The 287,552-nt window shown below is 44.2% G+C and overlaps 9 protein-coding genes, 1 long non-coding RNA gene and 6 other non-coding genes across 19 annotated transcripts; 9 read left to right on the plus strand and 7 right to left on the minus strand.

Moving 5' to 3' along the window:
* Nucleotides 1-245: 245 nt before the first annotated feature.
* On the minus strand, nucleotides 246-3,503 carry ZNF565 (zinc finger protein 565). Its single transcript, XM_049787466.1, is given in 7 exon segments — nucleotides 246-297; nucleotides 299-563; nucleotides 566-671; nucleotides 673-1,075; nucleotides 1,077-1,215; nucleotides 1,415-1,726; nucleotides 3,410-3,503. Coding segments are annotated over 7 exon segments (1,371 nt in total).
* Nucleotides 3,504-14,229: 10,726 nt separating this feature from the next.
* Nucleotides 14,230-14,359, plus strand: LOC126029362 (small nucleolar RNA SNORA55). Its single transcript, XR_007502973.1, has one exon. It is a non-coding gene; the product is annotated as a small nucleolar RNA SNORA55 (small nucleolar RNA).
* Nucleotides 14,360-15,918: 1,559 nt separating this feature from the next.
* Nucleotides 15,919-17,528, plus strand: LOC126027648 (zinc finger protein OZF). Its single transcript, XM_049786651.1, has one exon. It carries the CDS (start codon nucleotides 16,195-16,197, stop codon nucleotides 17,071-17,073), a length of 879 nt encoding a protein of 292 aa, XP_049642608.1. The 5' UTR covers nucleotides 15,919-16,194; the 3' UTR covers nucleotides 17,074-17,528.
* Nucleotides 17,529-29,357: 11,829 nt separating this feature from the next.
* Nucleotides 29,358-29,419, plus strand: LOC126029294 (U7 small nuclear RNA). Its single transcript, XR_007502916.1, has one exon. It is a non-coding gene; the product is annotated as a U7 small nuclear RNA (small nuclear RNA).
* A 1,642-nt stretch (nucleotides 29,420-31,061) lies between these two features.
* ZNF567 (zinc finger protein 567) lies at nucleotides 31,062-46,062 on the minus strand. The gene is made up of 4 exons (XM_049786587.1): nucleotides 45,857-46,062; nucleotides 37,255-37,381; nucleotides 34,204-34,290; nucleotides 31,062-32,781 (listed from the first exon to the last, which is right to left on the minus strand). Exons 1-4 carry the CDS (start codon nucleotides 45,863-45,865, stop codon nucleotides 31,085-31,087), a joined length of 1,920 nt encoding a protein of 639 aa, XP_049642544.1. The 5' UTR covers nucleotides 45,866-46,062; the 3' UTR covers nucleotides 31,062-31,084.
* Nucleotides 36,097-36,198, minus strand: LOC126029260 (U6 spliceosomal RNA). The gene has a single exon (XR_007502892.1). It is a non-coding gene; the product is annotated as a U6 spliceosomal RNA (small nuclear RNA).
* A 5,856-nt stretch (nucleotides 46,063-51,918) lies between the features above and the next one.
* On the minus strand, nucleotides 51,919-63,888 carry ZNF382 (zinc finger protein 382). Its single transcript, XM_049786600.1, has 4 exons — nucleotides 63,817-63,888; nucleotides 60,617-60,743; nucleotides 60,292-60,387; nucleotides 51,919-53,492 (listed from the first exon to the last, which is right to left on the minus strand). Exons 1-4 carry the CDS (start codon nucleotides 63,823-63,825, stop codon nucleotides 52,081-52,083), a joined length of 1,644 nt encoding a protein of 547 aa, XP_049642557.1. The 5' UTR covers nucleotides 63,826-63,888; the 3' UTR covers nucleotides 51,919-52,080.
* Nucleotides 63,889-84,438: 20,550 nt separating this feature from the next.
* Nucleotides 84,439-134,257, plus strand: LOC126028500 (zinc finger protein 658B-like). The gene is made up of 10 exons (XM_049787467.1): nucleotides 84,439-84,494; nucleotides 89,204-89,401; nucleotides 106,952-108,518; nucleotides 114,486-114,539; nucleotides 118,118-118,234; nucleotides 118,588-118,834; nucleotides 124,673-124,745; nucleotides 127,741-127,867; nucleotides 128,339-128,434; nucleotides 133,212-134,257. The coding sequence occupies exons 3-10, from the start codon at nucleotides 107,294-107,296 to the stop codon at nucleotides 134,234-134,236; spliced, it is 2,964 nt and encodes a 987-aa protein (XP_049643424.1). The 5' UTR covers nucleotides 84,439-84,494; nucleotides 89,204-89,401; nucleotides 106,952-107,293; the 3' UTR covers nucleotides 134,237-134,257.
* Nucleotides 111,580-112,996, plus strand: LOC126027703 (uncharacterized). Its single transcript, XR_007502311.1, has 2 exons — nucleotides 111,580-111,701; nucleotides 112,283-112,996. It is a non-coding gene; the product is annotated as an uncharacterized LOC126027703 (long non-coding RNA).
* An 11,978-nt stretch (nucleotides 134,258-146,235) lies between the features above and the next one.
* On the plus strand, nucleotides 146,236-154,807 carry LOC126027614 (zinc finger protein 82 homolog). Its single transcript, XM_049786603.1, has 4 exons — nucleotides 146,236-146,387; nucleotides 146,848-146,974; nucleotides 150,922-151,011; nucleotides 153,352-154,807. The coding sequence occupies exons 1-4, from the start codon at nucleotides 146,379-146,381 to the stop codon at nucleotides 154,716-154,718; spliced, it is 1,593 nt and encodes a 530-aa protein (XP_049642560.1). The 5' UTR covers nucleotides 146,236-146,378; the 3' UTR covers nucleotides 154,719-154,807.
* Nucleotides 154,808-157,637: 2,830 nt separating this feature from the next.
* On the plus strand, nucleotides 157,638-157,756 carry LOC126028867 (5S ribosomal RNA). Its single transcript, XR_007502563.1, has one exon. It is a non-coding gene; the product is annotated as a 5S ribosomal RNA (ribosomal RNA).
* Nucleotides 157,757-165,810: 8,054 nt separating this feature from the next.
* On the minus strand, nucleotides 165,811-224,881 carry LOC126027581 (zinc finger protein 14 homolog). 4 transcript variants are annotated; one of them, XM_049786562.1, is made up of 4 exons: nucleotides 178,176-178,252; nucleotides 173,226-173,352; nucleotides 170,169-170,264; nucleotides 165,811-167,608 (listed from the first exon to the last, which is right to left on the minus strand). In XM_049786562.1, the coding sequence occupies exons 1-4, from the start codon at nucleotides 178,182-178,184 to the stop codon at nucleotides 166,242-166,244; spliced, it is 1,599 nt and encodes a 532-aa protein (XP_049642519.1). In that variant the 5' UTR covers nucleotides 178,185-178,252; the 3' UTR covers nucleotides 165,811-166,241. The 4 variants fall into 4 exon arrangements, with proteins under 4 accessions (XP_049642519.1, XP_049642518.1, XP_049642517.1 ...); XM_049786561.1 differs by having other exon boundaries at nucleotides 170,169-170,267; XM_049786560.1 differs by lacking the exons at nucleotides 165,811-167,608; nucleotides 170,169-170,264; nucleotides 173,226-173,352; nucleotides 178,176-178,252 and adding exons at nucleotides 191,431-193,131; nucleotides 195,349-195,444; nucleotides 195,939-196,062; nucleotides 208,841-208,889.
* A 3,944-nt stretch (nucleotides 224,882-228,825) lies between these two features.
* Nucleotides 228,826-229,513, minus strand: LOC126027668 (peptidyl-prolyl cis-trans isomerase A-like). The gene has a single exon (XM_049786671.1). It carries the CDS (start codon nucleotides 229,494-229,496, stop codon nucleotides 228,915-228,917), a length of 582 nt encoding a protein of 193 aa, XP_049642628.1. The 5' UTR covers nucleotides 229,497-229,513; the 3' UTR covers nucleotides 228,826-228,914.
* Nucleotides 229,514-232,807: 3,294 nt separating this feature from the next.
* On the plus strand, nucleotides 232,808-232,914 carry LOC126029032 (U6 spliceosomal RNA). Its single transcript, XR_007502692.1, has one exon. It is a non-coding gene; the product is annotated as a U6 spliceosomal RNA (small nuclear RNA).
* Nucleotides 232,915-235,973: 3,059 nt separating this feature from the next.
* On the minus strand, nucleotides 235,974-236,082 carry LOC126029131 (U6 spliceosomal RNA). Its single transcript, XR_007502784.1, has one exon. It is a non-coding gene; the product is annotated as a U6 spliceosomal RNA (small nuclear RNA).
* Nucleotides 236,083-247,023: 10,941 nt separating this feature from the next.
* LOC126027635 (zinc finger protein 829-like) lies at nucleotides 247,024-261,846 on the plus strand. Its single transcript, XM_049786632.1, has 3 exons — nucleotides 247,024-247,156; nucleotides 257,417-257,515; nucleotides 259,774-261,846. Exons 1-3 carry the CDS (start codon nucleotides 247,132-247,134, stop codon nucleotides 260,748-260,750), a joined length of 1,101 nt encoding a protein of 366 aa, XP_049642589.1. The 5' UTR covers nucleotides 247,024-247,131; the 3' UTR covers nucleotides 260,751-261,846.
* Nucleotides 261,847-287,552: the final 25,706 nt, after the last annotated feature.

Genomic DNA, 287,552 nt, shown 5'->3' on the forward strand with positions numbered 1-287,552 from the left:
CAAAAACCAAAAAAAAAAAATTTCTTTTTAGTCCACACACTGCTGTCGCTCAGGGTTTATTCCTGGTTCTGCCTCTTAAATTACTCTTGGTGGGCTTGGGGGACCATATGAAATGGTCAGGATTGAACATAGACACACACACAGGGAACCAGATGGGATGCTGGGGATTGAACTGGAGTTGGCTGTGTGCAAAGCAAGAGCCCTGCCTGCTGTCCTACTGCCCTAGCCCCATCTATGAAAGGGTTCTAATTGGTATGGATTCTGTAGTGCTCAATGAGCTGTGAACCAAGAATAGTCTTGCCCACATTCTTTGCATTTATAAGGTTTAATACCAGGATGAATTCTCTGATGTTCGGTAAGTTGTGAACTACGAATAAAGGCCATTCCACATCCCCTGCACTGATAAGGTTTCTTATAAGTATGAAATAGCTGATGAAGAGTCAGTTGCGAAACATGCATGAAGGCCTTTCCACATTCCTTACACTCATAGGGTTTGTCGCCTGTATGAATTCTTTGATGTTGAATAAGGTATGAAGTACGACTAAAGGCCTTCCCGCAGTCCTACATGCAAAGGGTCTGTCGCCAGTATGAACCCTTTGATGCCGAGTAAGCTGTGCATGCAATCGAAAGGCCTTGCCACATTCCTTACATTCGTAAGGTTTCTCCCCCCCCCCCCCCCCCCGCCCAATGAATTCTTTGATGTCGAGACATTTCTGAGCTATGAATAAAGCCCTTCCCACACTCCTTGCATTCGTAGGGCTTCTCGCCAGTGTGGATCCTTTGATGGACGGTGAGCTGTGAATGCTGCCTAAAGGCTTTCCCACATTCTTTGCACTGATAAGGTTTAGCACCAGTGTGGATTCTCTGATGAACAGTACGTTGTGAGCCACGAGTAAAAGCCTTACCGCAGTCTTTACATACATAGAGTTTCTCACCCGTGTGAGTTCTTTGGTGCAGAATAAGCTGGAAATGCTGTCTGAAGGTCCTCCCACATTCCTTACACTCATAGGGTTTGACACCACTGTAAAGTCTCTGATGGAGAATAAGTTCTGAAGTGCGGCCAAAAGCCTTCCCAGTCTTGACAGTCGTAAGATTTCTCCCCTGTATGCATTCTTTGATGCTGAACAAGATGTGAGGCACGGCGGAAGGCCTTGCCACACTCCTTACAGGCAAAGGGCCTTTCACCAGTGTAAGTTTTCCGATGCTCAATAAGATGTGAGACACGGGCCCAGAGAGATAGCACAGGGGCGTTTGCCTTGCAAGCAGCCTATCCAGGACCTAAGGTGGTTGGTTCGAATCCCGGTGTCCCATATGGTTCCCCGTGCCTGCCAGGAGCTATTTCTGAGCAGACAGCCAGGAGTAACCCCTGAGCATCGCCAGGTGTGGCCAAAAAAAAAAAAAAAAAAACCAACATGTGAGACACGGCTAAATACCCTCTCACATTCACTACATGTAGCCAGTTTCTGGCCAGTTGGCTTCCCGTGATGTCGGGTGGTCAGGGATATGTGATGCTTGAACACAGGCATGCTGTCATAAGGGATTTTTATTGGCTCGAAATAGCAGTCTGGATTTGCTTGGCTCACAAACTGGCCTTTATATCCCCAGCTGTCTCTAAAATCGAAGCCCATCAAGTCATAGCATATAAGGCTTTCCATGATCTCCCAATTGAATGGCTGTGCTTCTAACATTTCTTTCGGTGAAAATTTCTCACACCTAGACTCCAAATCTAGGTTAAAAACAAAACAAAACAACAAAGTAAATACAAGGTGTTTTCCTCTTATCTGGAGTGGAATGAAATAGAAAAAAAATTATAGTAGAGCCGGGGCCGGAGAGATAGCACAGTGGTAGGGTGTTTGCCTTGCACGCAGACAGATGGTGGTTCGAATCCTGGCATCCCCATTTGGTCCCCCGAGCCTGACAGGGGCGATTTCTGAGCACAGAGGCAGGAGTAACCCCTGAGCACTTCCCTCTTATGACTCTGGAAATGATTGGGGTGACATATGCTTGGTTGTGCTACTTGCCAGGGGGTGTACACCAGGTCAGGGTGCTTGGATACTAAATGGTGGTACTTGCTGGGGGTGACACTCCTTTTAGATATACTTATGTGGCGGAGGTTACAGGGGTTGCTGTGGTGTTCATACAAGTGCTCTATAGGGTAGTTTTTTTTTTGTGGTAGTGCTTAGACATCTTTTATTTATTTATTTATTTATTTTTGCTGTTTGGGGACCACATCTGCACTGTGCAGTGCTTACTTACTCTTGGCTCTGCATTCACAGATCACTCCTAGTACTCAGGGTGCTAGGGACTGAGCCCAGGTTGGTTCTGTGCAAGGCAAGCACCCCATCATCACATGTACTATCTCATTACACTCCCATTTTTGGTAATAACAACTGGAGGTGTTTCATGATTTACTCCTGGCTTTGTACTCAGGGATCACTCCTGGCAGTGCTTGGCTGACAAGAGTCCTGATGTAGAACTAATGATCTCCCCAGGTCACTCAGGGCCCACGCAAACTCCCTTTGAAAGATCACAGTGCTTGCTGCAGGATCAGCCCTATAGCTTCAATGTTGGCAAGCCCCTGGCAGCAGACAGCCAGAAATAATATGTGGTGCCATAGATTACACAGCAGACTAGTCAGGGCCACACTCAGCCCATTTGACAATACTGGGATACAACTCAGACTAAATCCAGCTCTCAGCCACTGAGTGATCCCCAAGCCCTTATCCAAAATGCATACTGATTTAAATTATGAGAACTATTAGCCTGAAATCATTGAACATTTACATAGAAGAACCTGAAGACAATGGCCAATCTTCTTCATTAGTGTCAAGAGCACAAAAGGCCAAGACTGAGGAGCTATGCTAAGTCTGATGAGAATTATCAACTCACTGCAACATATCACTCTGGAAGGAATCTAAATCTCCTTTAACTAAATCTAATCTCCTTTAACTAAAAGAGATAGTTAAAATATGAATAAGAAGGGCAGAGCAATAGCACAACAGGTAAGGCACTAGCCTTGCATGTGAGGACCGTGGCTCAATGCCCAGCAACCTATACAGTCCCCCAAGTCTGCCAGGAATGATCAGTTGGCAGAGCCATGAGTAATTCCTGAGCACTGCTGGGTGTGATCCAAAAAAAAAAAAAAAACAATAACAACGAAGAATATGTATGTGGTTATAATGATATATTCTCATAATGATTAGCGTAAGTGTTAATTTCCTGATTTTGCACAGTTGTTATGTAGGATGATAAGGCGCGGAGAACTGGGTTAAGATCATATGACATTCTCCAGTTGCAAAACTTCAAAGATAAAAACTAACTCAGAAGGAAAAAAAAACATTTTTCAAAGTCTTTAATGAGTAGAGCCACCACCGATGCCACACTAGGAGCAACGCGGCTCCTCCATGGCCCGCCTTCACCTGCAGCGGCCTCCCCTTGGAGGGTCGCGTCTGGGCGTTCCCGCGCCAACGAGTTTCACCGCGACGGCGCGCCAGTGACGTCATGCCGCGGTGCCTTGTGGGAAACGTAGTCCGGGAGCCCGCGACACCCAAGATGGCGGCCTAGCACCGCGCGCCGCGTTTGGGCCGGGCCTGTCTTGTGGCAAGCTGCTTCGAGGAGACCTGCCTCCTCAGGGTGGGCGGGGGCGGATATCCGCATTCCCAAAACTACCACCGGGGGCCTCCACGAACCTTCTTCCAACCAGGTAGGACCACCACTCCGGGGTGGGCCCCAAAACCAACAAGTCAAGGCAGCTAGAGTCGTGTGTGAGACGCAAAGCCTGACGGGAAATGTAGTCCAAAGAGGGGGAGGGAAGGGGAGATATTAAACGCCGAAGCCACTTCCTGTTCCTAAGCAGGGCATCGACTCCCAGGCGCGCGTGCGTGAGACGCAAAGCCTGACGGGAAATGTAGTTCAAAGGGGGGATGGGGATATTAAACACCGAAGCCACTTTCTGTTCCTAAGCAGGGCATCGACTCCCAGGTGCGCGTGCGTGAGACGCAAAGCCTGACGGGAAATGTAGTCCAAAGGGGAAGGGCGAAACGTTCAACGCCGAAGCCACTTCCTGTTCCTAAGCAGGGCATCGGCTCCCAGGCGCGCCTGGGCCTGTCGGGGTAGGCCGCGCCGCGCGGAGGCTTCTGGGAGTTCTGCGCGCGCCCTCCCGCGCCCCACTGCGCATGCGCGCCGCCGCGAAGTGGACATTTTGGTCTTTGTCCGCGGGTCAGTCCGGCCCCTGGGTCCACGTGGCGCGAGAATAGGAGGTGGGAAGTGGGGCGTCCGGGGCCGAGCGGTGGGGAGGCTGGAGGGGGAGGACTCTGGGTTCAGGGGGGCGCGGCGCGGCGGCAGGGAAATGGATCTAGGCGCTTTCGGGCCTACGCGCGGGTGGGGTTGGGGTTGGGGCCTGCGAGCAGGATTTGAGTTTTTTGGGGTTTGAGTCACACCCGGCAGCGCTCAGGGGTTCCTCCTGGCTCTGCGCTCAGAAACCGATCGCTCCTGGCAGGCCGGGGGACCCTGTGGGATGCCGGGATTCGAACCAACTACCGTCCGTCCTGGATCGGCTGCTTGCGAGGCAAACAAACGCCCTGCCACTGTGCAATCTTTATCTGTCTATCCCGCCCCGGATTGGAGCGTTTGTGACCTGGAGTGGATCCCCAAGTTTGACTCTATGGATCTTTGAGATTTGGGGTTCTTTTTGGAGAGATTCTAGGGGTTCTGTCGAGCCGCCCCAAGAGCAGGATGTTGGAGGCCCTTGTGGAGGGTGCTAACTTCTGCCCCCGCACTTCCCTTGACGACCTGAGCGCCCAGGACTACGGTGCCATCTTCCTGGAGCTACTTTTGCTGTTGTTGGTTTTTGTTTTGGGGGGCTCACCCGGCGGCGCTCAGGGTTTGCTCCTCCTGACTCTGCACTCAGAAATCTCTCCTGGCAGGCTCGGGGAGGGGACCCTGTGGGGTGCCGGGATTCGAACCACCCTCTGTCCTGCTTGCTAGGCAAACGCCCTCCCGCTGTGCTCTCTCTCCGGCCCTTCCTGGAGTTGTTAAATGCTTGAAGATTGGATGGGGGGAGTCCCAAGCAGTAACTTACTTAGAATACATTTTTGTATTCAAATGCGTTTCTTGTAAATCGGGAAGAAGCTACACATATCCCTAAGGTTTTTTTGTTGCTTATCAACGCAAGAATATGGAACTTTCTGTTCGTTTTAAACAGGTCTCAAATCTTGGGGGGGGGCACTTTTAATAGTACTGTTAAGCCGTAGATTAAATGTCATCGATAAATTTTGAGAAATAGGTGCTTAGATATCATTTTTTGTTTGTTTTTTTGGGCCACACTCGGCAGTTGCCGGGGGTTACTCCTGGTTCTGCGCCCAGAAATCGCTCCTGGTGGGCACGGGGGACCATCTCGGATGCCGGGATTCGAATCACCGTAGGTCTTGGGTCCGCTGCTTGCAAGGCAAATGCCCTACCGCTGTGATTTCTCTCCGGCTCTCCGGCCCAGGTGCTTAGATTTCTAATTCTGAAGTCCCCGCATTAGAGTGTTAAGGGTTTGAGGTTGTAGGTTACCCTCAGCTACCCTTACTCTAAGAAGAAAACTTGGTTATTCAAATATTTAATCACGAGTCTGGATTAGATAGATGTCCTAATTCTTGAATAGAGGCGCACCCAGGTTTAATGGATTTCATGAAAGGAAAACGACTTATGTATGCAGATTTAAAAAAAATTGAGGGGGTTTGGGCTTGGGAGTCTGGTTACTTGAAGTGAGGTGTCTTCTACATAGAATTCAGGGCTCCTCTATGCAAAGTTCAAGCTCCAGCCTGTAGTCCTTATCCACCCACAGTCATTCTTTACATTGTTTTAAGTAATACCAGTTAAAGTATTTAGTAACAAGTTCATAGCCTTGAAATAGACAGCTAACTGGTGAGAAGCTATAAGAAAAATGTCAGCTTACTGTAGTAAAGGCACGGTGTGTTGGGGGGGGGGTCTTAGCTGGAGAGCACTTTGCTCGAGTCCCAGCACTGCCCTCAAAACAAACCAAAAATAGACATATAACAGAAAACTTAAGCATACTAGAGCAAAGGAGCACTTTTTTTTTTTAAATAGGGAGTGTCATATAGTAGTGCTCAAAGGCAGAACTGTGCTAAGGTGCGGCTTGGGCGGTAATGTTGGGTGCCAGGAGGAGTCGATCCCAGATAGGTCACATGCAAGGCAAGTTTCCTACCAGCTGTCCTATTGTTCTCCAACCTATTGTTTTTCCTTTTCTGAGGAATATTAGTATGTAAAGATTAGAAAAGAATTTTGCTACAAAGTCCAACAGATGTAGACAAATAAGGTGTTTTTGGTTTTTGCCAATACTTAGTGCACTGTTGCTCCAGCCCTGACAAATAGGCTTAAAAAATAAGATGGGGGATGACACACTGTTCATGAGTTACTCTAGGCTCAGTGCTCAGGGACCTTGTAGAGTTGCCAGTTTCCTGCTTGCAAGGCAAGGTTCTCCAGCCTTGAAAGTTAATTTTTTTTTTTTTTTTGGTTTGGGGCGGGCTCTGTACTCCAATCACTTCTGGCAGACTTGGGGGGCAATTTGTGTTGCAGGGAATTGAACCTTGGTTGGTCATGTATAAGGCGAGCATCCTACTGCTGTCCTAGTGCTCTGGCCCGAAAACTGATTTTTTTTTTTAATCATGTGTTGGAAGGATTGGAGAGTTTAAAGGGTTGAGCACATATCCCATATGGTCCCCAAGCACCACCAGGGTTAGTTCCTGAGTGCAGAGCCACAAGTAATTGATCATACCTGAGCGCTTCTGGGTGTGGCCCCAAAACAACAAAAAGAAATTTTGTTGCCAAACTAATGTACATTTGAGTTTATTTTAGTTTATTTTCATTTGTTGGCTTTATTTATATATTTATTTATTTAGGTTTTTTGGCCACACCCAGTAACGCTCAGGGGTTTCCTGGCTATGCACTCAGAAATCGCTCCTGGTTTGGGGGGACCATATGGGACTCGGTGGGGGGGGGGATCGAACTGCAGTTCATCCTAGACTAGCGTGGGCAAGGCAGACACCTTACCGTTGGCACCACTGCTCCGGTATCTCAGTGACTTTTTTGAGAAATAAACTTGATTTGTTATAAAAGTACCTTTTTGAGTTGGAGAAATAGTTCGAATGCTGAGCACATGCTATAAATGCAGGAGGTCCATGTGTGATCCTCCAGCAATGCTGGGAACACTCTGAGCATTGAATTTGGAGTAGCTCTTGAACAGCACTGAGTGACCCCCCCAAAAAAAACAAATAATTGATGCATCTATGATTAGATAAAATTTAACTTGGAAATATTTTACTCTTCTCTCCTGTCTCATTTTTCTTTGTTCTAATAAACAGTTTCTTGTGTATTCATCACATGGACTTTTTGTTGGAGCATTGATTTGTGTTATCCTTTCCTTCTACTTGCCTTCTACCACTTGCTACATCCCAATCTCTTTTTTTCCCTTTTCTTTATATACACTAAGAGACTATTGTAGGGGCCCGAGAGATTATACAGTGGGTAAGGTACTTACTTTGCACACAGCCCTGATTCGATCCCAAAGCCCCTCCAGGAGTGATCCTTGAGCACAGACCCAGGAGTACCACTGAGTGTGGCCCAAAAACAAAATATAAATACCACGCTAGAAATGTAGTACTGTAGTTGATTCAGTTATTAGACATTAAAGTTGTTTCTAGCTTTTGCTGTTACTATACTGTTCTTTTTTTTTTTTTTAATGTGTCATTTTCTTGGAAGTGTATCTTTGAAGTGGTTTACTCTTGGTAGCCTACTTCGTGTTGCTCAAGATTCAAAGAGCACTTTTCCTGCTAGTATCTTTCCATCGATGTAATGTTGAAATTTCTATTTGGGGAGTCATAGACATAGATAAAACCGGGCATCTCGGAGTAGTCTTAATTTACATCCTTTATGAGCTTAGGTGGTTGTGTATTTTCTTTTTTGTTTTTTGGGTCACACCCAGCAGGCTCAGGGATTATTTCCTGGCTCTACGCTCAGAAATCGCTTCTGGCGGGCTCTGGGGACCATCTGGGATGCCGGGATTTGAATCACCGTCCTTCTGCATGCAAGGCAAATGCCCTACCTCTATGCTATCTCTCCAGCCCAGCCCCTGTTGTGTATTTTCTATGTGTTTCAGGAAAAGTTATTTGGAAACTGTTAGATCATTCTCTGAGAGGTGGCATTTCTTCTAGGCACTGTTAACATTAGAAAGCTGAGTCCTCAATTAAATGCATTCTGCTTAAAAAAAAAATGGGGAGGGGGCCAGAGAGAGAGAGCACAGTGAGGAGGGTGTTTGCCTTGCACACGGCTGGCCCAGGTTCAATTGCTGGCATCCCATATGATCCCCTGAGCCTGCCAGAAGTTGATTTATGAGCTCAGAAACAGGAGTAACCACTTAGTACCTCTTGGTGTGACCCAAACTCCTTTTCCCCCAAAAAACACACAAAAACCCCAGGTAGAATATAGATGTTTAAAAAAAGTTGGTTTTTGTTTTGTTTTGTTTTTGGGCCACACCTGGTGGTGCTCAGGGATCACTCCTGGCTCTGCACTCAGGAATTAACTCCTGATAGTGCTCAGTGGACCAGATTGCATGCTGGTGGTTGAACCTGGGCCAGCTCTGTGAAAGGCAAGTGCCTACCCACTGTGTGCTATTGCTACAGTCCTAGCAGCCCCTTTTTTGTTTTTTTGTTTTGGGGCCACACCCGGTGACGCTCAGGGGTTACTTATGGCTATGTGCTCAGAAATCGCTCCTGGCTTGGGGGACCATATCGGACGCCAGGGGATTGAACCTCAGTCCGTTCTAGGTCAGGCGCGTGCAAGGCAAACGCCCTACTGTTATGCCACTGCTCCAGCCCCTAGCTGCCCAATTTTTTAAAGCTTTTTATTCTAAATTTCCCCTAGCAATGGTCTGTTGCTTAATTTATAGGTTCTGTGTAAGGAATTCTCTGTGGATTTCCTTAGAACTCACTTTGGCAGTGGTTGCAGTTCTTCCTCAAGCTTTTTGCAATTTCCTGTTTAGGAAAAGTCCTTTGACAGTCTTAGGTAGAGTTTTGATGTGGGTTTTGTTTTCTTGGGGTACCTAATTTTGTTGTCTGTTATACTAGTTCTTGTTTGGATGAGTCCTTTATTCTGAGGATGAGTATTTGCTAGTTATTCCAGAACCCTTCTGCCATTTGGGTGTTGTGGGTCACAGTTACAAATAATTTTGAGTTAGCAGTTTTCTCTACTAGCTTCACTGTTACAGCATATGGATTGGCTGCACACACCACACATGCACACCATTCCTCCCACTGCCTTAGTCTGAATGTTTTGTATGATTTTTAGGCGTACTTGAAAGTTTTCAAACATAATCGTCACCATTCTTCAGTAAGACCTTTACCTTTTCTTGGATCCTGTCTTTTGCTCCTGGGATTCTTTCCCTAAGCATGTGTGGTAGGCCCGTGGACAGTAACATTTCACCTGTGTCTTAGCAGCAATAATCTTCTCACACTTGATACTTTTCTTTCCATTCTCGGCCACATCTCCAGTTCTGGTCTTTATATGCAGTTGCCTCATTGATCTGGATGTGGATTGTTTCTCAGAAACCTGACACTGAATTGCCAGAGGACCAAACTTGATCTCCTTACTCTTGGTTGCACTTGTGTTTCTTTCTGCACACGCTGTGTAAAGTCCTATAAGCTTTTCAGCTCTGCCTCACCCAGTGCAAATTTGTGAGCTTTTTCAACCTCATAGTGTGTGTGTGTAAATAGTAAACAGAATATTTCACCACCCCCTGTGATTTCAGCTTTATAGATAAGGAAATAGAACAGAGAAATCCCACGTATGCCATGTACCCTGAAAAAATATTTTTTTGATGGGGCCGGAGAGAGAGCATGGAGGTGAGGCGTTTACCTTGCATTCAGAAGGTCGGTGGTTCGAGTCCGGCATCCCATATGGTCCCCCAAGCCTGCCACGAGTGATGTCTGAGCACAGAGCCAGGAGTGGCCCCTAAGTGCTGCCGGGTGTGATCTCCCCAAAAAAAAGCCTTTATTTTTTTTTGCTTGATTTTTTTTCTTGTTCTCTTGTTCTTTTATTAGAACGATTACAGATATGCTTTTTATACCAATAATGGGGGCAGAGAGCATACCCAGCAGTGTTGGGTCTCTTGTGCCAGGGATCTAAACCTGGACCTCTGCTGAATGCAGAGCATAGGACTGTGTTCAGGGGACTAATGGGATGTTGTGGTTTGTGCCCAGGTTGGCAAGCACCCAACCTGCCATGATCTCTCTCCTTATACATTGCATTCATGTGGCTTAGTTCTAATGGGCATTGTCATCATGGTCATTAGTTATTAAGTTTACCCGGAAGTAAGGGCTTTGGTTAACATCTTTCCAGGAGCCCTAAGCAAGAGAAGAATAGCAACCACATTTATAAGGTAGCTTTTCTATGTAAGTCAAACTCTGAAGGCAAATGTTCACTTTTCTCTCCATTTCTGAATGTATGGAGACTTGATTTTTTTTTTTTTTGTTTTGTTTTTGGGCCATACCCGGCAATGCTCAGGGGTTACTCCTGGCTATCTGCTCAGAATAGCTCCTGGCAGGCACAGGGGACCATATGGGACACCGGGATTCAAACCAACCACCTTAGGTCCTGGATTGACTGCTTGCAAGGCAAACGCCGCTGTGCTATCTCTCCGGGCCTAAGACTTGATTTTTTAAAAAAGAAAAATTTTAGTTGAATCATTGTGGATTATAAAGTTATTTATTGGGAAAAGGAGGGGGGCTGGAGAGATAGCACAGCAGTAGAGAACTTGCCTTGCAAGTAGCCAATCTAGGACAGACAGTGGTTTGAATTCCAGCATTCCATATGGTCCCCTGAGCCTGCCAGGAGTAACCCCTGAGCACCTCTCGGTGTGACCCAAAAAACAAACAAAAAAAAATAAATTAGTTATTGAATTTTAAGCATACAATGTTCCAATATCAGTTTTTCTTCAGCAGTGCTGTGTGAAAACTCAAAATGGTTTATATGAATCTGGCTTTAAATTCATGATTCAAATTTGCATAGTGCCTTTGACCATCTTATGTGGTTTGTTTTAATATACCTTTAAGCACCATGGTTACAAACATGTTTGTAGTTGGATTTTAGTTAAGAAAAAGGACACCCCTAGGGCCGGAGCGGTGGCGCAGCGGTAAGGCTTTTGCCTTGCATAAGTCTGACCTAGGATGGACTTGGGTTTGATCTCCTGGCGTCCCATATAGTTCCCCAAGCCAGGAGTGATTTGTGAGTGCCTAGTTATTTATTTATTATGGTTTTTGGGTCACACCCGGCAGCGCTCAAGGGTTACTCCTGGCTCTACACTCAGAAATCGCTGCTGGCAGGCTCAGGGGACCATATGGGATGCCAGGATTTGAACCATCGTCCTTCTGCATGCAAGGCAAACGCCCTACCTCCATGCTATCTCCAATCCCATCTTGTGTGTTTTTTGTTTGCTTTCGTTTGATTTTGGTTTTTGGGCCATAAGTGTTCAGGGGTTGGTTATACATGGCATTTTGCTCTGGGGTCATTCCCGGCTATACTCAGGGGACCGACCATATGGGATGCAGGAGATTGAACACCAGTTGGCCACGTGCAAGGCAAACACCCTACCCAGCCCCCATCTTCTTGTGTGTGTTGCAATCTATAAGGCAAAACATTACTGTGTTGTTTTTTTACAGGGCTCCACCCTGCACATCTCTGGAAACCATCCTTTGCAGAGTCATTTCCCCAAATAGCAGGTTTTAGAAGACTCTATTGATCCTTTATTGACTCAGACAGCAACTCTGGATGGGGGAGAGAGAGGTGGAAAGGAAGTGTGTCCAGGTGAGTAAATGTTTGAAAATTGGGTTACAAGGTAGGTAGCATTGACATCTCTGATGTGCTTTTCTTAAAATCTCTAATCTTGGGGTAAACACTTGGGATAAATTCTTGGTATCTGATGCTATTTTTTTAATTGTATATTATACATTGTATTGATGTGGTTTAGTTATAATTATAACTTGCATAGTCATGAATAAGGAATGAATAATTTTGGAGGTTCACTGGCATACTAACACTTTTTCAAGATTAGCTGCAATATGGCATTTGGCACTGTAACAGTAATTTGGTTTGGTTTGGTTTTGAGCTATAGGTGGTGATACTAAGGGGTTATTCCTGGTGTTGTGCTGGGTACCATATGGAATGCTGGGGCTTGAACCCATCTTAGCCACATGCAAAGCATGTATTCTATCTGCTGTACTCCCACTCCAACCTTTAGATACAGAAACTTCTTAATGTGATCCTGTTTTTCTTGCCTTTTCTGTTTGTTGGCTGGCAGCATTGTTTTTTTGGGGGGAGGGGTGTCACACCCAGCGACACTTGGGTTACTCTTGGCTCTGCACTCAGGAATCTCTCCTGGCAGGCTCCGGGGACCATATGGGATGCCTGGAATCAAAACCCGAGTCTGGCCTGGGTTGGCCAAGTGCAAGGCAAATGTCCTACTGCTGTGCTATCACTTCAGGGTCTTGTGCAAGGCAAACACCCTACCTACCCTTGTGCTATCTCTCTGCCCCTGCCTTACAGCATTGCCTGTATCTTAAGTGTCAAAAGTTTTTTTTGTTTTTTTTTTGACCACACTGGTGGCACTTGGGTTACTCCTGGCTCTGTGCTCAGAAATTGCTCCTGGCAGGCTCTGGGGACCACATGGGATACTGGGATCAAACCTGAGTCTGGCCTGGGTTGGCCATGTGCAAGGCAAATGCCCTACCTACCCTTGTGCTATCTCTCTGACCCTGCCAAGCAGCATTGCCTGTATTTTTACTGTCAAAAGTTCTGTTTTCTTTTTCTTTTCTTTTTTTTTCTTTTTTTTTTTTTTTTTTTGACCACATCGGATGGCACTTGGGTTACTCCTGGCCCTGTGCTCAGAAATCACTCCTGGCAAGCTTGGGGGATCATATGGGATGCCAGGGATTGAATGTGGGTTTGTCCTGGGTCAGCCACATGCAAGGCAAATGCCCTACTGCTGCTGTGCTATCACTCTGGTCCTTATTTTTTTTTTAATTATTTAAGCACTGTGATTACAAACATGTTTGTAGTTGGGTTTCAGTTATAAAAAGAACACCCCTTTCACCAGTGCAACGTTCCCACCACTGATGCCCCCCATGTAACCTCCTCCCCCATCCCCTGCCTGTATTCGAGATAGATATTCTATTTTTCTCACTCACTACCATTGGCATGGTAGTTGTCAGTGCAGTTATTTCTCTAACTGAACTCACCACTCCTTGTGGTAAGCTTTATATCATGGGCCAGTCCATCTAGCTCTCATCTCTATTGTTTCTATTACAAAATGTCTTTTATTCTTCTTAAAACCATAGATGAGTGAGACTATTCTGTATCTCTCTCATCCTGGTAGGGTTTCAATCCCAGGCTGCCTACTTGTAAGGCTACATGGAATATACTCCCTACCCCCTGTATTAATGCTCTAGCTGATGTTATGAGTATTTTTATAGGGACTACATGAAAAGTGTAGAAAGCTTTGGGTAGGATTGCCATTTTGATGATGTTAATCCTCGTGCTCCTTGTGCTCACTTTTTTTTTTCCTGGGCTGTGTCCCCCATTTTGATAATGTTAGTCCTCCTGCTCCTGTTCGTGTGTGCGCGCGCGCGCGCGCGCGTGTGTGTGTGTGTGTGTGTGTGTGTGTGTGTGTGTGTGTGTGTGTGTGTGTGTGTGTGTCCTGGTGGGCTTTGCAAGTGCAAGGCAGTCATTCTAACAGCTATGCTATCACTCCAGCCTCCCCCCCCCCCCATTTTATTTCTTTTATTTTCTTTTTTGGTTTTTGGGTCACACCCGGCTTGCTCGGGTTACTCCTGGCTCTGTGCTCAGAAATCACTCCTGGCAGGCATGAGGATCATATGGGATGCCGGGATTCAGACCACCATCCATCCTGGATTGGCTGCATGCAAGGCAAATGCCCTACCACTGTGCTATCTTTCTGTCCTCTTTTCTTTCTTTCTTTTTTTTAAATAGTGTTTTGTAGGTTTAAGTTTTCATCTATTTCATCTATTCTGTTGATTCCTAGGTTATTGATTTTTCTGAGGTGTGATTGTAAGTGGGATATTTTTTTAATTCTCCTAATTATTATTAGTATATATTAGAAAGCTCTAAGTGTTGGTCTTGTAGCATGCCATTTAACTATAGAAATCTCTTATTTCAGCACCTAAATCTTTCCCATTCCTTGCTACTTCATGCTGGCATGGGGACAAATGGTGCAACAGTACAAGCAGAGGAAATCCAGATGGGTCGCATTTGCTTTGGGGCCTGTCTCTACAACTCTGCCACACTTAAAAAAAGAAGCCTGTTACTTTTTTTTTTTTTTTTTTGGTTTTTGGGTCACACCCGGCAGCTCTCGGGAGTTCCTCCTGGCTCTATGCTCAGAACTCGCTCCTGGCAGGCTCGGGGGACCATATGGGATGCTGGGATTCGAACCACCAACCTTCTGCATGCAAGGCAAATACCCTACCTCCATGCTATCTCTCTGGCCCCCTGTTATTTCTTGGAGATTTGTTTATAGCATATTTTGAATTTTCTCTATATACTTTTGTGTCAGCAAATAAAGAGTTGACTTTTTACCTAGTGCCCCCCTTTTTTTGGTCTTCTTAAAATTTCTGTCAGGAAATGATACTTGGAGTTTGTACTCACATTTCAAGTTGGCCTTCCACAAATTCACTCTGGTGAGACAGTATAAGCCTTCACTGTAGAAAAGGGACCATTTCTACAAGTGGTTGGTAACAGTTTACTTCATCTGTCTTAATTAGGTTTTTGTTTTGTTTTGGGGTTATGTCTGGTAGTTCTCAGGACATACTCCTAAGTCAATGCTCAGAGAACCAGCCATTTGTAATTCCAGAATTGCTGTTGTCTTCACTTTCTTTGGGGGGCTGGGGCACAGTCAAGGTATATCCAGCAGTCCTGCTAGGTCTGCTGGACATTAGCAGATTACCAGTGATTGAACCTTGGTTGGCTGCATGCAAGGCACCCACATACTATTTCTTAAGTCCCTTAATATTCTTTTGTAGTAATGACTTTCCAGGGGCTGGAGCAGTAGTACATTGGGTGGGATGTTTGCCTTGTATGTGGCTGACTCGGGTTCAATGCCCAGCATCATCCCATATGGTCCCTGGGGTACCACCAGGATGACCCCTGAACACAGAGCCAGGAGTAACACCTGAGTACCACAGGGTGTGACCCATAAATTTAAAAAAGGAAAGAAATATTGACCAAGAAGTCTGTTTTTGTGAACATGTATCTATTTTTCCTTCTTCTACATTTCTCTAAATTCTTTAAGTAAACTGTTTTACTTCTTGAAGATTTTTTCATACTGAGATAGGAAGTAGCAAAATTATCTCCAAAGTACAATCTAGAGTATTAATGTTTATAATATGTAATGCCTATAACAAAACTAACAGTTGAATGCTAAGCACCTAATACATTCACTCCTTTGAATGATGGTTCTTTGTATTCCATTTTAGAAGTCCAAGAAGATGGTCAGCAGATAGAGAGGCAGCAAGACAAATTGCATCCATCTTCTGTAAAATACAGATTAAGGAAACAAAGTCAATGAATATAAGGAATTTGGAAAAGTACTTCCTCAGATCTCAGACTTTGTAGCTGTTAAAGCAAAACCTTTCAGCTTAACCAAAAGTTTGAAACAATTTAGAGCACATAATCATGAAGGAACTTTAAGAAATCTCTTCAGGTTAAAAAAAAGTTGAACACCATTTGAATACCGAAGTATTCAGACTGGAGAAGAACCTTATGCTTTTAGTAAATGTGGAGGTCAGGCTGCAAAGAGTCCCTTTTCTTTTATGGACTGTTGAAAAGCCTTTAACTAGATGACAACTCCTTGAGAAGGAAATTTATACTGGAAAAGAGCCAGTGAAAGTAACAAAACTTCATTGAGTATTTGAAAATTATACTTGAGAAAACTTTAGATTGTCACGTCTTTTTTTTTTCCTTCGGGTAACATACCCATCATTCTCCGTTTGAGATGAGACTTTCTATACAGAGAAGTTTTACAAATATAAGAAATGCGTAAATACGTTCAGCTGAAAGTAAATCTTTATTTGTCAAAAAATTTCTACTGTAGAGAAATCTGGTGAATGTGGGACAACTTCCATTCAGATGTCACACCTCAGTCAGCAGAGAAATAGTAGTGGGGGTGGCCCCTTTGCCTGTAAGATATGCGGGAAAGTCTTCAATCACAAATCAAATCTCACCGAGCATGAGCATTTTCATAGCAGAGAGAAACCTTTCGAATGTAACGAATGTGGGAAAGCCTTCAGCCAAAAGCAGTATGTTATCAAACATCAGAACACACATACTGGAGAGAAGCTGTTTGAATGTAATCAGTGTGGAAAATCCTTCAGCCAAAAGGAAAACCTGCTCACACATCAGAAAATTCACACCGGAGAGAAACCCTTTCAGTGTAAGGATTGTGGGAAAGCCTTCATTCAGAAGTCCAACCTCATCAGACACCAGAGAACTCACACAGGAGAGAAGCCCTTTGTTTGTAAGGAGTGTGGGAAAACCTTCAGTGGCAAGTCCAACCTTACTGAGCATGAGAAGATTCATATTGGAGAGAAACCCTTTAAATGTAATGAATGTGGAACAGCTTTTGGGCAGAAGAAGTATCTCATAAAACATCAGAACATTCACACTGGTGAGAAACCCTATGAGTGTAATGAGTGTGGAAAAGCCTTTTCTCAACGAACATCACTTATTGTACATGTGAGAATCCATTCAGGGGATAAGCCTTACGAATGCAATGTGTGTGGGAAAGCCTTCTCACAAAGTTCCTCTCTCACTGTTCATGTGAGAAGCCACACAGGTGAGAAACCATATGGTTGCAATGAGTGTGGGAAAGCTTTCTCTCAATTTTCAACCCTTGCTCTACATTTAAGAATACACACCGGCAAGAAACCCTATCAGTGTAGTGAGTGTGGGAAAGCTTTCAGCCAGAAGTCTCACCACATCCGACACCAGAAAATTCACACTCATTAAATGTCCTTTGAGTATCTTGGCTATCTTGGAAAAGAATTACACACCTCACAGGATGTCAAATGATTATTTTGAAAACGAGCATCATAAATGAGGAAAACAAGCTAATAATTAAGGCTATGGAATTAATACTGAATAGAAAGACAGTTGTATGAAACCAAGTCGGTGCCCAACAAGAATCCAATAGCAAATTTAGTGTTGAAACTGGACAATTTTGCACTCCATGTGGGAATGAAAAACAAGCTTGTGATTGCTGTGTTTAGATCTGAAGCTATTCACTAATATTCTAGTAGAAAATAAATTGTATTGAAATAGAAGACCTGGTTTACAATATTGAACCAACAGAAGAAATTCTGGAAATAATGGCATTTATTAGAATTTAGAATATCAGGAATGGCATCAAGAATATGAGAAGATAACGGAACTATTTTTAAAAATGATTTGGAGGAAAGTATTTTTTCTCCAAGGATAAAAAATAGGAAAATGGTTAAGTTCTTAAGTGCTTAAAATAAAAAGCATTCATTAAGCCAGAAATCTGAAGTGCTTCATACACTAAAATGGTTGTGACTTTGGCAGTAGGAAAACATTCCTATAATAGATTCAAAATACCTAATAGTTCACCCTAGAGTAAGGAAAGCTCAGGATAAATGCATCAGGCTCTTTGCTGTGGCATGGTTTGTAGTAGCCATAAACTGGAAATGACTTACGCTTCCCTCAGCTACAAAATGGAAAAACCTATTATGTAATACTGTATATCTGTAAAATGAAACAAATGTGATTTATTACAGTAAATTCTCAAAATATGGGAGAAAGTGAAGTTGTAGGATCATGCTTATGACATTTTTGTAAATTTGAACTAAATTTTTCCTCATGAAATTTACAACAATATATTGATAACGGATACATATGTATGTTAGCTTTTTGGGTTTTGTTTTTAATGTATCTAATGGATTGGAAGGACAGCAAACTCTAGTAGGGTTGCTTGTGAAGAGCGAAGGGGATGCGTGTGGGATGGGGTGGGGTCGGCTTGAGTTTTATATATAAACATTTTTTTCTCAGAAACAGAAGACTGCAAGTAAATATATCAATACTAGCTAATTCTGGATTGTGGTATATGGATATCTTGTCTTATTTTTTGTACTTTTCTGTATTCTAAAATTTTCTCACTAAGAATGGGGGTGAGGATGGGAACACTGTACTTGTAGAAATTATGTTCTAATGGGTTCATTCCCAATCAAATACTAAACTTTTTATAGAGGTATTTCTAAAGTTTTATCAGCAATGAGTGGATGAACTTGTTCTCTATGTAATAAGAAATTATCTATTTTATTAAAATGAAAAATGATAGTATAATCCAAATCTGTCTTAATTTATTTTTACATTGTTGCTTATTCTTGAAATCTTAACATTTCTAATGTTTCACTTACAGCATTATCAATTTGCTTTGGGTTTATTCCTCACCTGTGTGTACTCAGGAATTAGAAACTGTTTTGACACGCAGGGCAAGTGCCCTACCAACTATACTAGACTATATTTTAATATTTAAGAACTTTTATGCAAGTAAGGGTACATGCATCAAAGATCTGTTTTGATTTTTTTCTAACTATGTTATGGAATGTGAGCTGGAGAACTAATACTGTGAGTAGGGCACTTGCCTTCCATCCTGGGCACTGTATGCTCCTCAAGCCCACCAGAACTGATTCCTGGTTATGGCCAGATATGGGCCCGAGTCCTTACTCGCCCAATATTTAATTTTCCAAGCCTAATAAAACAAAATGTTTCTACCTTATTCTTTTGTTTTGGGGCCACACCCTGTGCTACTCTGGCTTTACTTTTGGCTCTTTACTCAGGAATCACTCCCTGTGGCTCCAGATGCCAGGTCAGTTGTGTGCAAGGCAAGCTATACTATCTCCTACCTAACTGCTATTAATTGATTCAGGAAAGTTCTGTGTCTTTTTTTTTTGGGGGGGGGTGGAGGGGTCACACCTGGCGGCGTTCAGGAGTTACTCTTGGCTCTCAGAAATCGCTCCTGGCAGGCTCGGGGGACCATATGGGAAGCCGGGATTCGAACCAGAGTCTGTGTTCTAACGCCTTTCTGCTGTGTTGTCGCTCCAGCCCCCCCCCCCCCCCAAGTTCTGTATCATTTGCAGAGGGTAGGGGCACACTGGCAGTGCTCAGGGTGTACTCTGCCTGGAGATCATTCCTCCATAGAGATGTTTAATTTTCAGTCTTTTTCTATTTTTTTATTCTCATTCTAGTTTGCAATGGACTGAATCTAGGATATCAAACATGCAAAGCATTTCTACCAAGCCACAGCCCTATATGGGTTTGCTTTTTAGTTTGGGCAGTATTTAGGCATTACTCCCCAAGTGTTGGGGACTCACTCCCTCACTCCTGGTGCTATGTAGACCTGGGTCTCCTGAGTGCAAAGCATTGCACCAGTATAGTGAGCTGTGTCTCAGATTCTAAATGATACATGTTTTTTTGTTTTGCTTGACCTCCAAGGTCAACTTCGTGTTTTACCTGGTTGAGTCTTAATGCTGTAGAGTTGCTTGTGCTGCCCAAGTGACGGAAAACACGATCCGATTTAAACCAGAGAGATAACATGGAGGTAAGGCATTTGCCTTTCATGCTGGTCATTGGTTCGAATCCCGGCACCCCATATGGTCCCCCGAGCCTGCCAGGGGCAATTTCTGAGCGTGGAGCCAGGAGTTATCCCTGAGCGCTGCCAGGTGTGACCCAAAAACCAAAAAACAGCAACAACAAAAAACCTCATAAATCTGTTCTCAAACACAGCGCCCTCTTCTACCACGTGAGATCAAATACCACACTCAAGATCTCCAAGATCAAACCCCCAACCTAACACATTCTCCATTCTCCAAGATCTTACAGCTTCCTCAGCTAAGTCAAAGACCATCCTCCTTCAAACCCTGGATTTACCCTGGAACCACCTCAGACTAAAGGAGAGGAGAAAGGTTGGGTCTTAGGGTCTGATGCTGCATTATTGGTTAGACCCCCAATTCCATCCCTCATCGCTGCATGTTGCCTGGTACTGGAATAAACCCTGTTAAAGTCACAGTTTTTCCATCTCCTTTGCATTGCTACTACTAGCTAGAAATTTTTTTTATAAAAGGGAACATACCAGAAGGGAATTAGGATTTGCCCCCCTCCCTCCACACTGAATTGGTGGCTTTTTCTGCCCGGTTTATATACACCAAAGGTCTGTCACAGTCGCCCTCATCCATCCCCCAGATACTATGACTGTGGACTAGGAGTTTTCATCTAGAGTAGTAATTTTTTTTATTCCTGCCAGGCTCGAGGGACCATATGGGATGCTGGGATTCAAACCACCACCAAGCGCCTTACCTCCATGTTCTCCGGCCGCTAGAGTAGTAAACTTTAACATTTTAAAATTTCATCTGCGAGCATGACAACAAGAAAGTAGTAGGCCTGTCAGCTGTCCAATGGGCTCCGAGTCCGGACTCTGCAGATCTGGCCCATATAACGGCAATTTCCAACTGAAGATGTCCGAACTACATTTCCCAGAGGGCGTTGCTGGCTGACACCAAGTCTCGCGGGATTTCAAGCGCTGCTTTACAGAGTAGCAGACGTTGGTAGGAGCTAGCCACTGAGGCAGGCATCTTGAGCCTTTTGGTCAGTTGGCTCCGGACTGGAACCAGGGAAGGTGTAGAATTGAGGGCTCCGTGTTCGGGCTTTGGTGTATGTGGTATGATTAATGTTAAGAAATCTGAGTAAGGGGCCGGGCGGTGGCGCTCGAGGTAAGGTGCCTGCCTTACCTGCGCTAGCCTAGGAGACGGACCGCGGTTCGATCCCCCGGCGTCCCATATGGTCCCCCAAGCCAGGAGCGACTTCTGAGCGCATAGCCAGGAGTAACCCCTGAGCGTCACCGGGTGTGGCCCAAAAACCAAAAAAAAAAAAAAAAAAAAAAAAAAGAAATCTGAGTAAGTAAATGGGAGTCCCAAGAAGACTATCCCACCCATTTTCTGAATTCTGTCACTTTGGGGGGTTGGGGAAAGAACATATAAAAGTTAACGGATCGAACTGGAACTGATTGTGTGGCAAGAAGAACTATCCGCAGTTCCTGTCACTAAGGAAAAGAAAATTGACAGAGTCCAAGGTTTTGGTATCATTTTTCTTTCTCCCCTTAATTACTACCTTTTTTTGTTGGTGTTTTCCAGGGCATATTTCCCCTACCTCTATTCCCAGCCCTTCTTTACTACCAAAAACCTGCTCCAGATGCCTGGTCTGACTGGCATTTGCCTTGCATGGATGGGGCCCATCTGGGTTAGATCCTGGGCACTGTTGCCTCAAACCCAGAGGAAGTGATCCCTGATCCCTTAGAGTAAAGCCAGGAGTAAACCCTGAACACCAATAGATTTGACCCCAAAACAATGGGAAAAGTCTGGTCCTCAGTGCTTTCCATTGTATTATAGAATAAGGCTTGGGGCTAGACCCAAGAACCCTGTGTGTTCTATATGGAAAGTTTCTCCTGTGGGCAAAAATCTTCTACCATTACTGCTTGCCTAGGAGGCAGATAGAGTCATATGACTTAATTGTTGAAAAGATAGAGTCTGTGTGGGCCCGGAGAGAGCACAGCGGCGTTTGCCTTGCAAGCAGCCGATCCAGGACCAAAGGTGGTTGGTTCGAATCCCGGTGTCCCATATGGTCCCCCGTGCCTGCCGGAGCTATTTCTGAGCAGACAGCCAGGAGTAACCCCTGAGCGCCACCGGGTGTGACCCAAAAACCAAAAACCAAAAAAAAAAAAAAAAAGATGTCTGTGTATAGCATTCCAAACCACATTACTGGTATTGAAAGCCAAAGCATAAATAGATTTGTGGTGATTAATTTCAGTCCAAGTCAGCAATAAGATCTTTAACTTCTTTAGTATTTTTGTGGTAGGAATGAGACTGAGAGCTAAGTAAATAACTTCTATATCAGTGGAACCAGGGATTTCTGGGTAGCTAGTGTTGGGTTTTTTGTTTTTGACCATGCCTGCAATTCTCAGGGGTTACTTCTGGCTCTATACTTAGAAATCATGCCTGGCAATGCGTCAGGAACCATTGAATCCAGGTGGGCTGTATGCAAGGCAAGCATACTGCCTACTGTAAATCTGTTCAGCCCTTGAGTAAAACTTTATTTTGTTTTTGGGCCACACCTGGTGGTGCTCAGGTAACTGTGGCTCTGAGCTCAGAAATCACTCCTAGAAGGCTTGGGGGGACCATATGGGATGCTGGGAATCAAACCTGGGTCTGCCACATGCAAGGCAAATGCTCTATCCACTGTGCTATGCCCTAAATAAAACTCAGACCTTTTTCCAGGCCTATTCTGAACCAAGAACTCAACTGATTTTCATGGGGATTGTTCTCAATTCCCAGTATTCCTCATGGTTTCTGGAACCCCACCAGAGTGATCCTTTAGTGAAAAGCTTTGAATACTACTGCATAGTTTGGCTCAAAACTAGAAATTATATTAAAATAACTGAAATGGTGCCTGAGAGTCCTTGTACATGGTTGACCTATATTTGTTTTCCTGGCACCATGTAGGTTCCCCTGAGCCTTCCCTGAGGACAGAACTAGAAGTAAATTGAACACCACCAGATACGACCCCCCCCAATCAAAATGGTAAATTTTGCAATGTACACTATATACAGTTTAAAGAAAAGGATGTGGCTCAGTGGTAGACCGCATGCTCTGCCTGTATGAGACCCTGATTTTCATTAAAAATAAAAATAAGTACTGGAGCGATAGCACAGTGGGTAGGGTATTAGTCTTGCATTTGGCCAACCTGGGTTCAATCCCTTGCATCCCATCTGGTTCCCGAGACCATCAGGAGTGATTCTTGAGTGCAGAGCCAGGAAGTAACCCCTGAGCATGGCCAGGTATGCCCCCACCTCCACCCCCCCCAAAAAAAAAAAAGGAAAAAAGAAAAGAAAAAGGCAGTGTGTGAAAGGAAAGCAAGAAAGTGAAAAAGTACCAGGGATATAGCTCAATGGCTGAGTGCTTGCTTTGCACTCATGGTGGCAGGAAGATTTAGACCTCGTTAGCCTTTAATAATCTCTGAATACAAATCCAGAAGTCTAGACAACCCTGGGTGTATCCCAAAACTAGACAAAATAGAAACAGGAATGAAGAAAAACAGGTAGCACATAGAAGACAATGAGTCATACCTGAATCCAAACATTTAAATAACACTGAATGCAGAGGAAGTAAATATATCATTTAGAAGCAAGGGATTATCTAAATGGACAATACATTACTGAACATATTCTATTCTCTAAGAAATTCACTTAATATAAGGGAAAATTAAAAGCATAGAAAATGCATCATGCAGAGAGTAGTAAAACCAATTGAGCTGAAAAGAACGGGAAAGTCTGTTTTTTTTTTTGTTTGTTTTTTTAATCACACCCAGCGATGATCAGGAGTTACACCTGGTTCTGCACTCAGGAGTTGCTTCTGGCAGGCTCGGGGGACCATATAGGATGCTAGGATTTGAACTGGGATCCATCTTGCGTTGGCTGCGTGTAAGGCGAACGCCTTACTGCTGTGTTTTCGTTCCAGCCCCAAAACAGGAAAGTCTTGAATGGGGTAGACCTGGGTTTAATTTCTGGCACCCTCTATGGTCCCCTAAGCATCGTCAGGAGTAATAATTGAGAGAAGAGCCAGGTGTAAGTGCTGAGCACTGCCAGGTGGGGCCCCAAAATAAAACAAATACATTAACAAGACTATTTAGTTTGCTTGGAATCAGAGTGATAGTACAGCACTGTAGATCTAGGTTCAGTCCATGGCACCACATGGTCACCAAGCCCAAGCCCAAGCCCACGAGGAATAACTCCTGAAAGCAGTGCCAGGAGTATCTCTGAGCACTGTCGGGTGTGGCCAAACCTTCCTACAAAAGTTTTATCAGGGGCCAGAGAGATAGCATGGAGGTAGAGCGTTTGCCTTGCATGCAGAAGGATGGTGATTCGAATCCCGGCATCCCACATGGTCCCCCGAGCCTGCCAGGAATGATTGCTGAGCAGAGCCAGGAGTAACTCCTGAGCACTGTCGGGTGTGACCCAAAAACAAAACAAAAAATTTTATTATCAGGGCCAGACCGTCTGCCTTCAATGCGCTACCCTAGGGCAGGCTGTGATTCGATCCCAAGGCATCCCATATGGTGCCCTAAGCCAGGAGCGATTTTTGAGCATATAGCCAGGAGCAACCCATGAGAGTCACTAGATGTGGCCCAAAAACCAAAACCAAAACAAAACAAAACGTTTTTATCAGACTTTCAAGTAAAATAAAACTAGAAATAAAGATGAATATTGCGGGCCCGGAGAGATAGTGCAGCGGTGTTTGCCTTGCAAGCAGCCGATCCAGGACCTAAGGTGGTTGGTTCGAATCCCGGTGTCCCATATGGTCCCCCGTGCTTGCCAGGAGCGATTTCTGAGCAGACAGCCAGGAGTAACCCCTGAGCACTGCCGGGTGTGGCCCAAAAACCAAAAAAAAAAAAAAAAGATGAATATTGCACAGTGATAAAAAGGGTAATTTGAGATGACATTAAAAAGTTTTTTTGGGGGGCTGGAGAGATAGCATGAAGGTAAGGCTTTTGCCTTGCATGCAGAAGATTGGTGGTTTGAATCCCAGCATCCCATATGGTCCCCCAAGCCTGCCAGGAGCGATTTCTGAGCATAGAGCCAGGAGGAATCCCTGAGCGCTGCCAGGTGTGACCCAAAAAACAAAAGAAAAATCTGTATGTGGATAAATGTGTCTTTGTTAAAGATTACCCCTAAAGTGAAAACAACCCAAATGTCCATTAGCACTTGAATGATATACATTATAATGGAACAAGAACTAGAAATGACATATAAATACTCAAATAAATTTGCATGGATCTCAAGGATGAAATGCCAAAAAAATTAAATCAAAGGATCAAAGTGATAGCACAGTGGTAGGGTATTTGCCTTGCATGCTGCTGTTCCAGATAGACCCGGGTTCGATCCTTGCCATCCCATTTGGTCCCCCAAGCCTACCAGGAGTGATTTCTGAGCACACAGCCAGGAGTAACCCCTGAGCGCCTCCAGGTGTGGCCCCCAAACTAAAAAACATTTAAAAAAAAGAGAGAAAAATGGGGCCGGAGAGATAGCATGGAGGTAAGGCGTTTGCCTCTCATGCAGGAGGTCATCGGTTCGAATCCCGGCGTCCCATATATGGTCCTCCCGTGCCTGCCAGGAGCAATTTCTGAGCCTGGAGCCAGGAATAACCCCTGAGCACTGCCGGGTGTGACCCAAAAACCACAAAAAAAAAAAAAAAAAGAGAGAAATCAGTTATCCTTATGAATAATATAGTTCTATGGTAGGTTTTTGGTTTTTTGCATTAGCTATTTCAGAAATAGCTTATTGATTCAAAAATATAAAGTCTGGGGCCAGAGTGATATCACAGTGGGCAGGGAGTTTGTCTTTCATGCAGCAAACTTGGCTTTGATCCCCAGGGTCCCATGTGTTCCTCTGAGTCAACCAGGAGTAATTTCTGAGCACAAAGAAAGGAGTAGGGCCCGGAGAGCTAGCACAGCGGCCTTTGCCTTGCAAGCAGCCGATCCAGGACCAAAGGTGGTTGGTTCGAATCTCGGAGTCCCATATGGTCCCCCATGCCTGCCAGGAGCTATTTTTGAGCAGACAGCCAGGAGTAACCCTTGAGCACTGCCGGGTGTGACCCAAAAACAAAAACAAAACAAAACAAAAAAAACAGACGAATGTTACCAGGTGTGGCCACAAAACAAAACAAAAACTCAAAATAGGGCTGGAAAGATAGCATGGAGGTAAGGTGTTTGCCTTTCGTGCAGAAAGTCATTGGTTCGAATCCCGGCATCCCATATGGTCCCCCGAGCCTGCCAGGAGCGATTTCTGAGTCTGAAGCCAGGATTAATCCCTGAGCGATGCTGGGTGTGACCCAAAAACCAAAACCCTCAAAATAATTCTTTGAATCACAGACACTTTTTTTTTTTTTTGCTTTGTTTTGGGGGCATACCCAAAGATGCTCAGGAGCTCTACACTGAGGAATTACTCCTGGTGATTCTAAATGGGGGACCATATGGGATGCCAGGAATCGAACCTAGGCCGGTTGCATGCAGGACAAGCACCCTACCAATACTATCTCTCTGGCCCCATCTTATACATATTTTAATTCTAATGTTTTGAGTCACATCCCTTTACCAAATAGAAGATTGTCTGTTTAATAACACTATAGAAAATACAGGTATGGGGGGCCAGAACGACAGTACAGCGGTAAGGCATTTATTTGCCTTGCAGGCGGCCAACACTGGATGGACCCCTGTTCGAATCCTTGCATCCCATATGGTCCCCTGAGCCTGCCAGGATCGACTTCTGAGCACAGAGCCAGGAGTAACTCCTGGTGTGACCCAAAAACAAAAAAAAAAAAAATTACAGTTATGTGGTGGATATGTGTTACATATCATAAATGTAAACAACAGAATTAAGGTTAAACATTGATTATAGTAAATATGCTGCTTTTCTATGCCAGGGTGTATATATGTAAATATACTTAATATATTAAGTGCTGGCCCAAGGAAACAGGACTGCTCAGGCCCTGTGCCATCAGGGATTATCTGGGCCACTGTAACAGTGCTCTGGAGATTCGTGTGTGTTATATATACACATATTTGGTGAACAAATCAGGGTTGGCCTCATAGAGGGCTATACTATACTATCTATACATACTACCTATTCCTAGTACTATCCATATGGCCTTATGGCTCTCTTTTATTGTTTTGTTTTGTTTTGTTTTGTTTTGCTCAAGGGTTACTCCTGGCAGGCTTGGGGACTATATGGGATTGTGGGGATTGAACCTGGATAGGACGCGAGCATGACTACCTACTGTACTAGTGGAACACACCTATTTTTCCGTTTTGTTTTTTGTTTGTTTGTTTGTTTTGGGTCACAACCAAAAAAACTCAGGTGACCATTTGGGATGCCGGGATTTGAACTACCGTCCTGCATGCAAGACAAATGCTCTACCTCCATACCATCTCTCCGGCCCCCTATTTTTCCTTTTTTTTTTTTTGGATTTTGGGCCACACCCAGCATTGCTCAGGGGTTACTCCTGGCTGTCTGCTCAGAAATAGCTCCTGGCAGGCACAGGGGACCATATGGGACACCGGGATTCGAACCAACCACCTTTGGTCCTGGATCGGCTGCTTGCAAGGCAAAGGCCGCTGTGCTATCTCTCCGGGCCCTATTTTTCCTATTTTTAATAAATCCATTTTGATGCTGCACAAAATGTCGAAACCCAAGTAATTTTTTTTTTCATTTAGCTTTTTTTTTTTTAATTCGTAATTTTTTTTTTTTTTTTTTTTTTTTTTTTTTTTTTTTTGGGCCACACCCGTTTGATGCTCAGGGGTTACTCCTGGCTAAGCGCTCAGAAATTGCCCCTGGCTTGGGGGGACCATATGGGACGCCGGGGGATCGAACCGAGGTCCGTTCGCTTACAAGGCAGACACCTTATCTCTAGCGCCACCTTCCCGGCCCTCGTAATTTTTTTTTAAGTTTATGGATCCACCTAGCAGTGCTTAGGGCTTACTACTGGCTCTCTATTCATTCCTAGAGGATCAATCAGGGGACCATTGCAGTACTAGGAACTGAAAACTGAGTCATCTATGTGCAAAGCATGTGCCTTACTGCAGTACTCTAGCCCCTGAATTTCTCAGTGATTTCCAGTTCTACTTAGAATAATATCCCATCTCACTATAGCTTATGAAATCCTGAATATTTTTATACCTGACTTCTCTCAAAACCCTTTTCATTTTGATATATTATATACAAAATGCCCATCACCTTCAAGTATTGTATTTTTTGTTTTGTTTTGTGGTCATACCCTGTGATGCTCAGGGGTTACTCCTGGCTATATGCTCAGAAATTGCTCCTGGCTTGGGGGACCATATGGGTGCCGGGGGATCGAACCGCAGTCCATCCAAGGCTAGTGATGGCAAGGCAGATGTCTTATGGCTTGTGCTACTACTCCAGCCCCAGGGTTCTTTTTTTATTTTTTTAATAAGTTAAACCCTTTACCTTTGTAGATCTCCATATATTCAGTTTTCTAGGCAAACTCTACCTGCTGTGCTATCACACCAGCCCCCTGTAGATTTTTTTTATAGTCTATAAAAGCTATTTCTTTAAATAGGTTGTAACCTTTGACTAGAAGTACACCAATACTTATAACTACTGGATTCCCTCCAATACAAATTCCTTTCTTTTTTGTAAAGGTTAAGCCATAATTTAAAAAGCATTAAACATTATTACATTCCTATACTCATGATAAACAGACTTCTCACAATTATAAAGTCATTTGTAGGATTTTTTTTTTTTTTTGGTTTGTGGGTTATACTTGTCAGTGCTCAGGGGTTACTCCTGGCTCTGCGCTCAGAATGCACTCCTGGTAGGCTCAGGGGACCATAGGGATTCAAAACGCAGTCCATCTTGAATTGGCTGCATACAAAGCAAATGCCCTACTGTGTACTATCTCACCAGCCCTTTAGGAATTCTTTTTTTTTTTTTTTTTTTTTTTGGTTTTTTGGGCCACACCCGGCGGTGCTCAGGGGTTATTCCTGGCTGTCTGCTCAGAAATAGCTCCTGGCAGGCACGGGGGACCATATGGGACACCGGGATTCGAACCAACCACCTTTGGTCCTGGATCGGCTGCTTGTAAGGCAAACGCCGCTGTGCTATCTCTCTAGGCCCGCTTTAGGAATTCTTTACGTGAATGACTATAAGGCCATTTTTTGACAATGAAGATAATAGAGCTATGAGTCTCCAAAGCCAATCATCACTTGCCAAAAAAGACCTGATCTATTTAGCAGTACCTATCGTAAGAGAGACGGTGTAAATTTAACAGAACACAGATACACATATTTAGTCATATTTTATTGTAACACAAAATGATAAAAAATACAAATATCCATAAAGAGAATACTCGAATATCCTTAAAATGGAATACAGTATAGAGTGAAAATGAATGCACTATTGCCACATGCAATAACGTATGATTCTTAAACATATTGCATGAAATAAAATATGATAAAATATATATTAAATTTAAAACATGCAAAAACTACTTCATAATATTATAAATCAGGGAATTGGTAATCTTCAGGGAATAACTACTTTTTATTCCAGAGTGTGATATAAGAAATATAGTTGTTTATTTATAGGTATTATGATTATAAACATGTTGTGAATCTGCATGTATTATATAGTTTTAAAAAATAACAGTCAAAAGTGTTATAGCTCTTTTAGAAGTTGCCTAGCAGGCTTTCTGGTTGCTGCCGGAAGGCCTTTAATAAAAATAAAAAAATAACAGTCAGCAATAGCATAGTGGGTAGGGTGTTTGCCCTCATGGCTGACCCAGTTTTATCCCTGGTATCACATATGGTCCCCAGAGCCTGCCAGGAGTAATTTCTGAGCTCTAAAAAAACTCAGGAGCACTTAAATTTTAAATCAGCTTGATTGCTGAGTGAGTTCAAAAGTAATGTTTACGGGGCCGAAGAGATAGCATGGAGGTAGGGTGCTTGCCTTGCATGCAGAAGGACAACAGTTCAAATCCTGGCATCCCATAAGGTGTCCCGAGCCTGCCAGGAACAATTTCTGAGCATAGAGCTAGGAGTAACCCAAAAACCAAAAAAATAAAATAATGTTTACACTCATTTTGTTTGATATCAATAGCTATTGGTATACCTTTATTCATATTAGTGATTAAAGATACCTTCTTAACATGGTTTTTTTGTTTTGTTTTGTTTTTTGGGCCACACCCGGTGATGCTCAGGGGTTACTCCTGGCTATGCACTCAGAAATTGCTCCTGGCAGGGCTGGTGAGGTAGTGCTAGAGGTAAGGTGTCTGCCTTCCCATATGGTTCCCCCCAAGCCAGGGGCAATTTCTGAGCACTTAGCCAGGAGTAACCTCTGAGCATCAAACAGGTGTGGCCCGAAAACCCCCCCCCCAAAAAAGAAATTGCTCCTGGTTTGGGGGACCATATGGTATGCCGGAGGATCAAACTGCAGTCCATCCTGAGCTACCGTGGGGAAAGGCAGATGTCTGTTTTGTTTTGTTTTTGGGCCATACCCATTTGACGCTCAGGAGTTACTCCTGGCTATGCGCTCACAAATCACCCCTGGCTTTGGGGACCATATGGGACGCTGGGGGATCGAACTGCGGTCCTTCCTTGTCTAGCGCTTGCAAGGCAGACACCTTACCTCTAGCGCCACCCTCCCGGCCCCAAGGCAGATGTCTTTTTTTTTTTTTTTTTTTGGTTTTTGGGCCACACCCGTTTGACGCTCAGGGGTTACTCCTGGCTATGTGCTCAGAAATCACCCCTGGCTTGGGGGGACCATATGGGACGCTGGGGGATCGAACCGTGGTCCTACACTAGCACTTGCAAGGCAGACACCTTACCTCTAGCGCCACCTTCCCGGCCCCAAGGCAGATGTCTTTTTTTTTTTTTTTGGTTTTTGGGCCATACCCGTTTGACGCTCAGGGGTTACTCCTGGCTATGTGCTCAGAAATCGCCCCTGGCTTGGGGGAACCATATGGGACGCCGGGGGATCGAACTGCTGTTCGTTCCTTGGCTAGCGCTTGTAAGGCAGGCACCTTACCTCCAGCGCCACCGCCCGGCCCCATAAGGCAGATGTCTTAATCCTTGTGCCACCCCTTCCTCCGCCCAGACCTTCTTAACATGTTTTATTTTGTTTGTTTGTTTTGTTTTTGGGCCACACCCGGTGACACTCAGGGGTTACTCCTGGCTATGGGCTCAGAAGTCGCTCCTGGCTTGGGGGACCATATGGGACACCGAGGGATTGAACCACGGTCCATCCTAGGCTAGCGCTGGTAAGGCAGAAACCTTTCCTCTAGCGCCACCACGCCGGCCCCTTCTTAACATGTTATAAACATGCTTTCCAAACTAAAGAATTAAAATAATTTGAAAAATTTATTTTCAAAAGTCACATTATTTATTGCATTTCCATGTTTTCTTCCTTGTGAATTCTCTGATGGACAATGAGGTTTCTCTTATAACTGAAGGATTTCCCACACTCATTACAAATATAAGGTTTCTCCCCCGTGTGAGTTCTCTGATGTACAATGAGATTTGTTTTCTGGCGGAAGCACTTACCACACTCATTACATTTATATGGTTTCTCTCCCGTATGAGTTCGCTGATGATGAATGAGGTATGACTTCCTGCTAAAGGCTTTACCACACTGAGGACATTCATAGGATTTCTGTCCTGTATGTATTTTCTGATGTACAGTGAGGGTTGCTTTCTGGCGAAAAGACTTTCCACACTCATTACATATATAAGGTTTCTCCCCTGTGTGGATTCTCTGGTGCAGATTGAGATTGGTTTTCTGACTGAAGGATTTCCCACACTCACTGCATTCATACGGTTTTTCCCCTGTGTGAGTTCTGTGATGATCGATGAGGTACGACTTCATTCTAAAGGCCTTCCCACAGTGAGGACATTCATAGGATTTTTCCCCTGTATGTGTTCTCTGATGTGCTACAAGGGTTGTCTTCTGGCGGAAAGATTTGCCACATTCATTACAAATGTAAGGTTTCTCCTCCTTATGAGTTTTCTCGTGAAGAGCCAGGGTTGTCTTCTGTGAGAAGGATTTCCCACATTCGTTACAAAGATAGGGTTTTTCTCCCGTATGAATTCTTTGATGGACCGTAAGGTTTGCTTTCTGATGGAAGGATTTCCCACATTCTTTACAAATGTAAGGTTTTTCCCCTGTATGAATTCTCTGGTGTAGAGAAAGTGTTGTCTTCTGGCGGAAGGACTTGCCACAGTCAGTACATTCATAAGGCTTCTCTCCCGTATGTGTTCTTTGATGACGAATGAGGTGTGACTTCAATCTGAAGGCGTTCCTACACTGCGGGCATTCGTAGGATTTTTCCCCTGTATGTGTTCTTTGATGATCAGTGAGAGCTGTCTTTAGGCGGAAGGACTTACCACATTCATGACATACAAAGGGTTTCTCCCCTGTGTGCGTTCTTTGATGATCAATGAGATAGGACTTCCTTCTAAAGGCATTGCCACATTGTAGACATTGGTATGGTTTTTCCTCTGTATGGATTCCCTGATGCAGCATCAATACTGACTTCCGGCAGAAGGATTTCCCACATTCAGTACAGATGTGCTTTCTCTCAGCATTGGTGGTTCTTCTCCTTTTCTTATAGTCAGATGTATTTCCCCGTCTGTAGGTTCCTTTAAAGAAGGGATTCTCACAATCATCATAAACGAATGCCTGTGCTGTAGTTTCCATCTTATGATATTGCAAAAGAAGTTCATTTTGATGGAGAGTCCTGCTGCACTGATTGTGGCATTTGACTCCTGAGTGAGATGTTTCTGGTCTAGTATTGAGGACTGTTTGTCTGTAGCCATTATACTCACTAAGTCTCTTTCTTGTGGGGCTTATATTATTCATGATTAATTCTGAAACATTTTTAAACATCTTTCCATAAGTGTCATATTTAGGAGGGAGACTTCTGGAATGAATGGCATTTTTCCCTATAATCAGTGTTTTTTCAAATGCATTGTTGTTTTCCTTAAACAGTGATTTGGGCTCGATGCATGCAATTGATTGAGAATACTTATTGTAATCTTCCTTGAATTTCAATAAAAAGTCTTCAACTTTCCAGTTTTCTTCTAGAAAAGAATATAACAAAAATTTGTTAATCTGGGGCCACACCAGGTTGTGCTCATGGACCACTCCTGGAAGGGCTTGGGAGCCCATATGGTGTGCTGGGGATTGAATCTGGGTTCTGTGTGTATGGAAAGTGCTCTGTCTTCTGTATTCTTCAGACCATCCCCTAGTGGGCAGACCCAAAACAATAGAATAAAAGAAATGAAAAGCAATTAAGAGAAAATTCATTGGGCCAGAGAGATGGTATGGAGAGTAAGAAACTTGCCTTACATGCCATTGACTCAGGTTTTGATCCCCAGCATCACATAGAGTTCCCTGATCATAGAGTCAGAACTAAACCCTAAGCATTGCCAGGTGTGGCCCAAACCAATAAAACTGCCCCCCCACCCCAAAAAAGGAAAGAAGGGGGAAAAAAGGAACACCATTAACCAATAATTTTTTGTGTTTTTGTTGTTTTTGTTTTTGGGTCACACCCGGCAGCGCTCAGGGGTTACTCCTGGCTCTACAGTCAGAAATTGCTCCTGGCAGGCTTGGGGGACCATATGGGATGCCGGGATTAGAACCACCATCATTCTGCATGCAAGGCAAACACCCTATCTCCATGCGATCTCTCTGGTCCCCAATAACTTTCTTTTATTAAAAAAAAAAAAAAACGAAAAAAAACAATAAATTTGAAAATCCTGAGAGAATTCTATCACAATGGCAAGGAGATAAGGAATCTAGAATGCTAGAAAAAAGACAAAAATCAATAAAATAAATTAAAAGAAAAGGCACTTTTTTTTTTTTTTACCACACCTAGTGATGCTCAGGGGCTACTCCTGGCTATGCACTCAGAAATTGTTCTTGGCTTGGGGACCATATGGGATGCTGGGGAATCGAATCATGGTTTGTCCTAGGTCAGCATGTGCAAGGCAAACAGCCTACTGCTTGCGTCACTGCTCCACCACGAAAAGGCATGTTTTATTGTCACACTAGGAGTAGTGCTGTCTCTTAATTATCTGGGGAGAGTAATATTTGGAAGTTTAAGTTTGGTAGACACAATAGTCATTTCAAAGGTTAGAAGCCTTTAAAAAATATAGTCCTCAGGCCCAGAGAGATAGCACAGCGGCGTTTGCCTTGCTAGCAGCTGATCCAGGACCAAAGGTGGTTGGTTCGAATCCCGGTGTCCCATATGGTCCCCCGTGCCTGCCAGGAGCTATTTCTGAGCAGACAGCCAGGAGTAACCCCTGAGCACCGCCGGGTGTGGCCCAAAAACCAAATAAATAAATATATATATATATAGTCTCCAAATATTTCAAGTCTCACTCACCATATGACCACTTTAAAATTCATTTCTCATTAGATTTCTCAGCCTCAGGGCTGGGGATGTGGCTCAGTGATAGAGCACAAACCCTACATTTCATCCACTCGAAAGAAAAACTCACCTAAGCATGTATGACCTGCAAATGATGTCCATGGCTCCTCTCCTCTTTCCAATTTGAGGATCATATCAGGCTTGGTCATGTGACATCCTGATAAGGACCAATTTGGAATAAGTTGCTAGCTCCAATAAACTGAAAAACTTTACAAGCTGCATATTCAGTAGTACAATCCTTTGTGTAACAATAACTAATACTATGTATTAGGCAAGTAAGGATACAATCTTGCTATCCAAGACTAACTATTTCTTTTTTGTTTGCTTATTTTTCGTTTTTTTTGGCCACACCCTTTTGCTGCTCAGGGGTTACTCCTGGCCAAGCGCTCAGAAATCGCCCCTGGCTTGGGGGGACCATATGGGACGCCGGGGGATCGAACCGCGGTCCTTCCTTGGCTAGCGCTTGCAAGGCAGATACCTTACTTCTAGCGCCACCTCGCCGGCCCCTAATTAACTATTTCTTATTTAGAAATTTGAGATCATATTCTTTTTTCCTTTAACTGAGAACTGGTCTTTACTTTAAATAAAAATACCATAATTTTTGGTTTTTTGGCTTTGGGCCACATCTGGCAGTGCTCAGGGGTTACTCCTGGCTCTGTGCTCAAGAATCATTTATGGATGCAAGACAAACGCCCTACCTCCATGCTATCACAGAAGGACAGTGGTTTGAATCTCGGCATCCCATATGGTCCCCTGAGCCTGCCAGGAGTGATTTCTGAATGAAGAGCCAGGAGTAACTCCTGAACGCTGCCACGTGTGACCCCCCCCCCCAAAAAAAAAAAAAAAAAAAAAAAGAATCATGGGCCCGGAGAGATAGCACAGCAGCGTTTGCCTTGTAAGTAGCCGATCCAGGACCAAAGGTGGTTGGTTCGAATCCCGGTGTCCCATATGGTCCCCCGTGCCTGCCAGGAGCTATTTCTGAGCAGACAGCCAGGAGTAACACCTGAGCATGGCCGGGTGTGGCCCAAAAACCAAAAAAAAAAAAAAAAAAAAGAATCACTTTTGGCGGGTTTAAGGACCATATGTGATGCTGGGGATTGAATCCAGGTTGGCTGCATGCAAGACAAGAGCCACCTGCTGTGCTATCTCTCCAGCCCCTTAAATGCTATAATTTAAATATACATATATATATATATATATATATATATACATAATTGCTTTATTTAAGCACTGTAATTACAAAATTGTGCATAGTTGGATTTTACTCATAGAATGTGAATCTATACCACTTTTCACCAGTGCACCTTTCCTGCAACTAATGTCCACCTGTTTACCTCCCACCCACCACCCCTGCCTGTCTCTGGGCAGACATTTTGTTTTTCTCTTGTTTTTGGCCATACTTGGCAGTGCTCAGGGGTACTCCTCATAGACTCAGGGATGCTAGGGTGCAGGGATATTATATGTTGGCAATGGAACCTGGGCTGGCCAAGTGCAAATCAAACACCCTATCTATTGTGCTAGCACTCCAGCCACTGGTATTTTGCTACTCTCTTTCACTCTCTTTCTCTTTTATTCTCTCCCTCTCTCTCTCTTTTTTTTTTTTTTTTTTTTTTTTTTGGTTTTTGGGTCACACCTGGCAGTGCTCAGGGGTTATTCCTGGCTCCAGGCTCAGAAATTGCTCCTGGCAGGCACAGGGGACCATATGGGGCGCCGGGATTCGAACCGATGACCTCCTGCATGAAAGGCAAACGCCTTACCTCCATGCTATCTCTCCGGCCCCTCTCTCTCTCTTTTTAACACTGTGGTTTGCACTATTGATAATGAGGGAGAGCCATCCATATCACTTTATCCCCTTTCAGCAGCCAGTTCTTGTCCAGAGTGATCAGTTCCAACTGTACTAGTAGACCTTCTCTACTCTAACTGCACTCTCCACTCTTCATGGCGAGCTTCTTACCATAGACTGAAAAATATGAAATGCTTCGTGAATTCGCATGTCATTCTTGTGTAGAGGCTATGCTAATTTCTCAGTTTCATTCCAATTTTAGTTTGGTTTTTGGATTACTCCTGGCTCTATACTCAGAAATCACTCCTGGCAGGCTCACGGGACCACATGGGATGCCGGGAATCGAACCACCGTCCTTCTGCATGAAAGGTAAACGCCTTACCTCCAACCTCCATGCTATCTCTCCGGCCCCATCTTTAGACATTTTTTAAAGGAGATGCATCTTATGATAAGCTTTTTTCTCTTAAAAAAAACTGCAACCCCCTGGGGCCGGAGCAGTGGTGCAAGGCATAAGGCATCTGCCTTGTGTGTGCTACCCTAAGATGGACTGTGGTATGTCCCCCGGCATCCCATATGGTCCCCCAAGCCAGGGGTGATTTTTGAGTGCATAGCCAGGAATAACCCCTGAGCATCACCAGATGTGGCCCAAAAACAAAACAAAAAAAAAGAAAATATTTTATTATAAGGGCCAGAATGATGCACAGTGGGTAGGGTGATTTCATTACATGCAGCCAACCCAGGTGTTATTCCCAACACCCCATATTGTACCCTGAGCCTGCAAGGAGTGATTTTTGAGCACAGAGCCAGGAGTAACTCCTGAGCGCCACCAGGTATGGCCCCACCAAAAATAAGAAAGAAAATATTTTTCTTTTTGGTTTTTCAGGCCACATCCGTTTGATGCTCAGGGGTTACTCCTGGCTAAGTGCTCAGAAATCGCCCCTGGCTTGGGGGGACCATATGGGATACCAGGGGATCGAACTGTGGTCTTTCCTTGGCTAGCGCTTGCAGGGCAGACACCTTACCTCTAGCGCCACCTCGCCAGCCCCAAAAGAAAATATTTTATTATAGATAAAATACTTAAGTTATTGCCCGGAGAGATAGCACGGCGGTGTTTGCCTTGCAAGCAGCCGATCCAGGACCTAAGGTGGTTGGTTCGAATCCCGGTGTCCCATATGGTCCCCGTGCCTGCCAGCAGCTATTTCTGAGCAGACAGCCGGGTGTGGCCCAAAATCCAAAAAAAAAAAAAAAAAAGAACCTGAAAATACTTAAGTTATTAAGTTACCTCTACTAATAAGTAAATGATTATGATAAAAACCCCAAAGAGAGTCTTTTTCTTACCCACAGAAACAAGGTGGCAATAGTTTTCCAACATCACTTCCATGTACAGGGTCTTCTGAGCAGGGTCCAGGTGCTGCCACTCCTCCAGACTAAAGTCCACAGTAACATCTTTGAATGACACAGAAGCCTGCAAGCCATTGGAATGCTAGTCAGAACAAATTAGCTAGATACTGGGCAGAGTTCTGATCCTATTCTCTCTGTGGCAATCCTTTTTTTTTTTTTTTTAATCTTTTTGGGCCACAGCCCACGATGCTCAGAGGTTATTTCTGGCTCTGTGCTCAGAAATCATTCCTGCATTGGGGGACCATATGGAACGCTGCCACTTGCACAAATGCCCTACCACTTGCACCACTACTCCGACCCCTTCTCTCAATTTTTTTTTTTTTAAAAATATTTCTTTTGGTTTGGATACCACAATGTAATAAAATATTTCTTGCTTACAAGAAATTACAGCTGCAAAAGCATGTAACAATTAGCAATAAAAGAGCATTAGGACACACAAACCAGAAAGGGCGCCACAGATAAAATAATCAGGAGGCCACCCCAAGCACCACCACATGTGGTCCAAACGCTTACCACAATCACCAAAACAAAACAAAAAAACAGAAATTTGTACAACATGGTGTGCTTTTTCTTGGGTTTTCTTCTCCAGGAAGAACAGGCTTTTAAAATGTGTGGAAATAGGCCAGGAATATAGTTTGATGTGATCAGGAGCCTTTGCTGCATGTAGAAAGCCCTGGAACTGAGTCGCAGTGACAGCATAGCGGTAGGGCATTTGCCTTGCACACAGCCATCCTGGGTTTGATTCAGGCATCCCATATGGTCCCCCAAGCCTGCCAGGAGCTATTACTGAGCACAGAGCCAGGAGTAACTCCTAAGCACCGCCGGGTGTGGCCAAAAACAAAAACAAAACAAAGAGATCTTTGGAATTGATCCATTACTCTGCAAAATCAGTGCGCGCGTGTGTGTGTGTGTGTGTGTGTGTGTGTGTGTGTGTGTGTGTGTGTGTTTGAGTGTGTCCACACCCACTAGTGCTTATAGCTTACTCTTGGCTTACTCCTGGCAGTGCTGAGTATCTAGACAGTTCAACGAGCTTCAGTGTCCAGTGCATGTTCTCCTACCCTGTCCCATGCATGGTCCCCCAATGCTGCTGACCAAAAATCCCAAGCACTACCTGGTATAGTTCCAAACCCTTTTGCCCCCAAAATAAAGAAATAAATGTTAAACATACAACCTGGAAAGAAGGCATACTCTTTACATTTGATCTATTCACACATGTAGAAAATACTAAACAATTAATAAAATAGGGGCTGGAGAGATAGCAGGGAGGTAAGGTGTTTGCCTTTCATGCAGAAGGACGGTGGTTCGAATCCCGGCATCCCATATGGTCCCCTGTGCTGGCCAGGAGCGATTTCTGAGTGTGAAGCCAGGAGTGACACCTGGGCGCAGCTGGGTGTGACCCCCCCCCAAAAAAAAGAGCAATAAAATAAAGATACTAGAAATCAGAGAATTTAAGTTAAATCGTAGGATATCAGGTCCAAATATAAAACTCAATTCTTTATATGGTAACCATAAAAATGAAAGCAAACAATGGATGTAAAATACCTGGCAAGACTTTTGTGCTGAAAACTAACAGAAACATGACAGAGAAATTTACTATAAGTTATCTCTCTTCCTCTTTCTCTGTGATGTGGGCCTGATTGCTCAGGATTTGGGTCTGGCAGTGTTGGGGAGCATCCAACTATACCCAGTGGTGCTGAAGTGCTTATGTGGTGATGGAGAATGAAACTGAAGGCCTCAAGCTTCCAAGGCTTGTGCGCCAACACTTTTTTTTTTTTTTTGGTTTTTGGGTCACACTCGGCAGTTCTCAGCGGGTACTCCTGGCTCTATGCTCAGAAATCGCTCCTGGCAGGCTCGGGGGACCATATGGGATGCTGGGATCTGAACCATCGTCCTTCTGCATGCAAGGCAAATGCCTTACCTCCATGCTATCACTCTGGCCCCACGCCAACACTCTTGAGTTATCTTCCTAGCCGTGACCTTTTTTTTTTTTTTTTTTTGAACTACACCGGTGATGCTCAGGGGTTACTCTTCTTCAGGCTTGGCACTAAGGAATCACTTCTGGTAATGACTGGGGAACCATATGACTGCTGTACTGTCTCTGACCCTTGTGAGAATTTGTTTTGTTTTGTTGTTATGATTTGGTTTTTGGATCACACCCGGCAGTGCTCAGGGATTCCTCCTGGCTCCATGCTCAGAAATCGCTCCTGGGCCCGAAAAGATAGCACAGTGGCGTTTGCCTTGCAAGCAGCCGTTCCAGGACCAAAGGTGATTGGTTCGAATCCCGGTGTCCCATATGGTTCCCCGTGCCTGCCAAGAGCTATTTCTGAGCAGACAGCCAGGAGTAACCCCTGAGCACCGTGGGGTGTGGCCCAAAAACAAAACAAAACAAAAAAAGAAATCTCTCCGGGCAGGCTCAGGGGACCATATGGGATGATGGGATTTGAACCAATGACCTTCTGCACGAAAGGCAAACGCCTTACCCCCATGCTATCTCTCTGGCCCCTGTTTTTTTGTTTTTTTTTTTAGGACACACAGTGCTCAGGGGTTACTTCTGGTTCTACATTCAAATTATTCCTAGCAGGCTCTAGGGACCATGTGGGATACCTGAGATCAAATCTGGGTCAGTCGTGTGCAAGGCAAATACCCTATCCACTGTGCTATTGTTTCATTCCCAGCCATGAGTAATTTTATTTAATTAATTTTTTTTGTGGTTTTTTTTTTTTTGTTTTGTTTTGTTTTAGTTACACCCAGCTGTGCTCAGGGGTTACTACTGGTTCTCTACTCAGAAATCGCTCCTGGCAGGCATGGGGGACCATATAGGATGCTGGGATTCGAACCACCGACCTTCCACATGCAAGGCAAACGCACTACCTCCATGCTATCTCTCCGCCCCTTGATTAATTTTAGATATAGACTTCTTAGATATCTTTTTTTGGGTTTTTTTTTTTGGGGGGGCCACACCCGGTAACGCTCAGGGGTTACTCCTGGCTATGCGCTCAGAAGTCGCTCCTGCTCTCTTGAGCTGGAGGCTAGCTCTAGCTGCATGGGGTTTGGGGAGACCCCATGTGGAAGGCCTCCCTAACTTGGGTGCGCTGGGAGCCTTGATGGCCCCCAGCCTTCCCCTCTTCTGCCCCTGGCCTCCAGGCCTTCTGGGGTGGCAGCCCAGACGGCCAGACAAGATGGGTGTCGGGGGGGTCCCTCCTGGATGGGGTCCCAAGCTTTCCCTGCCCTTCCCCCAGCTCTAGGATGGGAGGGAAGAGGGTGTAGGGCAGGCAGATCCTGGCTTCCGGCTCTCTATCCATCCTCTCTTGAGCTGAAGGCTAGCTCTAGCCGCATGGGGTTTGGGGAGACCCCATGTGGAGGGCCTTCTCCCTAACTTGGGTGCGCTGGGAGCCTTGATGGGCCCCCAGCCTTCCCCTCTTCTGCCCCCGGCCTCCAGGCCTTCTGGGGTTCCAGTTCAGGAGGCCAGAAATGGTGGGTCTTAACTTGAGGTATGCTGAGATTGCTCGGTTGCGCTAAGTTTGTCACTGGCAATTTCTGACTAGTCCACATATGGAAAACCGCGCGGGGGCTAGTGCGCGCACTGCATGTCTTAAGAATATCCCTTATCGGGCCCAGAGAGAGAGCACAGCGGTGTTTGCCTTGCAAGCAGCCGATCCAGGACCAAAGGTGGTTGGTTCAAATCCCGGTGTCCCATATGGTCCCCCGTGCCTGCCAGGAGCTATTTCTGAGCAGAGAGCCAGGAGTAACCCCTGAGCACCGCCGGGTGTGGCCCAAAAACCAAAAAAAAAAAAAAAAAAAAGAATATCCCTTATCTTTGTTTTGCGTATCCAGAATGTCCATTTTGTATTCTTCCCTTTCCCACACCCCTACAAAGCTCATTTTTACTCCTTAACTGTCTCACCCCCCAAACACCACTAACCCACTTTACTCTTTTTAACTTTAGTACTGCACAATTCTAATCACAGACCAAAGCCGTGCATTGTGTGTGGCAACCCAAACTGTTTCAAAAGACATAAAATGGACACGTATTTCTTTCGATTATTTTGTGTTTTTTCTCTGACAGCTATGTCTTACTAAATATTCTCTTATACAGTGACGATTCTAACCACTTTTTATCTTCTCTTTATGAGCTGTTCAACAAGGAATTTTGTTGAAAGAGTCCCCCAGTTTAATGCTTATGATTGAACCATGTCATGGGGATTGTAGGACTTGTTCTTATGGCCCCCATATGCGCCAATAACGCCATGTGGCATTGCTCCTCTTTTGCATAGGCACATTAAAATGGGAAAATTTATATATATACAAATAAGATCCTATCTAATAGAGATTGGAACACACAAATCTTGTAGTGCAAAGGAACCTTACACCCTGAACATTGACATAACGACCTGGCACAGGCCTCAGAAGAAAGGGCAATTTCCATTCACCCCTGAACCAGGGAAGCCATCCACGAAACATCCAGGTTTGTCTATAACATCACCTGGAAGCAATTCTCTACCACAGAAGACCCTACCACTGCTCAGACATCGACCTGCTCAAAAGAGACTTCCCTTAACACTGAGAAGACTTAACAACAACAACAACGACCTGCTTACAGGACAGGGATCTCTGCATTGCCCTTTAATGGTGAGGTGAAACAAGAGGACGCTCCACATCCTGACTTCAATGTAGGATATGCAGATTCCAGGATATTTAATACAGAAACATGATACCAACAACAGAGACTGTGTGAAAAATAAAAGTGCATTGGCACTACAGACAATGTCTTGGATTGGCTTGCCTAGAGCTTAGAGTTGGTCTTATGCCAGGAAGCTTCAGGGGTCCGGTCTCTTTGTATTTAGGCCAAGGTTATTCCTTTCCATGCCCCTCATATTTTGGTGGGCCTATGCAAACAATTGCCATTCTAACACCGTTTTTACTATGCTCCTTTGACTCTAATCCTTTAAAAAAAAAAACACTTAAAATTTGAGGTTAACTTAAGCTAATATGTATGTACATGGAAATGTAAAAAATACTATGCCTCTAATGTTTAAGGAGTTACATAAGTTTTATGGCTTTAGATTGCCTGTGTGCTGTTAAGAAATATTATAATGTGTTACAATCTGGGGACTTGAGGGGCAAAGTAATTGTACATGGATTCTGTTTTATTTATCTTAATGTTCTTTGGCTGAAAGTTCAAAGTTAAGATATCAGCAAGGGGACTTCTTCTGAGAATTATGTTATGAGTGATTTTCCTTCCACTGTAACTTTACCTTGTTCTCTTTCTTTGAATCTTTGTTCTCATAATTAAAAATAAAAAAAAATTAAAAAAAAAAAAAAAGAAGTCGCTCCTGGCTTGGGGGACCATATGGGATGCCGGGGGATTGAACTGCAGTCCATCCTAGGCTAGCTCTGGCAAGGCAGACACCTTACCTCTAGTGCCACCGCACCAGCCCCTTAGATATATTCTTAACTTTATTGCATTGGATTTTGAATTCTTGTGCTCATTTTCTGAGTTGTCCGAATATTGCTTCAGAAAGAAGACAGGGGCTGAAGTGATAGCACAATGAGTAGGGCTTTTGCCTTGCATGAGAATGACCATATGTTCCCCAAACCTGCCAGGAGTAATTCATGAGCATAAAGCCAGGGATATAACCCCTCCTAAGCACTGCAGCGTATGGGATGACCCCCCCCCCCCCAAAAAAAAAAGAAGACAGAGAAAGGAATTATTGACTGATGATATATACTCATTTATTGTGTCAGGATGGGTTAAAATTTGAAGGTACATTTGGGAAAGATGAAGGCTTATCTGGTCACAAGAAGACAGACAAGACGATCAGTACAACAAAGCAAATGATGGGGCGGCAGCAGTGGCACAAGTGGTAGGGCACTTGTCTTGCAAGCGGCTGAGGTTTGATTCCCCCAGTGTCCTATATGGTTCCCCAAGCCAGGGAAAATTTCTGAGCACATAGGCAGAAGTATGGCTGAGTATCACTGGATGTGGGAAAGAAAGAAAGAAAGAGAGAGAGAGAGAAAGAAAGAAAGAAAGAAAGAAAGAAAGAAAGAAAGAAAGAAAGAAAGAAAGAAAGAAAGAAAGAAAGAAAGAAAGAAAGAAAGAAAGAAAGAAAGAAGGAGGAAGGAAGGAAGGAAGGAAGAGAAGAAAGAAAGAAAGAAAGAAAGAAAGAAAGAAAGAAAGAAAGAAAGAAAGAAAGAAAGAAAGAAAGAAAGAAAGAAAGAAAGAAGAGAGAGAGAAAGGAAGAAGAGAGAGAAAGAGAGAAAGAAAGAGAGAGAAAGAAAGAAAGAAAGAATAGAAAGAAAGAAAGAAAGAAGAAAGAAAGAATGAAAGAAAGAGAAAAGAAAGAAAAGAAAGGAAGGAAGGAAGTAAGGAAGGAAAGAGAAAGAAAAAGAAAGAAAAAGAAAGAAAGTAAGAAAGAAAGAAAGAAAGAAAGAAAGAAAGAAAGAAAGAAAGAAAGAAAGAAAGAATGGAAGGAAGGAAGGAAGGAAGGAAGGAAGGAGAGAGAGAAAGAATGAAAGAGAAAGAAAGAAAGAAAGAAAGAAAGAAAGAAAGAAAGAAAGAAAGAAAGAAAGAATGAAAGAAAGAAAGAAAGAAAGAACGAAAGAAAGAAAGAAAGAAGAAAGGAAAAAAAGAAAGAAAAGAAAGAAATAAGAAAGAAAGAAAAGAAAGAAAGAAAGAAAGAAAGAAAGAAGAAAGAAAGAAAGAAAGTAAAGAAAGAAAGAAAGAAAGAGAAAGAAAGAAAGAAAGAAAGAAAGAAAGAAAGAAAGAAAGAAAGAAAGAAAGAAAGAAGGAAGAGGGGGCCGGGCGGTGGCGCTGGAGGTAAGGTGCCTGCCTTGCCTGCGCTAGCCTGGTTCGAATCCCAGTGTCCCATATGGTCCCCCGTGCCTGCCAGCAGCTATTTCTGAGCAGACAGCCAGGAGTAACCCCTGAGCAACGCTGGGTGTGGCCAAGAAAAAAAAAAAAAAAAGGAAGGAAGGAAGGAAGGAAGGAAGAAGGAAGGAAGGAAGGAAGGAAGGAAGGTAAGGAGGAAGGAAGGAAGGAAGGAAGGAAGGAAGGAAGGAAGGAAGGAAGGAAGAAGGAAGGAAGAGGAAGAAGAAGGAAGAAGAAAGAAAAGAAAAAGGAAGGAAGGAAGGAAGGAAGGAAGGAAGGAAGGAAGAAGGAAGGAAGGAAGGAAGGAAGGAAGGAAAGGAAGAGAAGGGAAGGAAAGGAAGGAAGGAAGGAAGGAAGGAAGGAAGGAAGGAAGAAGGGCCCGGAGAGATAGCACAGCGGTGTTTGCCTTGCAAGCAGCCGATTCAGGACCAAAGGTGGCTGGTTCGAATCCCGGTGTCCCATATGATCCCCCGAGCCTGCCCGGAGCTATTTCTGAACAGACAGCCAGGAGTAACCCCTGAGCATCGCCGGGTGTGGCCCAAAAACCAAAAAAAAAAAAAAAGAAGAAGAAGAAAAAAGAAAGAAAGAAAGAGAAAGAAAGAAAGAAAGAAAGAGAGAGAGAGAGAGAGAAAGAAAGAAAGAAAGAAAGAAAGAAAGAAAGAAAGAAAGAAAGAAAGAAAGAAAGAAAGAAAGAAAGAAAGAAGGAAGGAAGGAAGGAAAAAGAAAGGAAGGAAGGAAGGAAAGGGAGGGAGGAAGGAAGGAAGAAAAAGAGAGAGAAAGAAAGAAAGAGAAAGAGAGAAAGAGAGAAGGAGAAAGAAAGAGAGAAAGAAAGAAAGAAAGAAAGAAAGAAAGAAAGAAAGAAAGAAAGAAAGAAAGAAAGAAAGAAAGAAAGAAAGAAAGAAAGAAAGAAAGAAAAGAAAAGAAAAGAAAAGAAAAGAAAAGAAAAGAAAGAGGGGCCGGGCGGTGGCGCTGGAGGTAAGGTGCCTGCCTTACCTGCGCTAGCCTAGGAGACGGACCGCGGTTCGATCCCCCGGCGTCCCATATGGTCCCCCAAGCCAGGAGCGACTTCTGAGCGCATAGCCAGGAGTAACCCCTGAGCATTACCGGGTGTGGCCCAAAAACAAAAAACAAAAACAAAAACAAAAAAAAGAAAGAAAGAAAGGAAGGAAGGAAGGAAGGAAGGAAGGAAGGAAGGAAGGAAGGAAGGAAGGAAGGAAGGAAGGAAGGAAGGAAGGAAGGAAGGAAGGAAGGAAGGAAGGAAGGAGGGAGGGAGGGAGGGGGGAGGGAGGAAGGGAGGAAGGAAGGAAGGAAGAAAGGGAGGAAGGAAGAAGGAAGGAAGGAAGGAAGGAGGGAGGGAGGGAGGGAGGGAGGGAGGGAAGGGGGAGGAAGGAAGGAAGGAAGGAGGGAGGGAAGGAAGGAGGGAGGGAAGGAAGGAGGGAGGAAGGAAGGAGGGAAGAAGGAAGGAGGGAAGAAGGAAGGAGGGAAGGAAGGAAGGAAGGAAGGAAGGAGGGAAGGAAGGAAGGAAGGAAGGAAGGAAGGAAGGAAGGAAGGAAGGAAGGAAGGAAGGAAGGAAGGAAGGAAGGAAGGAAGGAAGGAAGGAAGAAAATGATCAAATACCTTCGGGGTGGAAGAGGACCTTCAGAAATTAGATCAGAACTATCACCTACCTACCTGAGCCATGGTTTTAAGACTGGCAATCGATGAAGGTCTTTTTTCTGGGTCCTCTTTCAAACACAGATGGTTCCTGGGAAGGCAAAACCAAGAAGAGACGAAAAGAATGAAAGAGCACACATGCTTCACAGCTTTTTGGTGACTCAAGATTGCTTCTTGTCCACTCTGCACATCACATATACATACAGCAGGGAAAAAGAACTAGACAAAACTTATTTATCTGTAAACAGATACAAACTCTGGGTCAGAATGACAGCACAGTGGGTAGGGGAGTAGGAGTCTTTACTTGCAAATAGTTGACCTCTGTTTGTTCCCTGACATTCAAATGGTCCCCTGAGCCAGCCAAGAGTGATCCCTTAGCACAGAGCCAGGAATAAGTTCCACGCAAAAGCTAGGGTAAGGGGCTGGAGCAGTGGCAAAAGAGGTAGGGCGTTTGGCTTGCATGTGCTGACCTAGGACAGACTTCGGTTTGATCCCCCAGTGTCCCCACGCCAGGAGCGATTTCTGAGTGCATAGCCAGAAGTAACCCCTGAGCATCACTGGGTATGGCCCAAAAACCAAAAAAAAAAAAAAAAAAAAAAAAAAAAAGAAAATAAAGATAGGATAAGACCTGATCATTGCTGGGTATGGCCCAAAAATTAAAAAAGAGGAGTGGGGCCGGACAGATCGCACAGTGGTAGGGCATTTGCCTCGCACACAGCTGATTCAAACAGAGGTGGTCCAAATGCTGGCATCCCATACAGTCCCCTGTGCTTGCCAGGAGCAACTTCTGAGTGCAAAGCCAAAAGTAACCCAAGTGCCACCGGGTGTGACCCAAAAACCAAAGGGAAAAAAAAGGGGGGGCCGGAGAGATAGCACAGCAGTGGGGTGTTTGCCTTGCACACAGCCGATCCAGGATGGATGGTGGTTCGAATCCCAGCATCCCATATGGTTCCTCCGTGCCTTCCAGGAGCGATTTCTGAAGGCAGAGCCAGGAGTAACCTCTGAGCGCCGTTGACGTGACCCAAAACCCAAAAAAAAATTTATAAAAAAAGAAATACAAGCATTTGGGACAATAGGCTAAAGTTCGGATCAGCCTCCCTCCTCACCTGCACCATTTTTCTTTTCTCTCCTAAGCAGTCTATGGTTAACTGCTTTCAAGCTTATCTCCTTTACAGTTATACCTATATATATATATAGCGTTATACCACAACAGGTGAATTTCTGCCATCTTATCCCTAATGAATTTTACTGATACTTCTTAGAAGTGTGTCTGACTGGAAGGGGGGTTAGGGAAGCACCTGACAAGCAGTGCAGTGCTCAGGAAGCCTGGATACCAAGGATGACACAGTGCTTGCTCTCAAGCCCCGTGGTGGTGCTCTGAAGCCACATCTCCTGGTACTGGAGAGCTGGGGTGGGGCAGAGTCAGAGGATCATGTGTTGGAGATCAAACTTGGGTATGCTACATGCAGAAAATATGCACCAATTGGGCTGGATAGTGCAGCGAGTAGGACACTTGCCTTGCAAATGGTCACCTAGGTTCATTCTGGGCATCTCATATGCAAAACCAGGAGTAACCTGAGTATTTTGGGTGCGTCCCCAAAACAAAAACAAAATGTGCTTTAACCATTATGAGTTAATTTTTTTTTTAGTTTTTATTGCAGGAGAATATAAATTTCTTTTATTTTTTTAAATTTCTTTTCATACATTAAAACAATCTTTAACTGAGCCTATGCTTTGCCTGAATTCAATTCCTGACACTGCATGCTTCCATGAGTACCACAGCAAGCAAAACCTGAGTACTGTTGGTTATTGTCCCCAAACAAAACAAACCCCCCATTTCTTTTTTTTTTTTTTTGTGGTTTTTGGGTCACACCCGGCAGTGCTCAAGGGAAACTCCTGGCTCCATGCTCAGAAATTGCTCCTGGCAGGCACGGGGGACCATATGGGACGCTGGGATTCGAACTGATAACCTTCTGCATGAAAGGCAAACGCCTTACCTCCATGCTATCTCTCCAGCCCCGATTTCTTTAGCTTCTTTGGGGGTTAGAGGGAAGAGTACCAACCCCAGCAGTGATTAAGTGCTACCTAGGTTGGACCGTAGGAATCACACCCTGGCAGTCTGTCCAGGGGCCATGTGGTATGGGCACGGAACCAAGCTAGGGTGTCTGCCTGCCAGGCGTGTGCTTTAATCCTTTGAGCTGTCTCCCAGCCCCAACTTTAGCTTCTTACCAGTGAAAGATCTCTTAACATTGCATATCATTCTTTTTTTTTTTCTTCTGGCTATGAGCTCAGAAATCGCTCCTGGCTTGGGGGACCACATAGGACACCAGGAGATCGATCCATGGTCCATCCTAGGTTAGCTCGTGCAAGGCAAACATTCTACTGCTTGCACCACATCTCCGGCCCTGCATGTCATTCTTTTTGTTTCCTTGTTTATTTTGGTTTGTTTGTTTTGGTTTTTGGGTCATATGGGATGCTGGGAACCACTACCTTTTGCATGCAAGGCAAACGCCCTACCTCCATGCTATATCTTCGGCCCCCTGAATAATATTCTTCTTTTTGTTTCCCTAAGCCAGTCATATTGAGCAGTGGGGGGGTTATAAACCAAATTTTGTGATACTAACATTAATAATAACATTCTGATAAACCACTGCCATCGGACCAGCCAGATCATTCTTCTTTTAGATTAGTTTTTAGATTAGTCCTTGTTTAAGAAAGAAAACTGACAAAGAGAGCACAGGGGTCAAGGCACTTGCCTTGCATGCAAGTGAGCCCTAATCATAGTCAGGTGTGCGCAATACTCTTCTCCCCTAAATGTGATCTATAATTGCAGGACGCTTGATTTTTATTATATTTGTATTATTTGTATTAAGACTCTCGAATTGTATGAGGCAAATCCACATTTATTCCCCCTTCCCCTTCCCTGTCCCATACTGCATATAAACCCATTCCCTACTCTCAGCACAGCCAGGAGTTGGCACTGAGCACATGGAGGTGTGGCCCCAAAATCAAACTGTATTCTTCCTAACAGCCTCAGAGCCCAATTCTACAGGCCCATTCGACAAGGCCATCATCTATTCTAGATCCTACACAACTAATCCCACACCCAGTTAGTTTCTCGGGCACCCCAGATCTCACACACCATGAACCCCAATCCATCCCCAGGGCTGTGAAAACTGAACCTGGGTTCAGTTCTACCAGGTCCCCCACCCCACATGGCGAAGCCAGCATAGGGAAACCCTCAGGGGAACGGACCAAATTCCTGCCAACGCCCGGGAGTCCCGTCTCCGGGGGAGAAATGCAGCCCAGAGACACGGGTTCGAGTCCCGGCCCCGGATTCTCAAGTCACACCTTTCAGATCTCCAACCCAGGCTCCCCGTTCTTTCTCTGCTCGTTTTCCCGCTGCAGACTCTCTCCCTCCTCCCGGCTTCCCTCCTCCCCTCCTTCCTCCCCGCTCGGACCCTTTTTCGGGTTCCCGCCTCCCGGCCCCGCTACCAGCCACCTCCCCGCGTCCCCGCTGCCTTCAGCCTCTCACCTCCGGCCACTGGCTAGCCACCTGCGCATGCGTTGTCGATCGGTCCTCGCGGCTTCGGCTCGCAGCGGCCACCGCGCGTGCGCACGTGCACGCGCCTACTCCATATCCGGGTCTTTCCAGCCGAGAACTACATTTCCCACAGGCCTTTTCGGGCTTTTTCCGGTCCACTTCTCACTCCCCGTCCCACCCATCCCAGGGCCCTGCCTAGGTGCTTCAGGGAGTGACAGTGGCTTGACAGTTGTTCCACCTTGGCTTCAGTCCCTTTTTCTGGACCTGTGTTCCCCGCGATCATTGATGCCTGATAGCCTCGTTTCCACTGCCTTGAGGCCAGTCATAAAGTGCATCCACACAGTTGCTACAAGCGAGCAGAGTTAGCAAGCACCAGGCTGGTAGAGGAAGGAGGATTTTAGTAGGGAGAAGCATTCTTGAGGAGATAGTCCAGTCCTGGGGAGGATTCCTGCCTCAGTATCTCCCTCGGGACTTGAGGTGAAGTTCTTGATTTGGGGGGAGAGGATGTGGCACAATGGAGAGCACCTCCTCTCTAATTGTGAGGTCCCTGGGTTCGATTTCTGGCCACACACTTTTTTTTTTTTGGAGTGGAGCGGGGAAGGGGTACTCCCAGCAGTGTTCAGGGATTAATTTTTCTGGCTCTCCACTCAGGGATCACCACTAGTGGGGCTCAGGGGATCATAAGGGATGTGTAGAATCGAACCCAGGTTGGTCATGTGCAAGGCTTCACTATTTATTGCCCTACCCTACCCCTCACACACATGGTTTATTGTGCCATAGCAGTTTACCCATTCATTATTCCGGTGACATTTTTTCTGAATAGAAAGATAAAGAATATATAAAAGAAAAAAAAAGGAGAAAAGAAAAGAAAGATAAAGGATATAAATAAAAGGGATCTACTGTACCCTTCATTATACTCCTGGGTAGGTGTCGTTAGAATTCTTTACAGTTGAACAAGGAAGATGCTAGAGGTCTCCCTTTCTCCAGTTATGACTTGAAAAAAAAATCCTAATAAAGGATTACTATTACGTTTATTATAGTAGTCTGCTATGAAGATCTGGTGTGTGTGTGTGTGTGTGTGTGTGTGATATAGCACAGTACTTATAAAACAGCACAGTACTTGTTTTGTATGAAGCCTTGAATTTGGTTCCCAGAACAAAAAAAAAAAATCAAAACAAGATGGGGACAGAGCAATAGCGCAGTGGGTAGGGCATTTGCCTTGCACGCAGCTGAACAGATTTGATTCCTGGCATCCCATAAGGCGTGAGGCCTGGAGTTATTTCCTTAGGCTGCCAGGAGTGACTTCTGAGCACAAAGACAGGAGTAACTCCTGAGCGTTGCAGAGTGTGGCCCAAAACAACAAAAAAAATAAACATAAAAATCAAAATAAAAAAAGGAGGTGCTGGAGAGATAGTATGGAGGTAGGGCATTTGCCTTGCATGCAGAAGGATGGTGGTTTGAATCCCGGCATCCTATATGGTCCCCTGAGCCTGCCAAGAGCGATTTCTGAGCATAGAGTCAGGAGTTACCCCTGAGCACTGCCGGGTGTGACCCAAAAACCAAAAAAAAAGGGAGAAGGGAAGAAAAGAAAAAATATTCAGGTTGTGGCTTAAAAGCTTTTTTATATGCATTAACTTTATATTACTTTTCAGAATATATAACTTCTAGAATGAAGAATTCTCTGCTATGAATCAGTGTATTGATCATAATCAAAGCTGTCTCCCTTCAGAGAAAATTATCTTATGCTGTGACAGTTCCAATTTGTTTGGTATTATCTACCAAATCTGACTGAATAAACATGGCTTGGGATCAAGAATTTCACTTCTAAATGTGTTTATATAGTTGTCAAAATACAAATTTGTTGTTCACAGAATTATTTATTAAGTCCCTAAGTGGTAAGCAAGGAGAAAGTCCACCAACAGTAGACTGGATAAGTTTTAATAATTATTTAATGAAATCCTATACAGAATGAAAATATGTGACAATCTACCACATGCACTAGTGATACATTTTAAAGATAAGATGAAGGAAAAAAGTCACATATAAAAATTGATATACAATCCAACTTATAAAAAATTTTATAATCTGTTAAAAACTAAATTATAATTTTAGAATTCCAATCTGTAGTTAGCTTTTGAGGAGGTAGAAACTGGTTTTTATTACATATTTGCAATATACTTAACACCTCCTTTCTCTTAAAGCACTTAATGCTCCATGTGGACCCCTAGACCCATGCATCCACTGTTCATTACTGGTTGAAAATAAGCTATTTTAATCCTTAATAGCAATTTAACAAGAGAAAGTTAATGTCTGATGAATCTAATTAAAATTTTGATTTGCGGGTGCCGGGCGGTGGCGCTGGAGGTAAGGTGCCTGCCTTGCCTGCGCTAGCCTAGGACAGAACCGCGGTTCGATCCCCTGGCGTCCCATATGGTCCCCCAAGAAGCCAGGAGCAACTTCTGAGCGCATAGCCAGGAGTAACCCCTGAGCGTCACAGGGTGTGGCCCAAAAACCAAAAAAAAAAAATTTTTTTTTGATTTGCATTTTCAATGGTATTTATAATATAATTCTTTATATGTTTTAGGCTAGCAAACAGTGGGTAAATATATGGCATAAAACATTATTATTATTATCATAATACTTGCAAGCAACATCATGTATAGGGTTTATCATGATTTTTTAAAGTTCTTAACATCCTTTACTGAATTCCCCTGGTTTCTACTATGTGAGTTTTTTGATGAACAATGAGGTTTGACTTACAACTGAAAAACTTTCCACATTGTTTACATTCATACGGTTTTTCTCCTGTGTGGGTTTTCTGATGACGAATGAGGTTTGATTTCCTACTAAAGGCTTTCCCACACTGAGGACACCCATTAGATTTCTCTCCTGTATGTATTCTATGATGAACAGTAAGGATTGCCTTCTGGCGGAAGGATTTTCCACATTCATTACATATATAAGGTTTTTCTCCCGTATGGATTCTTTGATGGAGAGTGAGGGTTGTTTTTTGACAGAAGGATTTCCCACATTCGTTACAAACGTAAGGCTTCTCTCCTGTGTGAGTTCTCTGGTGTACGGTGAGGGTAGTCTTCTGGATAAATGCTTTTCCACATTCATTACACTGATATGGTTTCTCTCCTGTGTGAGTTCTCTGATGGTCAACGAGGTATGACTTTTTTCTAAAAGCACTCCCACACTGCGTACATTCATAGGCTTTCTCTCCTGTATGGGTTTTGTAATGTCTGGTAAGAGTTGCTTTTTGACGGAAGGATTTCCCACAATCTAAACACATATAAGGTTTCCCTTCTAGATGTGTTTTCTCGTGAAGTGTGAGTGCTGTCTTCTGACGGAAAGCTTTTCCACACTGACTGCAAACGTAAGGTTTTTCGCCTGTGTGTATTCGCTGATGTTCAATGAGATATGATTTTCTTCTAAATCTATTTCCACAGTAAGAACACTGAAAGGGCTTCTCTTCTAATTGCGATCTCTGATGTATAAAAATTGGCTTCCTGTAGAGGAATTTCCCATATTTGCTGTAAACATGGGGCTTCTTCTCCATAATTTGTGGATGGACACTGAGGTTTGACTTTCTGATGAAAGCTATTCCATCTTTATTATACTCCAAGGTTCTTTCTCCTCGGTGACTTCTAGAATGTGTAAATAACATTCCTTTCATGAGGATGGATTTTTCACACTCATTATATTCAAATGATTGCTCTGGCATTTGAAACTTCTGATGCTGAGTAAACTCTTGTTTACCATTTAGACTCCTTTCTGTTTGTTTATAAAGAGTTACTGCAGTATGAACTTTCTCATTAGCAGAGAGGAGCAGTTTCTCCCATCCATTACCGTCACCAAATTTCTCTTTCATAGGGCTTATATTTCTAATGACTAATTCTGAAATATTTTTCAAAAATGTGTCATCAGATTTATAGTCATGTAGTGTTGTTTTTGAAGTAATATGATTCTTGCCTACAGTAAGTGCTCTCCCCCAAATATTACTTCTGTCCTTACTTAGTCTTTTGTGGTTGATGAGTATGACTGATCTATGGCTGTCTTGGTAGTCTTTGAACTTCACTAAAACATCTTCAGCTTTCCCATCTCCTTCTAGAAAAAGAACACAATATAATTAATAACACTGCAAATCAGGGCCAAAGTGATAGCACAGTGGTAGAGCGTTTGCTTTGCACGTGGCTGACCCAGACAGACCTGGTTCAACCCCTGGCATCCCATATGGTCTCCCAACCTAGGAGCAATATCTGAGTGCAGAGCCAGGAGTAACCCCTGCACGTCACTGGGTGTGCCCTCCCAAAATAAAAAACAACTGCAAATCTCTTAGTGTTATGAATTAGAGATATATATGAACAGCCCATGCTGCCCAAGGTGGGACTGCCTCTCTCATATTGTATAGAAAGGCCAAAAATTTTTTTCTATTATAATAGGACATACACTCAGTCCTGTCAGAAAGAGGAAAAACTGGCATAAGCAAAATATTTGACATATAATAAATATATATGTATCAAACAGAGCAGGTATAATAAACACAAGGACAAATGCACAAGACAAAGGATGGTGAAAAGGGAACTATGCTTGGAATTGTACACATCAGATAATGGAGTGAGTCTATCAAGGGACTAAATAAGAAGCATGAAAAATTGTCCATTTAATGATGAAAGTCTATATATTTATTACTTTAGACATACAAATATTTTATGAACTATTTCCTTTTTTTATTCCTTTCTTGTATTAGCCCATCCTTGGCAAATGAACTGTCAAGTATTCATTTCCTATTATCAATAGAAATACTAGTTTATAGTCTATGCTTTAAATCTCCACTTAACTATAATTTTCTCTTGAAACAAAATTGTAGGAAAAATATTGTCACTTAGGGCTACAGACATAATATAGCAGGCAGAATACTTGTCTTATACTTGGCCAAAACAAGTTTATTTTTGTTTTGTTTTGTTTTGTTTTTGGGTTACAGCCAGCATCGCTCAGGAGTTACTCCTGGCTCTGTGCTCAAAATTCATTCCTGGCTGGCTCGGAGGACCCTTATGGGGTGCCCGGATTCGAATCACTGTCCGTCCTATGGTTGACTGCATGCAAGGCAAATGCCGTACCACTGTGCTATCTCTTTGGCCCCAAAAACAGGTTTAATCTCTGTCACCCCATATAGTCCAGCACTGCAGTGAGTTATCCTTCTGATCATAGACAATAGTAATTCCTGAGCACAGCTGGTAGGTGTGCCTCCCCTCCAATTTAAAAAAAATGGTTTTTTGTTTTTTTTTGGTTTTTGGGCCACACCCTGTGACGTCAGGGGTTACTCCTGGCTATGTGCTCAGAAGTTGCTCCTGGCTTCTTGGGGGACCATATGGGAGCCGGGGGATCGAACCGCGGTCCGTCCTAGGCTAGCGCTGGCAAGGCAGGCACCTTACCTCCAGCGCCACCGCCCGGCCCCTAAAAAAATGTTTATTGCCATTGGAAATCATAACATAAACCAGTAGACAAATAATACTTCAGACATGAATATAAACATTACTTTATTCTGACTACCAATTTTTATCTGCCATCAATTTACTCTTCCTAGAAGTCGTCAAGCTAACTTATCTTCATCATTGATTTTGACTTTTCTTCCTTTTGATTTGTTGAACTACTTTTTCAGTTTCAGGGTAAGATTAGTTCAAGTTTTTCTTCCAACAGAGTAATACTTTAACTTCATAATTTGATACTGGAACTCTGAAGGACTGTTTTTTTTTTTTTTTTGGTTTTTGGGCCACACCCGGTGACGCTCAGGGGTTACTCCTGGCTATGCGCTCAGAAGTCGCTCCTGGCTTGGGGGACCATATGGGATGCCGGGGATCGAACCGCGGTCCGTCCTAGGCTAGCGCAGGTAAGGCAGGCACCTTACCTTTAGCGCCACCGCCCGGCCCCTGTGTTTTTTTTTTTTTAAGTAATATGTCAATGACTGACCTTAACTATTGTTTTTATAAAAAATAAACAATTAGGGGCCCAGAGATATAGCACAGCGGTGTTTGCCTTGCAAGCAGCCGATCCAGGACCAAAGGTGGTTGGTTCGAATCCTGGTGTCCCATATGGTCCCCTGTGCCTGCCAGGAGCTATTTCTGAGCAGATAGCCAGGAGTAACCCCTGAGCACCGCCGGGTGTGGCCCAACCCCCCAAAAAAATAAATAAAATAATCAATTAGGAGCCGGAGCTGTGGTGCAAGTGGTAAGGCTTCTGCCTTGCCTGCTAATGTAGGATAAATCGCGATTTGATCCCCCGGTGATCCAAGCCAGGAGCAATTTCTGAGCACATAGCCATGAGTAGCCCCAAGTGTCACTGGGTGTGTCCCAAAAACAAAAACAAAATTTACACACACACACACACACACACACACACACACACACACACACACACACAGAGTTAGGGGCCAGAGCAGTGGCATAGTGATAGGGTGTTTGCCTTGCACGCGGCTAATCTAAGACGGACATCCATTTGATCCCCTGGCATCCCTATGGTCCCTCGAGCCAGGAGCGATTTCTGAGCACATAGCCAGGAGTAACCCCTGAATGTCACCGGGTGTGGCCCAAAAACCAAAAATATATGTATATATATAGTAATAATAATAATGAATTTCTTTTGTAAGATGCTCAATTAGATAATACTGCCTTCCCAACTAAAATGTATTCTCTTAGAAGTCAAACCTAGAGTACTCAGAGATCACCTGAGTTGTTGCTTGTTGCCCAAGTACCATTGGGAGTAGCCCCAAGCACCAGTGAGTTTCTTTTCCCCAAACACATCCTATTCTACAATTTTTGTTTGGTTGGTTTTAGTTTGAGGGGCATATCCAGAGATGCTCAGAGCTTATTCCTAACTCTTTGTTTAAGGATCACCCCTGGTAAGACTAGGGAGGATATTTAGGGTCCTGGGATGGCTCTGTGCAAAACTCTGGACCCAATATCATGAATTTTTTTGTTTTTTGTTTTTGTTTGTTTTGGAATCACACCCGGCAGCGCTCAGAGTTACTGTTGGCTCTTCGCTCAGAAATCGCTCCTGGCAAGCTTGGGGGACCATGTGGGACGCTGGGATTCAAACCACGGTCCTTCTGCATGCAAGGCAAACACCCTACCTCCATGCTATCTCTCCAGCCCCCCAATATCACAAAAATTTTAATAATTAGAACAATTTAATCTAATATGTGATCAGTCAAATTCATTTCCACATGGAAGAAAACAGATATTCAACCCTTATCTCACATAAAAAATTTAAAAGCTAGGCCACAGAACACATATATTGAAAAAGCAAAACATACATAACGTTTTTTGTTTTTGGGCCACACTTGAAGGTTACTCCTGGTTCTGCTCTCAGGAATTATTCCTGATGTTATTTGGGGGATGTTAGGGATTGACCCAGGAAGGCCACATCCAAGACAAGTGCTTTACCTTTTATACTATTGCTACAACCCAAAAGATAAATAACATTTTTTTATAAGAAAGTATGGTGGGGAGGGAGGGGAAGAGACAGCATGGAGGTAAGGAGTTTGCCTTTCATGCAGAAGGTCATTGGTTCGAATCCCGGCATCCCATATGGTCCCCCTAGCCTGCCAGGAGCGATTTCTGAGTGTAGAGCCAGGAGTAACCCCTGAGTGCTGCCAGGTGTAACCCAAAAACAAAAACAAAAACAAAAACAAAAAAAAAGAAAGTATCAGGGGCTGGAGAGATAGCATGGAGGTAGGGTGTTTGTCTTGCATGCAGGACAGTGGTTCGAATCCCAGCATCCCATACGATCTCCTGAGCCAGCCAGGAGCGATTTCTGAGTGTGAAGCTAGGAGTGACCCCTGAATGCCGCCGGGTGTGACCCAAAACAAACAAACAAAAAAGAATTTATCAGGAATTGGGGTTAAGCAATAGCACAGTGGATAGGGCATTTGCCTTGCATGCAGCTGACTCAGGTTCAATCCCCAGCATCCCATATGGTCCCCCAGCACCTCCAGGAATGACCTCTGAGGTGTGGCCCAAAAACAAACAAGCAAAGAAGTATGAGGAACCATTTGTAATCTAAAGGATGCAAACTTTTGTTTGAGAGGTCAAAATTATAAAATTAAAGAAAAAAATTTATAAAATTGATTAGACTTCTATATTTAAAAAACAGGGGGCCGGTGAGGTGTCGCTAGAGGTAAGGTGTCTGCCTTGCAAGTGCTAGCCAAGAAAGGACCGTGGTTTGATCCCCCGGCGCAGCATATGGTCCCCCAAGCCAGGAGCAATTTCTGAGCCCTTAGCCAGGAGTAACCCCTGAGCATCAAAGGGGTGTGGCTGAAAAACAAAAACAAAAACAAACAAAACGGTATAAAGGGGCCGGAGAGATAGCATGGAGGTAAGGCGTTTGCCTTCCATGCAGAAGGTCAGTGGTTCGAATCCCCACATCCCAATGGTGCCCCGTGCCTGTCAGGGGCAATTTCTGAGCATAGAGCCAGGCATAACCCCTGAGCACTGCTGGATGTAATCCAAAATCCAAACAACAACAACAACAACAACAACAACAACAACAAAAACGGTATGAAGCATTTAAACAGAGACCTCTGAACAAAAAAGGAAAATAGGGCTGGAGAGATAGCATGGAGGTAAGCCTTACATGCTGAAAAACAGTGGTTTGAATCCCGGCATCCCATATGGTCCCCTGAGCCTGCCAGGAGCGATTTCTGAACGTAGAGCCAGAAATAACCAGAGTGCTGCCGGGTGTGACCCAAAAAACAAAAACAAAAGGAAAATAAAAGCACTTTATCTTTTTTGGTTTTTGGACAATACCTGATGATGCTCAGGGTTACTTCTGGCTTTACACTTAGGTATCACTACTTGTGGTGCTCAGGGACCATATGGGGTGTCAAGGTCAAACCCTGGTTGACTGTGTGTAAGGCAATCATCTTATCCATGGCTACCGTTCCCTCCCTGTTATGTTTTGTTTAAAATGAAACACAGGGCTAGGGAGATAGCTCAAAGGGCTGGAAAGTATGTTTTGTGTGAAGGAAACCCAGGCTTGATCCCTGGCATTTTCTGTGCCAAGTGCTGCCAGGAACAAGCTAAGCACAGAGCAGGAAATAGCTCCTAAGCACTGCTGGGTGTGTCCCTCCCAAAAATAATCCTTAGGACAAAAGAAATCGCTCAAATGGTAGATCACATGCCTAGCACTAAATTTAATCCCTAGCACTGTTTGCTGCCCACCCCCTGGTCCCCAACACCATTGTGTATAGTCTTAGTGGTCCACTGAACACTGCTGATATAGCCCTGTTACCCCCTTGAGTACCAGAAGAACTGCTGGATGTGGCCCCTATAAAAGAGATCCCTAAGAAGATGATCATGATCCAAAAAAAAGCACAGAAAATATAAAATGTTGGAGAGGACACAGAGAAACAAATACTTGTGTGTTGTTAGTAGATGTAAAATATAATAATAATAATAATAATAATAAATAATAATAAAAATATCAAGATAGTACTTTTTTTGGGGGGGTCATGCTGAGGGGTTATTCCTGGCTATGAACTGAGAAACCGCTCCTGGCTTGGGGGACCTTATGGGACGCCAGGGGTGGGGGGAACAAACTGCGGTCCATCCTAGGTTAGTGTGTGCAACGCAGACACCGTACCACTTGTGCCACTGCTCAGGCCCCTTAAGACAGTACTTTTTGGTGTGGGAGGGGAAGATGATACAGTTTATGTACCGAACCAAGTTAGTCTTTTTTCTTCTTTTTTTTTTTTTTGGTTTTTGGGTCACACCCGGCGGTGCTCAGGGGTTACTCCTGGCTGTCTGCTCAGAAATAGCTCCTGGCAGGCACGGGGGACCATGTGGGACACCGGGATTCGAACCAACCACCTTTGGTCCTGAATCGGCTGCTTGCAAGGCAAACGCCGCTGTGCTATCTCTCCGGGCTCAGTCTTTTTTCTTCTTAAGAATATGCCTACAGGGGCTGGAGAGATGGCATGGAGGTAAGGCTTTTACCTTTCATGCAGAAGGTCATCGGTTCGAATCCCGGTGTCCCATATGATCTCCCGTGCCTGCCAGGAGCAGTTTCTGAGCACGGAGCCAGGAAAAAACCCTGAGCACTGCCAGGTGTGACCCAAAAACCACAAAAAAAAAAAAAAAAAAAAAGAATATGCCTACAGGGCCAGAGAGATTGCATAGAGGTAAGGCATTTGCCTTGCATGCAGAAGGTCGGTGGTTCGAATCCCAGCATCCCATATGGTCCCCTGAGCCTGCCAGGAGGGATTTCTGAGCATAGAGCCAGGAGTCACCCCTGAGCTGCCAGGTGTGACTCAAAAACCAAAAAAGAAAAAAAAAAGAATATGCCTACAGAATCTGGAGTAATAGTATCTTACAGCAGGTAAGGTGCTTGACTTGCATACAGCTGATTCGGGTTCAATCTCTTGCATCCCTCAAGCCTGCCAGGAATGATCGCTGAATGCAGAACCAGGAGTAACCCCCGGCAACTGTTGGGTGTGGCCACAAAACAAACAAAACAAACAAAACCCAAAAGCAAGAATATGCCTATAAGAGGCTGGAGTGATAGTACAGAAGGTAGGGCTTGCAAAGGGCCAATCTGACCAAGGCTGGATCCCTGGTATTCCAGATGGGGTCCCCTGAGCCTTCTAAGAATGATCCTTGAGGACAGAGCCCTGAGCACCATTTGATGGCTCAAAAATTAATAATAATCGGGGCCGGAGAGACAGCACAGCAGCAGGGCGTTTACCTTGCAAGAGGCCAACCCAGGACCAACAGTGGTTCGAATCCCAACATCCCATATGTTCCTCGTGCCTGCCAGGAGCAATTTCTGAGCAGAGAGCCAGGAGTAACCCCTGAGTGCCCAAAACAAACAAAACCCTAATAATAGGCCAACAAACAATCTCCAAACTCACCTAGGTTGCACTGACTTGAAAAAATTCTCTCTGTTGTCCACAGTTCTTCTCCTTGTTCCAACTTGCAGATCATATCAGGCTTAGTCATGTGAAACCCTGGTAATAAATAAGGAGATCTAAAGTCTAACCTGCTGAGATTTCAACACTATGCAACAGAGAAAGAAACAACTTCCTGGTGTCAGACGAGGAGAACTATTCAAGCTAATTCTTTGTACCAGGCAGGTGAGGACATAATTCAGTTTTCTGTTAAAAGGGATTAATTTCTTTCCATCCCTGAAAAATAAAAGCTACTGCATCACTTGGAAAGACCCAGAGTTCTCCTTACCCAGAGAGAGGAGATGACAGTAGTTTTCCAGCATGACATCCCTGTAGAGCGCCTTCTGCGCGGGGTCCAGGTGCTGCCATTCCTCCTGGGTGAAGTCCACAGTCACATCCTTGAATGACACTGGTCCCTGAAAACACAGACTCTTGTTTATTCTAAAGGGACTTAAGTAGAGAGAACCTACTCCTGACCAGGATCAGTTCCTTCTCTTTTATGTTGTAGCACCCTCTCACTGAAAATACATTTCTCCATTGTTTTGTTGTTGTTTTGACAGCCACATGCAGTGGTGCTCAGAAGCTACACCCAGCAGCGTTTGGGGGAACCATACAGGTTAGGGACAGAAGACAGGGTCTTGCATGCAAATCAGGAGCTCCAGCCCTCTCTGCTATCTCTCTGCCCCTGCAAGTACATGAATCTCTATTGATGAATTATGTCACACTAAAAATATGAGTTAATATTATGTGACTTGAATGTAATTTAGTGGGTGAACAAAAAGCATAAAACCTTGCTGAGGCAAACTTATAGACAGATGCACTCTAAGGGGGTATGGATACAAAGACAGAAACATATACTTGGGAAGGTGCTATGAAGTGAAGGAAAAACTAACTAACACCTTCTGTGTTTTATGCAGTTCTTTGCATGCAAAAGCCCCAGGAGTAACCCCTGAGTACTGCCAAGTATGACCCAAAAAAACAAAAAATAAAGATGTGAGAGAGGAGAAAGAGAGAAATGTGTTCAGGAGAGAACACAGGCTTGTCCAGAGTAGAAACAGGCATTCAAAGATACACAGAGAAACAAGCAATTGAGAAACATGCTCAATGGATAATACAGGCTTGAAGAGCAAGCTTAAATTTTATTTTATTGTTTTGTTTTGTTTTCCTTTGGGCCACACTTGGTAGTGCTCAGGGGTTACTTCTGGCTCTGCACTCAGAAATTGCTTCTGGCAGGCTCTGGGCACCATATGGAATGTGGGGAATTGAACCAGAGTCCGTCCTGGTGGGCCGTGTGCAAGGCAAACACCCTACAGCTGTGCTATCACTCTGGCTCCCAAGCTTAAATTTTAAAAGATAAAGGTATATGTGGAGGTAGGCAGTGGATATAATTATGGCATAATTCTGGATTTTTCCCTACAAAGGGAAACGGTTTTAAACATGTATTGAGGTAGAGAACTACTGCAAAAGTCACACCCAGCAGGGCTCAGTGCCAGTACTCCTGGCTCTGTGCTCAGGGATCGCTCCTGAAGGTGTTCAGGTGGAAGTATGTGGTGCAAAGAAAGTGCCCTACCCACTGCATTCTTGAATATATACTAAGTATCTTCCCCCCAAAATGTACTGTCTTGTCCATTCCATGGTAATGTCTACATCACTTTATTTTGTATAAAAATATGAAGAGGCAAAAAAAAAATATGAAGACACTAGGGATGTGGTTCAAGTGGTAGAGAACAAACAGTATATGCAAAACTTTAAACTTGAATATTTGGGGGACCGGAGAGATAGCATGGAGGTAAAGCATTTGCCTTGCATGCAGAAGGATGGTGGTTCGAATCCCAGCATCCCAATATGGTCCCCTGAGCCTGCCAGGAGCAATTTCTGAGCATAGAGCCAGGAGTGACCCGAGTGCTGCAGGGTGTGACCCAAAAACAAAACAAAACAAAAACACCCTCGAATATTTGGTCAGCATACTGCTCACAGCATCACCAGGTATACCCTCTCTCAACATCAAAAAGAAAGAGTAGGGGACCAGAGCGATAGCATAGCAGGGGCCAACACAGGACAGACTCCGGTTTGAATCCCGGCATCCCATATGGTCCTTCGAGCTTCCCAGGAGCAATTTCTGAGCACAGAGCCAGGAGTAACCTCTGAGTGCTGCCGGGTGTGGACCCCCCCCCAAAAAAAAAAAAAGTAGGTGCAGGAGCAAAAGTACAGCAGGTAGATCATTTGGCTTGTACATAGCTAACCTCGGTTCAATCCCTGGTAGCCCATATGGTCCCCTGAGCCCACCAAAAGTCATCCTTGATTGCAGAGCTTGGAATAAGTCCTGAGTACTACCAGGTATGACCCAAAAACAAAAATTAAAGAAAAGAAAAAAACAGTAAGTTAACAAATATATAACAGAATTTGTATTTTGGTGAGTCTTTTTGTTTGTTTGTTTGTTTGTTTTTGCCACACCTGTAGGCGCTCAGAGATTCCTCCTGGTTCTGCACTCAGAAATCGCTCCTGGCAATATCACAGCAGGATGGACATTCCCGGCACCCCATATGGTCCAAGCCTGCTAGGACGTTCTCTGAGCACAGAGCCAGGAATAACCACTGCCAGGTGTGGCTCAAAAACCAAAAGCAAAAAAGCAAAAGACCAAGTCAGTGAAAAATCAAGGTTTTTCCATGTCTGGCTCTTTGACTCCTTACTCCATATTAGATCTCACATTAGTATCTAGGCAAGATTAATTCATTTAAGTAATATATTCCAATTTTGTTTTGTTTTGTTTTTTTGGGTCACACCCAGCAGTGCTCAGGAGTAAATCCTGGCTCTATGCTCAGAAATGGCTCCTGGCAGGCTCGGGGGACCATATGGGATGCAGGGATTCAAATCAATGTCCTTCTGCATTCCTTATAAGGCAAATGCCTTATCTCCATGCTATCTCTCCGGCCCCAATATCTTGCAATTTAAATCAATAGAATCCTTTTCAATTCCAAGGATACTTCAGTAGTAAGTAGACCTAGAAAGGAGCAGATAGATATGTGAACAAGAGCTCCTCCTAGAAGGTGGAGTGGTGATGGTGGAGGGATTTATACTTATCTGATTGGCCGTGGGAACAGGGCTGAGATTAAGGGGAGGCACCCAGAGTGCAAAATGTCAGAATCCAGAATCCAGAGAGTCTTTATTCAACTTTGTACTCTTGAGTAATAGCATAGTGGGTAGGATGTTTGCCTTGCACACAGCTGACCCAGGATGATCTGGGTTCGGTCCCCAGCATCCCAAGAGGTCTCCTGAGCCTGCCAAGAGTAATTTCTGAATGCAGAGCCAGGAGTAACCTGAGCACCGCTGGGTGTGGCCTAAAAATCAAAAACCAAACTAAACTAAAATGTTGTACCCTAGACCATTCTTTTCCTTCCCGCTCATCTGCACCCTGCAGAAACCAGTTTCAGGGAAAGCAAATGTCCCTATAATCAGAGAATGAGTTACTTCAGAGAATGAGCATCTCACCTGCAGCATGGCTTTGAGATTTTTCACGAAATAACCTCCTCCTTGGAGCACTTCTTTTTGGAAAAGGGAAGGATCCTGAGAAGGTAGAGACATGAGACCAAGTTGAACTCTGATCTCCCAGAACCATTCATTTACATCTACTTCAATTTGCACAGCTACAGCCCTTTGTCTACTCTATGCACCCCTAAAATTTCTAGGGCAAGGGCCGGAGAAATAGCATGGAGGTAAGGCACTTGCCTTGCATGCAGAAGAACAGTGGTTCGAATCCCGACATCCCATATGGTCCCCTGAGCCTGCCAGGAGCAATTTCTGAGCATAGAGCCAGGAGTAACTAACCCCTGAGCGCTGCTGGGTGTGACCCAAAAACAAAAAAACAACAAAAAAAAAATTTCTAGATCAGATGGGGGCTGGAGCCATAGTACAGTGGATAAGTCGCTTGCCTCACACACGACTGACCTTGGTTCAATCCCAGATGGTTCCTGAGCACAGAGCCAGGAGTACTTCCTGAGCACTGCTGGGTGCAGAAATTTTAGTGGAGGAAATGGACAAATCCTATTCCCTCACTAATATCATCATAAACCTTTGTGAGCATAAATCTCAAGGAGAATTCTGGAGAACCTATAAAGTCTGGAAATCTATATAGTCTCAACCTTCATCTCCTATGAAAGGCATTTATTTTTTTTTTTTTTTTGGCTTTTGGGTCACACCCGGCAAGCACTCAGGGGTTACTCCTGGCTCTCTGCTCAGAAATCGCTCCTGGCAGGCACGGGGGACTATATGGGATGCTGAGATTTGAACCACTGTCTTTCTGCGTGCAAGGCAAATGCCCTACCTCCATGCTATCTCTCCGGCCTCTCCTATGAAAGGCATTTTTATTATATATCTTTAAATTTTTCTATTTTTTTTTTTCGGTTTTTTGGGCCACACCCGTTTGATGCTCAGGGGTTACTCCTGGCTAAGCACTCAGAAATCGCCCCTGGCTTGGGGGAACCATATGGGACGCCAGGGAACTGAATCGCGGTACTTCCTTGGCTAGCATTTGAAAGGCAGACACCTTACCTCTAGCGCCACCTCTCTGGCCCCTATCTTTAAATTGTTCTTAATGCACTTTCTTTTTCTTTTTCTTTTTTGTTTTTGGGCCACCCTGGCACCACTGAGGGCTTACTCCTGGCTCTGAACTAAGAAATCACTCCTGGCAGGCTCGGGGGACCATGTTGGGACTCAAACCTGCATCCATCCTGGGTCAGCGGTGTGCATGGCAAATACCCAACAACTGTGCTACCACTCCGGCCTCTACAGTGAATATTTTATCTTATTATTTCATTTTTTGTTTTTTTTTGGGGGGGCACAGCCTTCTTTCAGTGCCAATCTGCTCTGCTAAAGTTGCTAAAGTTCACAAAACCTTGCAAGCAAGACTCTGACAAATATCACAGACTTATTTATTAGAGAAGCCCAGAGGCCTATGACAATCTCCTAGACCAGGAGAAAGAGAAAAGAGGGAGAGAGAACTGGGTTTGGGACCAGGGTAAGGTCAGATTGAGGGCCAGGTAAAGCAAAAGGATATAGACAAAAGTGGCCAAAGGTCTGTCCAAAATCAGGGGAAAAGCCATAGTCAGGGCTAAAAACAATTCAATCCACTTGCTCCTCCAACTGTCTCTTCCAATTGCCAACCCTGGGGCGGGATTTATAGACTCAGCAGCCAATATCCATGATTAGGGTATTATTTAAAGGGGTGGTGTCTTATTTAAGGGGAGGACCCCTTTAAATGGCTGGTGCTGGACTGTAGGACTAGACCATACTCAGGGACTAATTCTGGTTCTCTGCTCATAAATTGCTCCTGACTGGCTTGGAGGACCATGTGGGATACTGGGGATCAAACCCAGGTCAGCCATGTGCAAGACAAATGCTTTAACTGCAGTGCTATTGCTCTGGCCCAACAGTGAGGATTTTAACTAGAAAAATAACTTTTTTTGTTATTTTGGCCATTCCCAGCAGTGCTCAGGGGTTACTCCTGGCTCTGTGCTCAGAAATTACTCCTGGCTGGCTTGGGAGGCCATATGGGATGCCAGGAACGGAACCTGAGTCAGCAGTGTGCAAAACAAATGCCATATTCACTGTGCTATTGCTCTGGCTCTGTAAAATAACTTTTTAATCGCAATACTACCCTTAGGGCCAGAAGGAGAGTACAGTGGGTAGGGTAATTGCCTCATATTGCTGCTGACCTGGTTTTGAACTCAGCATTTCATATGGGTCCTAGAGCACTGTCAGGAGAGATTCCTGATCAAAGAGCAAGGAGTAAGCCCTGAGCACAGCTGGATATGGACCCCCAAAAACAAATCAAACCAAACCCAAAACAAAAAGACTTCCCTAGTGATGAAAGTGTACCAAAGACAGTTTATTGTCTTAAGTTGCCATGGATTCCATCCAGAATCAGGATACCTCCTGCTAGTTACAGGTACTGTTTGTTCCTTTCAAGTGCCTTTGGAACACTATTCACTTCAATACACTAGTTCTATTATTTATTTATTTATTTTGGTTTTTGGGTCACACCCGGCAGCGCTCAGGGGTTCCTCCTGTCTCTACACTCAGAAATTGCTCCTGGCAGGCCCAGGGAACCATATGGGATGCCCGGATTCAAACCACCGTCCTTCTGCATGCAAGGCAAACACCTTACCTCCATGCTATGTCTCGGACTCCACATTAGTTCTATTTAATAGGTATTTCTCTGGGGGTGAATCTTATCCTCTGGCAATTATGGAATTAGGAACCTTTCCCCCCCCAATATTTATTCCCATATTTTACTTGCTGAATTGCTACTTGAAGCAAAATTACAATTTTCGCTGGCTTAGTGGTCACTAATCAAATAAGCAAATCTGACATACTCAACCACACACGATCATAGAAGTTTCTGTACCACAAAAACAATCACAAATTATAACTACACTCCAGGCCCATGCATAATTTGAGAATACTTGAACTTCCTAATTAATGTAATCAAAGTAACTGTAGAAAATCACCATTCCAGAAACCCCACATAGAACATCACACAGTTCCAGGCAAAGCTGCCAATAAAAAAATATCATATCACAAATCATTTATTACAAATCTTTTTTTTTTTTTGTGGTTTTTGGGTCACACCCGGCAGTGCTCAGGGGTTATTCCTGGCTCCAGGCTTAGAAATTGTTCCTGGCAGGCACGGGGGACCATATGGGACGCCGGGATTCAAACCGATGACCTCCTGCATGAAAGGCAAACACCTTACCTCCATGCTATCTCTCCAGCCCCTATTACAAATCTTTTTTACTGCTGCCTAACTCAACTCAAACCAACTCAGAAAATGGACACATGCAGCAGAAACCTGGCAGTCATACAATCCTGCCCACCACAAACATACAAGACCCCGTCCACTTTGCACACACATGATCCTGTCCACTTTACAAACATACCTAACACATGAATCCGTCCACCGCCCCACAGCAAGGATTCTGTGCACTTCATACTCACAGGATCCTGTCCACTTTGCACACATAAACACACACATGATCCTGTCCACTTTTCACATACACACCCCCCGAAGATCTCACATGCACTTTATACACACAGGATCCTGTCCACTTTGCACACATACATGCTCATGACCCGTCTATTTTCCACATCCAGGATCCTGTCTACTTACTTTGCACATGAACATAGGCGTGTCCACTTTTCACATACACACCCCCGAAGAGCCAATGCACTTTACACACGTCAGGTCCTGTCTACTCTACACACGCACACAGAGGATCCCGTGCATTTTACACACACACAGGGTGTTGTCCACTTTGCACACTTTGCACATGCATGATCCCCTGCACTTTCCACATACACCCACCCCGAGGATTCCGTGCACTTTGCACGCACACACACACACACACACACACACACGCAGGAGCCCGTTAACTCTGCACTCCCACTCACAAGCGCTCCCCCGAGTCCCGCGCGAGGGTCACGCCCCGCCTAGGGGCCACGCCCAAGGCCGCGTCGGGCGCGCGGGGTCGGGGCGGAGTGGGGATGCCCAGGGCCGAGAGCCGGGACTGGGATCCGGGCGGTGCGGCGCGGACTCCGGGGCTCCTCTCCGGCCGCGCAGGTCGCGCCGCTGCCCTCGCCAGCCCGCCGCCCGCCGGGCTCCCGCGCCCCGCAACCCGCGCCCGCCGACCGACCGGCCGGCCTCACCCGCCGCGGCCTCTGCGCCTGCGCACTGCGGCGCTCCCAGCAGTCTGCGGGGCCCGGCTGGGGGCGGTGGGAGTGTGGGGTGTGTGTGTGTGTGTGTGTGTGTGTGTGTGTGTGTGTGTGTGTGTGTGTGTGTGTGTGTGTGTGCGCGCGTGTGTGTGCGCGTGTGTGTGTGTGTGTGCGTGTGTGTGTGTGTGTGTGGTGTGTGTGTGTGTGTGTTCGATCCCCTACAGTAGGCCCTATGAGGAGGTCACAGGTAGGGGTGTGTGTGTGTGTGTGTGTGTGTGTGTGTGTGTGTGTGTGTGTGTGTGTGTGTGTGTGTCTCTGTGTGTGTCTCTGTGTGTGTGTGTCTATGTGTGGTTTGTGTGTCTGTGTGTCTGTGTGTGGTTTGTGTGTGTGATTGTGGATGTGTCAGTGAATGTGCTGTGTCTGTGTGTGATTGTGTCTGTGTGTGTGGTTTGTGTGTGTGTGTGGTTTGTGTGTGTGATTGTGGATGTGTCAGTGAATGTGCTGTATCTGTGTGTGATTGTGTCTGTGGGTGATTGTGTGATTGTGTGTGCATGTCCGTGTGGTTGTGTCTGTATGTGCGTGTCCTCTGCGTGTCAGCGTGTGATTGTGTCTGTGCGCATCCGTGTCTGTGATTGTGTGCATATGTGCCTGTCAGTGTGTGATTTTTGTGCGTGGACGTCATCTCAGCGAGTTTGTGTGTCTGAGTGTCAGCGTGTGGTTGTGTCTGTGCACATCGGTGTGTGATTGTGTCTGTGTGCGCGTGTCCGTGTGATTTGTGTGTGATTGTGCCTATGCGTGTCAGTGTATGTGAGGTATCTGTGCGTGTCCGTGTGTGATTGTCTGGGTGTGTCCATGTGTGATTTGTGTGTGCATGTCAGTGTGTGTGATTGTGTCTGTATGTGCGTGTGCGTGTCCTCTGTGAGGGTATGTCTGCGTGTCAGTGTGTGATTGTGTATGTACGCGTCCGTGTGTGTGATTGTGTGCATAGGTGCATGTCAGTGTGATTTTTGTGTCTGGATATCATGTCAGCGAGTTTGATTGCGTGCCTGTGTGTCAGCGTGTGATTGTGTCGGTGCGTGTGATAGTGTATGCGCATGTCGGTGTGTGATTGTGTCTGTGTTAGAACGATTGTGTGTGTGCACGTGTCCATGTGATTTTTGTGTGTGATTGTGCCTATGTGTGTGTCAGTGTATGTGATTGTGTGTGTCCGTATGTGATTGTGCCTATGTACATGTGATTGTGTCTGTATAGGACCTGTGTTGGCTGCATGCAAGGCAAGCATTTTACCTGCTGCACTAGCTCTCTGACCCCCAAAGAATTATTGTTTGTTTGTTTGTTTGTTTGTCAAGTACTACGCAGGGCTTAATCCTGACTCTGTGCTCAAGGATCATCACCCCTCTGGGGTTTGAACAACTATATGGGGTACCAGAGATTGAAAGCAGGTCAACTGTGTGCAAGGCAAGTGCCCTTTTCCAAGTATACTATTACTTGCGCTCCCCTCAAAAAAGGTATTCTTTTGCAAACTTGGAGAAAAATTGTTTATTGCATATGCACACTTACATAGTTTGACAGGAAAGTGCTATGAATCTAGAAATGGATTTCAGTTCCCACTTCCCTAATCCTGATGTTTCTTTTACCCTTGCATAAGCCAACAATCCTCTCTCTCTCTCTCTCTCTCTCTCTCTCTCTCTCTCTCTCTCTCTCTCTCTCTCTCTCTCTCTCTCTCTCTCTCTCTCTCTCTCTCACACACACACACACACACACACACACACACCCGGTAATGCTCAGGGGTTACTCCTGGCTATGCGCTCAGAAGTCCTGGCTTGGGGGACCATATGGGACACCAGGGGATCGAACCACGGTCCTAGGCTAGCACTGGCAAGGCAGACACCTTACCTCTAGCGCCACCACGTCTCATTCTTTCTTGTCTTTCTTTTTTGTTTGTTTTTGTTTTTGTTTTGGGGGGGGGCACACCGGCATCACACAGGGGTTACTCCTGGCTCTATCTCAGAAATCGCTCCTGGCAGGCGAGGGGACCTTATGGGATGCCAGGATTCAAACCAATGACCTTCTGCATGAAAGGCAAACACCTTACCTCCATGCTATCTCTCCGGCCGCTCTTTCTTGTCTTTCTATCTGGATTTGATGTGCATGATGTGACCACTTGCTAGTGAAAAGAATGTGTTCTTATTTTGCTGGCTGGGCTTCATGAATGGTCTCATGTCATGCATGATTCCTTTCCTCCTGAATGTTGCTGTATTCCAAAAGAAGAGCAGGAAGAGAAGAAAAGCACTATGGTTGTATTTCCTTAAGTCAAACTGAAGATCATTTTGTAATTTTCCTTTGCCTTATGAAAGGCATTTTTGTTTTCCAGGATATAGAATAACTTCATCTGGAATTTCCTCCTCAGTAGTGGCTTTTCCAGTAATTTGATCTCTTAGCTTCTCTTTTACCAAGTAAAGATGAGAAGAAAGAGGGCTAGAGATATAGCACAGTGTTTGCCTTGCATTCGGCTGACCAGGGTTTAATCTCTGACATCCCAGAGTAATTTTTGAGCCAGAGCCAGAAGTAACTCCTGAGCATTGCTCGATGTGCCCACCACCACTCCAAAAAATGAGAAGAGATTGTGAAAGGACTAGGGATATAATAGCAGGTAGGATGCTTGTCTTACACCCAGTCAACCTGGCTTTGATCCTGGGCATCTCATATTTTCCCTCACCCTGAGCCCCCCAGGAGTGACCCCTGAGTACAGAGCAGGAGTAAGCTCTGAGCACCACCAAGTATGGCCCCAAAACAAAACAAAAACAAGAGACATGTCAAGCAAATTGCTTGACTAAAATAAAAAAAGATTGTAGGCTTTTAGAAACAAATGTAATATAAACTGACATTTTCACCCAGTAAAATATTTTAGTTTCTGGGCCACACCCTGTAGCACTCAGGTTACTCCTGGCTCTGCTCAGAAATTGCTCCCGGAAGGCTTGGGGGACCATATGGGATGCCAGGGATTATCTTGGGTCAGCCTACCACTGTGCTATACTCCGGCTCCAATTTTCACCAAGTAAATTATTATGTAGTAAATAAAATGCATTTACTTAATAATTTTTAATAAATATAGTAATTTACTCTTTGCATGCAGGAGGCCCATATTTTAAGGGCAGGCATACTCCAAAGCACAAAATCAGAGGTACACCCTCAATACCAGCAGGTTGACCTAACCCTTCATCCCAACATGTTAGCGACTCTTCATGTAGGGTGTTTGCCTTGCATGTGGCTGAGCTCCATGAGCACAGCCAGATATGACCCAAGACCCTCCCCAAATTCTATATAAATAATAACATTTTTTGTTTTGTTTTGGGTGGGTCACACCCAGTGGTCTTACTCAGGTCTTACTCCTAGCTCTGAACCCATAGATACTGGTTAACTATGGGTCTCACGGCCAATATGGGGTACCAGGGATCAAACCTAGATCTGCCACATGCAAGCCAAGTGCCCTATCCACTGTTACTTATAACGTCAGCCCAATAATAACATTTGAATCTGCATTAGCATTATCGCTACTACACTTGACAATGTGTACATCTATAGATATCTCTGTAGTTTACTTGGCTTTTTCCCTGGACATCATTTTTGTTTGTTTGTTTGGGGCCACACCCTGTGACACTCAGGAGTTACTCAGATAGGATACTGGGAATCAAACCCGGGTCCATCCCAGGTTGGCCACATGTAAACATGGCAAATGCCCTACCACTGTGCTATCACTCCACCCTATTTCTTTGTTTTGGGGCCACACCGGTGATGATCAGGAGGTAACTTCTCCCTTCTCCGAGCACTTGACTTTGCATTTAAGGATCACTTCTGGTGATTATGGGATCATATGGGATGCTGAGGATTGAACCCTGCTATGGGTTAACTGTTTGCAAGTCAAGTACCTTACCAACTGTACTATCTCTCTGCAGACATAACTATTTTAGACATCACTATTTTTTTCTTGGATTTTGGGCCACATTTGGCAGCGTTAAAGTGTTACTTCTGGCTCTGCACTCAAAAATTACTCTGACAGGCTTGGGGGACCTTATGAGATGCTGGGAATCGAACCTGGGTCCGTCCCAGGGTGGCTACATAGAAGGCAAATGCCCTACTACTGTGCTATCTCTCTAGCCCCAGACATCACTACTTTCTAACGAGCTTACCAAGTGTAAAACGCTAAATTCTGAGACACTGATTTAATGTTTCCCTTATCACAGATCTCAAAATCTTTCGGAGTTCTTATACTTTCTTCAAACTGTAGAAGAGCATTATAATCATTCACTTACATTATCCATTACTTTATCTTTCTCCTGTATAACTTTTCATGATAAGAAAATGACTTTTTACCTTTCAGATTTGGATTCCAAGTATTTGACAAAGATTTACCTCTAAGAAAGGTCATTGTAGAAAATAATGTTTTTCAGAGTGACCTCTTAGTAAGTATAAATCCTGTTAATTCTGAGAGGTCCATTTGTAGAAATGACTCACAGTCCTTGTATGATTGAAGTACAGGACCTGAAGTAGGATATTTCAGTCAAATGAAAAGCACCTTATAAAAAAAATATGCTTACAAATATCATAAATCTCTTAGGAATCATGATAACAAGAAGCCATATGAGTATAAGGAAAATAGAAAGGTTTTTAGTTGTAACTTAAGCTTAAATGAGAATAAGGGAATATTTAGTGATGAGATATGCATTGAATGTAATAATATTGGAATGCCTTAAGAGTACATAACCCAGGCCAGAGAGATAGCATGGAGGTGAGGCATTTGCCTTGCATGTGGAAAGTCAGTGGTTCGAATCCCAGCATCCCATGTGGTCCCCCGAGCCTGCCAGGAGTGATTTCTGAGCGTAGAGCCATGAGTAACCCCTGAGAGCTACAGGGTGTGACCCCAAAACCAAAAAAATAAAAAGTACATAGCCTATGTAATATGCACTTCATTTTTACAGAGGCCTTCAATTAAACCAGTAAACTTATTATGATCAGAAGTAGTATAAATGTAAGGAACACAGATGCACTTTTAGAAGAATTGAAGACAATTATTCCACTTGAAAGAATCCTTGATGGTATGAAACCCTCTGGATAAATGTCCTGTGAGAAATCCTTCATAGTGCATTCACAGCTGATTCAACATTAGAAAAGGCATACTACTGAAAAACTTTATGTGTATGGAATGTGGAAAGGACTTTAGATGTCATTCACAGCTAACTGAACATCACAGAATCCATACTGGTAGTGGAAAAGGTCTTTAGAATTAGTTGAATTAGTGAACATCAGAGAACTCATATAAGTGGGAAGCCTTACATATGTAAAGAATTTTTTTTGGCACACATGTGTTGCCTGAACAAATGGTCCTCTCCCTTCCCTTCCTCAGTCCTTCCAAATAAAATCTGTTTTTTACTTAAACAAAAAGGTGATTTTTGTAGCTGTTTAAGTTGTTTTGTAATATTGTTCAAATGCCTTTTTCCCTCATTTTTAGTTACCTAGGATGTGTTTTCCTACTGCCTGAGAATCAAAACTCCCAGATACTAAGTAACTGTAACATCTTTGTGAGTTGCCCTGGTTTTCCTATAAATTTGTTTTCTATTGTTTTTGTTTAAATGGTAGAAATGTATTCTTTTTTTTTTTTTTTTTTTTTTTTTTGTTGGTTTTTGGGCCATACCTGGTGGCGCTCAGAGATTACTCCTGGCTCTCTGCTCAGAAATGTCTCCTGGATGGGCCCGGAGATATAGCACAGCGGAGTTTGCCTTGCAAGCAGCCGATCTAGAACCTAAGGTGGTTGGTTCGAATCCCGGTGTCCCATATGGTCCCCCATGCCTGCCAGGAGCTATTTCTGAGCAGACAGCCAGGAGTAACCCCTGAGCACCACCGGGTGTGGCCCAAAAACCAAAAAACAAAAAAAAATAAAAATAAAAAAAGAAATCATTCCTGGGACACAGGAGACCATATGGGATGCCAAAATTCGAACCACAGCAGGCAAATGCTCTACCACTGTGCTATCTCTCTGGCCCCCGAAATGTAGCCTTTTATTGTTTTTTTGTTTTTGTTTTTGTTTTGTTTGTTTGTTTGTTTTTGGTTTTTGGGCCACACCCGGCAATGGTCAGGGGTTACTCTGGCTGTCTGCTCAGAAATAGCTCCTGGCAGGCATGGGGGACCATATGGAACACCGGGATTCCAACCAACCACCTTTGGTCCTGGATCGGCTGCTTGCAAAGCAAACGCCACTGTGCTATCTCTCCGGGCCCCGATTTATGTATTTTTAAATTTCTATTTTGTTTTGGCATAACAAATTCTCCCTAAATACTTACAGCAACATTTTCCATTATTAATAAGTCTTTTTGCCTCTAGGCATTACTAGCCAGGGCTATAGGAACACTTAAAAATGTTTGATAAAATGTATTAAATCTATCCATCTCTAACTTTTTAAAAATGCCTTAAAGGAAAATCCCGTAACAACTGTAATGATTGTAAACTGATGGGTCTGGAAAGATAGTGCGTTGTATATGGGTGATTCTGGCTCACTTCTGGTTTTTTTTGTTTTTTTTTTTTTCCTTTTTTTTTCTGGCTCACTTCTTAGCACCTCAAATGGTTCCCCAAGCTTCACCAGAACTGAACCCTGAGCTCAGAAGCAGGAGTAAGCTCTGAGCACCCATGAATATGGCCCAAGAACCAGAAAGTAAAATAAATTTACCACTGTACTTAGATTAAGAGGGGTTACAACTATATACTTTCATTGCTGCTTCTGGGTTTTGTATCTCTTAAATATATATTTCCTTTATATTCCATCTCTATTTCTTTTACTGGGTTATGCAGTTAAAGGACATTAGACCATTATTTGTTTATTTATTTACTTATTTATTTTTGGTTTTGGGGTCACACCTGGCAATGTTCAGGGGTTAGCTCAGAAATCTCTCCTGGCTAGTGGTGGTGCAAGCAGTAGGGCATTTGCCTTGCACACATTACCCTAGGACAGACCGCGATTCAATCCAGCACCCCCCCTGCATTCCATATGGTCCCCCAAGCTAGGAATGATTTCTGAGCACATAGCCTGGAGTTACCCCTGAGTGTCACCAGGTTTGGCCCCCCCAAAAATCACTCCTGGCAGGCTCTGGGGACCATATGGAATGTTGGGAATCAAACCAGATCCATCCTGAGTTGGCTGCTTGCAAGGCAAACAAACACCCTATTGCTGTGCTATCTCTCCAGCCCACAGACTTTTAATTTTAATATTCTCACCTGACACCTATAAAACTGAAAATATTGGTCAGAGGTATAATACAGGGTTTAACTAAAGGACTTACTTTGAACTTGTGAGGTTGTATGATTGGCGAAATATTACAGGAGTTAAGGTGGTTTGCCTTGCATACAGTTGAACTGATTTGATCCCCAGCGCTGCATGGGATCCTAAACGCTGCCATGTGTGATCCTTGAGCAGAGCCAGGTATAAGCCTGAACAGAATAAAAGAGAAAGAAAAAAGGAAAGTGTGAGGCTGTGGGTTCAATTCCCAGTTCTTCTGAGTGTGCTGAGTGTGGTGATCTTGGCAGCTTTCTTCGTTTTTCTTGGCAGTTCTCTTCTCTGAGATCCCACTGCAAATAGTTTCCAGTGAGGAGGCCCTTAGTGATCACCAGGCGAGTAAGCCACTACCACAGCCTGAGGTGCAAACACCACTATACACCAAACTGCCAGTCCCCCAACTTGTCCCCTAACTTATGTGGATACAGCCCTCATCATCTCACATGAACAAGAGGGCAAGGGAGAGAAAAAGCAAAAAATGTAAATGTAAAGGTTACAAAGTAATTTTCTCCCAAATGAGAAGCTTTGCCTGCTTTTAGAATTAGAACTTTCTGGGGCCGGAGAGATAGCATGGAGGTAAGGCGTTTGCCTTGCATGCAGAAGGACGGTGGTTCGAATCCTGGCATCCCATATGGTCCCCCAAGCCTGCCAGGAGCGATTTTTTGAGCGTAGAGCCAGGAGTAACCCCTGAGTGCTGCTGGGGGTGACCCAAAAACCAAAAAGAAAAAAAAAAAGAATTAGAACTTTCTCTGAGTCAGTGAGTGATGGAAAAATATGCAGGCCTACGACTTTGTACAACTGAAGACACTATACTTAGGTTTCAATAATTTTTATTTATTTACTTATTTTTGGTCTTGGGGCCACATCTGGCAGCAGTCAGGGGTTACTCCTGGCCTTGTACTCAGGAATTGGGGGAACCATATGGGATGCCAGGTTTGAAGGCAGATTGAGCATATTCAAGACAAAGGCTCTACCTGTTGTGCTATTGCTCCACCTAATTTTCATAATATTAATCTTAGGGAGTTTTTATTTTTGCAGGGGATACAAGGGGTGCTCAGGAATCACTTCTGGTGGGGCTCCAGAGATATGCATGATGCTAGGAATTGAAAACAGGTAAACAGTGTACAAGGCAGACACCCTAATCACTGTACTATCTATCTGGTCCCAAATCTTAGTTGCTGTTGAGTTTTTTTTGTTTTTTTTTTTTGTTTTGTTTTTGTTTGTTTTTGGTTTTGGGTCACACCCAGCAGTGCTCAGGGGTTCCTCCTGGCTCTATGCTCAGAAATCGCCCCTGGCAGGCACAGGAGACCATATAGGATGCCGGGATTCAAACCACCATTCTTCTGCATGAAAGGCAAACACCCTACCTCATGCTATCTCTCTGGCCCCTGCTATTGAGTTTTTTTTTTGTTTTTTTGTTTTTGTTTTTGTTTTTGGGCCACACCCGGCAGTGCTCAGGGGTTACTCCTGGCTGTCTGCTCAGAAATAGCTCCTGGCAGGCACAGGGGGGGGGGGAACCATATGGGACACCGGGATTCGAACCAACCACCTTTGGTCCTGGATCGGCTGCTTGCAAGGCAAACGCCGCTGTGCTATCTCTCCGGGCCCCCAAATGGTTTTTTGAGCTCCGCCCATAGTAATCCCTGAGCATAAAACAAGGAGTAATGAGAGAGCTCAGCACCACTTTGTGTGGCCCAAAAACCAAGACTCTATATTATTTGCGATTCTTCTGCAGTTTTCTTTTTCTATTACCTCTTTATCTATGAGCATTTGTTTCAGTTCCCACTTCTCATTAGTTAAGTCCTCAGAAACCCACTTTTTTTAATCATCCTTACCTATTCCCAGGTCCTCTGACCCAGGTCCTTTTTGGTTTCTAAAGCCTCCTCATTCTTGGCAAATATTTGGATGTCATGGGCAGTCCTCTTGAGTGTATGTGTCCAGAATATTCTTTTTTGTTTTGTTTTGAGGCCATTGCCTTTCTTGTCAGGGGTTATTACTCCTAGTTTTGTACTCAGAAGTCATTCCTGGTAAACTTGGAGACCATATAGGATGCCAGGGATCAAACCTGGGTCAGCCACATTTAAGGCAAGTGATCCTACTGTGTTATCGCTCCTGCCCTGTCCAGAGTATGCTCCTTTGTGACATCATTACAGCTCACACAGGGTTCTGATGTAGTCATGGAGTTGCAATCCTTTCAGAATCTTTCTCAGATTCCTGGCAACAACAGCCAGGACAAATGTCTTTCCCGAGAAGGAAACTTTGAAAGCTGTTAAAAACCCCATTGTTCTATAGATTCTATCAAAGAGATACATCACTTTATATATATATATATATATATATATATATATATATATATATATATTTTATTTTTTTTTGTGGTTTTTGGGTCACACCCGGCAGTGCTCAGGGGTTACTCCTGGCTCCATGCTCAGAAATTGCTCCTGGCAGGCACGGGGGACCATATGGGACGCCGGGATTCGAACCGATGACCTTCTGCATGAAAGGCAAACGCCTTACCTCCATGCTATCTCTCCGGCCCCAACATCACTTTATATTGAGATGAAGACACCAATAAGAGAAATCTATTGGGGCTGGAGTGATAGGACAGCAGATAGGGCACTTGCCTTGCACGTGGCTACCTACTAACCTGGGTGGTTTTATCTATCCTCAGCACCACTTAGCATCCCCTCAGTCTGCCAGGAATGATCCCTGATTGCAGAGCCAGGAGTAAGCCCTGAGCACTATTGATTGTGGCTCAAAAAACAAAAAGAAAAAGATATTGTCTAGGAGAGTTTTTAAAGATAGAAAGTTCTAGAAAGGTAAGTTTCATTAACATATCAATTCAGGAGATTGGATAAGGAGCTGGATCATCCAAGACTCCTTACAGTTCATGAATTACACTGGCAGTATATTCTTTGTGTTTTGGGATCATACCTGGAAGTGCTCAGGGCTTACCCCAGACACTGTGTCAGGAGTCACTTCTGCTGGTGCTCAGAGGACCATATGAGACTCCAAGAATTGGACCCTAATCAGTCGAGTGCAAGGCAAAATCCCTACCCTCTGTACTATGGCTTTGGCACCTAATTTTTACTTTTACAACCTTTTTTTTTTTTTCACAGTTCTAGGGATCAAACCCAGCATCTTGATATCAAAAATATCTACTGTCCACTGTTTTCCCACTGAGCCACATGTAGCTCCTGCTGAGCCAATGATTCTCATTTCTAGTTCAGTCACTTAGTGTAGAGTTGTGTGTGTGTGTGTGTGTGTGTGTGTGTGTGTGTGTGTGCGTGTGTGTATGTCTCTGAGCGCAGAGCCAGGAGTAACCCTCGAGTGCTACCTTCACTCAAGTGAAGCCTTGAGTGCTTCACTCCTGGAAGGATTAGGGGATCATATGTATATAGGATGCTGAGGGGGGTTCACACCCAGCAGCGCTCAGGGGTTCCTCCTGGCTCTACGCTCAGAAATCACTCCTGGCAGGTTCAGGGGACCATATGGGATGCCGGGATTCAGACCACCGTCTTTCTGCATGCAAGGCAAATGCTCTTTCTCCATGCTACCTCTCTGGCTCCCAATTTTCTCATTTCTTAATTTGTATAAACGTGTCTAAAATATATTAAATTGAGAATTTGGATGATAATATCGTGGGTATTGCACTTGCCTTGTATGTAGCTGAACTAGGCTCTGAAGGTGAAGGTGAATCCCCAACCCAAAAGTTAAATTTGTGATGCTACACCCAGAGATATTCAGGGGTTACTCCTAGCTCTGCATTCAGGAATTACTCCTGGCAGTGTGTGGGGGACCATATGGGATGCTGGGATTCAAACCTGGGTCAGCTATGTGTAAAGTAAGCGCTCTCCCCGCTGTACTATGACTCAGGCCTCTACACTTGCTTTATTTGTTTGTTTGTTTGTTTTTGTTTTTGGGCCACACCCGTCGTTGCTCAGGGGTTACTCCTGGCTGTCTGCTCAGAAATAGCTCCTGGAAGGCTCTGGGGACCCTATGGGACACCGGGATTCGAACCAACCACCTTTGGTCCTGGATCGGCTGCTTGCAAGGCAAACGCCGCTGTGCTATCTCTCCGGGCCCCACTTGCTTGTTTTTATATCTGGTGTGAGACTTGTACATGTTATAAACTATTGTAAAGAGATCCTGCTTTTAGGGGGTGTCACACTCAGTGGTACTAAGAAGTGCTCAATGCTATGTTCAGAGACATATGTAGGACCAGGAATCAAATCAAACAACATGTGCATAAGAGGTTTTCACCACAGAGAAGATATTTTGAATTTCCAAAAAGGGGCTAGGGAGATAGTTCAAAGACCTCATGCACTTTGTATGTGGAAGGCTTAGATTTGATCCTTGGCACCAAATGGTCCCCAAAGCACCACTGGTGATTGGTGTCTCCCCACAAAAAAAAATCCAGATTTTTGGGCTGGAGCAGTGGTTCAGAATGATAAGGCGTCTGCCTTGCCGGCACTAGCCTAGGACGAACCCCGGTGTCCTATATGGTCCCCCAAGCCAGGAGTAATTTCTGAGTACATAACCAGGAATAACCCCTGAGCATCACCGAGTGTGGCTCAAAAAAAAACAAAAAACAATCAAACAAAAAAAAAAACAACCCTCATTTTTAAGAATCAAAAACTTCCACTTCTTGTATACTTGCTATTATAACCACTGCATTCTTAGAGTTGCTCCCATTAAATTAAAACAATAACAATCATCATCGAAGAGGCCAGAGAAATAGCACAGCGGTAGGGCATTTACCTAGCATACAGCTGACCCAGGACAGATGGTGGTTCGAAACCTGGCATCCCATGTGGTCCCCTGAGCCTGCCAGGAGCACAATTTCTGAGTGCAGAACCAGTAGTAATGCCTGAGCGCCACCGGGTGTGACCCAAAAATTAAACAAACAAACAAACAAACAAAAAATATCATCACTGAAGAGAAAATTTCTGGCTGACCATCAGAATAAAAGAGAGAATGAGGGGGCCCGGAGAGATAGCACAGTGGCGTTTGCCTTGCAAACGGCCGATCCAGGACCAAAGGTGGTTGGTTCAAATCCCGGTGTCCCATATGGTCCCACGTGCCTGCCAGGAGCTATTTCTGAGCAGACAGCCAACAGTAACCACTGAGCAATGCTGGGTGTGACCCAAAAACCAAAAAAAAAAAAAAAAGAGAGAGAATGAGGACCTGAAATTGCTCCAATTTGCAGGAAAAACGGTATATGGGAAGAAGGCAGTTCAGGAGAAGGAAGTTAAGACCTCTCAACACAAATTTTGGGACATACAATTCATATCAAAGAAACTTCAAGTGAAGAGGCACATTTTGTTTTGTTTTTGTTTTTGTTTTTGGGCCACACCCGGCAGTGCTCAGGGGTCACTCCTGGCTGTCTGCTCAGAAATAGCTCCTGGCAGGCATGGGGGACCATATTGGACACCGGGATTCGAACCAACCACCTTTGGTCCTGGATCGGCTGCTTGCAAGGCAAACACCGCTGTGTTATCTCTCCAGGCCCTGATTTTCATTTCTGTGAGACCAGAGTGAAACACCCAAATAATTTTTATCTCAGAATATCATATCCTTTCTTTAGAAAGTATTCTCTTTTTTTTTTTTTTTTTTTGGTTTTTGGGCCACACCCGGTAATGCTCAGGGGTTACTCCTGGCTATGCGCTCAGAAGTTGCTCCTGGCTTGGGGGACCATATGGGACGCCGGGGGATCGAACCGCGGTCCGTCCAAGGCCAGCGCAGGCAAGGCAGGCACCTTACCTCTTGCGCCACCGCCCGGCCCCTAGAAAGTATTCTCAAAAACAACAATAACAACAACAACAACAAAAAAACCCAAAAAAAAATAAAGTATTCTCACCATTCTCTTCCCCTTGTTGATTTTTTTATCCCCCCCTTGTTGATTTTAAAACAAAAGCAATCCTTTAATCCAGAGAAATAGTTTCATGAGGGGCCACGGACGATAGCATAGTAGGTAGGGCATTTCCTTTGCACATGGCCAACCCAAGCCTCAATACCTGGCATCCAATTGGTCCCCCAAGGCTGCCAGCAGTTATTTATGGGCACAGGAGTAACCTCTGAGCATTGCCAGGTGTGGTAAAAAAAAAGGTTTCGGGCCGGAGAGATAGCATGGAGGTAAGGCGTTTGCCTTTCATGCAGGAGGTCATCGGTTCGAATCCCGGCGCCCCATATGGTCCCCTGTGCCTGCCAGGAGCAATTTCTGAGCCTGGAGCCAGGAATGACCCCTGAGCACTGCCAGGTGTGACCCAAAAACCAAAAAAAAAAAAAAAAAGGTTTCATGAGAAAACAGGTTGGAAAGTGCATGTCTCAGATTAATCATAGTACTTAGCTCTTTCTGACCTAGCCCACCACCACTTTCCTTTCCATTTCAGGTGACAGTTTCAAATCCTATTGTCTTTTTTTTTATTTTTATTTTTTAATTTTTTGGGGAGTCACACCCGGCAGCACTCTTGGCTCTGCACTCAGAAATCGTCGCAGGCAGGCATGGGGGACCATATGGGATGCCGGGATTTGAACCACCTTCCTTCTGCATGCAAAGGCAAACACCCTACCTCATGCTATCTCTCCAGCCCCCAAATCCTACTGTCTTTTAGACCAGCATTCTTCAACCTTTTTACCCTTGTGGACTAGTCCTGCAAAACTTCATGGACCAGCAGTTATACCCAGGGCAGACTAATGGTTTTCCACCTTTCTACACTTGCAGCCTGGCACTAGTTCCCGGACCAGTTGAAGACTATTGCTTTTTATTTCTGAATCCCTGGGTGTACCAAAGATGATCTTTCTGGGTTTTAAATAAGTTGCTAAAAATCACAACTCAGAAATGTTTAACTTACTAGTTTCTGGTTGTTATAAGGGCATGGAGAGAGTCAGAAACAACACAAAGGTTCATTGTCTCAATAATCTGAAAGACACTCCTTATATTCACCAACTTGGAAGTTGTCCGGTCTTGTCCACTGGAGTTTTAGATTTCATCACATTGTGATTAAGTCACTGGCCCGTGGCGGGTGAATCATCCTCCAGATTTTCCTTTCAGAGTTAGGAGAGAGCCTAGCTATATGAGTTCCAACTCTTGAATCACCTGCTTGGGCCCTGGCAACCAACCGAGAACCTTTTAGACCTACAGTCTTTCTCCAAATTGCTCCACTAATAAAAGATAACTTTATTGCTTTAATATATATATAATAGATATATTAAAAACCATAGTTTTTTTTCAGGCCACACCCATTTGATGCTCAGGGGTTACTCCTGGCTAAGCGCTCAGAAATTGCCCCTGGCTTGGGGGGACCATATAGGACTCTGGGGTATGGAACCACGATCCTTCCTTGGCTAGGGCTTGCAAGGCAGACACCTTACCTCTAGCGCCACCTCATGGCCCCCATAGGGGGTTTTAGTTCTGTGACAGAAATGAGAACAAAGGACAAATATATATATTTTATAAATTATAGTATCATGGGGCCGGAGAGATAGCATGGAGGTAAGGCGTTTGCCTTTCATGCAGAAGGTCATCGGTTCGAATCCCGGCGTCCCATATGGTCCCCCGTGCCTGCCAGGAGCAATTTCTGAGCATGGAGCCAAGAGTAACCCCTGAGTGTGACCCAAAAACCACACACACACACACACACACACACACACACACAAATAGTATCATGTTAAATTTGTAATTAAACTTTAAACTAGTTTACAGAACTTAGTCAAAATCAGTAACGAAGTCTAAGTGATCTATTATATGCAAAAAAGCAAAGTAGGCTTTGAAGAAAACCACCATGAATATTGTACACTGCATCTATAAAGTTCTGTGAATTGAATTGGAAAGATGGCACAGAGATTAAGATACTTGCTTTGTAGGCAGCTGACCCAGGTTTGATCCCTGGCACTCTATCTGGTTTCCTAAGCCCTGCTAGGAATGATGCCTTAATGCAGAGCCAGGAGTAAATCCTGAGCACTGATGCCCCAAAACAAAAAAACTTATGGATTGTAAGCAAACCATATACAGTTTGAAGATGTCGGCTTCTTTTTCACCTTGGGATGCCAATGTTCTCCCCTAGAGGTGGAATCAACCCAGGATATAATCTTAGAGAAATATAAACACTTTCCTTACATGTAGCCAAAGCCTGGTTCATCTCCAGCAGTCTGGAGTTACTCTGACACAAATCCAGGAAAAGAACCTGAGTACCACCAGGATAACGGCCCTAATTCCTATTCCCCCAAAGTTTCCTGCAAAGGCTACACTTTGACTGGAAGAGCACATGAATTGTTCTTTGTTAGGCCACACCTAGCCTTTGCTCAGGGGCTACTCCTGGCATGCTCGGGGGACCATATGGGAGGCGGAGGATCTACCCAGGTCAGCTGTAAGGAAAACGACCTCCCCTCTCTGCTATTGCTTTGGCCCCTGGGCATATGACTTAAATGTGCCAGACCCTAAATTCAAATCTACCAGATGCCCAACCCCACACTAACCCTTCAAGGTGTTCCCTGCTGCCTCCATTTTCTTGAAGGGCACACCTGTCTGTGCTCAAAGTTTACTTCTGACTGCACTCAAGGATCACTTTTAGTGGGGTATAAGAGGTGCTGGGCATCAACCTGGGTTGGATAACATGCAAGGCAAGGCATGCACGTCCTGGACTACTGCTCCAGCTCCCTTCCCATGGCCTCCATTTAGTATTACACTGCACTGCCAGGCCAAAATGTCAATTCCAACTCAAGCTCCCTGTCCTTGCCTCCAAACTGCAGCTAGAGAGCCCCCAGACTCAATTATATGGGTGTTACATTATCCCTGGCCTGGGGGACCCTATGGGACGCCGGGGGATCGAACCGCGGTCCATTCTAGGCCAGCGCGCGAGAGACCTCGCAGTGGCCAAATCCAGCCCGGGAGGCGGGATGGAGAAAAAGGGGGCGGGGTCAACGGGGGCCGTTGCGATGTCTTATAGGAAATGTAGTTCAAGAGTTCGCGATGCTTTTGGGAAATGTAGTCCACCAATGTAGTCCAACCAACCGAGCCCAGTCCGAGGGGCTCGGGAGCCCAGAGGCCTCTGGGAGCGGTCTCCCGCCCGCCCGCCCGCCCGGCCACTGCGCAGGCGCACACTCCTTGGCTCGCCATCGTCGTCTTTGTTCGCTGGTGAGTTTGGTGTCGGCTCCGCGCACCGCCGATCGGGGTCCTGGACTTGATTTCTGGGCTCCGGGCTCTGGCGAGGGAGGCCTAAAGGGGGGATTTCCAGCTCCTGCGATGGGGCTCGGGAAGCCAAACGGAAGGCTAAACGGTTTCTGTGACGCGCAAGCGTTCTGTGCTCTGCAGGATGGGGGAAACGGGTGCGGGGCTGGGGAGAGGCGGGAACGGTTGATTTTGTGTGTGTGGGGGGGTCGTGTGATGGGGTGCGAGAGGGTTTTGCGGAGGTCCAACCTGTTTGAGGATCCTCGTGTTTCCAAGTTTGTGACCACTAATGGAGGAGTGTGAGGTCGGTGGATTTGTAAGCTTTAGCTAAGCAGTACTTTTCTCATTTCTAACATTCAAGGCATTGATCTATCGCAACCATTTTAATCCCCTGAATCAAGATGATAAGGGAAAGCACCCAGCAGACGAGCTTATCGATTAGCCCTTTTAAAAAGCTTTTTTTTTTTTAAAGCTATTTTTAAAAATATAAAAGCCAACTGATGGTGGGTTAGAAAACAGCTTAAAAAAAACAAAACCAATTCTTTAAAGAGAAAGGTTTCTGACAACTTGTTACTAGGAATCTGACCTCTCAACATTTCTTTGGAGAAACTTGGGTGGAACTGCTCTAGATACCCCAAACCTTTTTAAGAAATAGCTGTGAAGAGGTGAGGTAGTTTTCTCAGTTCCTAAGTCAAGATTCTAAGCCTGGGCCCTGGAAGATCTACCCGGCTGGAAACTGGAGGGTGCCATGCAAAGAAGCAAAGTGAGTCAGAAGGCGAAGGACATGATCTCACTCATTTGCAGGGTAGAAAGAAACAAAGCGAGGGACTGAGACAATGGCCAATGAAAACAAACCCTGAGTTTGTGCCAACAGCGTTCGTCAGCCCAGGCCGAGGCGGGCGGGGGCGGCTGGCTGAAACTGACACGGGTGGCGTGAAATTGACACGGTTGTCAAGTGTCAGTGTCACCGGTAGCCGCAGCCTAAATCACTTAGATTCTAAATTCCGTTTAGAACAAGTAGTTTAAAACAAAATTGAGAAGCAAATCGCCTTGCCTCTCAAGGCAGAGCTCTGGTTACCAAAAGAAGCCCAGGACAAGTCTTTAATTGTGATGCTGGCTGGCAGTTGGAATTCTTGAGTTTGACCGTGTTTTTTCCCCCCAGGATAAAAAGGGCCTTTGTCAGTGTGAAATAAATCCTGTTCTACCAAGAGAGAAAAAAAAAAAAAAGCCCAAGTATTTTATGATGCAGCATCTATTTCCGTAAAATTAAAGAAGTAAAATGCCAGTTTACAAAACTTCCAGCTACAGAAATAATGGCCGCTACCCTGGTTCTATCCTGAACCTAAATAACAGCTTTAATATATATACCTGAAAAGCATTCATTTAAGCGATGGTATTTTTTTTTTTAAAGGCTGGAGAAATAGTACAGTGAATAGGATGCTTGCCTTGCAAGCAGCTGACCTGGATTCGATCCCCCACATCCCAAATGGTCCCCTAAATACTGCCTCCAAATGGTTCCCTCAAGTACTGCCAGGAGTAACCAAGTGTGGCTCCAAAACAAACAAAAATAGCAACTCAGGACTGGAGAAGGGAATTGAGAAGAAGGCCAGAGAGTCCCTGCACCCATTTTGATCTTGATACCCCATTAGCCTTCCTACCCCCTTTAGCTTGCCTGGAGTAATCCCTGAGCACAGAATTTGGAGTAAGCCCTGAACCAAAAATTAAAAAAAAAGGCAGTAAGGCAGTACAAAACTGCTAAGGGTAAACAAAATGTGTTGGTTCTGGAACAATCATGTAGCCCATCTTGCTTTGATCCCCAGCACCCTACGTGGTCTTTGAGTCCCCCCCAGAAGTAATCTCTGAGCCCTAAACCTGCAGTAAGCTTTGAGCACTGCTAGGTGTGACCCAAAAACCAAAAAGAAAAAAAAAAAAAAAGGAAAGAGAAATGTGTGACAATCATATTTGTGTTTATATATATATAAAGCGACTTGTTACTAGATATTTGACCTCTCTTAATTCTTTGGAGAAACTTTGGTTGAACCAAAGTTCAATACCTAATAGCTACTATCTTTTTTTTTTTTTTTTTTTTTTTTTTTTGGTTTTTGGGCCACACCCGGTGGCGCTCAGGTGTTATTCCTGGCTCTGCACTCAGAAATTGCTCCTGGCAGGCCAGGGGGACCATATGGGATGCCGGGGAGCAAACCTGTGTCAGTCGGCAGTGTGCAAGACAAATGCCTTACCATTGTGCTATCACTCTGGCCCCCAAATACCTAATATCTTACCTAGTGTTATTAGGGGTAGGGTTGGGTGTTGTTTGCATGCAAGTGCTCTCCCAGCTGAACCACACGCATGAATCCTGAAGATGATTTATTTTAAAATTTCAATTTTTTTTTTTTTTTTTTTGCCACCATTCTTAGTGGTGCTCAGGACAAACATGTGCTAGGGACCATGTGGTTCTGGGGATGGATCCAAGGCCTCCCACAAGTGAAACATGCACTCAGCCCATTGAGCTCTCCAGCCCTGAATAATATTGAGTTTTTGTTTTTGGGCTACACCTATCAGTGTTCAGGGGTTATTCCTGGTTTTGTGCTCAGGAATCACCTCTCGCAGGCTCAGGGAGGACCAGATAGAATGCCAGGATCGAATCTAGTTGGCTGTGTGCAAGGCAAACAGCCTACCAGCTTTACTCTATTGCTCCAGCCCCTAATATGCTGCTTAAATTTTTTTTTTTTCAGGCATAAAGATACACTGTTAACAAGATTTTATGTATACAGTGTTTCAACATGGCTAGGTAATATGCTTTTTGTCTTGTTTGGTTTTTTTTTTAAATCACACTTGGCCTTCCTCAGGGTTTACTCCTGGCTCTGCTCTCAACTAGTGAGACTGGGGACCCAAATGGGATGCCAGAGATCAAGGCCCAGGTCAACTGCAAACAAAGCAAGAGCCCTACCCTGCTCGCTGTATTATAGCTCCAGGAAGGAGAGGTACAGTAACAGGGCAGAGTCAAGAATTACAATTTGTCTGCTTTATGTATTTCCTTTTGGGGGAGGCTGCGGAAATGATTCAAAGGCGTGGAGTGTATAGTTTGCACACAAAAAAACCTGATTTTGATCCCTGCTCCCTCATGATTCCAGGCACAGCTGGGAGTAGCCCCGGAGCACCACTTTTTTAAACTACAGATATTAGTGAGCCTAGGGCTGGGATTTGAACCACCGTCCTTCTGCATGCAAGGCAAACGCCCTACTGCTGTGCTATCTCTCCAGCCCCTGGTCAGCAGTTTTTAATTTTTTTTTTTTTTTTTGCAATTACATAAATTACAGTTACAAAATCATTCAGTATTCTTTTCAGGCATACAATGTTCCAACCCCAATTTCTTCACCTGTGTCCTTTTCCCTCCCCTTTCCCTTCCAGCCTACTGCTTTAGCTTTCACATTCCCGCCCACACCCACACCCCATACCCCCACTATTGTCCTAGTGTATCCTTCCCTAACTTCTTTGATGGGGATGAAAGGACCTGGTACTCTCTCCCACTCACTCTCTCCACTTTGAGATCACTCCTGTCCAGCTAAGGTGACCCTAGGGGATACCAAGGATGAAATTTGGGTCGTCCACATACAAAGTAAGCGCCCTATTTGCTATACTATTGCTCTGGCCTTCTCTCTTCCTTATTTTTTTTTTTTTTTGGGTCACACCCGGCAGTGCTCAGGGGTTATTCCTGGCTCCAGACTCAGAAATTGCTCCTGGCAGGCACGGGGGACCATATGGGACGCCAGGATTCGAACCGATGACCTCCTGCATGAAAGGCAAACACCTTACCTCCATGCTATCTCTCCGGCCCCCCTCTCTTCCTTATTTTATCCCCCACCCCAGGGCCAACTTTCTCCTGAACACCAGTTCTTCTGTTCTTCCTTTCTGTTGCCTTTGGGTATTTATTATTTCTCTGCTAAGTTTCTAGTTTTTGTTTTGGGCCACCTGGCAGTGCTCAGGAGACCATAATGGAATGATAAGGATCAAACCCAAGTTGGCCGTGTGCAAGGCAAGTGTCTTATTCAGCCCCCCTACTAGTTTTCCTTATATCTTACATATGAGTTTTTTTTTGTTTTTGTTTTTTGTTTGTTTGTTTGTTTTTGGTTTTTGGGTCACACCCTGAAGTGCTCAGGGGTTACTCCTGGCTCCACGCTCAGAAATCGCTCCTGGCAGGCTCAGGGGACCATATAGGATACCTAAGATTGAACCCAGATCTATCCTGGGTCGGCCACGTGCTAGGCAAATACCCTACCGCTGTGCTATTACTCCGGCCCCTCCATCTTGTAGTTTGTCTGTATAACTTTGTTCAGAAATGAGCATAAACAGCCCTACTTCCCATGTCTGAAATGTGTTGAGCCTTTAAGTCGGAGCCAGGAACTTTTTTCTGCTTAATGCCAGTTGGATATTTATAATGTCATTTGTGGCAGCCAATGTCTGTGCCATCATGTACTAGGGCCAGAGCACATGATTTCTTAGGCCTTATCCAAGCATTCCCCATCCTTTTTTCCCCTAGTGGGATACCCCTTCTTTAAGTGGTATAATGGATTGGCCTGGGGTGTAGAGTACAGAGATCTTTTATTCCATGTCCTGGTGCTTGTGTTTGCTTCAACTTTAAACCAGAAGTTTCTTTTTCATTTTTTTCCCCACAGACCAGCTGCTTTGTGCATTGCCAAGAGCTGTAGCTGAACCTTCTTCAAAACCTCAGGGCCTCCAGGGCTCAGCCTGAATTCTATGATACTCTTTGATCCTCAGCTGTAATTTTCAAATCCAACCTGTTGGCAGAAATTGAAAGTCACCAGTTTGGAACGAGAAGAGAAAGGATTGAGGGAAAAATACCGTGCAAATAGGTAAGTAAGAATCCAGTAGCTGTGGAGAGTCCAAAGGCTTGCTATATAGTTTATTAGTGAGCTTGCTTCCTCTCCTTAGATTTTGAAGTTTCTTAAATTTGTGATTGGAATTATCTTTTACTGGGTGATAGAGCTATACTGATGATGCTCAGGGGCCACTCCCAGCAGTGTTCTAGGGACTTTGCAGTGCCGTGATTTGAACCCAGGCCTTCTGCACACAGAGCATACATTCATCACTGTGAACTTTTCTCTTTATTTGGTTTGGGGGCCGCACCCATTAACTCTTCAGAGGCCCCCGAAAAATAAAAGCATCTGTCCCTTCAAAACATTACAAATCTGTAACTTCAAAAAGGTAGTGTGTGGATTCTTTCAAATTTAACTGTTTTTCCCTGCTTTAATTCTGGGACATGGACTGGGGCTCTCTCCACCTTTGGAGAAGCCTACGCTCTCTCTTGCATACATTACTCTTTCTCTTTATCCTCCTCTTCAGCACCTCCAAGTAAAACCTACTTTACTTCCAAAAAAAAAAAAATGGGGTTGAGGCCTAGAGAGTTAATTCAGGGCTAATTTGCATGCTGCCAAACTCCTTTTCAGTTCCTAGCATCAAATGGTCCCCTGGGCACTGCTATGAGCAGCCCTTGAGCAGAGAGCCAGGACTAGCCCATGACATAAACTCTCCCCTTGTCCACTCAGAGAAAATGAACCTGGAAGGTAGTTTAAAGAACTGGAGCACATGGGGCCGGAGAGATAGAATAGCAGCGTTTGCCTTGCAAGAAGCCGACCCAGGACTTAAGGTAGTTGGTTTGAATCCCGGTGTCTCGTATGGTCCCCTGTGCCTGCCAGGAGCTATTTCTGAGCAGATAGCCAGGAGTAACCCCTGAGCACCACCGGGTGTGGCCCAAAAACCAAAAAAAAAAAAAAAATAATAAAATAAAATAAAAAGAACTGGAGCACAAACTTTGCCGGCAGAAGCCCCAGGTGTGAGCGTTGGGTACTGGTTGGTCTTCTAACCACTGCCAGGAACACCCACTGAGTACCATTGACTGTGGCCCCCAAACCAAACCAATCAAAATGGAAAAACTAGGCCAGGGAAATGGTTCTTGGGGCTGGAGTACATGCTTCCCATGCAGGAGTTCAAAGTTTGAACATTGGTCCTGAATGACCCCCTCTACCCCACTCCACCCACTCCACCCCAGCACTGAGCTGCCTTTAGCCCCTAAGCACTGCCAGTGTGACCCTAACGATACCAGTCATCCATACACTTGCTAGAAACTTGAAGAAAAATAATCTGCCTCTTTATTCCTGTTTGCTCTTTACTGTTATATTCAGAAGTGGCCACTTTTTATTGTTCTAAATTATGATCATTGTCATAGTATTGAGAATTGTGAAGCATTGAAGCCAGCAGTGGGAAGAGCAATGAATAGCCTGGTAAAATCCAAGCAGGACAATTTATTGCTTTGACTTTTAAACAAGGGAGGATTGTCAAAATGACAATCAAATGTGTGTCAAATCTGAGTGTCAAGGTTTGAGCAACTGATAATATGAGGTAACTAAATTTTGGGGTGTAGGGGAGAGGAATTCTCAGCAGTGCTCAGGGAACCATATGGTACAAACCTTGATAACTCCAGTATTATCTTCCCAGCCTCAAGCTCACTTTTTTTTTTTTTTTCCAGAGGGGAGCTCACAACTGGCTGTGCTCAGGGATTATTCCTGGCAGTATAGGGGGGTACCATATAGGACACTGGGGATGGAATCCAGGTTGGCCGGGTGCAAGTGAAATGCCCCCCTACACACTGTACTATTGGCCTGGCCCCTGTATTTTTTTTTTTTTTTGGCTTTTGGGTCACACCTGGCAGCGTTCAGGGGTTACTCTCCTGGCTTTAGCTCAGAAATTGCTCCTGGCAGGCTCGGGGGGCCATATGGGATGCCAGGATTCGAACCAATGACCTTCTGCATGAAAGGCAAATGCCTTACCTCCATGCTATCTCTCCGGCCCCCAAATGGAGCTACTTTTATACTGCAGTGCCCTGCCCTATCTTAGGCATTAGTAGCACTTCGATACAAAAAAAGAAAACTAAAAAGAATATTAATCATGATAACACTAAATTAATATACTAAACCACAAAATGTGCCAGTTTACGGAATGTATGGTTTAATTCTTGGTCATATAATTGGTGCGTAGTTAAGCTGTGCAAGGTAGCTTTGATCTCTGTGGTCTTTTACGCAACCATATTTTTCCAGGTGTCTTTTTAGCATGTAGGTGTCATTGAAGCTGTGCTAACAATACTTCCAAGTTCGAGCCAGTGTAAACTGTTCTATAAAAAGCCAAGTACTGGGGGTGGAGCAGTGGCGCAAGCGGTAAGGCATCCACCTTGTGCATACTAACCTAGGATGGACTGTTGTTCAATCCCCCAGCATCCCATATGGTCCCCGAGGCCAGAAGCGATTTCTGAGCGAATAGCCTGGAGTAAATCCTGAGCGTCACCGGTGTGGCCAAAAAAAAAAAAAAGCCTAGTACTAACACTGAGTCTCTTGTACCTACCCCAAAACCTGTTGACTTGACCATGGAAACATTTTAACTTACATTTTTGAAATCATAAACTGGCATGCTATTGAAAGGACCATTTTGTCTGGCATTCAGGTAATATTGCTTAATTTAGAACAGTACTGTCATTTTATAGTTTAAAGTATGTATGAAGGATATTGATGTAATCCCTACAAATACAGAAAGGGCTTTTGTTACCAAGGAGGTGTTATTTGTTATTTCTTTTGGCTTATTAGGAACATTACTATATATATATATAATATATATATAATATATAATAAGATTAATATTTAGTAGTAACAGACAAATATATATATATACATACATATACATATATATATTTGTCTGTTACTACTAAATATTAATCTTATTTATAAATTTTTCTTTGTTTTCTATTTAAATGGAATTAATATGGCAAACCTGAAAAATGAATTATTTTTTGAAACAGTAAAATCCATGTTTTTCTGTTTTTGTTTTTGGTTTTTGGTTTTTGGGCCACACCCAGCGGTGCTCAGGGGTTACTCCTGGCTGTCTGTTCAGAAATAGCTCCTGGGGGGCCCGGAGAGATAGCACAGTGGTGTTTGCCTTTCAGGCAGCCGATCCAGGGCCAAAGGTGGTTGGTTCGAATCCCGGTGCTCCATATGGTCCCCCATGCCTGCCAGGAGCTATTTCTGAGTAGACAGCCAGGAATAACCCCTGAGCAACGCCGGGTGTGGCTCAAAAACCCAAAAAAAAAAATTGCTTCTCAAGGGGCCAGCGTGGCAATGCAGCGGTAGGGCATTTGCTTTGCACATTGCTGACTTAGGACAGACCATAGTTCCATCTCCAGCATCCCATATGGTCCCCCAAGCCTGCCAGGAGTGACTTCTAGTGCAGAGCCAGGGGGAACCCCTGAGCACTGCTGGATGTGGCCCAAAAACCAAAAAGAAAGAAATTTGCTTCCCATCTTTATAGGCTTCAGTAAGGCAGATTTTTTGTTTTGGTGGCGTGTTGCCTGGATGCGGATGATCAGGGCACTTCTGAAAGTTATGGGCTGCTCCCATTACAGTGCTCAGAGTTTGAGGTCTCTCCTAGCTGGTTCTAGCACTTCTGCACTATGAAATTTCTTGAGTCAACTGTCATACTTCCTTGAAGTGCTGCTCTGAAATGCTTGATGCTAAGTTTACCCACAGTTGGATTATTTACTTATTTATTTATTTATTTATTTATTTACTTATTTTGGTTTTTGGGCCACACCCGGCAGTGCTCAAGGGTTACTCCTGGCTGTCTGCTCAGAAATAGTTCCTGGCAGGCTTGGGGGACCATATGGGACGCCGGGATTCAAACCAACCACCTTAGATCCTGCATCGGCTGCTTTCAAGGCAAACGCTGCTGTGCTATCTCTCTGGCCCCTCAGTTGGATTTTTTTTTAGTTTTTGGTTTTTGGGTCACAACCAGCAGTGTTTCACGGTTATTCCTGGTTCTTCACTCAGAAATTGCCTTTGGCAGGCTCTTGGGACCATTTGGGATCCCGGGAATCAAAACTGGGCCCATCCCAGGTTGGCTGCGTGCCAGGCAAATGCCCTACTGCTGTGCTATCACTCTGGCACTACAGTTGGACTTTTAAGAATTGGATTCAATCCTCTCTAGTTTAGTTTGGTGCTTGATCAACTAAGTTTATAATAAATTCACAAAAGCCCCAGGATTGTATGATCCTATGAGTACAGAACCAGGAGTAGCCCTGTGTTAACTGTGGCACAAAGCTCCCCATTCTCCTTCGTTGTCATTTCAATGGGACTTTCACTGTCTTCCCAGTAATGGATGGTGTTCAGAGGCCCAAGGCTGCCAGGTCCTGGTACTTCAAGGCTCAAAGGGGCCCCTGGAGCCTGGCTACTGGGCGGGGGGCCTTGTGTCCACCCAGAGATGCCAACATGTAGCAACCTCCAGCCCCGGAGTGAGAGAGAGGAGAGAAACCAAGTATTCGTTGTGTTCCTCCTGGAGTCTGAGGCCTGCCGCCGTTGGCCAAGGGGTGTGTGTGTGTCTATGGGTCTGTGTGTGTTGGTGTCCATGTCTGTGTGTGTGTATAATGTGTAATTCACTGTCTAGAGGTGCCCAGGGAGAGCCTCGGTTCAAAGAAGAAAGAGAAAGGAATAGATGTAGGAATAGATGCAAAGGAGGCAGCATCTCTCCATGCTTTAGCTCTAACTGCCGCACTGCTTTGATTACTATACTAGCAACACCCCCCACCCCCCACCATCCTGCTCAGCAAGGGGGTGTGTCTAGAGTCATGTTCCAGTTTAACTGTCATTACAGTGGCGGTTATCCAAGTGGCATGCCCAACTCCAACTGCCATACATCAACAATGGTGTCTCCAGAAACCCCTTCCTAAAGCTAGAGAGATAGTACAGTAGTTAAGGCACTTGCTTTACATGCAGCTCTGGCAATAACTCAGGTTATTTTGTTTTTGTTTGTTTTGTTACACATCCAGCTGTTCTCAGGAGTTACTCCTAGCTCTATTCTTAGGAATCATTGCTGGTGTTCAGGGGACTTTATGTTATGCCGGGTAATTGAACCTGGGTCCGCCACATTCAAGGCAAGTGTCCTCCCTACTGTGCTATCTCTCAAGCGCCATGACTCGGTTCGGAAGCCACATACCACATCCAGAGGTGGTCTCGGAGTGCCATTCACCCCTTCCTTCTATTCCCTTTTAGATTTCTAGACTTGATTTATCCCCATCAACATCCTAGGGTGCCCAGGTTCACTTTGACTGAGCAATGTATCTTGAAAGGAATCTGTTTCTCAAAGCAGTAGTTCTCAACAGGGGACTTAGAATATTCAGAGAATCATGTTGAAAACAGGTATGCTGTTTCTTATTCAGACTTTGTTCATTTATAGAGCACTGGTAGAGAAGATTTAGCATAAAGTTTTTATTTGGTTTTCTGTTGGCTGCATATCCAGCTGAGATCTCTGCTTACTAGGTACTTGAGGGCCACTAATTGACCAAGATGGGGGGGGGATTCAGCATGCAATTAAATTTAAATCTTGGTTCATGCATGTTCAGAAGTCTCTACTACTGCGAAACATTTTACAGCTCTCACATTGTTATTCACCCTGACCTGGGGTCACCGCCCATAGGACATGATGGACAGCTAAGTGTCACTTCTCTCACAGCACTTGAATGTACCCAGTGGTACTCAGCCCAGTGCTTGCTAGTCACTCTTAGTACAGTTTGGGGGACCATACAGTGTCATTAATTGAACCAGGCCCCCTGCATGCAGCATATAGACTCCAGCCCCTTGGACTACATCTCTGTCCCCTGCAGATGGCTTCTTTGCATGGACCTAATGAACAACTCATGAACAACTTCTTTCTGCACTTTACTTGCCTTTTTGCCTTCATAGAATTGAACAATATGAGGACCTGGTTCTGGATTCGTCTTTGGCTTAAGAATGTTGCATGATGGGAAGTGGGAATACAGTAAATAAAACTCTTGCCTAGCATGTGGCGAACCAGGATAAAGCTTTCTCCGTTTTTTGTTTTTTATTTATTCCCCTTTTTGGGCCACACTTGGTGCCCAGGGTGTGGGCTCTGCACTCAGGGGTCATTCCGGATGGCGTCAGGGAACATTATGGGATGCTGAGGATTGAACCCAAAATAGCTGCACGTAAGGCAAGCAGTCAACCGCTGTGCTTTCACTGCAGCCTCTTTTCTTTTTTTTTTTTTTTTTTTTTTTTGGTTTTTGGGCCACACCCAGCGGTGCTCAGGGGTTACTCCTGGCTGTCTGCTCAGAAATAGCTCCTGGCAGGCACGGGGGACCATATGGGACACCGGGATTCGAACCAACCACCTTTGGTCCTGGATCGGCTGCTTGCAAGGCAAACGCCGCTGTGCTATCTCTCCGGGCCCCACTGCAGCCTCTTTTCTTAGTTTTGTTTGTTTGTTTGTTTGTTTTTTGGGCCACACCCGGCCGCTCTCAGGGTTTACTCCTGCCTCTGCACTTAGAAATTGCTCCTGACAGGGGCTGGAGAGATAGCACGGAGGTAAGGTGTTTGCCTTGCCTGCAGAAGGTCGGTGGTTCGAATCCCGGCATCCCATATGGTCCCCTGAGCCTGCCAGGAGCAGTTCCTGAGCATAGAGGCAGAAGTAAATCCTGACCCAAAAACCAACAACAACAACAACAAAAAAAAGAACTTGCTCCTGACAGGCACAGGGGACCAAGGAAACATATGGGATGCCAGGAATCAAACCCAGGTCTGTCCTGGGTTGTCTCTGTGCAAAGCAAATGCCCTACCACTGTGCTATCACTCTGACCTCTCTTTTCTCAGTTTTATCAAGAATAAGAATTTGTTGGGCCACACCCGTTTGATGCACAGGGGTTACTCCTGACTAAGCACTCAGAAATTGCCCCTGGCTTGGGGGACCATATGGGACGCCGGTGGATGGAACCGCAGTCCTTCCTTGGCTAGCACTTGCAAGGCAGACACCTTAACTCTAGTGCCACCTCACCGGTCCCTAAGTTGAATTCTTGGCACTGTGTATAGTTCCCTGAATATCACCAGGAGTGATTCCTGAGCACAACAGCATTAGCTAAGTGCCCGGAGTAAGCTTTGGGCATAGATGAGTGTGGCTCCCAAACCAAATGAATAACCCGTTTTCTTCGCTTTGGTTTCTTTTTTATTTGTTTTATTTTAATATTTGTGTGTTCACTAGAATAGCACAATTTGAGGGGACCACACCTAGCAGTTCTCAGGGGTTACTCCTTGCTCTACGCTCAGAAATCGCTCCTGGCAGGACAGGGGATTGTATGGGATGTTGGGATTCAAACCACCATCCGTCCTGGATCGACTGCATGCAAGGCAAACGCCCTACTGCTGTGCTATCTCTCTGGCCCCATGGATTTGTCTTTTTTTGTTTGCTTATTTCTCTCTTCCCTTTGTTTTGGTTACTGCAACAACCAAGGTTGACATGTTTATGCAGTGATGCTTATTACTCCTGTGTTCACCAGTGTTGCACTCATTCATTTGTGGTATATCCTTGTATTTTTTGCTAGGATGCTCACACACCCACTTGCTAGGGGTTGCATTCCTGGCTATAGCATAGCATTCCTTTTTTGTTTTGTTTTGTTTTAGTTTTTGAGTCACACCGGCAGTGCTCAGGGGTTACTCCTGGCTCTACACTCAGAAATTGCTCTCGACAGGCTTGGAAGACCATATGGGATGCTGGGATTCGAACCACCGTCCTTCTGCATGCAAGGCAAACTCTTTTACCTACATGCTATCTCTCCAGCCCCAGTATTTTCTTCTGTTTGTTTGTTTGTTTGTTTTTTTTGGTTTTTGGGCCACACCCGTTTGACGCTCAGGGGTTACTCCTGGCTATGTGCTCAGAAATCGCCCCTGGCTTGGGTGGACCATATGGGACGCCGGGGGATTGAACCACTAGCGCTTGCAAGGCAGACACCTTACCTCCAGCGCCACCTACCCGGCCCCTTCTGTTTGTTTTTATGTTAAACACAGCAGAGCTGGTAGGCTGGGGCACTACTTTCTTTGTTTGGTTTGTTTTGTTTTTGGGTCACAACCAGCGGTGGCAGTTGGGTTACTCCTGGCTCCGCCCTCAGAAGTCGCTCCTGGCAGGCACGGGAACCTTATGGGATGCCGGGATTCAAACCGCCATTCGTCCTGTGTCTGCTTCATGCAAGGCAAACACCCTACCACTGTGCTATTTCTCTGGTCCCCTCTTTTTTTTTTAATAATATATTTAAGCACCATGATTACAAACATGTTTGTAGTTGGGTTTCAGTCATAAAAAGAACACCCCCCCTTCACCAGTGCAATCCCATCACCAATGTCCCTCCCCCATCCCCCTGCCTGTATTCTAGACAGGTATTCTACTTCTCTCATTAACATTGTCATGATAGTTGTTTTGTGGGAAGAGAGTCACATCTGGCAGTGCTCAGAGGTTACTCCTGGCTCTGTGCTCAGAAATGGCAGGCTTGGGAGATCATATGGGATGCCAGGAATTGAACCACCATCCATCCCGTCCTCTATTGGCTGCATACAAGGCATACATCCTACTGTTGAGCTATCTTTCCAGCCCCTGTCGTGATAGTGTAGTTATTTCTCTAACTGCACTCACCACTCTTTGTGGTGCGCTTCCTATCTTGAGTCGGTCCTTCCAGTTCTCATCTCTTGTCTCTAGGTATTATTATTTTTCTTAAATCCCATAGATGAGTGAGACTATTCTGTTTCTCTCTCCCTCTGACTCATTTAACTCAGCATAATAGTTTCTAGGTCCATCCATGTGTAAGAAAATTTTATGACTTCATCTCTTCTTCTGATGGGTGCATAGTATTTCATTGTGTATATGTACCACAGTTTCTATAGCCATTCATCTGCATTGTTTCCAGATTCTGGCTATTGTAAAAAGTGCTACAATGAATATAGGTGTGCTGAACACAATTTTGTATTGTGTTTTTGTGTACCTAGGATACATCACTATGAGTGGTATAGCTGGATCATAGAGGAGCTCAAATTCTAGTTTTTTGAGGAATTTCCATATTGTTTTCCATAAAGGCTGCACTAGACAGCATTCCCACCAGCAGTGAATGAGAGTTCCTTTCTCTCCACATCCCCACCAGCACTGATTGTTCTTGTTCTTTGTGATGTATGCCAGTTTCTGTGGTGTGAGATGGTGCCTCATTGTTTTTGTTTTTTTTTTTTTTTTGGTTTGGTTTGGTTTTTGGCTCACAACGGCAGTGTTCAGGGGTTACTCCTGGCTCAAAGCTCAGAAATAACTCCTGGCAGGCTCGGCAGACCTGGGATGCCAGGATTCAAACCACCATCCTTCTGCATGCAATGCAAGGCAAACACCTTTCCTCCATTCTATCTCTCTGGCCCCCAACCTCATTGTTTTGACTTGGATCTCTCTGATGATTAGTGATGTGGAACATTTTTTCATGTGCCTTTTGGCCATTTGTATTTCTTCTTTCAGTAAGTGTTCATTTCTTCGCCCCATTTTTTGATTGGGTTAGATTTTTTTTTTGTTAAGTTTTGTCAGTACCTTGTATATCTTAGATAATATTAGTCCCTTATCTGATAGGTATTGGGTGAATAGTTTCTCCCATTCTATGGGTGCTCTGTGTATCCTAGGCACTATTTCCTTTGAGGTGCAGAAGCTTCTCAGCTTAATGTCCCATCTGTTTTATCTCAGCTTCCACTTCTTTGGAGAGTGATGTTTCCTCCTTGAAGATACCTTTAGTCTCAATGTCATGGAGGCTTCTGTTTATGTGTTGTCCTGTGTACCTTATGATTTTGGGTCTGATATCAGGGTCTTGAATCCATTTGGATTTGACCTTTGTGTATGGTGTTAGATGGAGGTCTGAGTTCCGCTTTTTTGCATGTGGCTGATTAGTTGTCCCTACACCACTTATTGAAGAGGCTTTCCTTGCTCCATTTTGCATTTATTGGGGCACTACTTTCTGTACATTTTTTTAGGGGTATTCTAGGCACTGTTTGCCAGGGATCAAACCCAGGTTTCTGTCTTTTGAGATCTGCCCTGCCCTTTGGACTTTCCCCAGTACTACAACTCATGAGTCTATTTGTATTGTAAATATATGCTCATATTTGTATTTTTCACTTTATTGTCTAAGACATACATTAAAGTTTCTTTTTTTTTCTTTTTCTTTTTTTCTTTTTTTCTTTTTTTGGTTTTTGGGCCACACCCAGCGGTGCTCAGGGGTTACTCCTGGCTGTCTGCTCAGAAATAGCTCCTGGCAGGCATGGGGGACCATATGGGACACCGGGATTCGAACCAACCACCTTTGGTCCTGGATCAGCTGCTTGCAAGGCAAACGCCACTGTGCTATCTCTCCGGGCACACATTAAAGTTTCTTTTTTTTTGTTTTGTTTTTTTTGTTTTTTTGTTTTTGGGCCACACCCGGTAACGCTCAGGGGTTACTCCTGGCTATGTTCTCAGAAGTTGCTCCTGGCTTGGGGGACCATATGGGACACCAGGGGATCGAACCGCGGTCCGTCCAAGGCTAGCGCAGGCAAGGCAGCCACCTTACCTTTAGTGCCACCGCCCGGCCCCACATTAAAGTTTCTTTTTTTTCTTTTTTTTTTTTTTTTGTTTTTTGGGTCACATCCAGCAGTGCTCAGGGGTTATTCCTGGCTCCATGCTCAGAAATTGCTCCTGGCAAGCACGGGGGACCATATGGGACACCGGGATTCGAACTGATGACCTTCTGTATAAAAGGCAAATGCCTTACCTCCATGCTATCTCTCCGGCCCCACATTAAAGTTTCTTAAGAGAGGGCCAGAGCAATAATACAGCAGGTAGGATGGCCATGCAAACAGCTGGCCCTTGTTTAAACCCTGGCACACTATATTGTGCCCAGAGCCCACCAAGAGCTATCCTTAAGTGCAAAGCCAGGAATAACCCTGAGCACCAATGGTGCAGTTTGAAAACAAATAATTTAAGAATGTAATAGAGGGACTGGAGCGATAGCATAGCAGTAAGACATGTGCCTTGCACGTGGCCAACACAGGATGGACCCCCCGATTTGAATCCTGACATCCCATATGGTCACCCAAGTCTGCCAGGAACAACTTCTGAGCACAGAGCCACCACCGGGTGTGACCCAAAAAAACAAAAAAAAACAAAAACAAAACAAAACAAAAAAAAAAGAATGTAATAGAGGTTAAGTAGAAAAAGGTTTAATTTGTCAGTGTTGAGATATAATTTATAGAAAGTATTTCTTTGTAGTACTAGTACTTGATGACTTTTAGTAATTGTATAGTTATTAACTAAAATCAAGTGATCCAACTATTTCATCAGCAGCTTCTGAAGCACATTTGCAGTTGAACTACATAGCGGCCACTAACCTGCTTTATATTCTTTTTTTTGGGGGGGGGGGGGCACACCCAGCATTGCTCAGGGGTTACTCCTGGCTGTCTGCTCAGAAATAGCTCCTGGCAGGCACGGGGGACCATATGGGACACCGGGATTCGAACCAACCACCTTTGGTCCTGAATCGGCTGCTTGCAAGGCAAACGCCGCTGTGCTATCTTTCCGGGCCCACCTGCTTTATATTCTAACAGCTCCCATCTTTTCTAGAACAATCATACCCACGAGGGTCATACAGTGCATCCATTTGCATATAAGTCATATGAGTTTTATATTTCTGCAATTAGTTTAGTCTATATTACTCTTTCATTCCTGATTAATATTAAATACTATAGATTAAGATTTCTCTATCACCAGCCGATAGTCTTTTGGATTATTTATATCATGAGTAATAATGTGAACATGCACAGAATAGTTCTCGTGTGAGCATCTAGATTTCTCTTTTCTTCCCCCACCTTTGGGCTTCAGGCCAACCCAACAGTGTCAGGGGTTCCCCTCAGCCTGGTTGGCTCTGGGTGGTGCCAGGATTGATCCTGGCATCCTGCAGGGGCAGCTCACCCTCCACTGCATTGAGCTGTCACTCCAGCTCCTATTTTTCTTGAATATAAATGCCTACGAGTGGGATTGCTAAGTGTAATTGGAATTGTCTGCTTCATAAAATGCTCTTGACTTGTCCAGTGCTATCATAACTTTTTTTTTTAGCTCCCACTAACTGGTTAGTAAATTAGTCATACTAATTGTATGCTAACACTATTTGTTATACTTGCTAATGCTCAACCTTAAATTGGCAGTTCCTTCATTTAACCATTAGTGTTTTTCCTAATTTTAGGGGGGCCCAGCATAATAGGGAAGTGCTAGTTGGGGGCTATACCCAGCAGAACTCAGGGTTTATTTTTTAACTCTGTCAGGGTCACTCCTGCTATGGCTTGGAGATTGAATCTAGGTGCATGCAAGGCTAAAGTGCCTTGTCCACTGTGCTATCTCTCTGGCCCTACTTTTTAAAATTTCTTTTTGTTTCTGGCCACTCCTGGCTCTATACTCAGGAATGACATCTGGCAGTGATGGGGAACCATAAATGGTATTGAGGGATCTGAATTAAGATTGGCAACACACAAGGCAAACACTTCACTTCCTATACTGTGTCCTTAGCACTCACCCTTTTATTTTTACTGAATTTATTGTAGTGTGCTTCTTGCCCACTCATTGGTTTGGTGAAATGTCTATTCTTTTCTCATATTATCAAGATTATTGTTGAGTTTTAAGGGTTTTTTTTGGGGGGGGGGTTTTGGGTTTTGGGTCACACCCAGCAGTGCTCAGGGGTTACTCCTGGCTCTACGCTCAGAAATTGCTCCTGGCAGGCTCAGGGGACCATATGGGATGCTGGGATTTGAACCACCGACCTTCTGCATGCAAGACAAATGCCTTACCTCCATGCTATCTCTCCGCCCCGAGTTTTAAGTATTTTTTTTTTTTGTCTGTTTTTGGGCCACACCTGGTGACGCTCAGGGTTACTCCTGGTTATGCGCTCAGAAATTACTTCTGGCTTGGAGTGACCATATCAAACTGCCATTCTTCCTAGGTTAGCGCATGCAAGCCAAACCCCCTACCACTTGTGACACTGCTCCAGCCCTGAATTTTAAGTGTTCTTTATATTTTTGGATACATATCATATCTTTTTTCAGTTTCTCTCCATGACTTTCCTTACCATTTTCTTAATTATTTTTTTTTCCTGCTTTTTAGTTGTTGTTATGTCTTTTACAATGCCAGAGTGGAAACCAGAACCTCTTCTGTGCAAGACACGTGCTGTACTGCTGAGCCATAATCCTGAGATAGGACCAGGATTCTGTGCTGCTATACCCAGCAGTGCTTCTGTTCTGGGTGCCAGTCACCCTTGAACTACTCATTACTCCTTTTGTAATTTTTTTATCCAGACTGGAGAGTGAGTATTGATTTAAGGCACTTGCTTGTATGGAGCTGGTTCAGATCAATTCTGATACCACATATCTAAGCGCTGTCAGAAGTGGTGGTCCAAGAAACAATTTAAAAAAATTCCCCTTCTTGGGGCTGGAGAGATAGCATGGAGGTAAGGCATTTCCCTTGCATGCAGAAGGATGGTGGTTCGAATTCCGGCATCCCATGTGGTCCCCCAAGCCTGCCAGGAGCGTTTTCTGAGCATAGAGCCAGGAGTAACCCTTGAGCGCTGGTGGGTGACCCAAAAGAGCCAAAAAAAAAATTTCCCCTTCCGGCACCGGAGTAGTGGCACAGTGGTAGAGCATTTGCCTTGCACGCGACTGACCTAGGATGGACCTTGATTTGATTCCTGGTGTCCCATATGAACCCCCAAGCCAGAGCAATTTCTGAGCTTATAGCCAGGATAACCCCTGAGCGTTACCAGGTGTGGTCCAAAAACAAACAAAAAAACATTTTCCCCCTTCTGCTCTACCTTTTTCATTCTGAGGGGTTTCCTGGAGTTTCTCCAACTTAATGAATTTGGGGAGGGTGGAGTGGGATTTGGGCCACACCTGGTGCTGTTCCAGGGCAACTCTGTCCCTGTGCTCAGGGATCACTCCTGATGGTGCTCAGGGAACCATATGTGAAGCCAGTGATGAACCAGGGTAGACCATATGCTAGACATTTCTTTTCTTTTTTTTGGGGGGGTGGGTTTGGGTTCACACCCAGCAGCACTCAGGGGTTACTCCGGGCTCTACGCTCAGAAATTGCTCCTGGCAGGCTCGTGGGACTACATGGGATGCCGGAATTCGAACTACCGACCTTCTGCATGCAAGGCAAATGCCTTAACTCTATGCTATCTCTCTGGCCCCCATATGCCAGACATTTCTTTACAGAACCTTTTTCATATTTCAATTTTCTAGGAAACTAATTATATATAATTAGTATTATATGTATTTTTTCTTTGTTCTTTTTTTTTTTTTTTTTTTTTTGGTTTTTGGGCCACACCCGGCATTGCTCAGGGGTTACTCCTGGCTGTCTGCTCAGAAATAGCTCCTGGCAGGCACGGGGGACCATATGGGACACCGGGATTCGAACCAACCACCTTTGGTCCTGGATCGGCTGCTTGCAAGGCAAACGCCACTGTGCTATCTCTCCGGGCCCTTTTTCTTTGTTCTTGTCGTTGCCCCCTTATCTCTTTTTCTGTCTATCTGTCTGTCTGTCTGTCTGTCTGTCTGTCTGTCTGTCTGTCTGTCTATCTATCTATCTATCTATCTATCTATCTATCTATCTATCTATCTATCTATCTATCGTTCTGGGGCCACACCGGTAGCAGTCAGGTAATTACTCCTGCATCTGTGCTCAAAAATTTAAGGGATATAGTCCTAAAAATTTTTTTTTCTGGGGTTGAGTGATAGCACAGTGAGTCCAGGCCATTTGTCTTGCATGCGGCCAACCCAGGTTCAATCCTCAGCATCCCATATGGTCCTCGAAGCCTGCCAGGAATAATTTTTTGAGTTCAGAGCCAGAAGTAACTCCATGATTGCCAAGTGTGGTCCCTCAAAATTCCTTTTCTCTCCCCCCTTATTTTAATACTTTCATATTAGGACTTCCATCAGATTCTTTGTGATGTTATATTTTGTTTTGGGGGGCCTCAATGGCAATGCTCGGAGGTTATTCTTGTCTATACAAGGAGTCCCTCCTGGTGGACTCAAAGGGTCATATTAGGGATTGAATTTAGGTCGGCTTTGTGCAAGGCAACTGCCTCACCCATTGTACTATCACTCCAATTCCCATGATTTTTTGGTGATTTTTTTAGAATTGGCTTGTTGTTTTGGGACCACACTGGATTACTACTGATGGGGCTCAGGGGTCTAGATGGGGTTCTGGGAACCAAAACAAGATTGAGTATGTGCAAAATAAGTGCCCCGTCTGTAGTACTATAACTCCAGCCCCAGAGTTTTGTGAATTTTAGATCTACATTAATATGTAGTACCAGAAAGATTTTTATGATCTCTGCATAGGTAAGACTTACAAAATCATCATTTCTTTTTTTTTTTGTTTGTTTGTTTGTTTTTTTTTTGGGCCACACCCGGCGGTGCTCAGGGGTTCCTCCTGGCTGTCTGCTCAGAAATAGCTCCTGGCAGGCACGGGGGACCATATGGGACACCGGGATTCGAACCAACCACCTTTGGTCCTGGATCGGCTGCTTGCAAGGCAAACGCCGCTGTGCTATCTCTCCAGGCCCACAAAATCATCATTTCACTGTGCATTATTCAGTCAGATGTCAAAGTGGTGATTGTGTATATCTGTGTATATATTACATAGGTATGTGTGTAAATATGTGTATAGATTTACTTTTTTAAACTTTATTTATTTATTTATTTATTTATTTTGATTGGTTGATTTTTGGGCCATACCCAGCACTGTCCAGGGGTTACTCCTGGCTCTGCACTCAGAAATCACCTCTGGCAGGCTAGGGGACCATATGGGATGCTGGTCCCTTCTGGGTTGGTCACGTGCAAGGCAAATGCCTCACTTCTGTGCTATCTCTCCGACCCCACACCTGTTTGTTTTTTTTTTATTGTTTTTGTTGGTTTGGTTGGTTGGTTTTGGGTCACACCCAGTGGTGCTCAGGGCTTACTCCTGGCTATGTGCTCAGAATCATATGAGAACCATATGGGATGCCAGGGATGGAACCGAGACCTGTCCTGGGTCAGCCATGTGCAAGGCAAATGCTGACAACTGCACTATGGCTCCAGCCTCATTCAGTCCAACACCTGAATCTCTTGTGTGCAACAGTGGAATGAGCCTGGGGCCCTATTCTGTTTAGAAACTCTGACTCCCAGGGTAGGAGAGATAATATAGGAGGTAGGGCTCTTGCCTTGCATGTGGTTAACCCAGGTTGATCCCCAGCATCCTATATAGTCCCTGAATATGCCTTGTATGATCCAAAAATTAAAAAAGAAAAAAACTGGGCCCGGAGAGATAGCACAGTGGCGTTTGCCTTGCAAGCAGCCAATCCAGGACCAAAGGTGGTTGGTTCGAATCCCGGTGTCCCATATGGTCCCTTGTACCTGCCAGGAGCTATTTCTGAGCAGACAGCCAGGAGTAACCCCTGAGCACCGCCGGGTGTGACCCAAAAACAAAAAAAGAAAAAGAAAAAGAAAAAAACTGATTTCTTTCATCTTTTTAATCTTTTGTCACTTTGCCTGCCTGCCAGCACTAAATATAGAGCCTCTTGGTATTACTTTGTATAATAAATTCCTATTTTCTCTGGTTGGGCATGTCAGAGCTCTGTTTTAATCATTTATGAGCCCTACTGCCCATTTTCACTTGCTTTCTCACACCTTTAAAAGCTTGCTTACAAATTTTTAAAAAACCACCCCTTACAATCTTTGTTTTCCTTCCAAAATTTCATCAGTAAGATTCTCCTCAGCCTTTTCTGTTCTTTAGGTTCTGTTGTTGTAGTAGTGGGTACTCCACAAGAGGTGCTCAGGGCCATGCTGGCAGTACCTGGGGAGTCATGTGGTGCCTGGTTAGAACTCAGGGTCTTTGTTTGTTTTTTTGGTTTTTGGGTCACACCTGGTGGCACTCAGGGATTACTCCTGGCTCTGCACTCAGAAATCACTCCTGGCAGGCTCGGGGGACCATATGGGATGCCAGGAATTGAACCACCGTCTTCTGGGTTGGCCATGTGCAAAGCAAACACCCTACCACTAGACTGTCTTTCCAGCCCCCACCTGTGATTTTTTTTTGTGTGTGTGTGGTTTTTGGGTCACACCCGGCAGTGCTCAGGGGTTATTCCTGGCTCCAGGCTCAGAAATTGCTCCTGGCAGGCATGGGGGACCATATGGGATGCCGGGATTCGAACTGATGACTTCCTGCATGAAAGGCAAACGCCTTACCTCCATGCTATCTCTCTGGCCCTGTGAATGTTTTTAATTCCGTTCTCTTTTATATTCAAAGAGTATACGTACCTATGCCAATATGGTCAATTATGTATGAACTTGTTATGTATTTTATGATGTCATATCTCTGCAATTTTACTAATAGTAGAGAAGTTTGTGTTCATGGTGTTGATGATGATGGCAACTTAATTTGATGTTTGCTATGTGCCAGGTACTATTTCAATTATTAACTCTTTCCAATGATATTTTTTTGTCCTCCTTTAGAAAAGACCTGGGAAATTTATAAATTTATAAAGACGACCTGCAAGATTTTTGATTATTAAGGCTCATCCTTCTCTGAAAATAAAACTAAGGACTAATGTTCACAGAATTTGAAATATAATTCATAAGGAAGAGCTTTTTAATATAATAAGGAAGCTATATATCGTCTCATTTTATTATCTAATATCAAGATAATGGCGAAAGGACTTTCATCATAAATTCACCATCATTAGAGATTTGGTCATTACTCTTGGTGAAAAACCATATGATTATATTGACTGTGGTAGAGCTTCCATGTCACACATTAAGAGATACTAAGAAATTCTCGTTGGAGCAAGTCTATTTATGAGAACAATGTTGGAAAGCCTTCAGACTGACTCTGATCTCCTTCAGCATGATCAAGTGCATACCAGAGAGAAACCTTACGAATGTAATGAATGTGGAATTACCTTTAGCCTGAAACAGGACCTCACAGAGCATGAGAATATGCATGCCGCAGAGAAGTCCCATCAGTGCACTGAATGTGGCAAAGTCTTCTCTCGTATTTCATCCCTTAATGTGCATTTGAAAAGCCATGCAGTAAAGAAATCCTATAGATGTCATAAATGTGGGAAAATCTTCAGCCAGAGGGGAAACCTGATTTTTCACCAAAACCATCAGACGGAGGAATGTGACAGCATTTCTATTCAGAATCCAAGTCTCACCAAACACCAGAGGAACCACCCCGGAAACAAACCCTATTCTTGTAAAGAATGTGGGAAATCCTTTAACGGCAAATCCTATCTTAGCGAGCATGAAAAGATTCACACAGGAGAGAAACCATTTGAATGTAATCAATGTGGCCGAGCCTTCACCCAGAAGCAATACCTCATTAAGCATCAGAATATCCACAGTGGAAAGAAACCTTTTAAATGTAACGAGTGTGGGAAAGCCTTTAGTCAGAAGGAGAACCTCATTATCCATCAAAGAATACATACGGGAGAGAAGCCTTATGAATGTAAAGGCTGTGGGAAAGCCTTCATTCAAAAGTCAAGTCTCATCAGGCACCAGCGAAGTCACACGGGAGAGAAGCCCTTTGTTTGTAAGGAGTGTGGGAAAGCCTTCAGTGGCAAGTCCAACCTCACCGAGCATGAGAAGATTCATATTGGAGAGAAGCCCTATAAATGTAATGAATGTGGGACAATATTTAGGCAGAAGCAATACCTCATTAAACATCACAATATTCATACAGGAGAGAAACCTTATGAATGCAATAAATGTGGAAAAGCCTTCTCTCGAATCACATCGCTTATCGTCCATGTACGAATTCATACAGGTGACAAGCCGTATGAATGCAAAATTTGTGGAAAAGCCTTCTGTCAAAGCTCCTCGCTCACTGTGCACATGCGAAGCCACACAGGTGAAAAGCCCTATGGCTGTAATGAATGTGGAAAAGCCTTCTCTCAATTCTCAACTCTGGCTCTACATATGAGAATTCATACCGGAGAAAAACCGTATCAGTGCAGTGAGTGTGGGAAAGCTTTTAGCCAGAAATCCCATCACATTCGGCACCAGAGAATTCATACTCATTAAAGTTCTATAAATGCCTTGAATATAAGAACACCTGCCACAGAGTTCATGAAATGTATCCGAATATTCATTTTATAGTAAAGTAATATGAATGGGAAACCCTGGAATATCGAGTATATTAGTATTGTAAAAATCTATACACCCACCATAGTCATTGTTGATGCTATCTTTTTAGAAGCATTTTCTTTGAAGGAATAATCCAGTCATGGATACAAACTTAAATGGTTCTAGAGAGTCTCTACTTGATATACTAAGACCAAAAGATATGACAGGTATGAAGATGTATAGTTAGGAGACAAGATTGCCAGTTTTTGTTATGTTTGCCTCAGATATAACCACCAATTATTTACTTTTGATGCAGTTATAAAGAAGATTATGACAGAATCTTATATTCAGAATATGCATGCCTTATGGGGAAATGGTGATAAGAGATAGTATCCAAAAGAGGAAAATCCTGGGTAATTCAAAGGGGGGGGTCTCAGGGTACAGTACTTGGCCTCATATGAAAAAGTATTAGATTTTTGTTGCCATCTTAAAATATTTATTATGAAATTCAAAGAAAAGTATTGAAGACTAGAAGACAGAAAAGTGAAACAGCAATTTTATAAAAGAATGTTTTTAAATCTTAGGGAAAGATTGCTAAAATAGTCCAGAATAACCATACATATATGTGTGTGTCCATATGAAATCAAGTAAATGACGTGTGTCCAGCTAGTCATGTAACTTTTTGTTTATCGCAGCATGAATATGTTATCAAAAAATTAGAAACAAAAGTCTGTTCCTTATGAAATTGGTGGGATAAACGTGATGTTACACAGTAAAATATTCTCTAGCAGTTATTTAAGACATTAATCTATATTAACAGGCCTAACATAGACTAAAGAAAGATATTATGAATTTAAGTGCTAACCAACACTGGTGGTTATTAAACATTACGAACAAAAAATGTGTGAAACTGAAAAATAAATTGGAGAGACCTGTTAGTTCCCAAACGTGGGTTGCCTCCAAAGGGGAAAAGAAGAAATGGATCAGAAACAGGACCAAAAATGATAGCTAAAGGCTAATTCCATTCTGTGTCTAAATAATAGATTCCAAATAAATATGAGAAAATGTTAGTTAATTCTCAGTTGGGGCAATTGATGTATTTATTCTATTGCTTGTGCTATTTCTGTTAAGGTCTGAAAATTAGGGGCAGGTAAGGTATATATGAGATACATCTTATAATTCCTATTCATATGCTGATTGAAGCATTTTTAAATTGATAGCTACTAGAAAATTTGTAAGAAGGTTGTATCTTGGATGGTCGCTTAATTGTTTACATTTATTCTTACCTATCACCAATCTGTGTGTGGTCTTCACTTTCACTCAGAAGCTATCTCATTACCCTACTATAGTTTGGATCATATATCAAAGGATTATATTTAATAGTTCTTGCACAGATTTGGTAGAATATTTTTATATAAATTAAATTTTAATAGTTCCATATACCCAGTTGCAAATTAAGATATTTTTAAGATGAGGGCCAGAGAAGTAGTACAGGGAGAAAGGCATTTGCCTTTCAAGCAGCTGACTTGGGTTCTAGTCTGTCCTCCCAAGTACCATCAGGGATCACTCTTGAGCATAGAGCCCCTGAACACTACTAGAGTGTGTCCAGGGACCATGCTGTACCAAGAGTTCAAACCCAGGCCTGCTGCATGCAAGCAAGTGCTCCAGCGCACTATCCAGCTCTTTTATAAAGGTCACTGAGTAAAACAAACTTGGAAATCAGCTTCAGTTTTAACCTTAAGTAAAAATATTCTCTGGGGGCTGAAGCGTAATACAGTAAATAGGATGCTTTTGCATGTGTCCTCTGGGTTCAATCCCTGGGATCCCATATGGTCTTCTGAGCCCACCGTGTACGTAATTCTTGTGTTTAGTGCTAGGAGTAAATCCTGAGCATCACCAGGTGTGACCCAACCCCTTCCCCCAAAAAAGAATAAAAATATTCTCTATCATGCCAGACACAGTCCTCATATTTCTTTTGTGTCTTTGGTGTCAAGAGGAATTAGACCTATGCTGCATTCTTTTATGTAAAGGAAATCTTTAAAACAAAAAATTTTTGGGACCAGAAACATGCTAGAATTTTTGGTGCCTGCAGTCAGCTTGTTGAGTTGTGACCCAGGCCTCTCTAGTATACTAATTATTTTAACCTCAAAATTGTGAGATGAGTAGCTATATTAATAGCTACTGTTTTTAATTTATTATAAATTTATAATGCGTTATAAATTTATAATAAATTATACTGCTTTTAATTTGGGGGAAAAGTGGCAAAATGTTCAGTTGTTGAGAAACAACTTTGTATATGCTCAGACTTGAACAACAAAGCATTGCACCATGAAGCAAATCAATGAAACAGAATGGGCTTCAGTTATTAGAAGGAATTCCAGCCCTTTCCTGCTTCAGTGATGTTCTGAAAAAAAAAAAAATGTACCCAAATAGCACTTAGAAGTTTTTAAATTAGCCTGTGTTTTCCTTGCTCATTAAGCATACCTTTTTTGTGTGTGTGATTTTTGGGTCATACCCGGCAGTGCTCAGGGGTTATTCCTGGCTCCAGGCTCAGAAATTGCTCCTGGCAGGCACGGGACCATATAGGACGCCAGGACAACCATGACCTCCTGCATGAAAGGCAAACGCCTTACCTCCATGCTAGATCTCCGGCCCCAAGCATACCCTCTTATTGTGCCCTAATAAAGAAAGCTTTGGCTTGGCTTTATCAGTGGAACGAGGAACTCTTTTTTTTTTTTTGGTTTTTGGGGCCACACCCGTTTGATGCTCAGGGGTTACTCCTGGCTAAGCGCTCAGAAATTGCCCCTGGCTTGGGAGGACTATATGGGACGCCGGAGGATCAAACCACGGTCCTTCCTTGGCTAGCGCTTGCAAGGCAGACACCTTACCTCTAGCGCCACCTCATCGGCCCGAACGAGGAACTCTTAACTCAGACCAAAGTAAGATGAATAACCACGGGGTATACAGTAAGCCAGTCAGTACAGAGCCCCAATGACTACAATAAATACAGTCAGTCAGTACACAGAATTCCAGGTATTGTGTGCTGATGATGTATTCATACTCCTACCCACCTCAAACTATACCACCATTCCTTACAGATGGTGTTCCATTTCAGGTGTTCTTTACAGGGTAGATCAAGGTGAGAGATTGCTAGATCAAAATAGACATAAAAGCTCTTTTTTTTCCCCCCATGGATACTGTTAACTTCCAGAAGGACAGTTTTCCTCTGCAAGTCTACAGATGAGGTTTTTTGTTTTTTGTTTTTTACTAAACTTCACGCTTGTCTGAGGAATATAAACCTTACCTGCTCCTAAATTTGCTTTGTAAATTTTCATGCTGTTAGCCCATTTCCAATAGGATATTTTTTTAAATCTCTTTTCATCCATTTTGAAAATTTTATTAGACCTTAGGATTTTAATTTTTGTCGTAAAGTGTTTTCCATAAAAATGCTTACATTTCTAATTAAGTATATTTCTTTTCTTCTAAATTTAGGGATCTGTTTAAAGTTTCAGTTACTATAATGTAATGTCATTAGGTTTTATGCAAGTTTACTTTCTTTTTTTTTCCATATGTAAATATTTAATCTATAATTTTATTCTACATGTCGCATAAAATAGGAGTTCACTGTATTTTCTTTGAAATGGGTTTCTGGTTGTACAAATAATTTGTTAAAATAATCCATTTGTCCAGTAGCTCTGACACCGCTTTGTCTACCGGCAGCAATCGTTGATTTGAATTGTCCAGCCCAACATGTCAAAACTGGAACAGGCTTTGACAATCCTGCAACTGCCAAGTGACCGCATTGCAGGATCTCAGTGTTGCCCAGGATCTCAGGGGCACGAGCAGAATTCACATTATTCGATGACACTTCCCAGCAAGCTACCACTGTCTTCATTTGCACCACTGTCATACAGGGGGTACACTGAGCCCTAAGACTGATTCTTATCTAAGCACACAGAAAGCCATCACCTTGTTTTCCCAGGACTTCATCACAGAGTCTACAAACAAGAACATTACAGTGGTACTTTTTTTTTTTTTTTTTTTAAGGAAATTGGTAGATAGATCTGAACTGTTGCCGGACACAGACCAGTGGGAAGGTCAGTTCTTACACCTTTGTTGGTGCCCTTTCTTCCTCAACTGAAATTTTGCTCTGTAATCCTTTATATAAGATCCTTTTCTCATTCCGCTGGATTGGGCTTGTATTTTTTATTTATAAACGTGACCTTTCTGTATTTGTTTCACTAACCTATTTTTCTATTCCTGTACTAATGTCTTAATTGAAAACAACGTAACATTAGCCTTATGATATTTGATAGTGCATAATAGAGCAGTTCACACTGTTTTTCACAGTCCTGTTGGCTAAGTTAATGGTTTTTTTTCCTATATTAATGAAGATAGTTTTCTCAAATTATAACAACAGCTGTTTGGCATACTGATTGAAATTGCATTAAATATATTTATTTTGGGGGAAATGACACTTATGATAGTCGGTCTTTCAGACTGACCTGAAAGTTAGCCTTTGCATTTGTTTCACTTGTGATTTTTTTTTTGTTGTTGTTGTTTTTGGTTTTGGTTTTTGGGTCACCCGGCAGCACTCAGGGGTTACTCCTGGCTCTCTGCTCAGAAATCGCCTGGTAGGCACAGAGGACCATATGGGATGCCAGGATTCGAACCGATGACCTACTGCCTGAAAGGCAAACGCCTTACCTCCATGCTATCTCTCCGGCTCCTTCAATTGTGATTTATCTCTTATCACAATTAAAGCCTACATAGTCTAAGAGGAGGAATTTGAGAACCTCCCTACTTAAAATTATATATTGAAGAAAGGCTTATTGGAGAATAAGAAACTTCTCTATTAAATACTAAATATAGGACTGGAGAGAGAGTACAGTGGGTTGGGTGCTTACCTTGCATGCAGCTGACCTGGGTTCAGTTCCCAACATTCCATATCGTTCTCCGAATACAGCCAGGAGTTAAGTCCTGAGTGAAGAGCCAAATGCCCCCCAGTGAATCGATATTCCCCCCCAAATTCATATATTGAAAGCCTAATTCATAGTGTAATGGTATTTGGAGGTGATGGTCACAGGGAAGTAATTAGGTTTCACTGAGGGTGGGGCACTCCTTAGAATAGTGTCCTTACATGATGAGGAGAGATTGGTTCAGGTGGAAGAACAGCAGAAAACCTATGGGAGCACTGTATAAAAGTAGCTGAGTACCAACAAGAAGTGGATCTTCACAAATTGACCTACTTTGTTGCTCTTAGGACTTCCCCACCTCCATCACTGAGAAATAAATGTCTGTTGTTTAAGCTACCCGCATATGTTGTTTTATTATAATAGCCATGGTAACACAACCAACCCCTTTTCTAATTAATTCTACCCCAGTCACTTAATTCTGAATAAAGGTGTTTTTAATTAGAAGAGCGTATTTCCAACACTGCTGACAAATTCTGTGACTTGTATTTTGTGAATGATTCCTAAGCTCCAGCGTCTTCATTTATTTTATTTTGGGGAGTTGTCCACCAGCAATTCATGGCCAACTGGGCCAGTTCAATGCAAGGACCCTTCAGAGCTGTGGATTACCCATAAGACCTAGGCAGTCCTGGGAGCTTCCAGCACCACGTCCCAAAGTGCTCAGAAGAATAGTTGAAATAGGAAGGAGGTGGAAAACAAGTTACTGAGGTTGACCTCTAATAAGTTGACTTAATTGTCTTCTCCCCAATAAAGAGGACTTGAACTAGAGAGTACTTCTAAATAATAAAGGCTTTGACAAAAAGCAAGTCAAGAAAAAGCCATCCTGGGGATAAGATTTAGCTCAGTGATAGAATACAAACTGCTCTGTGGATCATCCCAATACACCCACATCTGCCTCCCCCAAATTAAAATGTTAGGGTATTACAACTCTTGCCTCCTCCCACTTGCAGATCCTAGTCCTGAGGAGATGACCCAGTCGTCTCAGAAGCAGCTTGAGTATTTATGTAGGTGACAGGTAAGGCAGTTGACTTGCATGTAGCTGATCTGGGTTGAATCCCTGGCACCCAATATGGACCCCTAGGCTCTACAGAGCCAGGTGTAAGTTCTGAGCCTGCTGTGACAATGGGATGAATTAATCGCTGAGAAATTTAGAAAACCAAGCTCATAATCTGGGAGCTTCCCTGTATTACTTTCAAATATTCTTTTTTTTTCTTAAGTAAAATCTTAAGAAAAAGAAATAATATATCCACGGTATGATAGATGTGTTGACTAGGATGAACAATTCTTATTCCTGGTGCTGGAGTGATATAGCACAGCAGTAGGATGTTTGCCTTGCATGAAGTCGACCTGGGGTGAACCCAGGTTTGATTCTTGGCATCCCTATGGTCCCCTGAGCCTGCCAGGAGTGATTTCTGAGTGCTGCTGGGTGTGGCACAAAAACCCAAAAAGACTGGAGTACTTGCTGAACCCCAAATCCCAACAAACAATTCTCAGTCCTGATTTCTGATCTTCAGCAATGCTTAGGGCTTACTCCATTCTTCATTTGGAGGACCATATGGGATGCTAGTGATCAAGCCCTGGTCTGCCTTGGCCACATATAAGGCAAGTGCCCTACCTGTTGAAGTACTGTTTAAGCCCAAATGCTTTTCTAGACAAATAGAGCTCTGAGACTATACAGGCATTGCCCTGGCAGGACATGGAAAACCTTTCACTTGGCTGCATTCAAAGCTTCCTGTACTAATATCAAACTATATATATGTCGGGTATCTAACCTGAATCAGCACCATGATAGGCAAGTGTCTAACCCACTACTGTTTCTGGCATGGGAAACAGTATTCTTTGTTGGGAGGCATATCCGGTGGTGTTCAGGGATTACTTCCTAGCTCTGCACTCATAAGTCACTTCTGGCAGGCTCAAAGAGCCGTATGGGATGCTGGATCCAACCCGGGTCGGCTGTGCAAGGCAAACTCCCTAAATGCTGTGCTATCCCTCAGGTCCCCTGGTAGGCTTTTTTGAGTCCACCAGATAAAATTCTTGCTAGGCCCCTCCCTATTTGAGGATCTTAATAGTCCTGACCCTTTAATATTTAAATTGGGAGGAAGAGTTAGCAAATGCTTTAAAAACCCTCAAAAATGGGCTCGGAGAAATCACAACGGCGTTTGCCTTGCAAGCAGCCGATCCAGGACCAAAGGTGGTTGGTTCGAATCCCTGTGTCCCATATGGTCCCCCAGTGCCTGCCAGGAGCTATTTCTGAGCAGACAGCCAGGAGTAACCCTTGAGCACTGCCGGGTGTGGCCTAAAAACCAAAACCAAAACAAACCCTCAAAAATGGGGCCGGAGAGATAACATGGAGGTAAGGCGTTTGCCTTGCATGCAGAAGGACGGTGGTTCAAATCCCGGCATCCCATATGGTCCCCCGAGCCTGCCAGGAGCGATTTCTGAATGTAGAGCCAGGAGTAATTCCTGAGCACAGTTGGATGTGACCGCCCCAAAAAGAACCTCAAAAGTGCTTGGGGCCAGAGCAGTGGCACAAGTGGTAGGGAGTTTGCCTTGCACATGCTAGCCTAGGATGAACCGCGGTTTGATTCCCTGGCATCCCATATGGTCCCCAAAGCCAGGAGCGATTTCTGAATGCATAGCCAGGAGTAACCCCTAAGCATCACGGGCCCAAAGAGAAAACAAAAAAAAACAAAACAAAACAAAAAAAAAAAAAACGTATTGTCCCACTGACCTCTCCCACAAAATCAAGCCTTTATTTCAATTATGTTACTGAAGAATTGCCTACGATTATTAACACCAAACCTGGATCTTGACCCAGAGACATAATTTATTTCACTACATAATCAGATTTTGGGTGGTGGTGGGATCGTTGGGTCACATTCTGTGATATTCAGGGAGGCTATTACTACTCCTGTACTTAGAAATGACTCCCTGGCAGTGTTCAGAGAACCTTAACTCTGGTGTCAGAGGTTGAACTAGAGTCAGTCAAGGTGGAAACATGAAACATGCAGGAGTCTTACTTCCTGTCCTATCTCTTCAGTGCCTTTTTCTATTGTTGATCCATTGTAATTTTTTTTAAATCATTTTGAGCAAAGAAGTGGGGGGGGGACTGGAGCAGGTAGGACATTCGCATTGCACGCAGCTGACTCGGATTTGACTCCTGGCATCCCATATGGTTCCTCCAAGCATCACCAGGCATACTTTCTGAGTGCAGAGCCACGAGTAACTCCTGAATACCTTTAGGTATCCCCCCATAAAATAAAACCGAGCAAAAAAAAAAAAATGTGGTGTGGCCATTATATACAAAAATCTTTTTAAAAAATCTGCCAATATTAAGTATAATAAATTCTAGGCTTATCTCATAGTGCTTAAAGGGAAAAAACATGCATTTATAAACCACAGATACATATATTGCTGCTGTTTAACTTTTAAGTGGTAAGATGAATACAATACAGTTTTGCCATGTGGTTATTACATAGTGAAAGGCTATAAACCAAATTTTTTTTCCTTTTGGTTTTTGGGTCATTCCTGGCAGGGCTCAGAGCTTTTTTTGTTTTTGTTTTTGTTTTTTGTTGTTGTTGTTTCTGGGCTACACCTGGCAGTTCTCAGGGGTTACTCCTGCCTCTACGCTCAGGAATACTTCTGGCAGAGCTCAGGAGCAGTGCTCTGGTTACTCCTGCCTCTAGGGAACGATATGGGATTCCAGGAGTGGAACCAGTCCCAGAACTTACTCTTGCTTTGCACTCAGGGGTCACTCCTGGCAGGCTTGGGAGCTGGGAATCATATTCATTTCAGTTACATGGAAGGCAAGTGTCCTACCACTGTACTATCACTGTGGCCAATATAAGCCAATTTTTTTTAAATTTATTTTTATTTTTTTAGTTTTTGAGTCACACCCGGCAGTGCTCAGGGGGGTTACTCCTGGCTCTACGCTCAGAAATAGCTTCTGACAAGCTCACGGGACCATATGGGATGCTGGGATTTGAACCACCGTCCTGCACGCAAGGCAAAAATGCCTTACCTCCATGCTATCTCTCTGGCCCCTAAGCCAATTTTTTTTTTTTTTTTTGGTTTTTGGGCCACACCTGGCGGTGCTCAGGGGTTACTCCTGGCTGTCTGCTCAGAAATAGCTCCTGGCAGGCACGGGGGACCATATGGGACGCCGGGATTTGAACCAACCACCTTTGGTCCTGTATTGGCTGCTTGCAAGGCAAAGCCGCTGTGCTATCTCTCCGGGCCCCCCTAAGCCAATTTTTAAAACAAAAACAAAAAAATAATCCAAAATAGATTGCAACAATTATGCAACCAAACAATTTCTTTTCCAGATGAGAGGATTCTAGCTGTTATTGAGTCCCTGTCTCTGAGGCTTACCAGCAATAGCTTCATTCTGAAAGAGGCTTTTTATTATTACTCCGAGACAACCATGGACTGTATTTGCTCCACACCCAGCTCTAGAGGTTTTATACATGAAAGCACGTCACTGGCTTTCACATAGCAGAATTAGCAAACACTAAGCAGATCTCATTCTGCTGATCACAAAATAAAATCCTGCACAACTTAAATCCTGCAACTCTTCTCCCAGACTCCAGTCATCTGGTTATTCATCATGACCTCAAAATCATAGGCCAGAGTAGAGTCCACCAAGGAGGACCTCCAAGACTCCATTTTACTCACAGACCAGTTTGTTGTGCCCAGGACAGTATCTGTAGGGTGAAACTACAGAAACTAAATCCTTACCTCCTTTGTTCACTCAGCTCAAAAGGTTGTATTCATAGCCCTGACCCTTCCAAACCTTAACTTCACAGCTTTTACTGGTTCCAAACAGTCATCATGTCATTCCTGTTCATATAAAGGGAGAGGGGCCTAGGGACAACACATCCAACTTAAGATTCCTTCCTCTTCTGTGAAGGTCCAAAAGACTCCTGATATAGACACTGATGCATGAATGGGCCTCTAGCAGATCTAATTCAAGATCTCCCTTGTAGGCCTCTCTAACGTTAGTCTTCACTTTGGTTCTCAGAAATTCAAGGGCCACATCTCCTTTGCACTAAGAACCTAGCCAGCCTGATCAAAGACTGAAGAGTGACCCGCACAGCCTTAGGCACAATGCTGGGAAGAATCACAAACAAAACCTTCCAAGTTCCAGGCTTCGAACTACATTTCCCAGAGGACACCTCGCCGAGAACTCGATTCTCGCGAGAATTCACTTAAAGTCACGCGCAGGCGGGAGCCTGGAAGCACGGGCCACTGGCAACTGTTGCCTGGCAGTTGTTGGTTCGGTGGTCAGGGAAGGTCAAAGGTGAGAGAGGGGTGTGTGTGTGTGTGTGTGTGTGTGTGTGTGTGTGTGTGTGTGTGTGTGTGTGTGTGTAACATTCTCATATGGCATGGGTGTGTGTAAATGGGACCATTTGCTGCATGCATTGTGTGCAGAACTTTTGTGTGTTGTGTGTAAATGCAACGACGTACTGCATGCATTGTGTGCAGAGCTTTGTGTTGTGTGTTGTGTTGTCTGTGTGTTTTGTGTAAATGAGACCACGTGCTGCATGCATTGTGTGCAGAGCTTGTGTGTTGTATGTGTGTTGTGTGTAAATGCGACCACGTGCTGCATGTATTGTGTGCCGAGCTTGTGACTCTAGCTGGAATGGCGTTGGTCCCCGAGGATTGTGTGACCATCTCTGGCTTTCCCTGTGAAAGTCTTGTTAGGATTGTGCGACCCTGTGCATCTTGTGCGGAGCTTGCTGGACTGGCAAAGGTAGTGACTGTCCATGTAAGCGTGTGATGTGTGTCCCGGTGAACTTTTTCTCCTAGTTGACTCTCTAGCTGTGTGGTCCCGGTACTAGTTGTGTGATCATGTTTGTGAATTTGGAGAATGAGGCTTTTTCTCATTCATACTCATTATACGAGAGCTCTCGCCTCGTTTTGTATGAATGCCACTAAACATGTTTTTCTTTATTTATTTGCTTTAGAGAATTTAGGATTATCTGTACAATATACAAGTATCTTTTATATTGTCTTCGGTTTCTTTGTTATAGTGGATTTTTCTTCTTCTTTTTTTTTTTTTTTTTGTGGTTTTTGGGTCACACCCGGCAGTGCTCAGGGTGTTATTCCTGGCTCCATGCTCAGAAATTGCTCCTGGCAGGCACGGGGGACCATATGGGACGCCGGGATTCGAACTGATGACCTCCTGCATGAAAGGCAAACGCCTTACCTCCATGCTATCTCTCCGGCCCCGTGGATTCTTCTTTTGAAGTATACTACTACTAATATTTTTTGCACTTGTTATTTGTTTTATTTTACTTTATGAACTGAACCCCTTAGAATTCATACTTTCTTCTTTTTGTGGTCGAGGTTACCTGGTGACAGTAATTTTTTTATTTAATTTTTATTTTGATCATAGTGGCTTACATATTGTTGACAACAATATTTTAGGTACATATTTATATAAAATCAGGGGGGATTCCCATCACCAAATTGTCCTCCCTACACCTCCGTTTTTGTCCTACCGCCCATATCCTCTTCCCTCACCCCCAGGGCTGCTAGAATATGTGGTCCCCTCTGTACCTAGCCTACTACTTAGTAGTCTTGCACCTGTTTGGTTTTGGTGCCTCCCTTATTTCCCCCTCTAACTGGGAGGCACACAGTAATGTTTTTAATACTGCATCTCCACCATCACATAAATATCAGAGGCTCTTCCCCCCCCCCTTTTTTTAATATTTTCTTATTTTTGGTTTTGGGCCACACCCAGTGGTACTCAGGTTTAACTGGCTCTGTCCACTATGCTCAGGGACCATTCCTAGTTGGCCATGGAGGACCATATGCAGTGCCATGGATTGAACTCAAGTTGTCAATGTGCAAAGCAAGAGCCCTAGCTTCTGTTCTGTCCCCTCCCCCCCTTTTTTATTTTTAGAGGAATTTTCTACATCTAACCTTTCACAGCTTAAAACTATTAGTATTCACTTTTTTTTTTGTTTTGTTTTGTGTTTTTTTTGTTTTTGTTTTTGTTTTTGGGTCACACCCGGTACCGTTCAGGGCTTACTCCTGGCTCTACATTCAGAAATTGCTCCTGTCAGGCTCCGTGGACCATATGGGATGTCGGGATTTGAACCACCATCCTTCTGCATGCAAGGCAAATGCCTTACCTCATGCTATCTCTCCGGCCTCTATTCATTCCTTTTTTTTTTTTTTTTGTTTCTGTTTTTGTTTTTTTTTTGTTTTTTTGGGCCACACCCGGCGATGCTCAGGGGTTACTCCTAGCTGTCTGCTCAGAAATAGCTCCTGGCAGGCACGGGGGACCATATGGGACACCGGGATTCGAACCAACCACCTTTGGTCCTGGATTGGCTGCTTGCAAGGCAAACGCCACTGTACTATCTCTCCGGGCCCTATTCATTCCTTTTTTAATGGCTAGTATCTGCTATAAATCTTTTTTCATTTGAGCTTTTATTTATTTATCTTTTTTATTAGTGTTTGTCTTTTAAGTACACTAGCAATTCTTTTTATCCTCTAGGTACTTTGAACATTCCCCCCCCTTTTTTTTTATTTTCTACGATATACCTGTGATGTGGTTGTGGTTTTGCTTTTGTTTTGCATTGTTTTGGTTTTCTTTTATTATTCAGATTTGTTGAGCTTCTCGAAGTTTTGGGGGGGCTTCTTACTAGTTAATCTCTATTCAGTATTAATTTTTCTTTTCTGTGGCTTCACTTCATGCTTGGTGTATGGAACTGTAATAGTTACTATTAAACTCACTTTTTTTGTTTTGTTTTGTTTTGTTTTTGGGCATACCCAGTGACGCTCAGGGGTTACTTCTCGCTATGTGCTCAGAAATTGCTCCTGGCTTGGGGGACCACCAGATGGGACGTTGGAGATCGAACCCAGGTTCATCCTGGGCAGCCGTGTGCAAGGCAAATGCCCTACTGCTGCGCTATCACTCCAGCCCCCCTCCCATACTCATTTTTTTTTTTTTTTGGTTTTTTTTTTTTTTTTTTTTTTTTTTTTTTTTTGGTTTTTGGGTCACACCCTGTGACGCTCAGGGGTTACTCCTGGCTATGCGCTCAGAAGTTGCTCCTGGCTTCTTGGGGGACCATATGGGACGCCGGGGGATCGAACCGCGGTCCGTCCTAGGCTAGCGCAGGCAAGGCAGGCACCTTACCTCCAGCGCCACCGCCCGGCCCCTTTTTTTGGTTTTTGAGTCACACCCAGTGATGCTCAGGGGTTACTCCTGGCTATGCACTCAGAAATCGCTCCTGGCTTGGGGGGACCATATGGGACACCAGAAGATTTTTTGCCTTGCATGTGACCGACCTGAGTTCGATTCCCAGCATCCCATATGGTCCCCTGAGCCTGTCAGCAGTAACTTCTGAATGCAGTGCCAGGAGTAACCCCTGAGCATCACCAGGTATGGCCCAAAAATCAAGCCCCCCAAAAGAAAAAAAAATGGCAGGATCAAGTTCACATCCTAGGCTCAATCCCTGGTACTACATGGTCCCCTCCTCTACCACCAGAAGTAGGGACCCAGAATCACGAAGGGAGTATCCCCTAAGCACTGTTGAGGTCTAACACAGACACACACAACAGACTACATAGATTTAACGAATTTGGGAATTAGGAAGTCGCTGCATGGTTTTAACATAAGACCAGACAAGAGGATTACTAAATTCAAAGACAAATCAATAGCCAAAAATATCCAGAGAACTGCAGAAGAAAAGAAAATTAAAAGTCGGGGCTGGAGCAGTGGTGCAAGTTGTAGGGCATTTGCCTTGCATTCTCTGACCTAGGATGAACCAAGGCTCAGGTGTTACTTTTGGTTCAGGAATTATTCCTGTTGGGCTTGGAGGGCCCCTATGGTATGTCAGAGATTCAGACCAGGCCAGCCACTTCCCCACCCACACTGTATGTACTGTCTCTCCAGCCTCATCATGAACATTTTATTTTATTTATTTAATTATTTATTTGGATTTTGTGCCACACTCAGAATGCTCAGGGGTTACCCCTAGTTCTGCCCTCAAGAATTACTCCTGGCAGGCTCGGGGGACCATATAGGATGCCCGGGATCAAACCTGGGTTAGGCATGTGCAAGACAAATGCTCTACCCACTGTGCTATTGTCTGCCCCCCATAATGAACACTTTAGTTATAGCTATTTCAGATTATGTTTGCTAACTTAAGTATTTCTGTTTTTATCTTCCTATATATTATATATTTGGGGGAACCACAAGGAATACTGAGCATTGAACCTGGGCTGGCCATGTGCAAGGCAAACTCTGTACCCACTGTGCTATCACTTTGACCTCAATATATGTTATAATTTCTGTTTGTTTGTTTTTTTCGGCCACACCCATTTGATGCTCAGGGGTTACTCCTAGCTAAGCGCTCAGAAATTGCCCCTGGCTTGGGGAGACCATATGGGACGCCGGGGGATCGAACCGCGGTCCTTCCTTGGTTAGCGCTTGCAAGGCAGACACCTTACCTCTAGTGCCACCTCACTGGCCTCTGTATGTTATAATTTTCATAGTTTTTTAGATGTTCTATCTATAAGAATGATGTGGGAAACACTGGCTACTATTTGTTTATTTTATTGTTTTTTTGGGACACACAGTGGTGCTCAGAGTTTACTCCTAACTCTACTCAAGTATTACCCCTGGCAGACTTGGGAACCATGTAGTATGCTATTGATCGGACTCATGTTAGCTGAATATAAGACTAACACCCTACCCTCTATACTATGGCTCCAGACCTCAGTAATACTAATTTTATGTTTGGATCACTTTATGTGGTGCCTGGAAGACACTATTGTGCTGGAGGTCAGTCTAGGCCTCCTGCACATCTGCATGTAATCGCATATTCAGCCTGATCAATCTCTATGGCCCCCAAAGCAAAATTTTGTGGGTCTAAATATTCATCATGGGGCCAAAGAGATAATATAGTAGTAGATAAAGTAGGTAAGACATGTGCCTGGCACATCATTGACTTGGATTCAGTCCCCAGTACCCTATGTGGTTCCTGAGCCCTGCCAGGAATAATCTCTGAACACAGAGCCAGGAGTAAAAGCTGAGCATTACTATCCCCCAAAATATATGCATCACAGTGGGCCTCAGAAATAGTATGGGGGGAAAAGGGGGCAGAGCGATAGCACAGCGGTAGGGCGTTTGCTTTGCATGGGACTGACTCAGGACAGAACTCGGTTCAGTCCCTGATGTCCCATATGGTTCCCCAGCCAGGAGCAATTTCTGAGTCCAGAGCCAGAAATAACCCCTGAGCACAGTGGGGTGTGGCTCAAAAAACACAAAAAAAAATAAATTCGATTTTTTAAGGGGCTGGAGAGAGAATGCAGCTTGTGGGTACTTGCCTTGCATGCAGTCAAGCTAGATTCAATTCCCAGTATCTCATATAGTCCCCCCAGCATCACCAAGAGAGATCCCTGACCAGAGAGCCAAGAGTAAGCCCTGAGCACTGCCAAGTATAGTCCAACAAAACTAAGCAAAATTTCCGTTAATACTTTAGCATGTTTTATTCATTTGTACGTTTTAAATATCTTAAATACATGCTTTAGGTTGCATATATTTGGGGACTAGAGAGATAATACAGCAGGTAAGGTGCTTGACTTGCATGCAGCTGACCCATGTTCAATCCGAGGACCCTGGATGGTTCTTTGAACACCCCCAGGAGTGAAAGATCTTCAAATACAGACCCTGAGTATGAGTAGCCCCTGAGATGTATCCCAAAAACAAAGAATATATGGGGCTCAGAGAGATAGCACAGCAGGTGCTTGCCTGGCAACATATATATATATGATTTTGTGCCACACACCACTGTGCTCAGGGATCATATGGGATGGCTGGGATCAAACCTGGGTGGACAACATGTAAGCACCCTACCCTCTGTACTATCTCTCTTGGGCTCTATTGAAAAGGAAGTAGTTTTGGGGTTGGAGTGATAATACAGTGGGTAGGGTGCTTGCCTTGCGTGTGGCTGACCAGGGTTCGATCCCCTGTAGCCCATATGGTTCCCCAAGGCCACTAGTTGGGGAGATATAGCCAGGTTTGTCCCCCAAAATAGAAGAGAAGGAAATGAACATTTTGGGGGGCATGATCATGTCAGGCTTGTGAAATCTTAATGTCGATTTTCTTTTGGCTTCTTAGCTCTGCCTTTTTGCAGAAGTGGAGCCCTCAGGAATACTGGATCATTGCTGCAAAGATGAAAGCCATGGCCCAGGTGAGATACTGTTTCTTTTTGCTAAAATAGAATCAATGGCTGAGTTCACTGAGAACAAGCTCTTATATGCTGACCTCAGAACAAATTTACAAAGATGGAGCTGAGATTAGACAACAAGGGCTTGGGAAACTTACTGGGCTGTGGTGGAGGGATCGTGACACTGGTGGTGATTGTGGGAAGGCAACACTGTACCCCTAAAAAATAACATTTTGGACCTGAGCTCAAATAGTAGGGTGCAAGAAAGAATTAGAGGGGCCCAAGAGAATACAGTGGGTAGGGCACTTGCCTTGCATTCAGCTGACTCGGATTCGGTCCCTAGCATCCCATATTCCTGAGCACACCAGGAAGGATTCCTGAATGTAGAGCCAGGAATTTTACCCCTGAGATACCACCAAAATAAAAACAACCCCAAATACCCCTACTCCCACCATATATAAAAGAATCAGAGCGTCCGGAGAGATAGCACAGTTGATAGGTCATTTGCCTTGCACAGCAGACTTGAGTTCAACCTCCCAGCATTCCGTATGGTCACCCAAGCCCTCATAGGAGTAATTCCAAAGTACGGAACCAAGAGTAACCCCTGAACCTTACTATTAGGGCACCAAAACAAACAAAACAAAAACAAATCAGAATCTTGCTGACACTTGAGTTAAAAGTAGTATTAAAGTTTTCTTACCCTTGTGCTAAAGAAAAAGATCTTTACTATCTACAATTCAGATCTCTCTGTCTCTCTCTCTCGTTTTGGGGTCACATCTAGTGGCACTCAGGAGTTACTCTTGGCAGGCTTGGGGGACCATATGATTGAACCTGGGTCCCACCTGGGTCAGCCATGTGCAAGGCAAATGCCCTACCACTTGTGCCATTGACCCAGCCCAATTCAGATATGTCTTAAAGAATTTTTTTGATTGAGAAGATTGGGGTCCTACCTAGCAGCGCTCAGAGGCTATTCCTGATTCTGCTCAGGAGTGACCTTTGCTATACTCATAGGGTCATATGTGGCACCAGGGATGAAACCAGAGAGATTTAGAAAAAATATAACAAGTTAGATCTTTTTTAGTGAAAAAAAGGAAAGAATGTCTGGATTAAGTTACAAATAGCTTTTAGAGAACCAGATAATTGAATAACAGGTTTCTCTGAAGATGTCTTCATCATATTTAAAAGAAAGTTTCATTGAGGGGCCAGAGAGAGAACATGCATGCCTTGCATGCAGAAGGACGGTAGATCGAATCCCATGTGGTTCCCCGAGTCTTCCAGGAGCGATTTCTGAGCATAGAGCCAGGAGTAACCCCTGAGCGCTGCCGGGTGTAACCCAAAAACAAGAACAAAAAACAAACAAACAAAAAGTTTCATCGAGAATCCAAAAATGGCTCAGCCATTTGGAACACATGCTTTTGGATATTTCAAATATTTTTCTTTTTCTTTCTTTCTTTCTTTTTTTTTTTTTAATTTTCTTTGTCTCTTATTTGGAAATTTTATTTTTAGTGATTTGAGAAAAAGAAGAGACTTGTATTGACTGACTGCAACAATTATTGTTCCAGGAGTTTGTATAATTTTTCATTTAATTGGAAAACATCCCTTAGCTGGATTTTTGCCCCACTGGAGACATATGTGGATAATGGAAATGTCCCACTCTGCATAGTTTTGTCTGGAGGACACAAGGATGTAGGGACACAGAAACATGCTCCTGCTTATTAGGTTATCATGTATCTTAAACACTCAAACTCATTCTCGAGGCATGTGACTTTTCACTTCTATCTTTATTTATTTTTTCTTCCCTTGTTCCTTCACAAAACCAGTTTAAAAAACTTTTTTTTTTTTGGTTTTGTTTGTTTTTTTGGTTTTTGGGCCATACCCGGCAGTGCTCAGGGGTTACTCCTGGCTGTCTGCTTAGAAATAGCTCCTGGCAGGCACGGGGGACCATCTGGGACACCAGGATGCAAACCAACCACCTTTGGTCTTGGATCGAATGCTTGCAAGGCAAACACCGCTGTGCTATCTCTCCGGGCTTTTTTTTTGGTTTTTGGCTCACACTCGGCAGCGCTCAAGAGGACCATATGGAATGCCAGGATTCAAACCACCATCCTTCTGCATGCAAGGCAAATGCCCTACATCCATGCTATCTCTCTGGCCCCTAAAAAAATTTTTTTAATTAAAGAATTGTAGTTTGGGGCTGGAGAGATAGCATGGAGGTAAGACGTTTGCCTTGCATGCAGAAGGACAGTGGTTCAAATCTCGGCATCCCATATGGTCCCCCGAGCCTGCCAGGAGTGATTTCTGAGTGTAGAGCCAGGAGTAACCCCTGAGCGCTGCCGGGTGTGACCCAAAAACCAAAAAAAAAAGAAAGAAAGAAAAAGAAAGAATTGTAGCTTACAAAGTTATTAATAGTTGAGCGTTAGGCATATTATATTTCAGTGCCAATCCCACCACCAGTATCAACTCCCATCACATGTGCTCCTAAACTCCACCATCCTTCACCCCTCAACTATCTTCCCTTATCCCTTGTCTGCCACCTTGGCAGATAAATTAAATTTCAGTGGGCAAACCCACTTCTTTTGTTATTTTGCTATTTTTGGGCCACACCGGGGACACTCAGGGGTTACTCCTGGCTATGAGGTCAGAAATTGCTCCTGGCTTGGGGAACCATATAGGAGTATGCCGGGGGATTGAATTGCGCTCTGTCCTGGGTCAGTTGTGTGCAAGGCAAACGCCTTACCGTTGCGCCATCGCTCTAGCCCCCAAAACCACTACTTTTTTTTTTTTTTTTTTTGGTTTTTGGTTTTTGGGCCACACCCGGCGGTGCTCAGGGGTTACTCCTGTCTAATTGCTCAGAAATCGCTCCTGTCAGGCACGGGGGGACCATATGGGACACCGGGATTCGAACCAACCACCTTTGGTCCTGGATCGGCTGCTTGTAAGGCAAACGCCGCTGTGCTATCTCTCCGGGCCCAAAACCACTACTTTTTATTAACTGCCAAGTGCCTGATTGTTGTTCCAGGAGTCAGTGATGTTCAGTGATGTGTCCATAGACTTCTCTCAGGAGGAGTGGGAGTGCCTGACTGATGATCAGAGAGATTTGTACAGAGGCGTCATGTTGGAGAATTACAGCAACCTGGTATCACTGGGTAAGAACCTCTGCCGAGATAACTCAGATTCTGTTCTCAGAAAGTCTGTGACATTCAGTAGTGCTCCCCTCACCTTTGGGTAACCAGTTGGACTCCAACATTCTGCTCCCAAAGAAAAATTATAATGCAGTGTTAGAAAGAGACAGTCAAGTTAGTGGGGCAGTTTCTAGTTGCATCCTTGTATACCTTCCTTTGCCTCCTCCTTAATAATGAAAGGATTGCCAGAGTGGTGGTATAAGTGGTAGGGCATTTGCCTTGTGTGTGTTAATCTAGGACGGACCTCAGTTTGATCCCCCAGCATCCCATATGGTCCCCCAAGCCAGGAGCTATTTCTGAGCGTATAGCCAGGAGTAACCCCTGAACGTCACTGGGTGTGGCCCCAAAACAAGACAAAACAAAATAATAATGAAAGGATTGCATTTTGGGACATTTTTATCCTAAATTTAACTCATTAATTTCTTTCCCGAGCAGGATATTCTGTTTCTAAACCAGATGTGATCTCCTTCTTGGAGCAGGGGAAGGACCCCTGGTTGGTGGCCAGAGAACTAACCAGAGACCAGTGGCGAGGTAAGTGAGGCTGGCAGGTAATGTCTCACTTGGTCAGTGGAGAAACTCTGAGGTCCTCTCTGGAAAACTTCCCTGAAAAGCTTAATTAGGTCTGTGATGCAAAAGTGAACCTCTTGGGAAAGAGCTTTCAAATGACCTTAACCTATTCCTTTTATGTAACATACATACTCTGATTTCCTCTTCCTACTTCCTCCATCACTCCATCTAATGGTATTCCTTTCTCTGTGTTTGGTTCCACACCTGGCAATGCTAACCTTTCTGTTAACATTCTTTGAATATTCCTTTTTACCAATATTTTTGTTTTTGTTTTTGTTTTTGGGTCACACCTGGCAGCGCTCGGGTTACTCCTGGCTCCATGCTCAGAAATCGCTCCTGGCAGGCTCAGGGGACCATGTGGGATACCGGGATTCAAACCACCGACCTTCTGCATGAAAGGCAAACGCCTTACCTTCATGTTATCTCTCCGGTCCCTTTACCAACATTCTTCTGTGGAATTATTAATTATTGCTATTATTAGAAGCTTTATTGTTTTGGCTTGCCTTTTATTTTTATTTTTTTCAGTGCTAGTATTGAGAAACTTACACATAAAAGACAAGTGGTCTCTCTTGCTGCTTATCTTTTGTTTGTTGGTTTTGGTTTGGGGCCACACCCTATGTTGCTCAGGGGTTACTTTCTAGCTTTGCACTCAGGAATCACTCTGGCAGGCTCAGGACTACATGGGATGCTGGGATCGAACCTAGGTCAGTTGTCAGGCTAGGCAAACGCTCTACCTGCTGTTGCTATGCTCCGTCTCCATCTTTTGGAACTTGATTTTTTCATGGGACCAAAGAGATAGTATAGTGGGTAGGGCATTTGTATGGCATACAGCCAACCCAGGTTTGATCCCCAGCACCCCACTTGGTTCTCTGAGCCCACAAGAATGATCACTGAACAAAGAGACAAGAGTAAATCCTGTGAGTACCTTGGGATGTGAACCAGAAAAAAGAACATCTGCCCCTTCCCCCAAAAGAGATTATTTTTTCTCCATTTTCTCTCTTTCTTGAGTTCTTTCCTCTTGTTTATTTTAATTGCCCAGGTTTAACATTTCCGTAAAATAACTAGTGACTAGATTATCTGCTCATATAAAACTCCAGCATTGGAGCAAAGCTGGAAGGGCAATTGCCTTGCTTGTAGCCGACCTGTGTTCAGTCCCCAGCAACCATACCTCCCCAGCCTGTGCACTGACAGGAGTGATTCCTGAGTAGAGTCAGGAGTAACTCTGAGTATTGGCCCTCCCAAAAACCAAAACTGACCAAACAAACTTCAGCATTGAAAAACTGATTGTAGAGTGTTAGTGTGTAAAGATAGATTTGCTTGTATTATCAATGTATTTAAAATAGTTAAATATTGGGGCCCAGAGAGATAACACAGCGGTGTTTGCCTTGCAAGCAGCCAATCCAGGACCTAAGGTGGTTGGTTCGAATCCTGTTGTCCCATAGGGTCCCCCGTGCCTGCCAGGAGCCATTTCTGAGCAGACAGCCAGGAGTAACCCCTGAGCAACGCCGGGTGTGGTCCAAAAACCAACCCCCCCCCCCCAAAAAAAAAAGTTAAATATTTTCTCTTGAGCTTTTTTTCTCCAATATCAGATTTATACTTTTTTTCTAAGAGACAGTTTGAAGGTGGGGGATGCTTTCTACCAAATTCTAGGAATTTGCTTGTGTAGCAGGCTGGGAATCACCTTGTTGTGTAGGGAACATTTGATGTCTGTGTTTGTTTGGTTAGTTTTGGGGTCACACCCGCTGGTGCTTAGGGGTTACTCCCAGCTCTGTGTTCAGAAATCACTCCTGACAGGCTCGGGGGGCCATATGGGTTGCTGGGAAATTTTGAGGAGGCAAAGTGGATCTCTATTGTTCTCATTATGCACATATTGAATATTCTTAGAGCACAATGTCTAAATACTGAAAGATCAACAACTATTTGTTCACTAACCCAATCATTAAGGATTTAAATATTCATTCCTTAATTTAAAAGTTTGCAAAATGCGGGCCCAGAGAGATAGCACAGCGGCGTTTGCCTTGCGAGCAGCCGATCCAGGACCAAAGGTGGTTGGTTCGAATCCCGGTGTCCCATATGGTCCCCCGTGCCTGCCAGGAGCTATTTCTGAGCAGACAGCCAGGAATAACCCCTGAGCACTGCCAGGTGTGGCCCAAAAACCAAAAAAAAAAAAAAAAAAAAAAAGTTTGCAAAATGCCTCCATAAAGATTCTTGGGGCCAGAGCGATGGCACAGCAGTTAGAGCGTTTGCCTTGCATGTAGTCAACCCAGGTTTGATCCCTGGCATCCCATATGGTCCCAAGCCTGCCAGGAGTAATTTCTGTGTGCAAAGCCAAAAGACCAAAAATAAAATTAATTTGTTTGTTTTTATTTTGGGGCCTCACGTGGTAGAAATTACTCCTGGCTCAGGGGACCATATGGAATGCCAGAGAATCAAACCCTGGGTCAGCTGCATGCAAGGCAAATGCCCTACTGCTGTGCTACCATTTCAGCCCCCTATTGTGATAGTTCGGGGTCTCTCTTTGAATATGGCTATGGTTTCTTATTTTTCCTAAAACCAACATTACAGAATTCCAAGGCAAATTATAGATTCGTCAAACCTCAGACATGGCATTTTTGGCCACCAAAAAAAAAATTCAGTAGAACACTCGTGCTATATTTATTCCTCATTTTAAAGTTCCCTGATTCTTGAATGTAATTGAATGCCGTCCAATTAAACTTGAGCAGTGAGGGACTGAATGATAGCACAGCAGGCCTACCTCTTTGCCTTTCAAACAGCATCCTGGGTTTGATCCCCGGCATCCTTTATGATGCCCACCAGGAGTGATTTTTGAGTTCAGAATGAGGGAGTAACTCTTGAGCACTATCTGGTATGACCCCCAAATGAAACAAACCAAAAGTGGCCAGAGCAATAGCACAGCAACAGGGCGTTTTCCTTGCACACGGCCAACCAAGAATGGACCCCGGTTCAATTCCTGGCATCCCATATGGTCCTCCAAGCCTTCCAGGAGCAATTTCTGAGCGCAGAAGCAGGAGTAACCCCTGAGCACTGCCAGGAGTGGCCCAAAAATCAAAAACAGCCACTTCCAATAGTAATGTAAATGTCTTGTATTTGTTATTTTCCACTACAGTAAACCTCAAGTTACATACATTTAACTACTAACGAATGGAAATGTGACTGGTGCTGCTGAAATTTTGAATATAATTTAACTGTAATTATTTTAAGTGATACATAGGATACAATAATGATCTACACGGATATAAACAGGAGCTGGCCAACTTTTTCTTAAAGGGAAGATAGCTAATGTGGTCTCTGTTGCAGTCACTTTGTTATTGGAGTTCAAAACCAATCATAATTAACACGATGTTTTATACAAATACTGTGTTTTAGTAACAATGTTATCATACAAAAATTATTGTAGAGTTTTGAACCATAGCAAGGCAGTCCACAGAATTTTGCATTAGGTTTATTAGTTTACTCCTCACTGGTGCCGTATATAAGCAGAGAGAATCAGAGCCTGATAGTTCAGATTTAAGGCACCAGCCTAGCACTGGTCTTCTAAGCACCTTTAGGAGTCACTCCTGAGCACAGAGCCAGGAGAAAGTTTCTGAGCTTGCCAGGTGTGGCCTAAAAGCCATCAAAAGTAGATATGATCAGAAGATTTACCAATGGTTTCATACATATGTGTATATACTGTAAGATTGTGTGTGAGGAAGAGTAGTATGACACTTTATTTTTTTTTTTCTTTTTTATCTTTTTTTTTTTTTTTTTTTGTGGTTTTTGGGTCACACCCGGCAGTGCTCAGGGGTTATGCCTGGCTCCAGGCTCAGAAATTGCTCCTGGCAGGCACGGGGGACCATATGGGGCGCCGGGATTCGAACCGATGACCTCCTGCATGAAAGGCAAACGCCCTACCTCCATGCTATCTCTCCGGCCCCCCAGTATGACACTTTAACAAATGAGATAAGATGAAGACATCTGGGGCTGTAGCAATAGCACAGGGGTAGAGCATTTGCCCTGCACGCAGATGACCTGAGATGGATCCAGGTTCGATCCCTGGCATCCAATATAGTCCCCTGAGTCCATCCAATATGGTCCTCCTGAGAGTCAGGAGTAACCCCTGAGCGTTTTCAGTTGTGGCCCCAAAACAAAAAGATGAAGACATCTCTATTTTTTTTTTTTTTGGTTTTTGGGCCACACCCAGTGACACTCAGGGGTTACTCCTGGCTATGCACTCAGAAATTGCCCCTGGCAATTGGGGGACCATATGGGATGCTGGGGGATCGAACCATGGTCCGTCCTAGGTTAGTGTGCAAGGCAAATGACCTATCACCTGTGCCACTGCTCCAGCCTGAACTCATCTCTATTTTAGATCCCTAAGTCAGTCTGCAGTGTTTGAAAAAACAAATGACTTAGAATTGTTTCCCTGATCACACTCCTCTTACTTTGCAACTTCCCTTCTTTTGTCCATCCCTTATGTATGTTTTTGTCTGGTTTTGTTTTGTTTTGCATTATTCCCAGCAATGTTATGTAGTTACTCCTGGCACTGCACTCAGGAATTACTGGTGGTACTGTGAGAAGCCAGGAATTGAACCCAGGGCACTACATGCAAAGCAAGTGCTCTACCCACTGTACTACAGTTCTGGCCCCTGCTTTGTTTTATTCTTTAGTTATTGTATATTAACTGGTTTTGTTTTTTTCAAACAATAAAAATGTAAATGATTACTCTCATATTTCCTTTCAGTTCTAGAATCAAGATGTAATACCAAGAAATTACTTCTGAAGAAGGAAATTTATGAAACAGAATCATCCCAGTGGGAGATTATTGAAAGACCTACCAGATGTGATCTTCCGTATTCTAGTTTCAGAGAGAAATGGGGATTTAGCAACCAGTTTGAAAAACAACATGGTGTTCAACAGGGGCTTTCCTGTCAGCTAGCATTCACTCATGAGGGTATGCCCACATCCAGTCGACATCCATCCTATACATTACAGCAAATCACTAATAATAAAGAGAAATATTGTACGACTAAGGAATATAAGAAAAGCTTGAAGCATGGCTCACAGCTTACTACCCGTCAGATAATTCGTACCACTGAGAAACCCTATGAATGTAAGGAATGTGGAAAGGCTTTTAGACATCCCTCAAGACTCAATCATCATCAGAAAATTCATACTGGCAAAAAGCCCTTTGAATGTAAAGAATGCGGAAAGACTTTTATCTGTGGCTCTGACCTCATGCGACATCACAGAATTCACACTGGCGAGAAACCCTACGAGTGTAAGGAATGTGGAAAAGCCTTTAGTAGTGGCTCCAACTTTACTCGGCATCAGAGAATTCACACTGGCGAGAAACCCTACGAATGTAAGGAATGTGGGAAGGCCTTTAGCAGTGGGTCCAACTTCACTCAACATCAGAGAATCCATACTGGGGAAAAACCTTATGAATGCAAGGAATGTGGCAATGCTTTTAGTCAGAGCTCACAGCTAATTAAGCACCAGAGAATCCACACAGGTGAGAAGCCCTATGAATGTAAGGAATGTGAAAAGGCCTTTCGGTCTGGTTCTGATCTTACTCGGCATCTGCGAATTCATACTGGGGAGAAACCCTACGAATGTAAAATTTGTGGGAAAGCCTATTCCCAGAGTTCACAACTTCTCAATCATCACAGAATTCACTCAGTTGAGAAACTCTATGAATATAAGGAATGTGGGAAAGCCTTTAATTATGGCTCAAAACTTATTCCGCATCAAAATCTATACTGGTAATAAAGTATAGAACATACGAAATGTGTGGAAAGGCTTTTAATGATAGTGTAAAACACACACGGGAGGTTTTATTTTTGTTCTTTCTGTTTTAGTCAAAATTGAACAGCACCAGAGCGATAGCACAGCATTAGGGTGTTTGCATTGCATGCGGTGGATTCAGGATGGACCTAGGTTTGATCCCCAGCATCCTATATGGTCCCCCAAGCCAGGAGTGATTTCTGAGTGCATAGCCAGGAGTAATCCCTCCTCCCCCAAAATCAGTACCAGAGAATGGTGGTTATTCCCAGTTTGGTACTTAAGGGCATCACTCCTGGTAGTGCCAGGGATTAACCCTGGAGTTCTCTAACAATAATCTGGAAGTATCATCTTCCTAACTATAAGGATTTAGGGGGGCACAGTCAGCAAAGCTCAAGGTTTATTTCTGGCTCTGCACTCAGATGGTGCTTCAGGACCAGATGGGATGCTGCATATGGAATGTGGATTAGCCATGGCAAGGCAAACAATCTGCCCACTGTGCTATCATCTCTCTTGCCCCCTAACTATAGTTTTCAACCTGAAAAAAGAAATTGATTTTAAAAGACACTCCTATGACTAGAATATATTGGGGGGTGAGGAAGGAGGAAAATAGTTTTATTTAGAGATTATGTGTCTAGATAAGATGAAAAAAGAGGGAGAGTGGATGAAGGGGAGAGAGCTGAGGTACTCTCCTGTTCCCCTTAAACTCTCAGGCTGAGATTCAGGTGACACATTGCAGTGGAGGGCCACACCCAAGTGTGCTAACTCCTGACTGTGCTCAGGGATCACTCCTGACAGGACTTGGGGACCATAGGGTTTGCTGGGGATCAAATGCTTCCCCAAAGGGTCAGCTATATGCCAAGCAAGTGCCTTAACCCTTAACCCCTGTACTATCTACCCAGCCCCTCTGATAAATTTTTTTCTTTTTGGTTTTTGGTTTGGGGGTCATGTCCAGCAGTGCTCAGGGGTTACTCCTGGCTCTGTGCTCAGAAGTCACTCCTAGCAGACTCGGGGACCATATGGGTTGTTGGGATTCGAACCAGGGTCCATCCTGTGTGGGCTGCGTGCAAGGCAAATGCCTTACTGCTGTGCTATCGCTTCGGCCCCATCCCTTAATTTTTTTTTAATACTTAAAAGTCAGAACCATTTTTGGAAGAGGGCTGAGATTTTTTGGTTTTGGTTTTTGTTTTTGGGTCACACCCAGTGGCACTCAGGGGTTACTCCTGGCTCTACGCTCAGAAATCACACCTGACTGGCTTGGGTGACCATATGGGATGCCAGGGATCCAACTACTGTCAGTTGTGCAACACAAATGCCCTACACCACCGTGCTACTTCTCTGGTCCCAGAGTTTTGCTATTAACTGATTTTTCGTTTTGTGTGTGTGTGTGTGTGTGTGTGTGTGTGTGTGTGTGTGTGTGTGTGTGGTTTTTGGGTCACACCCGCAGTGCTCAGGGGAAACTCCTGGCTCCACGCTCAGAAATTGCTCCTGGCAGGCATGGGGGACCATATGGGAAGCCGGATTCAAACCGATGACCTTCTGCATGAAAGGCAAACGCCTTACCTCCATGTTCTCTCTCCAGCCCCGCTATTAACTGATTTTTAAGCTCATGGTACACTTGGTCTTAGTCAAAAGCTAAGAAACAGTGATTAAGGTTTATTGTAGAATCATTCATGAACATTTATTCTATCTTTTGGATTTACTCCTCAGAGATCATTCCTGGCAGTGCTTGGGGATTCTCTGGGGTGCCAGGAATTGAAACCTGATTAGATACCTTCAAGGCAAATGTCTTATCTTTTTTTTTTTTTTTTTTTTTTTTTTTGCGGTTTTTGGGTTACACCCGGCTGTGCTCAGGGGTTTTTCCTGGCTCTGTGCTCAGAAACTGCTCCTGGCAGGCACGGGGGACCATATGGGACGCCGGGATTCGAACAGATGACCTTCTGCATGAAAGGTAAACGCCTTACCTCCATGCCATCTCTCCGGCCCCAAATGTCTTATCTTTTCAGCCCTCATGAACATTTTTGACCACTAGAGATCATTTAATATCCGTATGGTATTTTTGTGTGTGTTTTGGTTTAGATTTTGGACCAAACCTGTGGAGCTCATGGGTTATTCCTGACTCTGCACTCAGTAATCACCCCGATGGGCTCAGGGGACAATGTGGGATGCCGGGATTGAACCTGGGCCAGTTGTGTGCAAGGCAAGCATTTTACCTGCTGTGTTATCACTCTGAAACCTACTTAGTATTTTCTTATATGAAACCCCAATTGATAAACATTGTAGTTTCCTGTCAGTTTTTTTTTTGTTTTTGTTTTGGTTTTGGTTTTTGGGTCACACCTGGCAGTGCTCAGGCGTTGTTCAGAAATTGCTCCTGGTAGGCTCGGGGAACCATATGGGATGCCGGGATTCGAACCAATGACCTTCTGCATGGAAGGCAAATGTCTTACCTCCCTGCTATCTCTCCGGCCCGTGTATCATCTTTTAATTGCAGAAATAATGCATGAGTATGTTCTTTCAAATATTGCAGGCACAAGAGATAGTACTAAGATGAAGATTTGCTTTTGGGGGGGGGGGGCACATCTGGCAGTACTCTGGGATGTCTCCTTGCTCTGCATTCAGGAATCATTTTTAGCAAGCTTGGGGACCATATGGGATGCTGGGGATCAAACAGGTCAGCTGCATGCAAGAGAAACATTTTGCTTGCTGTACTATCTCTCTAGTTCACAGAGGTAGAAAGCTTGCTTTGAATGTGGTTGTCTCAGTTCAGTCCCTGGCACCAGGGGGTTCCTTGTGCAATACCTGCTCTCCAGGATATAAACAATTCTTTTTTGTTTGTTTGTTGTTTGTTTGTTTTTGGGCCACACCCGGCGTTGCTCAGGGGTTACTCCTGGCTGTCTGCTCAGAAATAGCTCCTGGCAGGCACAGGGGACCATATGGGACACCAGGATTCGAACCAACCACCTTTGGTCCTGGATTGGCTGCTTGCAAGGTAAACGCCGCAGTACTATCTCTCCAGGCCCAGGATATAAACAATTCAAAGATACCATTTAGGGGTTGGAGCGATAGCACAGCCTTGCACATGGCTAACACAGGACAGATCCACTTTGATTCCCAGCATCCCATATGGTACCCTTGGCCTGCCTGGAGCGATTTCTGAGTGCATCGCCAGGAGTAACCCCTGAGCATCACAGGATGTGGCCCCAAAATAAAACAAAAAGAATAGCTTTCTAGGGGCTGGATAGAGCACAGCAATAAGGCTTTTGCCTTGCAAGTGACTGACCCAGGACAGACATTGGTTCGAATCCCAGCATCCCAAATGGTCCCCCGAGCCTGCCAGGAGCACAGATTTCTGAGCACAGAGCCAGGAGTAATCCCTGAGTGCTACCGGGTGTGACTCAAAAACCAAAACCCCCCCCCCAAATAAAGAATAGCTGTCTGATTAGCCTTCCCAATCATCTTTCTGTTTATATATGTCATAGAACTTAATTGGGAGTTTTTATAATATCTACCTCAAAAATTTTGTTTGAGAAGACAAAATGTTTGTCCTTGTCATAATAAACAGATACCAAATGGTGGTCATTGTTACAGTCACTGCCTTAAGTATTTATTGAAGTCCACATCTTTCTGAAAATTCTACTCATCGTCAGACATTTAATTGGTACGCACTCTAAGAAAGCCCATTGCCAGCAATGAATTATAAAGACTTCAGACTTTATCAGCACTTTCCATGGAACATAAAGCAACGCGTAGCAAACCGGAAAGTAATAGATAAGAATAATTTCAAGGCGGGAAGGTGGCGCTAGAGGTAAGGTGTCTGCCTTGGAAGCACTAGCGTAGGACGGACTGGACCGCAGTTCAATCCCCCAGTGTCCCATATGGTCCCTCCAAGCCAGGGGCGATTTCTGAGCTCATAGCCAGGAGTAACCCCTGAGCGTCAAACAGGTGTGACCCAAAAAAACAAAACAAAACAAAAAAGAATAATTTCAAACTGGGCTTTTTTTTTTTTTTTGCTCCACCACACCACTTATAAGAGAAAATTATATGCAAAAGATTAGCGATGCTGCTGAATGTGACATCTTGTTAGAAAAGTGGGTATATGTGTATATGAGAATTTGGGCCCGGAGAGATAGCACAGTGGCATTTGCCTTGCAAGCAGCCTATTTAGGACCAAAGGTGTTTGGTTCGAATCCCGGTGTCCCATATGGTCCCCCGTGCCTGCCAGGAGCTATTTCTGAGCAGACAGCCAGGAGTAACCCCTGAGCACTGCCTGGTGTGGCCCAAAAACCAAAAACTTAAATAAAAAAAAAAAGAAAAAAGAAAAGTGGGTATATGTGTATATGAGAATTTGTAGGAATTGATAATATGAATATGAGAATTTTGATTCATTTGAAAATAAAGAAAAAGTTTTAGTGGGGCCGGAGAGATAGCATGAGGTAGGGCATTTGCCTTGCATGCAGAAGGATGGTGGTTCAAATCCTGGCATTCCATATGGTCCCCCGAGCCTGCCAGGAGCGATTTCTGAGCATAGAGCCAGAAGTAACCCCTGAGCGCTGCCAGGTGTGACCCCAAAGCAAAACAAACAAAAAACCATTTTAGTAAAATCTAAATCACCAGGGTTGGAGAGAGTTGAATAGGTAAAGCTGTTGCCTTACTACACTGATCTCTGGCATTCTTTAGGGTCCCTGAGCCCCATTAGGAATGATCCCTGTGGGCCTGGAGAGATAGAACAGTGGTGTTTGCCTTGCAAGCAGCTGATCCAGGACCAAAGGTGGTTGGTTCGAATCCCGGTGTCCCATATGGTCCCCCGTGCCTGCCAGGAGCTATTTCTGAGCAGACAGCCAGGAGTAACCCCTGAGCACCCCTGGGTGTGGCCCAAAAAACAAAAAACAAAAAACAAAAAACAAAACAAAAAAAAAAAGGAATGATCCCTGTGCACAAAGCCAGGAGAAAGACCTGAGTACTAATGGGTATGACCTCACCAAAAATTAAAAAAAAAAAAAAAATCACCAGTTGACTCAGAATTACCACAACTCTGCAGTGTTAAAAAAAAAAAAGTAAGGGGGCGGAGAGATTGTATAGAGGTGGGATGGGATGTTTGCCTTGCATGCCAAAGGTCATTGGTTCGAATCCCTGTATCCCATATCGTCCCCCAAGCCTGCCAGGAGCGTTTCTGGGCGTAGAGCCAGTAGTCCCTGAGTGTCACCAGGTGTGGCCCAAAAAACAGAAAAACAAACAAACAAAAAATAGGTAAGGGGCTAGAACCATAGTACAGCAGGTAGGGCTGTACTCGCTCAGAGCTAGTACATAGCTCACCCAGGTTTAATCTCTTGCAACTCAGGAGTGGTCCCTGAGCACAGAGCCAGAAGTAAGCCATGAGTGTTGCTGGGTGTGGCCCAAAACAAAAATAGGGAAGAGGAAAAAATAAACTTTTGAGAAATGAGGGGCCGGAGATATAGCATGGAGGGTAAGGCGTTTGCCTTTCATGCAGAAGGTCATCGGTTCGAATCCCGGCGTCCCATATGGTCCCCCGAGCCTGCAAGGAGTGATTTCTGAGCATGAAGCCAGGAGTAACCCCTGGGCGCTGCCGGGTGTGACCCAAAAACCAAAAAAAAAAAAAAAAAAAAAAACTTTTGAGAAATGTACTGTAATCTCCCCAACCCCATTAATTTTTTTTTTATTGGTTTTACATATTCAGCAGTGCTAGCTCAGGACTTACTCCTTGTTCTGGGCTCAGGGCTCACTCCTGAGGGTGCTTGGAGGACCATATGTAGTGTTGGAGATGGAACTCTGAGTTGACTGCATGTAAGACAATTGCTCTAGCCACTGAACTATTACTCCGGCCTCTATAGTCTACTGTCTTTGGTTCCACTTACTGTGGTTTTAGCTCTCTACAGTCAATGTCAGTCCAAAAATACTGTACAGGAGCCAGAGCAATAGCACGTCGTGTAGGCTTTTTGAACGCAGCCGACCTAGGTTTAATCCCTGGCATTCCATATGGTCCCCCAATCCTGCAAGGAGTGATTTCTGAGCACTGGGCCAGAAGTAACCCCTGAGTGCTGCCAGGTGTGGCCCAAAATCAAAACAAAAAAATACTGCACAGAACAAGATCCTGAAAGACTACATTCACACTACTTACTATAGTAAATTATAGTTGTACTTTTTTGGGGGATGGGGGAGTCTTAGCCAGCAGTGCTCAGGGGTTACTCCTGACTCAGTGCTTAGAAATCACTCCTGGCAGGCTCAGGAGGCCATATGGGATGTCAGGGATTGAACCCGGATTATCTGCATGCAATGCAAACGCCCTACCACTGAGCTGTCTCTCCAGTGTGTTGTTTTTTTTTATTATAAACTCATATTTATGTACACAGAGTAGCAACAGTTTATGTAGGGTTTAGTACTATCATTTTTTGGTGCTCACTGTTTACTCCTGACTGCTCAGAAATCAATCCTGGCAGATCTCAAGGGTCCATATGAGGTGAAAGGGATCGAGCCCAGGTCAGTTGCATGCATGCAAGGCTAGCATCCTACCTGCTGTACTATGGCTCTAGCATCACTATCCTAATCTCAGGCATCCATGATGGGGTCTTACTTAAAACCGTGGCAGTGGGTAACATTGGACTGCTTCACTATGAGTCATGCAGCAGGTATGGCATTTGCCTTGCATGCGGCTGATCTTGGTTAGATCACCAACAGCCCACATAATCCCAGAGTCTACTTGGAGTAAAGATTTCAGAGCACAGAGCTAGAAATAATACCTGAGCACCAATGGGTGTAGCTCAACAAGTAAAATACTGGGGCCGGAGAGATAGCATGGAGGTAAGGCATTTGCCTTGCATGCAGAAGGTCAGTGGTTCGAATCCCGACATCCCATATGGTCCCCTGAGCCTGCCAGGAGCGATTTCTTTTTTTTTTTTTTTTTTTTTTTTTTTTGGTTTTTGGGCCACACCCGGCATTGCTCAGGGGTTACTCCTGGCTGTCTGCTCAGAAATAGCTCCTGGCAGGCACGGGGGACCATATGGGACACCGGGATTCGAACCAACCACCTTTGGTCCTGGATCGGCTGCTTGCAAGGCAAACGCCACTGTGCTATCTCTCCGGGCCCCAGGAGCGATTTCTAAGCATAGAGCTAGGAGTAACCCCTGAGTGCTGCCGGGTGTGACCCCCCCAAAAAAAGAAGTAAAATACATAAACATATTTGGTTGGGGGTTCACGCCTAGCAATGAACTCAGAGATCATTCCTGAGTTGTGCTTGAGGATAAAATTGGGTGCTAGGGATCAAATTTGGGTTGGCTGTGTGCAAGGCAAGTGCTCTACCTGCTGTGCTATTACTCGTTCCCTTTCCATACACATTTATTAGATACATAAAGAAAGTAAATTATTACAGAGCCATTTTTTTCTAAGAAAGCAAGGGGCCGGTGCAGTAGCACAGCAGTAGGGCATTTGTCTTGCACCCAGCCAAATTGGAACAAACTCAGATCTCCAGCTTGCCAGGAGCAACTTCTGAGTGAAGAGCCTGGAGTAACCCCTGAATGCCTCTGGGTATGGCCCATAAAAACAAATGTAAAAAAGGGGTTCGGAGGGGCCGGAGAGATAGCATGGAGGTAGGGCGTTTGCCTTGCATGCAGAAGGACGGTGGTTCGAATCCCAGCATCCCATCTGGTCCCCGAGCCTACCAGGAGCGATTTCTGAGCATAGAGCCAGGAGTAACCCCTGAGCGCTGCCAGGTGTGACCCCAAAACCAAAACAAAACAAAACAGAATTTAAAACAAAAAGGCAAAGCAAGCTATCTGAATGAACTGATAGGCTATCTTGCTCTAATGGTTTATATTACTGTCAGAATGAAAACAGGAGCCTGGGAGATGAGATACTCACGTTGCTCTTTGCATGTGGCCAACTTGGATTTGGTCACTATCATCCTATTTGGTCCCCCAAACACCTCTAGGAGTGATTCCTGAGTGTAGAGCCTGGAGTAACCACTGAGCACTATTGGTTGTGTCAAAATACAAAAGAGAAAACAGTTGCTTTGGTTTTTGGCTATGGCCACACCTAGCTCTGCTCTAGACTCTGGAATCACTCCTGGTAGTGCTTGGAGAGACCTATATGTAGTGCCGGGAATCAAACATAGGTTGGCTGCATGCAAGGCAAGTATCCTGCACACCGGTGCTATCTTGAGTCAGCGACAATCTGTTCAAGATGGACCCATGCTGCTGGAGTCCACAGGGCCTTGCAGGCAAGACTGACAGCTATCACTCTTATTTATTAGAGAAGCCCAGGGGCCTATGACAGAACCCTTTGCTAGGAGCGTGATAAAGAGGAAGAGAGAGCTAGGTTTGGGATAATCCAACTGACTCCCAACTGCCAACAAACTCTTCCTGCTCCTCTAACTGTCTCTTCCAACTCCCAACCTGGGGAGGATTTTATAGACTTAGCAACCAATCACAATTAGGATCATTTTTTGTTTTTTTTTTTTTTGGGGGGGGGTCACACCCGGCAGCGCTCAGAGGTTCCTCCTGGCTCTACGCTCAAGAAATCGCTCCTGGCAGGCTCAGGGGACCATAAGGAATGCCGGGATTCGAACTACCGTCCTTCTGCGTGCAAGGCAAACGCTTTCCCTCTAGCTCTCTGGGGCCCTCCCCCAGCTTTTTCTTACTTCAGAGCCACCGGCTGCCCCGGAGGAGGCTGAAGCCACAGTGACCCCGCCCCTCGAAGGACCCGCCCACTTAGGACCCGCCCACAACCGATAGCGCCTGCGCAGTCGCTGCGGGCCAGCGTATTTCCCGGCAACCCTCGGGAGCGGCCTTTATAAGGACCCGCGCGGGCCGGAGCACTTCCGGCGGCCGCCACGCCCTCGCGGTCGCTGTGTCTGGCTGGGAGGACTGTGTCGCTCGGCGCCTCGGGGGTGCAGAGAAGAGGGAGAGGACTGACCGGCCCGACGGCTCCGCGGAGCGCGTGAGGACGGCGGTGCGGCCGCTCGAGTGTGCCGGGGGCGTGAAATTCAATTCGGGTTCCCTGACAGTCCCCGGAAAGACCCCCAAAAAGGCTCAGACTCGATTTGGAGGGGGGGGGAATGGAAGATCGAGCCCCGGGGTTCCACAGAGAAGGAAGGAAACTGGGGGCCCAGGAGTGACATGACAGCCCACTCAACCCTCTCACCCAACTCCGATGCATTCCAATCCTGGGGGTCCCCGGGGCTCCCTCCAGCCACCCAAGCTTGCTTTGATCTATTTATTTACTTATTTAATTAATTTATTTGTTTATTTTGGTTTTTAGATCACACCCAGCAGCGCTCCGGGGTTCCTCCTGGCTCTACACTCAGAAATCGCCCCCTGGCAGGCTCCGGGGATCATCTGGGATGCCTGGCTTCGAACCACCGACCTTCTTCTGCATGCAAGGCAAAGGCCCCACCTCCATACCATCTCTCCGGCCCCCCAGGCTTTTCTCTTTTTGAAAATGTCCCAATGAATTTTGAGACCCAGACTCCGTCCCTCGTGCTGGGATCACACTAGTTAGGGTGCAAATCCGCATCTGCGTTTCTTTCTACCACCGTGAGTGATGCCTGTGCAGGGTACCCCTTATCCCCCCTCCCCAAGTATTGACATTTGTAGTTTACAGCCCACCACTGTGTGAATTGTGGTTAAAGAAAAAAAGAAAAATTGGGACCCGAGAGATGGCACAGTGGTAGGGCGTTTGCCTTGCATGCCAACGACCCAGGATGGACCCAGGTTTGACACTCGGCAGCCCATATGGTCCCCCCCACTCTGAGCACAGAGGCAAGAGTAACCCCTGAAGTGCCACCGGATGTGGCCCAAAAAGAAAAAGAAAAACTCAGCTCCTCAAATGACCAGATAATACAAATCCCTTCTTTTTTTTTTTTTTTTTTTTTTTTTGGTTTTTTGGGCCACACCCTGTGACGCTCAGGGGTTACTCCTGGCTATGTGCTCAGAAGTTGCTCCTGGCTTCTTGGGGAACCATATGGGACGCCGGGGGATCGAACCGCGGTCCGTCCTAGGCTAGCGCAGGCAAGGCAGGCACCTTACCTCCAGCGCCACCGCCCGGCCCCAAATCCCTTCTTGAACTTCTTCCTTTCCCTGGCCCCTTCTTTTCTCCTCTTTTTTTTTTTTTTTTTGCAGCGCTCAGGGGTTACTCCTGGCACTGTGTTCAGAAATTGCACCTGACAGGATGGGGGAACCATATACCCATTGTACTACCTCTCCAGGTCCCATCATTGTTTTGATTTGCATTTTCTTGATAATAAATAATAAATTTTATATGCCTGTGGGCCACCTGCATCTTTGGTAAAGATGTGCTTAACTCTTCTTCCCCTTTTTGGGGGCCTGGGTTTGGGCCCGCAATTGGCGGTGCTCACGGGTTACTCCTAAGCTAGAGCTCAGAAATTGCTCCTGGCAGGCTCTGGGGACCATAAAGGAGCGTTTTCTGAGTGCAAAGCCAGGAGCAACCATTGAGCATCACCCGGTGCGCCCCTCTCCAAAAAAAAAAAAGATGATTTAGGGCCCGGAGAGATAGCACAGCGGTGTTTGCCTTGCAAGCAGCCGATCCAGGATCAAAGGTGGTTGGTTCGAATCCCGGTGTCCCATATGATCCCTCGTGCCTGCAGGAGCTATTTCTGAGCAGAGAGCCAGGAGTAACCCCTGAGCACTGCCGGGTGTGGCCCAAAAACAAACAAACAAAAAAAAAGATTTAAAAAATTTAACTGGATTTCCACAAGTGATTTTTATTTATTTTTGGTGTGAAAGTTCTGTCTCCTTGGTTAATGTATATAGAGATATGAAAGTTCTTTATAGAAGATGTATTATTGGGGCCGGAGAGATAGCACAGCGGTAAGGCGATTGCCTTACATGCGGAAGGTTGCTGGTTCAAATCCCGGTATCCCATATGGTCCCCCAAGCCTGCCAGGGGTGATTTCTGAGCGTAGAGCCAGGAATAACTCCTGAGCATTGCTGGATGTGACCCAAAAAAAAAAGAAAAAAAGAAGATGTATTATTGTCAGTTTGCTCAGGGCTCTTCAGTTTAGGTTAAGAGGATGGTAATTGGATGCACATGTCATCCTGGAACCATCTGTGGGTTGTGCACCGGGGTCCTCTCTACCTTTGGAGAAGCCTGTATTCTCTCCTTATCCTCTCCCCTTTCTCAGAATTTCCAAATAAAACCTATTTCATTCAACCAAAACAAAAAAAATAAGTCAAATGAAATCACAGAGAAAATAAGGAAAATAAGTCATTTTTTAAATTTAAAAATAACTCTAGGGGCCAGAGAGATAGCATAGCCCATCCAGGACGGATGGTAGTTCAAATCCCGGCATCCCATATGGTCCCCTGAGCCTGCCAGGAGCAATTTCTGAGCGCAAAGCCAAGAGTTAAACCCTGAGCACCGCCGGGTGTGACCCAACCCCCCCCCCAAATAAACAAACAAAATCTCTGGACCTCCCAACCTGTATCCAGAGGCTAAGGGTCCAGAGATACTGAATGCTTCAGTGCTGGGGACTGGAGGGGCAGCTCTGCTCTGCCCGGGTGCTTCGGGCCACCAGTGCCACCTGCTGGTTAATTTGAGTAGTACCAAGACTTATACCCAATGGTGCTGGAAGGAGAGGCTGGCTACAGGTCAAGGATAGAATTCTGGTTCACTCACTGAGCTAGTTCCTAGCACAAGGATGATTCTTATTGGTAATTGTGATGAAACCAGAAAGTTCTATGAGATATTGTTCTGGTTGCCAGGATGTTGTGCAGCATTTTGCAGTGGTAATGGTTACCAAGGTTGATCATGATGATGATTTTCTCTTTTGGAGCCTGGAGATTCCATGAGGGAAGGCTTTGAAGGAGAGTCTGGTTTAGATGATGTGGCCACTTAACATCTACAGAATTTAGGAGTAGAGATTAAATTTTTTCCTAACTAATAGTCCCTTAGGCTGAGAGGAAGAAGAGACAGAGAGATGTGGGGGTGAGGCAAGGAGGAGGGGAGAGAGAAATGAGAGGTGCTGAGGTTGGGGTGGGTCTTTTAAGAATTCTGCATCTGACCTCATGGCCTCTTTTTCTCCTGCTAGTTCTACCTCTGAGAACTCTGCTTCTCTACTCAAGGAATCTCCAGCTGACTAGTTGTTGAATTTTAAACCATGGCCCGTGTAAGTTACTGTTTTTCCTTCTGGAAATGTTAATTTGTTAAATCCGGTGAATATTTCTTTATTCTGAAATTTCATCTCAAAGCCCCATCCAAGAACCTTCTTTTTTTTTTTTTTTTTTTTTTTTTTTGGTTTTTGGGTCACACCCGGCAGTGCTCAGGGGTTCCTCCTGGCTGTCTGCTCAGAAATAGCTCCTGGCAGGCACGGGGGACCATATGGGACACCGGGATTCGAACCAGCCACCTTTGGTCCTGGATCGGCTGCTTGCAAGGCAAACGGCTGCTGTGCTATCTCTCCGGGCCCTTTGAGCTGATTTTTTTTTTTTTTTTTTTTTTTTTTTGGCCAAGAACCTTCTTTCAGGGGCTGAGACGATAGTACAATGGGTAGGTCCATTTCTTTAGAGTTTCTCCATCTTTTCTCTTGTTATAACACAAGGTTTTTTTGATCTTCACTGTCATTTCAGGGATCTGTAATATTCAGTGATGTGTCCGTACATTTCTCCCAAGAGGAGTGGGAATCCCTGGACTTGGTACAGAGGGACTTGTATAGAGATGTAATGTTGGAGAACTACAGCAATTTGGTTTCACTGGGTAAGGTTTTCTATTTTAAGTAATTTACACTCTCTTCTCTGCAGTATTTATTAGTTTTCTTCTTTGGAAATTTAAGGAATATATCTTTCAGAAAACTAATATCCTGTTGTCTAGTTAAAGAATGATTTGAGGGGCCAGAGAGATAGCATGGAGGTAGGGCATTTGCCTTGCATGCATGCAGAAGGATGGTGGTTCGAATCCCAGCATCCCATATAGTCCTCCAAGCTTGCCAGGAGCGATTTCTGAGCTAGAGCCAGGAATACTGGCTGGGTATAGTCATACTGCTGGGTATGACCCAAGAACCAAAAAAGAAACCAGTGGAAAGCTGGTGCCTCACCAGCCCCTATTGATACACCTTTAAGGAAAATTGCTGGAGTGTGATGATTTATCTCTGGCCATCATAAAGAACACATACTTTTGGTAGTATTAAGTTGGAGGATTTATTTATGGTTCAGAATAACTCTTACAAACACATTCATTTTTGAATTGAGAGTTTAAAAATTAGGGGCCAGAGCAATAGCACAGTGATTGGGCACTTGTATTGCATGTATGAATACTTTGGCATCCCATTTGGTCACCCGAACACTGCCAGATATGACCCCTGGGCCAAGAGTAACCCCTGAACTCTGCTGATGTGGCCCCCCCTAAAAAAAAATCAAAGAACTTTCCATTTATTTATTTATTTTTTGTTTTTGTTTTTGGCTCATACCCGGCAGCGCTCAGGGATCACTCCTGACTCTGCTCAGAAATCGCTCCTGGAAATAACTACATTGAGAACTACCATAACAATGTGAATGATGAGGGAAGTAGAAAGTCTATCTAGAGTACAGGCAGGAGTGGGGTGGGGAGGAGGGAGATTTGGGAAATTGGTGATGGGAATGTTGCACTGGTGAAGGGGGTTGTTCTTTACATGACTGAAACCCAACTACAACCAAGTTTGTAATCAAGGTGTTTAAATACAGATATTAATTAAAAAATAAAATTAAAAAAATAAAAAGAAATCACTCCTGCAGGCTCGAGGACCATATGGGATGCTGGGATTCTTCTTCTTTTTTTTTTTTTTTTTGTTTTGTTTTGTTTTGTTTTTTTTGGGACACACCCAGCGGTGCTCAGGGGTTACTCCTGGCTGTATGCTCAGAAATAGCTCCTGGCAGGCACAGGGGACCATATGGGACGCCGGGATTCAAACCAACCACCTTAGGTCCTGGATCAGCTGCTTGCAAGGCAAACGCCGCTGTGCTATCTCTCTGGGCCCTGGGATGCTGGGATTTTAACCACCGTCCTTCTGTATGCAAGGCAAATGCCCTACCTTCCATGCTATCTCTCCGGCCCCAAGAACTTTCCATTTAGTATTATATAAATATCTTGTAAAATACTAGTAAATACTTGTAATACTAATAAAATACTTGTAAAATACTAGGGGGCTGGAGAGATAGCACAGCAGTGAGGCTTTGCAGGACGGACCGTGTTTTGAATCTCAACATCCCATATGGTCCCCGAGCCTGCCAGGGGTGATTTCTGAGTTCAGAGCCAGGAGTAACCCATGAGTGTCACCAGGTATGACCCAAACCCTCCCTACAAAATAGTAACTAGGTAATTTCTTATCTTCCACTAAAAAAAAGCAGCAATAAGTAAATAGTAAGCAATGAAATAGTATATAGGCATTTTTAGTATATATCCTAAGCAATTCTTTTTTTTTTTTTTTTTTTTTTGGTTTTTGGCCACACCCGCCGGTGCTCAGGGGTCACTCCTGGCTGTCTGCTCAGAAATAGCTCCTGGCAGGCATGGGGGACAATATGGGACACCGGGATTCGAACCAACCACCTTTGGTCCTGGATCGGATGCTTGCAAAGCAAACGCCACTGTGCTATCTCTCCGGGCCCAGCAATTCTTATATATATTATATAAAACACATTCATCTACCCTCCATAATAGTAATGTATGATAGGTATTATTCTTGTTTTATCAGTGAGAAAAATAACACCTAACTTGTCTAAGATCAGACAACTGGGATGTATTAGAACCAGGAATGGAATGTAGAAGATCTGTTTCAACCAAGGTTGCTCTCAGGAAGGAGTACTTATATCAGGGGTCTCAAACTCAATTTACCTGGGGGCCGCAGGAGGCAAAGTCGGAGTGATCCTTGAGTGCAAAGTCAGTAGTAAGCCTTGAACATTGGGGGGTGTGACCCAAACAACTAAAACAAAACAAAAAAAGATTTCTCTAGGGCAGGGCCACAAAATGTTGTATGGAGGGTCGCAAACGACCCGCAGACCTCAAGTTTGAGACCCCTGACTTATATAAATGTAGACTTTTCCTCCTTTAATATTTTTCATGTGCAAAAATTTTTGTTAATTTTTTTTTTTGTTTTTGGGCCACACCCAGCGGTGCTCAGGGGTTACTCCTGGCTGTCTACTCAGAAACAGCTCCTGGCAGGCACGGGGGACCATATGGGACACTGGATTCGAACCAACCACCTTTGGTCCTGGATCGGCTGCTTGCAAGGCAAACACCGCTGTGCTATCTCTCCGGGCCCAATTTTTGTTAATTTTATGGGGCCAGAGCAGTGGCACAAATGTTAAGGCATCTGCCTTGCCCATGCTAGACCAGGACTGATCGCAGTTTGATCCCCCCGGTGTCCCATATGGTCCCCTAATCCAGGAACAATTTCTGAGTGCATAGCCAGGAGTAACCCCTAAGGCTCAGCGGGTGTAGCCCAAAAACCAAAAAAAAATTTTTTTTGTTAAATTTTTTTGTCTATATGATAGTGCTCAGGGACTACTTTCAGCTTGATGGTAGGTGATGGGGAGTGGAGTGTGGGTCACTTCTGGCAGTGCTGAAGGGACCAGGAGATACTAGAGATCAAACCCTGAGTTCCTACTATATCTGGAGGCATACATTCCAGATCTTTGTGACATGTAAGACATTTTAGAGCCAGGGCAATAGTACAATGGGTAGAGATAGGACACTTGTCTTCATGGGGCTAACCCAGATTAAATTCCTTATATGGTTCCCTGAATACTGCCAGGAATATCACTGAGGACAAAACAAGGAGTAAGACCTGAGCACCAACAAATGTGGCCCAAAAGCAAAACATACAAAATTATTTTTTAACAAATTTGCTCTATTTTGGGGCCGGAGAGATAGCATGGAGGTAAGGCGTTTGCCTTTCATGCAGGAGGTCATCGGTTCGAATCCCGGCGTCCCATATGGTCCCCCGTGCCTGCCAGGAACAATTTCTGAGCCTGGAGCCAGGAATAATCCCTGAGCACTGCGGGGTGTGACCCAAAAACCACAAAAAAAAAAAAAAATTTGCTCTATTTTGTTCTAAAGAGTCTATCTAGTTTATTGGAAATTTAGCGAAGACTAAAAGTAATTTTTAATTTATTTTTTGGGTCATCTCTGGTGGCCCTCAGGGGTTACTCCTGGCTCTGCTTTCAGAAATCATTCCTGGCAGGCTCGGGACTATATGGGATGCTGGGGATTGAATGAACCTGGGTTGGCCGTATGCAAGGCTGTGCTATCACTCCAGCTCCTCAAAGTAAATTTGGGGGGGAAAGTGTTTGGATCACACCTGGCAGCACTCAGGGGTTCCTCCTGGCTCTATGCTCAGAAATTGCTCCTGCCAGGCTTGGACCATATGGGATGCCAGGATTCAAACCACTGACCTTCTGCATGCAAGGCAAATGACTTACCTCCATGCTATCTCTCCAGCCCCTCAAAAGTAATTTTTTTGAGCTGGTGATGCTCAGAGCTTACTCCTGGCTCTGCACTCAATGATCACTCCTTGTGAGGTCTGAGGAACCATACGGCATGCCTGGGTTCAAACATAGTTCTACTGCATGTAAGACAAGCACTTTACCCACTGTACTATCACTCCAGCCCTGAATCAAGGTAACTTAATTATTTTTTAATTTCTGCATTACTTTCTATTTTCCTCTAATTAGGAGACTTTATTTCTAAACCAGATGTTATTTCCTTATTGGAGCAAGGGCAAGAGCCCTGGAAAATTGTGAGGAAAGGAAGAAGATATTCAGGTGAGTGAAAGACCTGGGGCAGAAGGAAGCATCACCAGAGGGAACCACCCAACTTGTGTGGGAACTAGTTAGGTCAGGGAATGGCACATTCTTCTGTTTTTTGCTTATTTGTTTTTTATTTTTTGTTTCTTGGGCCATGCCCAGCAGCACACAGGGGCTACTCCTGGTTCTCTGCTCAGAAGTTACACCTGGCAAACTTGGGATGCTGGGGATCAAACCCAGGGTCTGATTGAGTGCAAGGCAAACACCCTACTTCTGGGCTATCACTCCAGTCCCTTGGTTTGTCTTAATTTTTGTTTGTTTGCTTTGGGGGCCACATGCAGGGTACTCAGGGCCTGGGTCTTCACTTAAGAATTACTCTCTGGGGCCCGTAGAGATAGCACAGCGGCGTTTGCCTTGCAAGCAGCTGATCCAGGACCAAAGGTGGTTGGTTTGAATCCCAGTGTCCCATATGGTCCCCCATGCCTGCCAGGAGCTATTTCTGAGCAGACAGCCAGGAGTAACCCCTGAGCATCGCCAGGTGTGGCCCAAAAACCAAAAAAAAAAAAAAAAAAAAAAAAAAAGAATTACTCTCTGGGCTGGAGAGATAGCATGGCGGTAAGGTGTTTGCCTTTCATGCAGAAGGTCAGTGGTTTGAATCCCGGCATTCCATATAGTCCCCTGAGCTTGCCAGGAGCGATTTCTGAGCATAGAGCCAGGAGTATCCCCTGAGTGCTGCCAGGTGTGACCCAAAAACCAAAAAAAAAAAAAAAAAAACCCCAAAGAATTACTCTCAATAATACATCAGGTAGGGCATTTACCTTGAATGCGATCAACCTGGGTTTGATCCCTGACATCCCATATAGTCCCCCGAGCTTGCCAGGAGCAATTTCTTTTTTTTTTTTTTTTTTTTGGTTTTTGGGCCACACCCGGTGGTGCTCAGGGGTTACTCCTGGCTGTCTGCTCAGAAATAGCTCCTGGCAGGCACGGGGGACCATATGGGACACCGGGATTCGAACCAACCACCTTGGGTCCTGGATCGGCTGCTTGCAAGGCAAACACCGCTGTGCTATCTCTCCGGGCCCCGCCAGGAGCAATTTCTGAGTGCAGAGCCAGGAGTAATCTCTGAACACCCCCAAGTGTGGCAAAAATAAATAAATAAATAAGTAAATAAATAAATAAATAAATAAATAAATAAAAGTTGGTCAAAAGTTAGAAGCAGGGGCCAGCACAGTGGCGCTAGAGGTAAGGTGTCTGCCTTGCCAGCGCTAGGCTAGGATGGACCGTGGTTTGTTCCCCGGCATCCCATATGGTCCCCCAAGCCAGGAGCGATTTCTGAGTGCATGGCCAGGAATAACCCTTGAGCATCATCAGGTGTGGCCCAAAAAAACAAACAAAAAAAAAGATGGAAGCAAGTTGGGACATGTTCTGAGAAGTGAAAAAAGTCCTCTTCATAAAAAGTGTATGTAATTAGAGGCCTATTAACTGCAGTTTCTTTTTCTTCCTAAGAATTAGGAAGATTTGAAAAAAATTAATGTGAATTCTCAGTCTTACATCTCCATCAGAATCATTGCATGGAACATTGCCAGGGCTGTAGAATAAGTCCAAGTGCCTTACATAGTGTTCTTTTTGATTGTTTGAATTTGGGCCACACCCTGTGGCGCTCAGGGCTTACTCCTGGCTCTGCACTCAGAAATCGCTCCTGGCAGTCTCGGGGGACCATGTGGGATGCCAGGAACAGAACTCAGGTTGGTCCCTGGGTTGGCCGCTTGCAAGGCAAACACCCTGATGCTGTACTATCACTCCAGCCCCCTTCATGGTGTTCTAAGCTTCAATATTTATAACAAGTTCTCTCATAATGCTGATCCACATCTTGACATCTTAAACTTGCTTTGTTTTCCTCCACAGTTTTCATGGGTGTTTTTGGTTTGGTTTGGTTTTTGGAGTACATTTAGTTAGCATTCAGGGGTTACACATGGTTCTGTGCTCAAAAATAACTCCTAGCAGGGTCAGGGGACCATATAAGGTGCTGGGAATTGAATCTTCAGTTAACCAAGTGCAAGAAAAATGCCCTACTTGCTGTGCTATCACTTCGGCCCCCTCATAACAGTGTTTTTAGAATGGTTGAGTGTAACTTGTGGTTTTGGTTTATTTTTTGTGTGTGTTTTGGCCATATCCAGAAGTTCTCAGGGGCTATTTCTGGCTCTGTATTTAGGAGTGATCCTTAGTGGTGTCAGGAATTCAGACTGGATCAGCCACATTGCAAGGCACATGCTCTCTCTCTCCTGCCACTTTCTGTTCCTTTTTAAATCTTTAAGTATAACTTTTGGGGGGGGGACTATATATTTGCTCTCGTTTCAGATTGGGAGACCTGGTGTGAGACCAAGAATTTAACTTCAGAAAATGACATTTACGAAATAAACTTATCTCAGTGGGAGATAATGGAAAGAATTGAAAACCATAGCCTGAAGGGCCTCATTTTAAGAAGTGATTGGAAAGCCAAAAGAAAATCTGAAGGACAAGAGGAATATTTTAGTCAAATAAAAATGACATCTCAAAAATTGTCCTCTTATCAAAAACATACATCTCTTGGTACACATGAGATCATTCATTTCGTCGAGAAACCCTATGTATGTAAGGAATGTGGGAAGGCCTTTAGAGTCCGCCAGCAACTTACTTTTCATCACAGAATTCATACTGGGGAGAAACCCTATGAATGTAAGGAGTGTGGGATGGCTTTTCGACAAACAGCACATCTCACTCGACATAAAAGACTTCATTCTGGTGAAAAACTCTATGAGTGCAAGGAATGTGGAGAGTCTTTCATGGGTGGCCCAGATCTTCGAGGACATCAGAAAGTGCACGTTGGGGAGAAGCCCTATGACTGTAAGGAGTGCGGGAAGGCCTTCAGAGTGCGTGGGCAACTTACTCTCCATCAGAGGATACATACGGGCGAGAAGCCCTACATATGTACAGAATGCGGGAAGGCCTTTCGACAGTACGCGCACCTTACCCGCCATCAAAAGCTTAATAGCGCTGAAAAGCTCTATGAGTGTAAAGAATGTGCAAGGATCTTTTTGTGTGGCTCTGGCCTTAGGGCACATCACAAACTTCACACTGGTGAGAAACCCTATGAATGTAAGGAATGTGGGAAGGCCTTTAGAGTGCGACAACAGCTAACACTCCACCAGAGAACTCATACGGGGGAGAAACCCTATGAGTGTAAGGACTGTGGAAAAACCTTTAGCCGTGGCTATCATCTTATTCTTCATCACAGAATTCATACTGGTGAGAAGCCTTATGAATGTAAAGAATGCTGGAAGGCCTTCAGTCGTTACTCTCAACTTATTTCCCATCAGAGTGTTCATGTCGGTGTTAAACCCTATGACTGTAAAGAATGTGGGAAAGCCTTTAGGTTATTCTCACAACTCACACAGCATCAGAGTATTCATATTGGTGAAAAACCTTATATCTGTAAGGAATGTGGGAAAGCCTTCAGATTGCGGCAAAAACTTACCCTTCACCAGAGTATTCATACTGGTGAAAAACCCTTTGAATGCAAGGAATGTAAGAAAGCCTTTAGACTTAATTCATCTCTTATTCAGCACCTGAGAATCCATTCTGGAGAGAAACCCTATGAATGTAAGGAATGTAAGAAGGCCTTTAGACAACATTCACACTTGACCCATCATTCGAAGATTCATAAAGTAAAAAGTTCTGTGCTGTAGAAAAAATTTGAGTGTAATACTTAATTCCCTTTGCTTCATACATGAAACTGAGGGTTACATAAGCTAATTTACTTTAGAGAATGTGTTGACTTACAGTTTAAACGTCTTAGTGGGCCTAGGGCACAGGTTTTACACACAGAAGGCCTAGATTTTTGTCTTTGGCATGACATGGTCCCAAGCACTGCCAGAAGCAAAACCCAAACATTGAGCCAAGTGTGGCATTAAAAAAAAACACAAACTTGATAAACTTTGTATTTATTTTTAAGTAAATCCTATTGATACTATAAAAGTGGGAAATATATCTTCTTCCATCTTTTTCCTATAACAAGATGCTAATCCAATTTTTGAGTTTGTAAAATGGTGTTGTGAAGATGAGTGAAGATGACATGACTGACTGATTCATTAAAACTACCCAGAAGGAGATGGATCCCACTTCCATTCTCCATGAGTATGGGCAGGCTGAGACTGCATTGAGTAGTGGAATATAGAAGTAATGATATTCTGGTGTGATGGGATTGATGTTTGAACATTTAATGCCTGAATGACTATATTATGAACAATTTGGTAAATCATGTTATAATAAATTTAGAAAAAAAGAACTAGTGCTATTGCAGTTTCTGGATCCAAGATTTATTGGTAAATTTAACATTCTTGAAAGAATTCCCTCAAGTTGAGATCTTACTAGTCTAGTTGCTCTGCTAAATAGACCACATGGAGAAGCCCTGAGTCTGCAGAGAGCCTGTTGACTTGCTCACAGATCCACTACAAGTTTTTGCTTTTATGCTTGTTTGGGGGCCACACCCAGCATTGCTCAAGGTTTGCTCCAGGCTCTCTGCTCAGGAATCGCTCCTGGCTGGCTTAGGGAATCATGTGTAGTGCTGGGGATCAAACTGGGTTGGCGGCATGCAAGGTAAGCACTCAACCTGCTGTACTATCTCTCTGGCCCTGCAACTGTTTGCTTTTAAACTTGCTTCAGTATTTAATTTAGACACCATGATTTACAGTACTGTTAGTAGTAGAGTTTCCAGTGTGCAGTGTTTTACAGTCATCAAAGGGTCATTCATTGTACTATCTCTAGGCTCTCCTCACTCTGTTAGCAAACACTGAGTTGGCCAGCTCACAGGGCTGTTACTATTGACAGTTTTTCTTCTGATGTTTATTTTACACTTACGAGATTAATCATACTGTATTTGACTCTGTCCAACTTCACTCAGCCTGGCATCATCTTGTTCCACCCACATAGAAATTTGCAAGATTTCAGGTATGGTTATAACTGTGTACTTTTTTTTTTTTGGATCACACCCGGCAGTGCTCAAGGGTTATTCCTGGCTCCAGGCTCAGAAATTGCTCCTGGCAGGCACGGGGGACCATATGGGGCGCCAGGATTCGAACCGATGACCTCCTGCATGAAAGGCAAACACCTTACCTCCATGCTATCTCTCCAGCCCCAATATAACTGTGTACTTTGTTGTGTATACATCTTGTTTTCCTTCCTTCCTTCCTTCCTTCCTTCCTTCCTTCCTTCCTTCCTTCCTTCCTTCCTTCCTTCCTTCCTTCCTTCCTCCCTCTCTCCCTCCCTCCTTCCTCCCTCCTTCCTTCCTTTCTCTTTCCTTCCATCTTTTTTTTGGGGGGGGGTCACACCCAGCAGCTCGGGGGCTACTTCTGGCTCTACGCTCAGAAATCACCCCCAGCAGGCTCGGTGGACCATATGGGATGCCAGAATTCAAACCAACGTCCTCCTGCATGCAAGGCAAAAGCCTTATGTAGATGCTATCTCTTTGGCCCCCTCCTTCCATCTTTTTCTTTCTTTCTCTTTCTTCTTTTCTTCTCTACCAGCAGCTCAGGGGTTACTCCTGGCTCTACACTCAGAAATTGCTCCTGGCAGGCTTAGGGGACTATATGGGATGCCAGGATTCAAACCATCAACCGTCTGCATGCAAGGCAAACACCTTACCTCCATGTTATCTCTCCGGCCCCATCTTTTTTTTTGCCCTTTTCTTTCTCTCCTTCCTTCCTTCCTTCCTTCCTTCCTTCCTTCCTTCCTTCCTTCCTTCCTTCCTTCCTTCCTTCCTTCTTTCCTTCCTTCCTTCCTTCCTTCCTTCCTTCCTTCCTTCCTTCCTTCCTTCCTTCCTTCCTTCCTTCCTTCCTCCCTCCCTCCCTCCCTCCCTCCCTCCCTCCCTCCTTCCTTCCTTCCTTCCTTCCTTCCTTCCTTCCTTCCTTCCTTCCTTCCTTCCTTCCTTCCTTCCTTCTTCCTTTCTTCTTTCTTCCTTTTCTTGGGCCACACCCAGAGGCACTCAGGGGTTACTCCTAGCTCTGTGCAAAGAAATCACTCCTGGCAGGCTCGGGGGACCATATGTTGATTAAACTCTGGTTTACTGCATCAAGGAAAATACCCTACTGGCTGTGCTATCACTCTGCCCCCACTTTTTCTGGATACCACTTTTCTTTATTCACTCATCTCTTCTTAGTGATTTAGAGTGTCTTCAGATCCTGACTATTGTGAATATGCTGCAGTAAACATAGAAATGAATGCAAATGCCTTTTCAAATGAATATATTTTGGGCTCTTGGGGTAGATAACAAGTGGAATCGTTGGGTTATATGGAAGCTTTTTCTATGTTTTCCATAAAAACTAAACCATGGGGCCAGAGCAGTGTCGCAAGCTGGAGGGTGTCTGCCTTGCAAGCGCTAGCCTAGGATCCCCCGGCACCCCATATGGTCCCCCAAGCCAGGAGCGATTTCTGAGCACATAGCCAAGAGTAATCCCTGAACGTCACTGAGTGTGGCCTACACCACCCCCCCCAAAAAAAAAGCTTAACCAGATATTTCCATCAGCAATGGATGGAGCTTCCTTTCCCCCACATTTCTTTCTCCTACTTTATGCAGTACTAGTTTTTTCCTTTTTTAAAAATGTAGACCTGTCTACAGCCATATCACCCTGAATGCACCCAATCTCGTCTGATCTTGAAAGCTAAGCAGGGTCGGGCCTGGTTAGTACTTGGATGGGAGACCGCCTGGCAATCCCAGGTGCTGTAGCTTTGGGGACCGCACCCCTTGGCCCGAGCCTTCGCGGGGTTAGAGAGGTGGCGCTAGAGGTAAGGCGCCTGCCTTGCAAGCACTAGCCTAGGACAGACCTCGGTTCGATCCCCCAGCTTCCCACATGGTCCCCCAAGCCTGGAGAGACTTCTGAGCGCATAGCCAGGAGTTACCCCTGAGCGTCAAATGGGTGTGGCCCCCCCAAAAAATGTAGACCGGTCTCCACTATGATTTTTTTGGGGGTCACATCCAACAGCACTTGGGTTACTTCTGCTCTGTGCTCAGGATTCGCTTCTGGCAGGCTCAGAGGACAATATGGGATGCCAGGATTCAAACCACCATCTGTCCTGGGTCAGCTGCGTGCAAGGCAAACGCCCTACTGCTGTACTATTGCTCCGGCTCCCTCCACTATGATTTTTGAGTGAAATAATTTTGGATCCCTCAGACCTGCTGAATGCTGATAGCTGAATGACCTCAGCTGATGCTATGTAGAACCAAAGAATTCACAAGATAACCATGTAAACGTTCCTGACCTACAAATTCATGTGGGAGTCTAGAGATAATATAGTAGGTATTGCTTTCCAAGCAGTTGTCTCATTATCCCCCCCCCCCCATGTGATCCCTGGAGCCAGCCAGGAATGGCCCCTTAGCACAGAGCTAGGAGCAAGCCCTGAACCGTGTGTGACCTAAAAACCAAACAAAATTTATGTGAAAGATTGGACACAGCCTCTACAGCACTAAATATACCTAAAATCTATATTGGCCTTTTGATAATACTCAAATTGTGGGGCTGGAGCAGCAATATAGTGGGTAGGTTGCTGGCCTTGCATGGAACTGACTCAGGTTTATTCAATCTTCAGTTCCCCATGTAGTTCCTTGAGCCCAGCTAGGAATGATCCCTGAGCACAAAGCAGAGTATACTTGGAGTACTACTGGGAGTAGCCTCCCAAAACAAAAAAGATAATAGACACCAGTAAAATGTAGTGTGTGGAATATTTTAAGACCCTTGTATCAAAACATACCTAGAATTTGTTTAATAGTGTGTTGAGAGAAAGATGATTGTCATAACAGAAGTTTTGTAAGAACCAAGGCCTCCTGGGTCAATCACTTACCCCAGTGAAGTAGTTCTTCCTAAGACAGGGAGAATTAACTCAAAAATGAAACCAAAGTTGGTGCCCTCCAGAAATGAACTCAAGGTTGAGTGAGCTTGGAATGTTCTCTCTGAAAAGGCTCCCTTGACAACCAAAGGCTCCCTCGACAACCAAAGTTTGAATCAGTATCCCTAGACAACCAGTTGAGCCAGAAAAATCAGTGATGAATTAAGACATCTATACAATGAAATAGTCAGTTAATACTTGTGATTTTTTTTGTTTGTTTGGTTTTTTGGGCCACACCCATTTGATGCTCAGGGGTTACTCCCGGCTAAGCGCTCAGAAATTGCCCCTGGCTTGGGGTACCATATGAGACGCCGGGGGATCTAACCGCAGTCCTTCCTTGGCTAGTGCTTGCAAGGCAGACACCTTACCTCTAGCGCCACCTCACCGGCCCCAATACTTGTGATTTTTTTTGTGTGTGTGTGTGGTTTTTGGGTCACACCTGGCAGTGCTCAGGGGTTATTCCTGGCTCCATGCTCAGAAATTGTTCCTGGCAGGCACGGGGGACCATATGGGACGCCGGGATTCAAACCGATAACCTTCTGCATGAAAGGCAAACACCTTACCTCCATGCTATCTCTCCGGCCCCAATACTTGTGATTTCTATATAAACTGCTTGTAGATTTGACTCAGGGGCCTTGTCAAGACTCCCTTAGTTGGATGAGACTTGGACCTTGGCTAGCCAAATAAACTCCTTTCTGTGCTTTGCATTCTCAGTGCCAACTTGGGTATCAACTCAGACCCTAACAGTTTATATTCAGTTTCTAGAAACAGGCAGCACATACCACATAGTTCTATATGGAAATGCCCAGTTGTGTTTGGTGGCTGAGTTTTGAAGACAGCTTGGTTCAGCGCTTCAATTGGAATTTTCTCACAAAGCTGTGATCAACATGATGCCAGGTGTGTCCAATGAACAAATGAAGGATTGGAATGCTTTAATAATTTCATTTTGATTTGATTTGGTAAATCTTTTTTTTTTTTTTGGTTTTTGGGTCACACCCGGCTGTGCTCAGGGGTTACTCCTGGCTGTCTGCTCAGAAATAGCTCCTGGCAGGCACGGGGGACCATATGGGACACCTGGATTCGAACCAACCACCTTAGGTCCTGGATTGGCTGCTTACAAGGCAAATGCCGCTGTGCTATCTCTCCGGGCCCTGATTTGGTAAATCTTGGGTCTGGAGAGATGTTTAGAAAATAAGATGTCTGTCTGGGGGGCCAGAGTGATAACAGTGGGTAGGGCATTTGCCTTGCACACGACTGACCTGGGTTCAATCCCCAGCATCCCATATGATTCCCTGTGCCTGCCCGGAGTAACTTCTGAGTGAAGAGCCAGGAGTAACCCCTACCACTGCTGGGTTCGATCCAAAACAAAAAAAAACAAAAAAAGATGTGTCTTGCACATAGATGACCCCAATTAGATTTCTGCCACTACATGTGATCTCCTGAGCACTTTCAGGTGCGCATCCCCCCTGCCAAATTTATAAATCTCTATGCAGGATAACCAAGAAAAAGGAGAATACATACCTTACCAATATCAGGATAGAGGAGTCTTCGTGGCATCATATATCATTAAAGTCTCTGACCTGGTTGGCTGAGTATCACCAGGAGAGAGCCTGGGCCCCTTAAACATGGGAGTCCTCTCCTTACCCCTCAAAGGCAAGTGAGGCCCCAAGTTCTGTGTTCTTTTTTTAGGTTTTTGGGCCACACCTGGCAGCACTTGGGTTACTCCTGGCTCTTGTGCTCAGAAATCGCTCCTGGCAGGCTCTGGAGACCATATGGGATGCTGGAGATTGAACCTAGGTTGAACCTTGGGTTGGCCACATAAAAGGCAAACACCCTACCTACCTGCTCTGCTATCACTCCAGCTCCTCCAGCTCCAGGCCAGTGTTTTTTTTTTGGGGGGTGGGGGTGGGGTGGGGCTCATACCCAGCAGTGCTCAGGGGTTTCTCCTGGCTCTACGCTCAGAAATCGCTCCTGGCAGGCTCGAGGGACCATATGGGATGCCGAGATTTGAACCATCGCCTTATGCATGCAAGACAAATGCCTTACCTCCATGCTATATCTCCAGCCCCAGGCCAGTGTTTTTTTTTTTTTTTTTTTTTTGGGCCACACCCCGCAATGCTCAGGGGTTACTCCTGGCTGTCTGCTCAGAAATAGCTCCTGGCAGGCACGGGGGACCATATGGGATACCGGGATTAGAACCAACCACCTTTGCTCCTGGATCGGCTGCTTGCAAGGAAAACGCCGATGTGCTATCTCTCTGGGCCCTGGGCCAGTGTTCTTAATGTGCTGGTATAGTAAAGAAATTGTGAGTTAAAATAGAGAAATATTTAGATATTAAAGAGGCAGAAGTCTGTTTTGTTTGGGGGAGCTATTCCCAGCAGTGCTCAAGGCTTACTCCTGGCTCTACACTTAAGGAACATGCCTAACAGTCTCACGGGACTATATGTGGCCAAAGTATTGAACCTGGATCAACAGCTGTTGCAAGTCAGCCCCTGAAGAGGTTGACTGATGGAGGGATGGAGGATGAGGTCTTTCCCATCCAGCTCGGAGCACGTGTCTGCCACCCTGCCTAGCCGATGGTTCTGTGGTGAAACGGCAGGTAAACAGCTCGCAGACAGTCAGGCTTGTGGAAATATTAGCTTTATTCGGTGGACAAGACTGAAGTCCAAAGTCTCAACTTCAGTTCCAGCCAAAAAGCCTTTCGCCTTCCACAGACCCTTGTTTTTATCCCCCAGAATCAGGTACCACCCTAGGGTGGGGGCAGAATGCCAGGTCACACCCTAGGGTAGGGCACAATCACCGATCAGGGTAGGGTCGTTAACATAATAATCCCATAAAATGTTTACATACACAACAAACAGCTTCAAGGAAAACTCCAGCCCCAAACAGGCAGATGGCTGAAGTGTCTCATACTTCAATAATAGAAAGGGAGAAAAGTGTTGTAGGGGTCTGAATGACAGTACAGCAGGTAGAGTCTTTGCCTTGCATGCTTTTGATCTGGGTTTGATCCTCAGCACCATATATAGTCCTGTGAGCCCTCCAGGAGTGCTCTTTGAGCTGAGAGCCAGGAGTCAGTCCTGAGCACAGCTAGGTGTGCCTTCATCCACGAATCTATAGTCTTAAAAAACCACCACCTTAGGGCCGGAGAGATAGCACAGCGGTAGGGCGTTTGCCTTGCATGCAGCCAATCCAGGACGGAAGGTGTTTCGAATTCTGGCATCCCAAATGGTCCCCTGAGTCTGTCAGGAGCAATTTCTGAGCATAGAGCCAGAAGTAACCCCTGAGCGCTGCCAGGTGTGACCCCCCCCCCAAAAAAAAAAACCCACCACCTATTATCTGTAGAGAGAGCTTTACTCCAGCTGAGATTAAACCTTAAAGATTCACAAGAGCAAGGCAACCCCCCCCAAAATCATAAAACTCAATTACAAAAAACCCTCAATATTAAGTATGTGATGCTTTTTTCTTCCAGATATCTCTAATTTTCTTGTATTCCCTACATCTGATGGGATTGCTCTAGCACAGTGGAAAAGAAAATCAGATTTAAATGTAAATGGGGAATAAGGGGATGTAGGGAGGGTACAAGGATCGAGGTGTTTGTCTTGTTTTCAGGTTCGAATCCCCAGTACTGCATGTGATGCCCCAGCGTCACCAGGAGTGATCCTAGAGCAAGGAGGAAGCTCTGAGTATGTCAGGTGTGACCCCCCCCCAAAAAAAATCAAACCCACCTAAACAAAATCCCACAAAAACTAACAGTAAAGGGGAACTAGGTAATAGGATTAATATTCAGTGATCACCTGCGTCACAGTCATATGAATCAAAAACCCATAAAAGGAACAGTTGGGTGTTTACCTTGCGTACAGACGACCAGGACAGACCTGGGTTCAATCCCCGGCATCCTATATGGTCTCCTGAGCCTGCCAGGAGCATTTCTGAGCACAGAGCCAGGAGTAACTCTTAAATGTTGCCGGATATGGCCCCAATACAAAAAAAATACATAAAAAAGTGATATATGGGGCCAGAAGAGATAGCACAGAGGCGTTTGCCTTGCAAGCAGCCGATTCAGGACCAAAGGTGGTTGGTTCGAATCCTGGTGTCCCATATGGCCCCCCATGCCTGCCAGGAGCTATTTCTGAGCAGACAGCCAGGAGTAACCCCTGAGCACCGCCGGGTGTGGCCCCCCCCAAAAAAAAAAACAAAAAAGAAGTGATATATGATAAGTAACTGCACATATATATGAATAAAAATGTTAACTTCATGGAGCCAGAGAGATAGCATGGAGGTAGGGCATTTGCCTTGCATGCAAAAGATTGGTGGTTCAAATCCTGGCATCCATATGGTCCCCCGAGTCCCCTGCCGGGAGCAATTTCTGAGCATAGAGCCAGGAGAAACCCCTGAGCGCTGCCGGGTGTGAGCCAAAAAACAAAAAAGAAAAAAAAAAGTTGACTTCTGGGCCTGAAGTGATAGTCAGTGGTTAGGGCACCACTGACCCAAGTTTGATCCTGGCACCATGTAGGATCCCCAAGTCCTACCAGGCATGATCTGTGAGTGTAGAGCCAGGAGTGGGATGAACACTGTTGGATATCACCAAAAATAAAATTTAACTGGGCCCGGAGAGATAGCACAGCGGTGCTTGCTTTGCAAGTAGCCGATCCAGAACCTAAGGTGGTTGGTTCGAATCCCTGTGTCCCATATGGTCCCCCGTGCCTGCCAGGAGCTATTTCTGAGCAGACAGCCAGGCGTAACCCCTGAGCACAGCCGGGTGTGGCCCAAAAACCAAAAAATAAAATAAAATAAATAATAAAATTTAACTTTATCTTCAAACAGCAGGAATTTGTCACTTTTTTTTAAAATTAAGTGAAACTCAGTGTAGCTCAGCTTGATAAACCTACCACAAAATATTTCATGCATTTCTAGTTTAATATCCACTGAGATCATTTTCCTGGGCCTATTATTCTTCTAGGGACTAAATAAAAATACTTAAAATTGTCAGTTTTTTTTACTTACTAGTTAGATTTGATTACATTAAATTTTTTTTCATGAGTTTGGTGGTTCTGAAATCTTGGTTCACATTGTAATGAAGACAAATAAAGTTCTTTTCCCTCTTATTTTTAGAATGAGTGCAGAGCCATCTTCCATAGTTATCCAGTTTGATGATCATGACCATTCTCAAGATTATCGCTATCAAACTGTAACCATATCAGAAGACCCAACTCCCAAAAGTTAATGAGGCCTTTGAATACCAAATAGTGTGGCTATAATGAAGTGATGTCTGTTTATTTTATACAAGTTTTATAGACAAAAATGCACATTTTAATAATATTAAGCTTTCAAGTGACTAGTGTAGTTTGTATTTATTTATTTATTTATTTATTTATGTTTTGGGGCCATACCCAGCAGTGTTCAGAGGTTACTCCTGGCTCTGTACTCACAAATCACACCTGGCAAGCTCAGGGGACCATATGGGATGCTGAGAATCAAACCCAGGACCTGGATCAGCTGCATGCAAGGCAAATGCCCTACCTCTGTGCTATCTCTCCAGCCCAACTAGTGTAGTTTTCCTCCCATATTTTTGTAGTCAGACTACAATTCCTAAGAATTTGCTTTTTGGGAAGCTGGAGCAATATAATTGGGCATGTCACTTGCACTGCATGTGGTCCATCCAGGTTTTTGATCCTTAGGATCAAATATGGTCCCCTGAGCATAGAGTAACCCGGGTACCCTAGGAGTGGCTCGCATCCACCCAAAAAGAACTTGATTTTTAGGGCCAGAGAGATATAGTGCAGAGGTCTGGGAATCTGCCTTGCACATGGCCAACTCAAGTTTGATCTCCAGCATTATATTCAGTACCCCAAGCACAGCCAGAAGTGATCCTGAGCACAGAGCTAATAATAAATTCTAAGTACCATCAGATGAGGCTCAAAAGCTAAAAGGAAAAAAATACACATCTTTTTTTGTTTTTGTTCTTGAGAATCTATGATGGGAAATTAGTTATTTTAGATATTTTCCTAGTTTTCCTTTTAATCTCACATTTATAAAATTCTTAAGGTTCCTTTTCAGCATGGAATTTTGATGTAGCGCGTGATCAAGAATTACTCATATATATAACTTTCTAGGTTTATTTAGGATAAATTATATTAAATGTTACAGGTACTGAGCAATGAGCAGGCATCCTACATTTGTTATGATATTCCTTTCATATACATTCACCAATACTAATCATGACAGCAACAATTAAATACTTACATAAAACATGTTATGTGTGTGTTATTTTTTCCAAGTTATTAACTACTTAATCATTATAGTAATCCTATTACACACAGACTCTCAAATGGTCCATGATGGTCCCTTCATTCTCGGCATTCATCCCATTGGATAATCCTCTTCCCTTGAGAATGGAGCCTAGTGACTTGCCTCCCACCATTAGAAGAGAGCAAAGGTGACAAGATGCTATTTTAGAGATTAGTTTACAAAGATTTAGGCTTTCGATGAAGCTAGCAGATGCCACTGCCTTCTTGACTGCTACAACCTTGATGAAGTAGAAATAAAGTAAAAATCAAGTAAGTAGAAGGTTCTCATGGCAAAGAACTGAGGATAGCCTTCAGCCAATTATCAACCAAAAAGGACATCAGAGATGAAGTCAGCTAGCAATTGTGGGATTAAAAGTAGACCCCTTTCTCAGTCTGGCTTTCAAAAATTGAGAACTAACTGACTAAAATCTAAGAAATCCTGAAGCAGAGGACTCATCTCTGGTAGTATGCTCTGACTCCTGACCCATTGAAATTGTGACAGCCAAAAGATAATTATTTTTTGTTTGCTTGTTTTGGGGTCATAACTGCAGGTGCTCAGGGGTCACTCCTGGTTCTGCACTCAGGAAAACATCCTGGTAGGCCTGGGGGACCATAGAAGATGCCAATATTGAACCCGGTCAATCACATGCAAGTGTTCTACCCATTGTACTATCTCTTTGGCCCAAAATGTGTGTTATTTTAAGCTGCAAGTTTGTAGCAATTTATTTCACAACAATCAATAACATACATATTTCATATCACCATTTTACAAGAGCTCAAAATGAGACGCAGAAGTTTAGGTACCTTGTTAATAAAATGGTAAAATGGAGGTAATAACAGACAGGGCTAAAAGACTTTCAATTCATCATATTAGTCTCATAGAAATTTAAGGAATATGAACATTGTATTGTGATGGAAGGTACTCAAAGCCACCTTGTTCTGTAGTATAAAATTTCTCATGCTCACTTGTGAAAAACAGATTTTTCTCAAAAATGAATTTTCAGGTGTTCTGTAACGTAATATATAATTGAAGGTTTTCTTATTTTAACTTCCGTTATGAATTTTCTGATGTTGAGTAAGATGTGAATGCTGTCTGAAAGCCTTCTTACATTCTTTACATTTGTAGGGTTTTTCACCAGTATGAATTCTCTGGTGTTGAGTGAGGAACGAATAAAGTCGAAAAGCCTTACCACATTCCTTACACGCGTAAGGTTTCTCCCCTGTATGAATACTTTGATGTTGAGTAAGCTGTGAGAGCAGGCGAAAGGGTTTTCTGCATTCCTTACATTCATAAGGCTTCTCCCCAGTATGAATACTTTGATGTTGAGCAAGTTGTGAGAGAAGCCGAAAGGCTTTCCCACATTCTTCACATTCAAAAGGTCTCTCACCAATATGAATGCTCTGATGGGAGATAAGTTGTGAGTAGCTACTAAAGGTCTTCCAACATTCCAGACATTCGTAGGGTTTCTCACGGGTATGAATTCTCTGATGGCGCACGAGCTGTTGCCTTAATCTAAAAGTCTTCCCACATTCCTTACACCCATAGGGTTTCTCACCAGTATGAATACTCTGATGAACGGTAAGCTGTTGGCATATCCTAAAGGCCTTCCCACATTCTTTGCATTCGTAGGGCTTCTCGCCAAAATGAATTTTCTGATGGACTCTGAGGTCTGGACCACATACAAAGGCTTTTCCACATTCCTTGCATTCGTAGAGTTTCTCGGCAGTGTGAAGCCTTTGATGGCGAGTAAGGTGTGTGCACTGCCTGAAGGTTTTCCCACACGCCTTACATTCGTAGGGTTTCTCACCAGTGTGAATTCTCTGATGTCGAGCAAGTTGCTGATGGACTCTGAAGGCCTTCCCACATTCCTTACATTCATAGGGTTTTTCACCTGTATGGAGTCTCTGATGTTGAGTAAGTTCTTGAAGCACTGTAAAGGCCTTCCCACATTCCTTACATTCGTAGGGTTTCTCACCAGTATGGAGTTTGTGATGACGAATAAGATGTGCCCTCTGTCTAAAGGCCTGCCCACACTCCTTGCATTTATAAGGTTTCTCACCTGTGTGAATTCTCAGGTGTTGGCTAAGTGTTGAGCGACGAATAAAGGTCTTCCTACATTCCTTACATTCATAGATTTTTTCGCCATTATGAACGATCTGATATTCAGCAAGAAAATTATGCTTTTTGTAGGGGGTCAGTTTTTCCGGGGTAATTTTCATTTGCTCAAAATATCCCTCTTGTGGTTCCTTTTGTCCCTCAATCTTGCTTTTACATTTCCAGTCACTTCTAAAAATGGAATCTTGAAGGCTATAGCTTTTAATCCTTTCCAGTATTTCCCATTGAAATGAATATATTTCATAAATGTCTTTTTCTGGGGAGAAAGTATTGGTCCTATTTCTGGACTCCAGATCTGAAAAAGAAAAAAAAAAGGAAAATAAAAAAGGAAGAAAAAGAAAGCAAATATGAGTTGATTCTCAGGTCCCAAAGAATAAAACTTTATAGAGAATTTAAAGGACCCTAAAATAATGTCAAATAAAAACAACTGGTTTACACTGCTCTAGATCACAGGCATTTCTGCCAACAATACTATACAGGTGTATTTTTTTGGTTTTTGAACCACGCCCGGCGGTGCTCAGGGGTTCCTCCTGGCTGTCTGCTCAGAAATAGCTCCTGGCAGGCACGGGGGACCATATGGGACACCGGGATTCGAACCAACCACCTTTGGTCCTGGATCGGCTGCTTGCAAGGCAAACGCCGCTGTGCTATCTCTCCGGGCCCACAGGTGTATTTTTTTTTTTTTGTTTTGTTTTTGGGCCACACCCGTTTGATGCTCAGGGGTTACTCCTGGCTATGTGCTCAGAAATTGCCCCTGGCTTGGGGGGACCATATGGGACGCCGGGGGATCGAACTGCGGTCCTTCCTTGGCTAGCGCTTGCAAGGCAGACACCTTACCTCCAGCGCCACCTACCCGGCCCCCACAGGTGTATTTTTAAAAAAAAATTATCTTCTGCAAAATCACATACCAAAGATTAGTTGAGAAAACACAATTGGATAAAACCACACAAATCTATGCAATATATTTACTTTTTATTTATTTATTTATTGGTTTTCAGGTCACATGCAGTGGTGTCCAAGGCTTACTTTTGTTCTATGCTCAGGTGCTTGAGGTGACAGTGCTCTGAGGACTATATGGAATGCTAGAATCGAACTTGGGTTGACCATATGCAACCCAAGTGCCCTACCTGATGTATTTTGTGATCTGGCCCCCATGCAAATTTTTTAACAAAGCATTAACAAATACAATACTTGATATCTAAATTATCTAAAGGTAGCTTCTCATGGCTGAAGGCCATTTTAGAAATAGTAATTTTATAAATATTTATAAAATTTTATTAATATTAATATGTCCAAAAATAAGATAGAAATGCTGTATTTAGGGATGATGAGACACTGCACATTAAAAGAAAGCCCTGACCCAGGAAGGCTACCATTAAAATGGGAATAAAGTATAATTAGTTTCTTGTCAGATATCATGCACAGATGACTAAAACATCTCTGGGGAGGGAGCCCAGGCCACGAGTACTTTGTTGTTGTTGTTATTTTGGGGCTACACCCAGTGACACTCAGGAGTTATTACTGGCTCTGCTCTCAGAAATAGCTCTCAGCTTGGGGGGCCCTAGGAACGCCAGGAATCAAATCAGGTACGTCCTGGCTCAGCCACGTGCAAGGCAAATGCCCTACTGCTGCACTATCTCTCTGGCCCCTGCAAGGATATTTGTTAATTTTAATAGATGAAAGGACTCCTAACAATATAGTATAAAAATGAAAGCACATCTTCTTTTTGAATGTTATATAAATTGACTTCTACAATTCTGGTACCCTTGTGAAGCATATGTTTTCCACATTATACAAACAATATTTTCTAGTTTGCAGCATTTAGCTAATTTTTTTTTTGGGGGGGGGTTTGGGTCACACCCGGCGGTGCTCAGGGGTTACTCCTGGCTGTCTGCTCAGAAATAGCTCCTGGCAGGCACGGGGGACCATATGGGACACCGGGATTCGAACCAACCACCTTTGGTCCTGGATCGGCTGCTTGCAAGGCAAACGCCGCTGTGCTATCTCTCTGGGCCCCATTTAGCTAATTTTTATGACTGATCATTAATAGCGTCATGAAAACTGTATTCTCATACATTTTGAAAAAACAAAGGAAATAAAATAGAGCACAGGGCTGAGGTAAGATTAAGAGAAAGTTAAATGTGTTCATAGGGCCTGATTTCTTCTTGCTCTCTCCACTCAATTAGCACCTCCTGAGGGGCTGCAGAGAGAGTTAGTATAGCGGGTAAGGAGCTGGCATAAGCCTTGTATGTAGCTGACCTGTAGCTCAAACCCTGAGCACTGCCAGGAGTGATCACTGAGTATAGAGTTGAGAGTAAGTCCACAGTACTGCCAAACGTTCTAATTAGTCAGGGTTGGTCTTCTATTTGGTTGATACCACACTTCCCCCCTCTCCAGGCAGTTTTTGGGGGACCATCTAGAGTGCCGGGGATTGAATCCAAGTTAGCAGTATGCAAGGAAACTGAACTCTCTCTCCAACCCTGAAAGTTCCTTTAGTAATCCAAGATAATGTGGTTTCATTGTTTCCCAGATATCAGGCCCTGAACTTTTAACTCAAGACTCCCAGACAACATCTCAAGGGTGTTTCTCTCCCTTACCCAGCTTTTTATTTCTTTGCTTTTTTCATCACCCCAGAGAGATTCAGGGATTATTCCTGGCTCTGCACTCAGGAGTTACTCCTGGACATGCTCAGGAGACCATACTATTTGCTAGAATTTGAAGCCAGGTTAGCTATGGTAAGATAAGTGTCCTACTCACTGTATTATCTCTGCAGTCCCCTTTCCTGCTTTGTTTTGACCTAACGTAATGGCTCCCCAGCTCTGGGTGGCCCATGTCTGCTTCCTCGTGTTACTTACCAGGATAGTATTTTCTTGTCCTTTCCCTCACAACCATCCAGGGATCCTTCCCTTCATCCAATAAAGTAATCAGATCCGGTTTAGAAATGGAAGGGCCTGCATAAAAAAATAACATGACAGAAAAGTCCTTAGAATTCATATTTAATTAAATTTATAATTAACCATGGGACCATACCTAGTGCCAGGGTGCTAACCTGGTTAGTAACATGAAAGGCTAGCACCTTACTATCTTCCAGCCCAACAATTTTTTTTGGGGGGGGGGGGGTCACACCCAGCAGTGCTCAGGGATTACTCCTGGCTCTATGTTCAAAAATTGCTCCTGGCAGGCGCGGGGGACCATATGGGATGCCGGGATTCAAACCACTGTCCTTCTACATGCAAGGCAAATGCCCTACTTCCATGCTATCTCTCCGGCCCCAACATTTTTTTGTTTTTGTTTTTGGGTCACACCCAGTGGTGCTCAGGGGATACTCCTGGCTCTGCACTCAGAAATTAATCCTGGCATAATCAGGGGACTATATGGGATACCCTCTTACTGTGCTATCTCTCCGGACCTCACTTTTTTTTTTTTTTGGCCACACCCTTTTGATGCTTAGCTAAGCGCTCAGAAATTGTCCCTGGCTTGGGGGGATCGAACCATGGTCCTTCCTTGGCTACCGCTTGCAAGGCAGACACCTTACCTCTAGCACCATTTCGCCGGCCCCGGACCCCACTTTTTTCAGATTTAAGTGAACTTAGCGAATCCACCCACTTAAGTTCTACAGATATTCTTTTTTTTTTTTTTTTTTTTTTTTTTTTTTTTTTTTTGTGGTTTTTGGGTCACACCCGGCAGTGCTCAGGGGTTTTTCCTGGCTCCGTGCTCAGAAATTGCTCCTGGCATGCACGGGGGACCATATGGGATGCCGGGATTCGAACCGATGACCTTCTGCATGAAAGGTAAATGCCTTACCTCCATGCTATCTCTCCGGCCCCTCTACAGATATTCTTATGGCTTTGTCCACAACTACAATAAGTCTAAACTCAAAAAATTGTACAATATTGTTTCTTCAAAAATGTTTCTTCTGAAGGCTGGGGAGATAGTACAACAGGTAGGGCACCTGCCTTGATGTAACTAATCTAATCCAGGTTTGATCCCCAGCATTCTTTTTTTTTTTTCTTTTTTTTTTGGTTTTTGGGCCACACCCGGCGTTGCTCAGGGGTTACTCCTGGCTGTCTGCTCAGAAATAGCTCCTGGCAGGCACGGGGACCAGATGGGACACCGGGATTTGAACCAACAACCTTTGGTCCTGGATTGGCTGCTTGCAAGGCAAACGCCGCTGTGCTATCTCTCCGGGCCCTGATCCCCAGCATTCTATATTGTCCTCAAGAACCACAAGAAGTAATTCCTGATGTAGAGCTAGGAGTAACCCGAGCCTAGTTGGTTGTGGCCCAAACACACACACACACACACACACACACACACACACACACAGTTTCTTTTGGAGCCAGAGAAATTTTACAATGCGTAGGCCTTGCACATAGCCAACCCAGGTTTAATCCCCAGCACCACATATGGTACCCTGTGCATCACCAGGAGTAGTCCCAGACTAAAGAGTTAACAGTAAAGCCACAGTATTACTAGGTGTGGCCCCAAAACAAACCAATGTTTCTCCCAACATCACCCAAAATCACCTCTGCATTCCTATGTTCATTGCAACACCAGTTACAATAGCCAGAAACTGGAAACAAGCCAAGTGCCTGAGAGAATAGATGAGTGAATAAAGAAACTGTTGTACATCTACACAATGGAATACTAAACAGCTGTTAGGAAAAGTAAAGTCACGAAAGTTGTTTATACATGGAAGGATGTGAAGAGTATTACGTGAGTAAAATGAGTCAGAGGGAGAGGACTAGACAAAGAATAATCTCACTCCATTTGTGAGATATAAGAAAAATAAGATAGTATAATAATAAGATAGTATATCCAGAGACAATAGAAATGAGGGCCAGGAGAACCAGTCCATGGTAGAAAACTTGCCACAAAAAAGTGGTGAGTACAATTAGAGAAGGGTCCACTATGACAACGATAGTTGGAAATAATCACTCTGGACAAGAACTGGATGCTGAAAGTGACATGTATGCATGCATGGTACCCCTTCATTAACAACAGTACAAATCACAGTGTCGGGGCCCGGAGAGATAGCACAGCAGTGTTTGCCTTGCAAGCAGCCGATCCAGGACCAAAGGTGGTTGGTTCGAATCCCGGTGTCCCATATGGTCCCCCGTGCCTGCCAGGAGTAACCCCTGAGCACCGCTGGGTGTGGCCCAAAAACCAAACCAAACCAAACCAAACCAAACAAACAAAAAAACAAATCACAGTGTCAAAAAAGGAGGGAGGGAGAGAGAGAAAGAACCAAAATGCCAGCACCAGAGAAAGGTGGGGGTGGGTGGTTGGGAAGGAAACTGGGGACATTGGCGGCTAGAAAAGTACACTGGTGAAACGACTGAAGGGTGGTATTCTATGATTGAAACTCAATAATGAACAATTTTGTAGCCATGGTGCTTAAATAAAGTAATCATATAAAAAATAATATTTAAGCAGACCTCCAACTACATTAAATTAAACAAAAATGCTTGTAAGAAATCCAGATTCAGGGGATGGAGAGATAGCATGGAGGTAAGGTGTTTGCCTTGCATGCAGAAGGTTGGTGGTTCAAGTCCCGGCATCCCATATGGTCCTTGGAGCCTGCCAGGAGTGATTTCTGGGCATGAAGCCAGGAGTCACCCCTGAGCGCTGCCAGGTGTGACCCAAAAACCAAAAACCAAAAAAAAAAAAAAAAAAAGAAAAGAAAAGAAAAACCCAGAATCAAAATCAAGTCACTATTATTATATATTATTTGTATATAAATTAAAATTTTATAAAGTTTGAACTTTGGGAATCATGAAGGGTTAAATGGGAGGGTCTATTTCAATCTAATAAAGCTTTGGGAGCAGAAAGGAAAACATCAAGTTTCATGAGATACAGTTCTAAAAATGACAGTGGAAAAAGTCAGCATGACTCCAGGTCATCAGCCTTACCGAGAGAGATGAAGTGGCTGTAATTCTCCCACATCACATCCCTATATAAGTCCCTCTGAGCTGAGTCCAGGAATTCCCACTCTTCCTGTGAGAAGTCTATGGCTACGTCCTTGAACGTCACTGACCCCTGAGGACAGAATATAACTTGTAAAAAGTAATGAAAATTTCCTTAAATGAAAAGAGAAGAGATTGAGGATCACATTGCAGAGAGGGTCCAGGGCAGGGTGGTTTTTTTCTCTTTTGTTTTTGGGCCACATGTGGTGGCACTCAGGGATTACTCCTGGCTCTGTGCTCAGAAATTGCTCCTGGCAGGCTTGGGGACCATATGGGATGCCAGGATTCGAACCACTGTCTGTCCTGGGTTGACCGCGTGCAAGGCAAACGTCCTACTGCTGTACTACCTCTCTGGTCCACCCCTTCCCCAAGATTACATTTTTAGGGCCAGAGAGATAGCACAGCAGTAGGGCGTTTGTCTTGCAAGCTAGCCGACCCAAGATGAATGGTGGCTCGAATCCCGGCATTCCATATGGTCCCCTGAGCCTGACAGGAGTGACTTCTGAGCACAGAGCCAGCAGTAACCCCTGAGCACCTCCAAAGGGATCCCCAAGACCCACTAGAAGTGAATCCTGAACACCACTAGATATGAACCCCCAATACCCCAAATAAAATCAGTTAAACCAACAGTATATAAAAGCTTCTGTGGGACCGAAGAGATAGCACATTTGTAGGGCATTTGCCTTGCACGCAGCTGATCCAGGACAGATGATGGTTGGAATCCCAGTATCCCATATGGTCCCCTGAGCCTGCCAGGAGTGATTTCTGAGCATAGAACCAGGAGTAATCCCTGAGTACTGTCAGGTGTGGGCTCCCCAAAAACAAAATTCTGTGGGTTGTGACTCTACCTTACTTGCTGTACTATCTCCAGATCCCCAAGCAATCTTTCTTTTTTTTTCTTTATTTAAACATCTTGATTACAAATATGATTGTGATTAGGTTTCAGTCATGTAAAGAACACCCCCCTTCACCAGTGCAACATTCCCACCACCAACGTCCCAAATCTCCCTCCATCCCACCCCACCCCACCTGTACTCTACACAGGCTTTCCAGTTCCCTCATTCATTCACATGATTATGGTAGTTCTCAGTGTAGTTATTTCTATAACTGCACGCACCACTCTTTGTGGTGAGCTTCATGAAGTGAGCTGGAAGTTCCAGCCTTCCTCTCATTGTCTCTAAGGATTGTTGCAAAAATGACTTTTATTTTTATTATTTATTTTTTATTTTTTTTGGTTTTTGGGCCATACCCGGTGGTGCTCAGGGATTACTCCTGACTGTCTGCTCAGAAATAGCTCCTGGCAGGCTCGGGGGACCATATGGGACACCGGGATTCGAACCAACCACCTTTGGTCCTGGATCAGCTGCTTGCAAGGCAAATGCCGCTGTGCTATCTCTCCGGGCCCAACTTTTATTTTTCTTAAAACCCATAGATGAGTGAGACTATTCTGCATCTATCTCTCCCTCTGACTTATTTCACTCAGCATGATAGACTCCATGTACATCCATGTATAGGAAAATTTTATGACTTCATCTCTCCTGATGGCTGCATAATATTCCATTGTGTATATGTACCACAGTTTCTTTAGCCATTCATCTGTGGAAGGGCATCTTGGTTGTTTCCGGAGCCTGGCTATTATGAATAGTGCTGCAATAAATATAGGTGTGAGGAAGGGGTTTTTGTATTGTATCCCAAGCAATCTTTCTATTTTTTTTTTAACATTGCCAGAGCAATATTACAGTGGGTAGGGAGGTTTTCTTTGTTTGTTTGTTTTTGTTTGTTTTTTGGGTCACACCCAGCAGCACTCAGGGGCTACTCTGGCTCTATGCTCAGAAATTGCCCTCGGCATGCTCGGGGACATATGGGATGCCGGGAGGGATTCAAAACAATGACCTTCTGCATGCAAGGCAAATGCCTTACCTCCATGCTATCTCTCCGGCCCCAAGGGTAGGGAGTTTTGATTTGCACATGGCTGACCCAGATTAAATACTTGTCATCCCATGTGGTCCCTGAGCCCAACAGAAGTAGATTCCTAAGTGTAGTGCCAGGAATAACCTCGGGCAATGCCGGGTATGGCCCAAAACCAAAAAAGAAAAAAATAATTCTCATAAAAGTGCCAACACCTGGGGCCGGTAAGGTGGCGCTAGAGGTAAGGTGTCTGCCTTGCAAGTGCTAGCCAAGGAAGGACCGCAGTGTCCCATATGGTCCCCACAAGCCAGCGGCGATTTCTGAGTGCATAGCCAGGAGTAACCCCTGAGCGTCAAATGGGTGTTGCCCAAAAACCAAATAAAAAAAGTGCCAACACCCACATTTTGTTGCAATGCATTGAAAGCATTATACATCAATTTCAAATCTCCACCTTGATTCCAGTTCCTCCCAGTACTAAATGACGGTCCATGTGGACCAGTGCCCATAAGTATTTCACAGTCCCTTTTACTGAGTTCATTTGTTTCATTTGCTTTTTGTCATTTGCCCTAAGTTTTTCCAGTATTTTATCAACTTCTCCAAAACTCATTTTCCATTGGGCTAAACACATTACAGATACTAAGAATACATCTCCAACAAAAATTAAAAGGCAGGAATGGTTCCGCATGACATCACCTTTATCACTAGCGGGACCAAATTACATATCCCTTTACTTCTTACCTATATATATATATATAATTTTTTTTTTTTTTTTTTTTTTTTTGCCACATCTAGTGACGCTCAGGGGTTACACCTGGCTATGTGCTCAGAAATTGCTCCCGGCTTGGGGGACCATATGGGACGCCAGGGGATCAAACTGTGGTCCATCCTAGGACAGCCACTTGCAAAGCAAACACCCTACTGCTGTGCCACTGTTCTGGCCCCTTTTTTTTTTTTTTTTGGTTTTTGGTTTTTGGGTCACACCCAGCGGTGCTCAGGGGTTACTCCTGGCTGTCTGCTCAGAAATAGCTCCTGGCAGGCATGGGGGACCATATGGGACACTGGGATTCGAACCAACCACCTTTGGTCCTGGATTGGCTGCTTGCAAGGCAAACTCCGCTGTGCTATCTCTCCGGGCCCTGTTCTGGCCCCTTACGTACACTTTTAAATAGATGATAGCTGGAATGTAACATGAGTTCTGCAAAATAAAAAAATTTTTTTTTGTTTTTTGGGCCACACATGGGGGTGCTCAGGGGTTACTCCTGGCTGTCTGCTCAGAAATAGCTCCTGGCAGGCATGGGGGACCATATGGGACACCAGGATTCGAACCAACCACCTTAGGTCCTGGATTGGCTGCTTGCAAGCAAACACTGCTGTGCTATCTTGCAAAATAAATTTTGTTTTGAAAAAAAAAAAAGAGAAAAAAATCAACAACAAAAAATCTGCAAGGGAGCCAGGAGACAGTATAGCAGGTAAGGTTCAATTCTTTTTTTTTATTTGTTTGTTTTTGTTTTTGGGTCACACCTGGCAGTACTGAGGGGTTACTCCTGGCTCTATGCTCAGAAATTGCTCCTGGCAGGCTGGGGGGACCATATGGGATGCTGGGATTCAAACCACCGTCCTTCTGCATGCAAGGCAAACGCCTTACTTCCATGCTATCTCTCTGGCCCCGGGTTCAATTCTTGTCATCACATGGTCCCTTGAGCATTGGTAGATGAAGCCCTGGAAAGGCCTCCAGAAATTCAGGGCCCGAGCAGCATTGCACCCTCAGCTTCATGCACTCATGGCCCAAATGGATAAGAATCAGAGGAGAGGCATCCTGGTCCCATTCTACTTGGAAAGGCTCTCCCTAAAATAAGCTGGGAACTACAGGATTTCATCTGATATTCTAAAGATAGATAAAATTAATTCATGCTCAAAGTTATAGTAATAAATACTCTTTTTTTTGTGTTGGTGCTGCTGTTGGGTGGGTCATGAAGTGGTAGGGGTAAAATCTGGGGCCTGGGCTGAAGCCATATAACTGCAGATAGGGCATTTGCCTTGCACAAAGCCAACCTGGGTTCAATCCCCAGCACTCCCTAAGGTCTCCTGAGTCCACCAGGAACAACTCCTGAGCATAGAACCAGGAGAAAACCCTAAGCACAGCTGGATGTGTCCCAAAAGCAAAAAAAAGATTTTAGGGCCCAGAGAGATAGAACAGTGGTGTTTGCCTTGTAAGCAGCCGATCCAGGACCAAAGGTGGTTGGTTCGAATCCGGTGTCCCATATGGTCCCCTGTGTGCCTGCCAGGAGCTATTTCTGAGCAGGAGTAACCCCTGAGCACAGCCGGGTGTGGCCCAAAAACCAAAAAAAAAAAAGAAAGAAGATTTTATAGGTGAAAATTATGACAAAAAGGAAGGTGACACAGATAAGAACCTGAGCTATGGGCCCGGAGAGATAGCACAGCGGTGTTTGCCTTGCAAGCAGCTGATCCAGGACCAAAGGTGGTTGGTTCGAATTCCGGTGTCCCTTATGGTCCCCCGTGCCTGCCAGCAGCTATTTCTGAGCAGACAGCCAGGAATAACCCCTGAGCAATGCCGGGTGTGGCCCAAAACAAAAACAAAAACAAAAAAAAGAACCTGAGCTATTTGCCTGACCTTCCATAGAAATGAGAGGAATTGGAGTCAGGTCTTGGGGGCTGGAGTTCTGCTAAAGAGAAAATTTCGAGGGCCCGGAGAGATAGCACAGCGGCATTTGCCTTGCAAAGCAGCCTATCCAGGACCAAAGGTGGTTGGTTCGAATCCCGGTGTCCCATATGGTCCCCCGTGCCTGCCAGGAGCTATTTCTGAGCAGACAGCCAGGAGTAACCCCTGAGCAACGCCGGGTGTGGCCCCAAAAAAAAAACAAAAACAAAAAAAAAAAAAAAAAAAGAGAAAATTTCGAGATAAGAAATGAGTAGGTCTACATGACCCCCAAACTGACAATATTTCACAAAGGAGAATCATTAACTTACATGGGCCATGGTTTCCAGCTACAAGAATCGATCAGACCTTATTGAATTTCCTCTGCTGAGTTCAGAGAAGTCAGATCTAGAAGGGATTAAAAAAAAAGGAAGTCTTCAAACCAGATGTTCCTTAGCTCCCAAAAGGATTTATACTCATGTGAGCTTTATTGCTTCCTCAATATTCTTCCCCACCACTCAGACCCACACAAACTGGAGGAGAGGACAGGGACCAATGAGAAATATGAACCCTGAAGAACTCAAATGAACAGTGATGACAGATGCCAAGAGACTTTTTCTTTTTCTCTTTTTTTTTTTTTTTGGGGGGGGGGGGTGGTGGTTTACACCAGCAGCACTCAGGGGTTTCTCCTGGCTCTGCACTCAGAAATGGCTTCTGGCTGGCTGGGGGGCCCATATGGGATGTCAGGATTCAAACCACCATCTGGCCTGAGTCAGCTGCGTGCAAGGCAAGCAAATGCCCTACTGCTGTGCTGTCTCTCCGGCCCCCATTTTTTTTTTTTTTAGATGCCAAGAGACTTTACAGGAGAATTGTTTTTTGTTTTGGGGTCACACCCAGCAGTGCTCAAGGTTTACGCCCCATAATTAACAAGGTTACCGGGAAATAGACAGTCACTTCATCAAAGTGAGAAGCAATAACTCCAAAATTCCAAATATCCTGTGACCTAGAAACATTACATCTGGGATATGTGGACATGGAGGCATGTATATTTTTTGGATATGTGTTCATATGGTATAAAGATGCATGTACAGGTTGTTAAATACTGAACAAGGTTTAAAAAAAAACTTTGTCCTTTGGCTGAGAAATGGTTAAATGAGCTATCCTACATAGTTATACCACTAGAAACAATGGGGTGGGCCTTGCAGAAGGGATTAGCATTGAAAAATTATATATCTGAAACTTAATGTGGCTGGAGGGATAAGACAGCAGGCAAAGTGTTTGACATTCATACACCTGACCTGGGTTCAATCTTGGATACCACATAAAGATCCTCTGAATCCCACCAGGAATGATCTCTGGGTGAAGACCCAAGAAGAAGACCTAAAAATACTGAATATGCCTCACCCCCTCAAAAAACGGACATTTGGGGCTGGAGCAATAGCACAGCAGGTAGTGTGTTTGCCTTGCAGATTTCCAACCTGGGCTTGATCCCCAGCATCCCATATGGTTCCCCAACCCTGCCAGGAGTAATTTCTGAGTGTAGAGTCAGGAGTAATGCCTAAGCGCTGCTGGCTGTGGCCTCCAAATAAACAAGCAGGAAAAAAAGGTGATGTGAGGATGGGAAGACAGTACAGTGGGGTAGGGGTCCTGCCTTTTACCCAGTCCACCTGGGTTCAATCCTTGGCGTCCCATATGGTTCCTCGAGCACCATCAGGAGTGATCCCTGAGTGCAGAGCCAGGAATAATTCCTGAGTACTGCCAGGTGTGGCCCCAAAACAAAAAAAAAGGGTGATGTCCTAAATTTGATAAAATGCATGAAGCCAATGTATTAAAAGTAGATAGAAAGATTTACTCTGTTATCAGTGGGACCCCACAAAATCAGATGTTCTTTTGCTAATCTTTCTGGATTTTCAACATATGTATAACATAGTGTAGCTAGCTTTTTCTTAAACATCTGTTGAGCAGCTATTGTCTGTCAGGTACTGTGTTAGACAATTGAAATATATTATTAGTTGATATACATTTGATTGATCTTGCTTTAGGGCTAAGCCCAGCAGTGCTCAGGGGTTATTCTGGCCCTAGTTACTATATTATATATATATTGGTTATTGGGCACAACCCGTGACACTCAGAGGTTACTCCTGGCTATGTGTTCAGAAATCGCTCTTGGCTTGGGGGACCATATGGGACGCTGGGGGATCGAACTGTAGTCCGTCCTAGGTTAGCATGTGCAAGGCAGACGCCCTACCGCTGTCCCCACCGCTCCAGCCCATACTAATTATTCCTTTTGTTCTGTTTGGTGTCACACACAACTACCTGGGATAAAGCTGGGTTGCTTGAATGTAACATGCCTTACCTGCTGTCCTATCAAATGAACCCCAGAGTTCCTATATTTTATTTTTATTGGTCTTTGAGCCACAACCAGTGGTGCTTAGGGGTAATTCCTGGCTCTGCACTCAGGAATTAATCTTGGTGGGCTTAAGAGACCATATGGGATGCTAGGGATCAAACCTATGATGGCCACATGCAAGGGAAGTGACCTAGCCGCTATGCTGTCTCTCCAACTCCCTATATGTTAGCATGAAGAGATACCTTATTGGTTGCATGAAGATTAGCTATATATATATATATATATATATAAAATCATTTTGATATATATATATATATATGTTCCTGTCAAAATGATTTTTTGTTTTTGTTTTTTTTTTTTGGCTTTGGGCCATACCTGGTGACGCTCAGGGGTTACTCCTGGCTATGCGCTCAGAAGTTGCTCCTGGCTTGGGGGACCTTATGGGACGCCGGGGGATGGAACTGCAGTCCGTCCTAGGCTAGTGCAGGCAAGGCAGGCACCTCACCTCTAGCACCACCGCGCCGGCCCCCAAAATGATTTTTTGATTTGTGATTTGGGGGTCACACCCAACAGTGCTTAGAACTAACTCCCGATTTTGCACTTAAGGATCACTCCTGACAGGACTGCAGCAAGCATTTAATTGTCTATACTATCTTTGCAGCTCCCCAAATGATTATATTAACAAATGAATTCTTAGGAATGTTAAATATGCATTTTTCTATATAACTGTATTCACTTATTAGTTAGGTAATGTTATTACAACAAAATAAATTTTCCCATGTATTCTGGACATTTCTATTGTGTATATAATTTATTACTTTTATTTTTGCTTTAAGGGTTACATCTGTCAATATTCAAGGGTTATTCCTGGCTCTGCCCTGAGGAATACTCATGTAGATGCTTGGGGAACATATAGGATGTTGGGGATCAAACCTGGGTTGACTGTATGCAAATCAAGTGTCCCACCTGCTCCAGCCCTGAATTAGTTAATTTCAGACCAAGAAAATAGTACCTATTTGGTTTTGAATTGCTGGTATTTTGTGGCTATATAGTTTTATTTAAAGATAAATAACGCAGGGCTGGAGAGATAGCACAGCGGTAAGGCGTTTGCCTTAGATGCAGAAGGATGGTGGTTCGAATCCCGGCATCCCATATGGTCCCCTGAGCCTGCCAGGAGCGATTTCTGAGCATAGAGCCATAGTAACCCCTGAGCACTGCCGGGTGTGACCCAGAAAAAAAAAATAAAGATAAATAACTCTTTTGCTCCTGGTGAGGGGAGGTTTTGGAGGGGAGAGGGAGAGACAGAGAGTAGGGTCACTTCTGGCAGTGCTCAGGGAATTATGGGATACTGGGATAAAACTAGGACTGTGATATGCTCACCCAGTTACCTCTTCAGCTCTAACAAATACACATTTAATAAATCAACATCATCACTGATACTACAGATTCTGTCCTCAAAATTAAGAAAATTCCCTTCTGCTCTTTTTCTCTCTTCCATAAAAATTTTGAGCTTGGGGGCCAGAGCCATGGCACAAGCGATAAGGTGTCTGCCTTGCATGCGCTAGCCTAGGACGGACCATGGTTCAATTCCCCAGCGTCCCATATGGTCCCCCAAGCCAGGAGCAATTTCTGAGCGCATAGCCAAGAGTAACCCCAAAGCATCACCGGATGTGGCTGAAAAAACAAAAAAATATTTTTTTGAGCTTGTTTCTTTTTTATAATGCTAATAAATTTCAAAGCATATCTGTGATAGGAGATTAACAAAAATTAACCAAAGGGAGACATATAGATAGTTGAAGCAAATGTAGCAAATTCCTCATCATTTCTAGGACCAAGGAGACAGCTCAACTGTGAAAGCATAAACCTAGGGATTAAACTCAAGGCTGTGTGTTCAATCCCTTGTCCCACATGTCTCCTTAAGCACTACCAAATATAGCCCTGATGCCCCAGAGCACTACCAGTTAGTGAGAAACACTATACTACCAAGCCAAAGCGCCAAATCTTCAGGCCTGAAGCATCAAAAGGTCCAGAATCAGTAGGAGTGTACCCTATTAAAAAAAAAAATATTCAGGACTAGAGAGATAATACAGCAGGTAGGGTGCTTTTCTTGCACAAGGTTGACCCAAGTTTGAGCCCTGATCCTTCCTATGGACCTGAACCCAGGACTAGCCCTGATCCTAAGTGCAGAATCAGGAGTAAGCCCTGAGCATTGCCAGGTGTGTCCCCCCCCACCATGTCCTAGTGATGTAGGAGATAAGAGAAAATAGAACTAGGACAGGTCGGAGAGATGGCATGGAGGTAAAGCATTTGCCTTGCATGCAGAAGGACGGTGGTTTGAATCCCGGCATCCCATATGGTCCCCCAAGCTTGCCAAAAGTGATTTCTGAGCATAGAGCCAGGAGTAACCCCTGAGCGCTGCTGGGTATGACCCAAAAACAAAAACAAAACAAAACAAAAAAATAGAACTAAGACATAATAGTCATAATTAAACTTACTGTGTGTCAAGCATTATCTAAATACTTCCAAAATATTAATCTATCACTTCAGATGAACAGTAGGTACTATTATTATCCTTTTAGAGATTAAGGAACTCTGGAACAAAGACAAATAATAAATTCACTCAACCAAGTCCATTAAAATTGTAAGTGACAAATTTAGATTTTTTTTTTTTTTTTGGTTTTTGGGCCACACCCGTTGATGCTCAGGGATTACTCTTAGCTATGAGCTCAGAAATCACTCCTGGCTTGGGGGGACCATATGGGAAGCCGGGGGGATCAAACCAAGGTCCGTCCTAGGCTAGTGCTTGCAAGGCAAACGCCTTATACCTCTAGCACCACCACTCTGTCCCTCCTCTCTTTTAGGATTTAATTCTGGTAAATTAGGTTCTTTCTTTTTTTTTTTCTTTTCTTTTTTCTTTTTTTTTTTTTTCTGTTTTCTCTTTCTGAGAGGGGAGAGAGAAGAGGAGAGAGGGGAGAGAGGAGAGGAGACAGGGGAGAGGGGAGAGGATGAGAGAGGGGAAAGGAGAGAGGAGAGGAGAGGGGAGAGAGAAGAGAGAGGAGAGGAGAGAGGGGAGAGAGAAAAGAGGAGAGGGGAGAGAGGAGAGGAGAGAGGGGAGAGGATGGGAGAGGATGGGAGAGGGGAAAGGAGAGGGGAGAGAGAAGAGGAGAGGAGAGAGGGGAGAGAGGAGAGGAGAAAGGGGAGAGGGGAGAGGATGGGAGAGGGGAAAGGAGGGAGGAGAGGAGAGGGGAGAGAGAAGAGGAGAGAGGGGAGAGAGGAGAGGAGAGAGGGGCGAGGGGAGAGGATGGATCGTAAATTAGGTTCTTAACCCATATTGACACTATGATAAGCTGCCTCTCAAAAAACCATATACAGATCTGGTTTAAAATAAATTCATGCCATCAAAAAGTTGAACGCGGGCCAGAGAGATAGCATAGTGGTAAGGCGTTTGCCTAAGACGCAGAAGGACAGTGATTCAAATTCTGGCATCCCATATGGTCCCCCGAGCCTGCCAGGAGCGATTTCTGAGCATGGAGCCAGGAGTGACCTCTGAGTGCTGCCGGGTGTGACCCAAAAACCAAAAAATAAAAAATAAAAAAAATAAAAAGTTGAATGCACTCAAACTTATTATCTCTACTAGCCCCTTTCCTATTAACACTGACATTACTGTTAAAAATCACATTACCAGGGCCGGGAAGGTGGTGCTAGAGGTAAGGTGTCTGCCTTGCAAGCGCTAGCGTAGGACGGACCGCGGTTCGATCCCCCGGTGTCCCATATTGGTCTCCCCAGACAAGGGCGATTTCTGAGCGCATAGCCAGGAGTAACCCCAGAGTGTGAAATGGGTGTGGCCCAAAAACCAAAAAAAAAAAAAAAATTACATTACCACTCCTTCAAAACTTCATAAGTAGAAGATCCCCTTACCATCTCTGCTTTATTGATGTTTGGGGGAGCCATAGCTGGCAGTAAAAGAGGAAGCCTCAAATTCTCCTTGCCTCTGAGCGCTGCCGGGTGTGACCCAAAAACAAAAAACAAAAACAAAAAACAAAAAAGAGGCTATTTTAGCTGACTCTATTTCACACTTTATTTTTGGGGGTGGGGTTGGGGGAGGGTTTGGGTCCACCCGGAACTGCTCAGGGGTCACTCCTGGTGCTCAGAAATCGCTCCTGGCAGGTTCGGGGGACCATGTGGGATGCCAGGATTCGAACCACCGTCTTTCTGCATCTAAGGCAAACGCCTTACCACTGTGCTATCTCTCCGGCCCCTATTCCACACTTTAAACATCACTGAAAAATCTGAAGTTAGCAATTCCCTAAGATCCTAAATTCTGGCCAAGATCTTAGGCTCACCAGAAACAGACATAATGGTCAATACCTAAAATATGATTAGGGGCCACAGAGATAGCAAGGAGGTAAGGCGTTTGCCTTGCATGAAGAAGGACGGTGGTTCAAATCCCGGCATCCATATGGTTACCCATGCCTGCCAGGGGCGATTTCTGAGCATAGAACCAGGAGTAACCCCTGAGCGCTGCCAGGTGTGACCCAAAAACCAAAACCCAAAAAGAAAAGATCAAATATAATCCAAGAGCTAAATCTGCCAGAACACTTTGTACGATCCTTGCATTCTCTATAATACTCTTGTCACTTGGCAAGTAACAGAAACCTAGTTTTCCTATTAAAAAAAAAACATAAAACAAGGGGTCAAAAAGATAGCATGGAGGTAGGGCATCTGCCTTGCATGCAGGTGGACGGTGGTTCGAATCCTGACATCCCATATGGTTCCCGAGCTTGCCAGGAGCGATTTTTGAGCGCATAGCCAGAAGTACCTGAGAGTTGCCAGATGTGACCCAAACCCCATCCCCCACCAAATTGAAGAAACCGGGAACCATGGATGAACACAGAGACCCGCTGTCACCATTAGTAGTCATTAGTAGTGCTCAGGGTTTACTTCTGGCTCTGTGCTCAGGGATCACTCCTAGAGGAGTTTGGGGCATCCCTATGTGATGCTTAAAATTTTAAAGCGAGGGGCCGGGTAGGTGGCGCTGGAGGTAAGGTGTCTGCCTTGCAAGCGCTAGCCAAGGAAGGACCTCGGTTCGATCCCCCGGCGTCCCATATGGTCCACCCAAGCCAGGGGCGATTTCTGAGCACATAGCCAGGAGTAACCCCTGAGCGTCAAACGGGTGTGGCCCAAAAACCAAAAAAAAAAAAAAAAATTTTAAAGCGGATTGGCTGCATTTAAGGACAGCATTTGAACCCCTGTAATATCTCCAGTCCCTACCTCTGCATCTCAGCTCAGAGCAATAGAAAGCAAAGAAGCTACCCATCAATGTAATCTCAACCAATCAGACTGAATTTTAACTGATTGCATAAGGCTTATCTGCTATTTATTCAAATGATTAGAAACAGCTCACAGAGGAATTAACTGTCAAAGATTCATGCAAATTCACACTGGAGAGAATCTTGTGTGTGCTTTTTATTTTCCTTTTTTTTTTTTTAAAGAAGGGAACCATTTTGTTTATTTTGGTTTTGGGGTCACACCCGTTGGTGCTCAGGGGTTACTTCTGGCTCTGCGCTCAGATAATACTCCTGGCAGGCATGGGGGACCATATGGGATGCTGGGATTTGAACCACCATCCGTCCTGGATAGGCTGCGTGCAAGGCAAATGCCCTACAGCTATGCTCTCTTTCTGGCCCCTCATGTGAGCCATGTTAAAGTGTCCCCCGTCCATCCTCAACACCAGCTCCATCATTCACCAGGGAAAGGAGACAAAAAGCTCCAAGTCAATGGATAAGCTAGTCTAAAAGCCCCTGTGACAAAATGTCGTGTAACAAAATTTAATTAAAAAATATTTTTCCAGGCCGGAGCACTGGCGCAAGCGGTAGGGCACTTGCACACGCTAACCTAGGATGGACCACGATTCGATCCCCCTGCGTCCCTTTTGGTCCCCCAAGCCAGGAGGACATAGTCAGGAGTCACCCCTGAGCATCACGGGCTGTGGCCTAAAACCAAAAAAAATAACTTTTTTTCCTTGGGGCTAGAGTAGTGGTGCAAGCGGTAGGGCGTTTGTCTTGGACCACGGCTCGATCCCCCTGAGTCCCACATGGTTCCCCAAGCCAGGAGCTATTTCTGAGCGTCCCCGGGTGTGGGCCAAAAACCAAAATATATAAATAAATAAAATTTTTTTCTTTCTTAAGTCAAGTGAAGGAGAAAACTCCACAGAAGGGTTGGAACGTCGTAAAGAGCGAGAAGAAAAGCTCTTTTGTGACGGGTTGAGTTCCAGTTGAAAGGTTTTTGGGAGCATCCATTCTAGAATGGCTGAGGATTCTTCAGGGAGATCAGAAAGGGCAGCGGGTCCTGAGGGACAGACAGGTGGACAACTGCGTGCCCTTCCAAGAACCAGCCATTGGGCTCATCCCTGGAAGAAGGAAGAAAAGCTGCAACTTGGTGCTGGCACCTTGCACCTGCTCCAGGACCCGGGAGAAAAGGATTGCTTCAGATCAACTACAAGGCCGGCTTTGAGGCCAACCTGGACAGGGCTTTTTCCCCTTTCTTTTCTGGTCTTTTCCATCTCAGCAAGATTTTCCCTCTTATCCAAGAGATAAGCGTGTTTCCCAGGCCTGGTGAAGGGAAGAGGGAAATGTGTCATCAATGAAATGACAGTTCATGTCTGATCGACCCAGGGACCCACACGTCTATCAATCAATCAATCGCCCCTTTCTGGCCTCATCATTCAGCCTTTCTCGGTCCAAACCCCCAAGCCCGGCTCGATCCCCGGCAGGCCCCCAGCCCGAGCCCCCTCGGAGGTGCAAGCAAGCCAAGAGGGCCGTTGGCTTGGGCTCCAAAGGCGGATTTCTTCGCCTCGGGCCTGCACCTGAGGGCTCGTCGGGCCTCGAACTCGTGGCCGTTGTGGGCCACGATCTCCGGAGCGGAGCCCCCCCGTCGGCGCCCCCGAGGCCCCGTCGCAGCAGGCCGCTTCCCACCGGAGCCCGCGCCGCTCCGCGCCCATGTCCTCCTTGAGCGCGCGCGACCGACTCACCTCTCCAGGCCTCGCCGCCGAGGAAGCGGGAAGGAGCCCGGCGCGGAGGCCGATGGGAAATGTAGTCCGCTGTGTGTCGGGGAAACACCCGCGAGGGAGTGCGCGTGCGCACACGCCGTCCGCCTGGAATGTGGGTGGTGGTGGTGGTGGGGGCATGGGGGAGTTCAGGTTTCAACTCCTGCTTGAACAGAATCGAGGGTTGTGATTATTGTGGGGGGCCGAGAAAGTAGTCTTGGTGTCTTAATATATATATGTACTGGGCATATAGCAGTTGCTCTTGGATACCCCAGTAGGATATCAATATACTATATACTGTATATCTATATAATACTGTATATATATATCATATAGATATATAAAACAGGTGCTGGATAAAAATAACCTCCAACCAAACCCTAGCAGAACGCGCCCCAAGACCTATATACACAGAAAACTGGTTAGGGTCTTGCTTCAGCTCTATCTTCTCTTTTTCTCTCTAGGAGTCAGATCTGGAGAATTATTTATTTATTTATTTATTTATTTATTTAGGGTTTGGGACCAAACCCAGCTCTTTGGGATCAAACTGAGCTCTGTGCTCAGCTGTCGCTCCTGGCAGGCACGAGGGGACCATATGGGATGCCGGGATTCAAACCACTGTCTGTCCTGGCAGGACAAATGTCTTACCTCTGTGCTATCTCTCCAGCCCCTTTCTGGTGTATACTAAGTAATTACTGACAGATATCTATTTTTCTGCTGTTAGATCTGATTTTGCTTTTAATATTATTAAGCTCTTAAAAAAGCAAAGCAGAGGCAGCAGAGAATACAAAAGGTAAAGTACACTGCCAAGCCAGTTAGATCCCCAGCACTCCATATGAAACCAGTTCCCGACCAGGAGTAATCAATTCCTTAGTAGTGTCAAGCCAAAGTAACCTAAGCCAAAGTAAGTTAGTTAAAATAAGCAAACCCAATAGCCAGAGAGCAAGTGGGTAAAGAATTTGACTTGAACGCGACCAACATGAGTTAGATCCCCTATAATCTTATTTTTAACAAATGCCCAGAATCCAACACAATACTGTTACATTCCCAGCCATAAACCGCTGGCTTTTTGTTTTTAATGTCCATGAAAATAATATGCTACTTCTACATAGCCATTATATGGCGAGCTGCTACCAAAAGAAATGTATTTGAAAAGAACACATGGCCTCTAATTCTCTTTAACTTTTTTTCCTTTTGCCATACCTGAAGAAAGCTCTGAGCATACTCCTGGCTCAGGAGGCACCACTGGCAATGCTAGGAGGACCATATAGAATACCAGGCATGCTTTGCTCAGTGGCTGAGGGCATGCCTTGCATATGTGAAGTCCTGGCATTGCTGAAAACCAAACAATTGAAAACTTAGAGCTTATATTCATAAAGCAATATATACAAGAACCAAGTGCTGGGCAAATGGTCTAAGGAGATGGTTCAAAGGGCTAGAGCACAAGAGGCATGGCAAACTCCCAGCTTGCACACCGGGCCTCCTGGGGTCCACACTGAATAACCTCTAGCATCATGAGGTGTGGTCCATAAACAAATAGAGCAAATCGAGAAGAATTTGGCCAGGAAAAAAAGCCAACCTAAGCAATGTTGGAAATGGCTCTAAACTGTAGGTCTAGTTCATTATAGCATTATTATTTTTTTTCCTTCAAATTTTTGGGTCATACCCGGTGGTGCTCAGGGGTTATTCCTGGCTCTGCACTCAGAAATTGTTCCTGGCAAGTATGGGGGACCATATGGGATGCTGGGATTCGAACCACCATCTGTCCTGAATCGGCTGCATGCAAGGCAATTGCCTTACCGCTGTGAACTCTCTGGCCCCTACAGCACTATTTCCAATAGCCAAGATCTGGAAAGAAAAAACTGTCCAAAAACAGGCTAGTGGGTAAAGATTAGGCTGTATCATCATCATCATTATCTGGTTACAGCAGAGATGGAACTGGAAATGTGCTTAGAAGAGGTGAGCCACACTCAGATCTCACATAAATAACCCCGTTTTGGGGACTTGATATATAAATCAAGGACAGAATGGGTAGTTTGTGGGACCTTTAAACCCAGAATATTTCCACCTGGAGGTAGAACACTGCCCAGAGGGGTCCTATAACTGATCTAGCTCTTCTCCCTCTCCTGAAAACAACTGCCCTTGAGAAAGATGTTTATCCCAAAACAATTGAGGCCCTCAGAACTTGTAGAAGTTTAGCTGGACTTGGGGCTGGAGCAATAGCACAGCGGTAAGGGTTTGCCTTGCACACAGCCAACACAGGACAGACCTGAGTTTGAATCCAGGCATCCCATATGGTCCCTAGCCTATCAGGAGTGATTTTTTTCTTTCTTTCTTTTTTTTTTTTTTTTGGTTTTTGGGTCACACCCGGCAGCGCTTAGGGGTTACTCTTGGCTCTACGCTTAGAAATCGCTCCTGGCAGGCTCAAGAGCCTATATGGGGTGCTGGGATTATAACTACCAACCTTCTGCATGCAAGGCAAACACCTTACCTCCATGCTATCTCTCCAGTCCCAGGAGTGACTTCTGAGTGCAGAGCCAGGAGTAACTCCTGATCGCTGCCAGGTGTGACCCCCCAAAAAAATTCCCCCATAAAAAAAGTTTACCTGGACAAATAAGATAGTTAAATACCTGATCAAAGAATGTTGATTACTGGTTCTAAGCAATAAATGCTGTACATGGAAGTCAGTGCAGTGGTGGCATATATTTTTATTTTTTTGAAAGTTATGTCACCTAAATATTTCCACTGACAGCATCCAATCTTATTTGGATCCTTTCTTTAGTTTTGGCTTTAGGATCATCTTCAGAGGCTATTCCGAGGCACAGCACTTGGAGGTTGCTCATAATGCTGCTCATTATTCAATGTGATGCTGGGGATATGAACCAGTTACTGCATACAAAGCATGTGCCCCAATACTCTGAGCTATCTCCCCAGCACACATTATGAGGCCCTTGAGGAAGTAAAGGGATAAATTATGAATTAAAGATTAGGGGGACCAGAGCGATAGCACTGTGGTAAGGTGTTTGCTTTACACGCAGCCAACACAGGACATACCTCGGTTTGAGTCCCGGCATCAATATGGTCCCCTAAGCCTGCCAGGAGCAATTCCTGAGTGCCACCAGGTGTGACCCAAAAACCCCAAAAAAGAAAAAACAATTAAAACTTTAAACTTCTTTTCAGAATTAACATTCAATAAAGATGATACAAGTCCTGTAGAACACAGAAAGCATTTCTCTCATATCTTTAATAACAATTATAAAAATAAGGCACCAAAAAGTAGTAATAAAAGCAGCCCTCATTTAGCACACTTTCAATAGGACATTATTTGCATAGATATATTTCATCTTTACAACTGAGAATATTTAGGTAGTTAAGGTAATAAGCCCTCTAATTCGTGTATAATGGTGAAGTCAAGTCCAGATTCAATTCTGATGAAGTCCTTGACCACTTTGATTTTCAAATTAGTGTTAGAGAATAAACTTGTAAATATTTAACAAGACTTTAGTGGGCCAGAGCAATCTGAATTTTTTTTTTCTTTTTTTGGTTTTTGGGCCACACCTGGCGGTGCTCAGTTTACTCCTGGCTGTCTGCTCAGAAATAGCTCCTGGCAGGCACGGGGGACCATATGGGACACCGGGATTCGAACCAACCACCTTTGGTCCTGGATCAGCTGCTTGCAAGGCAAACGCCGCTGTGCTATCTCTCCGGGCCCAGCAATCTGAATTTTTAACATTAATGCAAGCATCAGATGAATACCAAGGCAAACTGGTATCTCATAAATACTACATTTATGCTATAAATTCTGATTTTCCAGACTTTTATATTGAGAAAAGTTTCAAAGATTGTCTATAATATACTTAGTGCATTCCTAAGCCCTCTCAATTTTATATTCATGGAAATTTCACAATAAATTCATAAATGCAAACCCTTTCTACATTTTTTTTTTTTTTGGTTTTTGGGCCACACCCGGCATTGCTCAGGGGTTACTCCTGGCTGTCTGCTCAGAAATAGCTCCTGGCAGGCACGGGGGACCATATGGGACACCGGGATTCGAACCAACCACCTTTGGTCCTGGATCGGCTGCTTGCAAGGCAAACACCGCTGTGCTATCTCTCCGGGCCCCCTTTCTAACATTTCTAAGGAAGGATGTTATGTCCTAACATCATTAATAAATGTAATTTTGGCACTTAAGTTTTAATTTTTGTTTTTGGGCCACTTCTTGCTGTGCTAAGGATTTACTCCTGCTCTGTGCTCATGGATCACTCCTGGCAGATCTCAGGAGACCGTATGAGGTGCAAGGGATCACCAAGTGCAAGGCAAGTGCCCTATCATTCCAGTCTAAGTAAACGTCTTACATCCACAGGATGAACTTGATACTGTGCTGCTGTCCTCAACTATTTTCCCACATTCCTAACAAGCACGGGAACTTTTGTGTTTTACTAGTATGACTCTCTGAGCTACCACACATTTCTTCAGTCACTCCAATCTGTATGAATTCTTTCATGCTGACTAAGGTGTGAGCCCCGAAGAAAGGCCTTGCCACAATGCTTACATTTGTAGGGTTTCTCACCAGTATGAATTTTCTGGTGTCGACTGAGTTCTGAACCCCGGCCAAAGGTCTTTCCACATTCCTTACACTCAAAAGGTTTCTCACCACTGTGACTTCTCTCGTGATGAGCAAGTTCTGACCTTCGGATAAAAGCCTTTTCACATTGCTTACACTTATGGGGTCTCTCACCAGTGTGAACTTTTTGATGGCGAATAAGTTCTGTGCTACAAGTAAAGGCCATTTCACATTCTTTACATTTATAGGGTTTCTCCCCAGTGTGAGCTCTCTGATGCCGAGTAAGTTCAGAGCCACGTCGGAAGGACTTCCCACACTGCTTACATTTATATGGCTTTTCACCGGTATGAACACTCTGATGTCGAATGAGATGTGAGTCTGAGATAAAACCTTTCCCACATTCCTTGCACTTGTGAGGTTTCTCCCCAGAATGAATCCTTTGATGTAAGCTGAGCTGTGAGGCACAACTATATACCTTCCTACATTCCTTACATTCAAAGCGCCGTTCGCCAGTATGAATGAGCTGATGAAGTCTGAGTTGTGTATCATAACGGAAAGCCTTTCCACATTCCTTACATTTATAAGGTTTCTCGCCAGTATGGATTGTCTGGTGTCGAAGTAGGTGAGAAGGCCGGGTGAAGGCCTTCCCACATTCCTTACATTCAAAGTATTTCTCATCGGTATGAACTCTCTGATGTAAATTAAGTTGTGAGATGGATGGAAAGGCCTTTCCACACTCCTTACACTTATAGGGTTTCTCACCTATATGAATTTTTTGATGTTTTCTAAGTTGTGAGCTAGAATGAAAACCTTTCCCACATTCCTTACATTTATGAGGCTTCTCACCAGTCTGACGTGTACTACTTTCAGAGTCATGTATAAAAGTACAGTTCTTATTTTCATTACCTTTTTTGCTTTCATGAATTTTTTGGTGTTTAATCAAGTCAGACCTATTATTAAAGGCTTTCCCACACTCTCCACATTTGGAATCTTTTACCTTACTCTGACTTATTTCGTGTGGGATTCGGTGTGATTGATTCCTGCAAGCTTCTTTATATTCCTTGTATTCACAGGATTTTGTTCTAGTGTGCTTTGTCTGAGGTAGTATTTGGTCTCTGTGAGGAGTGGAAGACTTTTCATCAGAGACTATTTGTCCAAAATATTCCTCCTTTGGTCTCGGCAACTGAGATTTTTCTCTCATATCATTGATCCTACTGTACTCAAGGTTAGGACTTATAATTTCTTTGGCTATCTCCTGCTGCCACGATTTACTTTCATGATTGTCTTCTTTTACAGAAAAATTTCTGGTTTCTCTTCTGGATTCCCAATCTGTAAAATAACAGGAAAGAAAACAGGCATTTTGAATCTAGGAAGGAAGTAAAGGTCTGGGACCAAAGAGATAGTACAGAAGTTGGGGCCAGAACAACAATACAGCAGGTAGGTAATTTGTCTTGCATGATACCAACACAGGTTCAATCCTCAGCACCTCATATAGTGTCCGAGGCCTGCCAGGAGTGATTTCTAGTAACAGAGGTAGGACTAATCCCTGAGCTCTGCTGGGTATAGTCCCCAAACAAAAAGAAAAATAAGAAAGACTTAACACAGGGGTTAAGGGATATGCTTTGTTTGCAATTTGACCCTGGCCTAATTCCTGGCACCACATGGTCTTCTCCTGAGGACTACTGGGATGACCTGGATAATCTCTACCACTACAGTGCCTGAGAAACAATGCATCCTCAAATATTAGTATCAAACCACAAGCTGGAATGACCAAGAATCACAGGCCTCCAGAGCAATGCTTAAGAAAGCCCTCTCCCAAAAACTGGTAAAATTCTAAGGTGAAAATGAAAAACTAAGAATGAATATTTTCAATAATTCTATACTCCATGTGAAAAAAAAAAGGTGTAGACGAGAAGAAGAAAGGAAACAGGCCAGAGCAGGGCCCGGAGAGATAGCACAGCGGCGTTTGCCTTGCAAGCAGCCTATCCAGGACCAAAGGTGGTTGGTTCGAATCCCGGTGTCCCATATGGTCCCCCGTGCCTGCCAGGAGCTATTTCTGAGCAGATAGCCAGGAGTGACCCCTGAGCACCGCCGGGTGTGCCCCCCCCCAATAAAAAAGAAATAGGCCAGAGCAATAATACAGTGGTAGGGTCTCTGCACATGGACAACCTGAGTTTGCTTGTGGTTGTGGAGGCTACACTCACAACTACTTACTTCTGGAGGCCATACCTGGTGGTTCTCTAGGGATCAGGGCCACTCCTTGGTACTCCACAATCCCTAGATTGGTTGGACGGTACAAGGGATGAAAGCCACAGCATTTTACATGCAAGGCATGTTGTCAACCACTTGAGACAAATCCCTAACCCTGTAAGGACTATCAAAGTTATCTTAATAGTTATCATTGGATAACTAAGAGATAACTGCTTAGTGCACATAGTAGCAAGCTTTATGCAGCTAAGGTTTGATTACTATTGGTCCAGCCCTTCTTATTGAGATTTAAAAAATAACTACCTTTGGCCAGAGTGACAGAGCAGATAAGGCACTTGTTTTATATACAACCAACCCAGATTTGATACCCAGCATCCCATATGGTGCCCTGAGCACTGTCAGAATAAACACCTGAGTGCAGAGCCAGGAATAAACCCTAAGCACCACCAGATATGATCTTAAAAAAAACATAAATAAATAGGGCCCGGAGAGATAGCACAGCGGCGTTTGCCTTGCAAGCAGCCAATCCAGGACCAAAGGTGGTTGGTTCGAATCCCGGTGTCCCATATGGTCCCCCGTGCCTGCCAGGAGCTATTTCTGAGCAGACAGCCAGGAGTAACCCCTGAACACCGCCGGGTGTGGCCCAAAAACCAAAAATAAATAAATAAATAAATAAATAAATAAATAAATAAATAAAATATTTTTTTAAAAAAGATGCTTTTGGGGGACAGAAGAGGAGTAATCTCTAGCAGCTTAGTGCTTAGAGCCATACTGAGCCATGGAGAAAATACAGAGCCCTCATACAAAGGTGTGGGTCCAACCCTTTACATAATTTCCCTAGCCCCACAAAAGACTGTTTTCATTAATATCAAAATTTCAGAATAGCCTAATCTATAAAGACAGAAGTATTAGTGGTTGCTTAGGTCTGAAAATAGGAAATGATTTTTAATGAGTATGGATTTTTCAGCTATAAAATTAGTTTGTGACAGCTGCAAAATCCTGTGAATGTTAAAAAAACAGACAATAAGTGAGTGAATTTTATGATGATGAATTATATCTCAACATTACTGTTCTAAAAATTCAGAACAAAAGTAGACACAATACAGAAAAAAAAATAGTGGTATGAGAAGGAGGAAGACGTTTTCTTCCTGAAATCAGATGGAAATAAGTTGGATCTGCAGAAAGTAATAAGTTGAGTAAAAACTGGGCCCTGGTGCTGAAACATCTTTTCTTTTCTAATTCTCAAGCTGTTTCGCAGAGCTTTCCAACCAGCACCCTATCAGCATCGCTTTTCAAGAGATTTTGGCATTTGTTATGGTCTTTCCCACTATCACTTACCTGGGCACCATACTTTCGCCTCCTTCTTATGAACCATCCAGGGCTCCTTCCCCTGTTCCAGTAAGGAGATCACATCCGGTTTCGCGCCACATAGTCCTATCCAAGGAAAAATGGGTGGGGCAACATTATGTTGCAGACGCCTCAGAATTAAAATCAATTACAAATACAGAAAAGTAGAATAAGGCCACAGAAAGGGGGTGAAGGTTGGAGAAATGAAAAAGTTGTTCATGGAATAGCCTATTTCTTTTTTAGATTCTTTTTTTTTTTTTTTGGGGGGTGGGTCACACCCTGCAGCGCTCAGGGGTTACTCCTGGCTTTATGCTCAGAAATCCCTCCTGGCAGGCTCAGGGGACCATATAGGATGCCAGGATTTGAAACACCGACCTTCTGCATGCAAGGCAGACGCCTTATCTCCATGCTATCTTTTCGGCCCCAGAACAGCCTATTTCCAACTTCGTAAGAGACAAATTATTTGAAGCAAGAATCATTAACCAAGCAACTTAGGCACTTAAAATGCATTAAACATTGATTACAAAGAACATAAAAATTCAGAAGGCCAATTCTGAATTGTGGGGAACAGATAAACTTACCCAATGAGATCAGGCTCTTATAAGTCTCCAACATTATATCTCGATACAGCTCCTTCTGAGCAGATTGTAAGCAATCCCATTCCTTTTGAGAAAAGTAAATGACCAGATCTTTGAACTTCAAGCCCTGAAATTACAGATAAAAAGACTTTATTAAATTAGTGGGCACAATTTTCACAATGTGGGGCCAGAGTGACAGGACAGCAGTAGGGCATTTGCCTTGAATGTGGCTGACCCGTGACAGACCCAGGTTTGATCCCTGAAATTCCATATGGTCCCCAAGCGTGCCAGGAACAATTTCTGAGTGCAGAATCAGGAATAACCCGAGCTCCATCAGGCATGATCCAAAAACCAAAATAAAACAAAATAATTTTTAAGGGGCCGGGCGGTGGCGCTGGAGGTAAGGTGCCTGCCTTGCCTGCGCTAACCTAGGACGGACCGCGGTTCGATCCCCCGGTGCCCCATATGGTCCCCCAAGAAGCCAGGAGCAACTTCTGAGCGCATAGCCAGGAGTAACCCCTGAGCGTCACAGGGTGTGGCCCAAAAACCAAAAAAAAAAAAAATAATAATTTTTACAATGTAGGAAAGGAGATGGAAAAATACAGATATGCATGACATCAATATTAGTTACCTTTTTACCTAGTTGAAAAACACATTGCAACTTGAAATCCCATTCGACTACTAACCTCAGTTTCTTCAAATCATAGCTCTATTAAGAGAGGCATCAGGGCCCGGAGAGATAGCACAGCGGTGTTTGCCTTGCAAGCAGCCGATCCAGGACCAAAAGGTGGTTGGTTCGAATCCCGGTGTCCCATATGGTCCCCCGTGCCTGCCAGGAGCTATTTCTGAGCAGACAGCCAGGAGTAACCCCTGAGCACTGCCGGGTGTGACCCAAAAACCAAAAAAAAAAAAAAAAAAAAAAGAGAGGCATCAAGTGGGGGACCAGAGAGATAGTGCAGAGGGTAGGGTGCCTGCCTTGCACACAGCTGAACTGGGTTTGATCCCTGGCATCACATATGGTTCCCTGAGCACAACCAGGAGTGATTGACTTCTAAGTGTAAAGCCTGGAGTAACTACTGAGCTTCACCAGGTATACCTTCCCCTCACCCCCCCAAAAAGAGAAAGATATAAAGGACCTGAGCAATAGAACAGAAAGAAGAGCACAAGTTTTGCATGTGGCCAATTTAGGTTTGATCCCCAGCATTCCATATGGTCTCTTGAGCCGAGGCAGGAGTGATCCCCAAACATAGGAATAAGCCCTGAGAATCATGTGTGGCCCAAAATAAAAAACAAATCCATTAAAAAGAAAGAGAAGGCCAAAGAGATAGCCCAGTGGTAGGGTGTTTGCCTTGCACGTGGATGGTTTGATTCCCGAGCACAGAGTCAGGAGTAACCCCTGAGCACTGCCAGATATGGCCCCAAATCCAAAAAAGAAAAGAAAAGAAAAGAAAAAGAAAAAGAGGAAGGTCTAAAATATTCACCAAGGTCTGGTTTTTCCACTCTGTCAGTACTCCTAATGGAAGAACATGCACTTGAAATGCTATGTGGTCTACTGAATGAACTCCTAAATACTTTTTTGGAAAACAATGGACTCCAACTGTTAGTTACATAACTCACTACAATAGGAAGAAATGGAAAACAAGTTCACTGGTGGGGTTCAGGAAAGCAGGAAGCTTTAGAAAAAGAAATCTGTTCAAATTCTTTACAATTCAACATGCAGGGGCTGGAGCAGTGGCGCAAGCGGTAAGGCATCTGCCTTGCCCGCGCTAGCCTAGACCACAGTTCGATCTCCTGGCATCCCATATGGTCCCCCAAGCCAGGAGCGATTTCTGAGTGCATAGCCAGGAGTAACCTCTGAGCGTCCATGGGTGTGGCCCCAAAACAAAACAAAACAAAACAAATACAACACACAATAATCAATGAAGGATACTAATTCATATAAATAATAGATTTAAGGCAACAAAAGCAGATGATTTATGTCAGTTTTATCCTAGATTCAACAAAGAGAAGTGCTGAGCTTGAGGAGGAAAAGGACAAAGCAAAAACAGGTATTTTCTTTTGTTATTTTTTGGATTTGGGCCTTACCCAGCAATGCTCAGGGGTTACTCCTGGCTCTGAATTCAAGAATCACGCCTGGCGGTGCTCAGGGAATCATATATAGGGGTACTGGGATCAAACCCATGTCAACTACATTAAGAAAAAGAGCCTTACCCGCTCTACCATCTTTCTGGCACCCAAAGCAGTCCTTTTTTCTATTTCTTTCTCAATTTGAGAATAACAAAATTGTACCTAGCCTAAATCTGTGTGAATCCCACTTAGAAAAAAATTTTTTTCACTTTGCTTTTTGGGCCACACTGGTGATGCTCAGGGTTATTCCTGGCTATGCACTCAGAAATTGCTCCTGGCTTGAGGGACCATATGGGACACTAGGGGATCTAACCGAGGTCCATCCTAGGTCAGCATGTGCAAGGCAAATGCCCTACCACTTGCACCATTGTTCTGTATCCTTTATTTCACTGTTAATTAGGAGCTGATCCAACCCTAAAAGGACTTGCCCTAATCTGCCTTATGCAGACACTTATTTTACATCCTGGAAGACACTGAGGCAAAAAAAAGCATGGATGTTTTGGGTTTTTGAGGGGCCATACCCAGCAACACTCAGGGGAACTGACTCTGGACTGCACTCAAGGGTTGTTCACAGGACCACGTATGCCAGGGATCAAGCCCGGGGTCCTGCATGCACAGCATGTACCAGTCCTTTGAGCTATTCTCTCCAACCCTGTACCCAGGACATGAATTGTTGAATCACAGGAGCACAGATTATTTGATGAGGCCCAGCCCTATATAATTGTGTCTGCAGCAGAGGCCTCCAAGAACCCCTAGAACTAACAAACATCATGCATCAAGTACCTACAGAATTGGTACCCTGAAACCCAAATTAAAAAAGTAGAACATATCATACAATTTATATATTATACAATATACATAATTTATATATAATTTAAATATAACATAACATAATTAAATAATTATAATTCTGGCTGCCCAGAATTATCCATATTGATCCTAAAAACCCACAAACACTGGTAGGTCCTGGGCAGCCTCAGCAGAGCTCAGCTATTTGGATGTGGGTTGCAGTGGCTTTACCTCGAAGCGCATTTCCCAGAATCCTGTGACAATATATCCTATAACCAGACATTACTTTGACCCCATCCTTAATCTTTTACTTTTCTCCCTTTCTTTTTAGTTTTTGAGCTACACCCTAACAGTGCTCAGGCGCAGCTCCCAACTTTGTACTCAGGGGTCACTACTGATGGTGCCAGGAATCAAACCCGGGCCTCTTGTGTGCAAAGCATGATTACTAAATCTTTGAGCTACTTCTCTGGCCCCACACTCTTACTGGTCATAGGCACTGTTTATAGCATTTCAAGGACAATTATGTACTTAAATACTGTATATTCTTGTTGCCCTGTCAATATTTTTAAAATCTTAATTCAAAGTATATTTTAGTTTAGTGAAGTCATTTAATTCAATCAGCAATGGCACTGCTAACATCTGAATCTAGGTATCTGTAACTCTTCAGCTCAAGGCCTTCTACCTCTGGCTCTTGTGGATCTAGCCAAAAGTTTCCTGATTCTCTGAAAGAAAACTAGTTATGTGCTCTGCATCTGCAGGATGCTGGATGTCACTGCATGGGATACAACTCCACAAGGAAGCTCAAAGGTAGAAGGGAAAGCAAAAAATAGTTCTGAAAAAAATATTCCCTTATCCCAAAACTTCAAAATCCCCCATGACTCCAACTGATGAAAACACTAGGAACTGCCCTTAATAAGCTCAGAATTCAGAAGAAAAGAAGAGATGATCGTAAAAATTCTGTGGGGAACAGAGTACTATGAACAGACAATGTCCTGAATACAAAAGAAAACATTTGAACATTCATGATCTTCAAGTATAATGGAAAGGAGACCACACCTCCAGATGGCCAAGAATCTAACTGGGTCTGAACTGCAGATCTGTAAGACCATGACTGCAGAGTCACAGAAAAAAATAATTACCACTGCATTCTCCAGACCTCAGGAAAAACAACCTGACTTCAATTCTTGCAGCTGGTAGAAAAACCTGAGGAACTGCAACCACAAGCTGACCTGCTCACAGATCTGCAATTCCTATTACTAAGGTGAATCTTTTTTTTTTTTTTTTTTTTTTTTTTGGTTTTTGGGCCACACCCAGTAACGCTCAGGGGTTACTCCTGGCTATGTGCTCAGAAGTTGCTCCTGGCTTGGGGGACCATATGGGACACCGGGGGATCGAACCGCGGTCCGTCCAAGGTTAGCGCAGGCAAGGCAGGCACCTTACCTTTAGCGCCACCGCCCGGCCCCTACTAAGGTGAATCTTAAAAAACTTGCCATAGGGGCCGGAGAGATATCATGGAGGTAAGACGTTTGCCTTTCATGCAGAAGGACTGCGGTTTGAATCCCGGCATCCCATATGGTCCTCCATGCCTTCCAGGGGCTATTTCTGAGCATAGAGCCAGGAGTAACCTGAGCGCTGTTGGGTGTGACCCAAAAAAACAAAAAACAAAAAAAAAAACTTGCCTTTATGTGAGTTTACATTAAGGTGGTTCTTGTTTTGCAGAGCTACTAAAAGAAGCAAATATGGACCTGGCCTTGGATCAGGCTTTAAGAAGCCATGAAAAGAGATCAAAGAATCAAAAAACACTAAAGAGGCACTGAAGAGATAGCATGGAGGTAAGGCGTTTACCTTTCATGCAGAAGGACGGTGGTTTGAATCCCGGCATCCCATATGGTCCCTTGTGCCTGCCAGGGGCGATTTCTGAGCGTAGAGCCAGGAGTGACCCCTGAGCACTGCTGGGTGTGACCCAAAAACAAACAAAAAACAAAAACAAAAACAAAAAAACACTAAAGAGCTCAAAACTGAGAATGCAGTAAATGCCACTAAATAATACACATTAAAATGATTGAGCTGGGCCCGGAGAGATAGCACAGCGGCGTTTGCCTTGCAAGCAGCCGACCCAGGACCAAAGGTGGTTGGTTCGAATCCCGGTGTCCCATGTGGTCCCCCGTGCCTGCCAGGAGCTATTTCTGAGCAGACAGCCAGGAGTAACCCCTGAGCACCGCCGGGTGTGGCCCAAAAACCAAAAAAAAAAAAAAAAAATGATTGAGCTGGGGGCCCGGAGAGATAGCACAGTGGCGTTTGCCTTGCAAGCAGCCGATCCAGGACCAAAGGTGGTTGGTTCGAATCCCGGTGTCCCATATGGTCCCCTGTGCCTGCCAGGAGCTATTTCTGAGCAGACAGCCAGGAGTAACCCCTGAGCACTGCCGGGTGTGGCCCAAGAACCAAAAAAAAAAATGATTAAGCTGGGACTGTAGTACAGCATGTAGGGCACTTGCGTTGTGTACAACCAACCCAGATTCATCCCAAGCAGCCCATATGGTTCCCAGGCCCCATCAGTAGTGTGCTCTCTAAGCACAGAGCTAGGAGTAAGCTCTGAGCACTGCCAGAACAGTCACAAAAATTTTTTTTAATGGTTGAGGTCCGTACAGTAAGTTAGGCACTTGCCTTGCATGCAGTCAACCCAAATTCAACCCCTGGCATCATATATGGTTGCCCAGCCCTGCCAGGAGTAAGCCCTGGGATGTAGGATCCTCACTCAAAAAAACTTAATTAGGGGGACCAGAGAGACAGCACAGAGGTAGGGTGTTTGCCTTGCATGCAGCCAATCCAGTATGGACTGTGGTTCCAATCCCGGCATCCCAAATGGTCCTCCGTGCCTGCCAAGATTTATTTATTTATCTATCTTTCTCTCTTCTTTCCTTCTTTCTTTCTTCTTCCTTCCTTTGTTCCTTCCTTCCTTTTTTCTCTGTCTCTCTCTCTCTCTTTTTTTTTCTTCCTTTTTGGGCCAGGCCCGATGATGCTCAGGGGTTACTCCTGGCTATGCACTCAGAAATTGCTCCTGGCTTGGGGTACCGAACCATGGTCTGCACTAGGTTAGCACGTGCAAGGCAAATGTCCTACTGCTTGCGCCACCACTTCGGCCCCAGGAGTGATTTCTGAGCACAGAGTCAGGAGCTGCCAGGTGTGACCCAAAAAAAAAACAAAAACAAAAAAGAAACTTAATTGGGGCCAGAGAGATAGCATGGAGGTAGGGCATTTGCCTTGCATGCAGATGGATGGTGGTTTGAATCCCAGCAACTCATATGTCTCCTGAGCCTGCCAGGAGCGATTTCTGAGCGTAGAGCCAGGAGTAACCCCTGAGTGCTGCTGGGTATGACCCAAAAACCAAAACCAAAACAAAACAAAAACAAAAACCTTAATTGGGAGGCAGGGATATCACTTAAGTGGTAGACAGAAAGTCCTAAATTTAATCTCTAGTACTGTGTAGCCCCCAGAGAACTTCTAGGTAAGGTTTCTATCATAACAACTTTTATTTTTTTTGGATTTTGGGCCACACCCTGTGACACTCAGGGGTTACTCCTGGCTATGCGCTCAGAAATCGCTCCTAGCTTGGGGGACCCTATGGGACATCAGGGGATTCAACCGCAGTCTGTCCTGGGTCAGCCGTGTGCAAGGCAAATGCCCTACTGCTGTGCCATTGCTCTGGCCCCTATCATAACAACTTTTTAAAAATAAAAATGCTGTATAGGGGCTGGAGTGATAGCATAGCAGGTAAGTTGTTTGCCTTGCATGCAGGCAACCAAGGTTTGATTCCCCGGCATCCCAAATGGTCCCCCAAGCCTGCCAGGAGTAATTTCTGAGTGCAGAGCCAGGACTAACACCTGAGCGAAGCCAGGTGCAGCCCCCCCCAAAAAAAGTTGCTGTACATTAGGTGAATTTCAACTAAAAACAAAATTAAATAGAGACTGGAGTGAAAATACAGCATGTAGAGCATTTGCCTGGCATGCAGCTGACCCAGATTCAATCCTCAACATCACAAATGGTTCTATGAATACCAGCAGCTTCAGGAGTAATTCCTGAGTGTAGATCAAGGAGCAACCCCTGAGGATTGCCAAGCGTGGTCCAAAAAACAAAAACAAACACACACACACACACAAAAAAAAAAAAATTAAATAAAGTGAAATAAAACGGATTTCCCTTTATTATTTCTTTATTTTTTTGGTTTTTGGGCCACACCCAGTGACGCTCAGGGATTACTTCTGGCTATTTCTGGCTCAGAAATCGCTCCTGGCTTGGGGGACCATATGGGACGCCAGGAGATCACACGCAAAGCAGATACCTTTCAGCTTGTGCCACTGCACCGGCCCCCTAGATTTCATTTTTAAAGAGTCAAGTTAGGGGCCGGAGAGATAGCATGGAGGTAAAGCGTTTGCCTTGCATGCAGAAGGACGGTGGTTCAAATCCCAGCATCCCATATGGTCCCCTGAGCCTGCCAGGAGCGATTTCTGATCATAGAGCCAGGAGTAACCCCTGAGTGCTGCCAGGTATGACTCAAATACCACCCCCCCAAAAAAAAAGAAGCGTCAAATTAGCCATACAACTATGTCAACATTTCATTATAGTTGTAAAATTTCATAATAAAATGTAAATGGGAAAAAATGAGCCAGATATATACATATATATATATTTTTTTGTTTTGTTTTGTTTTTGGTTTTTGGGCCACACCCAGCGGTGCTCAGGAGTTACTCCTGGCTGTCTGCTCAGAAACAGCTCCTGGCAGGTACAGAAAACCATATGGGACACCGGGATTCGAACCAACCATCTTAGGTCCTGGATCGGCTGCTTGCAAGGCAAACGCCACTGTGCTCTCTCTCCGGCCCCACATATATATGTTTTATATATAAAATCATAAAATAAAAAACAGAAAGCACAATGTTTTCTTGTTTGTTTTGTTTTAGGGCCACATACTTGGTGGTGCCCAGGGCTTACTCCTAGATCTGAGCTCAGGGATCACCACACTTTCACGATGGGGCCTGGGGAGCATACAGGGTCCCTAGGATCAAATCTGGATTGGCTGTGTGCAAAGCAAGCAAGCATTCTACCTGCTGTATTATCACTCTGGATCCAGAGCATGAGCATGGCCCTTATAATCAGGAGACCCAAAACCTAGCTTTATAGTTTTATAAGAATCATCCAAAACATTAATACTCGGAAAAAATGGGTTAGAATTTATGTACACACCTAATAACATGTACACACAAAGCAGAAGAATGACAAACCCTCATTAATTAAAGAGCTCTTAAAATAATGGACAAATCACAGTCACTAAAAAGAGAGAAAGTCGGGCCAGAGAGATAGCACAGCGGTGTTTGCCTTGCAAGCAGCCGATCCAGGACCAAAAATGGTTGGTTCGAATCCCAGTGTCCCATATGGTCCCCGGTGCCTGCCAGGAGCTATTTCTGAGCAGACAGCCAGGACTAACTCCTGAGCACTGCCAGGTGTGGCCCAAAAACAAAACAAACAAACAAAAAAAGAGACAAAGTCAGAAATGCTTAAGTAATAAAATTGGAGATTGAAGAGATAGTGACAGGGGAAAGATGCTTAAGTTACAGGTTGACCTAGTTCAATCCTACACTAAATTCCGACTGTGGCACCATTAAAAGAGCCCTGAGCACAAAACCAAGAGTAATCCCTGAGTACTATACAATGTGCTCCCTAATAAAACAAACAAAATAAAATAAAAATGTAGAGGCTGGGGCTGGAGAGAGAGCACCGGTTGGTAGGATATTTGCCTTGGCTGAGCCAAGACTGATAGTGATTTGGTTCCCGGAATCCCATATGGTCCCCCGAGCCTGCCAGGAGCGATTTCTGAGCGCAGAGCTGCTGAGTGTGACCCAAAAACCAAAAATAAATAAATAAATAAATAAAAGTAGAGCCTCACTGATTAGGGCCACAGTTTGGTGAACTGTGACTCATATAACTTAATACTATAACTTGTCTAAAGACATCAAAAGTGGAATATGACAATCTTGCCACAGATATTCCATATGCCACAGAGTAAAAATTATGTACTAGCAACTAAATGTGTGATTAAAAAAACAAACAAACCTGTGATCATCTCAAGAAATGTAAGAAAGGGCCCGGAGAGATAGCACAGCGGCGTTTGCCTTGCAAGCAGCCGATCCAGGACCAAAGGTGGTTGGTTCGAATCCCGGTGTCCCATATGGTCCCCCGTGCCTGCCAGGAGCTATTTCTGAGCAGACAGCCAGGAGTGACCCCTGAGCACCGCCGGGTATGGCCCAAAAACCAAAAAAAAAAAAAAAAAAAAAAAAAAAAAAGAAATGTAAGAAAGAAATTTTGGGGCCAGTAATAAAACTTGGTGATAAAGTGCATGTCTGGCATACATGAAATTTGGATTCAATCCCCACCATGTTTAAAAAAAAAGAAAATGTATTTTAAAAAATGCAATATTGGGCCCGGAGAGATAGCACAGCGGTGTTTGCCTTGCAAGCAGCCGATCCAGGACCAAAGGTGGTTGGTTCGAATCCCGGTGTCCCATATGGTCCCCCGTGCCTGCCAGGGTCTATTTCTGAGCAGACAGCCAGGAGTAACCTCTGAGCACCGCCGGGTGTGACCCAAAAAAACAAAACAAAAAAAAAAATGCAATATTATAATCCACACTAGCTCAAATCCGGAAATAACGCAAGCGTCCAAGAATAGCTAACTGGCTAAAGAAACTATGGTATGTTACACAGAATAACATAAAGATAAATCTAGCTATTTCTGCTACATGGATGGATCTGGAGAGTATCATGCTGAAGTTAGTCAGAGGCAGAGAGGCCAACACAGAATGATCTCTCATTTCCAGGATATAAAGAAACAAATGGAGTAATGCTTGAACTGGCCTTCAGTAGGAAACACACCTTGGGGGAGGAGGTGGTGGGGAGGCAGAGAGGGAGCAATGATTATGGTGGAGGGAAGTGTTTAACTGGGTGCTGAAAAGTGGTCAAGTGTTAAGTATAAAACCAAATCAGTAACAGTGCAGAATCTTATTTAAAATAGCGCTTCTTGGCTAGGGGGCGTATTTTGCTTTGCATGCAGCAGACCTGGGCTCAATCCTCAAAATCTCATATGGTCCTCTGAGCCCATCAGGAGTGATTTCTGAGCCCAGAGTCAAGAGTAAACCCTGAGCACCGCTGGGTGTGGCCTTAAACCAAACATTAATTAGTTAATTTAATAAACAGCACCACTTCTCATGAGGCTCCAAATCAGGGGTCTTCAAACTATGGCCCGCGGGCCACATATTGTATTTATTCCCATTTTGTTTCTTCACTTCTAAATAAGATATATGCAGTGTGCATAGAAATTTGTTCATAATTTTTGTTTTTACTATAATCTGGCCCTCCAACAGTCTGAAGGACAGTGAACTGGCCCCCTGTTTAAAAAGTTTGAGGACCCCTGCTCCAAATGAACATAATGGCCACTGATACTTCTCAGGTAATCTAGTGTTAGCTGATACCTCTGTGGCATTCGCAAAAAAGTGGGGGTTGGGCAGATTCCCCTTTCAGCATGAACCACAGCATCGGAACCCCACCCCCTAAACCCTCTGACTGGAATGCAGAAATGGCCCAGCTGGGCCATTTAACCTTATCAAACTTTCAAGCCACTGAATTTGTTTAAAACCTATAAATCCTGGACTTTTTTTTACAGGATTTTACAGTGGTGTCAGCCCAGTTGTTATCACAAGAAATGTGATGGGAAAGTTACATAGTAATCTACAAACTCAGTGAGTTTACATAGAAACACAGAAGATTCTATGGCTTTAACTCAACTAGCACCAACGACAGCTAGTAAATCCTTAGACACTGACTGTGGAGAGGTATAACGGTCATTTCAAATTGACCCTTATTGATGTAGGTTTTGAAATTCCATTTACCTTTGTGTTGTAACAAACAATATGAAGTAAATCTGTTTGTGCCTGCATGGATGCAGGCTAGGGTGATGGGTGGGAAAAGGGACACTGGTTGTGGGAAGGTCACACTGGTGATGGAATTGGTGTTTTTAATACCTTACATGACTATATTATGAACAACTTAGTAAATCATGGTATTATAATGAAATTATAAAAAATAAAAGCAGTAGGGCCGGGCGGTGGCGCTGGAGGTAAGGTGCCTGCCTTGCCTGCGCTAACCTAGGACGGACCGCGGTTCGATCCCCCGGCGTCCCATATGGTCCCCCAAGAAGCCAGGAGCAACTTCTGAGCGCATAGCCAGGAGTAACCCCTGAGCCTCACAGGGTGTGGCCCAAAAACCAAAAAAAAAAAAAAAAAAAAAAAAAAAAAAAAAAATAAAAGCAGTTTTGTTTTTGTTTTTGGGTCACACCTGGCAGCACTCAGGGGTTATTCCTGGCTCTATGCTCAGAAATCACCCCTGGCAGGCTCAGGGGACCATATGGGATGCCGGGATTCGAAACATCATCCTTCTGCATGCAAGGCAACACCTTACCTCCATGCTATCTTTCCAGAAATCACTCTTGGCAGGCTCCAGGGACCATATGGGATGCCCGGATTCGAACCACCATCCTTCTGCATGCAAGGCAAATGCCCTACTGCTGTGCTATCTCTCCGGCCCCCACTTCTTAAAGAAGCCCACTGATGGGTGGGAGTCAAAGGGGGTTTGAGCACTGGTGGAAGAAGTAGATAATGGTGAAGGGATTGATGTTGAAACACTGTATGCTTGAAACCCAAACATGAATTTGTAATTTCATTATGTCTAAATTAAAAAACATTTTTAATGAAAAAAGAATTTAAGGAGCCAGAGCAATAATATAGTAGGTAGGTCATTTGCCTTGTATGCAGCTGACCTGGGATAGATCCCCAGCACTCATATGGTCCTCTGGACTAATTCTGAGTGAGTTCAGGGCAGGAATAATTCCTAGGCATTGCTGGGTGTGGCCCAAAACCCAAAAATAAAAATTAAAAATGCAATATTTATTTCTAGTTAAAAGTTTGGAGCAGGACGAGAGAGATAGCTCAAACAGGCTAAAGTGCAGAGGATGAAAGCCCCAAGTTTGACCTCTCACACCAGTAGGTTCCCCCAACCATCACCAAACGAAACCCTTGATCACCAAGCTAGAATTAATTCTCAGCACTACCAGGTACTAAAACCAAACAAAACCAATCAAGTCAGAATCAACTAAGAATAAAAAGCAGCCCATCCTCCCTCCTTCCCTTCCTTCCTTTCCTTCCTTTCTTCTTCCCTATGTCCTTCTTTCCCTCCTTCCTCCCTCCCTCAATCTCTCCCTCTCTTCTTTCTCCCTTCCTCCCTCCCTTCTTTCCTTCCTTCTCCCTTTCCCTCATCTTTTTTTTTTTTTTTTTTTTTGGTTTTTGGGCCACACCCGGCAGTGCTCAGGGGTTACTCCTGGCTGTCTGCTCAGAAATAGCTCCTGGCAGGCATGGGGGACCATATGGGGCACCGGCATTCGAACCAACCACCTTTGGTCCTGGATCGGCTGCTTGCAAGGCAAACACCGCTGTGCTATCTCTCCGGGCCCTTTCCCTCATCTTTTCTTCCTCTTCCCTCCCCTCCCCTTCCTTTGCTTGTCCCTCCCTCACTTCCAGTTGAGCTGCCCTGAGTATCCCTGACTGGCAGCATCATTCCCCTCCCTAAAAAAAAAAAAAGAAGAATAAAAAGCAATGTTCTCTAATTAATGATATCTACCCAATTCAACCACCACCACTAATAAAACCAACCCAAAGAAAACAAAGAAAAAGGCCATTTTTGAAAAGTGAAATAGTAAAAGTACTTTTTCAGGGAGTAGAGTGCTTACTGTGCATGCCACTGGCCAAATTAGATCCCGGGAACCCCATATGGTCCCTTAAGTCCGCCAGCAGAGCAGAGTTAGGAATTTAGACCTGAGCCAGGGAGGGTAGGTTGTTGGTTTTGTTTAGCTTTGCTTTGGTGGGGGCCAAAAAAAACTTGGCAACTTACCTCTGCCATGACTTCTGATGTTCAGGGGCTGTTGTTCCCTCTTCCTTATCTGGATTCTCAAGAGAAGGAAAAAAAAAAAAGTGCAGAGTTAAGAATCTTTAGACAATTGGGGTTTCCCTGGGAACTAGAACCTCAGCTGCCCCAAAACACTAAGGAAGAAATCAAAACCCCGACAGCCTGTAACAGGGACACCCTGGGCACCCTCTCATCTTCCTCGTCACAAAGACTGGAGAAGGGATCAGGACGCCCAGACAAGGGCCTCTTCCATAAATGAAAAAGTTTTGGGGTTCTCCCAGTCTTTAAGTGAGCCCAAGCGGAGCTCCCAATTGGCTGCGACCAAAGTTGCACAAAAAATCCCCTAAGGCTGGGGACAGTTCTTTGCACCCGGATCCGAGGCGGCACAGGGTGAAGAAGGCACAGAGCAGTGGAAGAAAAGGGACCCCACTTCTGGGGCCCAGAGCGGTGGTGCAAGCAGTAAGGCGTCTCCCTTGCCTGCACTAGCCTAGGACGGACCTTGGTTCGATCCCCGGCGTCCCATAGGGTCCCCCCAAGCCAGGAGCAATGATTTCTGCGCGCAGAGCCAGGAGGAACCCCTGAGCCCCAAAATTCCCCCCCCCAAAAAAAGGGGACCTCACTTCACCCCACCATCGACTTCAATGCCCTGAAAAACTCACAACTAACGGGACTGAACCCCGGGTGCAGAGCAAGCTGCAAACACTCACGGGGAAAGGGGGCACCCCAAAACCCAGGCACGGGAGGGGGGGAAAGATCCTGCCCAGTGTCCCCCAAGAAAGAACAAAGAGGGCGTCCTTCTGAACTGCGGCCGGAAAAAAGACAATCAAGAGACCAGATTCTGCAGAGTCCGTGAAGGACAAGGTGCACCCCCAAATCCGGGAGTGTGCAAGTCGCCCACACACAGCACCCCAGCCACGCGCCTGGAGTTCCACGCCCCTTAACTCCTTCCAACTCACTTCGGCCGGAAGTGGCGGGGCCCTGAGGGGGGCGAGGGTCTGAGGCGGCGGGAAATGCAGCCGAACCCCAAAAACCCGCCCAGGCCCGCGCCGGCCTCCTCCGCCCTCAACCGCCTCCAGGCAAGCCACGTCCTGGCCAGACCGCCCGGCTGCCAACATGGACGCCAACAGGTGGTCGCCGGCCGCGGGGGCTTCTGGGAAATGTAGTCCCGGGATGGGCCAAGGCCGTGCAAAGTAAGGACGGGCGCAAAGTAACGGTCTGGATCTGAACCCGCATGGCCGGCAATGGGGACACTCTGCTAGGGTTTGGGTGCACCCTGGGGGAAGCGTAGTCCTGGGCCTTCCTTAGGCTGGCTCTGTGTGTTGGCCCCTGTGTGGACAGACAGGACTGGTGGAGTCCAGAAAGTTGAAAGTTGAAAGGTGTGTCTCCTGGGTGAATAAAGAAAGGATCATTAATGCAGAATGTTGTCATGTAATCCTTTCTGGGGACTGACTGATGGGTTTGGACCACATCCAGTAGTGCTCAAGACTTACTCCTCACTGCATTCAGAGATCGTAAGGACTGTAAGGACCAAGATTCTCCCCCTAAGTCCATGATAAGGAACTCTAGACTAAGACAAGCCCAAACCCTAGTAAAGTGTACTTTTCCACTCCTGGCTGAAGGTAGAGAAAGAATTAATTCAGAAATAAAACCAAAGTTGGTGCCCTCCAGGAATAAGGAACTAGGCGTTGAGCGAGCTTGGAAAAAGGCTCCCTTAACAATCAAAAGTTTGGGGCCGGGCGGTGGCGCTAAAGGTAAGATGCCTGCCTTGCCTGCGCTAGCCTTGGACGGACCGCGGTTCGATCCCCCGGTGTCCCATATGGTCCCCCAAGCCAGGAGCAACTTCTGAGCACATAGCCAGGAGTAACCCCTGAGCGTCACTGGGTGTGGCCCAAAAACCAAAAAAAAAAAAAAAGTTTGGGGCCCGGAGACATAGCACAGCGGCGTTTGCCTTGCAAGCAGCCTATCCAGGACCAAAGATGGTTGGTTCAAATCCCGGTGTCCTGTATGGTCCCCCGTGCCTGCCAGGAGCTATTTCTGAGCAGACAGCCAGGAGTAACTCCTGAGCATCGCCGGGTGTGGCCCAAAAACAAACAAACAAAAAAAAAAAATCAAAAGTTTGAATCAGAGCGACCCTTGAAAGCCAGGGTCTAAATCAGAATATCCCTGACAACCAGGTTTTGTGTTAGAGATCCCTCCCATCTCCGACAACCAGGAATATCTCTAGACAACCAAAGAAACTAGTGATTAATTAAAACATGAAATGATTGAGGCCGGAGAAATAGCATGGAGGTAAGGAGTTTGCCTTGCATGCAGAAGGACGGTAGTTCGAATCCCAGCATCCCATATGGTCCCCTCTGCCTGCCAGGGGCGATTTCTGAGCCTAGAGCCAGGTATGACCCCTAAGCCCCACCATGTGTGACCCAAACCTCCCCAAAATAAATAAATAAAATAAAATGACTATGCTGTTACTGTTTGTGATTTCTTTTTTGTTTGTTTATTTTGTTTTTGTTTGTTTTTGGGTCACACCCGGCAGCGCTCAGGGGTTCCTCCTGGCTCTATACTTAGAAATCGCTCCTGGCAGGCTCAGGGGACCATATGGGATGCCGGGATTAGAACCACCGTCCTTCTGCATGCAAGGCAAATGCCTTACCTCAATGCTATCTCTCCGGCCCTGTTTGTGATTTTTTTTTAATTTTTTTTTTAGAAAGGAGGGAAGGAGGGAAGCCTTGTTTGTGATTTCTATATAAGCTGCTTGAAGATTTGACTCAGGGCCCTCACCTAGACTCCCCTAGTGGGTTGAAACTTGGACCTTGGTTAACCAAATAAACTCCCTTTTGCACCTTGTATTATTGGAGGTGGTCTTTGACTGTCAGCACCGGTGCCAACTTGAACCCTAACAAGATCACACTTGGCAGGCTCGAGAGGAACCATATGGGGTACAGGGGACCTGAACTCTGACCAGTTATGTGGAAAGTTAAATGCCCTATTCATTGAACTATCTGGCTGACTCTGTGTTTTTCTTATGAAATATTATCTTACTACAACTTGCAAAATAAAATTAAATAAATGTAACCCTTGAGACTGATGAACTATAAGATATGTTGAATCAAATTTGTTGTTTGGGGTGCCAGAGCGATAGCACAGCAGTAAGGCCAATTCAGTGCAGACAGTGGTTCGAATCCTGGCATCCTATATGGTCCCCTGAGTCTGCCAGGAGCGATTTCTGATTTTAGAGCCAGGAGTACTGGCCCCCAAGCACTGCTGGGTATGACCCCCCAAAAATTATTTTTGTTTTTGGTTGCTTAGAGACCTGTGCTCAGGGGTCATTCCTGGGAGTGCTCTGTGCTTACTTCTAGCTCTGTACTCAGGAATTCCTTGGAGAATCATTTGGGGTGCTGGGGATCAAACCTGGATCAACTATGTGCAAGACCAGAACCCTACTCACTGTACTATCCTTCTGCCCTCATGTTCATTAATTTGTTTTGTTTTGGGGGAGGTCAAATCTGGTGGTGTTCAGGCCTACTCTTCTTTTCATGCTCAACAATTAGTCCTGAAAAGCTCAGAGGACCATATGGATGTCAGGGATCAAACCTAGGTCAGCCATGTGCAACTCAAATGCCCTACCTGCTACAGGGAGAAAGACTGTGGTATCTGACACAACCATTTTATTTTAAAAAGTAAGTATTGGGGCCAGAGTGATAACACAATGGTAGGGCTTTTGCCTTGCATCCTGCTGACCTGGACAGACCCAGGTTTGATCCCTGGCATCCCATATGGTCCCCTGAGAGATTTCTGAGTGCAGAGCCAGGAGTAACCCTTGAGCACCACCAGGTGTGACCCAAAAACAAAACAAAAATAAATATTGAGAATAAAACATAAATGATTTCATACAGGTCTGAGTTTGGTCTCTGGCATGTATGATCTCCTATACATATGGTTTCTTACTCCTGGAGCACAGAATTGGGGGTAGTTTCCAAGCACAGCTGGATGTGCCCTACCAAAGTAAACAAAAAAGTAAATGCTTGGCTAGAGTGATATCATAGCGGGGAGAACACTTGCCTTGTACAAGACTGATCTGGCTTCAATCTCCAGCACCTCATTTCATTCCTGAGCTCTCCAGAATTGATCTTGGAGCTCAGTCAGGAATAAGCTCTGCTGTGGCTCAAGAAAATAAATTAAAAGTACATTTAATAAGTCCCTTGATACTAAATGTTTCTGCTTATGTCTGAATATTTGGTTAACCAGGTTCATATTATTTTCCCACTGTATTTTTTCTTTGGTTTTTGGGCCACACCTGGCAGTGCTCAGGGGTTACTTTTGACTTTTGCTTAGGAATCAATCCTGGAGGTCCCATGGGACCTTATGGGATGCTGGGGGTCAACACGGGTTTACTGCATGCAAGTCTAGCAACCTACCCGCTGTGCTATTGCTCCGGCCCCCCTGTATTTTTTCTAACAAGAGACAATATATACTTGCTAAGAACTAAGAGAGTGTAAAAGATAAACGTGTGTCAGTGAGGAGGGCACCCTAAAACAAGAAGGAAGCAAATACTGGGGGAGGGTGTGGTGTTAGAACATTGTATGTATGAAACCCTATCATTTGCCTTACATGATTGAAATTTGATAGCATATTATCATTAGATCTTAAAAAGATTTTTGACCTCCATGGAATAAGAAAATACAATTTCCCAAAGACTAAGGGCTAATATCACATATTTGGGCCTCATTAATGTGTGCAAAGGTAACCAAGGTGAAAGGGTCATTTGGAATGTAGCTGTCAGGTTCAAATTAGTCAACATGGCCACTGTGAGTAATTTTCCTTGGTTTGCCAATTTAAAAATAATAAAGCTATAGGCCTGGAGTGATAATAATATAGGTTCCATCCCTGGCACTCAGATGTTCCCTGAGCTCACCAAAAGTGATTTCTAAACACCACTGGTGTGGCACCAAAACAAAAACAAAGAAAATGATTGCTATTGGAATGAACAGCATCAAAACAAAGAACTTCCATGATCATACTTACTATGGGACCTAACTAGTTTACTGCTAAGTAGTTATTCAAGAAAAATAATAGTCCTATCAACAGTGCAATATAAAGACTATTAGTTGCCTGCCATGTGCCACACCTAGGTTAGATCTCTAACATCCCATGTGGTCTCCTGTTCTCATCAGGAGTCAAGTACTAAACACAACTGGGATCACTGTGATGCTTAGCAGCCCATATGGGGTCTCAGGGATCAAACATGGGCTGGTTTGCCACATGCAAGGTAATTGCTTACTCACTGAATTATTGCTCCAGCCTGTCCTCAGAGATACCTTCTAGGACTCCAAGATTATCCTTTCGTATTATTTTTTTTGGGGGGGGGTCACACCTGGCAGCGCTCAGGGGTGACTCCTGGCTCTACCCTTAGAAATCGCTTCTGGGGGCCGGAGAGATAGCATGGAGGTAAGGCGTTTGCCTCTCATGCAGGAGGTCATCGGTTCGAATCCCGGCGTCCCATATATGGTCCTCCCGTGCCTGCCAGGAGCAATTTCTGAGCCTGGAGCCAGGAATAACCCCTGAGCACTGCCGGGTGTGACCCAAAAACCACAAAAAAAAAAAAAAAAAAAAAAAAAAGAAATCGCTTCTGAGGGGCCGGGCGGTGGCGCTAAAGGTAAGGTGCCTGCCTTGCCTGAGCTAGCCTTGGACGGACCGCGGTTCGATCCCCCGGTGTCCCATATGGTCCCCCAAGCCAGGAGCAACTTCTGAGCACATAGCCAGGAGTAACCCCTGAGCATTACTGGGTGTGGCCCAAAAACCAAAAAAAAAAAAAAAAAAAAAAAAAAAGAAATCGCTTCTGACAGGCTCAGGGGACCATTGAGATGCCAGGATTTGAATCACCATCCTTCTGCATGCAAGGCAAACGGCTTCCCTCCATTCTCTCTCCGGCCCCATACGCAGTGTCTTAAGTACTATCTCTCCAGATTTATGACTAGTTTAATATTGCACAGAACATGAGAAAATCCCTTAGGTATAAAAAGTAAATTCTCAATGCCGGGGTGACGTCACATCAGATAGGGTGTTTGCCTTGCAAGCAGCCAACCTGGGTTTGATGTCCAACATCCTATATGGTCCCCTGAGCACCACTTAAATGATCCCTGAGCGCAGACCAGGAGTAACCACTGAGCATCACTGGGTGTGGCCCATAAATCAAAAGTAAAAAAGGAAACTAGTTATGTTGAAATATGTAATCGAGGCCAAGAGATATAAAAAGTAAGGTTCTTTTCTTGCATGTGACCACAAAATCTCTATATGGTTCCTCATGGGGGGCGGGGAATCATAACCCTCACCTATCCTTACTGCATAGTCTGAACTATGTTGTATTTTTATTTATGTTGTGTAACATTTATATATGAAACAAAGTTTTATGTCAGTGGAAAATTATTTTAATTGAAAAACCATACATTTTTCTTTTGGTTTTCACAGGACTTACTCTTACTCCTGTCTCTGGGTTCAGGGAGCTTTTTTTTTGTTTGTTTGTTGTTTGGTTTTTGGGGTCACACCTGGTGGCGCTCAGGGGTTACTCCTGGCTCTTTGCTCAGAAGTCGCTCCTGGCAGACTTGGGGACCATATAGGATGCTGAGAATTGAACTGAGGTCTGTACTGGGGTTGGCCCTGTGTAAGGCAAATAAATGCCCTACCACTGTGCTATTGCCCCGGCCCCTCAGGGATCACTTTTAAGTTTATTAAAAAAGATGGGCCCAGAGAGATAGCACAGAGGCATTTGCCTTGCAAGCAGCCGATCCAGGACCAAAGGTGGTTGGTTTGAATCCCGGTGTCCCATATGGTCCCCTGTGCCTGCCAGGAGCTATTTCTGAGCAGACAGCCAGAAGTAACCCCCTGAGCACTGCCGGGTGTGGCCCAAAAACAAAAAACAAAAAACAAACAAACAAAAAAAGATGACTTGGGGCCGGAGAGATAGCATGGAGGTAAGGCCTTTCATGCAGAAGGTCATCGTTCAAATCCCAGCATCCCATATAGTCCCCTAAGCCTGCCAGGAGCAATTTCTGAGCATGGAGTCAGGAGTACCTCCTGAGCTCTGCCGGGTGTGACCCCCCCCAAAAAAAAGATTACTTTGGGGCTGGAGATTTAGTAGTTATTGGTACTATCTTGCCTTGCATGAAGTTAGCTCTCACTTAGTGAGCACTACCAGGAGTAATTCCTGAACTCAGAGTGGAGAGTAAGTCCTAAGCCTCACTGGGTGTAACTCAATCCCCACATAAAGGCTATTTTCTCAAATGACCTGTCTCCCAAATGAAGGAATTTTTCTTTGATCTATTGTGAACCTGGTGGGGCTTCTAGAGGTGAAACACATGAAACTGTGGGGGCCTCTAAAATTTGACACCTCTTTTAGCAATTTGTTGAAATTACCATCTAAGTGTCCCTATGTTTATAGTATCTTTTGCTCTAGGTAAGGTGAGCTCAGCTATTATTAGTATATATTTTATTCTCTCTACAATTAAAGGTGGTGTTTTTCCCTATGGTCTCAATTCTCTGCGGGTTTAATAAAGTCACAATTTTCGCTTTGTTCAGTTATTTTCTTGTAAGTTCAGGAGTGACAAGACTTCCTTAAATGATCTACTAAAAACAGAAGTGCTTGAGGCATGGGAGATATAGTTTAAAAGGCTAGAGAATATGCTTTTCATGTAGGAGTTCTAGGTTTTATCTCTAGCATCACACAGTCCCTCAGCACTGCTTGGAGTTGCCCCTCGCACTGTCAGGGATGAACCCAAAACAAATGAATACACTTTGCCATTGTATATCATTAACTTTTACAATTTATTTAATATGGCATCAGATTTATTTTTAAGGCATAACAATTACAAACCTAAAACCTTCCTTTGATCAACACCCTCAACTCAATTTCCTGTCAAGGGACATTATTCATTTGTTATGTATAGTCAACTTAAAATAGTTTACATGTAAACATATTTCAGTAACACAAACATGTTTCTTATGTATTTCATCCTAATTTACATGGAATTGTTTTATCATCTGGATCTTGAATTTTCTCTCAATATTGTTTGATATACAAAAACGACTCTAGTTCATTACATTTATCTGCTGTATAAAATTCAATTATCACATATTTTTACAATTCAGATTATTAATTTTTTTTCTTTTTTTTTTTGGTTTTTGGGCCATACCTGGCAGTGCTCAGGGTTACTCCTGGCTGTCTGCTCAGAAATAGCTCCTGGCAGGCACGGGGACCATATGGGACACCGGGATTCGAACCAACCACCTTTGGTCCTGGATCGGCTGCTTGCAAGGCAAACGCCGCTGTGCTATCTCTCCGGGCCCAGATTATTAATTATTATGCATAAGTTTAAGAATGTATATCCAAAAGTGGATCTGCAGAGCCATTTTATCATTATAAAATGCTCCCCTGCTTCAAAGTCACAGAAGACACTATTTCCTTCTAGTTTCAAAGTTTAGCTTTTCACATTACAGTTTTCAAATTCTTTGAGATTGTTTCTTAGTAAAAAAAATTTTTTTTTTGATTTTCTGGGCCACACCCGGCGGTGCTCAGGGGTTACTCCTGGCTGTCTGCTCAGAAATAGCTCCTGGCAGGCATGGGGGACCATATGGGACACTGGGATTCGATTTGGTCCTGGAGTGGCTGCTTGCAAGGCAAACGCCGCTGTGCTATCTCTCCGGGCCCAGTAAAAATATTTCTACGTGGAGCAGGGGCTGCATGGACGCAGCGGGGCATGTGAGGGGCATGGCGGCCCCCGGTTTCTTTCTTTGGCAGTGCCAGGGGCTTCTTCTGCAGGCCATATGTTCGAGAGAATGGCCGAGTTCGGGCCTGACTTTGGCGGGAGAATAAAGGAATCACTTCTGATGGGCTCAAAGGACCATATGGAATGCTGAAGTTTGAACCTATTGTTGGCCATATGCAAGGGTGTTACTATGTTAAACCAATAGTTAATGGTAATGTCGCTCACTATTTTGGAAAGAAAAGAGGACAGGATTACCCACCAGTGGACGGTGTATGTGAAATCATATAGAAATGAGCAGTGAAGGGCCCGGAGAGATAGCACAGCGGCGTTTGCCTTGCAAGCAGCCGATCCAGGACCAAAGGTGGTTGGTTCGAATCCCGGTGTCCCATATGGTCCCCCGTGCCTGCCAGGAACTATTTCTGAGCAGACAGCCAGGAGTAATCCCTGAGCACCGCCGGGTGTGACCCAAAATAAACTAAAAAAAAAAAAAAAAAGAAAAAGAAAAAGAAAAAGAAATGAGCAGTCAAGAGTGACTATAGTGTAATGGGCAGGGTGAATGCCTTGTATGAGGATGACCCGACACAAACCACGGTTCAAATCCCGACATCCCCTCTGGTCCCCTGAGCCTGCCAGGATTCCTATGCAAGAAAATTACTTTATATATAATCAATATAGGCACAAAGTTAATTTTTTGTGTGTGTGTGGTTTTTGGGTCACACCTGGCAGTGCTCAGGGGTTATTCCTGGCTCCATGCTCAGAAATTGCTCCTGGCAGGCACAGGGGACCGAATGGGACGCCGGGATTCAAACCGATGACCTGCATGAAAGGCAAACGCCTTACCTCCATGCTATCTCTCCGCCCCCCCCTTTTTTTTTTAAACATTTTCTAATCGTGGTGTGCCTTTGCACAAAGATTGAAAAACACTGCTCTAGGGCACTCAGCAGCTGCTCGAGGACAGGAGAGAAAGATATTTCCTTCAGATGCCCCTGCACCCGAAGGGACCCCATGACCCGCTCTCAGGTCATGTAGCCGCTGAAAATTATACCCAACATTTTATAACACTTAGTTTAATTGAACTTAATTATAACTACAATTTGTTCTTTAAAATCAATTATAGAGGGGCTGGTGAGGTGGCGCTAGAGGTAAGGTGTCTGCCTTGCAAGCACTAGCCAAGGAAGGACCATGGTTTGATCCCCAGCGACCCATATGGTCCCCCAAGCCAGAGGCAATTTCTGAGTGTTTAGCCAGGAGTAACCCCTGAGCATCAAACGGGTGTGGCCCAAAAAACCAAATAGAAAAAAAAAAATCAATTATAGAGTTTTTTGGTTTAAAAATGATTGGGGGTATACTCTGTATGGAAAAAGCAAAACTGGTTAGAGCATTATATATAGAATAAAAATAATGCAAAATAAATAAAAAACATGTTTCTATGTGAAACTATTATAATTTTATTTTCTGAATCAAGATCCCCAATTTTTATTGAATGTTTGTTCCCAGGCATTCACATTCTGTCCTGTAAAATACACTTACTTATTTAGTGAATATTTGTAAAGAGTTGTTTTTTGATATTTAAACAACAAATATTTTTTTCGAGTAAACAACATACTTTTTTAAGGTTTGGGATACTGGGATAAAATTTACACACTGAGACACATCTCCAAACTCCACACAATCTTTTCAATCTTTTTTTTTTTTTTTTTTTTTTGGTTTTTGGGCCACACCCGGCGGTGCTCAGGGGTTACTCCTGGCTGTCTGCTCAGAAATAGCTCCTGGCAGGCACGGGGGACCTATGGGACACCGGGATTCGAACCAACCACCTTTGGTCCTGAATCGGCTGCTTGCAAGGCAAACGCCGCTGTGCTATCTCTCCGGGCCCACAATCTTTTTTTTTTTGGGGGGGGTGGGTTGGGTCACATCCAGCAGCGCTCAGGGGTTACTCCCAGCTCTACGCTAAGAAATTGCTCCTGGAAGGCTCGGGGGAACATATGGGATGCCAGGATTCGAACCACCAACCTTCAGCGTCTAAAGCAAACTCCCTACCACTGCACTATCTCTCCAGCCCCAACTCCACACAATCTTAAAGACCATAAATTCATAGTTTCTGTGATCATTTTCAACATTGTCTTAGCAATCCAAAGACTTCTACTTCATACAAATTTTAAAATTAATTTGTAAAAATCCTAGAAAATGTTAAATGTTTGGATTTAGGAACCATATTAAGACCATACTTTGGGGCTGGCGAGGTGGTGCTAGAGGTAAGGTGTCTGCTTTGCAAGCGCTAGCCAAGGAAGGACCGAGGTTCAATCCCCTGGTGTCCCATAAGGTCCCCCAAGCCAGGGGCGATTTCTGAGCGCTTAGCCAGGAGTAACCCGAGCATCAAATGGGTGTGGCCCGGAAAACAAACAAACAAAAGACCATACTTGGGGCCAAAGCGGTGATGCAGCGGTAAGGCATCTGCCTTGATCCTCCAGCATCCCAAATAGTCCCCCAAGCCAGGAGCGATTTCTGAGTGCATAGCCAGGAGTAACCCCTGAGCGTCACCAGCCCCAAAACAAAAACCCAAACATACAAAAGACCATACTTGTGAGAGACCTCACAGTTTTATAATAGCTTTTCCTTGGTATTTATGTCTACTTATTTGACCTGTGGCCCTCAATATGTCTTTACAATACTTTCATATAGATTCTTTTCATTCTAAATAGATTTTTCAATTTTATTTATTTTGGTTTTTGGGTCACACCCAGCGGCTCAGGGTTTCCTTCTGGTTTTACACTCAGAAATCGCTCCTGGCAGGCTTGGGGGACCATATGGGATTCCGGGGTTTAAATCATCGTCCTTCTGCATGCAAGGCAAACACCCTTCCTCCATGCTATCCCTTCAGTCCCACTTTCATATAGATTCTTAATTTCAGCTTATGTCAATATATTTTAAAATGAAGTATTAGCTGAAATTAAGAGACCCTTTCTGAATTAGTATACGTTGCATTTCTCACCAGAATGACCTCTTTTATGAATCGAAAGGGATGCTCTTTGAGAGAATGCCTTTCCACATTCATTACATTCAAAGGGTTTTTCACCAGTGTGGGTTCGCATGTGTGTAATGCGTACTGAGCACTGAGAGAAGGCTTTCCCACATTTATTACATTCATATGGTTTCTCCCCTGTATGACTTCTTACATGAAGAGTAAGGGATGAGATTCGACAAAAGGCTTTACCACATTCATTACATTTAAATGGTTTTTCTCCAGTATGAATTTTTTCATGTTCAAGGAGATTTTGCCTTTGACTGAATGATTTTCCACACTGATTACAATGATAGGGTTTCTCTCCGGTATGAATTTTTTCATGTTCTGCGAGATTTGATTTTTGACTAAAGGCTTTCCCACACACTGTACATGCATAGGGTTTCTCACCAGTATGTATTCTATGGTGTCGAATAAGGTTTGACATTTGAATAAAAGCTCTCCCACACTCATTACATTCATAAGGTTTCTCTCCAGTATGAATTTTCTGATGTGTAATAAGATTTTCTTTCCGGCTGAAGGCCTTTCCACACTCTTTACATTCGTAAGGTTTCTCCGCTGTATGATTTCTCATATGAACAGTAAGGGATGAACTTTGTGAGAAAGCTTTCCCACATTCAATACACACATAGGGTTTCTCACCTGTATGACTTCTCATATGTATAATAAATACTGAGCATTGAGAGAAGGCTTTCCCACATTTATTACATTTATAGGGTTTCTCCCCTGTGTGACTTCTCTTGTGTAAAGTGACAGATGACATTCTAGAAAAAGCCCTACCACATTCCTTACATGCATAAGGTTTCTCTCCTGTATGAATTCTTTCATGCTCAATAAGATTTTGTTTCTGACTGAAGAATTTCCCACATTCCTTACATTCATAGGGCTTTTCTCCAGAATGAATTCTCTCGTGTTCTTTAAGATTTGATTTCTGACTGAAGGCTTTCCAACAATCCTTACAGGCATAAGGTTTTTCCCCTGTATGAATTCTATGATGTCTAATGAGGTTTGACATCTGAATGAAAGCTTTTCCACATTCATTACACTTAAATGGTTTTTCCCCAGTATGAATTTTTTGATGTGTAATAAGACTTTCCTTCCTGCTAAAGGCTTTTCCACATTCCATACATTTGTAAGGTTTTTCTTCAGCACGAATACCTTTGATAAAGTCTAATTTATGACTGAAGTCTTGTCTCCACTGCTTTAATGCAAATGGGTTTACAACATGGGCTGAATGATAAAATGTCTTCCCATACTTACATTCATAATCTTCCTCTTTTACATACTCTTTCTCATAATTACATAATTGTAAACTGTGCTCCAAATCTTTATCAAGGGATTCACATTCATAGATATTTTGTCTTGAAGTAACAATGTCTGAGGTCATAGAAAACATTCCTGTTGGTTTTTTACATTCCTTTCTATTTTCCTTAAACAAAGTTTTCTTGGAGACAAATGTGATTTTCTTCACAGGTATTTCCTGCTGTTTCTTAATCTGTTCATCAATTTCCAAAACTTCTAAAATAGAGAACAAAAAAAAAAAACCGATTAGTTTTGAATTGTACTGTTAAATGCTGCAAGTGCTATGACTACTGCTGCTACTACTATGATGATTATTACTACAATTAACTACTGCTACTGCAATTAATTTAATAAATGTGAAAAAGTGAGTAGGCTGATATTAGTACTTGTCTCCCAATATAAAAAAGTCAAAATATAAATACCTCGCTTATTTTTTGTTTTCGTTTTAGGGATATCCTCGGTAGTGCTCAGAGGTTACTCCTGGCTCTTTACTCAGGAATAACTCTCATTGAGCCAGGAGTAACCCCTGAGTGCTGTCGGGTGTGACCCAAAAACCAAAAACCAAAAAAAAAAAAAAAAAAAAGAATAAAGGGCAATGGAAAAAGCAATAGTATAGCAAGAAAGGCACTTGACTTGCAAGCAGCTGACTCAGGTTTGATCTGTGGCATCTTGTTTTTTTTTTTGTTTTTTGTTTTTTGGGTTTTTTGGCCACACCCATTTGATGCGCAGGGGTTACTCCTGGCTAAGCGCTCAGAAATCGCCCCTGGCTTGGGGGGACCATATGGGATGCCGGGGGATGAAACCACGGTCCTTCCTTGGCTAGCGCTTGTAAGGCAGACACCTTACCTCTAGCGCCACCTCGCCGGCCCCAATCTGTGGCATCTTATATGCACCCTGAGCACCACTAGGAGTAATTCTTGCCTAAGTGCAGAGCCTGGAGTAATCCCTAAGCATAGCGGGGTGTGGCCCAAAACAAAAAACAAAAATAAAAAGGGTCATATTATGAGAGAAAGGACTGTAAAGAAGGTGAAAAGGAAGTTTCAGCAAAATACTAGAAGAAAAGTAAATACAGGGCTATTAACTGGTAGCAGAATTAAGTTATAGTATTATGAGGTTAAACAAATATATTAGCAACTATCAAGCAACAAAGTATATATTTATATTCTAAAAAATGGAAAAGTTGTAGAATTAGAGGAATCAATACTCAAAGATAGGATTACAAATGAGGGCTTTAAAAAGAAATTTAGGAGCCAGAGTGGTAGCACAGTGGTAGGGCGTTTGCCTTGCACATGGCTGACTCAGGATGGACACAGGTTAGATCCCAGCATCCCATATGGTCCCCTAAGCCAGGAGCGATTTCTGAGCGCAGAGCCAGGAGTAACCGGAGTGCAGCTGCCAGGTGTGGCCCAAATAAAACAAACAAACAAAAAAAAATAGAAAAACAATTTTATTCTGTGTAAGGAGCAGGTTGTATTGATTATTTCTTATATTCATTTCAGAAATCTTTAATTTTTCCCATCCTGCATAGTTAAAATATATTTTCTAAATCAGAATTACATGAATATTTATATATGAAGGATCAAGACTTCTAATCAAATACCTTGATGTGAAAGAAGAGAAAAAGACTCAGGACCACGATATATGGTCCAATAGAATGCTTTCCTTGAATGCCTGACACTGTGAATTCAATCTCTTGCACTACTAGTGTGATTTCTGGAGTGATCTCTAGCAAAGCACCAAATCTATGGATGTGAACACCATAACCAAGAGTCAAGTGTGACCAAGTGTATGAGTGTTTGACATCTAAAGTATGTAATTCCAGCAGTTAAGGCACTTGCTCTTTAGATGGCAGAATCCAGTTCGACCACTGGTACCATATAACTCCAGGAGTGACTACTGAGCAGTCAGGAGAAATCCCTAAACATAGCCAATTATAGTCCCCAAACAAAAATAAGTAAATAAGAAGACTTTGTTTTTTTCAAAAATTTTAATTTTTCTGGTGGTGCTCAGTGCTTACTCCTGGCTCTGTACTTATGGATTACACCTGGTGGGCTGGGGATCATATGAGGTAGAGGGGATTAAACCTGGGTAAGCACCTAATCTGCTGTATTATATCTCTCTGGTCCCCAATATTAACATAATTTTAAAGAAAATCTTGGGAAATATTGGTTGATGTCAACCCCCTGAAGAAACTACCATCTGGCTTTTGTCATTCATAGCTTTATTTTAACTAATTCACCTGGAAAGTATCTTCCAAACATTTCTTCTTTTACCACCCATGGTTCCTCTTCCTGCTCCAATTTGAAGATCACATCTGGTTTAGTGACTTGACAGCCTATTATGGAAAATATCAAAGGTTTTGGAATTGATGTTGGAGATAAGCATCCTCCAGATGTTGTCCATGGAGTTATGAAGGTTTATAAGGATGAAGATAAAGGATGAAGAAAGAGGAATTTATACATGAGACAAAGTAATTAGCCTTTACTATGAAGATAATCAGAGCAATTAAGTTAAGGAAGGGAAAGAAAGATTAATCTGCAGGGCTCGGAGAGATAGCACAGCGGCTTTTGCCTTGCAAGCAGCCGATTCAGGACCAAAGGTGGTTGGTTCGAATCCCGGTGTCCCATATGGTCCCCCGTGCCTGCCAGGAGCTATTTCTGAGCAGACAGCCAGGAGTAACCCCTGAGCACCGCTGGGTGTGGCCCAAAAACCAAAAACCAAAAAAAAAAAAAAAAAGAAAGATTAATCTGCAAATCAAAATCATGATGCTTATTTTTTAAAGGAAAGGAATTCTTTGTATAACTGTAACACTACCCTTACCTACTATGACTAGGTTGCTGTAGTTTTCTAGCATCACATCCCGGTACAAGTTTCTCTGAGCAGGTTTCATTTGCTGCCATTCCTCCTGAGTGAGGTCCACAGCCACATCCTTAAATGTCACTGCTGACTATGAAAATACAACTTTCATTAGTCTGAGTTAAAAATCAATGACATGGGGCGGGAGCAATAGCACAGGGCGTTTGCCTTGCATGCGGCTGACCTAGGATGGACCTGGGTTCAATCCCCAGTATCCCATATGGTCCCCCGAGCCAGGAGCAACTTCAGAGCACATAGCCAGAAGTAACCCCTTAGTGTCACTAGATGTGGCCCCCTCCAAAAAAAACCAAAATAAATAAATGACATGGGCAAAACATCTAAGGACTCATTAAGCCAATAACTAGGGATAAAATAACTAGGGTTCATTAAAAATTGGGATTGAGGAGCCAGAGAGAAACACAACGTGTAGGGCATTTGCATTGCTCATGGCTGCCATGGGTTCAATCCCCAACAACCCATATGATCCCAGAGCCTGCCAGGAATAGTTTTTGAGCATAGAGCCTGAAGTAATTTCCGGACACCAATAGGTATGGTCCCAAAACAAAACAAAAATAAAAAAAAAGAGGCAGAGAGATAGCACAGTGGTAGGCCATTTGCCTTGCAAGCCGCTGACCCAGGCCTGGCATTGGTTCAAATTCTGGATCCCATATGGTCCCCTGTGCCTGCCAGGAGCAATTTCTGAGCACAGAGCCAGGAGTAATCCTAGAGTGCCACTGTGTGTGACACAAAAACAAACTAAAAACCCCAATTCTGCATCATGGGGCTGGAGTGATAGCACAGCAGTAGAATGTTTACCTGGCACGCAGTCAACCAGGAACAGACCCAGGTTTGATTCCTGGCATCCATATGGTTCCCCAGCCTAACAAGAATAATTTCTGAGCGCAAAGCCAGGTGTAACAGCTGAGCACCGCTGGGCGTGCCCCCCCCCCCCCAAAAAAAAAAAAACCACCTCTGCATCAGGGGCTATAGTGATAGTACAGTGGATAAAGTGATTCCCTTGTACAAACCAACCTGAGTTTGAATCCTAGCATCCCATATGGTTCCCTGAGCACAGAGCCAGGAGTAATCCCTGAGCACTGTCAGGTAGCACTCAAAAAGAAACAAAGTTGGTATACAAATTTCAGTGTAATTCCATCAAAATGCAAGCTGTCTCTCCTGACCTAAAATGGGAAAACAGGTCCCAAGAAAACTCATATTAAATGCAAGGAATAAGAACAGTAGGGACCGAAGAGATAGCACAGCGGTAAGGCTGGATACAGAAGGACAGTGGTTCGAATCCCGGCATCCCATATGGTCCCCCTAGCCTGCCAGAAGTGATTTCTGAGCATGGAGCCAGGAGTAACCCCTGAGCGCTGCTGGGTGTGACCCAAAAACAAAACAAAACAAAAAAAGGAACAGACAAAGCAAAATTAACAAAACAACAACAACAAAAAAGCCAGAGAAGCCACGCCTCATTTTCAGAGCATAATACAAAACTATAGTAATCAATACAGTATGACTTAAGAATAACTATAAGATGCCTTTAGTCTCAATGTCCTGGAGTGTTTCACCTACATGTTGTTCTATATACCTTATAGTTTCAGATCTGATATCAAGGTCTTTAATCCATTTGGATTTTACCTTTGTACATGGTGTTAGCTGGGGGTCTAGAGAGTTCGCTTTTTTGCAAGTGGCTAACCAGTTGCGCCAACACCACTTGTTGAAAGGCATCTTTAAGGAGGAGACAGCATTTTCCAAACAAGTGGAAGCAGAGATAAACAGATGAGACTATATTAAGCTGAGAAGCTTCTGCATCTCAAAGGAGATAGTGCCCAGAATACAAAGGCCACCCACTGAGTGGGAGAAATTATTCACCCAATACTCATCAGATAAAGTACTAATATCCAAAATTTACAAGGTACTGACAGAACTATACAAGAAAAAAACAACCCCATCAAAAAATGGGGAGAAGAAATGAACAGACAGTTTGAAAAAGAAGAAAGGCAAATGGCCAAAAGGCACATGAAAAGATGCTCAACATCACTAATCGTCAGGGAGATGCAAATCAAAACTACTATGAGGTACTTCCTCACGCCACTGAGATTGTCACACATCACAAAAACAGAAAACAGCAGTGCTGGCGGGGATGTGAAGAGAAAGGAACTCTTTTTCACTGCTGGTGGGAATGTCGTCTAGTACAACCTTTATGGAAAGCGATATGGCGATTCCTTCACAAACTGGAAATTGAGCTTCCATACGATTCAGCTATACCACTCCTAGGAATATACCTGAGGAACACAAAAATACAATACAAAAATCCCTTCCTTATATCTATATTCATTGCAGTGCTATTTACAATAGCCAGACTCTGGAAACAACCAAGATGCCCTTCAACAGATGAGTGGCTAAAGAAACTGTGGTACATATACACAATGGAATATTATGCAGCTGTCAGGAGAGATGAAGTCATGAAATTTTCCTATACATGGATGTACATGGAATCTATTATGCTGAGTGAAGTAAGTCAGAGGAAGAGAGAAAGACACAGAATGGTTTCACTCATCTATGGGCTTTAAGAAAAATGAAAGACATTTTTAACAGTATCTCAGAGACAAGAGAGATGAGGGCTGGTAGGTGCAGCTCATGACATGAAGCTCATCAAATAAGAGTGATGAGAGCAGTTGGAGAGATGACTACACTGAAAACTATCATAACAATGTGAATGAATGAGGGAAGTAGAAAGCTTGTCTTGAGTACAGGTGTGGGGGGATGGGGAGGAGGGAGATCTGGGAAATTGGTGGTGGGAATGTTGCACTGGTGAATGGGGGTGTTCTTTACATGACTGCAATCATACAACTATAATCATATTTGTAATCACGGTGTTTAAATAAAGATAATTATAAAAAAAGAGTAACTATAAGAAATGAAAGGAATAAAACTAGATATTACTTCATACTTCTTAGGTTGGCATATAATTACCATGGTCTATAAACTGTAACAAAAACTGTAACAACTATTGTGAAAACAAAACAAAAATCATATTCTACTAGATGTAACAAATGAGCACTGAGGAGCTGGAAAGATAGCACAGTGATAGGGCATTTGCCTTGCACTTGGCTGACCCAGAATGGACAGTGGGTCAAATCCCAGCATTGGGGGCCGGTGAGGTGGCGCTAGAGGTAAGGTGTCTGCCTTGCAAGTGCTAGACAAGGAAGGACCGCAGTTCGATCCCCCGGCGTCCCATATAGTCCCCCCAAGCCAGGGGCGATTTCTGAGCTCTTAGCCAGGAGTAACCCCTGAGCATCAAACGGGTGTAGCTGAAAAACAAAACAAAAAACAACAACAACAACAACAAAAATCCCAACATTGGCATCCCCTATGGTCACCCAAGCCAGGAGAGATTTCTGAGTGCAGAGCCAGGAATAACCACTGAGCACCGCCGGATGTGACCCAAAACCAATAAAACAAAACAAAACAAAAAACAAATGAGCATGGAGTCTTTACACTAATTCTAGGAAGTCAGCATAAGTGGGGCCAGCGAGGTAGCACAAGCAGTAAGGCATCTGCCTTGCCCTCACTAGCCTAGGATGGACTGCCGGGAGTCCCATATGATCCCCAAGCCAGGAGCGATTTCTGCGCACATAGCCAGTAGTAACCCCTTAGTGCCTCTGGGTGTGGCCCAAAAAACAAACAAACAAACAAAAAACAAAACAAGATCACCTGACAAAAACAATAAAGTTTGGGGGAAAAGACCTATAAATAAATATGTCTGTATAAAATAATTAACTGGGATAATAGCCATATTTTCTAAGAAAATGTACTCTGTTTACATTCATATCAACAATTCTGTACAAGTAGCAAAGGGAAAAGGGAATTGAACTTTAATAAAATTCACAGTTCATTTTATTAAATTCTATTACCCTATCCCTGAGCACCACTATCAGACAAAACTATCAAATAGAGTATTCCCTGGCTCAGGCAAGGAGTCTAAACATTTCCCGAGTTCTTGCTGGTATCACAGCACATCTTCATTTTATTTATTTTTTGACCGTTATTATGTACTTTTTATTTCATAATCATAAACAACTCTGCAATCCAGCAAGATGGGACAGGGTAAGGACTAGGGAACTGAGGGTGCACACGGGCCAGAGGGCATTCTGGGCACATGGGGATGGGCACACCAGACTCCTGAGGTCTGGTGTAGTGGGAACAAAGAAGCGGGGCCTGAGACTTGTCCACAGTCGGAGATGGTGATCTTCTTGCTGGCCTTGCCATTCTTGGACCCAAAGCGCTCCATAGCCTCCACAACGTTCATGCCCTCCTTCACCTTGCCGAACACCACGTGTTTGCCATCCAGCCACTCAGTCTTGGCAGTGCAGATAAAGAACTGGGAGCCATTGGTGTTGGGGCCTGCATTGGCCATGGAGAGGATGCCAGGCCCCGTGTGCTTCAGGATGAAGTTCTCATCATCAAACTTCTCTCCATAGATGGACTTGCCGCCTGTGCTGTTGTGGCGAGTGAAGTCACCGCCCTGGCACATAAATCCTGGAATAATTCTGTGGAAGCAGGAACCTTTGTAACCAAATCCTTTCTCACCAGTGCTCAGCGCACGGAAATTCTCTGCCGTCTTTGGAACTTTGTCTGCAAACAGCTCGAAAGACACGCGGCCCAGGGGCGCGCCATCGACGGTAGGGTTGACCATGGCGGCAGGAGACACGGCGGCGATGGCGTCTGCAGGGGCCTCATCTTCATTTTATTTTTATTATTTTTGTTTTTGTTTTTGTTTTTTTTTTTTGCTTGTTTTGGTTTTTTTTTTGCCACACTTGGTAACCAGGGGTTACTCATGGTTATGCACTCAGAAATCGCTTCTGACTTGGGGGACCATATGGACCATATGTTAGGGATAGAAACAGGTCCATTCTGCATCAGCAGTGTGCAAGGCAAACGCCCTTCTGCTGTGCTATCACTCCAGCCTCACATCTTCATTTTAAAGATTAAATATTAACAAGTGCTAATAGTACTAGTATCTTGGACATGGCTGAGCCAGGTACAATCCCCTGGTATACCATAAATTCCACAGGGAACTGTCAGGAATGATCTCTGAGTACAGAGCCATGAGTAAGCCCTGAATACAAACCAAAACAAACAAAAAAGAAAAAGAATATTAACTTTATTTTTTAGATTCTGGAGACTGTGAAGTACAGGGATAAGGAAACTGCCTTGCACACAGCTGACTTTCATTCAATCCCTGACACTGCATATGGTCTCACATGATTGGCAATAATTCTTCAGCAAAGCGCCAGAAGCTAGCCCTGAGTATAACAAGATGTGGCTTCCAAAAAAAAAAAAAAAATTGGGGCCGGCGAGGTGGCGCTAGAGGTAAGGTGTCTGCCTTGCAAGCACTAGCCAAGGATCAGGACTGCGGTTGGATCCCCAGGCGTCCCATATGGTCCCCCCAAGCCAGGGGCAATTTCTGAGCGCTTAGCCAGGAGTAGCCCCTGAGCATCAAACGGGTGTGGCCCAAATAACCCCCCCAAAAAAGAAATTGTGTATGTGTGTTTTTTTCCCTGGCTGTGCTCAGGGGTTACTCCTGGCTCTGCCATCCTTGGGTCAGAGAGATAGCACAGTGATATGACGTTTGCCTTGCATGCAGCCAAACCAGGATGGGCGGTGGTTCGAATCCTGGCATCCTGCTGGGGGCGATTTCTGAGCCAAGAGTCAGAAATAACCCCTGAGCACCACCAGGTGTGACCCAAAAACCAACAAAACAAAACAACACACTTGGGGGCTGGAGAGATAGCTTGGAGATAAGGCGTTTGCCTTGCATGCAGAAGGTCGGTGGTTCGAATCCCGGCATCCCATATGGTCTCCTGAGCCTGCCAGGAGCGATTTCTGAGCGTAGAGCCAGGAGTAACCCTTGAGCACTGCCGGGTATGACCCCCCCCCCCAAATTCACACATTATATTTTGTGTGTTGTGGGAGGGCCTGTCTTGCTCACAATAAACCTGGGTTTGATCCTTGGCATCCCACATGTTCTCCCCACCCAAGCAGAAGAGTCTCATGAGTGCAGAGCCAGGAATCAGCTGAGAAAACAGCTGGATGTGACTAAAAAAAAACTGAAAATGTTACCTGTGTAATCATGTATTAGGATAGCTCAAAAGATTATTATTGGCAATATAAAAAAGAACAGATGAGGGCCAGAGAGATTGCACAGAGGTAGGGCATCTACCTTGCAAGCTGCCAACCCAGGATGAACCTGGCATCCCATATGGTCCCCCAAGCCTGCCAAGAGTGATTTCTGGGGGCCAGAGAGATAGCATGGAGGTAAGGCGTTTGCCTCTCATGCAGAAGGTCATCGGTTCAAATCCCGGCGTCCCATATGGTCCCCCGAGCCTGCCAGAGCGACTTCTGAGCGTGGAGCCAGGAGTAACCCCTGAGCACTGCCGGGTGAGACCCAAAAACCAAAAAAAAAAAAAAAAAAAAAAAAAGAGTGATTTCTGAGGGCCAGATCAGTGGCGCAAGCGATATGCCTTGGGAGTGTTAGACTATGATGGCCCGCAGCTCGATCCCCTGGCCTCCCATATGGTCCCCCAAGCCAGGAGCAATTTCTGAGCGCATAGCCAAGAGTAACCCCTGAGTGTCCCCAGGTGTGGCCGACCCCCCCCATAAAGTGATTTCTGTGCACAGAGCCAGGAGTAACCCCTGAGTACTGCCAGGTGTGGCCCAAAAAGAGAAAAAATAATAACAGACTAGGAAAATATTTTAGTTTTCTTTTTTTTTTTTTTTTTTGGTTTTTGGGTCATACCCGGCAGCACTCAGGGGTTACTCCTAGCTTCACGCTCAGAAATCGCTCCTGGCAGGCTTGGGGGACCATATGGGATGCCGGGAGTCGAACCGATGATCTTCTGCATGCAAGGCAAATGCCTTACCTCCATGCTATCTCTCTGGCCCCAATATTTTAATATTAATTTTGAATGAATTATTACTATATACGTAACTTGTAATATAGTAAATACAACTAAATCCAGATGTCTGTATAATGAAAAGATACATGAGAGAAAAATGACACTAGGAACACATATGTGTTTAAATCCAAATGCTGATGCAACCATTACAATTTTCTGATTTCTGGAACACTCAATTGATTTAATAATTCTACAACTGCTAAGACGGTTCCTTAAAAAGCAAAAAATAGGAACAGAGCAACAGTACACTATCTAGTGCTCTTGCCTTGCACTCATTTGATCCCTGGCACCAAATACTCTGAGCCCTGACAGAAATTACCTTTGAGTGCAGACCCAAAAATAAGCCCTAAATATCACTAGATGTGACCTAATAAACAAACAAAAAAAAACTAGAGACAAAATGAATTAGCTAACCCCAAACAAAGAAGAGTAAAATAAGAGAAAGATAAAATTAAAGCTACCAGAGGATTTAAGCATATCATTTTTAGAAATATGAAAAATTGCATGTTCCCCTTTTTGCATTTTTTTTTGTGGTTTTTTGGGTCACACCCGGCAGTGCTCAGGGGTTACTCCTGGCTCCATGCTCAGAAATTGCTCCTGGCAGGCACAGGGGACCATATGGGACGCTGGGATTTGAACCGATGACCTTCTGCATGAAAGGCAAACGCCTTACCTTCATGCTATCTCTCCGGCCCCCCCTTTTTGCATTTTTATAACCAAGGTATCCATCAACAGATGACTAGCTAAATATGTAAAATATTTATACACTATTTATATAATGGAATATAATCCAGCTATTTAAAATGATGATTTTGGGCTGGAGAGATGGCATGGAGGTAGGGCATTTGCCTCGCATGCAGAAGGACAATGGTTCAAGTCCCAGCATCCCATGTGGTCCCCCGACCCTGCCAGGAGCAATTTCTGAGCGTAGAGCCAGGAGGAACACTGCCGGGTATGACCCAAAATACAAAAATAAATAAATAAATAAAATGATAAGATTTTGCCTTTCACACAAAATGGAAAAAGTTTGAAGAAATTATGCAAAGTGGTGCTTGCTTCGGCAGCACATATACTAAAATTGGAATGATACAGAGAAGATTAGCATCGCCCCTGAGCAAGGATGACATGCAAATTTGTGAGGTGTTCCATATTTTTATTCAACAGCCAAAAAGAAAAAGAGAAAAAGAAATTATGCAAAGTGAAATAAGTCAGAAGGACAAAAGGCAAACATTGGACTTCATCTCTGTTTAGTATAAAAATAACAAACTGCGGTCCGGATCAATAGCGCAGTGGCAAGGCATTTGCCTTGCATGTGGCCAACCCCAGACAGAATCCTGGTTCGATTCCCAGCATCCTATATGGTCCCCTGAGCCTACCAGGAGCGACTTCTGAGCGCAGAACCAGGAGTAATCCCCGAGCGATACTGGGTATGAACAACAAAACAAAACAAAACAAAAAAACTGACAAAAAAAATAGATAAATTTGTGGATGTCGGTAACAAAAATAAACTTATCTGAGAAGAGATGAGACTGAAATAAGATCCAAAGAGAGAGTTCCTTTAAAGATGACCTCAAGGGGGCCGTAGAGATAGCATGGAGTATGCCTTGCATGCAGAAGTATGGTGGTTTGAATCCCGACATCCCATATGGTCCCCTGTGCCTGCAGGGGCGATTTCTGAGCCTAGAGTCAGGAGTAACCCTTGAGCACTGCTGGGTGTGACCCAAAAACCAAAAAAAAAAAAAAAAAGATGACCTCACCTCAAGTAGGGTCAGACAATGAGGTACAGCATTTACCTTGCATACAACTGGCCTGGGTTTGATCCCTGGAATCTCATATGGCCCCCTGGAGCCTACTAGCAGTAATTCCTTAGGGCAGAGCCAGAAATAACCCATGAGGAGAAAAAAAGTAATACCTCCTGAGCTGTGTGTGGCCCGAAAACAAACAAACAAAAAGATGACCTCAGGGCTGGTGCAGTGGCGCAGAGCAGTAAGGTGTTTGCCTTGCCTGCGCTAGCCTAGGACGGACTGCGGTTCGATCCCCCATGTCCCATATGGTCCCCAAGCCAGAAGTGATTTCTGAGCACATAGCAAGGAGTAACCCCTGAGTCACTGGGTGTGGCCCAAAAACAAACAAACAAAAAAAAGATGACCTCAAGTAATTCAAATGGAGATTAAAAAATACTAAAACCTAGACTACAGTTACATAGCTCAGAGGCAGAGCACATGTAGCATTACAGAGCAAGGAAACATCCCCCAGAATGATAAAGGAGTGAAGATGGCAAAACAATTCACTCCACAAATTGCAAATAGGAAAATGCTAAGATCATAAAAATGGGCAAATAATATGAACTGTCAGTTGGCAAAAATTGCAGATTTCCCCTCAAGTCGGTATTAACATGATATCAAAGGTTATTGGACATAGAATCATGCATGGATTTGAATCCTGGCTTTTATTACACAATCGAAACATGTTTTATAAGGGCCTTTTTTTTTTTTTAATAGAGGCACACATCTGTGTGTAGGGGCCAATAGATAACACTACTGATGTTCAGCTTATTATGTTTTGTTGAGGGTCACACTCTTTGTGCTCAGGGCTTACTACTACTGACTCTGCATTTAGAGATCACTTCTAGCATTACTCAAGGGATCACCTGGGGTTCTGAGGATCAAATGTGGGTCAGCTGTGTGCAAGACAAATGCCCTATCCATTGTACAAAAGTGCACAGCTTATTATAACATAATATACTCAGCATGTATTAAGTACTCAAAACTTTTTCATTTCATTTTTGTTTTTGGACAAAAAGTTCAAGGTTACTCCTGATTCTATTTTGTTGTTATTGTTGTTTTGTTTTGGGGCTATGCCCAGTGATATCAGCTCAGGTTTTACTCCAGGCTATCTACACTCAGGGTCACTCTCCTGACAGGCTGGGGGTACTATATGGACTGCTGGCGATCAAATTCAGGTCTGCTGTGTGCAAGGCAAAAATACCCTATCTGCTGTTCTATTACTCTGACCCCCAACTCCTGACTCTACACTCAGGAATTATTCCAGGTAGTGCTTGGGGGACAATATGAGGTGCTAGGGTTTGAACCCAGAAAGGCTGCATGAAAGGCAAGCACATTACCCATTGTACTATGGCTCCAGCCCTCCAATTAAAATTTTTTTACAGTTGGGCTTGAATGATAAATAGTACAGCAGGTAGGGCACTTGTCTTGTCCATGGCTGACCTGAGCTTGATCTCCAGTACCCTGTATGGCCTTCCAAGCACAGACAGGCGTAAGCCTGGAGCATAATCAATATGGCTCAAATAGAAGCAAACAGAAACAGAATAAACAATTAAACTTATTGTTGTATAGAATTTTTTTTGCTATCATGTAGATGTTTATCGATTATAATTCTTTTTTAGGGGTCACACCAGGCAGTGCTCAAGTGTTATTCATGGCTCTGAGTTCAGGAATCACTCCTGGTAGGGCACCAAAGACCATATGGGATGCTTGGGAATCAAATCTGCGCCAGCTGTTTATAAGGCAAGTCCCCTACCCACTGCACTATTTCTCTGGCCCCAATAATTCTTTTTATGTTTGGTTTTTGGTTCACACCGTGCTCAGGGATCTGTGCTTCTAGCTCTGCACTCAGGGATTACTCCTGGTGGTTCGAAGTACCATATGGGATTCCATGTATCAAATCCAGGTCAACCATATGCAAGGTAAATATGTCCTACCCACTATTATCACTCTAGTCTCTATACTAAAATTTTTAAATGTTTTACTCTTCAAAGAAGACTAACTTTCGAAATAACTTTTAAATTCTCTTCTAAAAAATAGCCATTTTCAGGGCCCGGAGAGATAGCACAGAGGCGTTTGCCTTGCAAGCAGCCAATCCAGGACCAAAGGTGGTTGGTTCGAATCCCGGTGTCCCATATGGTCCCCCGTGCCTGCCAGGAGCTATTTCTGAGCAACAGCCAGGAGTAACCCCTGAGCACTGCCGGGTGTGGCCCAAAAAACAAACAAACAAAAAAAATAGCCATTTTCAAATGACCGATTCAAAATAGAACCCTTTTGGTGGGGAGGGGCACAGCTGGCAGTGCTCAGAGATCATTTCTGGCAGAGCCTAGGAGACCATACAAAGTGCCAGAATCAAACCTGGGCCAACCACATGCAAGGCAAGTGTCCTCCTATACATTGCACTTTCTCTCCAAATCTCAGATTTTTTTTTTAAATATAGAAGACTTCATGAATTTGCGTGTCATCCTTGTGCAGGGGCCATGTTAATCTTCTCTGTATATCATTCCAATTTTAGTACATGTGCTGCTGAAGAGAGCACCAAATCTCAGATTTTGTGTGTATATATGGGCCATCCCTAGTAGTATTTAGGGCTTACTCCTGGCTCTGTGCTCAGCAATCACTTCTGGGGGCTGGAGCGATAGCATAGCAGTAGGGCATTTGCCTTGCACACAACTGACCTAGGACAGGCTTGGGTTCGATTCCTGGCACATCATATGGTTCCCAAAACCTGCAAGAGACGATTTCTGAACAAAGAGCAAGGAATAACCTCTGAGTGCTGCCAGGTGTGGCTCTTACCCTCCCCAAAAATTACTTTTAGTGGTGCAAGGCTATTGCCCTTCCCACTGTATTCTCTCTGACACAAAGCATTCAGACTTGAAAACGTTTATTCATTTAGTTTTTGTGGTTATATCCAGCTTGGGGGCTACTCCCCTCTATGCTCAGGAGTTACTCTCAGTCATGCATAGGGGACATGAGGTGCTAAGTTTGGAACCCATAAGCAAAGAATACACTCAGCTCATTGAGCTATCACTCTTCTCTGCAGATGTTGTTTTTGGGCTACACCTGGTGATGCTAGGGTTACTTCTGGGTCTGTGCTCAGAAATTACTCCTGGCAGGCTTGGTGGACCATATGGGATGCTGGGGATCAAAAACCTGGGTTGGGTGTATGCAAGGCAAACACCCTACACACTGCGCTATCGCTGTGGCCCCACTGCAGATGCTTTTTTAAGAATTTTTTTGTGGACACAATCAACTATGTTTATTGCCTTGAATGTGGCCAACCTGGGTTCGATCCCCAGTGATACTATATGATTTCCTTTTGTTTGTTTGTTTGTTTGTTTTGGGGCCACACTTGATGGCGCTCAAGGGTACTCCTGGTTCTGCATTCAGAAATCGCTCCTGGAAGGTTCAGGAGCTCTTATGGGATGCTGGGAATCGAACTGGGGTCCGTCCTGGGTTGGTCACGTGCAAGGCAAACACCTTACCACTGTTCTATTGCTCCAGCTCCTCTATATAATTTCCTAAACACACTCCCAAGTGAGTTCTGAATGTAGAAGCATGAGCATTATTGGATATGGACATAAAAAAAAAACACAACAACACAACTCTGATTGGGCTGTGAGGGCACTGGCCTTGCATATGCCTAATTTTGCATGGCCCCTCCAAGCCCTGCCAGTGATTCCTGAACACAGAACCAGGAGCGTTGGGAATAACTCCCCCCACCCAAAAAAAAACAACCAATTAAATCTGAATCATTTGATTCTTTGTGACATTATTTTAAAATACTTGATCAAGGGGGCTGGAACCAGTGGCGCTGTGTAGGGCATTTGCCTTGCATCTGGCTGACCAAGGGCGGACCATGGTTCGATCCTCAGAGTCCCATATGGTCCCCACGCCAGGAGCTATTTCTAAACACATAGCCAGGAGTAATCCCTGAGTATCACAGAGTGTGGTCCAAAAGCAAAACAAAACAAAACAAAAAAACAAAAAAAACCCCAACTTGATCAACTATATTTCGCTGCTTTATGATCTTCACAAAAATTTTTTTGCTAGTTTTCAAGAATTATTAGTGTATTTATGCTATGCAATACAAAACTGTTATTTCTTGGCCAACACTCCTGGCTGTGATCAGGGCTTACTCCAGGCTCTGTGCTAAAGTCACTCCTGACTACTGTGGCTTAGGGGATGTTAAGTGATGTGGATATCAAACCTTGGTGGGGTCACATGCAAAGTTTTATGTGCTGTACTATGTCAAATGACTCAAACCTGTCTGTTTACATTTTAGCAGCACTATTTCACTGAAAATTAATTCAGTCCAAGTAAGGAAATTTTTCCTTCTTTTATTATTTTTGGTTTTTGGGTCACACCCAGTGACGCTCAGGGATTACTCCTGCCTCTGAGCTCAGAAATTGCTCCTGGCAGGTTCGAGGGACCATACGGGATGCCAGAAATAGAACCACAGTCTGTTTTGGGTCAGCCACATGCAAGGCAAATGCCCTACCTCTGTGCTATACCTCCAGCCTCAAGTAAGGTTAATTTTTCAAGTTTTGCTCATATACAATGTTGCAGCTGCATGCAAGGCAAGCACTACTCCTAAATAATCTCTTTGCCCAAGTTTATCAAACTAAAAAGGTAGGTCAATGAATACAGCCAACATCTAAAGACCTTTAAAGATTGTAGGGGCCGGGTGGTGGCGCTAGAGGTAAGGTGCCTGCCTTGCCTGCGCTAGCCTTGGACGGACCGTGGTTCGATCCCCCGGTGTCTCATATGGTCCCCCAAGCCAGGAGCAACTTCTGAGCTCATAGCCAGAAGTAACCCCTGAGTGTTACCGGGTGTGGCCCAAAAACCAAAAAAAAAAAAAAAAAAAAAAAAAAAAGATTGGAAAGATTTGTCTAGCAAATAATGAATAACAGTATTTATCACTTAGAGACTGTTGTGTATGTAAATATTTTGGGGGATTACTATGTTGCTCACCCTAAACTGATTAGGTGATTGTGCCCTACCCTAGGGTGTGACCTGGCATTCTGCCCCCACCCTAGGGTAGGACCTGATTCTGCTTCCACCATTGGTTGGTATCTGATCCCACCATTGGGTGGTACCTGACTCTGGGGTATAAGAGCAAGGGTCTGTGGAAGGCGGGGGCTTTTTGCTGGCTGGAACTGAAGCTGAGTCTTTGGACTTCAGTTTTGTCCTCTGAATAAAGCGAATATTTCCACGAGCCTGACTGTCTGCGAGCTGTTTACCCGCCGTTTCACCTCAGAACCTGGGCTAGACAGGGTGGCAGACGCGTGCTCCGAGCTGGAAGAAAAAGGCCTCATTCTCCATCCCACCATCAGTCAATCTCTTCAGGGGCTGACTTGCTACAAGAGACTACTTACTCTGTGCATTTTATTTTAACCTTCCAGAATTCTTTTTTTTTTTGGTTTTTGGGTCACAGCCGGCATTGCTCAGGGGTTATTCCTGGCTGTCTGCTCAGAAATAGCTCCTGGCAGGCACGGGGGACCATATGGGACACCGGGATTCGAACCAACCACCTTTGGTCCTGGATCGGCCGTTTGCAAGGCAAATGCCGCTCTGCTATCTCTCCGGGCCCCAGAATTCTTATTTACAGATATATTTATAGATAATGCAAAGCCAGGGGGATTTGGGAATAACAACTGAGGAAGTCAAAGATTAAGAAACTTGACCAGGGGCCGGCGAGGTGGCGCTAGAGGTAAGGTGTCTGCCTTGCAAGCGTTAGCCAAGGAAGGACCACGGTTTGATCCCCCGGTGTCCCATATGGTCCCCCAAGCCAGGGGCAATTTCTGAGCGCTTAGCCAGGAGTAACCCCTGAGCATCAAACGGGTGTGGCCCGAAAAACCAAAAAAAAAAAAAAAGAAAAAAGAAGAAACTTGACCAAAACATATTATGGTAACTAATATTAAGTAACATGCTGTTGAGCCAATATTTGGACTCAAATCTGTCTAGGGCCAGAAACATACTTTGCCAACATGGGAAAATAACTGAGTAAGCTACGTGATAGTATGATCAAAAGAAGTGTATGTGGGGGGAAAGAGGCAGTGAAAAGTGAAAAATATTTAAAATGTAAGTCAAGGCAGGAGTGATATTACAGGAGGTATGCATGTACCAAACTCGAGTTTGATCCTGTATGGTCCCCAGAACACCACCATGAGTAATTCCTAAGTGCAGAACCAAGAATAACCTGAGTATTACTGGGTGTGACCCAAAACTAAAAAAATAAAATAAAATATAGATTCCATCGCTGAAGACAAAAATACCAATAGCAGAAATAAGCGAGTCATATTTTAAGAAGATTAAGAACAGTGCATCTGGGCTCGGAGAGATAGCACAGCGGCGTTTGCCTTGCAAGCAGCCGATTCAGGACCAAAGGTGGTTGGTTCGAATCCCGGTGTCCCATATGGTCCCCCGTGCCTACCAGGAGCTATTTCTGAGCAGACAGCCATGAGTAACCTCTGAGCACCGCCGGTGTGGCCCAAAAAAACCAAAAAAAAAAAAAAAAAAAAAAGAACAGTGCATCTTCTGAAAACATGAATACATGAATAAAACATGAAGATGAGGAGATAACTCAAAAGGCAGGTATGACTACTTTGAATGAAGTACTGAGTTTGATCCCTGGACTGCATGGAACTGCCCGGAAGTGAAGCACAAGCTGGGAACAGATCACCAACCCCACCAGTGTGGCACCAATAATCTATCTGGGGGAAATCGGAGGTGATTTATGGTTAACACACACATACACCCCTTATGTAAAAATATTTATTGTTATCAACTAAAGAAAATATAAATGTCCGACCATTTGAAAGACACGTTCCATTAATGATGATGTATCTGATGATACAGATGACTTTAGAATGTGCTTTTATTTTGGGGCCATGCCCAGTGGTGCTCAGGTGATTATATATGGTACCATAAGCCCTACACACTGTCAGGTGTGGTCTAAAAGCAAATAAACAATATAATAAAGTATTATGAAGTTACTTTGGAATAAGCTTATACCTAATAAGCATAAACTGTGGGGTATACTGGTACCAGAGATCGAATCTGGCTCAGCTGTATGCAAGGCAAACACCTACCTTCTGTACTGTCACTCTGGCCACTGTAGGATTCCTTATGGACCTGCTTATGCATTACCACAATCATAAATTGCCTGAGTTATGATTCTACCCTTACTTTTTGTCCATTAAAAATTCCTCCCAGGGGCCAGAGCGATAGTACAGTGGTTAGGGCTTTTGCCTCTTAGGCTGCCAACAAGTGTTCAATCCCAGGTATCCCATATGGCTACCCCCTCCCAAGCACCACCAGGAGTAATTCATGAGTTCAGTCAGAGCCAGGATTAACCCCTGAACACTCTGGGAGTGCCTCCAAAAACAAAAACAATTAAAATTAACCCCCCCACCCAGCAATATGGTAGGTTATTGTAACCCACTGCTACTAGATTGAAAATAATGCAGTAAACAGACTTAAAACATACAAGAGAACTGGTCATAGCCTCTTCTTTCTTGGGAAAAATCAGACTCCTCAGAATGCCACAGTAATGGAAGAAAAATGAGAGAGTTATTTCAGAGCTTCAAAGAAGCATTATCTTCAATATCAGATGGTTCTAAGATATTTTTATGATACTTTTCAGAACAGTGAGAATTGTTAACCATCATCAAGATATATAAAAAAATGTTCAAGAGTTCAAGAAATAGAATTTGATGAGAATTTCTGAAATCAAGTAAATCTAGGTATATAGTATTTCCCTAAAACCTCAAAATCCTAATAAGAAATTTATGTTAAGTATATAATAATAGGGGCTGGAGAGATTGCATGGAGGTAGGGCATTTGCTTTGCATGTAGAAGGACGGTGGTTCGAATCCCGGCATCCCAATATGGTCCCCCGAGCCTGCCAGGAGAGATTTCTGAGCGTGGAGCCAGGAGTAATTCCTGAGCACCGCCGGGTGTGACTCAAAAACAAAACAAAACAAAAGTATATAATAATAAATAACACAAAGATTTAAGGCCTAAATAATTTAAAAAAGCACTGTGAATAACTTAATACTTAATCAGAGACCACCAAATGCCACTGTATGCAACATTCAAATGTGTTATGATTCTAACAATATTTAAAAGTAACATTTAGTGAACTAGAGTGATAGCACAGCTGGTAGGATGCTTGCCTTGCATGCGGCTGAGCCAGGTTCGATCCCCAGCTTCCCATATGGTCCCCTGAGCCTGCCAGGAGTGATTCCTGAACTCAGAACCAGGAGTAACCCCTGAGTACCACCAGGTGTGGCCCCCCAAAATAAAAAATAAATAAAGTAAATAAAAGTAACAAAAGGGACAAGAGTGATCAGGCCAGAGTAAGCCCTAAGCATCACCAGGTTTGGCCCCAAAACTAAAAAAAAAAAAAAAAAAGACAAATAAGTAAAAGTAGCAAATGGGGTTAGAGCAATAATATAGTGGGTAGTACACTTGTTTTGCAAATGACCAATCGAGAGTCAATCCCTGTCATCCCACATAGGCCCCCCTAAGGCCCGCCAGGAGTGATATGAATCACGAGTCAGAATCAGGGATCTGCCCCTGAGCACTGAACAGTATGGCCCCAAAACAAAAACCAAATAAACAAAAAAGGTCACAGTCAATTTTTACTGTAAAATCTTTTGAGTATATTTTACAAAATATCTGCTGATCATACTCTATGAGTATAAACATGTAGGTCTGTGGCAGAGTGACAGTACAGTATTTGGGGCATTTGTCTTGGGGAAGGCACAACTGGGTTCAATTTTCAATATCCCATATAGTCACCTAGGCACCCCGAGGAGTAATTCCTGACTGCAGAGCCAAGAGTAACACCTGAGCACTGCCAACTGTGGCACACAAACCATCAAACAAACAAAAATTTAAAAAAAATATAGGCCCGGGGCCGGAGAGATAGCATGGAGGTAAGGCGTTTGCCTCTCATGCAGGAGGTCATCGGTTCGAATCCCGGCGTCCCATATATGGTCCTCCCGTGCCTGCCAGGAGCAATTTCTGAGCCTGGAGCCAGGAATAACCCCTGAGCACTGCCGGGTGTGACCCAAAAACCACAAAAAAAAAAAATATAGGCCCGATTCAATGACAGATATAAAGGTAAATTACAAACCATTTATATTTTTGGTTGGGGAGATGTCTGAAACGGTTGAAGCATGTGCTTTGCATGCAGGAGCTCTAGGTTTGATTCTGGTAAAATATGGTCTCATGAGCAATATCAAGTCAAGAGCAGCTCCTGAGCACTACAAGTGTAGCCCCCCACACCCAAAAAAAAAAAAAAAAAAAAGAAAGAAAAAAACTGGTCAGATGTTATGGTCACTATAGAAAAAGACTATGGTGGTAGAAATATGTTTGCATACGTTTATGCTACCAAACAGAACTTCCATATCTGGTTATAATATCTGGTGATATAATCAAAAGAACTGAAAGTAACACTCAGAAGATAGCTCAAAGGACTACTTTGCACACAAATGCATATATCTTTGCACACACAATCACGCAAACACACACATACAAATACTGAAAGCAGGTAATCAAGCATACCATATATTCAAATTAATAGCAGCATTATTTGTAATAATCAAAAAGACGGAAGCAACCCAAATATCCACTGAAAGATGAATTGCACTCATGCCCACAATTATTCAGTTTTTGGGTTGTTTTTTTTTTTTTTGGTTTTTAGGTCACACCCGGCAGCGCTCAGGGATTACTCCTGGTTCTATGCTCAGAAATTGCTCCTGGCAGAATGCCAGGATTCCAACCACTGACTTTCTGCATGCAAGGCAAATGCCCCACCTCCATGCTATATCTCTGGCCCCAACTATTCAGTCTTAATAATCTGAAGGAAATTCTGATTTCAAAGAGATATGACAGGAGTTAGGCACTTGATTTGCATGTGGCTGCAGACTCTGCGTCAAATCCCTGGAACCACATATGGTACCCAACAATACTACATATATCACTGCCAGGAATTGCTCCTAAGCATAGGGCAAGAAATAACCTGTAAGCTCTGGCAGGTGTTGCTCAAAAAAACCCAAAACAAACAAACTTAAAAAAAAAGATAATTTGGGGGGGGGGGGTTTTGAGTCACACCTGGTGATGTTCAGGAGTTACTCCTGGCTATGCACTCAGAAATTGCTCCTGGCTTGGGGGACCATATGGTGTTGCATTAAATAATTAATGATGGTGGTGGATGGTGAAGGATGAAGAAGGATGGATTTTTCCCTGCCATCCCAGGCCACGTGGCTCTGCAACCCCCATCCAGCTGGCAGGTCCCAGGTTTAGGTTAACGGCGGAATCAGACAGGCATCAGGAAGCATCAGCTTTATTCATGCCCTATTCACCACATGTGTGTGGCCTATATCATAACCTTTCAAGCACAGCCATTCTTAGCCCTGCATCTTAACTCCTTTCAGCCATCTTCCCTTTGACCTCCATGCTGGCCAAAGACCAAAAGCGCAGAGACCCTCATCTCCTGGGTCAAAGGCCTTATCTACCTTTTCCAAGACCCCTCCCAGGAATGGGCAGGGTCTGGCAGGTAAGGTCAAGTTACCTAGGGAGAAAGGGTGGGGGATGAGGCTTCAGGGGACCATATGGGATGCCGCAGGATCGAACTGTGGTCCATCCTAGGTTAGTGCGGGTAAGGCCTTACCCCTTGCGCCACCACTCCGCCACCAAGGTAAAATATTTTATTGCTTTATAAAACAACTGTTTAGAAGTCAGAGCAATAGTATAGTGGGTAGAGAGCACTTGCCTTGCACACATCTGACTGGGGCTTGATCTGGTGCCATATGATTCACTGAGCCCATCTGGAGTGATGCCTGAGGTCAAAGCCAAGAATAAGCACTGAGCACAGCCAACACTAAACCTTGCTCCACTAAAAAGGAGACATAATAAGAAATACATAAGAAACATAAGGGGGACCGGAGAGATAGCATGGGGGTAAGGCGTTTGCCTTTCATGCTGGAGGTCATCGGTTTGAATCCCGGCACCCCATATGGTCCCCCGTGCCTGCCAGGAGCAATTTCTGAGCCTGGAGCCAGGAATAACTCCTGAGCGCTGCCGGGTGTGACCCAAAAACCACAAAAAAAAAAGAAAAGAAAAGAAAAGAAACATAAGCGACATAAGAAATACATCAGCAGTCATAATAAACTAAATTTACTTACTTTTTAAAATAACCATCAAATAGGATAACAAGGAGGAAAGTCCAGCAGCAATATGTTCTTTACATGGGACGAACCTGAAACATACAGACATAAAAAAAGAGGGAATAAATGGAAGGCAGAGTGACAGTATAGAAGGCAGAGTGTTAGCCCTGCATGTGGCAACCCAGATTCAATATCTAGCACCCCATATGGTTCCCCAAGCCTGCCAGGAGTGATCCCTGAACACAGAACGAGGAATAAGCCTGAGTTCTGCCGAGGGATTTAAAAATAATTCCTAGAAAAATAAAATAACAAAATCTAAAATTATATGACATAATAGAACAAACTCAAAAGCATATGCCAGAATATTCTAAAACAGAATCTTTGTTTCAATGTTCCACATCAATGGCATTTATATAGCTTTAGTTTTGGCCATGTAACTTTGGACTGTGAATATTCTTTTTTTTTTTTTTTTTTTTTTGGTTTTTGGGCCACACCCAGCGGTGCTCAGGAGTTACTCCTAGCTGTCTGCTCAGAAATAGCTCCTGGCAGGCACGGGGGACCATATGGGACACCGGGATTCGAACCAACCACCTTTGGTCCTGGATAGGCTGCTTGCAAGGCAAACGCCACTGTGCTATCTCTCCGGGCCCTGAATATTCTTTTATATTTATTTTTGGCTGGGTCACACCCAGCCACGCTCAGGGATTACTCTTGGCTCTGCACTCAGAAATCGTTCCTGGCAGGCTCGGGGGGACCATAAGGGATACCGGGATTCAAACCACCATCTATGTTGGATCGGCTGCTTGCAAGGCAAATACTCTACTGCTGTGTTATCTCTCTGGCCCTGGATTGTGAATATTCCTTTTTTTTTTTTTTTTTTTTTCTCAAGTTTTGTCTTTGGAGAGCCACACCAGAAGATGCTCAGGGCTTCCTTCTAGTTCTGTACTCAGGAATCAATCACTCCTGGTGGTCCTAGGCACCATATGGGATGTTGGGGATCTAGCACAGGTTGGCCTCAAGAAAGGCAAGGGCCCTACTGTGTGCTATCTATCCCTCCGACCGACTGTGGACATTTTTAAATATGAGACTTGCTTTGGCTAATTGATATATTTTAGTGCAGAGGTTCTAAGGGTGATTGTATAATATTTTGGGCTCTGGTGTGATGCATATGAACCTAAGATCACATGTGGAGCAGACAGGAATTCATTCTTTGCCTTGGCCATTCAGCCAAACCCAGTCCAAGACTGAACATGAATATGAAAATCTGAAAACACAATAACAGATATACAATGAATTAGGAGATATAATCTAACAAGTCAGACATAATAAATCTGGGAAAGATCACCAAAAGAGAACTGGAAACTGGGCCTGGAGGGATAGTCTAGAATAGGCTTTTCCTTCACATCACTTTGACCTGGGTTCAATTCAATCCTTGGCATCATATGCCCCCCCCCCAAGTCTGGCAGTGTGAACCCTGTATACCACTGGATGTGAACCCCATTAAAAAAAAAGCCAACTCTGGAAACTCAGGTACAGGTGGGTCTTGAGGGGGTCAGGGCTAAAATAGAAAATTCTGGTTTGACCACTGATGGGTGGGGATTGAAAACAAACACAGGGCCATTTTGCCAGTTGCCATTATGCCTAAGTGCCACAGGGTAACCAAGTCAGTGAGCCAAGAAGCACCCCCACGGCTCCCCAACACAAGCACCTTCTCATGCATCGTCTCACAGTCACACCTCACAGACGGGAACTCTGTGAAACTGACTCCCTCCCAGGCACAGACAGCTGCCGCCCCTCCGAGAACCCGCACCCCCGAGCCCCTCTTCTATCCGCCCCCATCGGCGGGGACGCGGCAGCGTCACCTGCCGAAACCGCTTTAGACTGCGCAGCCCGGGCGCAGTTGTCAGGGGGAAGGCTTATTTCTGGGCACGGAGCGCCTCAAGAAAGCCCTGGCCCACCGCCCTGCAAGAAGCACACCCTCCCGCCGCATCCACCTCCCTATAGACTCCAGCGAGCGCAACACACCTCCCAGAAGGCCCCGCGGCGCCACACGCCTTTCGGTCCGGGCCCTGCGCTTCTCGCGAGATTAACATCGACCCTCGCGAGACTACCGGCAGGGACCTCGTTAGCCTTGAGTTGGCCGGCGCGGTGGCTTGTGGGAGGAGTGGAGGGGGGCGGGTTAAGACGGCGAACTACAAACGTGTCGCTTTTGGCCCACCCGCGCCGGACTACATTTCCCAGCGTCCCTCGCGCGCGACTCTCTTCTCGCGAGAACTCGCGCGTTGCGTCACGCCTGGCGGGACCGTTAGATCCGGGAGGTGCAAGATGGTGGTGCCAGCGGGAGCCGCCGCCGCCGCCGCCGAAGCCGAAGCCGAAGTTGGAGTTCGCGTCTCGACCCCGACGCGCTAATGGCTGGGACTGAGGGGAGTGAAGGTCGGTGAGGCGGCGGCTTGCCGGGTGGTGGGGAGCTGTGCGCGCGGAGCGGCCCGAACATGGCGGGTGGCTGCGGGCTGGCGGCCAAGGGGTGGGTGGGGGGGTGGATTCGGCCGCCTGGCCGCCCGGGACCCTCCAGCGCGGGGCCTTGCGCAGCAGGGTTGGGGTCCGCGCCTCCCTTCGCCCAAGGGGCCCGATGCATGCCTTGGCTTCGACATGATGCTCCCCGGGGTCGGAGGCATTGTTTGCATTCTGCAAACATTCGGGTTCCCGAACGCGGCCCCCCAGGACTGTCCAAAATGCAACCCGTCGAGGCCTCGCCCGCCCACCCCTGCGCTCCAAACCAGCAGCCCAAAAGGCCCCCCAGCATCCCCAGGAGGGGCCCCTGAGCGTTGACGCCAGCAGTCATTGCAGACAGAGCACAGCCGGGTGTGAACAAAAAAACAGCAACAACAACAACAACAACAAGAACCCCAAAACAAAAAGGCAAAAACTAAGGGGTGTCGGAGAGCTTGCACAGCGAGAAGGCTTTTGTTTTGCACGCGGCCAACACAGGACAGACCCCCTTTTTCCAAATCCCGTTATTCCATATGGTCCCTCGAGCCTGCCAGGAGCGTTTTCTTGCACGCAGAGCCTGGAGTAACTTAACTCCTGAGCGCCGCCAGGTGTGACCCAAAAACCAACAAAAAAAGAAAAGAAAAGAAAAAATTGACACCCCAGGGGCTGGAGAGAGAGCACAGCGGTAGGGCGTTTGCTTTGCACGTTTGCTGCCAACCCTGGACAGATGGTTCGATTCTCGGCATCCCAGATGGTCCTCTTGAGCCTGCCAGAAGCGATTTCTGAGCGCAGAGCCAAGAGTAATCCGTGAGTGCTGCCGGCTGTGGCCCAAAAACCAAAAAACAAACAAAAAAAAACCCTACTGGTTGACTGCCGTGTTTTTTTCCCCAAGGCTAGGACTTACAGGATGCTCCGATCTCCTCTGATCTCTATCTGATGCGGGGGAGTCTGGCTGGAGTTGGTTGATCTCAGATCTTCCCAATTTGAGCCCGAGTGAAAAATCTGGCAGTCTCAGTTCTATTGTCAATTCCAGGTCAGCCCTCTGCATGGTGAGGTCAGTAGGAGAGGGGAACTTTGCATGATAAATTTCTGCAAGCTGTGCCCAAGGTTTGTGCAATTTCTTTTCTGCTCTCAAAGCTCTTGCCGGCTAAAAATATGGCACTTGATTATACATTCCTGGAATCATCCCTTTGAAGAAATGTCCCAGTACCACCCAACTTATGTACTATAAAAATTTATTTGGAATGAATAGTATGTAAGAGCTTAAGCCATAGTACATCGCATAAGGCACTTGTCTTAATCGCTGTTCATCTCAGTTTGATCCCCATCACCAAAAATGGCAATAAGAATGGCCCAAATTGGGGCTGTCTTGATAGTATAGTGTACACACTGTGCTTTCCTTTCTTGGGCCAGCCCAGGTTTGATCCCCAGTATCTTATATAGTCCTCCAGGTCTACCAGGAGTGATCCCTGAACATTCTTGGGTATGGCCCAAACTCCTCCCCCGTCCCCCCAAAATAAACTAAAAAGAATGAAAAAATTTGATCATTTTTTACAAATCCCCATTCTCAAATCTACTTCTGGACATTTTAGTTGTTGTGAAGGGAGGAGGGCCACATACCACAGTGCTTCAGGTTTACTCCTGGTTCTGTGCTCTGGAATTACTCCTAATAGTGGTCAGAAGACCATCTGTGGTACCAGGGATCAAATTCAGCTCAACCTCCTCATGCAAGGAACGTGCCTTACCCCTTGTGCTGTTTCTCCAGCCTATACTATCTCTCTGGCCTCTCTTTTTTTGGTTTCTGGGTCACACCCGGCAGCGCTCAGGGGTTATTCTTGGCTCTATGCTCAGAAATGGCTTCTGGCAGGCTTGGGGGACCATATGGGATGCCAGGATTCGAACCACCGTCCTCCTGCATGCTAGGCAAATGCCCTACCTCCATGCTATCAGTAGGAATTCCTACTGAATTCCTTGAAGTAATACGGATCAAGATTTTCATCTACATTTTAATTTTTCTGTCCTTGCAGTAGAGCCGTACCAAAATTTCTTTAAACAACCACCAATATAAGTTGCCCGGCTAAGTCAGTTGGTAGAGAATGAGACTCATAAACAACCACCAATATGATTAGGACTTTATCATGACAATCTGGACTAAAAATTAGATCCTAGATTCTTTTTTCTAAGTATTTATTTTTTTAATTATATGTCCTGTTTTATGTATTGGTTTTGGGGCCACGCCCAGCAGTGCTCAGGGATTACTCCTGGCTTGGCGCTCAGAAATCGCTCCTGGAAGGCTTGGGGGGAACCATATGGGATGCCTGGAATCAAACCTGGGTCCATCAAGGGTTGGCTGCATGTAAGGCAAATGCCCTACTGCTGTACTATCGCTCCAGCCCCAGGTTTTTTTTTAAATTTTTTTGTTTTTGTTTTGTTTGTTTTCTTATTCCACACCTATTTGACGCTCAGGGGTTACGCCTGGCTATGTGCTCAGAAATTGCTCCTGGCTTGGGGGGACCATATGGGACACTAGGGGATTGAACCTCGGTCCATCCTAGGTCAGCACATGTATGGCAAATGCCCTACTGCTTGTGCCACCGCTCTGGCCCCATTGTCAATTTCTTACAATATTTTAGCACATAATTCTGTAATTTTTTCTTGAAGGTGTCTTTCCCTTTTATTTTTGGTAGGGTTTGTGTCACAACTGGTGGTGCTCAATGGGTATTCCTGGCTTTATTCTCAGGAATCACTCCTGGTGGGCTTGGGACCATATCGGTTGCTGGTGATTGAACATGGGTTGGCTGTTTGTAAGGCAGGCGCCCTACCTATTGCTCCAGCCTTGTCTTTGCCATTTCTTGTTACTAATACTACTCTCTAGATCTGCTCTCTGATACTGTCCTGGGAATGCCTTTTGCAATCATATGGAACTTTGTTCTATAGTTTGCTAGTTTTTTGAATGTAATGTCATTTGTTTATTATGGGACCATACTTGGGGTTGCATACTCAGGACCATGCAGTGCAAGGGATCAAACCTAGGATGTCCCACATGTAGAGCACAAGGTCAAATCCTTTAATCTATACACACCAAACCCTATAATGCCTTTCTTTTTCTTTTTCTTTTTCTTTTTTTGGGGGGAGGGTTTGGGTCACACCCGGCAGCGCTCAGGGGTTACTCCTGGTTCTACGCTCAGAAATGGCTTCTGGCAGGCTTGGAGGACTTTATGGGATGCCGGGATTCGAACCACTGTCCTTCTGCATGCAAGGCAAACACCCTATTTCCATGCTATCTCTCCAGCCCCATGCCTTTCTTTTTCTTAGTTGACTCCTAGCTTTGATGAAATTCAGGCCTTTAGCTTCCTAAGAAAAGCTGCATTGGAGATGACATCATCATTCCCTGTGGATCTATAATTGGGTTGATCTTCAAACTATTTTGGTATTTATTCTTGTCCATATGTGCAGTTGAATCTTCAATCTAGGAGTGCTGTCACCTATATAGATAGGTGTAAATATCCACATAAAACCTTTGACTCTACATCCCAGGTTTTTTGTTTTTTTTTTTTTTCCATTTCTGTGTATTTTTTTTAATATTATTATTTTTTTGGTTTTTGGGCTATATCCGGCGGCGTTTGGGTTACTCCTGGCTCTGTACTCAGAAATCACTCCTGGGGGGCTGGAGAGAGAGCACAGCAGTAAGATGTTTGCCTTGCACGAAGCCAGTCCTGGACGGACCTGGGCTCAATTCCCAGCATCCCATATGGTCCCTTGAGCCTGCCAGGAGCGATTTCTGATTTCCAAGAAGACCTTACACATTTAAGCAATGTATTCTACTATTTGAGCATACTCCCTGGTTCTACTCCCCCAAAATTTAAATATTAGAAACTGTTGATGACCTGGAACTTTACCAATAACAAAAGCAGTTGGTGAACATGTATTATGTATGTTATAAAATAGGGACTAAGATAAAGTACAGTGGGTAGAGCACTTTCCTTACATGCAGCTGACCCTGGTTTAATCACTGGCACACAATATGGTCCCCCATTCTTCCTCTCAGCTGATAACTTGTGCTTTTATTTTTAATTAGAAGTTAAAAGCTGGAGCTGAAGAGATAATATACGAGTTTGGGTACTTGCTTGCCATGCAGCCTACTCCAGGTCAGTTTCTTGCACTGCCGGAGTTAGAGAGATAGTATAGTGGGTCGGGCACTTGCTTTACACACAGTCAACCCAGATTTGATCCCCAGCATCCCATATGGTGATTTCTGAGAGCAGTGTCAAGAATAACCCAAGTACCAACAAATATGTGCCAAAAACAAAACAAAAAGTTCCTTGCACTGCATATGGTTTCCTAAGCACAACCAGGAGTGATCCCCAAGCATAGAGCCAGGTGGTAGCCTTAAACAAAAATAAATAGTATAAGGTAAAGAAAAAGAAAATATTGGGCCCAGAGAGATAGCACAACGGTGTTTGCCTTGCAAGCAGCCGATCCAGGACCAAAGGTGGTTGGTTCGAATCCCGGTGTCCCATATGGTCCCCCGTGCCTGCCAGGAGCTATTTCTGAGCAGACAGCCAGGAGTAACCCCTGAGCACCGCTGGGTGTGACCCAAAAACCAAAAAAGAAAAAGAAAATATTAAGAAAATTATGAAAGCATCTGGAGCAATAGGTTGGGTAAGGTGTTTACATTACGCATGGCTGGCCCAGGTTTTATCCCTGGCACCTCATGTGGTCCCCCCAAACCTGCCAGGAGTGACCCCCTGAGCACTACAGGTGTGGCCCAGTTCCACCAACCCCCTCTCCCCCCAAATTCTGAGGGACTGAGCACATGCTTTGTGTGTTAAGAATCTCAGCTTCTATCCCCGGCACCTTCTGAGCTCCACCAGTAGTGACCCCTGAGCACTACTGTGCTTGGCCAAAAAGGGGGAAAAAAATCACAAGAGATAATGTTCATATTTGTTTACAAGGTGAATTATCTTTCAGTATACTTCAATATTGTTTTGGTCATTGACTTCATCTGGCTGTGCTCAGGGCTAACTCTTGGCTCTGCATTTAGGAATCGCTCCTAGCCAGGCTTCAGGAACCTCAAAAGTTGCCAGGGATCAAAGCCAGGTCATCCAGGGTAGCCTTACCTACTGGACTGTCTCTCCAGCTCTCATCAATGTTGGCTTATATGACACAATATACTGTAAATGTATATTTACAAACACTAAACTTCAAATATGAAAAGATAGTGTTGGAAAGAAAATGATTCATATGTATTTATACATATGATTCACGTACTGATCTCCAAGAAGCAACAATTGATTGCTTTATGGTGACCTGTAAAATTGATACCGATAGCCTACCCTATATGTTCATGATTGAATTTTATAACTAGCATAAAAAGTACAACATGGATTCGGAGCAGTGGCGCAAGTGGTAGGGCACTTGCCTTACGCATGTTAACCTAGGACAGATTGCAGTTCGATTCCCTGGCATCCCATATGGTCCCCCAAGCCAAGAGCGATTTCTGAACACATAGCCAGGAGTAACCCCTGAGTGTCACAGGGTGTGGCCCAAAAACCAAAAAAAAAAAAAAAAGTACAACATATGTAAAAGATAATTACAGTACGTTGAAAGCAAAGTTATAAAACAATAAAGCTTTATATTAATACTATTCACTTTAATGTTATGGAAGGATTGATTATAAATATAAGGTGATGATGATACAAAAAAGTTTGTCTCCTATAGTTCTTTTTTTTTGGGCCACACCCATTTGATGCTCAGGGGATACTCCTGGCTAAGCGCTCAGAAATTGCCTCTGGCTTGGGGGGACCATATGGGATGCGGGGGGGGGGGGGACCATATGGGATGCCGGGGGATCGAACCACCGTCCTTCCTTGGCTAGCGCTTGCAAGGCAGACACCTTACCTCTAGCGCCACTTCACCGGCCCCAACAACAGGAATTTTAAGTGGAAACTTGTGAGCTCTCCACAAGATTAGGAGGTGGCTGGTAACTTACTATAAAAGTTGAGTCCACATGGGCCCGGAGAGATAGCACAGCTTTGTTTGCCTTGCAAGCAGCCGATCCAGGACCTAAGGTGGTTAGTTCGAATCCCAGTGTCCCATATGGTCCCCCGTGCCTGCCAGGAGCTATTTCTGAGCAGACAGCCAGGAGTGACCCCTGAGCACCGCTGGGTATGGCCCCAAAAAAAACAAAAAAAAAAAGTTGAGTCCACATTACAGATAATTGTATGCTGTTGTGATTTATATTTGTTTACACTTCCCACAGCAACAAGTGGCACCCTAAGTAATCTGTATGTGTTTATATTTTGCTAAGGGCTGGAGAGATAGCACAGCAGTAGTAGGGCATCTCTGCCTTGCACGTAGCCGATTCAGGACGGACAGTGATTCGAATCCCAGCATTCCATATGATCCCCCATGCCTGCCAAGAGCGATTTCTGAGTGCAGAAGTAACCCCTGAGTGCTGCTCGGTATGACCCAAAAATGCTAATTTTTTTACTTTTTATGGTGGGAAGTGATAAAATAGACTGTTATCTACATGGTCTTATTAATATGTATCTGGTTTTTTTTTTTTTTTTTTTAGTTTAGGTTCTAGGGTTATACCACTTACAGTATCAATTTTTCCCCAGGTTTTATTTTTGGACAACATTTATAATCTGTAATACCAGCTGAATATTCAAGGATATATAGGGGCATTTTTGGGGGGAGGGCCTATACTCAGCAGTGCCCAGGGTTTACTCTCGGCCCTGCACTGAGCAGTCACTCCTGGTAGTCTCTTTATGCTAGGTATGTGCTCTAGTCCTTATGTTATCTCCTTGACCCCAAATCCAGTAATTTTTTTTTGTTTTATTTTTGGGCCACACCCATTAATGCTCAGGGGTTACTCCTGGCTATGCTCAGAAATCGCTCGTGGCTTAGAGAGAACATATGGGATGCCGAGGGATCGAACCAGGGTCTGTCCTACGCTACTGTTTGCAAGGCAGACACCTTACCTCTAGCGCCGCCGCTCAGGGATTATTCCTGGTTCTGCTCTCAGAAATCGATCCTGGCAGGCACGAGGGACCATATGGGATGCTGGGATGCAAACCACCATATGTCCTGATCGGCTGTGTGCAAGGCAAACACCCTATCACTGTACTATCTCTCTAGCCCCATTTCCAGTATTTTTACTGAAAAAAAAAATGTACATAAAATCTATGCAATTCAAGCCTTGTTTAGGAATCACTTGCAATCTTTACACTTAATTTTTATTGCATAAAAAATGATAAGACAGTGGGGTGGGAAAAAAAATGCTAAGACAAAATTTATTTTATTTTGGGACCAGAGAGATAGCATGAAGGTAAGGCATGCAGAATGGTGTTTCGAATCCCAGCATCCTATATGGTTCCCTGAGCCTGCCAGGAGCAATGATTTCTGAGCATAGAGCTAGGAGTAGCCCCTTAGCGCTACCGGGTGTGACCCAAACCCCCCCAATTATTTTATTTTTTAATATTAAAATAATTTCCTTTTTTGGGCCATACCTCGTAGCACTCAGGAGTTACTCCTAGCTCTGTGCTCAGAAATCGCTCCTGGGACCATATGGGATGCTGGGAATTGAGCCCGGGTCTGTCCAGGGATGGCCGCAAACACTAAAGGCAAATGCCTACTTTTACACTATTGCTCCAGCCCCTAAAAGAATTATTTGTATTTCAGATGTTGCTATTAAGAAGTCTGTTACCATTCTCATTCTTGAAATTTTTGTGATCTGTGTCTTCTAGAAAATTTTAGATCTTTGTTGTTTTTTTTTGAGGCCACACCCAGCTGCGCTCTGGAGTTACTCCAGGCATTGCGCTCAGAAATCACTACTGGCAGGCTCAGGGGACCATTTGGGATGCCAAGGATTGAAACCGGATCTGTCCTGAGTCGTCTGTGTGCAAGGCAAATGCCCACTGTGCTATTGCTCCAGCCCCAAGTTTTAAAAAGTTCTGTTTCCCCTGAATTTTTTTATGTTTACTGCAAAATATATTGCAAGTATACAGTATATCATATCTGGGGTCAAAGAGATACTAAGATGTTTGCCTTGCATTCAGCTAATTCAAGTTCAGTTTCTTACTTTGTATGGTTCCACAAGCCTGCTCAGGAGTAAGCCCTGAGCTCTGCCTGGTGTGACCCAAAACCAAACCAAAAAAGGTTTGGGGAAAGGACCTCACATTTCTTTTTTTTTTTTTTTGTTTTTTGTTTTTTGGGTCAGACCCTGTGACACTCAGCAGTTACTCCTGGGTATGCGCTCAGAAATCGCTCCTGGTTTGGGGGACCATATGGGACACCAGGGAGTCGAACCAGGGTTCGTCCAAGGTCAGCATGTGCAAGTCAAACGCCTTACTGCTTGCACCACTGCTCCAGCCCCAGGACTTTACATTTCTATAGACTATGGCTAGGTGATTAAACTATGTGCTTCCTATTTACCTTATAGGAACATTCTACTTAGTTTGCATATGTTATAACAGAAGTTCACATAATCATGCAATCTAAGACCATCTCCTGCAGGAGGCCAAGAAGGCTCTATGCTAGAACTAGTGGGCTGAGTCCAGACAGCAAGAGTATCTGAGAACATCAGCAACAAGCAGTGGTCTCACAGGTCTCTTTGTAGAAAATTATGACAAGTTTATTAACTTGGCTTCATGCTCACACAATGTAGGAATACACACATCATAATATTAGTATGGCTACATGGAATTTTTTTCCTTTTTTGGGGGGGGGCCACACCTGGTGATGCTCAGGGGTCACTCCTGTCTATGTGCTCAGAAATTGCTCCTGGCTTGGGGGACCATATGGGATGCCAAGGGATTGAACCAGAGTCAGTCCTGGGTCAGCCTTGTGCAAGACAGATGTCCTACTGCTGTGCTATCGCTCTGGCCCCTACGTTAAATTTCTTAAACTCAGCAGTGGGGCATAGCGATAGTATAACACAATAGCAAATAGTTGAATCTTGCATTCAACTAACCTGAGTTCTTTCCCCAGCACCTCATGTGGTCCCCATGACTAGGTGCCAGGAATAGGGATCATTGAGCACTGCCAGATGTGCCAGAAAAGTAAAAACAACTTTCTACCTACAAGCAAAATCATCTAAAATGTATGTATGCTATAACTCAAAATAAAATAAAAATTGCAAATTTGCATTATAACATTTCTGGTCATACCCTTCTGTAACAGGGCATGTCTTCTGATGAAAGAAGATTCCAGTTGGTTCAGTTTTCTTAAACTCTGGCCTTTTCCATAGAGCTTTCCATGGAACACCTTGACTACTACCGTATTTTCCGGCATATAAGACGACTTTTGAAACAAAAGTCAACCAAAAATCGGGGCTCATCTTATACGCCGAATATATCCTGAAAAATGTTTCAATATGCCGCTAAACGAAAATTGTCTGAATATTGCCACAAAACGAATTTTCCAACTCGATCCTGCACCAACCACTGCAAGGCTGCTTGGACCGCCCCCCTAACTCAGCCAATCCAAGCAGGCTTTTTACGCATGCAAATTAGACAATGTTCTGTACCGAATCTACACTGTAAAAAGCCTGGTCAAATTGGCCAGAGTCAGAGAGGAAGTCTATTACAGTATAATCTCTGAACCTTTGCTTGTTGTGATTGGCTCACTGTGGTACATACAGTTGCAGCACAGGAACATTCTTTCTTATACAGTGAATATAGGCCTAAACCTATGTTTTAACTGCAAAATTAGGGGGTCGTCTTATACGCTAGCAAATACGGTACTTTTTCCTTCTTCCATTGTGAAAGCATTTTTGTTGTTTCAGGGGTCAGTGATGTTCAGGGATATGTCTAAATTTCTTTCAGAAGAAATGGGAATGCCTGGACTCTGGTCAGATGAATTTATACAGAGAAGTAATGGAGAATTTCAGCAACCTGGTTTCAATGTGTAAGGATAACTTTACCCCAAATGCAGCATCTGTCTTTGGAAAGTGTTCCTTTCTCATAGTATATTACTTTTATTACTTTTATCAAGTAACCAACTAAATTGTGCTCCCAGTTCCCCAAGGACTGATTTGAGTTGGAATGGAATGAAGAATTGAAAATGGTTGCTCCTATGGGTTGTGACTGATGTTTCAATCTTCATCTTTCCTTGGTGGGTCCTCTAATGGCATCTCTTTCTTGTCTGGATCTTGGACACCAACAACATAACAATGTTCCATGTCTTGTCTTTTCTTAGGATTTTGCTATTCTCAGCCAGCTGTAATCTCCCTACTGGAACAAGGGAGAAAGCCCACCCAGATGGTTGACAAAGAGTTGACTAGAGGCCATTGTTCAGGTAATAAGTGAGAAATGATAGGAGATAGTACCAATAAGACATAATCAGCAAATTCTGAAAAAGCACAAGTGGCTTATTCGTGAGACTTCTTCCTTCCTTTGCTCTTAGACTTTTTCTCATTTAAATTTAACCTATACCTTCCTTTCTGATTTTCTTTTATCTTTTTGGGCCATACCTGGGTTTGGGGAACCACATAGGATACCAAGGATCAACCCAGGTCGCTGCATATAAAGCAAGCGCCCTATTTACTTTACTATTGCTCTGATCCCACCTTGATTTTTTCCTTTCTTTTGTTTTTGGTTTTTGGGTCACACCCAGCAGCGCTCAGGGGTTACTCCTGGCTGTCTGCTCAGAAATAGCTCCTGGCAGGCACGGGGGACCATATGGGACATCGGGATTCGAACCAACCACCTTTGGTCCTGGATCGGCTGCTTGCAAGGCAAACGCCACTGTGCTATCTCTCCGGGCCCCCCACCTTGATTTTTAAGACAATTATTCTACCTACATTTTATTTTTTTACTGTTATTTATTTTGCTTCTAAAGCCACACCCAGTGGTGCTCAAGGATCACTCCAGGTTCTGTGCTCAGAGATACTCCCGGTGGGGTTCATAGAAGTAAATGTGATCATATGGATTGAACCTTGGTCAGCCTTGTGCAAGGCTGCAGGCATCCTATCAGCTGTACCATCTCTGTGACTTTGTACTTTTCAATGATTTGTTAACTTTGTAGACCAGTTTGTTAAGGATTTAGCAGTTCATAATTTTATGTATCAGACATTTTTCTGTTCACTTTTTAAAGTTTGAGGGGCTAGTGATAAAGCTTCAGAAGAGCACATACTCAGAGGTGTTGGGGGCTAGGCCACTGCCAATAATATGCTGTGGGCTAAACTTGAGGCCCCAAATTCCCTATAATTATCTTTTGATACTATTAATATTAACTTAGCCAACGTTATTTTCCTTTATAGTTATGATTTTTTGTGTGTGTATCCTGTGTTGGAATCGTTACATAATCAATATTATACAGTGTGAAGTTACATCCTGTGGTATATTCTTGTGGGGTTTTTTCTCATTTTTTGCTTTGTTTATTCCTTGCTCGGTGTGTGTGTGTGTGTGTGTGTGTGTGTGTGTGTGTGTGTGTGTGTGTGTGTGTCTGTCTGTCTGTCTGTCTGTCTGTTTGTCTGTTTTGGACTGTTTTCATTACTGCTCATTGGCTACTCCCAGTTCTGGTTTTGGACTTAATTCATATTAAAAAAACATCCCTCACATGGGATAAATTTTGACTTAATATTTTTCTTTATTGTTTTTGTTTACCTTTTTTTATTGTGTTTTGTTCATTTATTTTTGGACCACATGATGGTGTTTGGGAACCACTCCCAGCAGTTCTCATGCAAAACGGGTTCAAATCCACATGAAGAGCATGTGACCCAACCGTTGGGTTCTCTCTCAGGCTCTTTACTGCTAATGTTTAAATAACTGAGATACTGTGATGATTAGAACCTCCATGCAGTGGGAAACGAGTATATCTTTACTTTCCCTTTTAGTGAAGAAGTTATGTTAATGTTCTGTGTTAAAATTGTATTAAAACCACAGTTTAGGGAGCAAAGCAATAGCACAGCTGTAGGGCGTTTGCCTGTCATGTGCCCAACAGAGGATAAATCCTGGTTCGATTCCTGGCATCCCATATGGTTCCCCGAGCCTGCCAGGAGCAATTTCTGAACGCAGAACCAGTAGTAACCCCTGAGTGCTATTGGGTGTGACACCCCCCCATTCCCCCCCCCCCAAAAAAAAAAACAGTTTAAGAGGCCAGTAGGGTGCTTGTCTTGTACATGGTGACCTGGGTTTGATCTTCAGCATCCCATATGATCCACTGAGTATTGCTATGAGGGATTCCTGAGTATAGAGCCAGAAATACCCCCTGAATACTTCCAGGTGTAGCCTAAAACACACTCTCCCTACACCCCAAAAAAACTTAGTAGTTTAATCTTTTCACTATTGGAACTGATAAAGTTCTACCACCAAATGACATCTTGCACTTCAGTTCTGTAAACAAAGAGTAAAGTATCCAACAAACTGGGCAGGAGTTATAGTAAGAATAGGAAGGTAGATAGGGTGTTTACCTCCCACACAACTGATTCACATCAGAATTTTAGGATTATAGAGGTCTTCTATTTCCCTAATCACTTTCATTTCTTCTATTGTCTTTACTGCCTCTCCCATAGTAGGTCAAATATTAACATACACCTTTTTGTTTTATTTCAGAACTCATATCACATGAAAACAACATATTATCTCTAAAGAAGAGCCATTTCAGTCAAGTACTATTTACCCATGAAGGCATGCCAACTTATATTCAGCCCACATTTTTAACTCCATATCCAGAAAATGTTAATGAAGAAAAGTCTTGTGAATGGAACATTTGCAGAGAGACCTTTACTCAGAACTCACAGTTTATTCAGCATCCAAAAACTCATGCTGCTGAAAAGCTCTATGGATGTAAGGAGTGTGGGAAATTATTTAGTCGTGGGTCACTTGTTACTCGCCATCAGCGGGTTCACACAGGAGAAAAACCTTATGAATGTAAGGAATGTGGCAAGTCTTTTAGTTGTAGTTCATATTTTTCTCAACATCAGAGAATTCACACCGGTGAGAAACCCTATGAATGTAAACAATGTGGGAAAACCTTTAATTATTGTTCAAATCTTAATGATCATCAGAGAATTCACACAGGTTTAAAACCTTATGAATGTTACGTATGTGGAAAAGCCTTTGCTAAGAGTTCACAACTTTTCCCACATATCAGAGTCCATACTGGTGAGAAACCTTATGAGTGTACAGTGTGTGGAAAAGGATTTACTCAACACTCAAGACTTACTCAGCATCTGAGAATGCACACTGGTGAGAAACCTTATGAGTGTCAGGAATGTGGAAAGGCCTTTAGTAGTGTCTCCTCTCTTACTAACCATCACAGAATTCATACTGGGAAGAAAGTTTATGAATGTAATGAATGCGGAAAGGCCTTTATTCAGAGCTCAGAACTTATTCAGCATCTTAGAATTCATACAGATGAAAAGCCTTATGAATGTAATCAATGTGGGAAGGCTTTTAATAGAAGTTCCAATCTTACCAGGCATCAAAGAATTCACACAGGAGAGAAACCCTATCAATGTAAGGAATGTGGAAAGGGCTTTGGTAGTAGCTCTGACCTCCTTCGCCATGAAGGAATTCACACTGGGTGAATGAAATACCGATTTGATGCTTGTTTGTTTGTTGGTTTATGGGCCACACCCAGCGGCATTAAGGTTACTCCTGGCTCTGCACTCAGAAATTGCTCCCGGCAGGCTCGGGACCCTATGGGATGCCAGGGATCAAACCTGGGTTAGCTGCATGCAAGGCAAATACCTTACCCGCTGTGCTATCACTCCGGCCCAATTTCATAATTTTTGTAATATTTATTAAAACAGTGAAAAAATAATAATGCACGAGTAAAGTTGTTCTGTGCAGTGTTTCTTAGGGTTACTGTAGTAAAATACTACCAAACTCTTAAAAATATCGTAAAACTGTTAATGCCACAACTTTATTTTTATTATTAAAGTTCAAAATCAGAGTTGTTGAAAGAATAATTCCTGTGATAATGTTTCATTTCTTCTGCTACCTAATAACTTTTGATATTTCTTGCCTTGTTGCTGCATTAGTCCAATCTGTCACTTCACAATGCACTCACTATATCTGGCTTTGTTTTTTGTTGGTTTTGTTTTTTTGCAGGTGCATACCCAACAATGTTCCTGGCTCTGCACTCAGGAATCACTCCTGGCTGGCTCGGGATCATGTGGGATCCCAAGGACCAAACCTGGGTCAACCACAAGCAAGGCATATACCACCCGTTGTAGGGCCTCTCGCCCCTAGATGTTTATTGTTAATGATGTAAAATAATCTCTGTTTGGTCTGAAGTGACAGTAGAGTGGATAGGGTGCTTGCTTTGCACTTAGCTTACCCTTAGCCTGGTGTGGTATATCCCTTGTGCTTCCCCCAAGCACTGTGAGGAATAATTCCTAGTGCAGAGCCAGAAATAACCCTGAAGCATTGTTGGGTCTATGGCCCAAAATCCACATCACCCTCCCCCACCCCCACCCACACAAAATGTCTTCTATGGTTAACTCTCATTTGACAAACATGGTGCTTGCTAAAACTTTATGATCAAAAAAGCTGGAGCCTTTGCTTTGCTTGCATCATGCTGGAGGCCCTGCTTTGATCCCTGACTGCATAGTTCCTTGAACATTGCATGTGGAATAATCCCTGAGTATCACAGAATGTGGCTCACAAACAAACCCCCCCCCCAAACACCAGAAAAAAGATTACATCTAAATCCAATTGTAATCCCTTTTTTGGATTTATGTTTTACATTGAACCTAGGTCCTATACATGTAGGCAGATGGATTCCCACTAAAACATATATGACCCTAAAGCCACTACATTATTGTGCTTTAAAAAAAAAAATAGAGGGGCTGGAGAGATAGCATGGAGGTAAGGCGTTTGCCTTTCATGCAAGAAGTCATCGGTTCGAATCCCAGCGTCCCATATGGTCCCCGTGCCTGCCAGGAGCAATTTCTGAGCATGGAGCCAGGAGTAACCCCTGAGCACTGCCGGGTGTGACCCAAAAACCACAAAAAAAAAAAAAAAAGAAAAGAGCCAGAGTGTTAGCATAGCGGGTAGGGTATTGCATGCTGCCAACCCAGGTTTGATCTCAAGCATCCTATGTGGTCACCTGAGCCTGCCAGGAGTATCCTCTGAGTGCTGCGAGTATGGCCCCAAAACAAAAAAAGTGAGGCAGAGAGATAGTATAGCAGGTAGGTGGTTTATCTTGTATGGCTGACTAGGTTCAATCCACAGCATCCCATATGGTCTCCCGATACTGCCAGGAGTAACCCCAGATAACTGCTGTGTGTGTCCCAAAACCCAAAAAAAGAAAAGAGATTGTCTCTGTATAAAATATAACCAATAAAGGGGCCGGAGCAGTGGCACAAGCAATAAGGCATCTGCTTTGCATGCGCTAACCTAGGACGGACCAAGGTTCGATACCCTGTCATCTCATATGGTTCCCAAGCCAGGAGTAACCCCTGAAACTCTGAATGCAATCAAATCATACAAATTTGCTAGTTATCCTTCCAGATCTATTGGGGGGGGGGCACACCCAGAGTGCTCAGAGGTTTCTCCTGGCTCTGTGCTCAGAAATCGCTCCTGGCAGGCTCAGGGGACCATATGAGATGCCAGGGATCGAACTAGGTTCCATCCTGGGTTGGCCACATTCAAAGCAAATGCCCTTCCTTTGTACTATCACTGCAGTCTTCTAAAGCTATTGAGCTTGTTTTGGGGTCACACCTAGCAAAACTCAGGTGTTACTCCTGACTTTCCACTCAGAAATTACTCCTGGCAGCTTGGAACCATATTTGATGCCAGAGATCGAATCCACATGCTCTTGGCTTCAGCCCTGTATTTTTGAACTATTTTTTACTATTTTTTGGCTCAATGATAAAATACATGCCTTGCATGTATGAGATTGGGTTTCTTCTCCAGCATAACTGGAAAACAAGTTTTTTGCTTAATGTATGTGCCTAGACAACCACATATATAATTGTAGAAAAAGTGCTGCGTTTGATATTTTTGGTATGTGTGTACACTAATTGTGTTCTAGATTAATGTTAGAATTTAAATAAATGTAAAATGATGGAACTGTTACTAACAAGTTGTATGTGTCTCGCATAACCCCAAACACCACTATGTGTGGCCCCAACACAAACAATAAAACCCCAACAATGTATGTTACATTGTCTTCCAGAATGGGAAAAATTAACATGACAGCCAATAATAATCCAAATACTGATACTTGTAAATGACATGTAAAAACAGTCCTGGGGCTGGAGAGATGATAGCACAGCGGTAGGGCGTTGGACTTGCATGCAGATAAGCCAGGACTGACATGGTTCTTCGAATCCCGGCATCCCATATGGTCCCCCGTGCCTGCTAGGAGCAATTTCTGAGCTCAGAGCCAGCGGTGCCAGGTGTGACCCCCAAGCCCCCCCAAAAAAAAATCCTGAAGGGGATGGAGTAATAATACAGTTGATAGATATTTATTTTGTATGTGATCCAGGTTCGAGCCCCAGCATCTCATGGCCCCCCAGTACTGTCAGGAATAAGTTCTGAGTACAAAGCCAGAAATAACCCCTGATCATTGCCGGGTATGGATTAGACCTCCACTCCCAAAACAAATCTAAAATCTAATAAGCATACAGATACTTAAGTACTGACAGAATAAATGGGTTAAATGTACAAATCTGAAGATTAGGAATAGTAGTAAACTAAATCCAAATATAAAAAGGTATCAAACTGCTGCTGAGGTGACAGCACAGTGGTAAGACATTTGCCTTGTACACTGCTAATCTGAGACAGAACCAGGTTCAATCCCCAGCAACCCTGGCATCCCACATCGTCCCCCAAGCCTGCCAAGAGCAATTTCTTTTTTTTATTATTACATATTTTTATTTAAGAACCATGATTACAAACATGTTTGTAGTTGGGTTTCAGTCTTGAAAGAAAAACCACTCCCCCTTCAGTGTAATATTCCCACCACCAATGCCCTCCATTTCTCTCCTCCCCACCCCTTGCCTACGTTCTATTTCTCTCACTACCATTGTGATGGTAGTTGTCAGTGTAGTCATTTCTTCAACTAAACTCACCAGTTTTTGTGGCAAGCTTCATATCATGGACCAAACCTTCCAGCCCTCATCTCTGTTGTCTCTTATTACAGTAATATTTTTTTTACTTTAAACTCACAGATGAGACTATTCTGTGTCTATCTCCTGACTTATTTTACTCAGCATAATAGATCCCATGTCCATCCATGTGTAGGAAAAATTTCATGACCTCATCTCTTCTAATGGCTGCATAGTACTCCATTGTATATGTACCACCGTTTCTTTAGCCACTCATCTGTTGTCGGGCATCTGGGTTGTTTCCAGATTCTGGCTATTGTAAATAGTGCTGAAATGAATATAGGTGTGCAGAAGGCATTTTTGTGTTGTGTTTTTGTGTTCCTAGGGTATATCCCTAAGTGGTAAAATTGGGTCATATGGGAGTTCAATTTTCAGTTTTTTTGGTCTTTTTGTTTGGTTTTTGGGCCACACCTGGCGGTGCTCCAGGGTTACTCTTGGTTATCTGCTCAGAAATAGCTCCTGGCAGGCATGGGGGACCATATGGGATGCCGGGATTCAAACCAACCACCTTAGGTCCTGGGTAGGCTGCTTGCAAGGCAAATGCCGCTGTGCTATCTCTCCGGCCCCTGTTTTTTTTTTTTTTTTAAAGTGTAAGTAAAGTTTTACTTAAGTCACCCTGTGTAGTTTTCATCTTCCTTCACTCTGGGATGCCTAGAGAGCAGAATAGGTTTTCAGGCAGGGATGGATTGTGTGTGTGGGGTGAGGGCAACACATGTAGCTCCGCAGAACAAACAGCTACTTCCTAAGCGGCTGCCGCATCCTGAGGTCTGCTAAGTTTTGGTCACAGCGTTCAATTTCCAGTTTGTTTGTTTTTTGAGAAATCTCCATATTTTCCATAAAGGCTGAACAAGACCTGACTCCCACCAGCAGTGAATGAGAGTTCCTTTCTCCCCACATCCCCATTAGCACTGATCTTATTCTTTGTGATGTGTGCCAGTCTCTGTGGCATGAGATGGTACCTCATTGTTCTGATTTGCATCTCCCTGATGATTAGTAATGTGGAGCATTTTTTCATGTGTCTTGGCCATTTGCATTTCTTTGAGAAATTGTCTGCTTTTTGATGGGGTAAGATTTTTGTTGTTGTTCTGTCAGTATCTTGTCTGATGGGTAGTGGGTGAATAGTTTCTCCCATTATGTGGATGGCCTTTGTCTTTGTATCTTTTTTTTTTTTTTTTTTTTTTTTTGGTTTTTGGGCCACACCCGGCGGTGCTCAGAGGTTTCTCCTGGCTGTCTGCTCAGAAATAGCTCCTGGCAGGCACGGGGGACCATATGGGACACCGGGATTTGAACCAACCACCTTTGGTCCTGGATCGGCTGCTTGCAAGGCAAACGCCGCTGTGCTATCTCTCCGGGCCCTGTCTTTGTATCTTGTCACTCTTACCTTTGAGGTGCAGAAGCTTCTCAGCTTAATATAGCCCCATGTGTACTGTTTCCTCCTTGAAGATGTCTTTAGTCTCAATGTCATGGAGTGTTTTACCTACATGTTCTTCTATATTCTTATGGTTCAGGGTCTGATATCAAGATCTTTAATCCATTTGATTCAACCTTTGTACATGGTGTTAGATGGAGCTTTTTTACATGTGACTGACCAATTGTCCCAAAACCATTTGTTGAAGAGGCTTTCCTTGCTCCATTTTGTAATTTCTTGCCCCTTTATCAAAGATTGATTGTATGTCTGGGGGTCATTCTCTGAATACTCAAGTTTATTTCATTGACCTGAGGGTATATCTTTATTCCAATACCATGCTGTTTTAATGATTTGCTTTATAGTACAATTTATAGTTGGGGAAAGTGATGCCTCCCATTTTCTTTTTTCTAAGGGTTGCTTTAGCTATTCAGGGTGTTTATTGTTCCAAATGATTTTCAGGAGTGTTTGATCTACTTCTTTGAAGAATGTCATGGTATTCTTAAAGGGATTTTATTAAATCTGTACAAAGCTTTGGGGAGTATTGCCATTTTAATTATGTTAATTCTCCCTATTGATGAACAGGGTATGTGTCTCCTTTCCTCTTTTATTTCTTGAAGCAGTGTTTTGAAGTTTTCTTTGTATAGGTCCTTCACCTCTTTAATTAAGTTGACTCCAAGGTATTTGAGTTTGTGTGGCACTAATTTGAAAGGAATTGTTTTTGGTTTTTTGGTTTTTTGGTTTTTGGGCCACACCCGGTGATGCTCAGGGGTTACTCCTGGCTATGAGCTCAGAAATCGCGCCTGGCTTGGGGGACCTTATGGGACGCCAGGGGATCGAACCGAGGTCCGTCCAAGGCTAGTGCAGGCAAGGCAGGCACCTTACCTCTAGCGCCACCGCCTGGCCCCAAGGAATTGTTTTTTTAATATCCATTTCTTCTCTATCATTATTTGTATAAAAAGGCCATTGGTTTTTGTGTTAATTTTGTATCCTGCCACTTTGCTATATGAATTATTGTTTTTAGAAGTTTTTTGGTAGAGTCCTTAGGGTTTTCTATATATAATATGTCATCTGCAAATAGTGAGAGCTTGACTTCTTTTCCTATCTGGGTGCCCTTGATATCTTTTTTTTGCCTAATTGCTATAGCAAGTACTTCTATGTTGAATAGGAGTGGTTCGAGGGGGAGCCTTGTCTTGTACCAGATTTTAGAGGAAAGGCTTTTAGTTTATCTCCATTGAGAATAATTGAGCACATTGACTTGTGGTAAATGGCCTCGACTATATTGAGAAAAGTTCCTTCCATTCCCATTTTGTTGAGTTTTTTATCATGAATGGGTGTTGGACTTTATCAAATGCTTTATCTACATCTATGATATGATCATATGGTTTTTATTTTTCTATTTTTTTTTTTTATTTTAGGCCACACCCGGCGGTGCTCAGGGGTTACTCCTGGCTATCTGCTCAGAAATAGCTCCTGGCAGGCAAGGGAGGGGGGAGGGACGACCATATGGGATGCCAAGATTCGAACCAACCACCTTAGGTCCTGGGTCAGCTGCTTGCAAGGCAAACACTGCTGTGCTCTCTCTCCGGCCCCTGGTTTTTATTTTTCATTTTGTTGATATGGTGTGTTATGTTGATTGATTTATGTATGTTAAACCATCCTTGCATTCCTGGAATGAAGCCTACTTGGTCATAGTATATGACTTTCTTGATGAGGCCTTGGATCCTATTTGCCAGGATTTTGTTGAGGATCTTTGCATTTGTATTCATCAGGGATATTGGTCTGTAGTTTTTTCTTTTTTCTTCTTGTTTGTTTGTTTGTTTTTGGGTCACACCCGGCAGGCTCAGGTGTTACTCCTGGCTCTACGCCCAGAAATTGCTCCTGGCAGGCTCGGGGGACCATATGGGATGCCGGAATTTGAATCACTGTCCTGCATGCAAGGCAAATGCCTTACCTCCATCTCTCTGGCCCCTGAGATGGGATCTAGTGTCATCTTGTGTTTGGTGTGTCTTTAGGTCTGTCTTGTCTTAAAATAGACCTTTCTTTTTATCTTTTTTCTTTTTTTTGGTGATTTTTGGGTCACACCCGGCAGTGCTCAGTGGTTATTCCCGGCTCCAGGCTCAGAAATTGCTCCTGGCAGGCTCGGGGGACCATATGGGACGCCGGGATTCGAACCGATGACCTCCTGCATGAAAGGCAAACGCCTTACCTCCATGCTATCTCTCCGGCCCCTTCTTTTTATCTTTTAAGGCTGGTTTTGAGTCTATAAAGTTTCTGAGCTGCTGTTTATCTGTAAAGCTATTGGGGCCAGAGAGATAGCTTGGGGGACCATATGGGATGCCGGGATTTGAACCACTGTCCTTCTGCATGAAAGGCCTTACCTTCATGCTATCTCTCTGGCCCCAGGACACTTATTCTTAAGCTCACCGGTGCTGTACCCTTGAGGACTCTCCAAGGTCTGGTCTCTGCTGGTTTCTAGAGATTCTCTCCTTTCCTACTCCACAGTAGTGACTGTTTCCATCTCCTCAGCAACCTGCCTGCTTCCTTGGAGACCTTGGAATGTCCCGTCTCTGACCTGGCACCTTAGGACATCTGCTGCATGTCTCAGAGCCCGAAGGCCTGGCATCTGAAAAAGCTCGGTCTGAGCGGGGACAAGCCTTCCTCTGGCTCCAGGTGTGTTCCAGGAGGCTCTGTTGAGGACAGCCAAGGGCATCCTGCAGGAACTGGACCTCAGTGGCTGCCAGCTGGGAAATGAGTCCTTCATGGCCCTGCTGACACCCTTGCTGTCTCCACCTCCATCTGAACCTCTTTAGCAAAAACATCTACATAGCCATGCTGCAAACACTGCTCCAGCAGCTGGCGGGGCTGCCCACGCTAAAGCACATTCTTGTGGAGTGCTTTGAACCCTTGGGTGGGTGGTCCAGTGTTGTCCCACAGCAGCTGGACTCTGAAAAGCCATGCTGTGGTCACCACTGTGCGCTTTGCGACAGGACTTGAAGTATATTTTTCCCTAGGCAGGTACAGTGAATTCATCCTACTAGATGACAGTGTGACTTTTGCTATTTGGAAAACCACTGATAAGAGAGGCCAGAGAGCTCATCTATTCCGAGTTTAAGGTATATACCAATTCTAGTTTGATTCCCAGTATATGTTCCTCTAAACTATGCCAGAGTGGTCCCTGGATCATTAGGGAGTAAGCCTGATCATTTCCAAGACTCAACACCCTACCCTGCACACATACACACACGCACACAAAAAGCTCAAAATATTTTTGGAACTGCCTTGTACCTTTCAGATAGCCTTATTCCGTCCTTCCTTTTTTATTACACCCTGCAATGCTCAGAGGTTACTCTTGACTGACACTTAGGAATTACTCCTGGCAGTGGCGGGGTGAGGGGGGGCACACAGGAGGGCGGAAATTGAACCTGGGCCTGTCATGCAAGACAAGTGTGCTACATGCTGCATTATTGCTCAGGCCCCTGTTAAATGTTCTGATAAAATAGTACAACTAAAATTTACTTGGACTTTTACTTATTTTGGAGGAGGAGGAATAGTGGGAAACAACACTCAGTGATACTCAGACGAATTCTTGGCTCCACCTTTAACACTGTGGCTCAGGTGGTAGAGCCAGGGATGTGCAAGGCCCTGGGTCACTCTAGGTCCATGAGCACCACCACAGCAACATTGCTGGATGTGCTCCCACAACAAAAGCTTCTCTCTGGTGTTTCTCTGAAGTGATGATCTTGGGTCTTTGAATGTATTTCTTTTAAAATTCTGATAATATTCCAAAGATCAAGTTGAGAGAAAGGCAGTGGTTAGGTCAGTGTAACATCTTTGTGGAGGAAATTGGCCACCATATGGTGCTCAGAGGCTCTTCTCATTGGCCCACACAGCAGTAGGGCATTTGCCTTGCACACAGCTGACCTGGGACAGAGCAGGGTTCAATCCCCAGCATCCCAGAAGTGATTTCTGAGTCTGCCAGGAGTGATTTCTGAGCACAGAGCCAAGTGTATACGTAAACACTGGGTATGGCTCCAAAAAACAAAAAACCAAATTCAAAAACAAAACAAAAAGACACTTTACTAGTTCACCAAATTATTATTGTTGGATATTTTTGGGGGGGGGGGGGGAACGCCAGGAGTGATTTCTGAGCGTATAGCCAGGAGTAACCCCTGAGCGCTGCCGCGTGTGATTCAAAAACGAAAACAAACAAAAACCAACTAAGAATGGTAAATTATCAATATAGTTTAATATTTGCTAATTTTACTACACTCTTGTGTTTTGTTTTGTTTTTGTTTTTTTTTGGTTTTTGGGCCACACCCGTTTGACGCTCAGGGGTTACTCCTGGCTATGCGCTCAGAAATCGGCCCTGGCTTGGGGGGACCATATGGGATGCCGGGGGATTGAACCGCGGTCCGTCCTATGCTAGCGCTTGCAAGGCAGACACCTTACCTCTAGCGCCACCTTCCCGGCCCCCAGAAATTGTTCTATCATGATTTGTGTGCTGCAACCATTTTTCATATCCACAGCCCTGATCTTGTTTTTTGCTATAGTTTCTCTTAAAACCAATGGCTTCTTGATGATGATTCATACAGTCTTACCACAAGGGGGTTCCAGTGACTGGAGTTTTGAATTGAAGGGAAAAGATCAGTGCTTTGAGGTGACACTTTCCCAAACTTATTGTACACATGGCTTCTTTCCTTGAGCAATGTTTTCTTTTGTCTCAAAAACACATCTGACAGTCTTTTCTTCCAGATATTAACTTGCCAAATGTTTTCTGGAAAACACAGTGAACCATTATGATTCTTTCCATTATGATCTAGGAAATTACTTGAGAAATGTCTTTTTTTTTTTTTTTTTTGGTTTTTGGTTTTTGGGTCACACCGGAGGTGCTCAGGGGTTACTCCTGGCTGTCTGCTCAGAAATAGCTCCTGGCAGGCATGGGGGACCATATGGGACACCGGGATTCGAACCAACCACCTTAGGTCCTGGGTCAGCTGCTTGCAAGGCAAATGCTGCTGTGCTCTCTCTCCAGCCCCTGGTTTTTATTTTTCATTTTGTTGATATGGTGTGTTATGTTGATTGATTTATGTATGTTAAACCATCCTTGCATTCCTCTGTGCTATCTCTCCGGGCCCCCCTGTTTAGTTCTTATTTGCTGTATGTTCTAAACATGTTTCTCTCATTCTCTGTTTTCGTCACTCTGATGCTTTGGGGCAACTCTTGGAATGGCGTTGGGGTAGGGGTGTTTCTCTAATGGTACTGGGGGAACTGACCAGAGCTGGAACTGAAGCTGAGTCTCCTGACTGCAAAGCATGACTCTGTGAACACCCCCACCCCACCCCTTAAACAAGTGAGCTTGCTTAAAAAAAATAACAAGCAAACCTTTCTGCAGCTGTTTCCTCTTTAGCAAATGGGTATTAATGGCTCATGAGTGCTGTAAGGGTAGGATGAGCTGACAGATGAACAGATCCAAGCACAGAGTAATACTGAGAAATAGCCAATATTCTTTTTTTTTTTTTTTTGGTTTTTGGGCCACATCCAGTGGTGCTCAGGGGTTACTCCTGGCTGTCTGCTCAGAAATAGCTCCTGGCAGGCATGGGGGACCATATGGGACACCGGGATTCGAACCAACCACCTTTGGTCCTGGATCGGCTGCTTGCAAGGCAAACGCCACTGTGCTATTTCTCCGGGCCCTATCTGTCTGTTTTTTTATTTTTTGATGATAAGTTAGGTAAATGTGTTTAAACAGCTATGGACAGGGGTATTGTAAATATAATTCAGCCTCGCAGGCTGGTTGTTCTTCCCAGTTGCTGTCTCTGACAGTGTCTCGTGCTGCACCATTTGCTTTAGAATATATATATATATGGATTTTGGGTCTGGGCCACACCTGGCGATGCTCAGGGGTTACTCCTGGCTGTCTGCTCAGAAATAGCTCCTGGCAGGCACGGGGGACCATATGGGACACCGGGATTCAAACCAACCACCTTTGGTCCTGGATCGGTTGCTTGCAAGGCAAACGCCACTGTGCTATCTCTCCAGGCCCAAAATAGCCAATATTCTAATGCTGCCACTGCTGCTGCTGTGAATCCAGCCAATGGAAGCAGCAGAGTGCAGAATCCTCCAAGATTTCATTCTGGGAAGAAGCAAGAAAATGACAAACATTTTGGAGGCTCATATAATATTCAGCATAATATATTTGAATCATTTTACAAGATAGAATATGAATGGTATAGGATATGTGTAAACAGATAACAAAATTTCAGGGTTTTTTGATTTTGTTTTTTGGTTTTTTTTGCTAAGTCTACAACTGTTGTTGAATAGAAGCCTAAGAACAGACTACCAGGGCCCGGAGAGATAGCACAGCGGTGTTTGCCTTGCAAGCAGCCGATCCAGGACCAAAGGTGGTTGGTTCGAATCCTGGTGTCCCATATGGTCCCCCGTGCCTGCCAGGAGCTATTTCTGAGCAGACAGCCAGGAGTAACCCCTGAGCACCGCCGGGTGTGGCCCAAAAACCAAAAAAGCCAAAAAAAAAAAGAACAGACTACCAGCTACCAGCACTCAATGTAGTCATTGTGCCACTGAGATTTTACAGAGTTGGTGGGAGAGGAGCAGTTATTCATATTACAGAAATGGGGTTTGGGGCTGTAGCGAGATAGTACAGCAAGGAGGACATTTGCCTTGTATGTTGCTAACCCATCTCTGGCATCCCATATTGTGTCCTGAGCACCACCAGGAGTAACCCCTGAGCACTGCCAAGTGTGGCCCCCAACACTCAAAAATAAATTAAGAGATGAGAGTAAGATTGACTAAGGCAGGAGAGTTGACACAAATGCTAAGATTTTTGCCTTGCATGCAGCTGACCTAGTTGGATCTCCAGTACCATGTACAGTCCTGTAAGTACCGCCAGGAGTGAACTCTTAGCAGAAAGCAGGAGTAAGCCAAGCACTACCAAATGTGGCTCCAAAACAAACAACAACAAAAAGACCAGCTAAGCAAAACCATGTCCACTATACAACTCTTCCTGGTCATCTCTAATTTAGAGGCATGGGATGATGTCAGGAATTAGGTGGGAAGTGAGATTCTGGATAAAGGCAGATTTGAGGCTTTTTATCTGGAAAGTGTTAGAGAACAGGTCAGAATCAGCTGGAACTGGAGAAGTAAGGGCACTTGGCTGAACATGGGACTGGAAAGACAGTACATAGATAGGGAGTTTGCCTTGCACATGGCTGGCCTGGGTATCATCTCTGGTATCCCATATGATGTCTCAAGCATCAGTAGGGTAATTCTTGAGTGCACAGCCAGAGCATTGCTGGGTATAGCCCAAAAAAACAAACAAAAAAAATATATAAGGCATACTGACATTCTGAGGAGAGAGAGGAAGGAGTCTAGAGAAAGGGAAGCAGAGCAATGCAAAGTGAGAAGTGATATATAAGGTGAGGGAGGAGGACCACCCAAATAAAGGAGACATGGCAATGGAGGTCAAAAGGTTGAGAAAGCAGAAGTGAGATAGCGCTCAGTAGGTTGGGGTGCATGCTTTACTATCAGGAGGTCAGGAAGTTGATCCCTGGTACTACACAGTCCCCTGAGTACTCCCTAGAGTGACCTCTCCAAGTTTGGAGTTGGGAGTAGACTGAATTCCCATGTGTGCAGTCCAGAATTCAAAATAAAAATTAAAAATACAAAAAAGCTGAAGCACTCCAATTGCTTACGAAGGCATTAGGTTTGGGGTGGGCCGGGAGCAGGTGCAATGCTGCCAGTGCTCAAGAATTATTCCCACACAGTGCTCGAAGGTCACAGCCAGCTTTGTTCTCATGATCAGGCAGTGGCAGGGATCAAATCTGGGGTTCCAGCATGCAAAGTTTGTACTCTACCCCTTTGAGTCAACTCCCAGACTTTTATAAATAAAAGTCCTGAAGCTTTTATTTATTTATTTATTTATTTATTTATTGGAGTAGGTAATTAGTTTGGGCCTCCTGGTGATACTGTCCAACGAGGCTGTCATTCAATGCTAGGGTCTGAGAATTCGGTGCTGCCTAGGTTTACGGTTACCAGAGCACTCAGGTGCCCAGGGACATACCCGCTGGTTCTTAAGGAACCATGAGGTACCATGTGATGATCAAACCAGAGTCAGAAGCAGGCAAGGGGATGTTCTTCATCTCCTCTTACCACCTCCTCAGTTCCTCACCATGAAGCTTTTAGAGCAGGATACTGAACACAACGTCATAGGTACCAGCAGCCCCCCAGCATGCCTCTGGCTGTGTTCCCTGCACTCACCGCAACAGTGGTAGCCTGAGCCGGCCACCTCACAGATCCGAGGTGCCTCCTCCTGCTCGAGCCGGACAATCACGTATGGTTTGGTGTCTTCATACCCCGTGCATGGAAGGGAAATGACCCAGGCCCTTCTGAGCAGCGAGGTCCTCAACATGGGCAGCACTGCAGGCTGCCCCAGACACTGTTTGAGAGCAGATGACAGTCAGCTCGTTTCAAAAGCCAAACTGACTGTGGCACCTCAGGAATGTCCAGAGTACATCTGACCTAAGTTCAAGACCAATCCTGGCTATATGTGAGAGGTATGAGATATTAGCCAGGGCAACTCTGTCTTACTGTCCACATCTGTAACATGGTGATACTGATAATGCCCACCCATTAGCCATTTGAGGGAACTGAGGAAGATAACTTTTTTTTCTTTTTGATTTTTGAGCCACACCTGGCTGTGCTCAGGAATCACTTCTGGAGGATTTGTGAGACCACCTGGGGTGCTGGGATCAAGCCCAAGTCAGCTGCATGCAAGCCTAGTGTTTTATCCACTATACCATCTCTCTGGCCCCTAAAAAAAATCATTTTTCAAAAGTAGCTAGACTGTGTTGAGGGAGGGGAGGTTAAAGAGATTATACAGTGGGTAAGATACTTGCTTTGCTGCCGGAGAGAGCATGGAGGTAGGACACTTGCCTTGCATGCAGAAGGACGGTGGTTCGAATCCCGGCATCCCAAATGGTCCCCCGAGCCTACCAGGAGCAATTTCTGAGCATAGAGCCAGGAGGAACTCCTGAGCGCTGCTGGGTGTGACCCAACCCCCCCCCCAAAAAAAAAAGATACTTACTTTGCAATGTAATTCGTCCGGGTTTGATCCATGGTCCACTAAGTTCTGCTAAGAATGATCCCTGAGGGGCTGCAGTGATAGAGGGTAGGGTATTTCCTTGCACACAGCCAACCTGCTAACCTGAGTTCAACCCCCGGCATCTCATATGGTCCCCGGGATGAACCTGGGCTTGATTCCCAGCATTCCATATGGTTCCCTGAGCCTGCCAGGAGTGATTTCTATGCGCAGAGCCAAGAGGACCGTGGCTGCTCTCTGACTGCCATGAGGTTGCTGTAAGTCTTCAGCGTCACATGGCGGTACAGCATCCTCTGAATAGGACTCAGCCTGTGCCATTCTTCCTGGGTGAGGTCAACCACCATGTCTTTGAATTTGACAGGTTTCTGTTAAATACAAAATGACACTGAGCAGTGTAGTAGGAATATGGACAACGATGGATGCTAATGACTTTTTCCTGCACATAGTCCAGAGCTTATCATGCACATATGGATCCAGGATGCCATTAATCTGCCTAGCTCTGGACTAGCTAAGGTAGAGGCAACAGTAACCACACAATGAAAGCCAATGGCTTTATTCTGAGTCAACAGACTAATTGACACCCATGTATGTCTGAGCCAGGGTCAGTTGCTGAGAACACAGACACAGGAAGGTCTTGAGCTCAAGAAGCTCAGTTTTACACACAAGGCCACAGATTCTATAAGCTGTGAGGGCTCTGTGTTCAGGGTTCACTCCTAGAGATGACTGGTTAACTCCTGTATTGTCTCTCTACTCTCTTTAAAAATACTTTATAAGGGCCCGGAGACATAGCACCGCGGTGTTTGCCTTGCAAGCAGCCGATCCAGGACCTAAGGTGGTTGGTTCGAATCCCGGTGTCCCATATGGTCCCCCGTGCCTGCCGGGAGCTATTTCTGAGCAGACAGCCGGGAGTAACCCCTGAGCATTGCTGGGTGTGGCCCCCCCCAAAAAAAACTTTATAAATTATTATGCACTCCAAAAAACAGTAGAGATGGACAAAAAAAGATGGTGAAAAGGGCCCAAGAGATGGAGGCAGGGCATTTGCCTTGCATCCAGAAGGAAGGTGGTTCGAATCCCGGCATCCCATATGGTCCCCTGTGCCTGCCAGGGGTGATTTCTGAGCACAGAGCCTGGAGCAACCCCTGAGTGCTGCCGGGTGTGACCCAAAAACAAAAAAAAAACAAAAACAAAAACAAAAAAAGGTGGTGAAAAAAACATGCTGAGCTCATAGATGATTCAAAAGTAAATGGGTATAGAGAGAAACATAGCTGGCTACTGAGAAAGAAGTGAAAGAAACCAGATACCACAGAAGGTATTTCACCAATAGGACAGTAACCGGGAGATTGTGGCAAAAAGAGCTGAACCTGCACTCTTACCAGCTGGAAAAGAGGGCAGGAAGGGAGAAAGCACTTGATAAGAAGGAAGGCAAAGACCCAGGAAGCTCAAAGGGTGATGGTGAAATTGGAGTAGAGCAGTGGGTAAGGGCACTTGCCTTGTACTTAACCAATCAAGTTCCATCCCAACATCCCGTATGAGCCCCTGCGTCCACAAGGAATGACTCCTGAGTGCAGAGTCTGGAATAACCCTGAGCACTGGCAGGTGTGGCCCAAAATCAAACAAACAAATTAGGGGTAATAATGGTGTTAAACCAAAGAGGTGGAAATGGGGTGTGGCAGATGTTTGGTGATTATTTTGGGAGGACAATTGATAGGTAGCAAGTTGCACAGAGGGATACTGGCTCAGGAAGAAGAGTAGGTCATATAAGGCATCAGCACAGAGGTGGGGCTGACCTGAAACTGTGAAGTCTCTGCCTGGAGGCAAGAGGAGCAGAGAGCCAGGCAGGAGCCCTTCAAGGTCTCTTAGCCAAGGAGCAATGCAGCGGCAGATGGTCAGTGTAGGCCACAGGGAGGAGCAGGCTGGGCTAGCGGCCAGGACTAAGCCTCGCATCTTCAGGTGACCTTGTTTTGCAGGCACAGAGCACAAAAATGTGCCACCAATGGGCCAGTGAGCTCAACAAGCTGAGTGGCTCTTCTGCAGAGAGGAGGGCTGGGTTTGCCTCCTTGTACTACTGCCTGGGTCGATGTCTTTGTTTAAGACAAAACAAGGAGCTGAAAGTGGTATCCAAGTACTGCCAGGTATGACCTCCACACAAATCAAACCAAACCAAAAAGCCCTAAACTCTAAAGGACCAGGCTGCTGCTAATTTACTAGTGTGAAAAGGTATGTGTGACATTATGCTAAAATAATTATAAATTTTCTTACATATGAATAGGACAGAACAGGGCTCCTAGCAAGATACTTGTTTCCTGCAGTGTTGAAGAGCGCAGAGTCAGGAGTAATCCCTGAGTGCTGCCATGAGTGATCCCCCCAAACACACACACACACACACACACACACACACACACACACACATCTTCCACCTAATTCCATCTTTGCCTTACTATTATTAACAGAATCTTTCTAGGACTGGAACACATAAAACAAAACAAGAATAATCAGTGCTGATGCAGATGCAGGGAGAAAGGGACTCTCATTCACTGCAGTAGTAATGCCAACTGGTCTAGCTTTTTTGGAAAACAATATGAATAGTCCTCAAAAAACTAAAAATTTGGGGCTGGCACGGTGGCGCTAGAGGTAAGGTGTCTGCCTTGCCAGCGCTAGCCTAAGACGGACCGCGGTTCAATCCCCCGGCATCCCATATGGTCCCCCAAGCCAGGAGCGACTTCTGAGCGCATAGCCAGGAGTAACCCCTGAGTATCATTGGGTGTGGCCCAAAAACAAAAAATAAAAAACAAAAAGAAACCTAAAAATTGGGCTGAAAAGATAGCATAGAAGTAGGGTGTTCATCTTGCATGCAGAAGGAAGATGGTTTGAATCCTGGCATCTCATATGGCCCCCCGAGCCTGCCAGGAGCAATTTCTGAGTATAGAGCCAGGCAGAAATCCTGAGCACTGCTGGGTGTGACCCCCCCCCAAAAAAAAACACTAAAAATTGAGCTTCCTCATAAAATTTTCCTATACATGGATGTACATGAAATCTATTATTCTGAGTGAAATAAGTCAGAGGGAGAGAGATAGATGCAGAATAGTCTCTCTCATTTATGGGTTTTAAGAAAAATAAAATAGGGCCCGGAGATTTAGCACAGAGGTGTTTGCCTTGCAAGCAGCCGATCCAGGACCAAAGGTGGTTGGTTCGAATCCCGGTGTCCCATATGGTCCCCCGTGCCTGTCAGGAGCTATTTCTGAGCAGACAGCCAGGAGTAACCCCTGAGCACTGCCGGGTGTGACCCAAAAACCAAAAACCAAAAAAAAAAAAAAATAAAATAAAAGACATTCTTGCAATAATTTTCAGAGGCAAAGAGAGGAGGGCTGGAAGGTCCAGCTCACGACATGAAGCTCACCACAAAGAATGGTGAGTGCAGTTAGAGAAATAACTGCATTGAGAACTATCATAACAATGTGAATGAATGAGGGAAGTAGAAAGCCTGTTTAGAGTACAGGTGGGGTGGGGTGGAGAGGGTGGAGATTTGGGATATTGGTGATGGGAACGTTGCTCTGGTGAAGGGGGGTGTTCTTTATATGACTGAAACCCAACTATAATCATGTTTGTAATCAAGGTGTTTAAGTAAATATATTTAAAAATAAAAATTGAGCTTCCATATGATCCAGCAATACCACACAATGTCTGATCTTCTGAAGCCTAAGCCAAGTCACTATGGCAAGTATTCCTCTACAATAATTTTATAAAAACAAGAAAACATTTTTTAATATATATAAATATATAAATATATATATATATATATATATATATATATATATATTTGGTTTTTGGTTTTTGGGCCACACCCGGCAGTGCTCAGGGGTTACTCTCCGGGCCCACATTTTTTATATTTTGTTTTGTTTATTGGGCGACACCTGGCAGGGCTCATGGTTTATTTGTTACTCTATGTTTAGGAGTGATACCTGGCAGTGCCGTGTATAGTACTGTTGGGGGACCATATGTGGTACCAGGGATTTGACCCAGAGTCTTCAGTCACATGCAAGTTATGTGTCTTAATTCCTATAATATCTTCTGGATCTAGAATTTCCTTCAAATTATTAAGACTGAATAATTGGGGGCCAGAGAGATAGCATGTAGGGTGGGGCGTTTGCCTTGCATGCAGAAGGACGATGGTTCGAATTCCATCATCCCATGTGGTCCCCCAAGCCTGCCAGGAACGATTTCTGAGCGTAGAGCCAGGAGTGACCCCTGAGCGCTGCTGGGTGTGACCCAAAAACCAAACACCAAAAGAAAAAAAAAAGACTGAATAATTGTGGGCATAAGCCACAATTCATCCTTCAGTGGATATTTGGGCTGCTTCCATCTTTTAATTGTCACAAGTGATGCTATTAATTTGAACATAATAGTATGCTTGATTACCTACTTTCAGTATCTTTGTGTTTGTGTGTATGTGTACAAAAACAATCTTATGTATCTGTGTGCAAAGTAGTCCTTAGTTTGAACTATCTTCTCAGTGTTATTTTTAGGGTTTTTTTTTTTTATATATATATAACGAGATGTGGAAGTTCTGCTTGGTAGCATTAATTTATGCAAAAAGTTTTACTACCAGATTCTTCTATAATGACTATAACATTTTTTGATCATTTTTCTTTCTTTTTTTTTTTCCCCTCTTTTTGTTTCTGGGCCACACTTGTGCTCTAGAACTGCTCTTGATATTGCTCGTGAGACCAAATTGTACTAGAATCATACCTAGAGCACCTGTATACAAAACACATGCTTCAACCTTTTTAGACATCTGCCCAAACAAAAATATAAATGATTTTTAATTTACCTTTATATCTGTCATTTCATCAGGCCTATACTTTTTTTTTGTTTCTTTGTTTTGGGTCACACCCTGCAGCGCTCAGGGGTTACTCCTGGCTCCATGCTCAGAAATGGCCCCTGGCAGGCACAGGGGATCATATGGGATGCCAGGATTTGAACCATTCTTCTGCATAAAAGGCAAATGCCTTACCTCCATGCTATCTCTCCAGTCCCAGTCCTATACTTTTTTTTTTTCGTTTTTTGGGCCACACCTGGCGGTGCTCAGGGGTTACTCCTGGCTGTCTGCTCAGAAATAGCTCCTGGCAGGCACGGGGGACCATATGGGACACCGGGATTCGAACCAACCACCTTTGGTCCTGGATCGGCTGCTTGCAAGGCAAACGCCGCTGTGCTATCTCTCCGGGCCCAGGCCTATACTTTTGGATTTGTTTGTTTGTGGATAACACTTGGTAATGCTCAGGTGTTACTCCTGGCTCTGTACTCAGGAATTACTACTGGGAGTGCTTGAGTGACTATATGGGATGTTGGGAATTAAACCCAGGTTCATCCTGGGTTCTTGTACAAAGTAAATGGTCCAAACACTCTAATGTCATTCTGGCCCTAAAGTGACATCACAGAGCATGATACACAGATATTTTGTAAAGTATACTCACAAGTTTTTATGCTAAAAATTGATTTATGACTTTTGGGGGGGCATACTCTTTATTGCTCAGGGCTGACTCTCAACTGTGCACTCTGACTGTGCTTGGATCGCTCCTCGAGAGGTTCAGGGGCCTATAAGGAGGTGATAAGAATTGACTATGGATTTGTCACATGGAATACAAGTGTACTAGCCACTGTATTAATACCCTGGCCCCATTTGTTACTTTTGTCTCTATTTTTTAGGTTTTGTTTTTGTTTTGGGGCTACACCTGACAGTGCTCAGGGGTTACTCCTGGCTCTGCATTCAGAAATAGCTCCTGGCAGGCATGGAGGGCCATATAGGATGCCAGAAATTGAACCCAGGTTCATCCTGGGTTGGCCATGTGCAAGGCAAATGCCCTACCGCTGTGCTATTTCTCTAGCCCCTCTTAGGAGATTTTTTTTTTTTGATTTTGGGTCACACCCGGCAGCACTCAGGGATTCCTCCTGGCTCTACGCTCAGAAATCGCTCCTGGCAGGCTTGGGAAACCATATGGGATGCCGGAATTCGAACCACTGTCCTTCTGCATGCAAGGCAAATGCCTTACGTCTATGCTATCTCTCCGGCCCCTCTTGGGAGAATTTTTATTGACAAAAATCAGGGATAGATTCAGAACTCAATTTGTGGTTGCGGTTATGCATAAGCAGGTCGATAAGGAACCATACGGTGTTCAAAATGACAATACAGTGGGTAGAGTGCTTGCCTAGCATACAGCTGACCCAGATTCAATCTCTGGTACTTTTGATTTCTCAAGCCTACTAAGAGTGATCCTCGAGCAGAGAGTCAGGAGTAAACCTTAAGAACACCTCATGGTGGCCCCAAAACCAGGGGGAGTTACTGAAGTTTAGTTTTAATTTGTATCTGGTTTGTTTTGTTTCTGGGAAACACCCAGTGATGCCCAGGGGTTACTCATCCCTCTGCACTCTGGGAGGACCATACAAGACCATGATGGTCTTAAGGCACCATACATGATGCTGTGGATTGAACACAGGTCAGCTGCATATAGGGAAAAACATTATCAGCTGTACTATCTCTTGGAAATTCAGATTTTAATGTGATACAGAGAAACAATTGAGACAGGGACACAAAGTATACCCCACAGTTTGTACTGCTTAATAGGAAAAGGCTTATTCCAAAATAACTTAATAATTCTTCAATACTTTTTTTTAGTTCTATTTTTAGTTTTCTTTTGGATCACACCTGACCTTTCTTAGTGTTTACGGTACCATATATGATCACCTGATGAACATTCTGGAGTGCAGAGCCAGGAGTAATCCTTAAGCATCACTAGTTGTGCCCCCCCAAAAAAACTCTTGGACAATTGTTGGGTGAATGATGCTGGGCAACATTTGAGGGTTCCATTAGATATTATAAGATAAAGACTTAGGGTTGGGAAGGAGTTACTGTGAAAGGCTGAGATTAAAGGGAATTAATGATCAGATATTGATCCTAGATGAATAGGATAAATACTACTCAATTGGGATCAACAAGTTCAAGGAAAATCTGCAGACCTCCCACCCTCCTCCAGCACAGCCACTTTTTGAACATTCATGCTGTAACTAAAACACATCTCTGTACAAGGTAACTCCCCTTACACACATTCTCAGCTGACCAACCTGGAACCATTTTGTTTACAATTAGATCCTCTGCTCACATCTGAAGATGTTTCTTCCCATTTTGGGTCAGGCATCTCACTTCCAAGAAATATCCAACCTGTCTACTTTCAGTCCTGCTTAATTTCGGAAATCTGTAAGATAAAGTCTAGAGGTCAGGTATGAAGTTAGGCAAAGCCCTTCCATACTCCTGAGGGAAGGAAGGTTGAATTCTGGGCAGAGTAAACAGATTCTTTTGAAGTGATTTTAGGGGGACACATCTTATGGTGCTCATGGCTTACTCCTTGCAAGGCATGGGGGTTACATGGGACACTTGGATCATCCATGAGCAACTCCCCAGTTCCCTTAATGCAATAACTTTGGAGTATTATGTAATCAGCAGAAATTCTAGAACACCAAGCTTCTAAGTGGAAATACCTATCTCAGTCTTCCCTTTTTAAAAACAGAATGGCAAAAAAAATCTTGCTTAGGTTTCATGGAATAAGAAGGACCAGCATTCTTCAATGTGCTTTTATGGAACTCTGTTAAATGTCAGATTAAATCTAGGCTCACAGCAGTGAACAAAATGGACAAATTTCACCGTGGAATCCAGAGATAAATGAAATTACATAGGAAAGTATGTATAACAGGTGGGAGAATAAAGGAGTATGTGTGGTGTTTTAACTAGGAAAGCAAGAAGTGCCATTGGAATATACACAAATTATCCACAAATGTGAGAAACTTCTCTTTGAACATGTCTTTGCAAATGTGAAGTCCCTGAGGACCTGAATTTATGTGCATGAGTCATGGGAGTGAAGATCTCGTAGGAAGAATGAACAAAATATGAAGATGGAAACAGCAGACAGAAATATGTTTGTTTAAAAAGGCTGTTATTGTTATTATGAAATTAGTTATTGTCAAGTTATTAAGGCAAATGAACTAAGAAAACTATGTTAGCAAAAGGAAGACTGGGATGAAGAGCTAACCAAGGGACCTGAAATGTTTTACCTTGGTTTTCCTGAGGATTTAGGAATTCACACACACACACATACACAACACACACACACACACACAACCCGCTCAGTTGTAGTTACAAGATCACTAAGTACCATTGGGAGATAATGGAAGTCAGCTGGTATGATATTTGGCATAAATAGGCAGTCATATTGTAATGATTGGTGCAGTCATTGATCTAAGGGATCAGTGTGCAAAGGATTCATGAAGGTCAGACTTTTCTTGTGTCTAAGAAGGATGTCTTAATTGAATGTCAACATACACTTAGGTTTATATCTCTACAAATACACTTTCAAAATCATACCCACATTAGAATCAACACAAAAGTGAGAATACATCCAAGATATTAAAACAACGTTTTTGCAACAAACATCTGAGACAATTTAGGATCTGTAACTATTACATATATGCATATATATACAGATATATATATACAGATATATATACATACATACATATATATATATATATATATATATATATAGTTCTACCACAACTTGCTATTCCAAGTAAGTTTTGGCACTTTAGTTATTCCACAGAAAAAAGGATTAGCACTAAGGAGACTTTTTAATGGAATGTTTCCTCTGCAGGATTTTGCAAGCCAAACTTCTAATTCAAACATCACTATTTCTATCTAGCAGGCTTCTAATGTATCCAAATTTCAACGTTCCTTCTCAGTAAATATGCCCCTTGGTTGAATCAAGCTGGTGACAATGTGTGAAGGTTCTCATCATTCCTGGCTTCAGAGGTCCTCTTCTTTAACGTGTAGCATTCTGTTGGGCTTTTCTTCTATGATAATATGCATTATTTTTCTACTGCATGGATTAAAGAATGTATAATCATGCCTGTTCCAGTTTTCTCGTTGTATTTCTCTCAAGTGTGAATACTCTGATGTACATTCAGCACAGATTTCTGAACAAAGCCTTTCCCACACACTACACACTTGTAAGGCTTGTCTCCACTGTGTGTTGTCTGGTGTTTATTCAAATTTGACCTATCAGTGAAAGCCTTCCCACATTCAGCACACACATAAGGCTTCTCTCCTGTGTGAATTCTCTGATGCACTTGAAGTTGTGATTTTTTAGTGAAAGATTTACCACAATCAGTGCATTCATACGGTTTCTCTCCGGTGTGAATTCGATGATGTACAATCAACTCTGACTTCTGTCGGAAGGTCTTTCCGCATTCAGAACAGATGTAGGGCTTCTCTCCAGTATGAGTTTTCTGGTGCTTACTAAGGTTTGACCTGCCACTAAAGGCTTTGCCACACACGGCACACACATAGGGTTTTTCTCCTGTGTGAATTGGTTGGTGTACCAAGAGCTGAGATTTCGAAGTAAAGGATTTCCCACAATCACCACATTCATAAGGTTTCTCCCCAGTGTGAATTCTTTGATGAGTAATGTAATTTGACTTACGGATAAAGGCTTTTCCACAGTCTGTGCATACATATGGTTTCTCTCCTGTATGAATTTTCTGATGCACAATGAGTATCGATTTCTGGTTGAAGGCTTTTCCACATTCATGGCATTCATACTGTCTTTCTCCGGTGTGAATTTTCTGGTGTATATTGAGGTGTGACTTCTGCGTGAAGGCTTTCCCACAGGTATTACATTTATAAGGTTTCTCCCCAGTGTGAATTCTCTGATGTGTCATCAAGTCTGACCTCTGAGAGAAGGCCTTTCCACATTTAGCACATATATAAGATTTCTCTCCTGTATGAGTTTTCTGATGTGTAATGAGATTCGACCTATTAGTGAAAGCCTTCCCACACTTAGTACACACGTAAGGTTTCTCTCCTGTGTGAATTCGTTTATGCACATGGAGTTGTGACCTGGAAGTAAAGGATTTCCCACAGTAACCGCATTTGTAAGGTTTCTCTCCTGTATGAATGATTTGATGTGCAGTCAGGTGTGCTTTCTGGATAAAGGCTAGCCCACATCTGACACATACGTATGCTTTTTCTCCTGTATGAATTCTTTGATGCACAGTGAGTGCTGATTTTTGAGTAAAAGCTTTTCCACAATCACTGCATCTATATGGTTTCTCCCCGGTGTGAATTCTCTGATGTATGATTAACTCTGACCGATAGGTAAAGGCCTTACCACATTCAGTACATATGGAGGTTTTCTCTCTTGGAGCTTTTTTATGAAGAAAAAGGTTGGAATTATTATTGAACATCTGTCCAAGTTCAGTACTTAGAAAAGGTTTCATTCTTGTGTGAATTCGTTGATGGACCTGGAGTTGTGACTTGGAGATGAAGGCTTTCCCACAGTTGCTACACAAATATGGTTTCTCTCCTGTGTGAATTCTTCGGTGTGCAACCAAGTGTGTCTTCTGAATGAAAGCATGACCACATTCAATACATATGTAGGATCTCTCACCGGTATGAATTTTCTGATGCATCTTGAGTGTGGACTTTTGTGTGAATGCTTTGCCACAATCACTGCATTCATACTGTCTTTCTCCAGTATGGATCTTCTGATGTATACTTAGATCTGAGTTATAGGAGAAGCCTTTCCCACATTCACTACATTCAAAAAGCTTTTCTCCTGTATGAATTCTCTGATGCCTGAAGAGAGAAGATACTTGGAAAAAGGCTTTTCCACATTCACTACACTTATAAGGTTTTTCTCTAGTATGGATCCTTTGATGTGTAATAAAGTCCAACTTCTGTACAAAAGCCTTCCCACAATCAATACAGACATAGAGTCTTTCCCCTGTCTGAACTTTCAGATGTACTTTGAATTGTGACTTCTGGGCAAAGAGCTTTCCAAATTCTACACACTCATAAGGATTTCTGTCAGTATTAGTTTTATGATGAGAGGGTACTGGTTCATAGCTAAAGATTTTTCCATACCGATTAAGATCCCATAATTTCTCTCCTGTTGAAGTATATTCATGGTCAATAGGAGAAGAAATTTTACTGTATTCAGTAATCTTATTAATGTTTTTTGACACACTATTCCTACTATGGCTATATAATTCTAAATTATGCTTCAAAACATTACCAAATGAATCATATTGATGGAGCTTTTTTGAGTAAGGAAAGAGTGGACTCAGATGAATTATTTTTCTAATATTCTTATCATAATTCCTCTCTGTAGTCAACATTTTCTTGAAGAAAGCAACATTTCTTAAAGGTTTGTTTTCTCTTTGTTGGTAACTTTCCGTCTGGTCACCGATCTGCCTTAATTCATCTAGAATAAAATACAAAAAAAATATATCACTTTGTAGCATCCTTTTCCATCTCAATACAGAAAGAAGCTATTTCAGAAACTTTCTGTCATGTAGTGGAAGCAATACTACAATGGGTAGGATACTTTTCTTCACATGGCTACACACCTGGCTATACATTCCAGGTTCAATCCCTGGCATTCCATATGGTCCCACAAACTTGCCAAGAATGATTCCTAAGCACAGAGCCAGGAGTAAGCCCTGAGCACTCTGGATATGGCTCAAATAAAAAAAAAAAAAGAAAAAGAAATTTTCTACTATAAGATTTTAGCTTAAAGAGTAGTTTGCTGATATGAGAAAGGAGAATGGTCTGACTTATCCATGTAAAAGGGAGAGAAAAGGGTTAAAGTTAAGGTATATCATTTGATGATGAAAAAGCTACTTTAACTATTCTACAAAAGTAGAATAGAGAAAAAATAAGCACAATAGCATAAACTAATGATACTAATTCACCAAGTCTTCTCCTAGCCCAACAGTGTCAGGAACTGAGACCTAAGCCTCATGCATACAAGGCAAATACTCTACTGTTAATATATCACTGACCTCTACAAGTCAAAGTTATTAGGAAAATGTGCAAATTTACAAAATGTTTCTTAGGGGCTGGAGCACAGTGAGTAGGGTGTTTTCCCTTGCACGTGGCTGACCCGGGTTTGATCCCTAGCATTCGATATGGTCCACTGAGCCTGGTAGGAGTAATTTCTGAGCATATGCTAAGAGTAACCTGAGCACCACCAGGTGTGGCCCCCCCAAAAAAAAGTTTCTTCAGGGCTAGAGAAATAAATAGCACAGCAGTAGGGTATTTTTCTTGCACGCAGCCAACCCAGGACAGATGGTGGTTCGATTCCTGGCATCCCATATGGCATATGGCATCCCATATCCCATATCTCGAGTCTGCCTGGGGGTAATTTCTGAGAGCCACATTGTTTTGTTTTGTTTTGTTTTTTGGCAGCGCTCAGGGGTTCTATGTTCAGAAATTGCTCCTAGCAGGCTCAGGGGACCATATGGGATGCCGGGATTTGAACCACCGACCTTCTGCGTGAGAGGCAAACGCCTTACCTCCATGCTATCTCTCTGGCCCAAAATTTATTTTGAGAGCCACATTTGTTTTGTTTTGTTTTGTTTTGTTTGCCTGGGGGTAATTTCTGAGCTCAGAGCCAGGAATAACCCCTGAGTGCCACGGAGTGTGACCCAAAATCCAAAATTAAAGATTAAAAAAGTTTCTAGTAACTGGAGCAATAGTATAGAGGGTAGGGTGCTTGCATTGCATGTGGTTAACCTGGGTTTGATTCTCAGCAATACTTATAGTCTGCAGAGCACTGCCAGGAATAATTATTGAGGGCAGAACATAAATACCACTGAATGTGGCATTCCCCCAAAAAAAGTCAAAATAATTTAAACTTTT

This window comes from Suncus etruscus, chromosome 14, assembly GCF_024139225.1.
Source record: "Suncus etruscus isolate mSunEtr1 chromosome 14, mSunEtr1.pri.cur, whole genome shotgun sequence".
NCBI lineage: Eukaryota > Metazoa > Chordata > Mammalia > Eulipotyphla > Soricidae > Suncus > Suncus etruscus.

Coding starts and splice junctions, on each gene's coding strand:
- ZNF567 (XM_049786587.1), bottom strand. Junction 34,291..37,254: donor TTGCCACCTTGTTTCTGTGG/GTAAGAAAAAGA, acceptor GGTCCTTATCAG/GATGTCACATGACCAAGCCT. Junction 32,782..34,203: donor TGCAGGTCATACATGCTTAG/GTGAGTTTTTCT, acceptor ATTCTTTTCTAG/AAGAAAACTGGAAAGTTGAA.
- LOC126027614 (XM_049786603.1), top strand. Junction 146,975..150,921: donor CAGCAATTTGGTTTCACTGG/GTAAGGTTTTCT, acceptor TCCTCTAATTAG/GAGACTTTATTTCTAAACCA. Junction 151,012..153,351: donor GAAAGGAAGAAGATATTCAG/GTGAGTGAAAGA, acceptor CTCTCGTTTCAG/ATTGGGAGACCTGGTGTGAG.
- LOC126027635 (XM_049786632.1), top strand. CDS start 247,132: ATGGCTGGGACTGAGGGGAGTGAAG. Junction 247,157..257,416: donor TGGGACTGAGGGGAGTGAAG/GTCGGTGAGGCG, acceptor GTCTTTTCTTAG/GATTTTGCTATTCTCAGCCA. Junction 257,516..259,773: donor GACTAGAGGCCATTGTTCAG/GTAATAAGTGAG, acceptor GTTTTATTTCAG/AACTCATATCACATGAAAAC.
- LOC126027648 (XM_049786651.1), top strand. CDS start 16,195: ATGTCACACCTCAGTCAGCAGAGAAATAGTAGTGGGGGTGGCCCCTTT.
- ZNF382 (XM_049786600.1), bottom strand. Junction 60,388..60,616: donor CTGTCATCTCCTCTCTCTGG/GTAAGGAGAACT, acceptor ATTTATTACCAG/GGTTTCACATGACTAAGCCT. Junction 53,493..60,291: donor TTCAAGTCAGTGCAACCTAG/GTGAGTTTGGAG, acceptor TTCTTTTTCTAG/AAGGAGATGGGAAAGCTGAA.
- LOC126027668 (XM_049786671.1), bottom strand. CDS start 229,496: ATGGTCAACCCTACCGTCGATGGCGCGCCCCTGGGCCGCGTGTCTTTC.
- LOC126027581 (XM_049786563.1), bottom strand. CDS start 224,828: ATGAAACCTGCTCAGAGAAACTTGTACCGGGATGTGATGCTAGAAAAC. Junction 224,274..224,758: donor CAGCAACCTAGTCATAGTAG/GTAAGGGTAGTG, acceptor TTTCCATAATAG/GCTGTCAAGTCACTAAACCA. Junction 222,155..224,177: donor GTTTGGAAGATACTTTCCAG/GTGAATTAGTTA, acceptor TCTCTATTTTAG/AAGTTTTGGAAATTGATGAA.
- LOC126028500 (XM_049787467.1), top strand. CDS start 107,294: ATGAGAACAATGTTGGAAAGCCTTCAGACTGACTCTGATCTCCTTCAG. Junction 108,519..114,485: donor CCAGAGAATTCATACTCATT/AAAGTTCTATAA, acceptor TCCCACTTGCAG/ATCCTAGTCCTGAGGAGATG. Junction 114,540..118,117: donor GAAGCAGCTTGAGTATTTAT/GTAGGTGACAGG, acceptor CTCTTCTCCCAG/ACTCCAGTCATCTGGTTATT.